A 245,852-nucleotide genomic window follows, 5' to 3' on the forward strand; every position below is an offset into this window, starting at 1 on the left:
CGGTCTTAACAGGGGTGGAAGCAGGCTCAGGCATTTTGGAGCAGCTCTGGGATATAGATGGCATAGAAGGGTAGCATTTCCATCCTTCAATTTTAGTTCACTGCCTCCTGCCAATAGTTCGTCATTCTTTGCTTGAGCAATGGCGGGACTCATTTTTAATATCTTGGAGATAGGCCTTGTATGCCTTTCCAGTACTCTTCGAGAACCTTCCTGGTGATTATCAAAAACAACGCTTCAAGTACGATTGTCTGTCGTAGGCCTGGTATGCTTCACTGACAAAGGCTCGGTGGCAACTGCCTGCTTATTTTCACAGAACCATTAAAATAACTCGAGCAGTTTCCGCAGTTGGGCAAGTTTCCTTCCCAAACGGCTCTCAGTAGTTAAGTCTATCTGCTTCGCTTGCTGCTATCTCAACCGGCAATTCTAAGGGTAATTGCCGGTGGCTCATACTAAATTTACTTGCGAACAAATATTTATGCTTCATGCTCCCTTCCCCTCTAAAGTTTGTATTAAGCCTAGTGCAAGATGCATTACACCATTTCCCTTCATGCTGCGACACTGTTCCTGTGTTCTGCTAAATTTGATGGCAGAACATCAGGGCAGCCAGTTTGGAGCAGTTTTGAAGGAATATTGCATTTTGGAGCAGCACTTCCACCCCTGATGATCAATTAGCCTATGCATATCGATAACTATTTCTAGTTCTGGGAGCAAGTTTTAACCTACATATCACATGAAATTATGGGACCTTTGTAAATTCCAAAAACTAAATATCAGGATACTGTGAATCAAAAGGCCATTTACCCCTCTCATTATGGGCTAAGCACAAAAGCATGAAGTACACTGGAAGCATTATTGAATGCGCCAAGCATTGATGCAATCTTTTTGAAATAAAATGCAGCCTTTCTGAATTTCAATCAATAACAATGTAGAACAGTACCCACAATGGCACACACAATGAACAAACAACAAGCAAGCTCCATTGGATGCTTTATTTTCAGCAAAGGTACGCTTGGAATGCAGAGTGTTAACTGCAGGCTTAGGTCCTGGCAAGGGGTCCATGGATAAACTTCCTGTACAAAAATGTCACAAAAAGATATCAGGGGTTTGAAAACAGTTTTTTTAGTATACATAGCAAACATTTATAGTTACACAGGCACTTCAATATTTCAATGAGCTCTGAGCATTGAACTTTGTTACTGAAAAATGGCTGAAGAAAACACCGCCGGGCTGCAAAGTATCCAGCTCATATTCGTCAATTACTACTACATTTTCAAAGCAAGAAAAATCACTCTAGAGCATTATGTAACATGACTCACCACCAGTAGTTGCAAATTCTTGCAACTTTATCCATGTAAGCTGTAGCAGTACATTACAATTACTATCAGCAGAAAAATGTGCCAGGAGAAAAAAAACAGCCGAAGGAATCAACGAGCACGCCTCACTACAGCTTTAATATGCAACTGTTCGATTTCAGTTTCTCTATTTTGAATTACTGCAATGCAGTTGACGAGTGGTGCTTTAAACTAGAAAATGAAATTGGGGTGTATTACTGGAACGAAAAAACCTGAATTGGAATGATAATGAGTGCGCCATTGGCCCCGGTTCAACGTTCTGCGTGCAAAGGGGGTTATCTGTGTCAAACAGCCAGTATGTCGTTCTGCCGGTTGTGGTAGAGCTTTACAGCAAGGCGATGACTGCATTCTCGATGAGAAACTGATTGCCGCTGAATGTGTGCATTTTCAGACGCTGGGACAATGCTGCGTCACAGCTCGGCCTCCCAGGCACCTCTCAAAAGTGGCAGCTTGTTTTACGAATACACGTCTGCACGAGCGGCGTCTCGCTGCATCTATTTTAATTTTACGACAAAGGTGAAATTTTACTGCCCCCAAGACGAGTGCCGCATTGTGTAAAGCCTTCCATTTTTGCCATGTGATTCTTTATCCATGTGCTTGCCGAATTCACTTGAAGGCCCTTCATGTTCAGAAACGTGGCCGAAGAAATAAGGCCCAGAATGCATTTACATGACGCTCGACGAAAGACTAGGCTAATGACGATGGAACCAGAATGATGCTATGATCAGGTGGTTGAAGATGCCGTTTCAGTTAACGTAAAACTTGACAGTAGACACCCATGTCAAGTGATGTTGGCTGAACATTTAAGCGTCCATTTTTCCACCTTATCCGAGCATTGTTCGGCCTCTGTCGTCGTTAGCCCAGCTTTTCGTCCAAGGATAAAAAAATCCCATTCCCCGCCATTAATATGTCACTGTGACGTCACGAGGTTTTGTGATGTCACTAAGTCACGTGTTTGTTTTGCCGCAGAGTTCGCAGGGGGCGCCAAGAAACTCAAGCCTCGCTCAGTCGACATGCAGGCTTCTACGGGAGTTACGCTACCATTTACTCTTTCTACCATGCGGTCGCTGTGCGAATTACAGTGAATTTGAAGTCCTTTAACGAAGTGATGTGTGCCGCGAATCTTGTCTTTTGGCTGCCTTGTACGCGCGGTGAACTCCATTCTGACGAAATGGCACGTACACGTTTCAAAAGGCGATCCGAGTACAGTCTAGCGGTGAAATTGTCTTTGGTGTGCACAAGCTGCGGAGACATTTCGTCAGAATGGAGTTCACCGCGCGTACAAGGCAGCCAAAAGACAAGATAAATCCGTTTGCTGTGAACATTCCTGCTACACAAGATATGAAAACTACGAGGAATAGGCAAACCGCCCTAAATGATTTATTTGTGGCTATGAACATTTCACCCTTGTGGCCTGCACACAACAAAAATATGGCAGAGCTATCTAAAATGCAAGCTGACGCCCGCCGCGACACGTGCAGCCGAAGCAGTCATGAAGGCCGGCACAAGTTCTGTTCGACAGCTGTACAACGAGCTAACCCCCCCATAGACAATCCCGGAAATATTTCAGTGCCATTTGATGGGGTTCATGGACGAGCAGGAGTCATTCATCCCACATCGGCGTCGGTGCAGTAACTGAACATTTCACTAGGCTTCTACTGGACTATGTTGTTGTGAGCAACTTTTGTGCTAGGTGCGAGCGAGGGACGAAAGATGACGACCTGTCCTATAAAGAGTGGAAAGACAGCCACGTGTGGCAAAAATCCGGTGAAATGGAAGTCTAAGTATAAGCCTTAGGTATACTACTTTGCTTTCTGATGGTGATAGCTTCACGTTTCTTGCACTGAAAGACTGTTCCATAAGGCTTCACCGAAATAAGGATTCCATAAACCATACGCAGGAGCGTATAGCCATGGCACTGCAAAATGCAATTGCCAAGCACAAAAGCAGTGCAAAAGAGAGCCTTAGTGGTGGCAAAGGAAAGCTGACCGGGCGACCTTGTCACGGGCTGATGTCTTATTACATCTGAGCCCTGAAGTCTCATGCTGGAGACAATGGGGCCATCCACAAGGCCGATGGCCACTTTCCGTCACATTACTTCAAATGACAGTGTCTCAAACCACACGCTGTGCCCAAGAGACCCAAGCTCGTGGTGCCACCACAATGCTGCTGCAGCCAAGGGAGAGCCTGCTCCCAAGCACGAATACAATTTTTTGCAAAATGTGTGCAAAGCACTTTTTCCTATCTATGAGCACTCTGTAAATCTAAAGCTGCTCGAGCGATGCCTGCATGGATAAACACAAAATAACAATCAAAGCTTGCACTTCCTTATATGGTCGCTCGCACCAAAAGAGCGCCATGCTTCATTATTCTCAGTACAAGCAGCCGTCGCAGAAGCTGTTGTTCGCTTTAATGTAGGAAATGTCAAGGAATCCTCCCAAATAATGAGTGAGCCCAGTATAAGTCCAAACTTCCATAACATCAGAAGGATGGCTGAAAAAGACAGGCGTCGAACAGCAGAGTCGGTACGGAAGCGTGCCTCGGCTGAAAACATGCATCGGGCTCTGAAGAAGCAGCATTCATGCCAGAACGAGCAATCAGACTACATATGCCTGGTGCTTATTGGCCCACAGGATATGTAAACATCTATATATTTTCTTGAAGTTTTGAATAAATTATGCCTATTTTGTTTTTTTCTCCTTTCACAAAGTGCAAATTTTGGTCACCTGGCTGTTTTAGTTCAGGGATATCTCCGCATCTAGAAGAGTTAGATACATACTTTCTTTTGCCACAGGAAGCTGAAAGTATGATGAGTGCAAGGATCGAAGCACAATTCTTCAATAAACCTTCAAAACATTTTTACGATTCAAAATTAATTGAAGTATAATGGTCCAAATCGGAGTGATGATATTCCAAGTGCAGTAAAATTGCTAATGGTGGTAAAATGAAAAAAACTGCTTTGATTGCTGCACTCTTTCATCCTTCTACTATGCTGCTGTGCACTAACCCTTTGGCTGTCACGAACGTATAGGCCGACACAACTTGATCGCTGCTTTCTATCTCTTTCGCTGCGCCCTTCCTTGTGACTAGCAGCAGTAAAGGAGGTTGTTTTAGCGGCTTTCCATCTCCCCCTGACATCTTGATTTTACAATGTGCCATTTCTCTCTATTGTGCAGGCTACTGAAAGTGCACCCTCCGTGCACGCAGTTCCTTTCCGATGGCTGACCGCGCGGGGCCTTCGACTGAGGACTGGAACGATGGCTCTTGATTATGAATAGGAGCAGAGCTCGGATTCGGACTCTCAAGAAGTACCGAGCATTGTGTTTTTCTTTTCCTCATTTATAGTCAGGGTGATGATGATGGTATTATTCAACAACTGCAGAATACTGAAATGTGCACATTTTATTGACTCGCTATGCTTGTATCCCTGAAACCAAGCCGACACTGGGGATGCATCCCGATTAGAAACACTAGTCAGCGAAAGGGTTAAAATGAATTATAACCTAGCCAATTCTTTCTCACAGAGGTACTAATTAATACTGCCTATACATGGACCAACTGACTTTTGCATAATTGAAATCCACATAAGAAAACTGAACTAATTCATGTAATTTCATCACTATTGGCTTTCAAATGACGAAAATAGCTCTAAGACCAGTGTCGCGACCTTTGAAAACTGAAAAATCGCGAAACAGTCTATTTTTGGAAGATTATATATTAGGGTAGTATGTCTTATAAACCACCCTTTTTGTAATTATCAATGCTCAAATCTTCGTAGAAATATTAGAAATTAATTATATAACAAGTGGTGGCAGCCGCAGAGTTGTAAGCAAGCGCTGAGAATTCCCTACTTCGCGCGCCGTTCCTCTCCCGCCTTAACTGAGTACCGCCATCCTGGTCTTGTTTTGCTTGTGAATTCTTGCACTTTCTTTTGCCACCCTCGGTAACGGCGGTGCAATCTAGGCATGGCTTGTTTTCGATTGGGAGTTTCCGTGCTCGAGTTCAAGGCTGTGAATGGGCAAGGTGAGCGCTCCGCGAGAACGCAGGGGACTTAGAAAACAGGGAAATTTAGAAAAAGGGCTTTCTCTTGTCTTGTGATACTTATCCAGAAATTAGAAAACCAGCGTGCACAGATTTATGAAACTTGGTAGTTATTCAAAGTCCATGCTATGAGCCTGCCCTAAAAATCTGAGATATCTCGACAAACAAAAAAAACTGACGTTCTTTCAACCTTCTAGGGCCGTTTTCTCAGAATCACTTTTTGTAGTGAGAGCTACATAGGCCGCAGACTTGTCATTTCATCGTGCCCATCCAGTGAAGAAAAAGAGGAAGAAAGAAGATAAATAGGAAAAAGAGAAGCAGAAGAAAAAGTAGTAGTAGTCAGATAACTTGGTAGCTGGTAGAGGCGAACGACAACAGTGAGTTGCTAGGACAGAAGGCTCATTCGAACGTTGCGACGGCGGTGTGCCCTTAAGTTCGCCATAGAGAAGATGTCATACCACTAGAACTCCTCTACACATGAATGAGAAGGGTCAACAATGAGAGGCAAAGGGTGCTCATACGGGAAGTGATTCCCCTATGGCATAATTAAAGCTGAAACCACAGAGTAAAATACTATGTGCAAAAGCAATGTCTTTACTTTCAAGCCAAACCTAAGCATAGCCATGCACACTGCTCTCGCATAACTCCAGCTTTAAACAACCTAGTATGACTGCTTAGGACAGCCTATCTCTGGAACCGATTATCAGATTTTCACGAGGTTCCTTTTATTCTATACCTCAATAAATTTCTGCGGGCAAGACAATTTCATTTTTTTTTTCAGGAATTTGGTATTAATGACAAACATTTAAAATTTTGCTAATGCAGGTCTGAATAACACTAATTTGGAAAAAGGGAATTTAATTGTCTTGCCCAGCGGTAACTATCCAGAAATGACCATAATAATGACCACAGTGCCAACCCGTTTTGCAAATTTCTCCACTTGAGAACCAATGGTCCCAGCTCTATGAAACTTGGTAGTTCTTCAAATGTTTGTACAATGAGCTTACCCTGAAAATTTAATTCGAATATCTCAAGAAATAAAAAAAGTTGGTGCTCAGAGGTAGCCTCGCCCCTTAAACAAAGCAAATGTTTCCTTACCACAGTCATGACGCAAAGGAAAGGACGATGGCTTGCTTTCCCAGCAATAGTATGACAGTCCTGCATGTGGCCAAAAAACAAACAAAAAAGAGAGCACAGCATGACACACCTACATGAAGTTTTCCCAGATGTGCTGAATTGTGGACTGTAGAGGTTTTCATGTCCCAAAGTGACTCTGGCAATAAGGGGCATCATAAGTGAGAACTTTGAATTACAGACCACCTGCATTTCTTTAACGTGTGACACAAAGAAGTTCAGAAAAGGCAAGTTTCACTTACGTTCATACATCCTTGCGCCATGCAATTCTGAGGAGATGGCAGACTACAGTGGCTGCTCAGTGCTATTGTAAGGAATTGCACACGAGCACAGGAACATTTAGGGCAATTTCTACAGCATTCCCGGGGCCCCATTGGCATCGGTAGTCAGTGGCAAGTGGCTGAAAGGCATATATGGGCCCAATGCTAAGATACCGTCTGATGTTCCGTATTCCTGAAGCACTTTACAGGGGTGGAAGCAGGCTCGAGCATTTTGGAGCAGCTTTGGGAGCAGTAATAAAGCCATTTTGGAGCAGCTTCGGAGCAACAAAACGAGAATTTTGGAACATTTAAATTTTGACTTGGAGCAAGTTTCTAAGGTAAAGCGCCTTTGCAGGCTGACCTCAGAAACAACTTGGAACAGACTAACAGCAAACGGAACACCTGCTGGCACGCTTCCTAACTGAATACTCACCCACTCTGACATGAAGCATTTGCCTATTTTCACATGGTACATTCAGATGTCGAGGCTACCACTTCTATGCGCTCAAGCAGTGCCACTGATTTAGAGTTCAGATTAATGGGCATGACATTTGCGTTCTCTATATCGTATGAATATCCTTTTCAATCCTATGCCTGTGCTGATAACTTCCTGACTACCTGTCAGTGGTGCCTTCAGGCATGATAGATGGCACTGAAGGGTAGCCTTTTCATCCTTTCAGCTTTATTGCTTCACCACCTCCTGCAATAGTTCATCATGCTTTGCGTGAGCAAGGTGGGGGCTCATTGTTAACATCTTGGTATAGGCCCTACATGGCTTTCCAACACTCCTGAGAAGCTTCCTAGTGATTGACACCAATGCACTTCAAGTATGATTTCTGTTGTAGGCCTAAGAAGATTGTCATTGATAAAGAGGCTCGATGGTGAAGTCTTATTTTCACAGCAGAACCATTAGAATAACTCATGCAGTTTTTCAGTCGGACAAGTTTCCTAATGGCTCACAGTAGTTTGCGCTATCTGCTTCGCTTCTCTCTCCATCAGCGATTCAAAAGATGGAGAGGAGGTGCTACGTCACAAGCACAGTGCATCTTTTTTCGCAATTAATTCCCTCCAATTGCTTGTGGCTCATACTAAATTTACTTGAGAACAAATATTTATTATATGCTCCATGCTTCCTTCCCTTACAAAAAATTGATTTGTTCCCGCGCTCTGCTAAACCTCGAGACAGCCAGTTTGGAGCAATTTTGGAGCAATATTGCAATTTGGAGCAGGAAAAGCAGTTTGGAGCAGAATGGAGCAGCACTTCCCCCTGACTTTACTATGCATTTCTTCATATACAGTATAACCCCGCTGTTACGTTCCTCCCTGCTGCATTTTCCCGGCTGTTACGTCGTTTTCATCTGGTCCCGACAAAGCTCCCATAGAATGCAATGTATTGGGAACTCCGCTATTACAGTGTAGCAGTGAAAATGTTCCCGCATGATACGTCACAACCTGGCTCCCCGAATCTGCCCAAGCAACACGTGCCAGCCGCCATTTTGGTTTTTGACTAGTCTTTACTAGGCTTGGCTACGGAACTGGCGACAAGAAGCTGCATGCAAGTTGAAGAGGCTGGCACTAGATGGGCATACCATCAACTCGTTATGTCACCACAGCCGTGAACCCACTTTTTTTTTTCCTCCACCATCGAACCAGTCAATCGAATTGTCCCAAGTAATGCCTTTGTCATGCTACGATGGCGTCAATGGCATTGCGCAAGCAGCAGGCACTTACCCTTGAGAAATATACTGAACGCAGTCGACAGGCAGCCAGCGTGAAAGAGAGTGGATAATGCAAAAGACCTTGGTCTGCCACCATCTACGCTTAACAGCATCATCTCAAAGCGTGCCGAAATAGAAGGAAATTCCGCGCTTTTCGGCTCTAAAGCTAAGCAGGCTCGCGGTGCCAAGTATGCGAACCTTGACGTGGTTCTTCTCACTTGGCTTAAACAAGCTCGCAGTGCCGGTGTCAACTTGCCTAAGAAGGTGATGGACATAGCCGACAGATTGGGCATCACAGACTTTGCGGCGTGAAACGGCTGGATTGACCATTTTCAAAAGAGGCACGACATCATTAAGCGGAGAAGCAGCAAGTGTCAACAGTCGATGATTCGAAGGCTACACTATCGGCTACAATCCACCTTTTGTGCGAGTTTTCTGCGCCTGCGCATGCGCGAAGTCGTAGCGGCGACAGATTGAAACACATTGGACGGAGTTTCTCGGCGCCGCCAGTGCACAGGGGCTGGCGGCACCGAGCAACACGGTGACCATCACAGGCTTGGCAAAGCGATGCCAACCACATTAGCCGCGTACAGTTGCCACTCTGGGCGTGCCGGGATGCAAGACACGGTTTTTTATGTTTCCTTCGGCGAGCCGCGACCAACGACGTGAAGCTTCAATTAGGGCCACCAAGCGTCAAGATGTGAATGGCCGACCTTAGCAACCGACTACATACTCTCGACTGTGCGAAAAACGCTAGGTTACAGGTATGTATGCATCTGAAGGAAATGTATCTACTGGAGTTTGCACCAAGCCTGTAACCCACCAGTGATAGCCGCAATGAGCATTTGTTCGGCGCGTTTGCTTTATATGCGAAGGGGCCGGGTAGCGCAGACACCACAGGTGGCTGTGTGCGCTAGACCGTAATATTTAGCATGTTTTAGAAAGAAATAAAAAAATGGGCATCTGTAGTGATGCACCGCCGTTCGCGAGCCGAGTGAGCTGGTCATGAGGCTCGCGAACAGCAGTGCGTTACAACAAACGCCATATTTTTTTCTTGTTAGTCAGGTAGCAGTCACAATAAAACATGCTAAATATTACGGCCTAGCGCACACAGCCACCTGTGATATCTAAGCTACCTAGCCCTTTCGCACATAAAGAAAAACAACAAAATACATCGCCATCAGGCCCCAGAACTAAAGCAAACGCACCGAAGAAATACTCATTGCAGCTATCACTGGTGCGTTACAGGCTGGATGCAAACTCCAGTAGGTATTTTTCAGCATACATATTTCCTTTAGATGCACACATACCTGCAGTATGTTTTTGCCGTTCGGAGCATATGACGCACTTGACACTCTTGCACGACGCACAGTATTTTTTTTTTTTTTTACTTTACAGGCTCGCCTTCGTGCTTACCAAAGCATTCGGATTTTGTTGCTTCTGTGTATGCAATCGGATGCACTTCGTTTGGGAGCTTGATAATCGTTTTCGTCCAACCGTTTGCAACGGCAAAAAAACCGCCCGGCACAAATGAGTCTCCTAGAGGGTTCATGCTCGTTCACTTGCTGAGTGGATCGCTCTGGACGTAGAACAGCGTTGGTTTCTGTCACATCGAACACGGCCCGCGCTACACAGTCTCACAATATGAAGACAGTATATGCGTGCGTTAAGAGTGGATTGTGAAAACGCTGTAACATTCCCCCAAACTGCGTAAACATGATATACTGCAATCACTGTCACTACTTTCTGCCCCGAGGCCAAAAAAAAGGGGGGGGGGGGGGGGGGGGGGGGCTTTCGCTTTCTACCTGCGTTGGCGTGGCCATTTCGTATGGTGCGCTTTCGCGTCATCTGCTACACTGCCGTCCAACGTGTTTTTCGCCCGCTCCCGCATGATGGCGCCACATCCTCCCGCAAAGCAAAAGGCGGATTGAGGGGTATTATGAGCCTCGTGATTTATAACGCTGACAAAACGGCCTTTTTTTTTTTTTTTTTTCAGAGTGCGGCCATTAAAGTCAATAAGCCTGAAAAGTGAAACATGGCATGGAGGTAAATGCTTAAAGACCGAATGACGGCCCTATTTGTTGTAACATGGATGCTCGGACAAGTGGGAATAGAACTGACTGAGTATCCTGCTGTTCATTACAACTTTGGTTTGAATATTTCTTATATTTTTTTTTCCAATTGTACTTTTGATTGCTTTCTGCACTTTTTCACTTCCATTTCGTTCTTTTCTCTGTAATTTTCCTGTTCTTTCATTCTTGACTGTTTGCCTTGAGACCCATCCTGTATGAGCCTGTAAAGACTTACAGATAACTAAATAAGCTACAGCCATGGGTAACTGGAAAATATCAGAACCCACGGTGCTTGAAGAACACTCTTGCTTGCATGTCACTACAAAAGCAACAGTCATGCATGGACGACATGCTCTTTGTTCAAAGAATTTCTTCGGTGCTTTGACAATAAGATGGTTCCCAGTGAAGAAATGTTCTTTTTCTGCTGCCCAGCCGAGTGATCCATCGAATATTTCTTATATTTTTTTTTCCAATTGTACTTTTGATTGCTTTCTGCACTTTTTCACTTCCATTTCGTTCTTTTCTCTGTAATTTTCCTGTTCTTTCATTCTTGACTGTTTGCCTTGAGACCCATCCTGTATGAGCCTGTAAAGACTTACAGATAACTAAATAAGCTACAGCCATGGGTAACTGGAAAATATCAGAACCCACGGTGCTTGAAGAACACTCTTGCTTGCATGTCACTACAAAAGCAACAGTCATGCATGGACGACATGCTCTTTGTTCAAAGAATTTCTTCGGTGCTTTGACAATAAGATGGTTCCCAGTGAAGAAATGTTCTTTTTCTGCTGCCCAGCCGAGTGATCCATCGTTTCTTCAGAACGTGAAGCTTGCGTTCTTCCCACTTAACCCTACAAATCATTTGCAGCCGTTGGATGCCAGCATCATAAAGAACCTAAAGCATGCCTACACGAAATGCGCAGTAAAGCGATGTCTCGTGCATACTGATTGCGGACAGCAACCTACGGCTATTTCAGCACCTCACGCTATGCACTAAGTCGCTTAAGCGTGGACTGCAGTGAGCGCATCAAAGCGCAGTCCTGCTTCCCTCTGTGTGGCTTCCGCATAGACGGGGAAATAGAAACTGCCATGAAGGCTGAAGCATCGGAAGTATCTTGTGATCAAGGGCTAGCTGAGGCTATGAATGAGCTGGGTGCCACTGCAGCCACATATACGTCGCCGTGAATGCTGCCGTCGTGACGTCACAGTGCTAGAGCATTGCCAAGATCGTTCCGAATAAAATCGAGTGAAGGCGCTGACCACTGGCCAAGAAGGCTACACTCCTTTGTTACAAGTTGAAAGATGCGAGTGAAAGCCATGTGCATGCGCCAAATAAGACACGCCATACCCCTATCGGAGAATGTGATAGATGAGTCCTTATGCAGACCAATGTTACGAACGCAGGCTTGTCAACATAAGGCGAGAGCATACCCTCTAGCACCGCCAGATCCGCTAACGCACGAGGTGCACCTATCCACGAAGAGGTAATTTAATGGAAGCCTTCTCATGTGAAACTTTTCGTCTGAACACTTGAAAAGGTAGCACAGAAGTGTGGCAGAGGATTACCCCCACATAACTGTAAGCACAAGAAATCTGCGATGCTCTTCCAAGCAAACTGTGCAACTGCAACAAACTGCTTCGCAGCCCCGGCTTTCTCACTGCAGTAACAATGGCAGCTGGTGTTACACCTCCCATCTAATATCGAACATCGAAGGCTGTGAACAGCAAGGCAATGTCAGTTTCGAAATTTTTTCCGATGATGCCACAACTAGAAAGCAGACGTCAACGGATCACTTTTGTGCATGTCGGTAGTTTCGCTTTATGTCATGAAGGACCACAGTCCTTCATTACTTCCATGCAGTATGGGCTCCATCCCAAATCAAATGTGCTTACTGGCAGCACGCCGAAAAGTGCAGCCACGAAAGGCAGGGTTCGTGGATGTGGTCTTATCCAATCACTCTATCGACACTGCGCTTTGTGCATGAAGTCTGTAGGCATCATATCGGTCCGCTTGTGCAGAAATGTCTGACAGCGCAAATGGCTCATTTTTTTGGATTCTTGGAAAATTATTCAAGGCTTTCAAACCCCAATATTCAACCCAAAGCCTGAATTAAATCACAAATTGTTAGTTTGATATTGGAAACATACAGAATATTCTCATAGCCCCAATAAAAAAAAGAAAAAAAAAGAAACGGTAAATAATTGCTAACATCCACATCACTAGCCAATAGAGGAAGGAATTTATATAGATGCCTTCAACATATATTTTCTGCAGAACATGCAGCCACAAGACAAAAAGCTTCGTCACTATTACAGCATAAAGTGCAAGTTGTATTAGTAAAACAGTTATCTAATCTAAGTCCAAACAAGAAGGAAAACGAATACATTTTTTGGCGAATTCATGTTTGGATAGAACACCATGACAAAGCTTTATACCAAAGCAAAAAGCTATGCATAAAATGTGCAAGTCCTACTCACCCATTCATTTTTCTGATGCTCACTGGCTCACAGGAGAGGGCGTCAACCTAGAGAACAAGCAAGCATCTTAGAAACAGCAGTGAAAACGAAAATGCCTCATTTCAGCCGTGATTCTAAGTAGATTTCACAACCTTCATTAACCTGACTTCTACCTAGAGAGGCAGTTTTTTTTTTTTCTTCGGTAGACAATAACAGCCGCATGCGACCACACATCGGTGACTTGCTACATTTGCTTATGAGCAATGGAGATGTACAAGGTGCAGCCCTTTTCCAAGCTTTCTTGGCATGCAGGCAGTAAATGTTTAAAATAACGCCACAAATTTGAAAGTAAAATTTATGAAACTAGACAGCGAAGGAGCAACAAAGCTACAACTGCCCATCTACAGTTATGGCAGTCTCCTAACAACATCCAGCAATAGTACTGGTAGCAGCAGGTAGTGAGGCATTGCCCAGTGTCAGATGCACCCATTTAGCTTCTCAATTTTCTGTAAGCGCCCAAGGCGCCTGGCAGTGTCAAAGAGATAGTCAATGTAATGAAACTTTTGTTAACCCACCTGTGGTACTTATCATCCTTGGATGCTTTTGATTTCAGCATCATGGAACCAAGCTTTGTAGTCTAGTGTTTGCGTGCAACGCTTGGTTGCACGTTCTCAGCAGCACCAGGATACAATAAGCAGGCTGTATTTTTATCACAGCATGGCACGTTTGCTTCCACACAGGTCATTTTCACAGCACTAATGTTTTCATGATGCATAGCTTTAGTAGACGATCTACCAAGGAAAAATTTCATACTCTGCCATTTGGCTGGTAATATTGTAAAAGGCTGCAAACATTAGGTGCCCAGCAATGTACACAATATACAGGCTTGCACAACACAGGTTAATGGTTACTTCAAGCCAACTAAATGTGGCACATTGAAACGTGCTTACTGTCAGCACTGCCTTTCCTAAGATGGCACTTTGCACCAAAATGCTACAGGGGAAACAAACTGGTCCTCTGCAATATGCTAGTGTTGCTTTTTTTTTTTCTTTTTCATTTTTATTAGAGCTTAGTTTCATAGCACTGGTTTTAGAATTTTTTTTAGAAGAAAAAAAGCACTTGCGCTACAGAATGACGAAGGTTGTTAACTCATATGCAAACCAGTGCAACTGACATAGTACTAAAGCAAGACACACAGCCATGTGTACGTATTGCAACTCCTTTATAGAAACTCAAAGGTGTGGGATATGAGGAGTCTAAAATGGTGCTCATCACGAGGCTTCCTTCAGAACAGCACCAACAATGGCTGAGAGTCTTGGTTGCATTATGAGATCATGTCAGGGCAGTAGTGTGCGATACTTGGTATGCCAGCGGCGCCACTGGAGCTGTGCCCTCTCCATAGAATGACTGGCTTGCATAGGTGGCTGTGGGGGATTTAAGAAGACGACCTTGCAGACATATCCACAATAAAAAAGAATGAGAAAAACTGCATCACCAAGAGAGGTGCAGTTAGCTCGCCGAGAGCTCTATGCTGTACTGCTCAGTGCAGACAATTAGACTGTCACCACAGCCAAGTAACACTATACTATGTAAGCAACTGGCAACGTGCTGTTCAGTAATGTGCAATAATCACAGTGGCATTCGCTTTGTAACAGATGCAAGTCGTTATGTTACCACCCAATGGTGGCACGCAGGTAGCAGTTTCTATGAAACACAGTGCTCACTAGAGTGCTCTTTATAAGTGTGGCTGTGCCAAGCTACAATTTCTTCAAGCACTGAGACAACTTTAAGCTCTGTCCAGACGTTATGCTGTAAAGTGTAGTACTTAACTACAACTGGAGTGAACAAACACCAATTTGATAGTGCAAAACTGAAAACTTGCCATTCTATAGTTAGCACCTTCATTATGCAGTTCACGTGTCAATACGCCCTGGACCGGAAATTTGAAAGGTACAAGATGCCATTCTTTGTGTTCGCTGTTGTCTCGGGAAAAGATGCACTGCTAAACAGTGGTGACACCAATGTGGATTCTCTCGTCTTTTGCAGCTGCTGGATACTCAAGATATGCCTGCCAGTTTGTAAAATGCTTACTAGCGTGCCAATCTAGGCACATGACAAATGGCACTTGCTAACCGAACAAGGAAAAAGTGATTAATGATGACCAGCAATCAAAGGTGGTAGAGCCACGGCACATACAGCTTTGCTCGGTGTGATGGCTTGGTGACCAGGATAGCCTATGCAGTCTTGTAAAACTGCGGCTGTCTTCAAAGGCTTCAGAACAGGCACGCAGCCCTGCAAAGCTGTTTCCTCAGCAGAACATAACTAGGGGCTACATTACACTTTACAGAGGGGCCAGTGCTTCACACTAAGCACCTTCATAATGAAACTTAACAGAAGCTAGGGGTTCCACTCCACATTTTATTTCAACTGATCCACCTGGATCACTTTCAATACATACATAGACAATGGTAGCATGGACTTATTTCATGACATGAGCGCTTACTAACACCAAGCTTTTATAAGACAGAATGCCAGGTTCACATGAGCATACATAAAAAAATAAAAGACTCGGGGGTGCCTATTACAGTGCACATGTGGCCTTCCAAACTGCCTGGCTATACCAAGGAAAAAAAAATATATATATGGGAGGGGCAAAAAATGCTGCATGTGAGGAAATGAGAAATGAAGAGTAAATTACAAGCATGATCTTCACATGTGGCGTTTGTTTGGGGAACAAAAAAGTGCAGGGCCTGCGTCTAAATTTCTTCGAGCAAGGCCGTGATGATAAGTTGAAGATGGATGGTGGCGGGCATGGTGGAGGCTCTTTCAGACGTGAAAAAAGTGTCACTGGTGCTCTTCTAAGCCTGCTCTCAAAAACAAAGAGCTGACAGCTTGTCGCACTCTTAATAGCGGCCCGCGCCTCCATAGCTATCCCGAGACTGGCCATACGCTCCGCCACCATAGCTGTCATAGGAGGCATAGCGATCGTCTGATCGGGGACCACCTGCAAGCAACGACAGACACCGAGATTGTTATGCCGCTTCACACTTTCCGCGCATTCCAACAAGTGGCAGGAAATGAACTAACTACCTGGCCTCTGACCGTTTTTTTTCTCTAAACAGCAATCTTAGATAGGGCATTCACCACTGCTCCTTATGCTGGCAAGTAAGGCAATAAGACATCTGCCACTGAATTAAGTTAAACGGTGAGTATTAATGTTTCCATCTGCAATGAATATGCATTACCAGTGCAATTCAAATTCTACAGGGATACAATAGAAATACATGAGAGCGGCCATCGCTTGCTCTGAAAGAACTACATCTTGAAATGATTCTAAAGCAGAGGTTACTGCCACTGGCATTTGTCTTCTAATGCATCATTTTCTGTTTGCACCATTCAAGGCCTTTCGTGTAAGCAGGCATTTATAGGCACTGCTCCAGGCCTATAGCAAAACTGGCAATCTAGACAGCCCAAAGCAACCTTTTTTTGTCAGTGTTTAAGCAGTCCTCATACTCAATGTTGCAGGCTGCCAGAGTTCAAAAGAACATCAAAACTGCTGAAGTGCCATAATACAAAATGAGCCACGTCGCTGGTAGCGCGGGGGCATCATTTCATTAGAGACAGTTGTAAGATGTTTTGATAGGTAGATCCACGGCGGTCTTGTTTTTGTTTGCTCACAGCTCACTAATGAGTGCCACAGTGTATCAGCTCAGTAGGAGCTGCAATGATGTGTATGTGGCCTCTGAGCTGTTTATATGTGGTCATTCACAAAACCACATCTATTTTCAGCGTTATCAGGCAAGAATTCATATCAAAGGAAGCAATAACAGCATGCCATTTGAGTTGTCAGGCCTTTTTTCTTTAACTGGTGCTCGCTTAGCACCTTCACAAAGAAATACATTTAAGGGTTTCTTCCCAGCCTGCTCTGCGGTATGACCACACTCCTGACAACACAAACCTGTCGGACAGCTCCGTAGAAATCAAGACGTTATGCTGAATTTGCTACTTACAGGTTAGGTCCCAGAAAGCACCATAGACAACATTAGTAGCTAATAGAAGGACACATATAAAAACGCATGCACACATGAATCAGTGCTTCGCAGCCAGCTCTGTAGTGCATGTGCCTCAATAATAAGTCTCCCACAGTATCACTCTCTCCAAGCAAGAACAAAGTGAGGCAGAATTTTCCAGTCTAATGGGTGACCTGTTTTCCCATCCCAACTGTGCTTGTTTTCAATAAATGTGGTCATGAATGCCTAGTTCATGAGACTAGTGCTGTAAAATTAGTCACCAAACAAAATTTGAGACTCCAGAACTGAGGTGAGCTCGCCCGCAGTCAGACTACCTGCGGCGAACTTGTGGTGGAACAGCGTATTGCATGTAGTAAGCTGGGGGGCACCAGAGGGACGCTAAAGCTGTGCAAACATCTGTGCTGCACCCCAAGCGTCAATGTCTTGCTTGCTGTCGGAGGGTTCATAGTATGTCTTCGGACGCGCGACTCTGTCGAGGGAGCGAGTTGGTGTGCTCATACCACGGAGAGATATTTGTGGACAGCAAAGGGCATGGCTTTTCAAGCATGTTTTCAATTAAGGGGAGACATGGGTCTTAAAATTGGTTTTGTCATTTATTGGTTAAACTGTATGAAAGCTCTCAGATTTGTTGTTTTTTCTGCTGATTTCAAATATGCAAATATTTCTCTCCTAGGGAAATTAGTTCTAAAGGTATTAAGAAAATTATTACTACTATCTGCCCAAACAATAGAGAAAAAAATGCTCACCAGAAATAATTTTTAATATACAGATATAAAGTGTAAGGAATCCAATGTTGGAAGTAGTTTTAAAATTGAGCTAATAATAGAGATTTAGCAGCTCACTGAAGTTCGCACTCACAGACATGGCAACTATGGATTTCAACATAAGATATAGAAGTTTTACAAGTGAAAATAAAAAATGTGCTTTCAACATTGCATTCCTTAAAGGTCCACAGAAATGGATCACCAAGAAGGGTAAACAACGCCATAACACTGATAGATATTGAACCACCCATCATTCTCCCGCAAACATTTTCGATCTAGCTTCTGCAACAGAGACATTGGTGATTAAAAATGACCCTTACAATTTTCTCTCTCAACTCGTACGCCAAAGGGAGCCATAAAAAAAATAAATACAAGCAAGTTCAAAGCTCCGCCCAGAACTGCGTCACTTCGACAAACTTCCGGTTGCCACGCGCTCACTCGCTGGTGTACTCTCGTCAACCCGTTCTCACTCGCACATGCCTGAGGAGTTCGCCAGTTCGTAACCACGAACCCGCGGTTAGCCCATGTTACACGGTGCACCAAACCATGGTTACACCACTAACCGCGGCTATCGCAAACCGAGCTTGGCAACCTCGGTTTACGTCGGCGCCCGAGAGCGCGAAGCGTACGAGCGGGTCTGCTTCACAAAGTTATTCATTCGCTCACTGTATCACGTTTAAGGATCGATGTATAGAATATGGTGCCGCCTGACAGCGCAGCGACTGCGTACTAAAACCTTGTCTTGCCTGCAGTATTGTTCGAACGGCTTGTTGCTGAGCCGAATGTAAAAAAATGCGCAGCCTTAGTTATGAAAGTACACGAGTTTGCAAAGCTTGCAGCACAGGATGCCGCGAGCAGGCTGAAATAGGTTACACAATTACCGCGGGAATGGGGCGCGCGAGCACGGCGAACGATGGCGCCTAGCGCGACCATCCCTAGTCGTCGCTAGGCCTAAATTAATTCACTTCGAAGCCGCGGCGATCGGCGCTTTGGAACTGATCAACGCTGTCGTAAATCGTCTACTTATGAAACTGCCTTATTGCGATTCCTATCCTGCCATAGTAAAATAATTATAGGATAAACTCTGGCGACACATTATTTGCAGAAACTTGCTCGTATCACGGCTATCGCTCTTGCCAGCAATTTCTTGCTGGTCAGCGATCCTCACGAGGGCTTCATATTTAATATTCGGCTCAGTATTCCAGATGCCAACAAATTTTAGCACGCTTTATTTTAGAGGCATGATTGTAGGAGTTGGCGGCTTTTTTTCTGCAATATATTTTGATGTCTGTCATAGGCTGGCAATAATAAAAGTTACACCAAACAAATAGACCGAAGTATTCATTTCGCACTATTTTTCGAAGCCCTGTTCTATGCAATCTAAGTCACCAGCAGCGACTTGCCAGATGCAAAAGCATATTCGGCCATTTTTCACAGCCACCTTTTCATCCAGCCTGCAAAACAAGTTCCACTACGCTGTTAATGTCAAAACAGCTTGCGAAAGTTTAGAAGACTCGACATGAAAAACTGAGCATGTTACACACTTCAGCACGCAGTTTTCGGGCAGAGGTTCGGCATAATCTCGTTCCCATATGCCGTTTGCGCCGCTTCAAATGGAAGACGTATTCTTGAGGAAATCACGTGGAGGAAATGCTCTTCACGCGCTCATGCATCTGAATCGGCCCTGGAGTGGAGGAGCGACTGTTTCGTGAATATGGGCGTCAGTCCCTTTCAGCCTGCGTTTGCCCACAATGCGCCACCAGGTAGCACAGCCAGTGACACCAAGATCATGAAAGATCATGATTCACACTGCACACTGAACTACTATCCCCTTCCTCCACCATAGTGGATATTTCAAGTTTATGTGAGGTGAATCACTCTTGTCAGAAGACAAAGTGAAGGACAGCAGAAGCCCACAATACCTAAAGTATTGAGGGCTTTCTAATACACAATGCCATAGTTAATACTTGAAGCCACTAAGACTGAACTAAGTGTTTTACTGAGCGGTCTTTAGTGTTTTTTTGTTCTCTTTAACCCTTTGAGGGTTTTAGCCGTAAGTGTACGGCGGTGGTTTTCCATCCCGCAAGGTTTTTGCCATACCGGTACGGTTTCAACCCCCAGTTTGAAATTTCGCGCCCTAATGACGATGCATGCTAATTGGGTGGTGCTGCCACCTCCTAGGACTTGCACTTCAAATTTATTGCACTGCCTTCTTGCAAAGAAAAACGGAAGTGATTCCCTGCTGCAGCGTGTCGCCCGGTCCGCCGTCGCCCTACCGCAGTTTCGGTTTCACCACGTGATCACAACAGAGGCGCGAAACTTGATTGTCTTTATGAACGCTTCTGTGCAGGGGTTTCGGATATCACCCCGATTCCCATCTTTATTGAGGCTGCTGTTAGCTTGTTTATCATCGACGCTCACGAGGTATTCCTGCCCTTCTTGTGGTTTCCTGAGGTTCCCAAGTTTGCAGTGTAGAGCAACGTTGACTCCAAAATACGGTCCCAAATATTTTTCTACAACTTTTCCTTGACTTTACTCATACTGAACTTTCAAAATCCGCAATAAAGTAAGTTGACTATCTGGGGAAGTTTTTTTCAAAACAATTCGACCCTCAAAGGGTTAATAAATTTGTTAATAGAATTTTTAAAATGTAGACGTGCTGCAGTTTTGTAACATCAAGCCAGAGCGATGCAGTTTTGAGATAACAATGTGCATGAAGAAACAAGATTTTAGACACATGATGGCGTGACTGACCAGCTGCTTCGCCTAAGTCGTGCACGGCAACTTTACGCACATTTTTGTTCGTTTTCAGGCATTTCGTAGTTCCAGTGCCATTCTGAACGTTGATTTTACCGTACAATCAACCCCTAGGTAGATCAAACTCACAACTCTCTGAATACCCCATGAAAACACCACATAAAAGTGCAGCAGTATAATACTTTCAAACTAACACTTTCGATCCTCACTGAGATAACACTTTCGATCCTCAGTAATTGCAATCGAGCCCGAGACTGCTTGGCTCGCTGCGCTTCCCGAAGCGCTCTCAAGTTTTCAAGCACATTCAAGAACGGTCATCCCCACCCTTGACGTCACAGTCAGCTTTTCAACGGTCATTCAAAACGGCCATGTAGCATCAGATGCTCCGATCCTTGAAAATCTCAATGCAGATCGGAAGTGGTGTTTGAGTGACAAAGGTATTATTCACGTTCATCCAACTTCCGTTCAGTGCAAGATTCGATAATTAAACTGTGGCTGTGCCCCTGCAGAGTGCTTCTCCTAATGGCACTTCCACAATCACTTTCATGCACGGGTTACGGTCAGCTGCGCGGCCTTGGATACTTGCTAGCAACGCTACCATGTTATTGTAATATCACCCAACATGACCACCAAGCCGGTTTGAAGTGGCCTTCAGTCTAGTGAGCTTGCTTTCAAAAAGACACTGATGTCATGTGGGAAAGCCAGCCAAGCTCACCGAAGGCCCCGCAAAAACCAACCTCACCCAAATTTTAAGAAAGATACAGTAGCCGACCGATTTTTCAGATTCCAATAATTCAGACTTTATTCAGGAACAGTCATGCGGGAACTGAGGAGCGTGTCCATTTTCACAACCAATATTTCGGACCAAATTTGCCGCAAGCAGTACTGTGGATTGTTTTTTGGCTGAAGGCCAGTTTTTTCGGCATCACAGTTTTCGAAAACAACCACTTCTGCGCGGCCGTGAAAGCTAGGTAAAGCAGTCATTCGGATGGACTAGATTAACACTTTGTTCATCGTCGCCATTTGAGGCAGTGGCAATAAGCGAATGCCCGACCCTTTCGTTGCGACAGCCTACAATGAGCGTGCAATTGGAACTTGAGTGTGAGCACCGTCCACCGCCTTCACCCATGGGGAAAGGGGAGGGGGTCCGAAGCATTCATGATTCATGGGGACCGATTCTGCTCGCTTTTCTCCCACGAGTTCCATCTAGCAGTCTTCCATGGAAAATGGACGCCGGCAAGTGTATTCGTTCACGGCACAATTGACTGCGTCAAAGTACATTGAGAAGTGGCATGGACATGACGAAAGCATGATTGGCAGAGATATTATAACTGGAGGGTTATAGCGGTTACAACTTAGCGTAATCCGCTTTTGTGAGGCACAACTGCGCACGCGGTGACTGCCTTGAGCGAGTTGCATGCTTTCAAGCGGCATGCACACCAGCCGCGCCTGCACGCACTGGTTGGTGCAGTGCAAATTATGTGAACGCGTGCGCACGCAAGCCGATTACAGTAGCAGATAGTGCTATGCTATAACTCCGTTATAGGCATATAAATGAAACATGGGGAGCGGCGAAGTTCGAGATATGTAAAGCTAATTTTTCGCAGAAAAGTGATTTTATTTTTAAAGTTCAGATTTTTCGGACTGCTCGATTATTTAGACCATTTCCCTGGACCTGCCAAGTCCGAAAAATCAGTTGGCGACTGTATTTCATTTACAGCGCAGTTCTCTTGTCATTGCAATCACACCGTACAATATGCAGCCGTAATGCCATTGACAATGGTGCGATAGCTCTCTAGATGAAAGAGCAGAATCATTGAGATTTCTTGCAGGGTTTCAGAGTTGGAAGCTTCGTGAAGAAATGCGCCCATGCACAATCTGAGATATTAACAATCATCAAGGCTGGGGATGTCCTGCAGTTCATTCAGTTGTGATTGGTTTTGTGCATGCAAAAGACTACCTCCAGTGTATGCGCTATCAGAAGCAATGCTCACAGCGATTGTCAACCTGCAGCTGCTGCTTAAGCAAGCCCCAATTTGTCTTCTTTAAGCATGCTTATGCAATTTTATGGCTATTTATGTATCCTACAATGATGTGTTCAGTGCTCTTTGTGATGATTTGTGTTATTTAACCCGACTACTGGGAAAGTGGTGCTCGACGCTCAGGTGTGCGCACATACGCCTAGCAGATCTCTATGAGGCCGCCATACCTGGCGGTATGACATACTGCAGGAAGTGTGCCGGAAGCCTAGACACACCGTATTCACACTTCTGTGCTACAAAAAAAAAAAAAGTGATCAGTCAGCATGTTTCATGCATTAAATTACTGATATATCAGACCATTTTATGATCTATACAAAGTTCAATAAATCCAGTATTTGCTGTATGTCGAGATCAAAACTGAATGTGAATATACATTTCGAAGATGCATTTTTCTCAAAATCAATTTCTGGCCATCATAAGACCTTTATATCAACTGCAATTTCGTCGAGCTCAATGATAATGACTGAAGTGCCGTTGTATGTTGTAGAACGTTTCGCACTTGACTTTCCCAGTTTTACTTCAATTTCAAGTCACTTGAAACCTTGGTTAATTTGAAACTTTATGCATTGTAACAGGCCTCGAATAAACAATGTTCCACTCTAGTTTCATGGTGCTAGAGACAAAAGGCAGACTGGAACAATATGCAGGTTGTCACGACAATCCTATTCCTCCACTATGGCAGTTACTGCGACTCAGTGCAAGCTACAGTCGAACCATGACATATTGAACCTGAGTATATCTGTTTACTGCTCATATCGAACTACCTGAATATATATCCTTGGAAATCGCATGAAAAATCTCAGCAGTGTTATCGGCGTTTATTGAACTCCCACAAAGTTTCACGCACACCGCAAAGGGCGCTAATGGTGCTCCCTCAGCAAGTGGAGCTGGACTGGGTGAGCGTCCTTGGCACCTACTTACCCGCTGGCAGAATGAGAGACCCCACTCCATGGGGTGTTCTCAGGCACACGAGCGACATGCCTGACGCCACCACCTGCCAGGCATCTTATAAAGGCATGCTTCTCCATGTTCACCATTCTGCCTCATTCACACTGTCATCCACCCCAAAAATCTCTCTCAAGGTGCAAAGATAATAGTAGGGGATAGGTGAAATGATTTTAAGACATGAACAGAAGACTCAAAGAAGTTTGAGAGGTGTGTGTGTGTGTGAAAAAAAAAGGGTAGGGAAAAGACACAAGGTCCTCCAATTGTTGTAAACTGCTTCCAAAACACGCCTGTGCGTGAGCACAGGTATCTGCCATATACAGATATCCATGTCGCGCTCTTGCCTGTTCTCATAATTACCGCATCTGGCACATGCAGACCAGTTCCAGCATACATTTGTGCACACAGGCACTTACGCCTAGGAAGTGTCCACGAAACAGGGCCTTAACACTTTAATTAAAAACCGGGTGCTCTGCGGTTTGGTATGCTTGTTTTGAAGATGACACTGCTGTTATGTGGAAAATCTGGCCTAGTGACTAAGGGCTTGCGACAGCGCCACGTGGCCTGCTTCGCTTCTAAAGGAGACGCAGAAATCAAGTGTATCAAATTTGAATTGGGTTGCTTGGGTTGGTTAGACGCCGTAGTGGAGAACTCCGGAAATTTCGACCACCTGAGGTTCTTTTTTTTCATTAATTAAAGCTTCAAGGGGGCGCGCAAGTTACACTAATATTTCGCAAACATGCCTTAAAAGCTCACCGGCAAAAAGTATATAATGCGCAATATATATCTAAAAAAGCGAGGCATCATATACAAGCAAATCACTTTCCTTTATTAAGAGGGAACCCTGGTCTAAAGACAATATTTTTTACTTACTGGTAGATTTTGATGAAAATTGCACCATTTATGTAGCTTTTTGTGCTGATTTCAAATTTGCACATTAATTTTGTGTAAGCTATTTAGTTCTGAAGATATTGAGCACTTTATGTTCTTTGTTTGGAGGTGAGCTGTCAGTAAAACTACAGGAGTTATAATAAAAACTGACGTATCAAATCAATTTAGAACACACAGAGAATGCAAAAATCAAGATTGAATGTCCTGGTTCCATTTTAACCAAAGTTACAGCTCAAAGTTCAGAGACCAAAAAGCCACCTTGACACTCCAGAAAACATGAAATTTTTAAAAACTTTCCTCCTTAAATACCTCAAATTCATTTATATTTTTGCACTGTACACGAGTTTACCTTTCTGGTGCAAAAGGAATTAGTTAAAACTCGATTTAACGAAGTTGAGGGGAGCCATGAATTATTTCGTTAAATCGAGAACTTCGTTAAATTGAATTAGGCATTTCTTGGCCACATAATTCAGTACATTCGATTATAGTAAAACCTCGTTTAGGGGAGACGCGGGTCGAAAAACGGCGATTTTCAGTAAAAAAGTCATTTTGTGATTTTGACCGTTTCAGCAACACTGTTCCTTCCTCTTTAATATATAAAAAAATCAGAGCCGAAAACAGTCGCGAAATCATTTAAAAAGTCTGTTAAAGCACGCAAGGTGGCTAAAGAAGGGGCAGATACGACCCATGTTCAAGCGCGTGACGCGTCAGATCGCGGCGTCGCACGCCACTGAAATTTTGCAAGGCGGCAGGCCTACGCTTTTTCTCCCTAAAGCTGGCTTTGCCGCTTCACAAACCCCCAGCAAGTAATTAAAAAAAAAAAAAGTTTCGCCGCCCAAACCTAGCATTTTCACTGGCCATTTAAATCACGTGGTGCGATTTCGACCACGCCATTGGCTGTCAGTGTGGGAAGCGGCCATAGCTCGTCTGCTCTTCATGCGACGCGTAGCTCGCTGTCACGCTTGCCCGCTAGTTTTCTCTCGGCGTGTTTTCAAAATTTCACGCATCTTCGTGCTCGTCGCTGCGATAGAATCCGAGAAGAAACGTGACTTTCGGTGTCGAAAGTACCGACCAAACCACGCGTTCAAGGGAAGTCACCGGCAAAGTGAAACGGCATGCAGTGGAGACGTCCGCGGAAGCTAGGCCTAACATCGGGGGAGGCGACACTTTTGACAGCTCGAAGCCGGCTGGGCACTGAAGTTTCAGTGACAGCTTAGACGATTTCGTCAGTGCATTGGATAAGAAGATAAGGATCTTCGAGCGTTGAGGAGACCTAGTACGGCGAGTGCCTTTATCGGCGAGATCGGTGCCGCAAACGCACTGGTGAGCGAGCAGCATGTCGGGAGCGCGGACGGTGCTAACTTTTTGTTCGCGAGTTGGCCAAGAAGTGAAAAGGACTCTCGTCGTTTCTAGAGCTGCGTTGCAGCAGTGTAGCGTGTGCCACGTCCGTTGTGTCGTAGTCGTGCGCGGTGTGCAGCTCCGGTGGACGACGCCCTTCAGCCAGCCCGAGGGAGATTTTTGCCGTGAACGTCAATGCAGGGGTTGCGGCGCTCGTTATTGGTGCTGGATACAATCAACTTTCCCGATTTTGTGTGGTTCTTGGTTTGCCGAAACAAGTGCACCATAAGGAGTTTAATGCCATAACAAAAAATGTGCACCTTGTGGTTACAAAGCAGTGGCTGACAGAAGCAAGGTCTCAGCATCACTAAATAGCCAAGAAAGCACGCCTTGAGAATGCTGCTCACAATGTCACTGTGGGAGCAACATATGATGCTGGTGAATTCTAAAACTGTGCACTGTATCATAATACCCTGGCCTGCATTGTGTGCAATTTTCATGCAGATAGTGCTGCTACAACAGCAATAAACAGCTTTTGTATCTTTAAATCGCATTTTTCTCGAATTCGTATTTTGGGCCGAATATCAGTTTTGTGCACAATATTTTATGTCGTTATTTTAGTTCAATCAACACCAAATTTGGCATGCATAATCTTTAGGATGTGTAGAATGCAAGTATCTAGGTTTAAATGCAATCAGCAGTATTTTTGGGCATGCAAATTTAAAAAATTATCTGGTGCTAGCCACTAAAAACAAGGCACCAGATATAAAATTGTCTCAAAACATTGCATGCCAAGGGAATGTTGCTATGTTGGTTATTTGCACTCAGTGGAGTGTTAGGGACAAGAAGAACTAGTTGGCTCTGCCCTACCATGCTTGCTGCTGTGTACAGCAGCTGCACAAACATGCATTGTTTTTCACTTATGCATGGCATTTAGAATATGAAAACATTAAGCTATTTTAAAACTGAAAGCATATTTAGAAAGAGGAGATCAATCTCTATAAGTGGTGCAATTTTCATTCACCTAGCATCAATATTAAGAAAAAAATGTTTTCGAGTAGCATCTCCCCTTAAAACGTACCCGCTTAAACAATACTTTCGTTTTAAAAGTAGTAAAGTCATGTCCCCGACTGAGCACCCATTGAACATAATGCATTTTGCATCCGCATAAACCGTACCAGCTTATCGCGGTCGTATCGGTTAGCACGTACCATTTTCACTTTTCGTCGCACTCGCGCGTGACGAATTCACGTCGGTAGCACCGACCCAAACGACGGTTCGGCTAGCGGTGCAACAATCTTCCCTAAATACCGCCGATGGGACGGCAAGCCACACAGCTATGACAAATTGGCACCAAAGTTGGTAATCATACAACTAGCGCAATCTTTGGGGGTCCGTATGGTCATCGTCATGACCCCCCGCGCTACTTTCGAGTGGGTAGCGCCAACACCACGACCGGCGCCGCTAGCGCGTATGAAAAGAAACAACACACCACGTCCGCGTTCACGATAGCAAGGCTAGACTGATGGAGGCCTAACAAGCTAAGCTTGACAAAGACGTGCGTTCAAAGGCACGGGGAAATCCACACAAGAGCGAACACAGAGCACAACACACAAACACACACACACAAAAAAACACGCAAACTGCAACAGCGCCATCTATGAAATGTGGCACGAAACTTTTTTACTGCTGGCGCCATCTCGTGAGCTCGACTCAAAATTAAAACTCGTTTTGCGCCGCGCAGTTTGAAAACAGCGACGGGATGAAGATGCTCCGCGCTGTTACCGCTGACTCGCAATCCAATAAATTTTGGGGTGCTGTCTACAAAATAGACCAAAAATTAACACTTTTTCACCTTTATTTCTCGAAAAAAGGTTCGTTAAATCGGGACAGATCACGGAATCGGTTCCGTTATTTCGGGTTAGTCAAAGCATTGAACCCTATGGGCGTCTGAGGGGGAATTAGGATATCTTCGTTAAATCGGGTTTGGTTAAATCGTGTTTTGACTGTATAGCAATATCATAAGTAGAATCAGAGATATCGCACCTCCAAACATGTACGGTCCTCAATATTTTGATTTTGAGAAATTGAGGAAAAACGCATTGATAAATTGTTGAAGCACCAAAGCTAGCAGTAACTCATTAAAGTGGGTTCTGACTAGCTACTGATGTCAATGCAACATTTACCATCGATATAATTCGCCCTCAAAGAATGAAATTTCCGGCGAACGGAACGCATGGTCCGGAGGCCGCCACCATGACGAGTGTGTTTGCATCGTGACCTCCGCAAAAGTTGGTGCCAAGTTCTGGCGCGCGATCGCCATTCTCACGTTCATGCAGTAAACGCAATCAGCCTGCAACTAGTGATAATCGACCGTTGCTGGTCTTGCACCGTGTAGCATTAAGAAAGAAATTTATTTCGACAAGATTTGGGATTCCGCGCAATCTTCTCTATGTTCCGCGAGTCGCGGGACGCTGCTTCGAGACTACCGCTGCGGCTGGTCGCGGCACTGCCTCAAAGGACCTTTCCCCTTGTCGACCTTTCAAAGGATCCCAGCGTTGAAAGCTGCATTTGCTCATCTGCACTCTCACCATTCCGTACACGGCAGATCATGCCGCTCCTCACTATCGCACTGACCACGACCAGCTGTGCTACGCCGTTATCAGGCCACCGCGGACTCGACGCAGAGCGTCGGCAACCAGATGCTGCGATGCAGCGTCCCTGGCGCGTTTATCTCCTCTCGCTACTTTTTTTTAGGCTAATAACGAAGCGTGAATCTCAATATTGCGCATTTCGCGTTGTGGTTACGATGAGGGAATGAAGCCAGGCCGACTAGGCCTACAAGAAGAGACCTTTTCAAAATGGCGCTGGATCGCAAGCAGTCGACGCCGCCAGCCAACTAAAGCTCGCCTTTTGCTCACGTGCGGTGGGAGCCCAATAGCAGGGTGCGTTTCATGCAATTTTGTTCCTTTGTTTTCTGCTTCGGTGGGCACGCTCACGGTCACCAACCGAGATATAGGAACGGTATGAATCGCGATTTTTCGAACGACACCAAGATTATGTCCGCAGATCGCGTATTTCTCGAACTGCGGGAGATCGAAATTTGGCACGATTTGACATCAGTTTAAAGGACCACATGCGCAGATTCTAGTCTTTGGAACGCTATAACATGCAAATTAGGCTATATTTTTCAACGAAACTTGGGAGATAGCTGCGGAAAGATCTCAGAATCACGAAAACGGGAAGATTGAAAATCTTATTTTCTGACCAATTTTGGCTGCAAAGACCCGGGTCCCCCCATAAGTGCACATACTTTGTCTAGCTGGAAAACCTGGATTCAAGCCATGCCTGACATTGCTGCAGCTGTCGTCACCATCATCGCTGGTGTCCCAAACAGTCATCCCTGGTTCCATCATGCACATTTTGACAGTCCAGTTTTTTTAAAGCTGTGCTTCACAATGTTGGTAGAGACCCTGTCCCAAGCTGCCAGTATCCATTCACAGACAGTCTCCAAAGGAGGCCTCTTCATTCTTCCAGTTGGAGTGAAATCGTGTTCTCCGCTGGTAATTCACTCGACATACAACTTCCGCACGTTATCTTTAAACGGCTTGTTATTGGAGACATCCAATGGCTGCAGGACTGATGCTAGGCCACCTGGGATGACAGGCAGGTTGGTCCTCATCTCCTTCAACTTCTATTTGACACTGTCGACGAGATAGCCCTTGAAGCTATCAAGGACCAACATCGATGGCAGTCGCTTCCCCCACACAGTGTCCAGCCAGTCGAGCATTAGTGCCTCATTTATCCACCCTTTTTTGTGGACACGAACATGAATGCGTCCTTTAACTTTTAATTTTGGCATCGTCTTCTGCTTAAATATGACGAAGGGTGGTAGTTTGCGACCGTCAGCGGTCACTGCCAGCATTACAGTTCATTGTTGCTTTTCGCTGCCGGTTGTTTTCATGGCAATAGACGAAGCTTCTTTTTTGCTCACCGTGATGTTGGGTAGCATGTCGAATGTCAGCGGCGTCTCGTCAGCGTTCCCGATCTGGGACATAATGAAGCCTTCCATCCTGCGCAGCGCTATCATGAAACGGTGAAATGCCACCACTTTCTCTTCGTAGTCTACGGGCAAACGTTGGCAGCTAGTTGTCCTTCATCTCAGAGACGGGTGGATTGGTGGCGCCTCACCACCTGCTTGCTTTGAACGTCGCAGCTGGGATCCCTTCCTTATGTGCTATTTTCCTCGCCTGGAACTACAGCATCTCGCATGATACTGCGATCCCGGAGGCCTGATGCTCGTGAACATAACGCAAGAATTCTTCAACGGTGGAGAATTTACCCTTCTTAGGTCCCCAAAATGCTCTCCTTCCCGGCCTTGCATTTATTAGCTCTGCCTTCTGCTTTCGCCAGTACTGGACGTGGCTTTCATTAAGCTTGTACTGCCTGGCAGCGGCAAGATTTCCATTTTTTTCGACAAATTCAATCACCTGGCGTTTAAATTTCGCCGGATAGTTGTGGTAACCCATTGCAACAGAACAACCATACATAAACCACTACACACAAAGAAAGCAGAGCCCCCAACAACAAAGAGATGGATGCGCCAGACGTACAACGAGCACTACTGTGCGCGGCTTCGCTTTGGCTTGGCCTTGACAGTGCGCTGCACTGATGCGGTCTGCTTGTGCGTTCCTGCGTGCATGCTGCTGTTTTCGCGCAATGAGGTACCCAAAATAAGCGGTTAAAATTTTTTTTTTTTTTTGTATATATCCGGGTAATAAGTTACAGGTGCGCAAATTACGCGAGGGCACAAATTATGCAAGTAAATACGGTAGGCCCCTTACAACTGGTGGAGGATTTTGCATCAACAATCTGGTCAGGGGCATGGACCCTCATGTGAGGAGGTGCCCAAAGCATGTGCAAGCGAGCAAATACACACACACACCTGCTACACTTGGAACTAGTGCTGCTCGACACGAGTTCGTGTATATGCAGCTCGCAGTAAGCTGCCAGTTGCCGGCGGGCAGTACCATATACAGTAGAACCCTGTTCATACATTTTACAACGGTTCGAGAAAAAAAAAAACGTAACAGCCGGGAAAACGCAACAGTGAGGAAGGCTCCAAAAAGGAACGAGAACGGTGCAGCTTTCACTTCAAACAATTTATTTCCGCAAAGTGCCGTTAGGACTTAAAAAAATCAAGAATAGTGGACTGCCGTTTCCCTCGCTAGAAAACACCAGGCGCTTCTCAATAGCCTGGAAAGCCGCATTGCTGTCTGCGTCGCTTTGAGGTGCGACATACCTACGGCTGTCCAGACGCGACCGCTTCTCCAAAGCTCGGATCTGACAAGTCCTCGGAATCGTGTGGCTCGAGCTCGTCATCACAATCTGCAGCTTTACTCGCGACCAAGCTCGCAACAATATCACCGATACTCTGGCACTCCGATGTCACGACGGCAGCATCCACTGCGACGCAGTCGTCGTATGTGAGTCCCGTGGCAACCAGCGCATCCATCGCCTCAGTGAGCTCCTGATCGCAAGAGGCTACTTCCGACTCCCCAGCGTCTGTGCCAGGAAATTCCCCTTTGCCGCCCGTGCGAAAGCCACACTGCGCTAAGCAGTGCTGTGCAGTTGATGCGGCCACTGCAGCCCACGCTGAAGCAACATAGTGCATGGCGTCAAGCACCGAAATGGTCGTAGGCTGCTGTCCCCGATCAATACGCGCAAGATAGCACTTCACAACACACTTTCGGTAGGAATGCTTCAGGTTCTTTATGACTCCGGCATCCAGCGGCTGCAGATGGCTTGTAGTGTTCGGTGGGAAGAACACAAGCTTGACGTTCCGAAGAAACTGCGGGTCCCTTGGGTGCCAAGTTCACACTTGCTGATTCACCGCTTACTGTCTAGTATGCGATGCCGTGCCTCTTCCGGAACCGGTCGATCCAGCCATTCGACGCCGTAAAGTCCGTGATGCCCAGTCTGTCAGCATGTCCACTGCCTTCTCGCGCAAAATGCTGCCACCAAAATTGACGCTGGCAGCGAGAGCTTGCTTGAACCAGGTCAGATAAGCCTCGTCGGGGTTTCCATACTTGGCCCCAAGAGCCTGCTTAGCATTTGGGCCGAAAAGCGCTGCATTGCCTTAAATCTCGGCACGCTTTGAGACGGCGCTGTTAAGCGTCGATGGTGGCAGGCCAAGGTCTTTGGCAATAGCAATTCTTTTCCGCGCTGGCTGCCTGTCCACAGCGTTGAGTGCGTCCAGCTTTTCCTGGAGGGAAAGCGCCTTCCGCTTGCGCGACGCTATCGAAGAACGTCAGATCACGATCGTTGGATACAAAGGACAAGGGTTAGCTCGACTGGTTCACGACCGGCTTTGTCGTGGACTGGTTCGACGAATTGATGGATGGATGAAGTTGAACCCTTTGAATCGGGCGGTGGCGGTGCACGCCACCTAGCCGACGTTCATGAGGCAGATGGCCATCTAGTGGCGGCCTTTCTAACTCGCGTGCGGCTTCTTGAAGTTAGTTCCATAGCCAAGCCTAGCCAAGCCAAGACTTCAAAAGTCAAAATGGTGGTCGGCGCGCATTGCCTCAGGCGGGTTCGCGGTGACCAGTTGCGACGTATCATGCGGGAACGTTTTCACAGCTACAACGCAATAACGAGGATCCCAATACAGTCGAACTCGGATGTATCGAACTCGAAGGGGATCGCGAAATAGTTCGATATATCGATAATTCGATATACAAAAATCGGCTTGCGACGGCACTTACGATGCGAAAAAACGATACCGTATTTGTCGCGTAATCAACCCACTCGCATAATGAACCCACTCTCCACTTTTGCACCCGAGAACTTGAAAAAAAAAAAAAAAAATGCGTTAAGGCCAGCTCGCTCACATGCAAGCGACTGAGCGATCTCAGCGACAGAGCGAAAATTTGCAAACTTGTTGGAACTGCGTCCCTCTCGCCGCTCGAGCCACCGCGGCAGCTCAAAACAGGTTTCTGTGTCGCCGCGGCGACAGAAATCGCGAGCATTTTCGCTTGCATGTCGATGGCGCGCGTCAAGTCCGTTTTGGTCGTCTCATCCACAGCTCATTGGCAGCGTGCCAAGATGCTGGGCAGCGATAACGTCAGGGCGCGTTTATCTTTTTATAGCTCCTGCAGTGGCGGGGAGCGAACTTGGCAGAGTGCCCGTGATGGCTTGATTGCGCAAGCGTGGTTCGATTTATCACGCCACGCTTGGGGCGGGCTTCATGATCGCAGCAGTTGACCCTGTGCTTTCGCTGATTCATACATGCAAGGATAAACGATAAAAAATAATAAAATAAACATCTCCGAAAAAAAAAAAAAAAACCTGCCGCTTCTTAACATCTGCAGCCGCTATATCTTACGCTACGCCGCGCGTACAGCACAACGATAAGAAAGGATAAAACAGCTGCCGCTTTTTAACATCCGCAGGCGCCATAGCCACGTCAGCCGCCACGCCGCCGCACGCAGAGGGTTCGCAACACACGCTGGAGAAAGCGTGTGACGTCTGCTGAAAACGGGCTGAGCTGACTTGGCGCATGCGTTGCGCATGCTGAAGGAGAGAGATAGCTCGGCAAAAGAATGGGCACACCCACGCACATGGCTTGCAAACGTCATGTGTTGGCACGTGGGAAACAACTGCAGATGCGCGCGCCTTTGGGGAATGGGCGCGGCGCTGCAAGCAAAGACCAGCCGTCGCCTCTCATTCCTTCCGCGCGTGGCCTGAAAACGTCACGCGGCAAATGGCCTAGGGCAGGGGTTCTCAAACTGGGTTCTGCGGAACACAGGGGTTCCGCGGGCTGTCTTCTTGTGTTCCGCGAGAATCCTCAGAGCTCAGGGCAAGCACTGCTCTCAAAGAAAAATGACGCGGGTCTTAAAACGGTCGAAAATGGTCAAAAAGTCGATTTTGGGAAAAACTCATTTTCGGAAGGTTTATCCTTTCGAGCATCTACAGTAAAATTAACGCTGAATTCGGTCGGGAAATGCGATAAAATCGGCTTTCAAAACACCACGGCAGCGACGAAATGGCCCCGAAAAGAGAGACTTTGTTCGAACTTCCCGCGCGCGCCGCCGGCGTTGCAGCCGGCCGATCGCCGCCATCTTGGGCTTGTTTTGAAGCTGGTTTCTTTGTGCGCAATTTGAGCTATCTCAAAATGGCGTCGCTCAAGCCGAGCGGCGGTTCGGGCCGGTTTCCCGAAGGCCGTTTTCGAGTCGCTGATTGGCTCGCACGCGGCGCGCTTCGCGCGCGCGCCGTTCTGCGCCTCCCATTGGCTGGTGTGACCGTCTACGTCATTTTTTTTTTTTCTTTCTCTTGCGTTCGCCGCTGTGGCTGTCGCTTCGTGCGCGTCTGTTTTTGCGCTCGTGTTTCTCTACACGCCGTGTTTCCGCCTTGTGCCGGGAGTTTCTCTTTGCGGTCGAGATGCCGGGAGGCAGTCGATTGAAACCGAGCACGCAACGAGCTTTTGGAAGCCGGAAGAAACGTCCGTGGAACAAAAAACAGCAGGCAGCGGCCACCAGTGCGTCGCCGGGGCCTGCAGTGCCGGACTCGTTGGATCCGCCGGGTACATCAAGCACGCTGCCCGATGACGACACCGCGGGACCAAGTTGCAGCACGAATCGTATCTCGGATCGTGGTACACTTCGTGTTGATGCTGTGTACTATTCGTCGACCGAGCAGGCGCAGCGTGTTGAGCGATCGGCGCAAGCAAAGTCCGTTCTGTCGGAAAAGTCGGCAACCCAGCGCAAGTTTGACCTTCTCGGCGTCAGTGCGGATTACCAGACAGCTGATGCCGGTACCCAGTTCGTGATTGTGGACTTGAAGGTTTTGAACAATTTTTTCGCGCAAGCGAAGTGCGGAACCTGCGGCGCAGGAAGTCTGCGTTTGAGCAAGGCAACAGATAAGGAGTACGGCCTTGCTGTAAAGCTTCTGCTTGTCTGCGAAAACTGCGATTTCGAACAGAAGCAGTTCTCTTCCCCAAGAATAAGCGAAGCAGTTCTTTTCCCCAACTGTTTGCCTGGTGGAGCTCTCGTCTCCTTGGCTCCGGTCCTCACTTTCACCTCAAAAAAAAAAAAAAAAAAAAAAAAAAGGTCAACCCCTAACTATAATTTCATCACACTTACACATTCGACATTTTTTGTTTCCTTGGATGGAATAAGACACTTTTTGTTTTGTTTTGTAGGGAAACTGATAGGGAACATCTGAGTAACATCCGTTGTCGAAGATTCTTCCCAATATTTTCTGCACTCAGTGTCAAAACTTCAAATGAGTTTTTCTCAGCTTCATGTTTTTTGGTGACATGACTAGCCTTACGGAACTTTTCATTGGGTTTTTGTGGTGCAATTTTAATAAATCTTATACCGTTGAATTCAGAAAGGTTTGAACTGTGGAGCTATGCTATTTTTATATTGCTAAGTTGAACATATCAAATTTATTGAACAATAATGTCAGCTAATTATATTTTTGAATTGTGGGGCATCTACATAATTGAATATTTTTATACTGTGATGTACATCAATGATAAGATAAATAGCATAGCTCCACATGGCAGGTCTTTGGCTACAACTACATTTTAATCGGAACGAAAAAATATTGAGGGAAACTGTCCTAACGACCCGTAAGAAATTACCAAATTAGGCTTTGGTTATTTCCCAATAACATTAGAACTAATTGAGATAGAGTAAAACTAATTACATTTTTGAAAACAGGAGGAAGAAATACATATACACACCCAATTTCGTTATTATATCTCTAAAAATAAAAATTTTCATTTTAAGACCAGTGTCTCCCCTTAATGGTGAAGGCTTGGTGAAATTTTGGATGGGGACTGCTCCGCTGTTTCTATGCCTCTTTGAAAGGGCAGTGGACATTTTGCTTCCCTTTGCAACTACATATGCATGTGAACAGGCATTTTCAGCCCTCGCCTATTTGAAGAACAAGCACAGGAGCCGTCTTGACCCGGCAGCTGATATGAGACTGGCTCTGAGGGAGAGGGGGCCCGGGGGGTTCCCTGGAACTATTTGAAGGCTTTTGGGGTTCCTCCAAGCAAAAAAGTTTCAGAACCCCTGGCCTAGGGTGATGCGACTGTATTTGGGGAAGGCACACTTTCCAGGGCGTGGTGCGGAGTTCGATATATCGAACGACCGGTGAAATTGAGTTCGATATATGACGCGGCTTTCCTATACTTTTACATGGGATTTTCAAGGGGATATTTCGTGAGTTCGATATAACCAAAATTCGATACAGTTGAATCCCGCCACAACGAATACCGCCACAACGAAATTTCCGCGACAACGAATAATTTTTTATTCCCCGCGAGTATCCTATAAGAATTAATGGCCTAAATTTCTCTGCACAACGAACCATTTTTGCAGAGCGTTTCCGCTTCAACGAAATTTTCGCGTTCAAAATCGAAACCGAAACTAGTTTTATTGGCGAGAAGTCCAAGTCAAATCCAAAGCCACATTAAGCATGAAATCACGTGATTGCAGTTCCGCCATTTTGGCTTTGTGTCGTGGTCGCGTTGTTCACTCGCTGCCTTTCTCTTCGACAACGACGAGTTTTCATCCGCAGGACACGATGGCAACGCAAGTGAAAAAACGCAAAACTCTTTCCCTTGAGCAAAAAGCTCAAATAATCGCCCAAGCAGAAAGCGGAAGGAAGATAGCGGCAATTGCTGAAGACTTCGGAATTCCTGCAAGTTCGCTGTCAACGATTCTAGGCAATAAGGACAGCGTGAGAATGGCACTTGCTTCAGGCACATCCTCGAAGCACAAAAAGGTGACGCGGCCCCTCCATGAAGAGTTGGACAAAGCAGTGCATGCGTGGTTTGTGGAAGCACGAGCCAGCAACGTCCCCCTGTCCGGAAGCATCGTCCAGCAGAAAGCCTTGAACTATGCATGCCTACTTGGCATTGATGATTTTAAAGCCAGCATTGGCTGGCTAAACCGTTTCAAGGCCCGCCATAACATCGTTGGAAAAGTGTTGTGCGGCGAGTCAATGTCAGCAGACGTGGACGGAGCAGCTGCTTGGAAGGCGAGTAACATGGCCGGAATTTTAAGCAACTTCGCGCCTGCAGACATTTACAACGCCGACGAGACCGGGCTATTCTACGAGATGTTGCCGGCTAGGACGCTCGACTTCAAGGGGCAGCGCTGTCACGGCAGCAAACACAGCAAAAAACGCATCACAGTGCTGCTTTGCACAAACATGGATGGCTCGGACAAGCGTTCGCCGTTAGTCATAGGCAAAAGTGCCAAGCCGCGCTGTTTTAAGGGAACTCGTAGCCTACCTGTGCAGTACAAGGCGAACAACAAGTCATGGATGACCCGCGCTATTTTCACCGAGTGGATGATGGCATTCGACCGCGACATGAAGCGGCAGGGCCGTAAAGTTTGCTTGCTTTTGGACAATTGTTCAGCGCATCACTCCGACGAAGTCAAGCTCACTAACACGGAGCTGAGGTTTTTCCCTCCCAATTGCACGTCTGTCTTACAGCCTCTTGATCAGGGCGTGATTCTTAGCCTGAAGCGCGCTTACCGCGGGAGGTTAATTCAGCGGCTGCTTTTTAACACTGAAACCGGCCGAGACACGAAGGTGGACTTGTACGTGGCACTGCAGATTATGTCTGCTGCCTGGAGCACACTGGGGCGCTCAGTAATTGTGAACTGTTTCAGGCACGCCGGATTTGCCGAAGGTCGACCCGTACACTCTGCTGGCCTAACACCAGGCGTTACAGACGACGACGAAGAGGCGTCACCGGCTCCGGGGATCGCGGCCGCCTGGAAAACGCTGGGAGAAATAGGAACCGTGCCGCCTAATCTCGAGCTCGACGAATACATCGGCGCTGACGCTTGTGTTGTTGTTCACGAAGATGTGAGTGATGAGCAGATCATAAAAGCTGCCCGGAATGATAAGGACTCTTCCGATGAAGAAGACGACGACGTACAGGAAGCGCCGGCTGCGGCAACCGCCGTACAGGTGATGGACGCTTTTGATGTCATCAGGAATTTCGTTGCTGTCCGAGACGACGATGTTGCAATGGGTTTGCTGACCGAGTGCGAAAATCGCGTGACGGCGTTGCTCGCCGTGAAGCGTAAACAAACCAAGCTTACAGATTTTTGGCATTAAACGCCTTTGCTGCTGCTTGGGCAATTCTTTCTGCGTTTCACGTCAAATTTTTGCGATAACGAAGTTCCGCGAGAACGAATTTTTTTTCGTGCACCGTGAATTTCGTTATAGCGGGATTCAACTGTATATCCGGGTTCGATATAACCGGGTTCGACTGTACACTGGATCCTACGGGAGCAATGCCGAGACCGGATGAAAGCGACGTTAACAGCCGGGAAAACGCAGCAGTGAGGAACGTAACAACAGGGTTCTAAAGTATTTTGCTATATATATATATATATATATAAAAAAAAAAGGGGGTCTGTAGCAGAATCTGAGGCACAGTCGAGCAGCATGTGCTGTGCCTGCTCGCGGACGGGCAGCTAAAGCTGTATTTTTGTTTTAGTATCTGGCACATTTGTCTTCGCGTGCGCTCTTTTGTTCCGAGTTATAATAGTATATAATGCCTCTTGCTATTTAGCAATAAATAGCGGGAAGGTGGAGGAAGTTCACAGTCACTTTCCAGGAAAAGTGAGTGAGTGTTCACAAAATCAAAACTGCGACATGGCCACTCTTCCAATGACAGTTCGAAATTTCAGAAGAGGGTGTAATGGCGTCGACAAGATTAGCTGTTCGCACGCAATCTTTCAAGAAATGCTGCGTAAGCAACACGGTTTATTGAACTAGACAATATGTGGCAGGCGGCGGGTGAGTGGCAGAGTTGTCTTCCGACGATGTTGCTGAAAATTTGGAGAGATCGTAGCTCCGGCAATGCAAGGACACAGCAGATTTTGTAAATGTGCGTGCTTCTAAACCTTTCTTTTTGTTTTTCACTTCAAGGTAAGGGGGGTCACTTATATTCCCACTTGACCAGCATATGGTCTACAAGAAAAGATTTGCAGGAAGCGCTTCTCTAGTGTGGGCACATTGTATTCATGCTCCTGGATTAAAGCAGCTCATCTATTGGCCGAACTAGTCAATGATTCCCTTCGAGTTCAATATACTCAGGTTCGACTGTATCTGCTCCATCACTGGCATCCTTTGAGGCACATGCATCTCCAAAGCTTACTGCGATGACTGACAGGCGGCCCCCTATAACCAAAGTGGCAAAACAATTAAGTCTTACCTCCACTGAAGCTGTCTGCTGCAGGCCGTGCTCCGCCATAGTTGCCCTGCCTGCCCCCATATCCCCTGTCGTCGTAGCTGCTAGCGTAGCCACCACCGGAAGGCGCAGGAGGCGCATATCCAGAGCCACTGCTTCTGAAGTCGCCACCTCCTCTCTCCATTGGTGGTTTGGAGTAATCTGTGTTGTAGCCACCAGAGCCATCTCCATAACCACCAGCATTGCCACCTCCCACACTCTGGTAGCCATTGCCCATCATGTCAGAGGGTGGTGCATTGTATGGGTCTTGATAGTTGTTTTGGTTGACAGGTGCTTGTCCATAGCCATCATCATAGCCGCCACTGTTCCCATAATCTTGGCTGCAGAAGTGAAATGGAAACTAAGCAACTGCCGCAGTACCTGGATTGCTTTAGCTCATGCCAATGAAATCACAAACAGGTCTTACCAAGTTAAAGAAAATAAAAATCTAAAAACTCGGTGGTCTATAAAGTACTGGCCATCTCAAAGCCAAAGCAAGTTTAAGTAGAGACAAGAAGGAACAAGTGAGCACCTTGCGCCATTGTTGTAGTAAGAGTCCTGGTAGGAGGAAGCGGCACTCTGTGGTCCCTCCCAACGGCCTCGCTTGGCAGGTGGTCCTCCAGCACCCATGGGCGGCCCTCCACGAAGTGGCATGCCACGACCAGCTCCCCGAGGTGGTGGAGCATCTCCTCTCATTGCTGGTCCTCCCCGCATCGGTGGTCCTCCGGACATGTCACGGCCGGGTGGTCCACCCGCAAAGCCTCCTGAGCATCGTGCCAAGCAAGAATGCGTGCATCAGAAGACAGCTTGAGCAAGGTGAATGGGCACAACAGATACTCTGCATCAGCCTTGTAGACTAGATGCAAGCAGAAATGTGTGTAGCCTCAAATTAGCTCAATAAAGAACAGCCTCACTTTTGCATTGCCTGCAATGTGCTTGTAACATTTGTCACTAGATGGCGACAGAGTGTTTTGAATTTTTGGACGCAGCATTTACCATGGCCGACTAAAACTTCTGTCAATAATGCATATGTTCCTGTGCCGTCAACACCCTTGGGTGTAGAAACAAAACTAGACGCTACTGTGTACTGAAAAATGTCTAATTACTGCCTGGTGAGTGATAATATATTAGTTTTTGATACCTCACTTTTGCCAGCGGGCAATTGTCATTGTGATGGCTACGCATGGTTTCAAAATCAGATTACATAAAAACGAAAACATACACTGATCGAAAAATTCTCTAAAATTTTACTACAGCGTTTCAGCAAGATTAACGTTGCACAAAAAAATATTAGCCAATTAGAGGACAGTGTTCTGTCCCTTTAAAATACAAAATGTTCAAAACAACTTGTTGCCCATGAAAGAACACGAACTACAGTCAACTTACAACGATACCAGACATAGAATTTTGTTGATATGTTCTCGGCTCCAGCATAACTCCCAGAGTCACGCAATTACTCTCCTGGTTAAGGGGGGACATGACCTATGAAAACCAGAAAATCGCGAAACAGTAAATTTTTGGACGGTTATATATTCTGGTAGTATTTCATATAAACTACCTTTTCTGTAATTGTCAATGCCGAACTCGTCGTAGAAATACTGGAAGTAATTATTTAACGAACGGCAACAGCAAGCGCCGAAAAATCCCAAACTTCGCGCATGCCCCATTTCTCTCCTGCCATCTTTGGTTGCTTTGTTATTTTTTTTTCGCTCTGTTTTGCTACCCATGGCGGCGATGGCAGCGCCGCGTTTGAGGTGGCCTATTCTAAGCCTCGAAGTGACTAGTTTCCCGTGCTCGAATTCAAGGCTGTGCCTGGGCGAAGTGCGCACTCTGCGAGAACGCGGGAGATCGGGCAACTGCTATCGGCTGCTGTGCCAACCCAAGCATCATCTGCTCCGGCTCTTCGCTCTTGTTGTTGGCTATCTTTGTACTTCAGATGTTCAGTTTGTCTTTCGTCATTTTCGCAATCGTAGCCTTTACGATCTCTTTTTGTGCCCAGTTTGAACAGGTGTCGTGCAATCACTGTGTAGTCGCTCACGATGCCTCAAGATGCAGCGCGCGTTCAGTGCTCCGCTAACTGCAGCGTCCTAGCATCTGTTACAGTGGAAGTCTTGCTATGTGATACCCATCCAGAAGTTACCACAATGAATTTCACAATGCCAACACATTCTGCAAGTTGTCCAAGCCTGGACTCATGTGACCCTCATTATACAGTAAAACCTCGTTAATTCGAACTGATGCTCGGGTCCCGGCATGGCCCTATGTATTTCAATAGGAGAAAATGCCCGATAATTCGAACATGCCAGTATCCACAACGGTTAATTCGAACTAGGAGCCCGTGGCTCACACAGCTCCTCGCAGACAGAAGTCGGCCCATACCGTGTACAATGCGCAGAAAGATTACTAAAGACGCAAAAAACAAAATCTTTCAAATCTGTCCGCGCGCTTGACAGTCGCAGCGAGCATTCCGATGCATGCCGCAGCAGGTTTTCGCTGCCGGGTGCCGCCAGGCTCCATCACACCAGCGGTCCGGCGCAACCCGTTGCAGGTTTTGGCTGCACCGCGGTTGCTGGGTGCGCTTTTGACAAGCCTTTTTTCTTTTTGTCCTGCGGTCACGTTGTGTGCACAACGCAGTTGTCGGTGTCGTGCATTTGTTCGTGCCGCGGTGGTCCAAGTTTTACCGTTTTCGTTGCCTCACCGCTTTGCCAGCGACGACTCATCGATTGTGACAGCCATGGCAAACCGCGGTAAATACACGGCAAAGGACCTCAAGACGAAAATGGAGATTTTGAGTGAGGTGGAATGTGGTGTATTATCCAAGACGGATATAACCAAAAAGTACGACATCAAGAAGAGCACGCTGTCAACGTATCTCAGGAACAAGGAATTGATCAGTGCTGCCTTTCGTAAAGACGTTACAAAGCCCTCTCGCAAAAGGCTACGAACGTCGGCCCATCCCGAAGTGGAGAGTGCCGTAATGGTATGGATAAAAGAAGTTCGCAGCCAAAACATTTCGTTAAGCGGGCCCATAATTGCTGCGAAGGCTGCAATCTTTGCCAGCCAAATGGGCATCAGTGAGTTCGGCGCGTCAAAATGCTGGCTGTCACGTTTCAAGGTGCGTCACGGGCTGACATTCAGAAACGTTTGTGGGGAGTCAGCTAAAGTCGACAAGGAAACGTGTGAACAGTGGGTCTCCAGTGAACTGAAGGAACTCCTCGCTGATTATGTGCTCAGCGATGTATTTGATGCTGACGAGACGGCACTGTATTTCAAATTGCTCCCCAACAAGAGTCACTTACAAAGGCGACACTTGTGCTGGCGGAAAGAGAAGCAAAGAAAGAATCACCGTCATGATGTGCGCAAATGCGACGGGCACGGAACGGTGCCGCTTGCTGGTGATCGGCAAGGCAGAGAAGCCTCGCTGTTTTAAAGGCATCAAGACTCTTCCTGTTGATTACACCGCAAACAAAAAGTCGTGGATGACACTGGAAATTTTCACCGACTGGCTGCGCAAGCTAGACAGGAAATTCGCTGCACAGAACAGGAATGTTCTGATGTTCGTGGACAACTGTACAGCTCATTGTGACGTGAGTTGACTGACAGCAATCCGCTTGGCATTTTTGCCTAAAAACACGACTTCTGTGCTCCAGCCTACGAATCTTGGAGTTATTCAGAACTTAAAAACGCTTTACAGGCGCCACCACCTAGAGAGACTTCTTTGTTTGGACAGTGGCAAGTCGTACGACATCGATTTGCTTGGAGCTGTCCACATGCTGGCATCATCGTGGAATACCGTCAAGCCGGAAACTATCAAAAATTGTTTCCGTAAGTGTGGCTTCGGTGACGCCCCAGAAGCATGCAGCACGGAGGTAGCGGAGGCTTCGTCTGATGGTGACTCCGTCGTGCTCGACTGTGGCTACGCGGCTTTGTCGGAGGGCGTCGCCTTTGAAGCCTACGTTGACGTTGACAACGGTGTGGAGACGTCTGGGCCCTTGAGTGATGAGGATATAATCGCGGCTGCATGTGCTCCACAGGGCTCACGGGTGGCGAACACGGCTGAAAGCGATGAAGAGTCCGACGAAGGCGACGATCCGGTGCCACCCCCTAGTGCATGTGAAGTAGCGTCGGCGCTCGATCTCGCTGCACGATACTTCTCCGCCGATGAGAATTCGGATCCTGCGCTAGAACTCTTGGGCAAGCTGCAGTTGATGCTTGTGGAGTTGCGGCACAAGAAATGCAAGCAAACGCACATTACCGATTATTTTTCCGTGTAAATAAACATGTTTTGAAGCTCGCTATTCACACGAATGCATTCCGGTTCTTGTTTGCGGCGCATGACTGACCGATTAGTCCCGTTCATTCGCCGTTGCGGTTCGACTGCAAAAATTATCGGAATCGCCCTCCTAAACGTGCAGTAGCGCCTAGCCCTCTACTCATGGTAATGAGTCAACATTTGGGCTCGGCCAGCACGGTGGGCCACGATGGCGCTCATTCCAGTGCTCGACTGTTAATTCGAACTCCACTTAATTCGAACAATTTTCTCGGCCCCTTCGAGTTTGAATTAACGAGCTTTTACTGTATACACCTGTAACTTGAGAACCAGCATGCACAGCTCACTTAGTAATTATTCAAATGTCCGCGCTGTGAGCTTACCCTATATATTTCATTGAGATAACTCAACAAACAAAAAGGTTAGTGTTCTCTCAAACTTCTAGGGCAGTTTTTACATGAGGTTTCTATTATTTCATACCTCGATAAATTTCTAAGGGCAAGACAATTTCATTTCTTCAGGACATTGGTTTGGTTTGGTTTGTGGGGTTTAACGCCCCAAAGCGACTCAGGCTAAGAGAGATGCAGTGGTGGAGGACTGCGGAAACTTCGACCACCTGGGGTTCTTTAACGTGCACCGACATCACACAGCACATGTGCGCCTTGCTTTTCGCCTCCATCAAAAAGCTGCTGCTGAGGCCGGGATTCGATCCTGCATCCCTGGGAACAATATTCAAGCAACATAACCACTGCGCCACCCCGGCAGGATCAAGACGTTGGGTCTGAAATTATTGACAAACAATAAAAATTTGTTTAATGCAGGAAAGAAATTTAGAAAAAGGGCTTTGTCTTGCCCTGGGGTTAACTACCCAAGAATGACTACAATGAATTTCACAGTGGCAACACAGTTTGTAAATTCTTCACGCCTGCATTGCGCACGCGATGACCGCCTTCAGCAAGTTGCATTATTCTCGGCGGCGCACAGACTTGCCACATCTACACCAGTCAGCAGAAGCACCGCGAGCGCACTGGCGGCCACGCCTGACATATTTAATCACGTGAGCGCGTGCGCATAGGCGCCGCGGGGAAGCCGATCACAATAGCAGATTGTGCTATGCTATAACTCCCTGTTATCGGCATATAAATGAAACAAGGGAAGCAGCGAAGTCTGCAATTTTTACAGATCATTTTTGCAGAAAAGTGATGTTTTTTTTGTTTTGTTTTTTTCAACTTCACAAATTTTTTGGACTGATTGATTATTCTGGCTATTTCCCGGGCCCCGTCAAGTCCGAAAAAATGGTCTGCGACTAATTAATGATAATAGAACTAGTGCCATTTTTGGAGTGCTCTCTGCACCAGCAAAAATTACCACTGTAGCACACCCACCTATCTCCGCTAGTGGGCCTGGTTTTGGGTCAGTTCACGCAAACAACTCTCGCACTTCAATGGCTCATATTTTAGTTCATCCGCTAAGAACATCACTGGAGGAGGATTTAGCACTAGGCTTAGCACATGCGGACATGGCCTTGAGCAGAGTGCAATATGGATTCAATCTGCATCATGCCAAAGCTTGGACAGAAGCACCTGGCATTTAGCTGCTGGTAACTGGTAATGAGGTCAATACAACAGTAAGTTCTGATGCATGTTATGTACCACTACTTACAGAAAAAAAACAAACAACGAAAATGGAAGAAAAATTTAAGCTCACCGCCACGAGGAGCACTGAAGTCACCTCGCCCCCGAGGAGCGAAGTCCCCACGGCCACGTGGTGTGAAGTCTCCACGACCCCGAGGTGCAAAGTCTCCACGACCCCGAGGTGCAAAGTCTCCACGACCCCGAGGTGTGAAGTCCCCACGGCCACGCGGTGTGAAGTCTCCACGGCCACGTGGCGTGAAGTCTCCCCGACCTCGTGTAGGAGGTCCACCACGTCCTCTTGTGAAGCCGCCGCGCCCTCGCGGCACAAAATCGCCAGTGGCCCCACCCCCCCCTCGCGGTGCAAATTCGCCTCCTCCTCGGCCGCGTGGGGTGAAGTCGCCACGGCCACGCGGGGTGAAGTCTCCACGACCCCGACCCTGGAACTCTCCACCTCCTCTCATTCCAGGCCCACCCCTAGGAGGGCCACCCCTGAATCCACTGCATGGACAAAAAAAGTGAGGTCTTCAGATGTGCTGCAAAGGAGATACCTAGTGTTGCATTGCCTCAAAGCAGCATGCTCCAACTGCTACCACAGCAGAACAAAGTTCCTGGCATATGATTTGGCTCAAATACATAAAGCAAACTATACAGTTACGAAAGCCAGTGAAACACATGAACTGCCACATCATGAATATACATCTAAATTTTCTCTTTTCACAGACTCCTCAAAATGCCATCTTATTAAAAGAATGTCCACACATCTCTGGCTCAAATGTCAGTCACCATTAAACACAATTTTCTGTAGTATGTGCAATGGCTATTTTGCTAGATTCAAAATTTTCCAGTGAAAAAAAAAAAAAAAAAAAAAAAGAGAGATACCTAGTGTTGCATCGCCTCAAAGCAGCATGCTCCAACTGCTACCACAGCAGAACAAAGTTCCTGGCATATGATTTGGCTCAAATACATAAAGCAAACTATACAGTTACGAAAGCCAGTGAAACACATGAACTGCCACTAGCATATCACAAAAAGGGGCTCTATAGCTATCTTTGGGGGTTAATGAAATCCATGCCCGCAGACTTCAGTTTCTTATGGCGAAAGAAGTGCGAGTGCGTAAATTGAGAGCTCTCAAGGAAGAGTCTACAGCATTTATGGCATTGGTGAAACTTAAGGTCTGGCTCCACTGTTGAACGCGCTTTCTCAGGGGTGTGACAAGCAAGCAGCATGGAGCTGGAAGGAGTTGAATCCCCTCCAGCGGAATGCAAACTGGCGCTGAAGCGTAGCATCATCCTCTCAGCCTCTGCAGGCCATAGCAAGCAGGCTTACAAAGTGCATGTTTTTTGGAGGCCAATTTAGCCTCAACTTAATACCAATTCCACAACTTGCTGCGGGAACTGCTGTAGCAGTCCGTACAGATCCCACCCCCGCCCCTTCCACTGGCTCACAAGTGTCCCCCCAACACATCCATGGCTGTGAACCACTGCCCTACTTCACAGTGTCTTTTGAAACGAAATGCAAGCTGCCGTGCAAGAAATAAAATTGAACGAGGCTTTCTGTGAGCGTGTCTTGGGGTGTGCGGTGGCATGTATGTATGATATCGAATTTTTTCATTTTCCGCTCAATTTGAAAGGATATACCTTTTGCAGCAAGCTTACCGATGTTTTTACAATAAGTGAAATCCGAGTCATGGAGAGTAATGTGCAAAGACTCCAATGGAGAATGATCTATTTTTTTCATGATTTTGCTGTTGCCCACTTTCCCTGTTCGAGAACCACCAGCAGACTTTTCGAGCATAGCCGTGCTTCATGTGCGTCTCCGTTTGCGCTCGCGTTTCTCGATGCACAGCTTTGTGCAGGTTTTCCTAACCCGAGTTACAGCCAGTGGCAGACTTAGCTGTGCAGGGAACATCAACCAGGCTGCCCGACGACGACACCGCGGGTTCCAATTACAGCGTGAATTGCATCCCGGATCACGGTACACCGAGTTGACACCGTCGCCGCATACTGCTCTACGGCAGAAGTCTGTTCTATCAGGGAAGTCCACGGTCCAACAAAACTGGTTTCACCTCGGCATTAACACGGAATGCGATGCCGATACAGAGTTCGTAAGCGTGGACATCATACCCGCCAACCTGAAGATTTCAAAATTCATAAAACCTCCGCGACCGGGAAGGGGAGGGGGGGGTTTACTTTCCAAGAATTTATCTTTAGCGACACCCTTGCTCACTCACCCACAAGCAAAATCCGTGTCCCATAGAGTAATTGTGTCACGATTTATTTTTGCAACGCCTTTGCAGTTGCTGACTTCACCTGCTTCAAAAACTTCTCTATGTAGGCTTGCTCAAAGCAGGTGCCACTCTGGTGTCCTTTCACTATCAGCAGACTTTTTAGAGTTTTCTCTGAAACAAATGAGCGAAACTCCTAGTTCGAGCTGCATATCCCTATTGTTACTTCAGTCCACAGCAATCGAAAATATCTGCTTTTTTGGGGGCATCCAGCAAAGGAGTCTCTGCGTTCGTGGCCATTTCACGAACAATTGCCGTCGTCTTTGTCCGTCCACAGGCGTAGCGTTTGGCTTCCTCGCACTTGGGGAACATTCTCCGGAAAAGTGGTACAGCGTGATCAATGTTGTGTTCAACTAAAAACGCCGTGAAATGGCATTCTGCACGAATCACACCGAGGTCGCTGTCACTGCGAACAAAACTTGTCAGGCTCGGCTGGCTGTCCGCGCACGTATCCTTAGTGCTTTTTTGAAGCGATGTGGATCTTTATGTCGGACTTGCCACCATGTGAAATGTTAACATCACAGGCACACGTGGTGCAAAATCCGAACTTCTCTCCTTTCTTAGATGGCACGAAGCACGAAAATTCTGCCGCGTACAACTTCAAAAATACTTGAAAGTACTGTCGCGGCTTTGAACCCGCCATTGCACTGCGAAATCGCTACTACTAAAACTTCAGAGTCACACTAAGTCGGACACGGCCACAGATCACGCAAAAACAGAGGCCAACACCAAAGTTGTCCAAACACGTAAACAAAGGAACAGCCACTAGCCTGGCGGAGGCGGTATTGAGTTTTGGATACGGATTCGTGGTCCCCCGAGTAGACGATAGGAGTCACTACAACATTTGCAGCTGCTGATGATGATATCACAAATATGTGTTGCCCTCTCGTGGCCGCCAAAGGTACCATAATAGTGTTAACCTGGCCTCAAAAATTACCCTTCCGTGCGTGTGGTGTTATCTCAAAGGCCATGATGTTAACAGATGTCCGCATTTTTTTTTTTTCCGAAAATAAAACAATTTCCATAAAATTTCCTGCAAGATTTGTAAAATCGTAAGACGTCAAAATTCGTACATTTTAAGGAAAATTCGGAAGAGTTGGCAGGTATGGGACATGGAAGAGTTAAGCAGTCTTATCACACACATGAAGCGCGAAGACATGAGCAGCCAACTGCTGGAGTGTCACAACGAACCTCAGCTTTAGCTCGGCTCACTGATCGCTTTCGCGCTGGCCGCTGCCGGCGCGATTATTCCTGCTGTTTGTCTTGTACTCTCACGCAGCGCTTCCGCATATTATATTGATTGGTTTGGTTTGTGGGGTTTAACGTCCCAAAGCAACTCAGGCTATGAGAGACGCCGTAGTGGACGACTCCGGAAATTTCGGCCACCTGGGGTTCTTTAACATGCACTGACATCGCACAGCACACGGGTATCCAATCTCACATGCGTATTGGTTCTATTGTGGCAGTGCAGCCATGCGCTGGCGTCAAAGTAATGTATCACACCGCGCCTTGCGACGCGGCCGCGGTGGGGGCCACGCGCTCAGCACAAAAAGAATAATCTGCATGAATAACATACTTGTTTGCCAGCTTAAAATCAAAACGCACTGCAGAATATATCAAGCCGTTTTCCCTGACTTGGCGAAATTTTTGATGGTTTCTCTGACATTTCCCATTTTTCCCGGTGCATGAAATTTCCTTGACAATTCCCGATTGCTAGACACAGTTTCCTCAGGCAGCCTAGAATCCCCGCCCACCAGCAAAGCTCCTGGGCCAACAGCCATTTTGAGTTCAAGTGCATTCCGCACACTTTTTATTTTCCTGCGTAAGATATTGTGCACTAAAGAATGACACAATCTCTCTTTTGAGATTTTGAGCGCAGTGAGCTGGTCCCTTGGAAGAACTTCATTAGCTGCAACGGCAAGAAAATCCTGCCAAGCAGAGTTCTGTAAGATGCTTCACAATCAGGCAGGCATGTCATGCTCCGTTCACGAAAAGCAGCCACTGATTTGCACCTCTACTATCTACCGTTAGCATTACACCCACACCAAAAGATAAACCTGCGTGCGGCGCCACTGAAAAAGAACTGCATGGTGGCTGATGGTTGGCTTCGCTTGCCAAGATGAAGGGAGCTTGCAAGGTCATGTAACCCCGCTGCTTCCCGTCAGAGCAGAAGCAGAGACCTGTCAGCAAGTAATCTGGACTGTAAAAAATCTGATGTACCCAATGCTACTAGGCAAGCATTGTAAAAAGGAAGCCATAGAAACAACTTTTACAAGGCAAGCATTGTAAGAAGGAAGCCATAGGAACTACTTTTACAGAGAATATTGGATGGAGTTGTTTGCAGTGTGCCTTGTACTTATAGCATATTGCTAACGTGATTCTTTGAACTCACCCAGGCGGGCCACCACGGCCTCTCATGGGCGCCCCACGCCCTCTTGTGAAGTCTCCTCTGCTCATTCCCCGGGAGTAGCCACCTCTGCCACGCATTCCTCCGCCGTCCATCTCTGAATGCTGATAAGAAAAATGAAGCAATGAATAGAACTGGTCAAACAAACAAAGCACACAGAGGGAAAACGTAGAGTATAACAAAGGGTTCACACAAACACATAATCATAATAATGGAGGTACGCCAGTGCCGGCACCAACACAATTAGTGCTTGGAAATAAACGCATGAAGGCCTAACGTGGTAAAGTAGCAAGGTGGGTGATTATAATTTTTTTTGGTGTGTCTGTTCAGCAAAGCAACATTCCATTTCATCTAGTTTACCTACAACGTCAGGACGCCAAGCGAGAACCGTCGTGCTAGTCGAACGTAATAATATGACAGCTCCTAACTCTATGGTGAAAAAAATTCGCAGCACAAAAGAGACATAGGCATAGGTGTAAAGAACAAAGACAGAACAGGTGCTACAATTTGTTCCTTACACTTGCGTCTACGTTTCTTGTGCTGCAAATATTTTCACAATGAATTGCAACCAACTAGCCCAAATCATTGTGTTTTTCTTACCTCTACCAACCTTCTATCAAGCGTATTTAGATACAACTGTTACATGATCTGCCTCCCTTGAGTCACAAGCCAGTGCCTCCTTGAGTTATCCGTGCCTGCAGCATTTGGGGTTTTTCCTCCCGCCAAACCCTCCTATCTCTACTACCACTCCCTTTCCTAATAGGGCGTAATTTTGACTCCGGTCACAAAGTTATTCTCTAGCAGCATGGCCTCAGAGATCCGGATGTCATGCTAGCAGCCGCTCCTCGCGCCAGCGGAGCAGCCACTTGCAGGCAACTTCTGCAAATTTTAATGGTCTCGAAGGTGTTTCAAACAAACAGAAAATAAAAAGGGATACGAATGCAAAAGCGCGCCTGCATATGCTTCGCGGGTGCATAACATGTATTGGTATAGGGCGTAACGCTAGCGCCGCCACCACAGTTCCTCAGCGAAACAGACCACCAATTTCAATACTATGGGTGCGTTCCAATACCCCCAAGTAGAAGACTGCTACGCAGGCAGCCGCCATCTTGGGACGTGTTCCAATTCTCGCGAAGACTGCTCCGCCGAAGTCAACATCGATGCAGACTACTTTGCTGTCTGAACATGGCGGACAGTGCGCGGTTCGCACTGAGCGTGTCGTCCTTGCGGTGGTTGCAATAGCTGTATGGTGGTCGTGCTCTTTGTGAATGCCGGAGTATGCATATGAACAATCTTTCAAACGTAATTGTTACGTCAATGAGTGCACTAGCTAGAGGCTAATTTGGCTGTTTTTATGGTCATGAGATTCATAGCACTGCAGATTCTTGTATCGCGCTCTAAGAGGAAAGCGTGCGTTCGATGCTGTTGGTCTTCTTTTTCAACTTGACGAGTTTCTTGATGTTATCGACGAACTCGTCGCTTTCTGGGCACCTCGCCGGGAGTCAGGACGGCTGCTGTACAGCGCACGTGTGTGTTTCTATTTTGCTGTAGTAGCCGTGGCAAACTCTTCCGCGGATTTTCAGTTAATCTCAGAAGAAAGAATTCGCCTGAAGATGGCGTGAATGAGACATCCGAGAAGCATGTACACTTCAGCATCAGTAATAAAAAAAAAAGAGGAAAAACAGACTAACATTCTCCCGTCAATTCGTGTGCGGGCCCATTGCGTGAGAAGTCTGCTACAAGTTAACCTATGAATAGTCTGTCTACGTTGTGGCGATTACACATGCAATATTGTTGCTGCAAAAAATCGGTGAGCCGTTAAAAACGTGATTTTCACCTGTATTGTCAAAAAGCTTTAAAGAAAACAGCGTTATAATAGTTATTCAAACGTTTTAGTTCATTATGTCGCGAGGTGATGCCAGGCGTAGACAGGTAGACGCGTTCCAATACGCAAACCTGTAGACGTCTACGAAGCAGTCTTGATAGACGATTTGGAACGCACCCTATGGAGCCAGGCGCGACGCTGCAGGCACTGTTCTCCAGGAGGCACAGCACAAGCTCATATGTCTTCTCTTCGAAATCGCGTTAGTTGTCGGTAGGTACCACAAAAGTCGGTGGACCGACTTTTCACGACCACTAATAGCTTGTCCCATTGCTTTTTCAGAGTACAATGACGTACTGTTCAGTGTCAATCTCGCGCTTCTGCGCGCATATATTAGGCACATGAACGCCGAGAACTGCTCTCTTCGTATTAAATATAGTGATAAATTTGCTTCAGCAGGAACGAAAACCAACTGGAGAACAACACCATTATGAAACAATCGTTGAAAGTAGTGCATGCACCTCCTATCGCGTATCCTGCTGCGCAACATGATCTTGGACACCGCCAGTAGAGAGCACGCCGGGTAGGCCTACTTTTACGAAGAAATGACAGGTAGGAAAAAGAAAATTTAAATAGTAAGAAAACAATGAAGCACTACTTGCCGCAGACTAGCTCAGGACACAACTAAACTAGAAACAATAGACCAGATCAGGGCAACTTTTTATGCAATATTATAAACAAGTTAAACTAAAGTGCGTCATGCTAGACGCATCGGGGTAGGCCTAACACAATCCATGAAAAGAAAACTCGCTTGCAGCTTCAAGCGGCCTTTGGACAATTGTTTTGAAAGCAGCACTACATGCCACAACACTTAACATACCTACTGCAATTTAATAAACATGTCATACTGGGGAAAATTTACTCACATTTTCTTGTCGATAGCGGCGCAACGCTGCCACTCACCAACACAACTTATGAAAGAACCGCAATGAATGACGGGAAGTGCGTCGGCGCCGGTCGAGCCGGCACTGATCGGGACACCACTACCGGTAAAATATGCAAATATCGTAGAGATACAAATTTTATCTGCAAGATTCCACAAATCCGTGGCCGTGGTGCAGAGTTGGGCCGTGCAGGCAAGGTCGTGCAGGCGCTCCACGAAATCAGTGAGCATGTACGACTGTTGCGCACATTCGCCCTGGTTTTATTTTTGCGCTACAAATAACGCTTGTCTGTACCCTGTTGCTCATCCTGCTTTCGTTTGTGCGCTATTATTTCCCATTGAACCACCAGCATGGACCAACTTATTCTTTACTTATGCGAATATTTTTCATGAGCCCCCTCAAAGGAAGCATGACATAGTGCCTGGAATACTAGATCACTATTTTTCTGACCAAGCGTCCCGACCAGGAGAGCGAGAGGTCGCCCTTCAACTTCAACTGCCAGCCGTCTGAAGAGTTGCTGAAGACATCCATGAAGAATGCCAAATAACTGACAATAAAATTTCATTCATTCATTCATTCATTCGTGATGAAGCCAAAGTTGTGTATATCCTCCAATATCCTCCTTGGATGAAGCTTGCGTTCGGTAAAAATTGTCGATTGCAGCACATGAACTGTTGTCAGTGCTCGTTGATCTCTCTCCTTTCAAAAACAATTTTCATATTCCGACTTCCTTCGTTTCTTCCACCGTGGTTTCTTCCGAGCCCGATCGAGCATCGAGTCTGTCGCTGTTTTAAAGACAGTAATGTATACTATAGTGAACTAGAATACTTTTTCTCAATCACTATATACATTAAACTATCAATCAATGTTTTTTATATTAGGTCCCAATTAATCTAAAAATTCCCATCTAATGTCATATAATATAGTGGAAATACTGGAAATACTAACATCGAAATTCAGCAACTTATCCTGCAAGGTAGGCTGCAGCAGTATGTGGATCGGGAGCTTCCGGACGTGCAAGCTGGGTTTCGCAAGGGCAGAGGAACTAGAGACCAAATTGCCAACCTTCGCTGGATCATGGAAAAAGCAAGAGAGTTCCAGAAACCCATTTACTTCTGCTTTATTGATTATGCGAAAGCGTTTGACTGCGTAGATCACAGCAGATTGTGGCAAGCTCTCCAAGAGATGGGAGTTCCAATTCACCTCATCTGTCTCCTCAGGAACCTTTATGAAGGGCAAGAGGCCACAGTCAGAACTGGGCATGGTCTTACTGATTGGTTTCCGATTGAGAAAGGGGTGAGGCAAGGCTGCATACTGTCGCCCTGCCTATTTAACCTATATTCAGAGTGCATCATGAGAAAGGCCGGTCTGGACGACTCTTCAGCTGGAGTGAAGATTGCTGGAAAACGTATCAACAACCTTAGATATGCGGATGATACCACTTTAATGGCAGAAAGTGAAGTGGAACTCAAGAGACTTCTGATGCGCGTACAAGAAGAGAGTGAGAAGTTTGGGCTTAAACTGAACATTAAAAAGACGAAGATCATGGCGTCTTGCCCTATCAAGTCCTGGAGCATCAATGGACAAGAAGTGGAAGCTGTGACAGATTTTCTGTTCTTGGGCGCCAAGATTACCTCGGAAGGAGACTGCAGCCATGAAATTAGGAGACGCCTGCTTCTGGGAAAGAGAGCAATGGTTAGCCTTGACCGCCTAGTAACCCAGACGGCCACTGACGTCCGACGGACAACCGAACTCGGCCGCAACTCGGCGGCCGATTTCGGACGTCCGCCGGAATTCCGGCGTACGTACGAAAGCGGATGGTCGAATCCGCTCGCCCAGCGGACAGCCGCCGTACGTCCGCCACTGGATTTGGTTTTACACAGCTATGATATAGTTTGTAGTCGTCGTGCTCGTCTGAATTGCGTATAAATCAGTAATGCCGTCAAGTCTGCATTATATGATGTCAGGGCGAATCGATGCGATAGAAAGCGTTTCCATTAAACAGTTTTTTTTTATTTTCCGCATGTTTCATCGTTGAATTCTGCCATCAAAATTTTTGATTAAAAGTTAAATGACCATTAAACATTTTTCTATCATGATGCTTCGGTGAAATTTTAATCAGTGGCTGAATAGACGCAGCAAGCAGCAAGCTCAAAAAGAACGAAACCGAACCTATCCTCAAAAAAATCTGATATGAGCCAATCCAATCCATCTGATAAGTTGAAGTTTAGTCATGGATGATGGCTTCGCGTTTCCGTGTTCTGCATTTACTGCGCAGTTACAAATACCTACGGCTGTAATGCACTGCTAGCATTGTTTTTGCTGTGGCTTGGTGCGGCTGGCACACTTTGTTCACCCGCCCATTCCAAAGTAAGTATTTCACCGAACTTTTGTTTCTTTAGTGGAACTTTTCGATGCACCGATGGTGCTGAGCTTTTGGGTAAGGAAACAGCTCTGTACAGCAGCCGAACGGTCGAGTGTTTTAAGCGCGACTGACTCCGCATAGAGAAACATATACTCTCTATGGACTCCGCGCCCACTAACTAAAGTGCAGCCTCAAGTCTGAGCGCCATCTTTATCGGCATTACTGGACGCTGCGCCAGTAAGCCGCGCAACTTCTCTGTCTCTGATAAAGGAGTGCCTGCCCGAGCTTAAAGGAGTTAATTTGTTAACCATGCGCAACGTGCTGCGTTGTAAAAACTATACGAGAAATCTTTTGCACTCGAGCCTATCGTGCGACATGCCTACACTTGTGAAAACGTCGCGAGCTTTTTTTTTTTTTTTAAATGGACAGCCGCTGATCTTTCTCGAGATTTACGGCAACTACAGTTTCTAGAAGGAACGGCTGTAGCTACTAAATAACTAAAGGTTTAGTACTCTCCTTAAGCTTTGACAAACCAGGACAGCCCCTTGCGCATGTTGGTTATGCATGTGGGACCGAACCGCGCAGAACAAGCGGACAAGGAGATGAGAGAAAAAAATAAAGTCAGCACTTGTCTTTTTCTTGACCCGCTGTTCTGCGCTGTTCTGGCACGAATTTGACATACCGCCGCCGCGATACAGTTGGGCTGTGAGCTCTGGTGCCTGCAACGCCTTCTTTTATGCAAAACAGGCATACTGGGAGGCCATGCAAGCCGCAGGCTCAAAAAAAAAAAAACACGAGTTGAGCAAAAGTGAGATGAAAACAAAATTGTTGTTGCTTTATCCTTACAGATATTCAAAGGCTCCTCAGAACTTAATTGCATTATTGACAGCGAGATAATGCCAAAGCTACACTAGAGCCATGCAGCACCTTATAGTGCATGATACTGAGCTTATGTCTCGCACTGAAAGCTCTTACCATGTTCTTAGATTATCATATTAAAGTAGCTTTAAACCCATGCTTGTTAATACAGTGATAGCCATAAATTGAATCTAGGGCATCATGCTCACATACAAGGCTTCTGATAACTGCTGGTCACATGATGTGGGCTATAGCAGAAACCTGTACCTGGTCATCTTACAAGCATTTGTGCAATTGATGCTTTTAATGTGTTGTAAAAGTTTTTGTGTTCTGTTTCTGTATGGGAATGCTTTCCTTATTGAAGGCTAACATTTGGCTTGCTACAGCAAAACCTCTACCTAGTCATCCTAAAAACAGTACCGCAGTTGGTGCTTTTAGTGTGTTGTAAAAGTATTTGTGTTCTGCTTCTGTATGGCAATCCTTTTCTCGTTAAAGACTAGCATGAGGCTTCCAAAAATTTTTCAGATGCCATTTGCTGTAGCCGATTTCGTAGGCCAACAGGAAGCAGCACTTTGAACATGGAAAACTGTCATCCACGGGGGAAAAACAGCAACATCCCTTTGCATTCTCATTTCTTTGGTATGGCTAAAAGTGAGTATTGTATCATTATCTATATTATTAATATTGAATCATGATTGTCAGTGTTGAAGTTGTTTGAGCGTGATTTTAAACACACAGGACATCCCTTCGACATTAAGGTTTTAGCTTGTTTACATGTAGGATGTAGAACTGGTTTCAACAAACTTTATGCAGCAAATTCTTTTTACATTGTCCACCATGTTACTTTTTGTCATTGTCCATTGAAGTAAATAACCAGTATTTTACGTTTACACAGTCGTCCACTCTTAGCTTGAATGAGAATGTGTGGCATGCAGTTTGCAAAATAGCAATGCATCCGTCACAGCCATGCATCAAGGCTAAGTGGCTTGTGCGTAGAGGGACCAGCCGCTCCAGCTTCACGTCATCTGCATCTTTGTTTCGGTGTGCAGACGTGCATTGAGGCAAAGTGGTTTATGTGTAGAGAAACCAGGAGCTTCTTTGTCACATCTGGCTGTTTGTTACGGTGTGCAGATGCGCATCGAGGCAAAATGGCTGATGTGTAGAGGGACCAGGAGCTGCTGCTTAACGTCCTTCGCCTCTTTACTACAGTGCACAGCCGTGCATTGATGCTAAGTGGCTTGTGCATGGAGGGCCCAGGAGCTGCAGCTTCACGTCTGCCTCTTCGCTCAGGTACGCAGGTGCGTATTGAGGCAAAATGGCTTATGCATAGAGGGACCAGGAGCTGCTGTGTGGCGTAGTCTGTATATTTGCTATGGTGCATATCGAAGTACAATGGGGGGGCTCATGTGTAAAGGTACCATGAGCTGCTGCGTCATGTCGTCTGCCTCTTTACTATGGTGCGCAGGCATGCATCAAGGCAAAGTGGCTTATGCGTAGAAGGACCAGGAGCTGTTGCTTCACATCTGCTATGATGCGCAGCTGCATATTGTGGGTGGTGGTGGAAAACATTTCCATCAGATACAAATACATGAGGTTACTCACTAGCTGACCCTGAGGGGGCCTGTCCTGACAAAAACAAGGGGTCCCTAGTTTGGGACCCCAGTGGTGGTAGAGGGACTAGAGGCTGGTACTTCACAATGTCTGCCTCTTCGCTACGGTGTGCAGCTGCGATGGATGCAGTGGCATTTCAAAAAGTGCATGCCACGCACTCGCATGTTCAGCCTGAGTGGACGACTGTGTACCTGCTTTAGCTTTGTTATTCATAGAATAAACCTAGGCCAAGTTGGATAAATTATAGCTCACCTCATATGTGGTCAGCAAAGAAAAGCCACTCCAGAAAATCTGATGCATTTACTGTCATAGGATTCTTATTCATATACATGCTACTGACAAGTCAGATTCTTCACCCTCAGAAATTCCAGAAAAATAACCAAGGGTGCGTCTGTAATAGTCTAGCTTCCTCTTTCTCTGCAGACGAGTCAGATGTGTGTTCCATTGCTGTGGGTGGGACAGGTGTGAATCTTTGATTTTAAGCTTGCAACAAGTATGTTATTGTAGTTTAAAGGCAAAACGGTACTAATAATCGCAGCCCCCCGTGGCCTTTATCCCCTTTTAATAGTGTTGCTAGACACTGAATTATTAGTTTACTCTGCACTGTTTCTGTCTAGTTAATGTGCGGAGATGTACATATATTTATATGACTTGGAGTTGTCGACTTTGCACTTAGAAACATTGTAGCGTTATCTGATGTGTTGCTTTCATTTCTTTAATGATTTCTGTAAGGGATCGGTGGGTATGCTAGGCACCATTATTAGTCTGCTCTTTTTGGGTCACCTGTTCAATGCCCAGCTGCGGCCGTCTCCCACTTGCCCTCGGACAGGAGGCGGAGAGACGTGCACAGAGAGGCAGCTACAGCAGCTACAGTGCTTAACGGAAACGTAGGCAGAGAGGGAAAGAAGTCCCCTCTTCCGAGGACTTTGCTGTCGCACTCGAAGACGCGGGGACAGGCAGTTTGTTCTCGTTGCTGTGTCATGTAGGGGGCTCATTTTTATTTAAGGAGCTTTACGAACAGTATACAACTAAGGGGTCCTTAGTACTAAGCGTACTAAGGGGTCCTTAGTACGCTGACTGGACTCATCACCCGGAGGCAGCACAGCTTTGAAACGAGCACCTCTTTTGGAAGAACTGCTTATCGTTCAAAGAAAAAATACTGTCAGGTTGAAGGGTGTAAGGCCCTCTTCCTTGTTGGGGAGCCCATAAAAGTGACAATTATTCAGTGCAGGCGCGCTGAGTGGGGTCTCGTTGAGGATTCCAACCCTGGATGTCAACAATGGTGGGAGATGGCGGCGTTGAAAAAGGGGCAGTGTGTAACAGTGACGGTATGATGCGGAGCGGGAGGATGTGGGTTGGCTCTTCTGATGTGGTCCGCAATGGTGCTGACTCGGACGCCAATAATTGCTATAATTGCCCTGTAAAAGGAGCCGCCAAGGATGCAAGCTTTGGGAAATGGTTGCGCACGTGGGACACCGTTTTGATGGGTTCTAATTTTTTTTTTCTTTTTTTTCTCCTAGGGGACAGATTTTGGCATGTGACCTAGTGAGCCAATCATTTCGAGGTCCATTCTCTAAATTCTGTTTGTTGTGAAACGAATTTGTTGTCCCTTTTGCATTGCTTGTATTAGGGAGAGGGTGAAGAATTTATGAAAGTGGAAAGACATGCCAAAATGTTTGTTAGCCAATCATGTGTGAGTTCGTTGTCATTGGGGATGAGAAATGTGGGCGGAGTCCCGAAGTTAATGAAACGGCCCCGCGGCCAGGAGAACTCGTTCTGAGCTAGATTTTGATCTCTTTCCTCTTCGGCATAGATCATGGTCATTGTTTCACCTGTTGTAAATACGTACATTCATGTATAAAATTTTCAGTTCATCTTCCTCTCCGTGTGCAAGTTGTTGTGGCCAGATGCAGTAAATTCACTATTTTCATTTCTATATACTGTGCCTTTCTGAAGATGGTGAGCTCTTTTGTCCAATCCTGTAAGAAAGCAGCAAAGCTCTCCCAAATCTTCCACAAAACTGTGTGATATCTTTAATCCTAACTGCGGCTTGGTGTCACTCAAAACATGTACTTGAGGTAGATTTCTCCCCCCCCCCTTCTTTTTGTTCGTTCAAATGAGGACCAGCGGACACTAACTCTTGCTTTTGTAATGCCCTAGGCCCCACCTTAAGGCAGTACTTCAATGTCAATACCATTTTTATAGCTATGGCTGTCCAACAGCACTAATGTCTTTTATACACTTCTTTTACTAATCTCTTACCCAAGTGGTGGCTTATACTGCGGGGGCGAAAGTCTCTGGACAGTATGTCTAGATTTTGGACTAGAATCGCAAATGTAAACGAATTGTGACCTTATTTCTCTTGCACACATGAAAGAACTAACGTTCAACTTTCACATCGACAAGTATGGTCCGAGTTTCCTGGTCGATGTGAAAGTTATGTGCTTTGATTGCAGTTTGTGTAGTCCACACACTTGTCCCAGATATTACATAGGGGCAAATTAGGCGCCTTTACAGGGGCAGTTTCTTTGGCGCCCTCTACCTTCCCCATAAAAAAGCTACAATGTTTCTTGCGAACAGCTGGCTGCATTTATAAATACCATTATTTTTTTTTTTGTAATTTGTTGTGCGTAGTTGAGAAATCTATGACATACATGCACAGCTGGTTGCCAGAATTATGCAACCATATTTCAGTAACTAACATCCATGCTGCATGCTGCCGGTAATACATCAGGAGCTTGTGGTTGTCAGCTTTTTGTGTTTTGTGTGACTATAAGCCTTGCTATTGTAATGTCACATATAGCGCTGTGGGTAAACAAATAACTTTACTTTTAACTCTTGTAGAAGCATGAACACTGCGCAATCACAGCGGCGGGCTATGCTTCCACATTGGGCTTTAGCCACATGTCAAATGTCCATCTTTATTCTGCTGCAGCAGCTTGCATGTGATCAGATAAGTTACTTCGTCGCAGCTGCTCTAAGGAGACGCTTTCTAGACGCTTGTAGCCTAGATGTTGATGTCGATATACCCCCGACACGCCCAGGCAATGTCTTCGGTAGAGGGTACATGGAAACCAGCGAAATGTGTAGTTTACAGAACAAAAAGGTAACAATTTTAAATGATGTTATTATTGATCACTTCTTTTCAGAGCAGGAACAATTACTTTAGAAATCTGCCTGTTAAACCGCTCAAAGTGCAGGTTTCTGCCGCCAATGCGTACCTGTGTAATACTGCAATGCTCTGGCTGTGCTTTATGTTCATATACAGCATCCTTTATGCTTAGTTTCTCTGCATGTGCACTCCATGTCTTGGGCATTGCTGAGGGTGCATAGCAGCAAGCATAACATGCCGTGTTTGGTCAGAGTGGCATGTTCAAAGAGACGACATAAAAACATTAAAATACTGAATGCCAGGTTCTGGTCAAACTATGTTTGTATATTTTGTTATTCTGCATGGGTTTTGCTGCAGTTATATGACCTTTCTATATAGTATGTGACAGTTCTGAATGGAGATGCATGCGTACAGTGCCATCTAGAAAAAGCAATTGAGAGAAACTGGCAGTTGCCCTTGGAGATGTGTAATCAAAGTTCAGCACAGATAACTTGAATTTAATTTTCCCTTCTATTGCAGGAGGAGCCCAGCCTGCTCTTTCCATCTTAGGCCTGAAAGACCAGCAACAGCTGATCGAGCAAATGCACAGGATAGTAACTGCTCCTGGAATCCCGGCCTGCGGAGGCCGCCCACAGAGAACTCGATCATCTCCTCGCTAATTCCGAAATATTAGGTTTCAATAAATACCTTTTCCTCCACCACCTCCCCAAGGGAAGAGCTGTCACGGCCAAGGATAATTAAAAAAAATTATTCAAGTAGATTCTTAATACTCCCGTTGGCCTGCATTTTACCATGCCATTCCTTAACATCGATATTTTTTTAGTGTAGACTATTTATGCATGCAGTTTTTGCAATAAAGCCAAAAAAATGCTTTTTTTACAACCTCGCATGCTGGTATGCCTATGCACTTAGCATGTTTTCAGGAATGGTGCATTTGTGTAAAGCTCAGCTAGCATATGTGCCTCTTTGATGGAAGTTTTAATTGCACACTACTGTTCAGTGCTTTGTGTGTGCAAGTAAAGCAGACAACAGGAAACTTGAACCTGTTGCATATTCTGTTGTCTGCTTTACTCTCACGACAAAGGCATTGAGCACTAGTATGTGACTGAAATTTCCATGGCACATGCTTGCTGAGCTTTACACGAATGTTATTGGCAAGTTTTTGCACCAATAGCGGGCCCTGCAAGCATGTTCCGGGAAACGTCCGAATGTCCGCCTCCGGCTGCCCGTCGGACGTCCGTGGGACGCGATCCGGATCCACGAACGATAGTCCGACGGACGTCCGCTGTACGTATATCGAACATAACCGGACTTCCGTCGGATGTCCGAAGGTCCGAAAACGGACGTCCGTCGGTCGACCGTCGGACGTCTATGGCCGTCTGGGTAAAGAGCAGAGACATTAGTCTGCCAACCAAGATCCGTATAACCCGTGCTATGGTCTTTCCAGTTGTGATGTATGGATGCGAGAGTTGGACTGTGAAAAAGGCTGACCGCCGAAGAATTGACGCGTTTGAATTGTGGTGCTGGCGAAGACTCTTAAGAGTTCCTTGGACTGCCAGAAGATCAAATCAGTCGATATTGTCAACCATAAACCCTGACTGCTCATTGGAGGGTCAAATTCTAAAGTTAAAGCTCAGCTACTTTGGTCATCTGATGAGAAGAGAGGAGTCGCTGGAGAAAGATTTGATGTTGGGAAAGGTTGAGGGTCGCCGGAGAAGGGGTAGGCAGCGAACGCGATGGTTAGATGGCATTCTCGAGGCATTGCAGATGAAGCTATGTGATGTTAAGAAGATAGTGAGAGACCGGAAAGCGTGGCGTGACATGGTCCATAGGGTCACGAAGAGTCGGACACGACTGAACGCCTGAACTGACTGACTGATCAAGAAAACTTTGAAGCCTTGTGAAAATAGTTTTAATTTTTGAGGGCATATATTATGCTCAGAGTTGTAAAAAAAAAAGGCAATTTTTTTACTACTAGTATCTAGTAATCATATTGGTTCCAAACAGAAACGAAACAAACTGAACTCTGGTCACTCTGGTTGCAGTGATGAGCAGTGGTGAGTACGTAACTTGTTTTAGCATGACAATACAGAAATATAACATTGTGAAGTATGTTGCTGCCTTTCTTCTTGCCTTTTATTTTTGGTATTTACGGTTATTATTACCGTTGTTGTTAATGTTGTTAGAAAATGCTTTGGCTAGCTCTGGCGTCATGTCTGACATCATGTCTGGTACCAATGGCACCCAATGGACTTTAAAAACAACAAACAACCATTACAATAATGGTGGCTTTGAGCACGTCAGAGCTGTTTCGTCGGTGGTTCCATTCAATATTCTGTTCTTCGTTCGTTATTCTTTCGTTTTATGTGTGCAGCTGTTCTGTTTATAACGGTAAGCATGCTTCTTGCTGCTGGTACTGGCCAGAATCACCAAGGCGCACTCTTCTTGCGTGACAGGCAGCATACTTACTGCATCTGTCGGTAGAAGCAAGGTAGCAAGTTCTCAAAATCGCTTGTTTGCTTTGTTATCAACCGCAGAAGCCGAGTTTGCCAGCGAAGCATCCCAAGTGTTAAGGCCTCCTTCCGGTGGAAACGCTCATCACTTGATCTTCTCAAACGACAGCGCTGTTTCCCGTGTCTACCGAAGCAAGGCCGATATGATTTACAGCATCGGAGATATTCCTCAGTGAGTGTCGTTCAGTGGCTCCGCCCCTCTGTAACCAGCAGTTTGTCACGTTTCTTGACATTTCTTGTGCCTGTGCGACAGGCAGGAGCTACAGGCGAGACGGTTGGTTCGAGATGCTGGCCACGACAGCTGTCCATCGGGTGTGCCTTGCAGCAGGATGAACGCCGAGTGCCTTACGTGCAAGCTCAACTACTCCTGCATTTATGGCGAGGAGCTGACTGTCATGTGTCACCCAAAGCAAGGAATAAAATGCATTGTGAGTGGTACCACCAGTAGTAATACCGTACAAATGCTTTGAATAATATTTCTGTTCACCTTCACGACAACTGCGCGGGAAATTCGTTTACAGTTTAGGACGGCTGTAAATGTTCAAGCAAACGTCTAAAGAACTGTAATATGCAAATTAATTCTTGTCAGAGCTCACACGGTCCACAAGATTGCCTAGTTCCCAAGGGGTATGAAGTAACAAGAAAGAGACTATGCAGTCTGCTTTAGTTCAGTTCTAATGTGTCTTGAAGCTCGTATGTTTTTGAAAAGCCTAGATACTAGGGTCATTTGTTTAACCTGCACCAGTGTAGAAAATCTCCTATAGAAAGTTTGCATGAAGCGATGCATTCCGGGTAATCCGCCATGATGTTGTCGCTGACAGCAGACGGTGGGCAGCACAGCCAGGGTGAATTGAGCAAGTGCCTTGTATTTTTGACGGTCCACCGAGCCGAATACACGGCTTTTCGTGCGCTGCTCGTACGTGCAATTGTTAACAGATTCCTGAGGAACGTACGCGTCTACATTGTGCCCGAAAAATCGGGCGCGCTATGAAGAAATGCAATTACAGTGCGACGCGGATCTGTTCTAGCTACACGACGACGACTGACTGCACTATATGCATCTAGACCTGGCCGCCCGTCGTCATCGCCGGCATTCATGATTCTAGGTCTAGCAAGTATGCAGTTTTATACTTGCCCGGATTGGTGTCATTCTCGGGTGTGTTGGCCCGTGGGAGCCATTCGCGTCAGCATCGCTAGAGGAATCACTTGCCTTCTCGCCCTCACGCAGACGTATTGTTGGAATAGTGAAGAACCCGAAGTCGACCTGTCCGATCGCGCCAGCATCGTCTGCGCGCACTACGCGACTATGTAGACGAAGTGTGGCAGTGCCGTGCTGCGTCGTCTGCTGCCAACGACAACATCATGGCGAATTACCCAGCATGCATTGCTTCATGCAAGCTCCCTATAAGAGCTTGCATGAAGCGATGCATGCCGGGTAATCCGCCATAATGTTGTCGCTGGCAGCAGATTGCGGGCAGCACAGCCAGGGTGGATTGAGCAAGTGACTTGTATTTTCGATGGTCCACCGAGCAGATACGCGGCTTTTCGTGTGCTGCTCTTACGTGCGTGCAATTGTTAGCAGGTTCCTGAGGAACGTACACGTCTACACTGTGCCCAAAAAATTGGGCGCGCTATGAAGAAACGCAATTGCAGTGCGACGCGGACCTGTTCTAGCTACGTGACAATGACTGACTGCACTATGCGTCTGAACCTGGCCGCCCGCCGACATCGCCGGCATTCATGATTCTAGTTCTAACAAGTATGTAGTTTTATACTTGCCTGGATTGGTGTTGTTCTCGCAACTGTTGGCCCGTGCGAGCCATTCGCGTCGCCGTCGCTAGAGGAATCACTTGCCTTCTCGCCCTCATGCAGACGTATTGTTGGAATCGTGAAGAACCCGAAGTTGGCCTGTCCGATCGCGCCAGCAACGAGGCTGTGTGGCAGTGTCGTGCTGCGTCATCTGCTGCCAATGACATCATGACGGATTACCCAGCATGCGTCGCTTCATGCAAGCTCCCTATACCTACAATGGATTTTCGCTGCACTGGTGTAGCTGGTGTAGATTAAAAAAAAATGGCCCTACTGAGTGTTGCTGTGTTGTCCTGGCATTGCTATAAGATGCAAACTTCTGATTCATTCCTGGCGATTCAGCCCCCCATCCAGCCGACCCAGCTGAAACGTAGAATAAAAAGAAAATTTCATTCACCTTTTGAAAGTATCATCTCTATGCGAAATTTGAGCTGGGATAAACTGACAGTTTTGCCAGGAGGATTTTTCTTCAACTTGCTCTGATTGACGCAATGCGCAGTATAGAATAAGCCATTGCGCACTTCTGAGGTTTTTGCTTGGTCCATGCAAGAGTATGGTGCAGGCTGTTAGCTATGTTTTCAAGGTCCTTGAAGTTAACAATGGTGAAATATTTCTGAGAAGGTTTAAGACAATACTGGTATTGAACGAGTTGCATTGTGACTGTACATGGCCTTTTACTGCTTTTTAAAAGATACTACTGCCACTTTTCAATATATAATCCTTGCTTGAGCAGGGTTTTCATGCGATGCAGCTGTTAAGTTGCATCTTGCATTGTGAACGAAGAACTCACTGTGGACATTTTTGGGGCTGTCCTTTAGTAAAGGATAGCAATGGAGAAAATTTATAATGAAATTGTTGATACTCCTGCTGCTGTGGCTTAGTGTCTGTGGCATTTGGCTGCTGAGCCCAAAGTTGTAGCATCAAATCCTGGCCATAGTGGCCACAGTTTGATGGAGGTAAAAGGCAAAAGTGCTCGTGTGCTGCTGTGCTATATTGGTGCACGTTAAAGAACCCAGCTGGCCATAATTAATTGAGAGCTCTTCACTGTGACATCTCCTACAGGCAATATGTAATGAATTTCTTTAGTGCTGATTGCAGCGCCGCAACACACAGCCTGGCAAGAGAAAGAAGGATGTAATACGAACCAGTAGTGCTTTTCTGCTCTATCTTCCCACCATTCCATCATTATCGTCATCTTCTGTCTGACTGCTATGCTAAGCTGCTCCTATAATCTTGCTATCAACCCTGTCCTGTACTAGCTGCCGCCGCCCATACCTCTCATGCGTGCCCTTTAGTCAATTTGCACTGCGTCAAAGCCACACGTGGCATGTGTCTATTAACTGGGCTGTGTTGACAGCACCTAGGCAAGGAATATTTTCCAACAAAACACATGCCTGTCATCTTATTGCTGCCTGAGAAGTTGATGGCAGTGATTTAGAGGCATGCTGTGGAATAGTTGCAGTGCAGTTTTGTGTCCTATGTGCAGTTTTGGGCATGTCATGCCATATCCTATACAATATGTTGGAATCTGTCATTCAGTTTATGCTCCCCCTGTAATTTGCTTTCAGTGGCTTTGCTTGAACTGGGTATGGTGCACATATTTCTGTGTACTTACTCTTCAAGGAATGGTGAGCTGTAAATGCTGCTAACTGTGGTATCTAACAAACCTAACTCTCAGGTGCTACTTGAATGTGATATCTAACTGTAAAAAGAAATAAATTTACAGGAATATGACACAAAGTTTCTGCATGTTAGTGTTTTTGACTTGGTTGTTATAACTATAGTAATAGCAAAAATTAAGAGGCTGGGCAGTGGTTGAATAATTGATTTCAATTCGCATTTCACTGTCTGCTTTGGTTATCATCACATGCTGATGGGCTGCCTCTAGGTTCTATGTCATCGATTCTTAACACAGAGGTGTCACATATAGCTTGTTGTGCTTGGATAGCATAATACCACGGAGAATTTTTTGTGTGAATGAAAATATAAAAGCTGCTTGTCAGCCAATATTAGAATTAGCCAGTAACAGAAACTTGCTAGAAGGCATTCTCTACATTGGCAAAACAAATGACTTTTTTTTTTTTTTGTAATCTGAAATTTTGTGTCTGTGACCTTTTGAAGTTTGGGAAGCATATGTTTCTCTGAATTAGTTATGTGCACAGAATGAAAGCCACAAAGTAGCCAAATTCAATTCAATGAATACGCAGGACAACTCTGGCCCCTTTGAACGCAAGATGATCTGCCGTTACTGCTACCAGACAGCAACTAGTGAGCACACCTGTGACCACAACAGTACCTGTCAAGTGAACAGTGCCCCACGCCAGCGCTACATCGCAACTTGCAATGTTCGACCAGATGTTCTTTGCCTCGGTGAGCAGCTACATGAAATGTAGTATGCTAAAGGCTTCCTCTGTAAAAGGGATATAGAGGTGCCTTCAGGTTCTGCACATTGCTACTAGTGGCAGGGTGCAGAGCTTTCAGTGTGCAGTGATCTTGACAAAGCATGTCATGTGCAATTGCATTGACATTATCTATGTACAAGTTGTACATGCTTATAAAGGCATGGTAGAAAAAGACCCAGTACTGGGTCTTTCTACCATGCCTGGATGCTCCTTTTTCCTCGTCCTTTCTCCTGCAAGGAAGCCACTGCAGACCCAGGATGCTACAGCATCCTGGGTCTGCAATGGCTTTTTTGCAGGAGAAAGGATGAGGAAAAAGGAGCATCCAGGGGAAATCAACAAGACTTATATTCACATCTTTACATTTTGGAGTAGTGAAGTAGACTGTGCAAAGACAAGAAGGATGGCAGGATGACAATAATGCAGTCTTGTGCTCTTAATAGGGCTTTCCTCTCAACCTCCCGTCTTTTTAGACCAGTCAGCAGGATTCTTTCTTGGGTGCTGTCTTGCGCTAGTATTACTGAAGCTGACTGGACGCAATCCTTGCTGCTAGGGCTTTCTTTTTCTTTGTATTATTTTACTTGTTTATTTTCAGTGGCAGGTGCTGAGTTGAAGCGCAGAGTTCCACTCGAGCTTCTGATGGGGATCATGCACAAACACATGTGTTGGGCAGTTTTTCGATGGAGGCGAAAAGCAATGCGCCCGTGTGCTGTGCGATGTCAGTGCACGTTAAAGAACCCCAGGTGGTCTAAATTTCCGGAGTCCTCCACTACGGCGTCTCTCATAGCCTGAGTCGCTTTGGGACGCTAAACCCCCACAAACCAACCAACCATTACGTGACTGGAAGGGGGGGGCCATCCTCTCCTCGTGGTCACTGTACTTCACTGTATTCACTCGTGCAAGAGAACCGTTCTCCAAGCTACCATTGCTCTTCAGGCCACATGAAAACACACATGGAACAGTGAACGAAAGAGGTGTCGCCAACTCAGGCACTCCTGTGCCTCATTTTGGAAGGCACATTACATGTTTGCAGTGTAGTATTTCAGAGGCTTAGATCAAGGTCCCTGGTGTGTAAGGGTTGCTTTGAGGGTGGCAGTTCCTTGTTCCTCATCAGAAAGCTTACTCCGTTGTTTTCCGCCGGGTGTCTGCTAAGGGGGGGGGGGGGGGGGGGGGCTTTGACAACCAAGCATTTGCAGTGAACGCAAGGTCGTGACAGTATGTAGTTATTATAATTCTAGAAGAGACTAGTCATAGTAGTTGCACCAGGCCTTTTTTTTTTTTTTTTTTTTTTTTTCCCTCAAGTACAAATAGTGTTGATTTAAGATGAGCTCAAAGGAATCACGAAAATTTGCGTATCTGCTCAGAAGTTTGCCTTAAAAAAGTGCTCCCTATGAAAATATGTACATATTCTAAGTTTGCTCAGATATATGTGACATTAAAACAGTTTATAATATTTCTTAGCAGTGAAAGGATAACTGCAGATAGAACATTTATCATGCTGTGTGTGAAGTGAGCTGAAAACTGGACATTAAACAAGGTCACGCTACCCTACTTGAAAATTTTAATCTAGCTTTCTGTTATAACCGTCTTTTTTCCTCCTATTTTTGTGTTTGTGTGCAGCTCTACAGGCATTCACACACAGCACATGCCTTTTGATCCGCCACAAACATTGCACGTGCAGTTCCCATCTCTGCCCATTTCTGTTATGCAATAATACAACAGAACCTCATTGATATGTTCGCGGTTAATGCGATTTCCCGTTTCATATGCTAAAAACCTCGGCAGTAAAACATCGCCCATAGCGTTACACTATTTTTCTCCCGGTTAATACGCTCTCGGATAGCATTATTTCCCAGTTACTAAGTTCGAGATGTCAACAAATTGTGGTCGTATAATATTGATACTTGGCAAGGTAAGGCCGAGAGATTAATCTAAGATGACACCGCATACAGCACACAGAAACATGGCAGCGTCAACCGGACACCAACCTAAACTCCTCGAACGTCGTCTTCACCAAAACTCACGAGATTCTTCTTCTTCCATCCTTATGCAGATATCAGTGCATGCACCGCCTAATGCAGCAATATATTATGCGATCAAACGGACGTGTGCTAACAAGTGCTCGTAATATAAAAATATAAAAAGCTCACCAGCTGCAGTTGCTTTCTTGCGGTGCCTAGGTGCAAAGGGGCGAAGCATCAAAGAAAGCCAACAAGCCAACATACAAGGCGCCCGTTCTCGTGGAATCATGACTTCATGAGGAGAATTATGGTTGCTTCTTTGTGGTGCCTTGGTGGCATAGGGGTGAACCATTTGATAACTAAAACTATTGGCTTGTGTACGAGTGGGCTGGGTCTGGGGGAAGCAACATGAGCAAAAGCATAGCATGGCGGGCTTTGGCGGCTGTAAGCCATTGCGATGGCTTTTCCGCATGTTACTGGTGTAAGGGGGCGAAGCATCCGAAAACAACCAAGGAAGCGGTCCTTGCTTGTCATTGCTTTCTACAAACTGGATTTGTTACTAAATCTCTTCCGCTGTAAATATGAACTAAATTCTGTGAGAGCTGAAAAAAAGGAGTTGAGCATACTGGATGTCTATAAAGGCTTATCTACACATTTATGCAGTGAAAGTCTCAATTCTAAATGCCATGCCCATTCAGCAGCGAGCATTTTCAAAGCAAGGCGGTTCGGATTATATGTTTCCCCTGATAATATGTTTCTTTTCGCATTAAAAAAAATATCAACAAGGTTATTTGCTTTGATATTGTACTATCATTAAAACAACTTTCCCCATATGTTTCAGTCCCATGTCGAGAAGCGGGTATACTCCGTGCCCGTGTGTCCATTAGTCTGGTGGAGACAAAGTTTGGCAAGGGTATGCGTAACAATAATATATGGCCATGTCAGATCTCTATACCAACTGCAGGCACAAAGGTGGCCTGCCTTTTCCACACTGGCAAGAAAGCTTCCCCTAAAGAAAGTGTGCTCCTGCAATACATCTTTGTCACGGTTTTGCGCCGACGTGTTCAGAGCTATCTTGCGGACATGCGTGTTTTCTCACGAGAGCTTTTATGCATCTTCCTTTCTGCGAAGAGACACCCAGTGAGTGCGTTTGTGCTGAGTCGATGGCATTCATGGTCATTTTGCAAGTTAGTACTAATCAATGGACATGTGAAACAGTTTATCTTTTAATGCACTTTTTTGTTGTTGTTTTTTTGTTTTTTACTGCAGTGGAAGATGAATCAAATGACCTTACATTTTTCATCATTATTTGAAAATGTTCCTGTACCGAATTTGGCCTGGCTTAGACTCTGCTGTACTTACAAAGTAATTCAGAGCCTAAAAGAGGTACTAGAGAAGCCATCTGTAGATTTTTGTTTCAGTAGAGTTTATGGTTCTCTATGCTGATGCTTGGACTGAGGAAAAGGTCACTGCTTTTTACTTGCAAATAGCTGCTTTTAATCTGTTGCTTTGCTGGATGGTTATGAAATTAAAGTGAGTGTTAAAATAATTGTAATTGGGCAAGAAATGGAAGAAGCTCTCTAATGCTCGGATGTACTTAGTGTATACATTCATAATTTTGGGTGTCCATCAAATTTCTTGGCTTTCCATCCGAGTACAACAATCATTGGCCCACGTTTCAGGGTGTCTAGCAACCGAGAAAACCGGGGAATTGTCAGGGAAATTTTATGCATCGGGAAAATCAATGAAATGTCAGGGAAACCAAAAACAATTTTGCCAAGTCAGGGAAAATCGCACAATATATTCTGCTGTGCATTTTTATTTTAAGCTGGCGCAGAGCAAGTGTGCTATTCATGCAGATGATTTTTTTTTCTGTGCTGTCTAGTCAGCACGCGGCCGTCCGCAAGGCGAAGCAGGATGTATTACCTTGACGCCTACGCATGGCTGAGCTGCCGCAATAGAACCAATATGCACGTGAGGTGGGTACTCAATAAAATATGCGGAAGCACTGCATGAGAGTAGTGCGCGACAAAATACGGGAATAACTGCATTGGCAGTGGCCAGCGCGAAAGCGACAAGCATGTGCGCAGCTATGTTGGATTGGATGATTGGCTCGGCTGCCTGCGGGGTGGGCAGCTGGCATGCTGTAAGGCTGGTATTGGTGAGCTTTTCATTTTCAGTAAGCTTTTGACGTTCTTAATGACCAATGGCACTAATGCCAGCCATTTCAATTCTGCAATTGTAAATTGCAGAATGTAATTAATGTATAACCTTTTGCTGTGAATTTTTCGTCTATGCTCATTATCATAAGCAGCTACACTTTTGAGCCTCTTCACTCGTCAGGGAATTCGAACTGAAATAATCAGGGAAAACCTGGAAAAGTCAGGGATTTTGAAAATAGTGGTTTGCTAGACACTCTGTGTTTACTTAAAATAAGGAGTATCCATGTCGTCATTGTAAATGAACACTATGTTCACAAAGTTCTCTTTGCATTGAGGTTTTATGTCTAAGTATTAAGAGGTTAAAGTTGAGTACCATTTTTTAAGTTGGTAATCAGGGAGAAATCAGTTTTTTGAGGAGACGTTCCAAAATTTGGGTTTTTTGAGGCTCACTTTATAAACTAATAATATATTCAAACTTTTTTTAAACCATAGTGTGAAAATTAGGACCATGTTTCAGGCTGGCAATGCAAAAGATACGAGTCTTAAAGAAGTAAAAGGAATTCTAGAATTTGCTGTTTCAAATATACTTTTTATACTTTCTTCTTGGGAGATACTGGCAAGCTGTTAGTCATGATCTGTGAGCACTTGCCAAATGCCCTATATATAATATCACATAATCATTTGCATTCACTGCATTTCGGTTTCCATGCAAGACCTGTCCTGTCTTTATTTCAACTGAGAGAATGTTCCCTCAACACCATTAGCTAGGCACAGCAATGGCAGTGCAGCATTTGCCAGCTAGGGATAACACACAGTAACATTGTGTCAGTAGCCTGCGTTAGTAGCGCTTGCCTCCAGCAAATAGTAGCTAGCCACGGGACCTACAGCCTAGGAGTCTCTTTTCTGCTTGTTGTCCACATATCACCGGCTGTCGTCCGCCTGTCAGCTGAGTGCCAACAGGGGACAGAAAGAGAGCGAGAGAAAACGTTTGTTTAGCCAAAAGAAGAATTTGCACAAGCTGGGTCCCGTAATCCAGGGTTAGCATTCTCCCGATGTTGCCTTTTTATGCAAAAGCATTTCTGGACACAACCTGTGATCAGAGTGTGTCCGCATGAACTTACACTTGAGAAAAAAATATGTCGCCGAGCGTGCAAACCACTACTGTACACTGGCATCATGAGAACAATTTCGTTATTCTCCTTGTCTAGCTTAAGGACACCAGAGGACGCTGATGAAAAGGACAACAGCGGCAGTAAGAAAAGAAAATAAAAAATTGGTGGTGGTTTAGCTTAGTTAAACCTGAATATCAGAAGCGAAAAGTTTCGCCGATGCCACGGCTTAGCTTGTGGTTCCTTGGCGTAGTTGTGGTTTACCTTGTCGGGGTGGCGCAGTGGTTACGGCGCTCGACTACTGTTCCCAAGGACGCGGTATCGAATCCCAACCTCTGCGGCCGCTTTTCGATGGAGGCGAAAAGCAAGGCGCCCGTGTGCTGTGCGATGTCGGTGCACGTTAAAGAACCCCAGGTGGTCTAAATTTCCGGACACGTTAAAGAACCCCAGGTGGTCCAAATTTCCGGACACCTTCACTACGGTGTCTCTCATAGCCCGAGTTGCTTTGGGACGTTAAACCCCACAAACCAACCAACATTGTTGTTCACGATTCCACCTTATAGATATTCCATGGCTTATCATCACGGTGAAACATTGATTACAGCCGTACATCACATAAGATAAGCGCGCGGAACAGGCTACAGGGCAGCCGGTGGAGTCGCGGCGACGGTTGTGGCGGCAGCAGCAGCTACGACCTCCTGAGCCTCTCCTGTGACGTCACGTGGTTTGCGCATGTGCACCTGTGGCTTTTTCTGACGGAGCACACGCGAGACTCGGAGTTGACTAGCCTAGTGAAGCTTTTTGCTTCGTAAGATCAATATGGGTGAAAATTTCAAAAAGATGTTTCTAAGTATAGCTTATGCAGGGCAATGGATGAGTTTCGAAATCACATGCACATGCAAAGTACTAAACAAATAAAAGACTCTGAATCTTTCGTTACAGAGACGTGTGGTGTCATCTGTCAAGGTTGGCACAAAAACACCACACCACTCTCTCCTACTGCGTCTTGCTCTCGCCAGGGAGTAGCAAATGAGCGTTGAGCCTCGTAATAGCCTTGATTTATAGCACAAAACGCATTAGAAACAGCAATGATGTAAAGAAACAAATATGCAGCAACATAATTGGCAGCAGCAACAGAAATGCTTTTGCAATACTGCACTCCTGCAATTGCTTGCCTTTGTTCTTTTGTGTTGTCTAGTCTCCGCTTGGGTTATATTAATGACATTCCAGGCTATAGTGAGCCCATTGCACAACTGATGGGCCTGCATAAGCTGGGATAGTTCCATCCTGGGGTATTGTTGATGCGACTTGAGTGGACATGTTGCAAAAGCAGACATTGGGAGTATAATACCCCATGGCTTTGCTAGCGGCAGCTCTCTTGTGAACTAGCTGTATGACCTAGGCTTGCGGTCCAGGTTGTCAGTGCATTGTCAGAGCCACCTCCCACTGCCCGTGTGCTTGGTATGGCATTGGTAGTGTTTGGACTGGCTTGTCGTGGCAAAGCATATGTATGATCCACACTGAGGACAGTAACATGGGTATTTTGTTGGTCTAATCTTGTTCAAAATGTCAAGGTTAGAAAATGTGTCAGTTTGTATTCCCCTCCAGTCTTTGGCACTAACGAGGATAGTTGTTTGTGTGGTGATGGGCAAGGTAGATCTGGAATCTCATAGAAAATGAAGTTTTCCTGGGTTTTCCAGGAATGTTTTTGGAATGCCAAAATTGATTAAAATTGGGATTGTTCCTGAAAATGAAAAACCCTGTGCATACATGGCCTCAAAGAATAGCCTGAATTTAGTAGTAAATAATTAATCAATTAGCAGAACCCCTTAGTAGCAAGCAAAAAACTCCCCTTCTAGCCCATTGTTTGCAGGGACATGATTTCAAATGCTTTTTGTTGTGTATGGTTGCTGGACTTCGGTGAGCTTTATGTGATGGGACTGTATTTCTACGTGTTCTTATCAAAATTTGGCACCTTGGTGATTTGGTTTTCTTTTGACCAAATTTATGATGGACTATTTAATACATGTTAGTGCTGTCATTGGGGCTCATTTGATTGACAAAAAGTATTTGTAATTTTAGGAAGGCGACAATTCCACAAGAACCTGCTCTGCAATTGGACAAGGGGCTACAGTTGGTGGACAGCCCTTGTGCTCAGGTTGTTTGTCTTTTTGCTATTAAAGCTCTTGTAAAATAGAGCCATGTGTATCATCTGTTTCAGTGATGGGATCATTGCTTTGTTTTGAAATCTAACTGGTGACGGAAAAGCGATAATGGTCATGCCAGTTGTAAAACTGTCAATAGGGCTCGTGTTTAAATTCAGCAGACTGAGTGGATCAGAACTCCTGTGTTTAGCTGACTTGCAACACTTGTGAGGAAAAGGAGGTAAGGTTGGATTGGCTGTAAAATAAGCTATGTGTATATAGAGATGCTTGACAATCATGCTGACATCTGGCAGCATCACTGAAGCAGATGCAGTAACGAAAATGCATGCATATTTGTAACAGCTCTAGAATGCGCAGAAGAGTGCACCATTTTTTGGTTAACGATAACAAACAGTGATAGTTCTTATTTGCCACTCCTAGCCAGTGCCTCCATTTGCTAACCTCTATTAAGATAGGGGATAACTGTTTCAAAGTGGAGTTTTGAAACCGGTATCACCAAAGAGCTCTGCTTGAATATGCAGTTTAGTAAAAGGCTTTTATTTTGTTTTTTGTTTTTCTTTTTTAACTTGCATGCACTAAAAAACCAAGCAAGCACAAATTTGTTGCTGTAAAACCGAAGAGAAGGGACGCACACTACGGTAGGACAAGCTCATTGTAAACATGCTACTCTGTAGGAATTGCTGATAAGTGTTGTTACTCCACTGTGTCATAGATTTTAAACATTGTAGATATTATGGAATTAATGAGAATAATTTCACATGTTGTATCATAGCACAATATGCTGTCTGATGCTCTGAATCTGTGAATCATGCCGGCAGGGCACTATGTGTGCATACACATGAGTGCAAATGTTGACTAATGACAGTCATGAGCACAAGATTTTTATTTCTGAAGGCATAAGCACCTATAATTGGATGCATGTTAAAATTTAACAAAGAGCAATTTTTCTCTCTAGCATTTTACTGTACTAAGCCAAGCCAGCAGTTACCCTTCCACCACATTACTATTGAATCCGTTGAAAAAATTTCGGGAAGAATAGTCACGAATGTTAGGAGACTTCTGAAATGCCAGCATTGCTGATATTCTGCTTGTGTCCAGGTCCACATTTTTTTTTTTTTTGTATGAGCAATAAACCACCTTGCCTGACAGTCCACCTATACAACCAACCTTGCCACAGCAAATCTAGTACATGACAAGCATGGAAACCTAGAGGCTTTGATTAAGCCTAGAGTCCCAGATTTGGCAGTCCTTTTGCCAGTGGGGAGAATGTCTTTGTGCTCTAATTTGCTGAACTTCCAACAGTTCGTGCTTACAAGTCATTTGCTATCTGGTGCTAGCCTAAGATAGATTTGCTAGAACTTGCAAGCTGCCACAGCCCTGTCTGACCATTTGATGATGTCTCTCCTTTGCAGCATAGTGCTGGGTGGCTTTGGTGCTGACCGCTTCTATCTGGGCATGTGGCAGGAGGGCATCGGCAAGCTCTTCAGCTTTGGCGGCCTGGGCGTGTGGACACTGGTTGACGTTGTTCTCGTGGCTGCTGGTTACCTGGGCCCAGCTGACGGGTCCCTGTACATTTCCTGAATTCCCTGCAGTGGAGCTAGTATGTATGTCCTCTGGTCACAGCTATTGGCAAACGGTTCCAAGTGGCATTGGGGCTGTCATACCCCAAACATGAGCTTTGGGTCCACCTTGAATTAACAGCTCTTGTGAAACGCTACAAGCAGAGGTGCAGTATGCTTCTAACTTATGACTTTGTCTAGTTTGTATAAAGCAACTTCAGATTGGTCAGGTACAATAAAGATGCGAGATTAAGCAGGTATGCACATAAGAAATTTGGGTATTCACAGGGAATTGTATATCGGTCTTGGAAGTTTAGTGCAATTGTGTTAATATACTGTGCGATATAAAGTTTACATAGCATGAGAGGAATGACACAAGAGCGATACGGGACACCAGTCGCTCCATGTCCTTCTGTTGTGTCATATTTCTTGTGCTCTGCATGACCATTACTGTATATGTTCATTCACCAGCTATCCCAAACTGCTATCATAAGGAAGCAATTTTTGTCTCGTGGAACACAGCTCGGGTTGAATGACATTGCAGTTTTTTAGCGACTGTGTACAGGCTGCTCCTTTATTGTAAATTGGAAAAAAAAAAGATCTCTTTCCATCTTAAAAGCTGTCCGCTCTTTGGCAAATCAGCTTGCAAAAACAGCTTAAAAAATTGCTCGGCTTGCAATGAAATATTATAGTCAACATTGTTGTTTGCATTGGATAAGTTGGAATGAAATGCGGTTAGAAAAAAAAAAAAGAAATTACTGGAAAGTGAAACAGAATTTATTTGCCTTGCAAGCGTATGGGGGCAGGAAATGCATTGTCCAGGTGGAAAATTCAACTACATTACAAAAAAAAAAATAAATTAAAGGAATCTGGCTGTTCTCATGTACGAAACGTATTTAAGCACTTGACATTTACATAACTAAAGAGAACTGAAGCACTTGAAAACTCCAGGATGGGCTCTTATCTGAAACAGAAAAAGAAATAAAAAAATCCTCTAGTAAGCTTTTTTGAGCACAGACCCCACATCACATCCTGCATATTTTTTCACTCCTCTAAGACTGCCACTTGAGCATGAAATGGTACAAGGGCACCTACCCTGGTTGGTAGCAGCACTATGGCAGCATTGGTTAGAGGTGCTTATAATATCATGGCTGAAGCAACAGCACTTAGCTGCCTTGATCTAGCAGCTGTGGAGGAGTATCTGTATCACTAAGCATGTGCCGCATGTTCATCTTCACATATTGTGGCCATTGTTTTTGGTTTAATTCCACCTAGTTGGTCATGTTGTCGTAAGAAGAGCATTACATGTCTGCAGGTGCCACCCACGAGCTCTCCCATTGCAGTTGACATGGCCCAGTAGGTTGTAATGTCTGTTCTTGTGTTGACCAGTTGTGGTCACATCTCCCAGTACAACTCGTTCTGGTGATGCCTCAGTTTTGTACTAAATCATACAGAAATTGTTAAACCGAACTGTAGACAATAGTTTTTAACAGTAGCTTTTCATGTCTCTTTTAGATACTGCATCTACATTTGTACAAAACCTGAACAATGAAACAAGACATAAGAGCAGTGCAGGATGCATATTCATATTAGGAAGATGCGTACCCATATAGATGCACGCTACACTCACTGCTGGTCTGTTGCAAAACAGGATTGCTGAATATAAGAGCTACACTGTGCGTATACACACAGGATACAATAAGCCAAACATATTGTTATGAGTGGAAATCACGCACCAGTGGACAGCACCACTCTGGAATCGATGGGCACAGCTTAACCATACAACTTAACACTCAACGTCATCTGCTGAATGCCACCATGGTACACCACATAACATTACCCCTGCCGCAGAAGCACAGTACCGGTGCGTTCTAGGTAAACGAAGCAGGGCGTGAATAATACGGCTTGAGTCGTGTCACATGCACAATGTTGGAAGCTCGTAGTGCAGAAGACTTCGGGCTCGGAGGTTTGATTCCGTATGTGACATCAGTGACTCGGAGCAAGATACAGTAGGGGCCTGTGTAGCGTGGTAGAAGTTTTTCGCACAACTCCACCCGGCGGGATGGGAGCCAGAGCAGAACGAGAGAGCCTGGGGCATAGTGCACGTCGCGGTGGCAACTGTTATAACGGGATTGCTGGGAGCCTTGGGAGACAGAGAGCCTGCCGCGAGCAATGTAGTGAGCGTCATTAGCGCGGGAGATGGCATCACGAGCGTAAGTACTAGCGGCGGCGTCAGTAGTGTGTAGCGATGTATCAAAGGGGAGTAATGGGTGTTGGTCAAAGAGCAGATAAAAGGGAGAGTAGACAGTGGTATCATGACAAGAAGAGTTATAGGCGAATGTTACAAAAGGTAGATTAATGTCCCAGTCCCAGTGGTCGCCAGAGACATACATTGATAACATATCTGTGAGCGTACGGTTGAGTCGTTTTGTGAGGCCGTTGGTCTGAGGATGATAGGCAGTGGTAAATTTGTGGCGGACGGTGCGCTCACGAAGTAGCTCGTCAACCACACTGGAGAGGAAGCAACGACCATGATCCGTGAGTAGTTCACGAAGGGCACCGTGTTGTAGTATCATGTCGTGGAGGAGAAAATCAGCGACCTCTGTAGCGCAGCTAGTCGAGATCGCGCGGGTAATGGCGTAACGCGTAGCATAGTCGGTCGCTATGGCAATTCATTTGTTGCCCGAGGCAGAGACCGGAAAGGGTTCAAGCAAATCAACACCGACATGGAAAAAGCGGGTCGGTCGGGATGGAGATTGGCTGCAGGTATCCAGAAGGCAATACGGATGGTTTTTTCTGACGCTGGCATAGCTCACATGTGGCCATATGATGCTGAACTGAGCTATAAAGACCCGGTTAGTAAAAATGTCGACACACGCTGTCATACGTGCGGGACACGCCAAGATGTCCAGTGGTGAGAGCATCATGAGATTGTTCCAGGATGATGGAGCTCAGATGTTTCGGAAAACGACGAGCAAGAGCTCTGTGCTATCAGGTCGCATATTGCGGCGGTATAGTGCATCCCCTTGGAGTACGAACATGGCGAGGGCAGGATGAGACTGGCCAGTAGTCAGACGGTTAATGATAGACCGGAGAGCAGAGTCCAAGCGCTGTTCGTCGGCTATGTGGGGAAAGGCCGTAGAGCTGGGAGGATGGACAGGGTGGCGGGACAAGCAGTCTGCATCTTGGTGAAGCCGACCAGACTTGGAAAAGGTGTATTCTTGCAACCTTAACACCCAGCATCCCAAACGTCCAGTAGGGTCTTTGAGTGAAGAAAGTCAGCACAAGGCATGGTGGTCCGTGATAACAGTAAAGGGCCCAAATAAATAAGGGCGGAATTTGGCAATAGCCCAAACAAGACCTAGGCACTCCCTCTCTGTGATAGAGTAATTTTGTTCTGCCCTATATAGTAAGCGGCTGGCATGCGCAATTACTGTGGTGCGGCCTTGGTGTCGCTGAGCGAGGACAGCTCTAATTTCGTGACCACTTGCGTCAGTGCGGAGTTCGGTAGGGGCCGAAGGGTTGAAATGGGCCAAGAAGGGTGGATTGGTGAGAGCAGCGATAAGTTCGGAGAAAGCTGCAGCTTGGTCAGGGCCCCAAGAGAATGGTGCATCTTTTTTCAGTAGGGCGGTGAGAGTGCGAGCAAGGGCTGCGAAGTTCTGGACGAAACGACGGAAATACAAACACAAGCCGAGAAAACTTTGAACATCACTCGATGAACGTGGCGTGGGAAAAGTACAAACGGCGCGAATCTTATGGGGTCAGGCTGCACACCAGCAGCATCCAATAAGTGGCCAAGAACTTTGATTTCCCAACGGCTGAAACTGCATTTCTCGGAGTTGAGTTGAAGGCCGGCGCAGCGGAATAGCTCGAGAATGGTAGAGAGGCAAGAGAGGTGGCTGTCAAAAGTGGACGAGAAAACAATGACGTCATCTAAATAACACAGACAAGTCGTCCACTTGAAGCTGCGCAGCAACGAGTCGATCATACATTCGAAAGTTGCAGGGCAATACAGAGGCCAGAAGGTATGACTTAAATTTGGTAGAGGCCATCAGTAGTGATAAACGCCGTTTTTTCGCGGTCTCGTTCATCGACGGATGTTCGCCAGTAGCTAGAGCAATCAAGTGTATTGTTGGCGATAGTCGACACAGAATCTCCAGCTCCGATCTTTCTTCTGTACTAGCACAACAGGTGACGTCCAGGGACTGTTTGAAGGCTCAATGATGTCGTCGGCTAGCATCTTGTCGACTTCACGTTGAATCACCTGGTGCTCAAAAAGAGAGACACGTTATGGTCGCTTGTGAATAGGAGCAGCATCGGCGGTGTCGATGCGGTGGGCTACAACAGACGTTTGGCCAAGAGGTCGGGTCCTAAAATAAAAAATGTCACTATATGAAAACAACAGCTTGCAAAGCATGTCGACCGAATTGGGTTGCAGGTCGGCCGCAATCATGCTGGAAACAGGATCACGGTGGGGAGACGACGACATAGGAGCGGTAGGGGCTGTGCGGGGTGCAGAGGGAGGGTCGGGAGTTAGGGCTGAAACTTCACAGTCGGTCAGCGAGGAAAGTTCAGCTAAATGAAATTCCGTCGAGGAGGACTTGGGTCGACAAACTGAAGCTAAGGACTGGGAGAGTGGTGCAATTCTGAGATATGTGTACGATGATGTGTGGGAGGATAGTGTGACGCTGCAGGACGACGTCTGTAATGGGGCCGTCACGTAGTCTCCGTCGGGCAAGGGGCGGGAAATGGCACATAGGAATGTAAACAACTTCAGGAGGAAGGCGGGAATATTTTGCTGAGCAAAGGCGAGGTGGTGTGGAGAGATCTTTAGAGCAGAGGGGAAGGTCCAGGCATAGAATGCTGGTTGAGCAGTCAATAAGGGCGGAGTGAGCAGTCAAGAAGTCAAGTCCAAGGATCAAGTCATGAGGGCATTCTTGAAGCACGATGAATAAGACTGTTGTGTGACGACCAGCAATGGTTACGCGGGCTACATATGCCAAGCACAGCAGCAGGGCTGCCATTGGCGAACGGTGGGCGAAAGTGCTGGCGTCAGGACTTTCTTCAGGTGACTACGAAACTGAGAACAGAGAGTTTGTCGCCAGTGTCACTAAGGGCAGAGACAGGAACACCATCCATAAAGACTTCGATAAGGTTAGATTGTGGAGCAAAGGTCAACAGAGGTTTTTCAGTCCGGGTCACCTCCGAGAGCTGCATCGTCTAGTTTTCCGAGAAGCGGCCGGCATAGGACGATGAAGAATTACGACGAGGAAGAGGAGAGCGGGAACGTCGGGTTTGCGGGGAATGTGACCGGCTGGAAACACGAACAGGTGGAACAAAATTAGCACGGGGCGGGTCAGGTTGGGGTGAGGAACGGCGCGGTGCAGACTCCACTGCGATTGACATAGTGGAATGGGCGTGACGGCAAGTACCAGCGGTTATGGCAGTGATGGGAGATATGATCAACACGGGAACAAGTGAAGCAGATTGGGCGATCGTCAGCAATACGCCAGTCATTAGGATTGTGGTAGTGGTATGAAGGCATAAAGCCAGAGTTAGAGGCAGCAGCGATCACAGGAAGGTCTGAGTTGGAGTCGATGGTGTCCGGGACGTGGCCAGTAGAGATGCCCATATTAGCAACCTCCTGGCGAACAACAGCCTGGATGAAGGATACTGTAGGCAGGGTGTTGTCCGTCAGCTGCAATGAGGAAACAGCGGGAGCCATGGCCTCGAGTTCGCGGCGGAAGATACGGGTCAAGTTAGTCTGGTTGAAAGGCTGACGGAGAGTAGGCAGGTCAGTACAAAACGAGCTAACAGCTATGTTCGGCAGGCGGTGAAAACAGTGGCATATGTGTTTTTGTTTTGCCTGCTCGAAGCACCAGCACACCTAAAGAACATAGTCCACAGTAGAACAGTCCTTGCACAAGAGGAGGTAGAAAGCGTCGTCGGCTATACCCTTTAGTATGTGGCCCACTTTATCTTCCTCATTCATGGCCAAGTCGACTTTTCGGCACAGGGATAGGACGTCTTGTATGTAGAAAATGTAGGACTCGGATGAAGTTTGGGCGCGACATGCAAGGTCTTTCTTGGCAGCAGCAAGTGGCGTCCAATGGGTTTGCCGAAGAGGCCGTGAAGCTTTTGTTTGCATAAGTCCCAAGATGTAGGCTCATCTTCATGGGTTTTAAACCAGACACGCGCGGTTCCGGTAAAATAAAATATGACATTTGCCAGCATGAGTGTTGCATCCCAGCTGTTGTGCTTGCTTACTCGCTCGTAGAGGGCCAACAAGTCGTCCACATCAACGTCGTCAGTCGCCGCCTGTGGACATGGTGACGGTACCAACGTGGCGTCCACTGCGGAGATCCAGCCTGTTGTACGGGATCGATTATTTCACTCCACCAAAGATGTTACAAGTGGAAATCACGCACCAGTGGTCAACACCACTCTGGAATCAATGAGCACCGCTTAACTGCACAACTCAACACTCAACGTCGTCTTCGTCCACACACACACACACACTTCGTTCTTCACTTGCTGAATGCCAGCGTGGTACACCACATAACAATATAAAGTCATGTGCCAAGGGCAAACCTAGAGTCTGTGTGCACTGTAAGAAACATGCTGCCACTTGGCAGAGAAAATATTGTGTTCCAGTCTATACAAAACAACTGATGCATTGCTTACACATTCTTTGCCCCTTCCAGAGTCTTCCTAATGTGACTATGGTTCTTGCACTGCTGTTATGTCTAAGTCAGGGGTTCTCAAACGTTTTTGCTTGGAGGAACCCCAAAAGCCTTCAAATAGTTCCAGGGAACCCCCTCTCCCCTCCCCCCCTCCCCCTCAGAGCCAGTCACATATCAGCTGCCGGGTCAAGACGGCTCCTGTGCTTGTTCTTCAAATAGGCGAGGGCTGAAAATGCCTGTTCACATGCATATGTAGTTGCAAAGGGAAGCAAAATGTCCACTGCCCTTTCAAAGAGGCATGGAAACAGCGGAGCAGTCCCCATCCAAAATTTCACCAAGCCTTCACCTCTAAATTTTTCTTTGAGAGCAGTGCTTGCCCTGAGCTCTGAGGATTCTCGCGGAACACAAGAAGACAGCCCGCGGAACACCTGTGTTCCGCGGAACCCAGTTTGAGAACCCCTGGTCTGAGTATATAACAATCTCGCCCAAAAGCTTGTTTTAATGTGCCTGTACACTGTCAAAAAACGTAGTATGCAAGGTGTGATGTTCGCCAGTGTAGTCTATATAACAAAGTGCCCATAGGTTTAATATTTCGTAAAATACTTTTCAAGTCAGGTGCGTGATATTAATGCTGAAAATTGTTTGTAATATAGACGTATCAACACTTAAGAGTAGCTCTTGTATGTATCTGGTGATTGCATGATTTATTTATTTGTTGTGTAAGCATGGGTGATTTCAACTGCCCAAAATGTGCTGACACATTTCACAACTTCTCATGACAAGAGTCAATCAAAAGAAGTGCAACTGAGATTGCAAAACTGGGCCGATATTCTGAGTTTTCATTGTTTTACAAACGTCGTTTTTGCTCCTTCCTTGTTGGCAGAAACACTGAAAGCGGATGTGTGTTTGGGTGAAACAGCGGTGACATCCGGTTTTGGCGTTTCTACCAATCAAGTGAGGGCACTTTCAAAACGGCGCAGATTTGGAATACAAGCTCTGGATTTGGACGTATGAGGTCTCGAAAATTTTTTTTACTGCAGCCCTTGTGTATTCCCCGGAAAATATTGACAGTTTTAACATGTTCTCTCCATTACATAATTATTGCAGATCGAAAGTGGTATATGCACACGTGAAGAAATTCATTCATGAAGACTGAATCAGGCTTATAATGATAGCAAAAATGGAAGTAGTGGCATGTCCCATTTGAGTCCACAGCTGCAGGGTTGAACACTCGGGTATGGCATCCGCATTTCAGAGGAGTGAAATGCATAAATCCTTGTGCACCGTATGATGTTGGTGCATACTAAGGAACCACAGGCAGTTTGTTCTAGTCAGTGCATAGCTTTAGGACGTTCAGCGCCTCATACTACATTGTATGATACCACAGAATTCGTTCACATATTGGAAAGCACTTGGTGAGAATGCTTGCCTGTGGCTGTAGTACTATTGTGATATACTAAAAAGCTCGCATCGATGGGCTTGTTGGCTGATTATTTCAGAGAACAATGGTGGCAGCTTACACCAAAGGCAGTTGCGCAGCGAACACGTTGATGAAAACAGACAACAAAACATCTCACTGTCCCTTTTCTTTCTTTGAGCTGCCATACTTCTTCCAGATGCTACATGCTTGCCATATCTTGCAGGTGGATTGCTGAAGTTTCATATGGTCATTGCTTAGCAGGTTAGAAATCAGTTACTGTATATAATGTATATATACATATCGGGTCTTTGTACAACTTTCTTGAATAAAGCTTTTGAATAAGTGTGCCATCGTGTGGAACTCTTGTGAAATGAATGTTATCTGCATTCAGTGTCGTCTTATTCGATGTGTGACAACATTCTGTTTGTTGGTAATGACACAAACTACAAATGTTTATTCAATGCTCTGGCAGTGTTAAAAACATTGTGCTCAGCCAGTGTGCCAAATACATACATGTGCTAGTGGCCACATACTTCCTTAAAGCAATCTTTTTACTGTGTTGCTTCACGGACATGGTAATTCGTGCAAAAACATTTGAATGCAGAGGACAGCAGTTTAATCAAAAAGGCTTAATTTAATTTAAAAGACAAGATACAACGAAGTTCGAAAGTCTGGATAAGAATTCCTGCATCCTTGCTTACATTGTTAAATGCAATAATTTGATTTTGCTAGTTTTTTAATGTGAACGTGTAAACTTTAAAAGTCGACTTTCGGCTGTCAGGGGATAATGTAGTGCTGCCTACCAAAAAATGTATTATGACATGAATTCTGCCAGCACTTGATAAATCATTTAGAATCGCTATTTCTTCATTTATTAGTTACAGCTTGAGGTCCCAATGTCACAAGTACAAGATTGCGATTCATACGAATGCTGCTATATATAATCGCTGCTTTCTAGCTTTAATTCATGCAAACTGGAAGCTTGACTGACTACAACTGGACAAACAACTATTATTGTGGGTCTCGCATGACCTTATAGTACTCACTTTTGACATTGCAACTATTACTTGGCAACCTGAAACTGCGTGGCAGAGGAAATTCAACTATAAATTATTTGCCGAGCATAGACAACCTTCACACTGTGAATCACGTGTACTAATAACTTACACATAATTCTGAAGCAGAAATGCACGAAGAAAAATTTGATGTTCCTGCTCCTTTAATGAGCCGCTTCACAACAGGTCCTTTTAGCAGTGCATGAAGCAAGAATAAGAGACTCGCTGTTAAGTGGTGAAGGCATCATGTCTATGCATTCGATTTATTGTCCTTTGTTCAACCACTATCCACATACTGAATCCAATAGAAACTTATTTTCCAATACAAAAGTCTCTGAATATAACATCAAGTATTTCTTCTGTGAAAACACGGCCCGTGATTTTGCCAATGTGCATGATTGCAATCCTCAAGTGCTCGGCACCTATAACAGAGTCCTGCTGCACCTCAGTGCTGAATAGCTTGAGGTGCTTCAAGCACAGCTCAAGATTCCTTCTGTGCCTTTCCTGGGTCACGACAGGGCTACACTCTGTTGGCTTGCCACACCTGTAAAGCAAAGCACAAGCAACAACTTAGCTACCATCTTGCCTGCTGCTTTGAATTTTACCCTCGTTTATACTGTGTGTTGCATTTGATCCAGCGACTAGAATATCTTGCATGACTGCAAGATTAGCTCATTCCTTCACTAATGTGATCTGCAAGGTTTTTCTTGTTTCCCCTTGTAAAATACTCCACATCTCCTATAAAATGCTCTTTTTCTCGGCACGTGTTCAACGCATTCATTTTGTTTTCGATTATAGCCATTGGAAAATAGCAGTTCTTTACCTACTCTCATGCAAAGCTGTACCAAAGGATGATGATGGCAATGTAATAAATGAAGATTATGACATCAAAAACAATTTCTAGACTTTTTATGCTGTTATATGTGTCACAGTTTCAGCATCAAACAATGGAAAATCACTCACAAGCTTTCAAGCTTAGCGCTGAGGATCTTTACCAAGTCAGCAATGCCTTGCAGAGTGGTGCAGGATGTGAAGCAGCTCTCAACAGAGATGCTCTTTGCTTGTTTCTCGACCGCCACTTTCTCATCAGCAGACAAAAGGTCTTGCTTGTTGAAGATGACCAGGCGCTGCGTTGCACACGACACTAGACCCAGCTGTTTCAGGTAGTGTTCAATAAAATCTGTCGTGGGTTGAATGTGAAGAAATTCCTTTGCATCCACCACTATGAGTGCCAGATCCGCATCAGCTGCCCTGGAAGGAATCTTATGTTCCACTTAACTGATATAAGCAGAATTTTTGTCTTACATTTCCCTGAATAACTGTATATTATATTCAGGACATGAGGCGTATTTTAAATTATGTCTTCTTTTAAAATTGTTTCATGAAGAGTTGTGCTCCTGAGGGCATTTTATACTGTGCATCCTTCCCGCCACATTATGTTTCGTTTCACCAATGGTACACTGTACCAGATCCGTATGGCAGCAGCCCCTCATGCCCCATCTACTATCGCTTTGGACTATATTTTGAAGTCACTGTCCTATGCCTCTGATATCTGCTACCCAGCCCATGCCCTCTCTGCCCTCTTAATCTGAGTGAGATTAGAGACCTCTTTAATGACTACATATCTCTCTGTGCTAAAGGTTGGAGGATGGTGTTTTCCAGTAACTATTTCACAGAAAAAGCCCCCCACAGTTTTTCTGACAAATATTTCATTAACAGGAGTTAGATTTAGCTAAGAACTCTCAGCCACAGGGGAAAAAAAGATAACTTGCTGTTGTTACCAGCGCTGGGCACGCAGTATTCCTTCTTGTTCAACTGGGTCATCACTGTTGCGAAGGCCCGCAGTATCAGAAAACACAGCAGGGTAACCATCAATATCCAGCGTGCTCTCAACCACGTCTCTTGTTGTTCCTGCCACAGGTGACACTATGGCCGCATCCCTCTGACCTGTTTCACATAGAGACAAAACCAAGCAGACATTACTTTTGATACTCGTCTTAACTGTGCAAAAATGGTATTTGTTTTTATGTGCAGTGAGATACACGAGAGCAAACATCCAATTGAACATCCACTCATTCATTGGTTTGTTTTCATTTCCTACTGGTTGGGGTTAGATGAGTGTTACTGTCATTAATTTTAAAGATAACAACACAAATTGATTAGTTCACAAGCACCAAGAAAAGCATCAAAAAAAGCTGTTTTGAACACATTTTGGCACCTTAATAGTATTTGCAGATTCAACACAAAACAAATTAAAAGATGAATTAAGGCCTCGACGATGCTGGCTCAATGCAAAAGGTCTGGGAATAGCAACACCAACTATAAGTTTTTTTGTTTTTTAGCCCAAAGTTTCAAGACTGACTCATTCTCTTCTTCAAGGGGGCTGAAAAATAGGCGAGAAGCACCAGGGCAAAGACTCAGTTTTCCTTTCATTGACATGTGATGAAGGCTGCTCACGTATGTGGAGGGGAGAGCCCCCAGGACCCTCTTCACAGTTGTCTTTGTGTGCTGGATATGTCATAACTTGATATCACACCTCTTAAAGGGCTGCGTTTCACGGCCAACATGCTTGCTTCTTCGAAGGCAATTTTGTGGTTGGTGTGCAGTTAGGGGGCTGCGCTCAATGCTTTGCAGTGCGAAACTCGAGGCACTTTGTCGAATGCCTTTTGCCATACAAATAGAAGATGGTGAGTGCATGGTGTCTTTCGACGTGGTCTCGCTTTTTATAAATGGTTTTGAACCCATCGCTGTTGCAGCAGTGAGACAGGCTCTTGACACGGAAGATCACCTCAGGACAAGCCTGCACTCGGAGGAACTTTGCTGGCTCTTGGCGTTCTGCCTGAAGAGTACATCTTTCTTCTTCCAAGCAGTATTCTACAAAAAGACGACTGGCATGGCACTGCGATTTCGGTGAGTGCTGCCAACTTGACGATGGGAGTCAAAGAACAAAAAGCATCGCAGTCATTCCGGAAAGACAACTGTTTCATCCTCTACAGTCTACACTGACGACTGCTTCCACAATCCAAAGAAATATGAAGTGGAAACCTTCCTGGTGTATCTGAACTGTGTTGAGCCCTCTATCCAATTCACAATAAAACTAGGAAAGGACAATGCTTTGCCATTCCTTGGTTTTCTCATGAGACGAGGGAAAGTGCTAAAGTTCTGCATTTATGGGGCGCCTAGATATACTGAACGCTATTTAAACATTTACTATCAAACACCCCATCAGCTTCAAGGAGTCTCCTGATGGCCAAGTCCATTTATTCCTTTTGAAGCGGAAAGAAAATAGAGAAGCCACTGTGCTTGCCGGTCTGAAGATGAACAGCTATGAGTGTGGTTTTATTCAACATGTTTTCCACTGTCAGGCCTGAAAATTAAGAAGAACAGCCATCATCGAAACAATGAAACGCACCCACACTGCGCTCCTGTATTTGAAGAACACAAACAAGGTTCTGGCACTCATTCTATGGAAATGCAACATCACCATTGCCCATAAGCCTGTTTCAACATTCAGCTGTTTCCCAAGTCCCAAAGATTGCGCTGCCAAAGAAAAAGCAAGACCGGGTGCCATCTACAAAATACCATGCTCTAAATGCCTTGTATCACAGATTGGCGAAACAAAAGGCCTCAGTCACACAATCTGATAACACACGAATGACGTTCAGTTGATGTACACCAAGCTCAGCTTCCTCGCTGAAAATTGTGGCCGTGCCGACCATGAAATCGCCTTCCAAGTGAGCATGGGGAACAGCCATCACATCAAGTTGTGGCATATTCAGCACACAACAGCGACCATTAACAAGGTTCCAGGAATTGTCCCCTTCACATACGTGAATGGCCTGCGTCATGTGTAGGGGTGTGCAAATATTGAAATTTTCTAATACGAATTTAATATTGATAACTGCAAAAAAATGCCTCTGAATATCAAATGAAATAATGAATACCTTGTCAGTGGAAAAAAAAAAATTAAAAATTAAGAAATAGCAAATGCTGCTTGTCATGTTTATTTCAGAATTCACACAATATTTGCAAATAAAATAAACTAGAATTGCAGGGAAGTGTATATAACCTCCTGTAAAATCCAGTATAAATTTAAATTTATAATTATACAGGATTCCATATACTGGTTTTGTGTATAGGAAGTACCTACATGAAACTGGGTGGTGCTGTCATATTTCTGCTGAACAAAGTAAACTCTCGTTAATCCAGCCCTCAAGAAACCAGCAAAAGATGTATGAGTTAACCGAAAGTTTTAATAATTTGAATGGGCCTGAAAACTGCTGATAACTGTTTGCATCAAAGTAATTTTATCCAGTGAGCACATGCTGATAATTGGCTGCATTTGAGATGAAGTTAGACGATGATTTTCCCAGATTCATCAACTACTTCTCTATGCGCATACTGTCGGGAAGGTCCCTCTTCACAAAAAGGACCCGTCGTGTTTTGAGAATGCTTCACTGCACAGCCGATGTGGTGAAGCATTGCAGTGAAGCATGCAAAAGAAATTTCGAATATTCACACACTACTAGTAGTGGCGTCGCTAGGGTCACCCACACCCAGTGTGGAGGCGCGGCGTGGCACCCTCCCCACCTCCCGTGCCTGCATTTTAAGCACTGAATCGCAACTTCCTTTCTATTTCCTCTTTCCTGAAGGTTTACTTTGAAGTCAAATTTTCTTTGCACTCAACCACGCAGTGCGAGTGAAGTAGCATTTTTTTTTTTCTTTGTAACTCTAGGATGCAGCGATCGTGCCCAACGAGTGGTAATTCAGATATACACCACGTCAAAAGCACATATTTCCGAGAAATGCAGTGAGTGTCTCCAGGCTCATTTTTTTTTCAACCCTTTTTAATTTTAAAAATGACTGCCTTTTTCAGAGCAAAAAAAAAAAAATGGTAAGAACCGCATAATGTTCTGCGTGAACACCCTTGGGTACATTCACTCTCAATTCCCCTTTTAAAGCACCTGGCCTTGCTAAAGGTGTCCTTCTCATTATTATCATTTTTTTTTTCTAGTCGGCGCATGGTGTTCAGACCAATTGCCATTCCATTGAGCAACAGGCATCCCATGCCTTTCGGCGTTTTTGAAAGTGGGAGGCATGCGAGACTGGGCAGAGGAGCGAGAAAGGCACAGGAGATAAATGAACAAGACAAAAGACTGCCACAGATATACTGCAGCGATCATCGCTTGGGAAAGGCCCCTTCCTCCCTCTCACTGCCAAGCTGCACCCCTTTGAGTGCTGCACCCGGTGCGGACCGTACCCCCCCGCACCCCCCTCGCGACGCCACTGCTACTAGTCATGTGGCAATGCAAGGAAAACAGAGGATGGCTGCTGCTTGCCTGTTTCTCAGCCTCCGATGAAGAGACTGAATTGGTTTCGAAACACTGGACTGAAATAAAAAAATTTGGTTGATGTTGCTATATCCTGATTTTCAATTTTTATCCAACCAAAGGAACATCCACGAGGATGTTCTGATTTCAACATGTGTATTGTGCACTCCAAGAAGCAAATGGGGTATTCTGTATTCCAGGCACCGTGCTTTCTTTTTTTCTCTCAGTATTGTAGGTGAGTAAATTGTAGTGAACTCACTTTGCAGTTGCCTACATCATTTCATGGTTGCTTCAAGCCTTCATAAAGTGTTAAACAGGATGCGCTACTTGCGGAATATCAAGCACATGAAGTCAACTGGTTTTAACAAAGTTTCAGGGTTTTAAGCTTTTTAGGAAGTAAAATGGTTAGCACCACTAAAACAAACAAAATATTTTGGACTCTGGGGCAGTCAAAGCATACTTAAGGTTTTCAGTGGTCACATCAAACTGCCAAAATTATAGGAGAAATTCAAACATTATATGCTTGATTTTGAGGAGCAGTTGTAGGAGTGCAGCAATGACTGTATGTAACAAAGCCAAGTATAGTTGCGTAAAGCCACACTAGATTGCACTATTCAAAACATTTTGTGCTGCTACTCTTCGTGACAGAACAAACTATCATTTACATTTTTCATAAAGCAAGTGTCCACTTAACGGCGAGAGTGACGACGTTAATGTGCTCTACACGACTCAATGTCACTCACACAGAGCATTGAAGAGACTGCTTTTTCCCACATTTGTCCGTCCGATGATGGCAACTTTTACACCGCCTCGTAATCTTTCTCCACGTCGCCCATCCAACAAGTGAGCCTGGATCTCAGTGGCTAGCTTTTCAGCCTGGGCTGCAGCTGGAATGTCCTTCATTAGAAATTACTGCAGAGGACTGGTCAGTGGGGTGCAATACCAGAGCATAGTATGGCTTCTTCGATGCCCTGGTCCTCACTGAAGTCAATGAAGGCTTCAACCTTTGCCAGGCACTGAAAAATATGAAGATAAAATGAGAATAAGGTAACGTTTTGCAAACTTATTCATGCATAACACAGTTATATGAATGAATCTTTTAAGTACAACCTTGAGATAACTTGAGACATATATTTTGTGCATTTGTGTAACAAAATTCAGCGAGCACAGTGTTTGGCGCGATTTCTCTCACTCTGAAAGTACGGCCCCACAAAGTGCATGCAGTTCACATAATTACACAAAAGTCGGATTCATATCTCTTTCATTTATGGTGCATGTTCTAGGCTCATGGTGATAAAAAAATTATACTTATTTGCTAGTTAACCACTGCAAAGCTGAGAGAAGGCAAGCTAAGCAGTTAGAAGACATGTAAGAAGTGTGACGGTGCGTGGGAATGACGTGTCTTGAGAATGATCAACCAGAGGAACAAAATTACTGTGCATCACGCTGGTACAGCTGTGCATCTCGCCTTCATCTAAGCTCTAAATCATTAATAAAGCACAGGAGGAAAGCAAATGAAAGAGAGACATTCAAAAGTTAACTCGCGAATCTAACAATAACCCGTGCTTCTAAATAAGCCCTCCTTTGAGGATACTACCTATAGCTAGTATCCTTATAAAGGCTAAAGGTTGCCTTTATAAAGGCAACTTTTAGCACCCATTTTCAAAGCATCAAGCACATTATTTTTGTTAATCCTCAAGCAGATAGCACATACTCACTCGGGAGGATTCACCAAAAACTTTTCAGGTGCATATTTACATGACCAAAAAATAAATAAATAAATAAATATATATATATATATATATATATATATATATATATATATATATATATATATATATATATATATATATATATATATATATATATATATACGTTAAGAAGTGAAAAACAAAAAGTGAAAAATTAATGACACACAGATATGCAAACACACGCAAGCAGTCATATTGCAAGTGGAAGTGCAACATCATGAGGTCTGCAGTCAAGTAATATAGGATAATTAGCAAGGCAGTCAATTGAATTTCAGTAAGGAATTTTAGATGGCAGGACAAGCTGACCTATGGCTGTACCGAAGTATGGTGATGCCAAATGAAAATAAGAGGGAATTTCTCAAACGAAGGCCTAACTGTTGCTATGGCTCCTCCAATTGCCTTCTCAATGCCTTGAAGTGGAGCAAAAACTGCAAGAAATGATCTATTGGTTCCTGTTCACCACAGAAAGTGCAGAGAGGAGAAGTGTCAAACCAGAACTGCGCAAATAGAAATTTAGGCACGGGATACAGCAGCACAGCCTCATTAGTGAGACCTCAGTCTGCCATATCTGAAATAATTTCTTGCTCCATGAATATCTTGGTGATGATAAACTTGAGATCTTAAAAGATATCCAGCATACTTTATAAAGTATGTCTCTGAAACTTCACTGCAGTGATATACGCTGTAGTAATGAAGTTAGACCACTGAAGGACACCTTTGACAGGCTATTAGCAACTTCAATTAATGTCACACTCAAACGTGTAGAAAGCAGTGAAAAGGCATTTAAGGTGGGAGAGTCGACAGGTGAAGCAAGGAACGAGTACAAAGACAGAGTCAGTAATGACTGCCGCTGCCAAGATAGAAGGGTCTAGTTTGCATATAGTTGTCCTGTCACTGCTTCTCCTCTTTATGGAGGTGCCTGCTAGATGGCCTCCTTAAACAACTTGGCCATAGTTTGTCGACTGGGGCCATTGTTTCCTTTGAACCCACTACAATCCGCCACAGCAACAGAAATGTGCACTCGACTATTTAAAAGCTCCCTTTAGAAATGAAACGGCTCCTAATCTGAACTCTTCCTGAATTCCAACTTCATTCTGCTCATGCTCAAAATTCCTCTGTACACCAAGACACTCAAAATTTGGCACATATAGCTGGCATCACATATTCAGTCACATATGGTAGGAGCTGACCTGTTCACAGTTTTTCGGCCATTAACCTTCATTTTCTTCTTTTTTTTAAATAATGCTTCTGAGTATATTTCAGTCACCGCCTGTGTCTTGGCCAATTTCTCATAATGGGTAAGCACCATCTTTTCATTGAGGATAGCGATATTACAGACTAATAACGTCTACCATCTTGAGGTCGTGTGTCCACTGTTCATAGAGCTTGCTGAGGCTTCCTTCCATCTGTGCAAGCGCCTGGACCCTCTGTGCTTCAGTCTCAGCTCGTAATAGGTCTGCTAAGCCTTCAATCTTTGCTAAGTCCATTTTGCCATTCAAGAATGCCCTGAAAGAAAACAGATGTATGTGTATATATATATATATATATATATATATATATATATATATATATATATATATATATATATATATATATATATATATTGAAGGACTGACCATAGTTTATAAGTACAGGGAATGTGGAATGGTAAACCCTCACTGCATGAATTTTCTTTTTGTGCCCAAAAAAATTAGTGCGCTCCATTCAAGATGCAAATGCCTATATAAACCTCTTCACTTTGAGAAACCCTATGCAGTTGCAACTATTTTGTGAAATATTGCCGTTTATCATTTTTGATACACCATGAAGACAGACACTATCTAAAGAAATTATGGCTGTAGTGCTTGGCATCCATCTACAACTGTTGTATTTCCTGCAACGCTTTCACAACGCAAGGTGTTGGCGAATTTTTTTTTTTTTTCAATTATAAAACACCACAAAGCGCCGAAAATTACCCCCAACTGCATGGTGTATCGTACCTGATACACGAGTAAATACCGTTATCACAATGTAGTCTGAAGGATTATTGCGCAAACGTTGTTATAAACGAAGTAAATATCGAAGATGCCCTAATAATTTTTTTCGAAGCACTACTTGCAGTCAGAATGAAGAAAATGTTCCCTCTACCTACCGAATTTCCGCAATAAGTCCATTATGTGACCCTTTTCCCAAGCATTTCACCCCTGAAGAGCCAAGCCCCAGGCCGGAGGAAAGCTTGTACCCATTGAAAAACCGGTGGGTAACCGGCGGCACCAGGGATCGAACCCGGTACCTCCCGAATGCGAGGCGGATGCTCTACCACTGTGGCAAGAGCGCTCCTTACTGAACTACTTCCTTGCACATTTGCAATTAGAATAACTAAATAACTCATTCCAAGGATTCAGTTACTGCGCGCACATATATTTCGGAGAGTATACACTTAGTAGCAAATAGATCAAATTTCTTTTCTCGATGTTCATAACAATATAGCACGAATTAAATTTACTGTACCATATATGATACACTATGCAGTAAGTATTTATTAATCTAAAAGACAGTTCGCCAACAAATAGAGTACCTCTTAGTAAACTCGCCAGGCTCTGCCTGTCTCACGTTTTCGATGCGTGCCAAAGCACCCAGTACTGCGTTAACAACAGCGAGGCCTCCATGAATGTGCAATTCGCAGCAATCTTCACCGGTGTAACTGTGAGGTGCTGCACAGCAAAATAAATACAAAGCATGAACTAAGTGCGCATGCACCGGCACTTACGCGTTACGCGTCAAGTTATACATATCACAGTGATGCCAAGTTTTTCCCGCCGTCTCTCTTATCCTTCTATATAATTATGTTGTATCAGAAACCTACATTTGGGGTGAAAACTAGAAAATTGTTCATACAAGGAAACCACAAAACAATGGCAGTGTCGAGATGAATGCCCGAGCAAGGATGCACCAGCTTTCGCAGCAACGCTTTGCGCGGCGGCGGCTGCTTCAGGTTGGCTATGCGTCGTAGTACAGCTGTAGCTTGCGGTCCAGATACTCTTACTGTGGCAAGAGCGCTCCTTACTGAACCGGAAGAAACTGCAAAAATGGTCGATATCGACTTTGTTCTTACAAATGACGAGATATTTCGAACGCGAAGATACATCTTTGCCAAGCTTTGCTGCGGATAGCACGCACTTTTCAAACTTCGCCTGGCTTCGCTTCTTTTGGCTAGGTCGGCTAAGTGACTAGGTTTATTGGACATTTCGTGTAATCCGGCGAACATACATTCTGCTTTAAAAAACATTTACGTCGTTTTGTGTGTTAAACGTTTTCTTGTAGTAATACGTTAGGAATGATTTTTTTACATTTTGGGAAGTAATACATGCGCAACTACGCTTTTGTTTTACTTGCGTCTTGTGGCTACACCACGGCTACACCGCTGGCAGCGGCATTTCTAGATCGGAAGAATCACCTGTGGCGAAGCTCACTGCCACTTCGAAGTTTGTCTGATCTTTTGATCCGCGCTTCAACTTATTACACGGAAAGTTAACGCCATCGTGTGCACCATGAACCAAAACGGCGCCGGCGAAAATGGCAAGGGGTACGTATAATTGTGCTTGCTAGTTTGTAGTGTGCGCCACTTTTGGCGTATGCTAGGACGTAGAGGTCCAATCCGCGTTGCAAGCTAAGTAGTTCTTGCATCCAGAAATTATTCACAGTAGGATGGAGTGCGAACGTTTTGGTAGTCGGGTGCATTGTTTGCGTTAACGGTGCGTCTTCGGATGCACTAGGACTTTGTTGAAAGATGCCTTACGTGTATCCCACACCACACACCGTGATCCAACAACAGCATTTCGTAGTGGCAACGTACCGTACTTATGAATGAATCGCTTATTTTCGCACTATTTTTGACGCTCAGACGACGTGCGATCATAAAAAAATCGTGTAAACGCGAATCAACCGCTTCGTACCGATCTTGGCGCCGTTAGTGAACGTGCGACGCCTCGTGCGCACGCGCATTGGCGTTGCTATCATTAGTCCTACGCGTTCCATGCCGGCTCCCACAGAAGCTTCGTCGACTATGAATCGGTATTTTTATTCAATATCTAGCATTACTTCAATAATTGTTTTCGAAGCTAAAGACCTTTCTAAGTGTCCTGAGCCAATTCTTGTTTGAGATGTGCCCTTAGCAACTCGGATTTTTTTTTTTTTTTCGTTCGAACCGGTTCTGCCGGCTCTTATAAAGGTTTCCCCGAGGAACAATGGAAAGATGTGGCGCCATTTTAATGCCATCTGCGCACGTTGGCACCCTACTGTTTATCATCCGCTGACGCTGTGAATGTCAAAATTCAGGCGCTTAAGTAATCGGTTGATCGCAGCCGTCTTTAAGCAAGACGCTCGTAGCTGCGCTGACGTGTCGTATCCGCTGGCTTTCTTGAGAAATTGGGAAGGTGCTGCTGAAGCATTCGAGAAATCGCTCGCTTGGGGTGGATGCTTTATGTACTCAGGCCTGGAACACAATTCGCTTTTTTTCCGCATGATAGCGAGTTGAATAAAAATTATTGTTTCGCAGCGTTTTATGATTGCCAGTTTCCGAGAAAGAGCCGCGCTTTTGCATTCAAGGTCATGTTGCTCCTTTCTTTTAGCCGACGGATGCTGTAAGAGCCGAGGTGTAAAAACTCGCCAAAGCCTGTTTGCAAAGAAGGAAAATTGACGATGCGCTAAACCGGTTTCTTTTTCTTTTACTTGTACGCAAGGCGTTAAACCATTTCACTGGTTATTTAATGGCTTTTGCGCCACTAGAAAGTGCGTGCTTCACTAGCAAGTCTCCAGCCTGTACACTTTAGCCACGGATAGGCTAAGCTATGGTTGGTTGCTTTAGTTATCAATTTCATGAGAGGCTGCGGTTTCCTTCATCACAGTTGGTTTCCTGCAGCCATGCATCCCAGCCTGCTGTTGGGAGAAGATTCACTGGTCGAAGTTAAAAATGTTCTCCATTTCCTAAAGAATGCAAAGTTCCAGAACAAACTTTAAGAAAAAAATCCCCCCCCCCCCCCCCCCCCGCACACATATACACACCAGTCCTTACCCACAAAATAAAAAACCTTGTTCCTGGCACATGATAGCCTGAGTTGCTTATGCGCTAAAAAAAAACCTATACAATACAATACTTTTAATATTTCTTTTTTTTATAATTGTGACATGACATGTTAGATCTCCAAGTTAGTTTTGGTTCCGTTTCCAGTGGAACTGTCATGAGGAACCTAAAAGCCCATTTTAATTATGAATACCAGTATAATGTGACTGCACCTCATCTGTTAACAGTTGAGGAATTTAAATTCCTTGTTTATGAACACAGGGTTTGTGTTTTCAATGGTAATCAATCAAACATGTTACGGTTACCTGTTAGTCTGTCTCCTTTCTAGTGCTGAATCTTTTTAGTTGTTCCCTTTTCCTGCTGCTCCAACTGGCCCACCATGAAACATTTATTATTATTTTTTTTTGTCCAGGGGTTACTACAGGTCACGGTCTCGGTCTCCAGTTGACTACGACAGGGACCGGGATTCAAGCCGAACCCGCAGAAGGTCAGATGCACGCCCAGAAAGGAGGTCTCGTGCACCATCAGACCGACGTGTGTATGTCGCCAACGTGCCTTTTGATTGCAAGTGGACAGACATCAAGGACCTGTTTCGAGACAAAGGTGTGTGTTAAAATAAAATTGTAGAAAAGGGTCTTCAGTGCATTAATGCTAGCTGCATGCAGTTGGTATACTAATCTCCAAAAACAGTTTGTATACTAACGTTTGAGCAAACAATTTAGCTCGAGTTTAGTTTTCTCCAGAGGAATGCTGCTTTGCTAGTTGGTGGCCTGAGACTACTACCAGAGTCCTTCAATGCTTACTGGTCACGAAACTCCTCCGTAACGCTATAGGAGAGTTTCATATATCATCTGCAGCTGGCGCGGCACCGCTGGGCAGTGAAGGGCATTATTCCAGAAGCTGGGTGCTGTTGTGACCGAGGATGAAGCTCGTTAGCCGTTCATTTAATGATGAATTCTATGTTTACTGTACTTTTTTTGTATTCGGGTAATGTAATTTATGTGCGCAGGAGCATTTCGAGTACATTTTAAGAGTCTGCTTGCCATTCAGCTAAAGAGGCACGACCGAGAAAAATCTCGCTGGTTCCCTGCCCCCAATGAAACAGAGCTGATGAGGAAAACGAAGCGGGCATTGATGAGGCAAAAAATAGGTGGCTTAAAGCGACTGGCTAGAAAGAACATCGATAAACATTTTGAATGCTTCAAAGTATTCTCCCAAAGTACAGCTCCTTGGAACAAAGGCAGCGATTTGTTATTAATTTTTTTTAAGTGGCCTTTTTTAAAATTCTTGGGCTGCTCGAGCCTCGCGTGACGGGTGAGATTTGGAGCTATTCTGCAATGACTACATACACCACACTACAGAGAGCGACAGGCTGCCATTAGCTGCAGCCACGACGGCTACTATGTCATGGACACACTTCGGTAGCTGCGAAAGTCGTCTGCTCGAGTGCTGCATGCGCTGCACGCATGACCCCCTGAACTTAGCGCTTCGGTTCACGACGTTAACCGAGATGGTGGCGACATCTGACTGAAAGTGCGCGTCTGCGCCTGAGCGCGAAAAGCGCACGAGCTGATCAGATTCAACATCATACCAATTGTACACTTCTGCTTGAGATCATATTTCAGGAGCAGCACATAAAATAGGCGACGTCAACCTTCATGTACCGACTGACGGTGCAGCAATGCCCTCCGCGAGCACTCCGGCCATGTGCTGCTCCCTGGTTTTCGTGAGGCCTTGTTTGTTTTGCATCGAAGCCACGACAGACACCGTTCTGGAATCTGCTGCTTTGCTGCATCTCTAGCATAGCTGCTCGCATGCTCCCGTGCGCGATTTTTGCGTGTAGCTGCGAGAATCGGTGACAACCTGCGCTGTCGAACTGCATATGCCGAGCTGCTTTGCTATGTTTTGGCCGTTGATTTGGCTCGGACGATGCATACACACGAGATAAAACACGCGTGCACGTTACACACTGGCACTTCCTAAAAAATATACAAAATGACCTCTAAAAAAAAAAAAAAAAAAAAAAAAACCTACATTACTCTTTTGTTAATCTCGGTTCTTATGGTTGGCGTATGAGTAATTTGTGCTCACCTGTAATCTGATATCTAAACTTTGTAGCTATCTCTTGAAATGATCAGCCCGTGCTCATGCTGATGTGTACATTCCATTCGTTATGCAATGCAAGAGATGCCTCTCACCATCATGAAAGCGCTTGTTCTGGCTAAAATCGACGACTGCATGCTTGCACGCATGCAACTCTCACTCTGGTCTACCAGCATCCATGCAGAGTCATTGCTATTGCGTCAACTCCACAAGGAGACCGGCTGCCGTTGGTCAAACTGCAGAAGACGGTACCAAGGCTACAGAAAGGGGTCTTGTAGAAAGCTGTACTCGGCAGCAAGGCTACAGAAATGGGTCTTGCAGAAAGCTGTACTCGGCAGGAGTGCATGCTAATTTGCGTTCAATGGGACAGGGATATGAAGGGAAGTGCTTCTCCGCGGCGGCTGTCGGTGTGGACAGCGGTCTCCCTACCTGCGGGCATGCGCTCGTGTGCGACAGCCCAATGGCTACTGTCGAACGCAATTCCTTGAGGTCAGGAAACTGCAGAAGCGACGGCCGAGGAACACACGAGACAAGGTTGAAAGCTATGCAAGCGCAGCCTGGAAGGGAAAGGCAGAGTCCGGTGAGCGCGTGGGTGTGCCGGGAAGACTGGCGCGACAACCGCAAGTCTGCTGAGTGTCACTTGGTGACGTTTCATGGTCGGGGTGAAGTTCCCGAGCAGTTTTCTTAGTTTTTTTTTTTCTGGTGCCTCGAAGTGTTGAGTTGAGGGGAGAGAGGAGCAGCATTTTTAATCGCCTGTATCTCCAGCGTTGAGGAAGCTAGCTGAAAAATTCTTGCAATGATTTGACTTGTGAGGGAGTACCTATCACTCGACCGATTTACTTTACCTCATTTTAAGCATTAATAGTCTCTTTAACCTCTGCCTTTAAATATGTGTAATTGAGACCCAAATAACTTGCAACGGACAACTAGACAAAGAGGCTCTGCAGTATTCGAGAGTGTGATTTCGACGGACGGCAAAAATGCTGGAGTGATCCAATCTGGCAAGTTGCTGAAAGCAGCGGCAGCTGCAGTTCTTCGTCACTTGCGGAGCAACGGTTGCCGTACAAGCTCCTCCGCGAACCGATTTAAAATGAACTCTTGGTCACATTGTGTAAAGTAGATACGTTCAGCATCCAGGAAGTGCCAGTCGCACACGGCGCCAGTGCGTTTTGTTGAGATTACGCTCGCATTCATTGTGGCTGCCGGCAGATTTATCGTGCTGTGAACAGTCAGTGAAGCAACTATTGGCAAAGTGGGTGAACTATTAATTTTACACCACATAAACAGCAATATCTGCTTGTATACAGCTAGTAAACTGCTGCAGCTCCTTGTTGCAGTCATAGTCATCGGCGTGTTCTTGGGAAAATTCCGCACACTCTCGAGTAGTGCTGAACTGCATGTTATCCCGAAGCACTCGGTTTGTGAATTCTCGGGATATTTGCGAAACAGAAGGCAGAAAAAAAGCTTGCAGCCGAGATCAAAATCCGTGGCAGCCGTAGCAGACGGTCGCTGCGGCTATGGGTGGGCTCAAGAGAAAACGGACGCTGGTATTGGTTGACGTGTGACCAGCAGGGCACCTTGCTGGCATGCAGACTGCCCACCACGTGACTGCTCCGACCTCAATGACGTGTTGCCGACAACAACGTACGCTGTCATCGGCACGCCACGGACCATCACCGAAGTGTGACAAGGGCAAGGACAGCACAGAAAATGTGTTTGCTGACTATCTGCTAAACAATATTGGCTGATGAAGAACGGTTACCGTGCCTTCAGCATAGCAATCACACTTCAGGTGTTAAGCTATGGACTGCAGTGGTGTTTTCGCTCGCGCGCTGTAAGTTTCGAGGGTAAAGTTTGAGGTCGGAGAGAGCAGATTGTAGTTAGATAACAAAACTGCTTGTGCTTCATGTAATGAGCTTCAAGTGTGCTGTACAATGGTATAAATTTCGTTTACAGTGGAATTTATACTCCGTGGTTTGTTCCACACCCGACGTCTGCTGCGGTTAGGTATTTTTATATCATTAGTGTTTAGTCCTCTTCTCTCCTTCAATTGTCTGGTAGAGAGCACATCCTTATGTTACTTAATATGGCAGTCGCGAGAGAGTTCGAATGTTGTAAGTGCAAATGCAGCTCGAATTATAATAGTGGCCGGTAGCTTCGGTGCGGGCTCAGTGCCCATCAGTTCACAGCGGCCAGAGCTGACCCTACATCAAACTTCGGGTGGAGTTTCGTGACCAGAAAGGGCATTGAAGGACTCTGCTACAACCATAATGTTGGCTGCGGCTCTGGTTTGCCTTTTCAGAAAATGTGTTGAGGGCTGAACTCTGGCTGTTTGTGAATGACAGGGCAGTGCAGGGTTGATTACAGCACTAGCCACCTGGCATATTGAAGCTGTAAGTGCCTGTAGCCTTTGCCTCGTTTATGTTCACAATGATATGTCATCTTAATTGACTTGATTGTTTTTATGTAGGATGTTTCAATGAAGACTCGGGAATGAAAAATAAAAATAAAAATTTGTTGCATTTGCAAAATAGGCTTTGTGTTCTACACTAGATAAAGCATGATGTTCTGGTTGTTGCAAACAGGTCTGTGCCTTTCCTTTCTCTTACAGTTGGAGATGTGTCTTATGTTGAGCTGTTTGAAGATGAGAATGGAAAATTTCGGGGATGTGGGTGAGTACATTGGAGGAGGCATTTCTCATGTAGGTCTTCTTTGTTTCTAGCTGCGGAGTACCTATTACATGCCTGCCAACGCTTCCGAAACGCCCGGGAGGTTTCTGATTTCTTACTGTGCTCTCCGATTGTACTACCAGAGCCCTGTATCTCATGGAAAGTTGCCTCTGATGGTTTAAGAATGGTTTTTATGAAACCACACCATCAAGTCTGGGAGAGCATTGTAATGGTTATGGCATGACCATCAATGGCTGCACTAGCACCATCAGCATCATTGGCGAAGGAGCTGATCAAAGTCAAATCAAGGCAAAGCCAAAGTAGCAGTCGCTGATTGCATTTCATGTTTGCTGTTGCAGATGCTTATGCTTGTCGGTTAGCTAGGCTGTCTGTCTATGATGTACAGTGCAAGAATTCTGGTATGCTTGAAATGTTGCTTGAAAGCCCAAGAAGAGGAATTTGCAGAAAAGTTTGGGATCTCCTAAATTTTTCTATTTCGTTACTTCGAGGAAAGGTCAACCTTTTGCATTTTGCCCTACCTATGGATGCTGCCTCACATTGTGAAGAACGTAATTTGAAGCATACACTGAACCTAGAATTGAATTCCGCTCATCAGTATGCAACACAACCCTCCAGCATCTGCTGCTGATGGAAACACAACAAGGTGGTCAATCTGAACTATGCTTTGAGCAAAATTATTGGGCTGATTTTTCAAGTTAACAAAGTCTGCAAACACTGCCCAAAACTGTGGGCGACCTCCACTCCCCCCCACTGCCGTTATTGGCACAGGTATTCTGGCGAAAGCCTTTAATGGCTTATGACTCTCCAGCTTGTCCATGCGAGAAGCGTCCGCAGGATTCTAGACTGTCTGATCATTACATTACGACAGGTCATCATGTCTCACTGGGCAATTCACACATATACGAAGCTGACCCCACCAGGCGCCTTTCATTTGATACTTCCTCGAATGCTGCACCACACAGCATACAGATTCCGCGAGATAACTTGGAATTCCACTTGTTGATCATCCTGATGATGTCATTGGCAAAATAAAAATCTAGTCTCCACCGGGAATTGAACCTCCATCTCTCGGATCCCCAGCCGAGCGCTTTAGCCAACTTCACCATGCCTGGGATCGTAAAACGCACATAGTGTTGCTCCTTGTCTACTGTGAGAATTAAGTGGGATTCTGTGAGTGACAGATATTGTGCCTTTCCTTTTCAGTAAACCAATTTTAGTACGCCCGGGAGCTTTGATGCATTCAACGGAAGGCAGGTTGTGTTTGATGAGGGGTGCACGATGTACCGTGTGCCGCAGCAACACTCAGGGCAGCTTGCCAGGCTGCCTTGCCGTACATTTCGATGGGATGTTATGACATTTACGCAAATGTGCTGTGTGACGTTTTCTTTTTGCAGGATTGTGGAACTCAAGGACAAAGTCTCTGTGCCCAAGGCGATTGAGGTTCTCCATAGATACGAAATGAAGGGCCGCTTCCTGGTGGTTAAGGAGGTATGGTTTCATTGTTTTGAAAGCAAGTTGAACATTTCGCTTGGTCGTTACTGTGGGGTAGCATTGAGCATCAGTGCTTGTGCCCGCCAGGGGCTTTGTGGCAGTTCATAGTGCCAGGGCTGTGAACCTAGTTGGATATGTATTTTGTTGGAGGTGAAATGTCAGTGCCTGCTTGCCACTAAGATTATTTTGTAAGCTTTAAGGGCTGGAAAGCAAAGAAGAGATGTCCACTATGGCACTTCGTAGATAGATGCTTCTTTGGCTTTAATTTGCAGATATTCAGGGATGCCAGAACAGGAAAAGTGAGGAGGTGGCTTGTAGGGTACTCCACTTTCTGCCCCACTGATTTTTTTTTTTTTTTTCAAATCCACGTTTTTCCGAGCAACGGAAAACATCATTCCAATATCTGTACTACAGTAAAACCTCGGTGATAGGAATTCGGTTCATGCGAATTTCTGGACGATACGAATTGGCGAAATTCCCCGGCAAATTTCGGATGGTCCGAGCACTCTCCCAAATGCGTGAACTGCTACCGCAACCCTAAGCACTACGCACTGTTCGCACATCGTTGATTCTGCGATCGGCAGCCGCGCTGTATGTACGAATCACGAGCAGTTTGCGGTGACGCGTGGTGCGCACCTCACAGACGTCGCGATTTTCTGTCGGGCTCACTTTGCGAAAAGCTTTCAGCGGCGCATGGGTCACAAGCCGCAGACGTAGCAGCTGGCGGCGGCATACGCGGTGGCTGCGCACAGACCGGACATCGCTGCCTCCGCGATTGCGATCCGGGAGCAGTTTGCGGTGCCGCGTGGCCTGCATGTTGCCATCTCCAGTCATGCTGTACGTGCCGCGAAAAGTAAGCGGAGGCGGGCAGACCGCGCATTGCCGGCATTGCGATCGTTATCCACGCCGTGGCGCCGGGCGCGCACGGGTCGCACGTCGTGGACTTCGCGACCGCTAGTCACACTGTACGCATCGCGAGCAGTCTGCGGCGGCGCAAAAAGTCCGCGGAGGCACGCAGCCCGCGCGTCGCCGACGTAGCGATTGCCTGTTACGCTGTGTGCGCCGCGAGTGGCGAGCTGTGACCGCGCGACCGTAATAAACCTCGGACGTAAACAGATATGCTCGACTGCTTTTCCTATGCTTCTGCATTTTTATTTTAATTCGTTGTGATGATAAGAATTTTTTCGTGACCCCAGGAGATTAGTATCACCGGCGTTGTACTGTATATTGACCGTATACTGGTTCTACGTTGTACTTGAAATTGTAACACCGTACCAATATTGGGCAAATGGCTTGTGCTGCCTGGGTTTACACAAGCTGAAGCACCGCAGGACTGGCTCGTATCAAATTATTGAGGAATTCCTCTTCTCAATGGTATTAGTGACAATCAACATTTAGGGGGGTTTCACTGACGCCGTGCTTCCAGGCGGCGCTAGTGTCACGCGGTCTAGAGCGCCATTTTCGCGGTCGCTGGTCGCATGCCCAAAGCTCTTGCTCGCAGTCTCACATTCGCCATGGGATAGACATTGTCGGAACTGACCCACAAGGTAATTGCACAGTGTTAATTGTGCCCGCGACCACCTTTGTACGTGGAGCTTTCCGAAGAGCTCACAACAAGACTGAGAGCGGAATGACTTCGGCATATAAATTGCAAAGGCTTGGACAGTCTAGTTATAAAAAAAAATAAAAAAAAAAACGCTCGACTGCGGCAACACACTTTTGGTAGCTGTAGTGGACTAGCTGCACAAGCTTTACTGACACTGGTCCAGAGCATTAATAAAGCACTTTCGCTGCAGTATTCAAGCAGTAAAACAGTCCATAAAAATCTTTTTGCATTCACAACACGAATGGCATAGTGATAACGCTTTTTCGTTCTGCGTGCACTATGCTACAAGTGAACGCGACGAGAAAGTGTTCATCGATGAACCAATACGCAGCGATTCCGTTCTATCACTCTGTAGCTCGTCACTTAAAAGTAGATCAAAGTGGCAATATTTATAGGAACAGCCACGCCGCAAACCATTAGTCTTTCAGAGAACGACGCGTCGGCCGTTGGCAACCACCTGGACGCAGGGTTCTTGCACTCACCCGCTTGTCAGAAAATTGTGTGCTTCCATAGATTTATAAGCTTTTAACTTCTCTAGTCACAAAACTTGTTCCATGCACTAGCTAGTCTCTTATGTCAGTGAATTCAACTCTCGGCAGTAGTCCCACGTACCGCACCATCTCGTAATCACCGCATTCATAAGGGTAAATGCCGCAGCACAGCCAAACCGTTTCAAAATACTGCTGCTTCTCTGCTCCATGTAGATCACGCGCGTATCCACTGCGCCGCATATTAAGCCGACACATGCAAAACAATCGCACAGCACATCACGGTCGCTCTACCACGTGGCAACTACACCGTCTGCTACGACGACCATGGCAATGGCGGGCTGCCCAGTAGCCGCCAGCGCTTCTCGCGGATGACGTCAAGTGAAACCCCCGATTTATTGAGCAAGTGATGAAAAAAACAGCAAATAAGTTAAAAGAACAAAACGCTCAAAAGCATCAAAGTTTTATCACACAAATAAAAAATAAAAGTTTTCTTTACAACAAGGACCAATGCAGCATTACAGCAAATTCTAGCTTTCTATGTACAGTATTCGCTAAGTTGGGAATGAAAACAGTAGTCGAGGTCGACTATGCCGAGGTGCCCCTGACTGTCCTCAAGCGGGAAACAAGACTCCCTGTGTGCCGGCAGCAAGTAATACCGCCCACAAGACGTTGTCAGCCTGCAGATAACAGTTGTGACCTTCAAAAGAGTGATATCTTCCAATCAGTGCGCAGCAAAAGGGGAATTTTCGGGGGCAAAAAAGAAAGTTATCGGCGTATGGCTGCTGACGTTCCGGGTCGATTTGACGTAGTTTCGCTGTCAGTGCTAAAGTCTTAAGAACTGAATTCATCTTCCGAGCTATCACTGCTTATTTTTGCATATAAAAATGCGCTCTACGATGCATCAATTTCTGCAGAAACGCGCAGTTTCCGCGCTGCAGGAGTGCGCAACGTTGACGCCATGATGTAAACAAGGAGCGCCAATCACCTAACTCTGGAGACCATCTGGACGGGCGCAGAGCAGCGGCAAAAATAAAACCAAAAGCAAAATTAAAAGGAGGGTTCGTCTACTTCCCGCTGGATGACGCCACTTGTCAGGGAGTGCTTCGAAAGCCGGAAAATTCTCATTGTAAAACCATCGATAGCGGGCTATCGATAGGAATAGGCGTGGGCATGAAAGAGTTAAATACGCGAACATGGTTGCCTGCCTGCATTCAGTGGTTGACAGTGCTGCAGGAAATTGCACTGCTAGCATGAGTGGAATTGAAAATCGCTGCTCATTTCTGTAATCTAACTACACCAAGCTTGTGAACTGCTAAGAAAATATTGCGCTTGTCACGCTTGTTTTTCAGGATTTTGATGTGGAACGTGACCGCTATGGTCGTCCAATTCCCCGTGGCCGGTCGGGTGGCGATCGATCTATGATGGACGATCGGGGTGGGCGTGATGGTGACAGGGATGGCTACGGTCGTGGTGGCGGTGGCGGCGTCGGCTTCAACACATATGGCTTGAGTCCCCAGTTCCTTGATTCCCTTGGAATTGTGGGACCCCTCTCAAACAGAGTGTTTGTGGCAAACGTAAGTGTTTCTGCCTGTTTTTCTTCTGCATGTAATTTGGCAACCTACACAGTGGAATCTCTTTGATATATTCCTCATTCGTATGCTTAAAATTGTGGGATGTAAAAATTTTCTATAGAGTTGCACTCTTTTTCTTCCAGTCAGTAGCACAATTTCTCAGCGGGTACGTTTGAAATTTAAACATACCATCAGCCGCTTTTTCATCAGTGGAGACAAAGTCCTGAAAATTTGCATTCGGAAGAGTCGTCCCAAATGTTCAAAGTGCCTTTGGAGTGGAATGCCTTCAATCTTCTTCCTTGTGTTCAGGATTGTCGTTAGCTAAGTGCATAACTGAAGTCCACGGCGATCTCCTTTTTCTAAGCCCACTGCCGACTGCCCTAAGAGCCTTGATTTTCGTCTCAAGTGAAATTGCTTAGCATTTTTGTGTTGCCACCTTGCGCGATAGAGTTGACGAAGTCTACAAACCACCGAGTGCAGCATGCATGGGGGTGTCGACAGGAGTGGTTGCATGGGCAGCTGGCATGGTGAGACCAAGGCAATCGTTTGATGACACATTTGTCAACTGTTGATGCTAGTTTCTATTGCTGCCCCTTGTGGGCATTGAGCTCCTAGAGTGACATTAAACTCGTGGCCACTGCTGTTTTGCTGGCTAGAGACCCCTTGTGGGGTTACTGCAAGGGGAAGGGGACGGAAATCAGGCTGCTGACCCCCTCCGAAGGGAGCTTCTCCAAGAACTGCTGTCAGTCACCCCTTCCTGCATCGGTCTCGCACCCCCATTGGGCCACCTCTCCGTGGGCGGTGTTGCGACATGAGGCCACGTGCAGGAAGCGAACTAGGAAACCGCCATCGACTCGCGCAGCGGCAGGTGCATGCGTTTTTCTCTCCTTAGCCGGGGGACCGCTGGTTGTGAGCGCGCACATTGTATGCTTGCCCGAGCCCACGCCTAAAAGGAGTCTGGTGCTCGCCTGTGTGACGTCAACACTTCATAGTCGGGAGAGCCGATTTGGCACGGTTCTCTGTCACTGCCGGCCGGTGCTAGTGGCGACGCCCGTTGAGTCAGTGGCATGCGATCTGCGTACATTTGAGGACTTGTTTCAGGAAATGAGCGGCGATGTAAACCGAATAATGATAAACGCCGCAGACTTCTCAAGAAAAAAAAAGACGACAGCACAGGTGGCTACTTAACTTTTCTTTTCGGACCCGTCTCCAGCATATGGCCTTACTTCAAATTGTTTGTTGGCTTGGTCTATGCGTGTTAATTGGCCTTGCCCAGATTTGGGACGTTAAATACCATCACACTAACATTGAAAATTGAATGTTATGAAGGCGTTAATGTGCCACATAAGCAGGCACTGTGCTAGTGGTGGTATCGCATGGGGTGGAAGTGCTGCTCCAAACTGCTTTTGCTGCTCCGTCCTGCTTCAGAATGCAATATTACAATATATGCTCCAAAGAAGCTGCCTCAATGTTTTGCCATCAAATTTAGTTCAGCACAAATGTTTTGCTTTCCTCCGAAAATGTGTTTCGATGCAATTTGATTAAGTGACCGTGAGAAGCACACAGAGGTGGTGGCATGCTATGAGTTCTGTGTACACGCTCTAGGGCCCGCTTTAGTCGAAACTGAGGTGCACAACGGTGGCAGAGCTAAAATGCACCTTGTGCTGGGCTTAATATGTATAAAAGTTTCATAAACACGAAAAGCATAGAACATAACAAATTTGCAGGTAAATTAAGACAAGCCACAAGTGATCGGAGGGAAATAATTGCGAAAAAATGTTCAGTGCAGTTGGCATAGCACCTTCTAAGACCCTTTTAAATCGCAAGCGATGAGAGAATTGAGCGAAAGAGTCGCGTCGGATATGTCGAGCCGTTAGCAAAGTTTAAAGTTGTCTGACTACACAGAACAACTCGAGTTGTTCTGTGGGTTCAGTTAGCTGTGAAAACAAGCAGGCACTTAACCGTCACGCCTCTGTTAGTGACAGATGTGTCAAGGCTACGTCAGACATGAGCATACTTGAAGCTTAAAGGGAGATGCGGGTCGAAAAACGCGGGTTTTTTCGAAAATGATTGATTTTTTGTTTTTACTTGTTTTGTCAAGTTTAGTATCTCTACTTTCATGAAAATAAAAATCAAAGCTGAGTTTAAACAGGAAATGGGCTGAAATTAGGTTTAAAGAGCACACGGTGGCGGTTAAATGACCGAAAGTATGCTATCTTCGAGCGTCCCGTGGTCGGCATAGCGCAGTTGATCGCCGTTGCGGATCACATGAGAAGTTCAGCCAAGCCACATTCTCCCAATCACCACAGTTGCCCGGCGTCTAAAACGCAAGCAATAATAAAAAAAAAACGTGCCTACGTCGCGTTTTTCGAGCGCTGCGGCTGGTTTTTAAATCACGTGGTATGAATCGAGCCTCGCCATTGGCCGCCGCGCGCGCGCATGTGGCGAAGCCCACTTGCTGGCTCCATGCTACGTCGAGGTGCGTTTCCGAGTGACGATCGTTCGGCAACTTTATCTTAGTCATGGATGAAGCACAATTGAGCCAGTGCAGTCACAGAGGAGTGAAATACCGTTCTGTTCACAAATATAGAGGACATTGGCGAAAATCGAAAGAGAAGGCTCGTCCAGTGACAACTCGAACTGTGGCAGTTAGGCCTAGTGGAACCGACGCCGATCCCTCCAGCGTTTCAGATGCCTCCGAGGAATTTGAAGCGGCGTTAGATTGTGTGAGTGCCTCGGAAAAATGGGCATTTCTAAGGTGAGGAAATAGCCTGCGATGAGGCGTCATCTGTAGTTATTGACTTGGCAGCGGTGAACGTTCTTGTGGGCGGCGCGATTTGCCCAAGCCAGCGTTCAGGACTTCCAGTATTCGGGGCCGCAAAGCGCAGACTCGCTTCGTTTCTTGAACTACTCTGTGAGAACTCTGCCTGCCCGCAATGTGTGCTTTTCGCAACATACTGATTGCGGCGAATTATGGCGTGCAGGGATGCGAGCAGAGATTGACAGCGGGAGCTCGGATGAAAGCTTCGCCGTCAACGTCAAAGCTGCTGTGGCGGCCTGTTTTATAGGAATTGAATATGAGCAGCTAGTGCGATTTTCCTCAATTATTGGACTCCACAAGCCAATGCATCATAGCTTGGCACATCCAGAGAAATAACAATGCAGAAACAAATGTCCTTGAAGCTGACTGCAGAAGCGAACGCAAATCGCCGCACACTGAAAAAAAAAAAGTGCATGTCGGAGTCCACTCGCAAGGGTCCTGAGGGAGCGACATATGCTGCAGGAAGTTTCTAGTGCCAGTGGCTGCTTTATGAACAATTTTCTTCTTTTATTCCAAAGTTTGATTGGAATTGAAGCCCTCTTTTTTAAATAAACATACAATTTTAATTTCAAATGCATTTTTCTCAAAATGCAATGTTGGGCAATTTTCAGCGTTTGCCCTTCATGTTTTTGGTACTTCTGATGCTCATATCTGAATGAAATTTTGCCCACATTTTCTCTGAGGTATGAGGAGTGCCGTTATCTCTTTCAAGAATAAATACTGATCAAATATTTACAAAAGAAAAAGAAAAAAAAAACCACATGGTGGTGTCTTGACAATGTAGACTTGCCAGGTTCAAATTTCTCACGTCATTAGCATACTTTATATGTACTTTATTATTAGTTTTTGGCACTCTACAGTTTATATGGATCAAAATGAGCCATCTTCGATGTGTGTTTATGGAAGTTTAGTATGACAAAGAAGGGGGGCAAAAGAGTGTATATTTTACACACTGTCACTGAACAGAACAGGAACTATGCAACTTACAATAAAACTAATTGCAGATTTGAAATCAGCATAAAAAACTGAATTATTAACCAGAGTTTCATAGCTCTAAGTCAAATATTAAAGAAAAAGTGTCTTCGAGTAGCATCTCCCCTTAAGAGTTACCCTCTTGAGCTTCAAGTATGCTCATGTCTGACGTAGCCTTGACACATCTGTCACTAACAGAGGTGCCAAGGGTGCCATCACAAGGGTGCCATTCACTTGTCATGTTCTCAAGAGTGTTGGGAAGCCATACAGGGCCTACTGCCAAAGTGTTTAAATTAAGGAAGCGGCAGTTTTGCTCAGGTTTAACGAGGAGCCATCAGCAGAAGGCAATGAAGCAAAAAAATCTGAAGAATTTGGAAAAGGGTACCCTTGAGTGCAGTCTATCCTTCCTGAAGGCACTAGTGACCAGTGCCCTAGAATTTCTCAGCACAGGCGTCGTATCACGAAGGATATACGCAAGATAGCAGAAATATGCTACTTATTGATTGAACTCCAAACTATGTAGTCTGGGTGCTTGATTACATCAAGGTGGTATACTCTACGTTTGAATCTGTCATGTCAAAAGAGTCGCACTTGGTTCAGTTATAGAGTGTAGAAGCAAGCATTCTGGTTGCTGCTAGTCTTCTCCAAATTGTTGCACAGGCCAGTTTTGTTATTGTTAGGTGCATTTGTATGTCAGGAACAAAGCGCATGGCCCTAGAAACATGCTCCAAGGCCTAATTCGAATTCTCCAAGCTCTCCTTTTGTTGCTCCGAAGCTGCTCCAAATTGGCTTTATTACTGCTCGCTGAGCTGTTCCAAAATGCTCAAGCCTGCTTCCACCCTTGGTCACATGAAAATGAAAATGCAGCTTTTCAGAAACAAGCAGTAATGAAACAAAGTAAAAGAAGAAAGCGGCAGCCACATTGCGAATACAGTAAAATCTCATTAATTTGGCCTTCAGGAAACATGTACGGATTATTGAATGGCTCTGAAACACTGGCAAAAAACTGTTGGCATCACAGCAACTTCATCTGAGTTATATGTACAACATGGGTTTATACATCTTGTCAAGTGATTTGTTTTGTGTACACTTTTGGTAGTGTTGGAGAACTGTTGCAGCCCTTTTCACAGTGCGACACAGCAGTTGTGGTGCCTCTTTACAAATGGGCCTGTTGAGTATGGAGGGTGTGGGGAAGCATCCCTAAACCGCAAGAGTTCTGTTGATTTTGGCGTACTTGAAGAGTGGAGGAAGCATGTTGTTGCAGGAGAGAAAAATATGAGTGGGCATTAAACCTTCTCCCATCCTGAAGTAAAACTAGAAGGCCAGTGGCGCGCTGCAGTGTCTGAAACTGCTACTGGCCGCATCAGAGTCGCAGAAAATTGTCCCCATGTATAGCGAACTTGAAGCCTGAGAAAGGGACAATGGTAGGTGGATGTTTGGAGAGGTGAGTGGCAAAACCACTGCCCCTTACTGTCGGGAGAACCCTGGTAGTGAATATTCCAGGCAGTTTGGGCTTCATGAAACCGGTGGTTTTATGTGGGTGTACTGCTTGAAGTTAGGTTGGCAGTGATGTGCACTTGAGAGCATGGCTCTCAACAGTTTCAGTGCCAGATTTTGCAGACAGTAGTCTCTTTGATGAGCAATGACATTTTCTATCATGGAACTTTTGATTATATTCTGCTGCAAAGTATATTTTTCGGCATATCCAGGTTAGAATTGTGGTGTGGTGCAGTGCTTATGGCTGCTTTTTCATTGACTTGCTTCTATCCTTTTTCAAGTGAGCAAAATGACTTTGTCTTTTCTGCTTACAGCTTGACTACAAGGTTACTGCAAAGAAGCTGCAGGAAGTTTTCCGCATTGCTGGTCGTGTTTCAAATGTTGACCTCAGGACAGATAAGGAAGGGAACAGCAAAGGCCATGGAATTGTGGAATTTGAGCACCCCATTGAAGCAGTTCAAGCAATTTGTATCCTTTCTTTTTTTTGCCTGGGCGGGCATGTTTTGCTCGTAATTCTTCTTTGCAGAAAATCCATATCAATGTTAAGCATTCCTTGACTGTGCACTGCAGCGATGTTGAATGGCCAGAAGTTGTACAACCGGGCAATGAGCGTCCGCATGGACAAGTACAATGAAGATCTTGATGGGGGCCTTCCAGCCAAACTTCCCAGTATGTCTATCAAATTTATTGCCTTGGGGTGCCTTGCACTTATTTCCTGTTTGCATGATTGTGACTGGCATACTAGATACGCTGTTAGCCAATACAATTAAGCCTATGTGCAGCCAACCTCCATCTAGCAAATTCCTCGATATTACGAAGGTTTTCAATTTCCAAACGCCACCTCCATTTAAACGTTTGTATTTGAAAACTACATGTAATGAACGAGCTGCACTGGCTCACTTCAGTTTAACAAACTTACCATGGCCCACCATTGTTTAGTTGCTGCTGACATATTGTAAATTTGGCAGAATTGTACATGAAATTTGACAAGTGACATTGCCCTTGTACCAAATGTGCAAGCCAGAGGAGCCAAAAGACCACTTATAAAAAACATTACTATCTCTTGGGAGCACAGGCTTGCATGTAGTCTTTATATCAGTATGTGTGCTATCATCAGTCCAACGAAGTTTGGTGTGTGTTTCGAGCACAATGTAAGAATATATTTGGGGGCTGACACTGCATCCCGTGGTGCGACAAGGTTGTGTTCACCGCTTCATGCGCTTCTCTTGAACCTGGATAGATGGCGCCACGCCACGGGGTCTATAGAGCTTATTCACGGGATGTCATTGCAGCTCTACTGGCAACCATGGCACGCACGACGCGACATCAGAGAAAAGGAAAGTAAAAGAGATAGAGCTTACGGCGTTTATTGGACAGTGTTGCATAGCGTCTCGCGTGTCGGACAAACCAGCGGCATGCAGCAGGGAAGAGCCTACGCGTCAGGAACATTTTTTTGTGTTTCTAGTTTCGAACCGCGCTTTCTTAAATGTGACAAGGGCTCAGAAGGATTGCAGCTGCTATCAACATGTGTAATAATTTTCGGCTACTTCGTGTCTTCTTGCTGGGACTGCATGAATATTGGGCAGAACAGCAACGCAAATGCGGCCTTGTAATCCTTTCAAACTCTGTTATCGAAATGAATTCATGGCAGGTTTTCGTTCATCCACATGACCGCTAAAGCATAAGTAAACTATACTGCCTGCTAAATATAAAATGTACCGTATTTACTCGCATAATGATCGCACTCGCGTAATGATCGCACCCCTGAATTTTGAGGTCAAAATTCCATTTTTTAAATTCCCCGCGTAATGATCGCACCCCGAACATGGAGCCGCCTGGTGGTTGATCTGCAGTCATCCCGCAGCGAATGCATTCCGACGAGTTCCCAACCTAGTCTAGTAACGTTGGAGTTCCCATGATTCCATGCTTTGCGGCGGACGTCGTTGTGCCAGCGGCTCCCAGCCGCGTATGAAAGCAAAGTGATAGACTTTCATCACTTCGTCACTAGGCTTCGCGAAAAATGCGGTTCACTAGGCTTCGCGAAAAATGCGGTTACCTCATGTCGCAAGTGGGAAACGCCGATCAAACTCCACTGACGTTCGACATGCTCCGGAATACAACTGTGAACGAGAAGGGTGCTCGGAGCGTCCTCGTGAAGACGTCTGGCTCAGGAAAACAGCGATGCACAGTCATGCTTGCTGTGACGGGCGACGGACGGAAGCTACCACCATACGTGATCTTCAAACGGAAGACTATTCCGAAGGGAAACTTTCCCCGTGGCATCCATATACGTGCACAGATGAAAGGGTGGATGACTGCAGACCTGATGGTCGACTGGATCAAGACTGTTTGGGGAAGAAGACCAGGAGCATTTCTGCTTCCCTCGCTTCTGGTTTTGGACAGTTTTAGGGGTCACCTTGTGGACAGCGTGCGTGCCAAGCTGAAAGAGCTGCGCACGGACATTGCAGTCATTCCTGGCGGCCTGACTTCGCTGCTGCAGCCTCTCGACGTGTCTTTGAACAAACCGTTCAAGGACAACGTTTGACGACTTTATGCTGAGTGGATGGCGATGGGCCAGCATGATTTGACGCCGAGCGGAAAGATTAGAAGGCCATCCGTGGAGATGCTGTGCTTGTGGATCACAGAAGCGTGGAGCAGTATCCCCGACGAGGTAGTGGCTAAGAGTTTTAAGAAGACAGGCATATCTAACGCTTAGGATGGAACGGAAGATGACTTCCTGTGGGATTGTGAAGATGCTCCCAGCGACGACACTGCTGTTTCCGATGAGTCATGCAGCAGTGAAAGCAAGGATGGTGAGGATTCAGACTTTGATTAGAGTACTGACGAAAAAAAATAAATGGGCATTGTGCACTCCATGTGATGCTTAATGTGCGTGTTTATTGTGAAGGTAAGCCTTACTCAGCTTTTATTTTTGGTTGTAATCGAGATATATGTTCTAAGACGTCTGACCTGCAACTTGTTTGCGTTTTCGGTGCTCAAAACCTTTTTGTAGAAAATTTACCCCGCGTAATGATCGCACCCCGAAACTTGCGTCAGTATTTAAAAAAAAAAGTGCGATCATTATGTGAGTAAATACGGTAGGTCTCAACACGCATGTTCCCAAATTTGAGCCTAAGTGTGCATTCAAATATTGCTTGAGCAGTGTAATGCGCCGATGCTGCGAGATGATGTCCACTGTAAAGAGAATATGGTTAACTCTAGCCACCTGGGATCTATTAATGTGCAGAGAAACCTCAAGAGCGTTCTGCATTTTGCATGTACAGTGAAAGCTCGTTAATTCACAACTCGTTAATTCGAAATTTTGGATAATTCGAAATAGTCATCGTGGTCCGGTCCGCAGTGCATAGAAGTCTATGCGCGTAACAGCTCGTTAATTCACTCAAAAATTGGCGCCGCCACCCATAATTCGAACTGCGCGCCGCCAAGCGGCGCTGTTAAAAACCATCGTTGGAAGCTTTCACGGCAGAACGATAGATGGCACAACCATCGGGGCGCCGCTAGGGTGCTGGAACAAGTACTAAACAGTCTTTCCTGCCGCGACTCCTTCGAGGAACGACGTTTTAGTGTTATCGACCACGGTTTCGTGTTGCATTTCGTGAGCCCTCGTTTTGCACGCCGCTTGTTGTGAGCTTGTGTCCGCGAGATGTGTTCGCGTGGGAAATACTGTGCCAAGACGGTGAAGGAGAAAGTGGCTATTTTACGCGAGGTGGATGAACGGAAGGCCAGCAAAGTGGAAATCGCGAAAAAGCACGGGATTCCACCAAGCACGTTGTCGACGTACGTCCGAAATAGGAAGGCCATCGAGGATGCCTATGAAGCCGAAGATTTCGCCAGCAACAGAAAAAGGCTTCGGTTAGCCAAGTATCCGGAAATTGAGACCGCTGTGATCACGTGGGTGAAAGAAATGAGAAGCGCTGACATTCCACTGAGCGGCCCAATTATCATGGCGAAGGCGGCCGATTTCGCCCTGCGCTTGAATGTGGAAGATTTTGTCGCCTCCGAAGGATGGTTTCACCGCTTTAGAGACAGACATAATCTTGTCTTCCGGGTGTTGTCTGGAGAAGCCAAAGAAGTGGATGCAGAAACTTGTGCCACGTGGCGAAGCGGTGCTCTGCAGCAGTACTTGGAAAGCTACTCGGCACATGATATATTCAATGCTGAAGTTATGGGAGCGCTGAATGTCGCGCGCCTTTTCTTCATCTTTGAAGAGGGGGAAGAAGACTCCCTGCGTCGCATTCGCATGCTAGAAGACCGAGTGAGTACTGTAGCCCTCAGAGAGAAGAAGCATAAGATAACAGACTATTTTGCTAAATAAATGTTTTTCGTGCCCTCCGGGCATCAAACGCCTTCATTTTTGCTCACTTTCATTAGTTCGAATTTTGGTTAATTCGAACTGGCCTGGCCCCCGTGGAATTTGAATTAACGAGCTTTTACTGTATATTAGAAAAACTGCCTGCGCAGCCAGAAATAGGACTCTCGCTGTTGTACCTTGTTGTGGTATGCCTCCACTGCTATACGCGCGAGGGCTGGGACCGAAGGAAAACCAAGCTTGCATTTGGGATGTTGTAGTGGTTAGTGCAGTGCACTAATAGCTACGAGACTCGAAAAACACTGCTTGAATGCACCTGCGCTTCTCTTGCCAAGCCCATCGTTTATGAGAGCACTGATGACACTGAACGGTTGTCTACCTTAAGGGAAGACCAACATGCAGACGGAGAGGTAAAATGCACGGCTCTGAATTAGGATTACCGGATGTCAGTTGAGAATAATTTCAGTTGCGACTTGTTGACCTCAAAAATTTTGAGCCACAAAATTCTCCATTCATAGTTCTCGATTCCGCCAAATTATGCAGCTGCATATTGTTATAAAAGTTACCGGCAAGCCTTCTGTCTTCCATACCGCCACATTCTGTGGCACTAAAATGTATAGCAGGTGCAAACTGGTTGCGAGATTGCGGACCAAAATTAACTGATTCACTGCCATGGCATGTTGCACCTGGTGTGTCTATGCAGATGCTTCTTCGAAATGTAGTCTCATCTGTATAGAAATAGAGGACCCAGAGCTCCATTAGCAGCTTCAATAGTTTCATTTACTGACTTCTTGACCTCCAGACGTTTAAGCCCGATGATAGCTTAGAGATCAGGGAGCTTGACCGTTAAGTCAGGGAACACAGGTTTAGTACAGGCTGCGACTGCCACGAAACAACGTAAAGGTGCCTGCGTACAGGGCTCTTGCAGTAATCTCTGCAGGTTTGTTACAGGTTGTTCTTGAAAGGTCACTAGTTCAAAAAATATTTCAGGGGTAAGCTTTAAAGCATTGGATTAAGGTCGTGAAAATGTTGGTGATATAGCCTTTGTCTTGATTATTTTATTTCTTTCTGCAGCTGGCCTTCAAGGAATTGGCAAGGGTCTTGGAGCTGGTGGGAACCCTCTTCAAATGAGTGGTAAGAGGGTAACTTTGCTTAAGGGGGGACATGGGGCTTAAAATTAACTTTGTTATTTACCAACCAAATTTGATGAAACTTCACAGAATTTGTTTTCCCTGCTGATTCCAAATATGCAAACATTTTCCTTCTGTATTAGAAATGTGTTAGAAAACTGCTGTTGTCTGCCTGAACTATAGGGGTAAAAATGCTCGTCAGAAATTAATTCATAATATACAGAGGTATATTATAAAGTGTAAGGAATGCATTGTTGGAAGCAGTTTTCAAATTGAGCTAATATTAGAGATTTAGCAGTTTGTTGAGCTTTGCACTCGTAGCCATGGCTACTACATAAGAATTGCAAGGTAAAATAAAAATATTTTAAAAGTGAAAATAAAAAATGTGCTTGTAACATTGCATGCATAATACTTTCACCTTCACAATACAAAAAGAATTATAGCTCCAGCTGCTCTAGTTGCTCTGGGCAAACTTGCAGTTCAACTCACAACACAGTTTTGAGAAAAAAATCAAAAAGTGCACCAAAGTAATTTTAATGGTTGAAAGCGAGAAATATTAGCACAATTACATTGCAAAAGCCTAATAAGCCCTAGGCAAGGTCTCCCTCTCATAGGAAACTGCAGTATTTCCCGAATTGCTCATTCAGTTTGGCATACAAATTGTGAACTGACTGCGCACACGGCCTTTTTTTTTTTTTACATAAGCCTACCACGTTCGTTCATTTCGGAAAATGCATCATTCAAAGCCAATTGACGATTGGCAGCAGCCTGCATCGCACGCGTCGCGAAAACGTTCACAGCGAAATGGTTGTTAATGAGTGCCCTCGACGCGCGGTGAACTGATGACATTGCGCCGTAGCCTCCGCACACGAGATATCAACGAAAGGTTATATTCCAGCTTATCTCCAATTAATTTCAGAGCACCACAGTACAGTTTGCAGTCGACAAGCGACGAAAGTAAATAGTTCACGGACACTCCGTGTCGTGGCTTACGCAGCTGCCGCCGGAGATACTTCCGGCTACCGGCAACGTTAAGCCTAGCGCGGTGGGTTCGACGTCACAGCCACCGTACGCAAGTTCGTCATTTTGTGCGTCCCGTGAAAACTTAGTCGTGAAGTTTTCTGATCCGCGAGCAATTCGCTTTCTTGCCAAACTTGTTTCTTGGGTGAAATTTCACCGCTGGTCAATGCATCTCGTACTGCTTCGATCACAACACAGGATGCCTCTCGCGCTGGGTTGCGACTGAGCGCGTCATGCAGACGACGCAGGCCTAATCAGCCAATCGGGCAGTGCCCTCATGTCACATACCCCAAGTAACAAGTAGGAATGTGCATTGCGACGTTTTTTTTTTTTTCCGCATTTTTCTTTTCTCTGGCCAATAAACTGGTGAGAATGGCAGTCGCGGGAATTTGAAGAGGGAAAGCTGCTCTTTCAATCGAGACCAAGATGGCTTCAGTAGCATGCATGGAACCGGAGTTGCGCGCCGCGGGAAAATTGTCATTTTGGCATCGATTTCTGTTGAATTTGGTTAAAAGTGACAATATAAATTGTTCTTGTGGACAAAGTACAGAACTTAGAACAATGAGATTTTGCAGACAGGTACAGAACTGGCAGCAGACTTTGAAAATAATGTTTTCGAAAAAGCAATTTTTGGTTTCTAAGACCCGTGCACCCCTTAAGTGGGGCTTTATATCATACCCTTAGAGGCAGAGCTTAAACGTCCCTCATCATTTTTTGTGACCTGTTTGTGTTTGTTGTGCAGCGGCTGCAATGGCCCAGATGAACATGACAGGCCCAGTTGGTGGCATGCCCATGGGCGGTGGTGGCGTGAACCCAGTGGCGGCTGGTATGGGCCTTGGCGGTCTGGGTGGTGTCGGCGGAGTTGGAGCCATGGGCCTGGGCGGCGCTGGGGGCCTTGGGGCTGCCGGCGCTGGAGGCCTCGGAGCTGCAGGTGCTGGTCTTGGTGGCATGGGGTCTGCAGGGGGCCTGGGGGCCCTGTCAGAGCGCTCGATGCTCGGCTCGGGCGGCCTGATGGGAAATGCCATGGCCTCGCCCACGGGCCTGATGGGTGGCCTCTCGGGGGGTCTGGGCGGTGGATCCTCTGGCCTGGGTGCTGGCAATGGCGGAGGGCTGGATTATGATCGGCATCTTGGTGGTGGCGATGCTGGCTACAGGAGCCCTCGTTCGTCAGATGCCATCCTCGTCCAAAATGTGAGTAGTGGCTTTGGGCACGTTTCAAGGGACTATGAAATACCTAAAATGATTATAGCAAATTGGTCGAGAGATAGGTACTCCCTTAGAAGTCAATTCATCGCAAGAATTTTTAAGGTAGCTTCATTAACAGTAGAGATATTGGTGATTAAAAATGCCGCTCCTTTTCTCCCCCTCAACTCAACACGTGGAGGCACCTCGGGAACTTTGCCCGCCCATGAAACGCATTCAGTGCTGACAGACAGCAACCCTAGGGCCATCATGCAAATTGTGCCTGCGGAAGACTTAGCCGAATAATATATCTCTTGTCGCTGCTAAGAATCGTCAAACCTCAAGCCAGCAGCATGCCTAGAAATGAAAGGCAATTGAATTCCTGGGATTTAAATTAAAAAAAAAAAAAAAACTTCATTGTGTGGTTTTCTCGAGTTTTCTGTAGTTTTTTCTTTTTTTTTCTTTCTTTCTTTTTTTTTTTTTTTTTTTTTTTTTTTTTTTTTTTTTTTTTTTTTTTTTAATACCCTGCAAGATTAACTCGTCACCCCTTCCCTCCAAATTGCTGTTGTGAGTGACCCATGCCTTTCGTTATGTTATTTTTCAGCTCTGGGGGATATATACTATAAAAACCCGCATATAATACGAGGTTTTGTTCTGGATTTTTATAGTGTCGCATTTTTGCCTCGTAATATATGCGGCTTCGAAGAAATTTCGGTCTAAATTCGCAGTTCAGGTTATATTATTCAGTGTTGTCAGCATCAGGTTCTTAGCGAGAGGCATCATCTAGTGGTGGCGTTGGTTGAATGTTTACATTGTTTCCATTTCTCCACACTGACGCTGCGTCCCTCACAGCCACGGCATGACCACGGTGGTTGTGCCACGCACATGCTACCTGAAGCGAGTCAATCACACCTTGCATGGTGTAGGTAGGGCAAAAGCAGCGCTCAGCAGTTTGCACAGGGCCTTTCACAGGCCTCTCCAGCCATGCTGGCCACGCCCTACAGCTGAAACACGAACGCTTGACTAGCACAGCGAGACTGGCGCATTCGAGAAATGCAGGATAACGAACGCGTGTAGAGGTACCCGAGTCTACAGACTAGCAATGAACTCTCGCCACATAATACATCAGACGACTGCAATCTGAAAAACACTGAATCCAAAAACACTTACGGTGCGCACACGCTGTGCCCAGTGCTAACGCGACAAGCTCGAGGGCAACGCATGCTAACTGGTAACTCGTGCTGCTGTCCCGCGTCTGTGTTGGAAGCGGCCCAGTGCTTTACACTAACGGGAGACCATGTGGCTTCCACGATTGCTTGGGCAAATGTGAGCTGCTCTATTCCTCATGATGCATGAAATTCTTCGATGAAACGTGTCGGTGCGAGACTGAAAGCACTGGCACATAATGCGATGCCTGGCGCGGGGTGGCATTGGATGCGGAATCATATATGCCTCGTAAATACTTTACACATGCAAGTAAATACTTTGTTGATCTTTCCTCGCTCGCCTTATAAGTGCATGAAAACGTTTTTTCCATTTTCGATATCCTATAAGTACAGCTCGTATTACATGCGAGCCTGTGTTATACATGGGTTTTTACGGTACTTTTCTCAGTGTGACCCGCATAGGAATATGTGAAGCGTTTATTTTTTTGTTGAAATGAGTCAAGTTCCTGAAAACTCAAACAGAAAAACTCTGAAGATTGTTTTCAGCACAAGCTGTAGAAATATCGGAACTGTTTAACTTCGAGAACACATTTATTAGCGTGGAAATTTGGTTTCCCACAATGAACAGTTTTAAAATTGCGTTGCTTGGTGTAGTACAGTCGAATCCGGATATATTGAGCTCGAAGGGGATCTCGAAATAGTTTGATATATCGACAATTCGATATACAGAAATCGGTTTGGGACGGTACTTACGAGGCGAAAAAACGAAAAAACCGTATTTGTCGCGTAATCAACTCACTCGCATAATGAACCCACCCTCCACTTTTGCACCTGAGAATTTGGGGGGGGGGGGAAAAAAGCCTGAAGGCCAGCTTGCTCACATGCAAGCGATTAAGCGATCTCAGCGACGAACGGCAGCGACAGAGCAAAAAACTTGGAACTGCGTCACTCTCGCCCCTCGAGCCACCGCGGCAGCTCAAAACAAGGTTTCTGTGTCGCCGCGGCAGAAATCGCCAGCGTTTTCGCTTTCATGTTGCACTCGGTTTCGGTCGTCTCATCTGCAGCCCATTTCTTGGCAGCGTGCCAAGATGCTGTGCAAGGATAACTTCACGTCGCAGGGTGTTTATCTTTTGATAGCTCCTGCGGCAGCGGGGAGCGAACTTGGCAGACTGCCCGTGATGGCTTGATTGTACAAGCCTGTTTCGATTTTTCACGCCGCGCTTGGGGCGGGCGTAGTCCACTGCCACAAAATCATTGGAAAGCTTGATACAGCAGCTGCAAATGCTGTTTGAAGCAAAAAATGCTAAAAGCCGGTGTCATGATCACAGCTGACCGCATGCTTTCGTTGATTCATACATGCAAGGATAAACGACTCCCGCACAAAAAAAAAAAACAAAAAGAAAGCCGCTTCGTAACATTATATCTTACGCTGCGCCGCGCGTACAGCACAACAATAAAAATAGACGACTCAAAAAAAAAAAAAAGAAAGAAAAAGGTAGATCTGCCGCTTCTTAACTTCCGCAGGCGCCATAGCCACGTCAGCCGCCGCGCGCAGAGGGTTCGCAACACACGCTGGAGAAAGCCTCCGACGTTCTGTCTGAAAACGGGCTGAGCTGGCTTGGCACATGCGTAGCGCGTGCTACTGCGAACGAAGGCCGGGAGAGAAGGAGAGAGATAGCTCGGCAAAAGAATGGGCACACCCTTGCGCTTTGCTCTGCCGCGTTTTTCCCCTCTCGTTCCCACCGGTTCTCTCTGGTTCATTCACGCACATGGCTTGCAAACGTCACGTGTTGGCGCGCGGGAAACGATAACCGCAAATGCGCGCGCCTTTAGGGAATGGGCGCGGCGCTGTCCTAGCCGAACTGTCCCTTCTCATTACTTCCCAGTGTGGCTTGAAAACATCACGCGGCAGACGGCCGAGGGTGATGCGATCGTCTTCGGGAAAGGCACACTTTCCAGTGCGTGGTGCGGAGTTCGATATATGACACGGCTTTCCTATACTTTTACATAGGATTTTTAAGGGGATAATCCGTGAGTTCGATATAACCAAAATTCGATATATCCGGGTTCGATATAACCGGGTTCGACTGTATATTCACCGAGATCACGTTAACAGATTTTACACCATAAAATAGACAAACTGCTTCAATATTTGCTTTATTATCAATGCATTTCATACAATTTTGAGACTCTTACTTTACATGTTGCTTTGCCTCCTTGCCTTCGGTCATTGTGAAAAAGCTGAAGAAGGGGCTGCTGTTCCTTCATGACTGTGAGAAAACTGGCCTGCTCATAGTATGTTATCATCTTCGGATGCCTGGACATACAGTCAAACCCACTTATAACAATACCGGTTTTAACAATAAGATATAACAGTGGGTAGCCGCTTCACCGTGAGGTTTCTATGTGCTCTGTGGTAAAATAAACCGCTTATTCCAATGGTTTCGTATCACATTATCGGTTATAGCAATCAAATATCGTCACTGAAAGTCTAAAAGACTCTGAAATGCGGTGACCACAAAAGCGCACGTACGCAGAGATGCTGATAGTGCCGATGCAGCAACAACAACAAAAAAATCTGGACAGAGCGCATCGAGCTAAAGCATTGGTTGAGTGAACCAGGAAAACTTGCATGTCTAGGACACGTTGGGGAGGACAGAGCGCTGGCCATTCTGAGGGAGAGCTTTGAGCGCTCCCACTCGAGACCACCCTTGGCCTAGGCTGCCTCTTCACAATGGAACAGTCTACTATTCTGAGGGTGTGCTGCAGTATCCTCCCCTATTTGCTTTGTCCAAGCCCCCGCTTCCCGGTTGCACATAATTTATGGCTGTCGTGCAGCAGCGTTCGTGCATGTGTCCTTCTAGTGTGGCTCTCCTTGTGTGCCATCATCGTTGCCGCGATCTTGCTGGCCCTGGATCTTCTGTGGACAGCAGTGGAGGATCCTCCTTCAGGAAGCGCGGCACAACTGGCGCAGAAGAGGAAGCGAACGGTAATACCGCTAGAAGTTGAGCGGAACAGTGTACGTGAGCACAAGGACGGCGTAAAAGTGTGCAACTTGCGCAAGAACGGCCTGTTGCAGCGGACAGTATCGACAACCATTCGCAATGCGTTCAAGATTGAGAGCGAAAGCGATGTCAGTGCTGCCGATACAATGGATGCTGGCCGGAAAAAGGTTCCACACGGGCTTACGAAGACTTGGAACAGGCGCCCATCCAGCGAACCTGCTTATTATTGGCCCGATTTTAGCGTAGAAGACGAGACACTTTGCATACATCCTGTGCAACACCGATTTCCAGCCTGGTGGCGGTTGGATTCAATGGTTCAACCTCGACGTTTCTGTCCAAGAACACTGACCGGCGCAGTTTGATGCCCTGCAGAAAGATTTCACCCAGATTGCCGTGAAACAGACACCGCTTATGGATTATGTATGGGTTTCTTCCCGCTACGAAATAAAAAGTGTAAGCTACCTCGTCCCTATTAAATGTGTAGTTTGTTTTCCGTGTCTTTTTTTCGGCCAAACCTGGTTATTACAATGATATTTCCATGGCACTTCAATATTGTTATAAGTGAGTTTGACTGTAGTTGCCAGAAAATAGTGTTTTCTTGGAATGTGTTACTAGGCTGTATGAAAAAGAGCCTGTATGGAGTGTTTATACGGCCGATATATTGAGCTTATTGACCGGAAACATATCAGTGAGGTTCTACTACTCTTGCATTTGGCAAGTCCTTGTTTTATGAAAGTCTATATCTTCAAGCTTTCAAGCTACTGCAGTGCACATGGTATTTTCACATGACTTAGAGCCTATGCTGATGTAGTTGTGCAATGCTTCTACAGCTTCCCATGGGCTACAGCTGGCAGAACCTGCGTGATCGATTCAGGGACGTTGGTAAGTCGGCAGTCTGTTGCATTTTTTTTTTTTTTTTTTTTTTTTTCGAATTTGACTGGAGTGTCGGGTTGTACTGTTTTCAGTTCAGTGACTAGGTAATTGAATTTACATATCATGCTGAACACCTGATATCGCTGCAAAATAGCCATTTTTTGTCACAAAGTTGGCTTGAAATGTTTCGTGTGGTGCTACATATACGTGTAGTAAACAGAGCCTTGCTAATTATAGTTAATTCAATTTTTATTTTTAGCTTATCTCTGCAGTGTGCAAATAATTCAAAATTTTAACTAGCAATTCAAATTAGCCCCCATCTGATCTTTGAATGTAACAAATTTATTATTTTGTCAAGGCCCACTCACACTTGTGACTTGCCGAGGGTGTGTGACCATTTTGGTCGAAAAACAACTGTCGCAAATGGTCAAATTAATCGGTCAAAAGGTAAGTCGCAGGCCAGTCGCATGCTGCTCATTTTTCTAGCTTTGTGACTGAGAGTCTCGAACCACTAACAAATCACTGGCGCAGCTGAAGTTTTACATCCAACTTTTCGTTGCTGGTGAACAGTCAGTACTGACGTCTCATTCCGGACGAGAGCGATTCTGGAAAGTGGCCTGAAGGTCGCCTTAGTTGGCACTGTGTCTTATAGCAGCAATAGCATGAGTGATGATTTATAGTACCATATTGTATCATCACGACCCTGTTTTTAGCTGCAGCAGTCATATTCAGTATAGTTAAAGAAGTACTCTTTGCACCCTCATCTAATGTTTCCTGAGCATAAGGTTGCTGACCGTAAATCTTTACCAAATTTTTTGGACATGCTTGATTCTTCAAACTTTTTTCTTGGTTCCATTGCGACTGAGTGCTTGATTTTTTGGACCTATTTCGTATTCATCGCGGCACCACTACATTAGCCAAGCCTTCAAATAATATGTATTTTGAACCCCATTAATTCAGACTTGAAAATTGCCAAAAATATGATCAAATAGTGCAAAATTTAAGCTAGAAAGGAGCCTTTTAAAAGTAGAGCTAATACTCTCCTCGGGTTTAAGTGTACACGTGTGGTTGTGAGCTTGTACAGTTCTCGAGACAACGTCCGCAGCCAAAACTTAATTCAGTCTTCAGAGGGCGAGAAAGTGTTGAAACTATCAAATGGCCTTAAAAAAAAAAAAAACTTCTAAAAACTATTTGCATCACAGTAATTTTTTCTGTTGAACGCATGGAATAATTATAGATTTGAGATGAAAACCTTCACAAACAGCACTTCTTTGCAGTATTGTAGAGTGCTTCGCTTTGCACACACTCTCAGGAATGTCAAATAAGTGATCTGAAATTGTCAATGCCTACGTGGCCCCTTTCGCAGTGCGACACAGTAGCAGTCGTACCTCTCCACAGGCGGCCCCGTCGCATTTGGAAGATGCTTTACGGCACGAAATGCAAGGACTACACGGCTAAGCATCCTCAAAATGTGGTGGTTCAGGGAACGCGTAGTGTCGGGTTCACTTTCACATCTGAACTTCGTTTCTAAGCCCATGCATTCACCTGTGATGTGCCGACGGCAATACAGCCATGAACACCGGTAGCCGCCCGTCATCTGTGTAAACACCGCACAGCGAAACAGCCAAACATCAGAATGGGCACAAAACTGCTGACTCGCTTCCTCCACCACAGAGGTGATAGGGAGGATTTTTTTTCTATAAAATTTGGTTTTCTTGGGACTGCCTCATTTTATCAGAAGTTTTCCTGGTTCCTAGAGAGCCAAAAATATTAGTCATGGAGGGTGGAATTTATGGGGGTTATTCTCGCAAAAATGCGCCACGGGGAGGTGGCTAGACGCTACAGCAGTGTGCCCTCTCCTCCGCCAACCTCTCTACCAGCGCGCATAATCACGCGTGTTAACTACGCGCGGTCGTTATATGTACGATGCAAGGAATTGTGAATTCCCACAAATTTGGAACCTTGAGTATGTTTCATATAAGAATTTCCAATTCATATTAATTAGTCTAGGCTCAGTCAGGATCGAAATTGACTGTATGGCATCTGTGCAAAGTGTGGAGTTGAGTTTGATTGTGCCTGTAAATGCTAGCAAGTACAGTTCTAATTTTGAGTGTTAATGTTTGTTACATATTTAGTGTCTGAAACGAAAGTTGGGCTTTTTTCATTTTGAGATGCACTTGCTGCAGGCACACCTCATGGTGAACAAGGAAAGTGTTTGAAAAATAATATAGACAAAATTTTAAAGGGGTGATGACAGCAATTTCGGAATATAAACTGTTTATTTCATCTTATTTCTGACGTGTCAAGCAGCTGCATTGGAGCTGCAGATATTTTTTAACGCTAGTATTTTTGTTTCTTTGTGTACAGCTTGATAATCTGGCAACCGGCGCAGCCGGTGATGACATAGGCCGACTTCGCGTTGTTTGCTGCATGTTTTGTGCATAAGCAGCATCAAGCGCTGTTATGCGAAGCAGTGTTAATGTAGGCCAAACCGCAGTCTTGCTGCTTACTGTCACATAGTAGCCCACCGTCAACAAGGTTGTGCCAAGGAGATGGTTGCGTAGCGCTTGTCACCAGTTTCGTGAACGAGGGCTGTCAGCTCCCTGGGCGGTCGGCGCTGGTGAGATGAAGAAAAAGCTTTATACACTATTTACGGGCATTTAAACAACGAATTCGGCTCTGGGGCCGAAAGCTAACATAGCCATACGCGACTGTTCTCGCGCAGCGACGGCCGGGGAGATTCCGCCACGTCCGCACTGTCAGGGGGCGAACTGCTCCCGATGGACGCTAGTGATGAACTCACACTCGGAGTCTCGAACGGAAGCACTTGAGTCTCCGTAAACCGAGAAGCCGTTGACGCTCAAATGGTACAATCCGACGGCAGCACTTTCGCAGGGCCAATGGGAGAGCTTACTGTGCTCTCGCTTCAAATATGCCGCGGGGCGAGAAGGGGTCCACCCCCAGGGCCACGGCGCCATGCTGTCTGGATGCTCAGCTCATGTTGAAACACGTCTCTTTTCTCCCTTTGGCACGGCTCGCCTCCAGTGCACTGATGCTTTGCAGAGAAGTATCCGGATTTTGTGAAGGAGGCGTTCGCCGAAGAAGCTTGGCGTCCGGCTGAATTTCTGGGCGGCTTTGGCCGGGCACAACATTACCGAGGTTACCACAAACTGAGGTTTTCCTTGATCTCTTTTACTGCTCTTAATCTGGATAATAGTGGCATCTGTGCACGGAATTCAGGTGCACGTCGGTGCCTGAGTATGAAAGGTACACGAGCTGACCGCTCAGACAGCGTACGCATTGCACATTTAAAAGTGCCTCAAAAGCAACACATAAAATGTTGAAGGTGTATAGACCCTTTACAGCGCGAGCGCATGGGCGCTGCCATATTTGATCATGTGACCCTTCCGCCATCGCTGGCCTTCGGGCCTTCTGGTTTGACGGCTTTCGGCGCGCTAGTACTCGGCTGCACGGTGCGGCGTACCCGCTATCGCTGGGGGCAACGAGCTGGTAGACAGGCAATAAACTTCATGTGAATGGCTGTAGTATGTGTAAGTGCTAAAAGATGTTTAATTTAACCACGTAGTTCATTTATTGCGTCCTCCTAAATGTCTGCATTGGCTAGAACGTTTCGACAAACCCATCAGCCGTCGACTCTTTCTTTTTTTTTTTTTTTGCTTTTTTTATCAATTCCCTCTCTAGTGCCCTTTGTGGAAAACGTGACTTTCTGTAAAACTGAATAGATTACAAACTGATTATTCCCTCAAACTTAATTTTTTTTTTATTTTCTTGCGCAAAGGGCGAACGCATGCTCAGACTGTGCTGGCTGAGACGCATTATGAATGTTCATTTAACATTGTGCACAATACTTACTGCTCGATATGGACGCGCGTGTAATCCCCGACAATTGATAAGATATAATTTTATCTCCTGTAAACGTCCTGGCTTCAAAAAGCTATTACGCTGCTTGAAGGCCGCATCAGGCGCTCAGCGGCGTTTACCTGCGCTCGGGCGAAGGCGACTGGAAACTGCACCGGAATTCAGAACGCACGGTACGCAGCCCAAGCAAGCGGGGATATAAAAAAATCTTATGGTAAATTTCATCATTGGCCCGTGCATTAGTTTCATAAAAGCAGCAGTTATTACATGTATTTCAGCAGTACTTGTCTAATTAAAGTTTGGTTTTGTTTGTGCGGTGTTCCGTCCCAAAGCGACTCAGACTATGAGTGGAGGACTGCGGAAATTCCCATCCCCTTGGGGTTCTTTAATGTGCACTGATATCGCACAAAACACGGGCGCCTGGGTTTTTGGCTCCAGCGAAAAGCAGCCGCCGAGGCCGAGATTCGATCCCGCATATCCTAGGAAATAGTACCTAATTAAAGTAAACAGATTCACTTACATGCCCACACTAACTTTCCTTCTCTGCGCAATCAATTCGTATAACTGCATAGACATTAATAGCAACGTCAAGGTACCTCGCCCTGCGAAAAAAACTCGGCAGCAGTGCAAAGACTCAATATCCAATTCCTGAGAAAACGCACGTCAGGGTCGTTCTCGCATTGCCATGGCTACTGCCGGTGCTAGAACGAGCTGGGGCGTGAGGTATAGCCATTCTCTTCAATTCACAGGCGCTTTCTTGTCCCAGAAAGGAACATGAACTCGTGATACATCTCCCAGAAAAACGGTTGCCTAGGCCATAATGTGCACCTTATCGTCTTCTGTTATTCCGCCAATAAACAATAGGGCCATTAGCTCTACTTCCTCGCAGAATACTTCGATAATACAGATGACACCTGCATCAAAGCAGCGCTGTTTAAAAGTCAGCTGGTATTCTTACACAAGATACACAGCAGCAGTTTAGCACTGCGCGCCGATGCGTTCCGAAGGCCAGCAATGACGGCCGTCCTAGTGGCGCCACCTGTTAGGGAAGAGTTGAACTACTCGCTGTAAACGGTCTATAGTGCTGTCTGCCAGCGCTTTTGTACATTCTTCGGGTACTGCCTGACAGCGCAGCAGCGTAATGTAGGCTGTGGTGCACTACATCGAAGCACCCAATACCCCTCTTAGCAGCATCGTTTATGCTGCTCATTGTTAGGCCTAAGTCTGGCCCTAGCGGCACTATGAAAGTATACGATATGCTCATGAGACTTACAGCACCAAATGCCGCAAGCTTACAGCGACGTCATCTACAAGTGCGAAGGATGATGGCGCTCTGGCTTTCTGCTTCAACCTAATCGTCACTGGGCCTAAATTACTTAACATCGAAGCCACAGCGGACGGCACTTTGTGATAGATCAGCGAGGCGCATTAGTAAATGGACCACTCGATCATGAAACTTCTCAACCCCACTGTTTCATAGTAAAGAAAATGATTATTTTCGATAATGCTTTAGCAGGGGAACTAGTGTACAAGATGGGCACTGCACCAGCTGTGTGCAAAAACTCCCACCGTATGGGTCGGCAAGACGCATTCATTTTGAAATTTCTTTTTCGGGGGCTTATTACGAGAAAAACAAATGCTTTTCTGATACTGCCGTGAGGTTTGCGCCGTATCTCTGGCACTGATAGCTTGCGCCAGAAGGCATGGCTGGCGCAGCGGCGTTTACAACGGTGGGGGCAGTGCTGCCATTGGTCGATTGCGGTGCTAGCTTATCGGCGTCGGCACAGCAGCAGATGATGCGGTGGCCGGTGTGGCTCTGTAATGTCACTAAGTATCTCAACATGGCAATCGCTGTCGGTGGGAGGAGCTTCGCTGTGTCAGCTTCAGCCACTTATTTTGAAATAAAGAATGTATCTACGGTGCTCAAATTTCAGAAATAGAATAATGATGTTCCGTATTATCTGTCAAGACTACAAAACTTATCCCTTTAATAATAAATTTCATCGGTTCCATCTAGTTAGTGAAGAGATGGCAACTCAGATTACTATAATGGAGAAGCTTTTTCTAGAGCTGGCATAAGTACAGTAGGGATATGCAAGCCCACAACCAAGCATCACTGTTGGTGGGTATGGGATAAAAGCGTGAATTGGCGCAAGTGCGTGCTGCATTGTTACTGGTCACCTGCTTAGAATGGTGAAGATGCCTTGCCATAAGGAGTTTGATGTATTCTTTTTATGGCCAACTGAGCTTTGTTTGCAAAGGTTTATTCTTAATATCTGTTCATCACATTAGTCATCTCTAGTTGATAATGTAGCACTTTGGAAGATTTTAGACCTTTTCACCCTCACACACTTGTGCAGTTGCGCTACTTATAGCACAATGAAAGCTACAAGTATTTTCTGGAAGGCAGTCGCAAGCAAAATGACATTACTTCAAAGTGGTGCTGTGAAAGCCAAACACGTGACCTTGCTGGCTGTAGGCAGGTCTGCATTGGGTGAACTTCTCTTCAGCCCGTACGAATGTGTGCTGTCAGCTGTGTAATATTGGGCGGCACTATGGAAGCTTGTTCTTTTTCTTCCTCATGCTGCAGCTTGTCATGGCATGCTCTGTAAGCGGTCGTGATGTTTAATTGAAGACTTCTTTTTTTTACACCTGGAAGTGCAACATCAGTGGTAATTATGCGCTCCTCATATACCCTATCCATGAGTGGTTATAGCTTGTCAGGAAATTCTATCTTCTTGGGAATGTACACTGGTGGACTTGTTAATAAAGTATAAAGCCCTGGGGTGATGGTAAGTGAAACCTTAATTCAGACTTAGATGCGAGTGAAAAAACATCCAAATTGCCCAAATGTTGAATTATCGGATGGCGTTCTTCGATAGGGCCAAAAGCCACTCATGTGAATGTAAATTTATTTAGTGAAAACCTGGGCAATGGTTCTCCCATTTTAATGCGAAAACTTCGTAAGGATGATTTTTGCATTTGTATAAAATGCTTCAATTAGTGCACATTATTGGAAATATAAGCAGGACCATAAAGACAATCTCCGCAGCTTCTGTTAGTGGGTCATGTGGCAAAGCTGAGCTTGTTTGCACGCGAGGAGGCTTCCTTGCACAAACGGTGAAAAGCATGTGACGAACATGCGGTTTCAAAGCACTCTAGAAGAGCAGAAATGGAAGCAAAGGAAGCTTTTATTGGTGCCACTGTGGTATGTCTTCGAAAAGAATCGCAAGGCAGTTAGCGTTCTAAATGGCATGTGGCAATGCGTCAATTTGCAGGCAGATCGGTACTGATAGCCGCCTGCAGCGGTGCTAGCTGAAAGTCGTAAACGAAACTGTATGGCTCCTTCCATCTCTTGAAGGGACTATATGCACTTCAGGCATGAGGATAAGTATTTGAACAATCACTTGTCGAGTAGCTTGTGACCTGAACGTGGCATCGCTTCACCTTGGCCAAGTTACCTGATACTAATCGTGGGACATACAAATAAATTAGCTTTCCCAGTTACCTAGTTGCACTGCCCTTATTAGCTCCTTTTCTGAATCAATGAGGTTTTACAGCAAAAAAGCTGGATAGTTGCATCCAGATCTGTACTGTATAGGGGTTGGATAAAGGTTCCTCCTGGCAATTTCTTGTCCATTAGGAGTTCTCTGCTTAGACCAGAGCTGTAATTAGGTTACTTGTTTTATACATATACAGTCTAAACTCATTATGAAGCCTGATTTTGCATGTAAATTCGTTTGTTATATTCCATATTCATCTTCAAAAGTGCACACTCAAATGGCCACAGGAAAATCTGCTAAAAATTCCAAGTGAAGAGCACTCATAGGTAGAAAGCACAAAACTGCAAAAATCCACAAGTGCGTCTTAACATGTGAAGTGGTGCCCTTCATTTAGTGTCAGAGTAAAACGAACAATTATATAGGCATGCTGGACAGGTGCATACACAGATGTTTAACAAATCATGACTTTTGACAGTGTAAATTCCTAGACTTAGAGTGCAGTGATTTCTTGATGTCATGTATGGTCTGGCCACAGGCAAACCCTCTCAATATGCACGTGCTGCAGCGTGCACGTCAGAAATGATCTTCTCGGCATTCAATTCAGGTCTTGCCACCCCAATCATACATGATGCTCAAATTTACCTATACAAGATGCACAGTGTCCAGATTAGCCCATAGACTTATTGGGTGTTGGCTGGTCAAGCATGCAAAATGAATAGTCTGCATATCTGGATTAACAGAGGTTACTACCGTTGCATTTGTGTTGTTTTTCATGGCAGTGTCCACTGGGTAGGACACTATGAGATAAGCAAGTGGTCTTGTAGCATGAGGTATGGATGCAAAGTGATGGTGGAGCTTGGTCAAGTGCCGCTAAGGCTTAATTTGGTGATGCTAGGCGCTTTTGGGACTCTACATATTTGGGGCGCTCATACAGTGCTCACCCAGTTTAAGCAGCCTTGTCGCTAGTGTTTAGGAGTGAGAGGTTGGCAGGCTTTGCATAGAGTTTGCATACGCACCCACCATGGCGACCTGCCTAGAACGGGCTGTAAAAACTCCCCATGCTGAGGCAGTGCCTTGGTCTTTTTTTCTTCAAGCCCCTCGCAGCAAGCAGCCAGGTTCGAGGTCCTCCTTTGGTTTTTGATGCAGGGAGCGTGCGGTACACTGACATGAAAGGACGTGGTACCGCAATTGTGCGTTTCAACTCCGAGCGGGATGCCCAGCGTGCTGTTGGTATCCTTTTTTGTTGAGTGCTCTGCTGCTGCTCCAGCAGTGGCATTGCAAGTTTTGGTTTTCATATTCTTTGCTGAAACCATCAGGTCCAAGGCAAGGTAAACTCGAGTTTATAGGTGTGCTGATGTATTTCATCTGTACACCTCCCTGGCCACCTCATAAAAGCCTTATTCCTGCATTAGCATCTGTGATTGCAGTGAATCACATAATATATAGTTGATTCTAAGTAGTTTGAAGGGGATTGTTTAATGTTTTGATAACTCGATATATAGTGCACAGCAGTACATTCCTTAGCTCATCTGTACCTTTAGATGATATTCTGGGGCGTCCTAAAACTGAAATCTCTGAATAAGACTTTTAGATCTAGGACATGTGTCTCTGTATAGTTCACTGTTCAGGAATACGCCCCAGCGTACGGTATGATGTTGGCGCAAATTAAAGAAGCTTAGGTGGTTGAATTTTCCGAGCTTTCTGGTGTGGTATCTATGTTTACCTGACTTGTTTCGGACAGTGTCCAAGTTGCAACTACGACCATTGCCATTGGGTAAGTTACTGTCAAAGTGTGTAGGCATGTCTTGCAAAAACTTTATACGTGATGCAGTTTTCTGACATCGATTTTGGACTTGTTTGGTGCGGTGGTGGTTTAGGGCGGTGCAATGCAGTGTTTATTGGCAGCTGTGTCTATATGTGTGTGAGGTGGAGAAATGAGAGCTATTCTGGTGAAATTAAGAAACTTAACTATAGTGCAGTCCCATGGAAAGTATCCGACTTTGCGTCATAATGCAGTATTTTTATTCGTGTGTCTATTGTGTGGTAATTTACAGAAAGAATGAACATTGCATGATTGCTTTGGTGTGCTCTTTTTGTTTGCCTTGACTTCATTTTCAGACATGATGAATGGCATCCGCATCGAGAACCGCCAGATCGACGTACGCCTCTACTGAGCATCGTGGTTGCGTCCTTTTTCATCGTCAGTCCTCCTGGTTTTCTCCCGTCTTCCTTTCCATGGGCTCCAGTCTTTTTTCTTTTTTTTTTTCCCCCTGTTTTCTTCCACTGTCAACTGAGCGTCCACATCCTGTGTGCTGTCATCCTTCCACGTAAACCTCCTGCTCACGGATGGCTCCATCTCCTCCGTTCCACAGCAGTCCTCCATTGAAACAAGATGGCTGGTTCCGGTGGTGGGCGAGCTATTGGCACTACATCCGGCCGCACATGCTGTGAGGAGGGGGAATGGTTCCATCTTCTTTTTATCTACACCATCTCTTGTTTGTACTCTAAGCACATCATCATTTTCAGTCCAGGGCGCGAAAGTACAGAACTCGTTACTGGTTTTTAGACCTGTCACTTTTTTTCTTTTTTTGCTAACATCATCACAGCAGTCTTTACATAAAGCAGGAAACTCAACTTATGGTGTGCTTGTTAAATTTCGTATTCTTTTTCCTCCTAGTGGTTGCAACTTCCACTTATTTCAATAATGAGCACTTGTTTACCGGGTTCCGCAGAAGGATGCAAAGGAAATGTCTGGTGGCTCATTAAATCTACAGGTCTGTGACATTGCGCTGCTACATCATTGAACTCGTCCATTGTGCACTTTTTTTTCTCTGTGAGAGTGGCATGCATGGGGCATTCTTTCTATTTTTCTTCATTCCCACACAATTCCCACAGTGCAGTAATTGCAGATAAGAGTCCCATAGTCACAGTACAGTTTTACCCTTGCTCGTGATCCTTTTTTCTTTTTCTTTTGTTTAGCATTAGGGCAGCAGCGTTGAAGGAAGCATCCTCATTTGTACATTTGCATGGGCACCTGGCTGCAGCATTGGTCAGGGGAACCTCTGATTTATGCCACAGCTGTTGCTGTGAAGCCACCTGGCCGTTCCTCTTGATTGTGTGGTCTACAACGTGGGCTCTGCAGAATATGCTAGGCAGGTGGCTGCACTTGCCTCTGAACCAAGCTTGTTGCTTCTAGAATAAAGCTTCCTTTGTCTCCGTGTGCAACTCTTGTTTTCAGACGTGTCTTGCCTGTGGTGTGGCGGTGGGATCCACTGTTCACGACATATCAATCGTTGGACTAACCCTGCTGGTCATCTCATGCGCTTTCAAATAGCGTGGCAGCTGTTGGAACTAGCATGCGGACAACGCTAGCGACTCCTGCCTGCGGGCTGTAGCTTCCTGCTGTCATCTTTGTGGACAGCTGCTAGTGCGCAGATATTCAACTATGCTTGGTGCAGCTTGAAAACAGTGTGCTCTCGCTATAACCCTACCGTTAATAATTCATTTAGGCCTAGCTCCATTGACCTGGCTTTATTTTATGAGGCTCTTGATCAATTTTTTTTCCCTCCAGTAGATCGGAAGAAATTTTTTTATCACTTCTGCAAGAGAACTTTATCTTCTCTAATTCAGTCTTTTGCTGCAATTTGTTCAGTCAGGCCTGGAATGGCATGGCACTTGTACGTAAAATGCACCAGCAAGTAAGGAACACCTGTCTAGTGTCTGGTTGGCTAAGAGTCTATATGATACTAAGTGTCTATATTGTATCTTTTTGCACAAATTGCTCCATTTAGTATGCACATGTAGAACATAAGAGACGTCCACGGGCACCGTTTTGTTCGTCTCTTCACTACATTTTTTTTTTTCATCAATTTTTTTTGTGTGCGTATGCGTGCGCGGCTGGCGCATTCAGTGCTGTGCATTGCGATGATGGAGAGTTGTCTTCTATAGTAAGATCAACACTGCTGCTGTGCACACATCCATCGATTCATGAAGGCTTTGTTCAGATGAGTACAGTGTATGGGTCTGGCACTGCTGAGTTCGTCGCTCAATGTAGTTCCACAGCCGATTTTGTCTGGCCTGTCTGGATTGTGGTGCTTGGTCCAAAGCAGCATTTTAGTAATATGGGACTGAGAAGTTTCCTTCCAGAGAAGGAAAGTTCCTATCACGTGGAAATTGGATAGCTCTACAAATGCGTGGTCAGCAGCGTTAAGCTGCGATCATTTTCTGCAGTTAGCGGTTGCCTGCAACGTGGCTTGCGAGACATTTGTATCCATGTAGGTCTGCTGCCATGTGGGTGGCATCTTTGCTGCCTTGGTCGGATTTCTCGTTAGCTAAGTAACTTGAAAATTGTCAAGACTTTTTTGGGGATCACCGTGTGCTCATGTCATGTGGACAAGGACGTTGCAAAAGGAGATAGTCCTTCCACTGTTCCAATGCCTTGTTGAAACATTGGTCCACACTCTTGGTAATTCCACGGGCTATTGCCTGGATGCAATGAACTCTATATGGCAAATGGTTTGTGGATTAGCAGTTCTAAAGAGTCTATGCATTGCTCAAGAGCCATGAATTCCAACTCTCGAACTTTGCTGTCCAAATGAGAAGTCTCCTGCTTGACGTTTGGTCTGAAAGCCTGGATGTGGTGGGGTAAGTATGTGGTAAGTTTTTATGAAAACATGTTTTTCTTTTGAGTTCAAGGCATAACATAGACCAGCTACCTTTTTGGTTTGCAAGTGTTAAAAGTTGTACTATGAATAGAATTTGTCTGCTTGTAATATGTTGGTGTGCAGGAAAGCAGGAAGTGCTGAACACATGTAGCCAATAAATTTCTTTGCATGCATATGTGGCCTTGTTTTTATTCGTGATATTTAAAATTGATGATTAAGCTGAACTATTGCTGCCAATTATTTTGGCCACATGTAAGCAGTGGTGGTTATTGTTGCCCGCCTGAACAGACACCTGAAGTTTTGGCAAGTGGAGTGACTGGAGGTGGCATTTTCACACTTCATAGTTTCATAATGTGCACACCCACATGTTTTGTTGGGGAACAAGGAAGTTTAATGGTTTTTAATGTTCATGTCCGTATGCTGGTTTCACTTTGAAAGGGAAGGAGGATCTAAGGAACAGTGGGCAGTGATCGTACTCCAGTATGTTGATTGAGCACGGAATGTAAGCAATCGTTGAGCTAGTGACCATTGCAAAATGTTTAATGGGCAATAAGGATGAGCGCGATTTATGTGGGCAGAGGACCAGGTGTCCAAATTGTTCCCCCAGGACGTTTTATAACATCTGTATGCTGATAGAAGGGCAAACTAAGCATTGGTGGAGAATGCAGAGATTTTGGAACTACAAAATGGTATTTGTATAATTGGAGGTTGACTTCCTGTTAATTTATTGTCATTACCATTAATTAGCAATTACCAGCACTTGTATGTGGAGTTATAGTGCCGGTAAGACATGCCTTTTTATGGCAATGTGACTGGTACTAGACAGGAAAGGGAAAAGTGGCCTTTGTACCATTGTCATGGGGAGGAGCTTAAATCTGTGCTAGAAACTGCACAATCTGAAATTTACCCTGAAATTATCTGCTAAGAAAAATGTTAATGAAATGGAGAAGGGTCAACTTTCCGCTGGAAACGAACACACGAGCAGGACGTGGCGGGAGAATATGATATCCAATGACACAATGGAATTCCCACTGTCATCGCACCGGACAAGAGGGGCGATGACGCTGCTCATCCACGCGCTTGGTTTACGGTACAGCAGGGTAACGACGCCAAGGAATTCGGAGTAAAGGGATTGGTTACATGTAGGCATTTTGCACTTCATCCACACTAGAATTTACTCATTAGCACAGTTCACTATTCCTTAGCAAAAATAATTTGGATGTAACTCATATTTACACACCACATAAGCTAATTCTGCACTAGGCAAATGGAAAAAGCCAGTTGTAGCCATATATTTTATGGTACTGCTCAAGATCACCATACCCATAGCTCCCTTGTAAAAAAGCATTCGAAGTCCAGAGGACCAGGCCGTGCATGCCATCGCCACCGGCCTGGCTGGTAGTGTTGAGAGCCTGAACATAGGGACAGACGAGAGTTAGTGGTGTGCAGGGACTTGAGCACCCTGAATGCCTACGTAGTAATCAGTCTCGCGGTTGCTTATCCTGCACATTGAAGGCCATAGACGCGCTAAAGGGGAAAGATTGCTCCTCATCCTGAAAATAGCAGCAACCTAGGCTGGGTAGTATGAGCCATTGTAAGGTTCAACTTTCCCTTCTTCGCCTGTCAGCACTTGCTAACTACAGAATTAACAGCAAATGAGATTCTAATGAGCTAGCTACCAGTCATATCCATGCACATGCTGCATATTTTAGACCAATACTTGCACTGGAGGCAAATCTGCAAGTCTCTGGCTGATGGCTTGTGTGGAGACTTGCACCAAAGGCCTTCACTGCAGAAGTGTGTATCCTTGCAGTACACATCAGCAAAAAGAAGGAATCCAGATCCCTGTCAAGTGTTAGTGACAAGCCATTTTGTACAATTTTATTTCAGGACTGATGTGACAAACAGACAAAAAAAAAAAAAATCTCCCAGCAGCTGGTTCCCATCTGGAAATGCTTGGAGGCGTCAATCTGGTGCTGAATCTTGGTGGAAGTTGTCCACAAGCAGGAGGTACATTGTGTGGCGCTCAGAAGCCGTGCACCTTGAGCTGCTCGGGCTTGGCAATGCCAATGCGTGTCAGGAACTGACAGATGTTATTGCGCTGGTCTCCCTGCAGCTGCATAACCTCACCATACTCCGGGTGCTCCACCACAGTGCCATTGCAGGCAAACTCCTGTACATTGGAAAACCAGATCGGGCATTGGTAAAGTGCCACATGTCTACAGTCAAAGTGCAAACTATGAATACATGCTTGACACTAACTGGACAGCGCCTGGGCAAAGGCACCAGTTTCCACACAAAGCTAGGTGTGTGGAAACCTAGTGGCCTACCTTTACACGTCCTTATACACACCTTCTTGCAAGCCCTCACGATTTTCTTCTTGTCATAGTCGTCTGATATGCCCTGCACAGTTGTGAGGGTCTTTCGACCGTTGCGCTGCTGGATACGAACGTGAATTAGACCGTCCTGGACACCTTGCTCATCACCCCTGATGGCATCAGCAAAGGGGTCTGCGGTAAAAATGTAGGAGGAAGGTGGCAATGGGGCACATTACAGCGTGCACAAGAGCAGTCGATCTTGTTTGTTCATTAGCAAAGAACTTTCCTAGAGCGAAATAAGGTGGAAGAAGGAGAATAAGTATCTCAACACAGAAATGAGCAGTCACATGTGTACACAGCTTAAACAATGAATGTATGGCGTGAAAAATACAGTGAGCAAATTTAAAATTTTAAAATATTACAATATGCACTGCTTTGATATAGTGGATCATGAGTATAAGATGTCCAGCTCATCCATCTGACCTGCCTTCCGAACACATTGCCCACTCATGGAAAGGAAGAGGAACGAAAATTCTTGGGCCGTATCCGGTACTTCTGCACAATCTGTTTCCATAGCATTCCTCTTAAAATGCACTGCTGCCCCTCCTGACTTGATCTGTTAAAAGACAACGCCCTGCGCAACCGTCAACTCTTCCGTTAACTCCAGCTGCGCCGCTAATTGGTTATCGAAAAATCGAGCAGTGCGCGATCGGCCTGCGACTGACTGTTCGACGAGTGGCAAGTGTGAACGGGCCTTAAGTATGGAAAAGGAAAATGTGACGCCGCACGGGTGAAACACGGGACCATTAAAAAAAAAAGTACGATCACATGAAGCGCACACAACACACGCTTGACGCCAGACAACAAGGAGCGTCCTCACTACGTCACCATTTTGGTTGGTTTTTTGGTAAGGGAATTCCATGACGCACATCTAGGCAATACGCCTAGTCATAGTCTTACTTTACGAATGTCAGGTGTTATACTACCAGCGAATTATTTGTTTCAAACCACAAACACCAGACATCCGCTTTTCAGCAGTCAAAAAATTCCTTGGTTGATTTCTCCTCCTCCCCATATGACATGCGGGAAATCTGCGCAGCCGGTGGTGCAACCCATACTGTAGTTCAAGATTTTATCATTTGCTGTTCACGGCCTCATTGCGGACACAAGCCACCTTCACTGAGGTCGGCGGTTGCCCTTAATATCGCGGATAACTTTTAACTAAAGACAGCCGGCCTTGGGGCGGACAAAACGTTAGGCCTATCTTCCCGCCTGCGCGTTCGTCGGTCACCACTCGTCAGATGAGTACCACATAGAACCTCGCGTATGTTATTTCGGATGAACAATCATGTCCGTCATGATTCCCTGTCATGATGTCCATCCTAAAAAGACGAAGCATAACAGTTACATGCATAATTCAGAGAACACAACGTTGCTAGTGACACTGCAGAATGCCTTAGCACACTTCCCGGAAAAACCCCGCGACTATATGGCGTCCAAATCTACTGGATATGAAGCTTGCCACACGTAATTCATGTTTCGTTCAGTAAACACAACCAAGAAGAAACAAGCAAACAAACTGGGCTCTACGACGCAAATACGCTGGCCTGACCTTGTGTCAACAATGCGCATGCCAAGGCCTACTCACCAAAAGTTTTGAGGTTTTGAATGCCGGCAGACATACAGCAATCCTTTGAAACCTTGTAATAAAGGTAAGGGGTTCCTCCTGCACGAATTTTCAGATGCTCCTAACAAGTTGGAACACTGCACTAAACGAGCACGCCTGGAAGTCCGAGAGACGATCTCAAAAGGTGGTGACGAAACACGTTGAGATTTGGGAGCGAGACTTGCCCGGATGTGGAATGGACCAGCCCAGTTAGAGGGTAGGTCGGCAGAAAACTAGAAAAGTTAAAAAGGAAAAACAAAGTAAAGAAAATTGCCGTCTTGATTTTATTTATATAGCTTATTCTTTGCACAAAATATGGATTTATTATTAATGTCCAAAATAATTTTGTGCGCCAAAATAACTTATTTTTATTAGAACAAGTTCATTTCTGTTCGCACAGTGTACGGAATCAAGTTAGTAGGCTAGTTTCGATTTTGTGATAGAAGTTGTGAAACATAACGATAAAACGCTATGCTCCGCGTTGAATGGTTGAATCACGGGTTGAATGATTCTGGTTCAGCGTGCACGTGACCGGAGAGAAAATTCTCATACAAAGTTCTGGCGTGCATTTTTTTTTTATTTTCTTTTTTTTTTTTTAGCTAATTCAGGCCTGTGTCATTTTTGTGGAAATGGGACGCAATCGGCTTGATCCTTTGATCCGTGGCGAGGTACTACACGGACTGGACTGTTTTGTGTGGTAGTGAAGAGCTCAGCGCGCCCGAATCGGCAAAGGCGCTGGTGAATACCGTTGTTTCAAAGTTGAAATTTACCTGTGGGCAACGCTTCAACGTTCCGGAGGCCTGTCGTGTCATCATCGATAGTTTTGAACGTGTGACAGTAGTACAGTTTTCGAACTGCACGATCTGAACGCCGCCGGGCCAACTCGGCGCCCGCGTCGTGCTGGTGTCGAGGCTATGCCAGCGGTCTGCATAGGCGGACTGTCGACGTGAACTAGGAAGTTGAGAAGAAACTCACTTATTTTTTGGCATCCTACTCTGCTAGGATTCGGATTCATCTACAAATTCGTAAGTACTCGATGCCATTTCTCATTGATCATTGTTGTGCAAATGGTTGGGAGCTTGCTTTTGACGTGACATTGGCGCGGGGTAGTGAGACATACTTCTACCAGTAGGCCTAAGACCACGAGGTCCTTTAAAATTGACTGGCTTTCAATTACTTTAATTAAAAATGGCCCTGGTTAATCAGCTGTGTGTGTCCCGCGGTTACCGCAGCATGTGACAGAATGCTATCGGTCCTGACATGGTGAAAGGAACGCCCAGACGAAGCTTGTTTGTGACGGCAGAGCAGTTGAGAATGAATAGTTGGGCTGAGGGGGACATGGAGGGAAGCCAGCCATTCTGTACTCTCTGTCACTGACATTTGGTTACAGGCCGATAGCACATTTGTACCGCGTCTGCTTTTGTCAGTTGTGCGAAACAATGCGTGGCTGTGCAAGGAACGCAGTATGGAACGCTGCGATCCGTGTTCGCGTCGGCGGGTCGCCCTTCGCCCCTCCTCTCTCCTTCCCCATATCGTTTGAGGCATGTTTCTCGGCGCCTGCAGGTTGCGTTATATTATAAATTGGCCTCGGCTGCTGCACTTGCTAAGCATACGCGCCTCTACCGCTGATAGTGAGAACAAGCGGCCGTCGTGAGCACAAGTTGTATTTTAGGGTTGCTCTGCCGATGGTTGAGATGTCAAAAACATGGCACTCGCCGGTGGGGTGGACTGCTGTGGCCGGGCGTCCCCGGTATGTCTTGCATTGGTTTCTGCGTCTGAATTTATGCGCGTGGCGTCACCTTCTTGCTCTCACCAGCGGTGTTTTGTTGTTGGTGCCACAGACGGAAAGAATTCGAAGAATTAGCTGCGGGGAGAGCAAAAACAAAAAAAAACTGGCCTTTACCCTGCGGCCACTCAGCATACCGACCTTGCATATGATCACGTGCGCGGTATTTTCCGGCAGAAGTGCGGATCCGACCTCTTTGATGGTCTGGGTTCAGTTTAAAGACGCTCTTTTCTTTTCTTTTTTTTTTTTTTTTTGTTCTCTTCATTGCATTGCGGCCGCGCAGTGTGGTCGCGTCGGGTTTCCGGCGGGAAGCGTTATCAGTCGGACGCACTTGAGCCTTAGCGGCTTCATAAAGTGTGACCTGTTCGGGGACTATATGCAAACGTATCTATACTGACTGCAGTTCTCCCGGCGGATAGGTTGCAAGTATGAGCCGAATGTCGCGTACTACATACAAGTAGCACGCGCGTCATTTTTTTGTTTTCGGCTTCTGCGTGGATATATTTAGACCGGATCGGAAGCATTGTCGCGCAATGCATTCTTGTGCCGTAGCCGCTTTTTTACATCAGTATTTTTGTTGGCATCACCCAGCTCGCGCGGCTTAAACTGAGATAATTTATCTTTGGTTAGGTCACTTTACGAAGTTCCGAATTATTTTACCCGTCTTTAGATGACTCATATTTTTGTCACAGCCGTTACCAGTGCTGACATTTTTTTTTTTTTTTAGAGCATATTTCGTGCCAGATATGTGGCCAGCACATCGAAAGGCTTTTCTTACACTTTCCTCGGCTGCTGCCTTAGCAGACTCCTACTTAAGGGTTCGATCTTTTCACGAATGTGTTTTAACTGGCACTAGCTAGTCACGCACACAGGTCTGGCAGCTATTGTGCACATAGCTTGTCACTAAGCTTGGGTTAAAAGTAGAGGTCAGTTTGTTGCACTGTGTGAAGGACATACACACATGGACGAGGCAAAGGCAGCATGCTGTTTCTGTATGAGTGATAAAACGGTGCCACTTTCACATTGGAAATTTATACCCCTGTCACACTCGCAGTTTCGATCCTCATTGAACTCGATCTGCATTCAACTCAATGCAGATCGAGGTTGTCACACGCCACACGAAATTTTCTCTATGCTCATTGAAAGCGCCCGTATAGCACAGGGTGCTTCAATCCTTCTTGAAAACCTCAACGCAGATCGAGTTCAACTAAGATCGAAAGTGACTGTGTGACAGAGGTACCCACATGTGACAGTATCCTGCACATTTTTCAAATTTGTTAATGGTATGGGAGTGGGCAGTTGTGTGATATTCTTGTCGCTGTTTTTTAATGTTGGGTAAATATGAATAGATTCCTAAAAGCTGATGCCTGAACAGCATTTTAGCTCACATAGCAGAAAATATTCTTCATGGCACTTAAAATGTATGTACTGTTGGGGGCAAAAAGTGTGAAGGACATGGCTCCACCAGCTGAAACAGGTAAAACTGCACCTGGTTCAAGGTCAAGGGCGAATACATTCCTTTTCTCGCTTGCATGCAAGTACGCGCTGGCTGGCACCTTCATTTTAGTTGCTCTTCGCCCAGGAACCTTCTGTGAAATGCTGCTATGTGGGCGGCTGATGTAGCGGTGTGGACAAAAGTAAATGGAACACGTAATTTCCTTCTAAAATTTTTTACGCCTTGTGTAATTGAAATTGTTAGTTGTGGTATGTTCATACCAGCGGTAGTAGACACTAGTGCCCTGTCACCTGGACAAATATTGTTTTATCTCCAGTGCAGACGGCGTTATTTTAATTTGAACAGAAAAGCATGCTCCGTTTACTTATGTTCACACCTGTACTTGCTTTCAGTCCGGTTACACACGCCATCTTAAAAAACCAGCGTCTCTTTTTGCTCATGAAATACAGGAGGTATTCACTCCGGCCATTTCACTAGATGGCGCGAGCATCGTCACGCCTCGTCCGCTGTGTCGGTGGTCGCCGGTGGTATCGGCGCGCGTCGCCTCGCATAGTATCAGGTTCACTGTTAGGTGCCCGTCATATATTGGAAGTGACCCGTAAAGTTTTATCAAGTTGTTAAATACTTCCACATCCACTTCTCGTTGTGAAGCCCTTTATGCACATGGAGCCAGCAGCGGTATTTTCATGCTCCGGGACATAACACTGCCAGTTCGATGTAGCTACGCGTTTCACCTGTGCAACAGCTCGACTGCAAAGTAAATCCTTTGTTAGCTACCACTGAGGCAGAACACGTCTTGAAGAGGGAGCGCATTAAGTTGCCCCAATTCCAAAGCTAGCATGGCCGTGAAACGCACATTTCGAGTGGTGGTAGCCGGCAAACCACCAATCGAAGCTTTCACGGGCGTTGCTCCAGCAGTAAAGCAAAACAATGCAGTTGCTTAATTTGGGGGACAGAAGGTTGAGCAAATGCTGTCATGCACTCTCGGCATACGGCACACTTGGCAAGCATGGTTTGCAAATTTAGTGTCTGCAATGTAGCTCTGCTTGAAATGCACATCCTATGGAACCTAGGTTCGCAACAATGCGATGTGTAACAATAACCCTTCATACAGTTGTAGCACGTCACTTGCAAGTCTGCAGAGGTGACAGCTCTAGCTAAAACAACAGACACATTGCAATTAACTCATCTCGTTGTCTTTGGCAGAGCAAATTCCCTTGGTTTTAATTATCCACTATGAAATGCAGATAATGATAACCAAGAGGAGGTGCACCACTTTCCCATTTTGCGCTAACAAAGTTTAGGTGATTACAAAAACAAAGATGCTGGTAAAAACAGTGATGGAGAAGCATAAATTTGATCAGAAGTTCTGTGTCACTGCTGTGCAGCAGTACATGTAGCAGACACTTTTCACAGGGGCCTATATAACGCCACCTTGTGGCAGATTTCTGAGCCAAGGGCAACTTTTGCTAAGGAAACTCTGTGCTTCAATTCGAGCTTGGACCAGGTGAACCACCACTTAACACAACAATGCAGTGATCCCGCTAGTGACACAGTGTCCTGGGCACTTCCTTTCTAAATAATACATATTAAAGGTCTCTGACGTAGGCCGTTCTCATAGCGTATCAGCACTGCGTGATCTCTGCCTCTAAGTTTTCAGTTTAGTTTGTGTAACTGTGCATGCAGTATGGTGGCATTTGGTTTAAAACTTATCTTTGATGGAGTTCTACTCGCACATCTTGCATTTGAAATTTCTCTAGCCTAAAGTGTAAAAGAAGCTGCTTAGCACTAGCTGTGTCACGCTGAGTAAGAGGTTATTGCTAATCCGCATGGTGTTGTGCACGTAAAAATTTGAGTTGAAAAAAGAAAAAAAAATATCTACAGATGCTTTGAATGAACTTGGTATATCAGATAATAGTCCTCAAGTACATTCACTTTAATGCTTCAGGTATGAATGCAATGACCATTTGCAATGGCTTTTAACATTTAGATTTTAATGAAGCAGAGCAAATGCCCTTGCACTGACTACCTAGCTTCATTAACCTACGAGTGAAAACAGTTTTAACACATCACTCATTGTTCAGTGTCCGATGTATAGCATCATGCCAAATAAGCTAGCCAAAGCCAAACCATGTGTTTGTGCTATAATTTCAGTGGTATGGCCAGCTGCTGTAAATAGTTTTCCATATCCAAAGCCAGTGAAGTTTGCCATTTGGAAAATGCAAATAGTGAAAAGTGCACTTGTGGCTATTGGGCACTTTTATTTAGTCAATATTTTCTGCGTGGTGGTCTCGTTTTTCTCAGTGGTAGACCACATCTGCAAACACTGTGCCACCGTGGATGCTGCATGCAGTTAGTATAGTAACTCTATGCAGCTCTATGAACACGACTGCTGTGCTAAGTCTTGTGCCGAACTTTTCATTAACTGAGGTGCTCAGATTTTGTTAAAGCAATAATTGAGATAACTAAAATAGCTTGAAATAGAATGTCAAGTGAAATAAGAATTTGAATGTTCTGATTTAGAAATTAACACATACCAATTTTCAAGGTTTTAGTATGTGTTGGGGCTCATGGTTTCTATATTATCGGTAAACAAAAAGCATATAATATTGACTATTAATGGTCTCTACAACACCAGACAGCTGAAAGTGCTCCATGTGGGAACTCCATGGTTAATATTTTTGCAGAAGGATGCATTGACAAGGTTTTTTTGTTGGACTATATTAAAGTGTGCCTGCCGGAAAATGTTGACAAAAACATTAAAAACAACTAACTACTGGATTATTTCTGTCTCTGCACACAAAAATAATTCTATGTTTTTGTTTGCGGCTTTACTTTTTAATTCCTGCAAACATATCTAAAATTTGCAAGTCCTCACTGTTATTGCAGTTTTCACTTTCCAAGGTCACTTTGAAGAAGACTGGGTTTGTTCCTTTTTAATCCTTATAAAGATGGAGATAAACAGTCTTCTTTGTTCTACCACCACCCAAACGCTCTCGTCACTCGTCAGCACTTCTCTGCTGGGTAGAACAGGCGTCGCCTTGGCCAAGGATTCGTCAAGCAGCACCCTAACCCCACAACTAACACAGCGTAGCATGCACATGCGAGACATATCTTGTATCCGCTTGTATCAGCATCCTTTGTATCAGTTACTGCTGCTAATACCACACGTGTATGTGGTACTTTGAGGTTTTTCTGGTGAAGTGCATCGGGTGCGTTTTTCTGCGTTTGTGCTGGCATGTGAGTGCGGAGTTCTTTGTAATTGTGGAGGTGTTTGTTAGGTGACAAGCGGAGTGTGCCCAAGACTTGAGCGGCGTGCTGCATTTCATGAGTGTCGTTAAGTGTGTGCATGGTCTCCTCGATAGCTCCGACCACAAGTGAAACCTCACTGTACTATGACATCTTCACCTTTCATTCACACCCTACCTCTCTTTTACTTCCTCTTCTCCCCTCCCTTAGTGTGTAGTACAAATGGCAGTCAAATGGTTAAAACAAAAGCTTCACTTTGCGTGGCACTAAATTTGACCTTCAAGTGACCTTGACAGATATTGCGCTTTTCCTTCTTTATAAACCAATTTATAAGGAAAAATATGAAAACATGATGACCTTGCCCTTGTTAGATCCATTCCCTGGTGTCCAACCAAAAGTATGAGTCACTTTCCTTTCCCCTGAACCTAACTTAAAGAAAAATTATGGAAAAGGAATATAGGTTGAAAAGGTGGTGTTACAGAGGCTATCACTGCACCATTCGCAGCTTTCGCTCCATCACAAAGTTTAAACCATGCTTAAACACCCACAGTTTTTTAGCTTACAAAGGGGTTACAGAGGCTATCACTGCCTCTGTAACACCTAAGGGAAAAGCTTATGGTACAATATGAGCTTCACATACTTGGCAGAGAAAGCTATAAGAAATAACCTATTCGCTTGCTGGACTTTTATCAGAGGGACATGCAGAATGAGTTGTAAGTCGTCTGGCAGTCTTCATCTCTGCAAGAGCCATGAGGAGTGTTGCTGTCATTTGAAGGGCCCACTGGAGAGAACATATAACTTGGAAGCACTCGGGAAAGTAAAAAGCACACTATGGGTTTAAGGAAATCAGTATTATTTTAGGAATGTTGTCTTAAAATACACTGATATAGCAGGATTTCATTGCATGATGGCACTTCACTTTCATTCTGTGATGTTTAATGCTAAATCTGCCATCATAAACTGACCGCAGGTTTTGGCTGGGCCCTTTCAGGTGCACCTTTACTGTGTCACAAGACAGTACTTTGCTAAACTTGATCGTGGATATACAGTCTAGCCCTGTTATAGCGAAGACACTTGTAGAGAAATAGCAGTTATAATGAAGGAAGTTCAATTTCCCAATCCCATTTTTGCATTTTCAATACAATTTGGGTCCAATTTTAGTGAAGTAAATAAGTGCACGTCAGCGGATATAGTGAAGTGATTTTGTACCAAATAAAAAATAATCTGTCAATTGGGAGATCTTTACGCCCTCAGGCAAATTTTTGTGCGAAAATAAGGACAAAATTTGTCTGACGGCCGCATTCGCGGCATCGTCTGCTCTCCCGCAAAGCGAAAGGTTGCTTCACTGCATCGCTTGACTTAGCGTCTTCGTGATGTGGCGTCCCGTCGTGCCATTGAGTCAGTTGCGCGGGAGGTAAAAAAAAGTAAGGAAATAAAAGTCAATTGTCGGTGACGTCATGGAGTAGCGGTCGACTTAGCCAATTGTGGTTCTTGAATTTCTCTCTCTGGGGCTTCTCTCCTGTTGGTTCTGGGCCCGGGAGAAAGCATCGCGGGAGTGGAAGGGAGAGAGAAGCGAGAGCGTTTCCTCCGCTTTCGTGGATCTTCGTATGCGCTTCTCTCGCTGACGCCATTACGCCTTCCTGCCTTGTTCCACTTCTCACCTTTGATATCTCGTGACCCCGGACTTTGCCTGGGTAATTTTTAGACAACGGACCTACTAAGTTATCCCATTTCTCGGACCCGACCTTTCGATTTCTTGGCAATGTTGAATCTCGCGAGCCCCAGCACTTCAACGGGAAATAGAAAAGTGTTGTCATTGAAGACGAAGTATGCCAAAACGGGAAGAAGAGTGATATCATATGGAAGTATGAAATTGCACAGTTCACACACACTACGATAATCAAGAATGGCAGCAAGATCGACGCTGTTCTCAATGACGACGGCAGCGGGGACGAAAGAGGATCTAGTGCGCCACATACGCCGACGTAAAAGCCTCACTTCACAGGTGATTCTTGGATGCCCGATCAAAGAACATCCCTCTCAGTAGACCCATCATGCTAATGAAAGCTAAGGATCAAAGAAAAGAGGCTTTACAATTTTATTTTGCCATTGAAAATCGCATAAAAACAACCGAGGCGGTATCTAGCGGGGAAACCCTAGTACTTTCAGTGTAGCCCCCCACGTGACTACATGTCAGCAAAATATTGCTGATTTTTGAAACTGCACACTATTCTTTTTTCTTCTAAGAGTGCTGGCCATAATTTATTATATTTTGCGCTCTCTCCAGTGCGCCTTTATTGAAAACCACCCGTGACCGCGAGAGGTATGCTTTCAGGTTTTGGCACTAGATGGCGCAACTGTTTGTAATTTCGTGAATGAATCAATGACAGTGCCCACTAAAACTTTTGTCGACGAGGGCGTGTGTTATTGTGCCGTAACAGCATTGAATGTGAAACTGAAAAGGACGTTACTCTACGCAAAAAATCTCTGATTACTATTTGGCGAGTGAAAGATATAATTGTTTTCGGTACGTCTTTGTCGACCACCAGTCGTCATCGTGGTCGCTGCTCATGGTTTCCAGCATCGGACTACATAAAAACGGGCGCACGCATTGATCGAAAAATTCCCAGTAAAAATTTTCTACAGTGTTTCTAACAAACCCGTTATGGAATTGAACATTTTAGACATCAATCTTTCCACTGCGGCGAAAAAAAACCAAGATCTAAATTCCAGTGTTCTGTCCCTTTAAGATGATAGTGTCGCAAACTACTTTACTTTGTGTCAGGCACTGATGGGGCCAAAACAATTTTCATGGTCGTATTCAATACATTGAATTATTTGACGAGGTCATTGTGCGCCAGTGCGCGCAGCCGTTTTGGTTTTCCCTTTCCTGTCACGGAGCTTCTGGTCCTCCCAAATTTCGCGCGCAAACGAGCTAGTAGGCGACATCATCCAATGCTCCTACACTGCTGCAGTGTCTCGGCTCGCCGTTGTTATTGGTGTTGTGTCAGTGATTGTGTCTGCCCGCAGCTTGATCATGTACAGTGCGGAATCTTCTTTGATACGGAATTATGAGCCTCTCGTAAAAAAGGTTTGGGCCTGCTCTCTACTACCAATAGCTAAAATCGCACAGAGAGAAGTGCAAAACGATGCCTGGCTGCAAATTGCCAGTGCACTGAGTTAAAGCAGTAAGTGGTTTCTTAATCCCTTTTTCATGTGCGAACAAATTCTCAACAAGAAAGTGCTCCCTCTAGTTTAGAAAAGTGAAGTTAGGGAGGCGGGGGATGCCCGTTTCATCCCATTGCATTCTCGCAGCCCATTGCTCCGTTGACAATAGAGAGAACAGTTGGCCTGCAGCGAAAGGCCGATGCGGTGCGACGTTGCGGTCGGGCCGCAGAATGGAGCTGGCGCGGACCCATCGAAGTTTGAAAGAAGCTCACCATAAAAGAGAAAAGGAAAACAGTATCTTCTGAGGAGGGACGACATTCCGCGGACGTTTCAGTGTCTGTCATGTGCGCCTCGGCTCATTGTTTGAAATCAGTAGTACGAACTTTTGAGTCGCCGCCCCGAACAGTCTCCAAGATTGCTCCGGGGCACTGGTAAACTGGATATCGCAAGCAGGGATGTAGGCAGACTGCACACCGGAACTATGTTCAAAAAGGGGGTGGGGCTGCCCCGTTTTTCTTGATCGAGTGTTGCGGTGTGGCGACATCAACGTAGGACGGAAACTGGCCTGCAAGACCACTGTTGGACGATGCGGACAGGCATGCGCTGTCGAAGAAGATTTGACAAACCGAAATTCTTCTATTATTCCTTTATCTGCGTAGGTTGAGTGCACACACGATGCTAAGCTCATTTTGAGCTTCAAGAGTCCAGATCTCCACTATCAGCTGTTTGCTAACCGGCGCCATGTTGAGAAATGCAAGACCCACTTGGCCCAAAGCGGTGACTTGGTCGTTGTAAAGAATGTATCCTACCGAACGGTCCAGTGTGAACATGCGCGGTTGCAAGCTACGTAAATGGGAGTCCTAGCTGCTATGAGCACTGCGATAAATACAATACTTACGGCGGATACGACTGTAGTCTGAATACGGCTTAAGGAACACCAGCATACTGATAAATGTTGAACCACCTAATGTAACTTGCGTAGCAACCGATATATCGGGTGCTTGAAAATGATTCTCCCCCTTTTTCCTCTCAGTCTATACGACGAAGGGAGGCCAAGTGTGCTGCAGTGATAAAGATCTGTTTTAATGCAGAAATGCATTTAACGGCTTTATTTTCACCTCTATTGTCCGACACAGTTCCGTCCACCAAGGAAAATATGTTGCCAAGAAGTGCACAAGCATCTATCACAGGAGATTTTATGCTGTATTAAGTGACTTGAAAGCAACGTCAGATGAAGAGATGCTCACTGTGAACAGTATTCATTTACTACATCCAATAGCAACATTGTGAAGACTACGGTTGTTAGTTTGGGACAGGCTCTAGCTAGTACGCCCTGACGCCATGATCAGCAACTTATTGGATAAGTGGCTGCACCTAGCATCACTTGTCTGTACACTATATGTTTGAATTGCGAGAATGTGGCTGTATATTCAGCGAATGTTTGAACGACCATTTCCTCCTTATGGATATACCGCTCATCAGTTGCCATCTGCTATGACCTCACATAATGGCATCGTCTTCGGCGGAACCTTTCGTGGGTGTGGTTGCCACTCGCTGAGAATACAGTCGCCTTCATAAGCGACAGGCGCAAGCTTTGAGGACAGAAGAGGAACAAGGGCAATAACGCGTTTGAAAACGACAAAAGAGAGCTTTGAACCTCAAAAGGTAACACGAAGTTCGGAAGCAACGAGCATGGGTGTCTACCTCGGATGTCTATGGTCAGCGAGAACAAGGACGCCTTTGCAAGGTGCGGGTGAGAGCTCTTGACAGACAGCTAAGAGAGTGTGCACACAAGCATTGCTCAGGCACTTGACGCTCCCCTCGTCATTTGTGATGATAAAGCCGACGCTAAAAATATACATTGGTTGCCAGTGTTCGTGTGCGAGCTAGTTGGGGTCACAGTTGTTAATAAGCCACTTTAAGTCACTACCAGAAATGTATTGTGCATTGATTACATAGCTGCACGACTTGTGGGGTTTATGAGGGGGACGGTATTCCGCCCCGCTCCTACTCCCCACAATGGGGCCCCACGTTGGGCGCCAGTTGTGGGGGTTCTTACTAAGCCGTCGAGCCTCTTCTGAGGTCTAGGCCGCAAACACAGAGCTCCCGCGATCACACGCCACGGGCAACCGTTCTCACGGTCGCAAAGTGGTAATGCGAAGTACGACACAACACAGAACAGGACTTTGCCCGGAACCAGATGTTTATTGGGTTTTCCCAAAAAGAACGCTGGTGAAGGTCTTGCTGGCGACCCTATCCTTTTTGGATGGGGCCTGACACTTCGAAGGGCAAGATGGCGACAACAAAGAAGTATAGCGGGGAGGTATTTACCTTGCGTCCTTCCGTTGTCGCGGCTCGCTGCTGTCTCCCTCCGGCGGCAGCCGGCTCCCGCCGATCTCGGCGCATCTTGCCCTTTGTCCCTTTTCGGCCAATGAGCGTCGCGTCTGCGACGCCTAGCGGTGCGCTCCTGCGCCAGGCGAGGGAAGAGGGAAACGCGGCATATCGAGCAACCTGTTTGGGTTACTCAACCTCGAAAGAGAAGGAATACTTTTGTCTCCTTCATCCTCCGCGGCGCGCGGTGCTTCGGAGGGATGCGCGGTTCTCCGCGATCGCTACAGACTTGTCGATGTAACCAGCACTAATTATTTTACCACATGCCGTTACTCGTTGTCCTACCCACAACAGCGCAGAGCACACATGTCTTTAAACTATGTTCCCTCAAAATCTGCACTTTGTTTGTGGCAACAAAACATAGGAACATATGTCAACACGCATGCATTCCTTCCTGCAGTGAAATAATCTAGGTGTAGCATGGATTAGACCGCCAATTCAATTTTTGTATTCCATGTTGTAACTCGTCCTGCTTAAATGCTATTAGGCAAAGAGGTAACTGAAGAAAGGGTCAACATGCTACCAGAGTGCTTTTCCAGTTGCCATAATATTGTGCTCTTGCTGGCAGTGCTCACTCAGTTGTCTCATTTTCTAGTGTTTGCCTACACATCTGTTGCTAACTTCTTGCACTGCATACATAGAAACTATGTCAACATGTATACAAATACTACTTTATCTGCTTGGATAGCAAATGTTTCCAGTATCTAGTGTTTTTAATTTGGTAAATATTGTGTGTCATGTTGACATGGTGAATCAATAATAAGGTATCTCTTTCTTCCCTGCTGGTGTCAGTACCTGATGCGATCAGTGCAGAATGGAGCACTAGCCTGGCGCACAGATTGCCTCGATGCATGCGATGGGAAATTATGGGCTCATTTTTGAAGTCTTGTACGAGGCACGAAATAGTGGCCTGTACAGTGCGCAGTGCATGCATTTGGTAGCTACTTTCTGAGCTCCTTTTGGGGGACCCCTTAAGCCTGCTTAAGGCAAAAGCACAACTCATTATTAGGTTTCCTTTTTTTTTTTTGGTATGGTTTTTAGCATTTTTATGTATTTACTTATTTCTCTTTTTTTTTTTATGGCAGAAAAGTGTTCTTTGTGATGCTACCATATTATTTGAGGTGTTCATTATATATATATATATTTTTCTTTCATTATGCATGCTGATTGTTACCTGCAGTGAAACAAGTCAAATACTATAAACTATTTATAGGTGCACCTGTATTGAGCCTTTGTGTGTGGCCTCTTAGTACTATGCCTGTCTTGCAATCCGAAGGACCTAGGCTGTTTCAAATATATCTAGAATAATAGCATTTGCTTCTTGTAAAACCTTGGAGATTTGGAGCCAATCCGAATATATTTTTTTACCTCTGGCCTTACTTGTTTTGAATTTAACTGGTCGCTGATTGTTCTCTGGTGTGGTGGTATCAGAGTCTTTCCTGATCAATTTGAGGTATTGGTACCATTCCCTGCATCGATAACAGTGGGTTCCGTTGCTCACGAGCTGTATAAGACACTAAAGTAAAACTTGTTGCTTGGCTAGCTGGGTCATATTGATTGGAAATAAGTTAGCCCAAAACAAAACACGCTTTTCAGTTACAGCCTTATAAGGCATATGCCTGACAAGAGTTTTCTCAAAAGCTGCGCAAGCAGCCTCTCTTTCATTGTGAGAGCGTCAGTGAAAGGAGATGCTGTGCAAAGAAATGCGCTCCCTGTTCCTGTAATCCTGCAACACTGTAAATTCAAATAAATCAATCATCGTTTTAGTGTCTCACAGTGTGCCTCTTCTTGTTAGTGATGCCTGCTAGCTGTAGTAGAAAAAATATTGTCCGGTCAAGGCTGGTAAACATACAAAATGAAAAGGGGGTGTGCTGTGTTGAATTAGGCCTGTGGCAGTCAGCCTTATTTTGCAGTTTAAGTGCAGTTGTCATGTAATACAGGTTTTATACGACACATTTTCTTTTCCAGTTACAACATCTGACCTGTCCCATGACCTCTGACCTTGGAGACGGGCAGGAAATTTGTTCCGACCTTCAACAGACAGTAAGTCGCCATTTATCTAGTTTTGAATAGCATAACTAGGCTGATTGTGCTACAGCAAGTCTGTGCTAGGTAATTAAGAATAACACTGTTGACTTGGCTAGTCATTGCTACTTTTGAGAAAAAAAAATTACAGCTGAATTTAATTCTATAAGGCCATTTACAATATGTCTGGTAAATATGCTTTAATTGGTTTATTTTGTCCACTTGTTCATTCACACAATTCCATCAAGACTGAATGTGGCGTCATAAGGTGTAAAAAAATGGAGCCCATGATTGGGCATACACTGTTTTTATTTAACTTTTTGTTGACTTAATGGGCCCTCAGCAAAACTCTGGAAGTCGGCTTCACTACACAGCGCAGGACCAAACCTGTTGTTGGGGCAGAAATTTTGTGCAGTGCAAGGGACGTCTGTTGTGATGATAACGGCTGCGTCCATCTCCCTTGTGTTGCTGTCGCAATTCTGGGAAGTGCCTGGCAGGTGCCATTCATGCCCTCTTTCCCCACACCACCTGCTCTTGTTTTTTTTTGTTGGGGAGGGAAGCTGTTCGCCAGGTTTGCACATGACATCAGGCTTAATATAGAAGTACTCTGTGCTCCTATTTTCTGCCCAACAGCGAGCGGCTGTGCCACCATGGTAAAGGAGATTTTGCTGTGCAGCAAAGCTGACTTGCAAAATTTTGCAAAGGGTTTATAGAGGCATATTCTATTGGCCTGACTTGTTGTTCGCAGATAATATTAGTGTGTGATTGGTGCACCAAACTTGAAAAGCCAGTCTTGTTTCTTTCAAAAACATTTTGCACTCATTTTGTAATAATGTACTTTGTGATGTAACTCAACACACGTTTTACATGTAAGAAAGAAATGTAAGCAGAATGATTGGGTGCTCATGCGTGTGTAAACACATTGGCGATACGTCTTGTCCCGTCTGCTGCATTACTTGCAAACATAATGAATGATGCAATGGACATGAATTGCAAGAAAAAAAAAAATCACATGTTAAGATTTCAATATCCTTCAATAAGCACCATATAGAGTCTTAATTCACAGCCTTCCACTATAATGTGCTGTTTAATACTTTCAGTGTTGAACAGTTTAAAAAACAAATGTCTTTTTGGTGATCTTAAACAATGAATTCAAGAATTTTCACGCATTTATATGTAAGAAGCAGCTCCACTTCAGAAGTGCGTTCTGGCTTAAAATCAAGCTTGGGAACCAGCTATGGAAAACACTTCCAGTTTCCTGATTAGCTGTAATAAACATGTCAGCCCGGAAAAAACATGTAGAGAGAGTAGATTCATCGCATCAGACTGAACGGAAGAGTAATGACACCCCGTGAGTGTCGATAAGCTGAGAGCATCAGCAAAGATAAAAAGAAACTTAGCTTTCATGGACCTCCGCTAGCATTCTATCAAAGATAGAGATCAACTTTCGCGTGTCCGTTGCAATCACATGGAGAAACCGCAATCTCAGAGTGCGCCACCACAAACAGTGCAACGGAACGGCCACGGTCAGTTTTTTTTTCGTCCACAACACAATATTTAATACTTCTTGTGGGTTCTAGAAGATGGCAGTGTCAGAAGAGCGAGAAAATTTCAAACGCACACTGAGCGCAGTACTCGTATGACAAAAGCCCTGCTTGACAGAATATGTGGCAAAAGCACTTAAAAGGGTTTTTAAAAGTCCTCGCTGCATATTGGGCATCAGTACAATTTTTGATGTGCCCTATTGTTTATCAATCTCATTTTATCTGAAACGGACTTGACAGTTGTAGAGATTTTTAACACCTTGGCCTGTAAACTTTTTTGTACCATTGTTTGCTTTCTGTGAATGTTTTTAAACATGGCATATGTCTGCATGCAAAAAAGGGGAACATAGAATATTTTTTTTTGAAGATGTTGTCACATTTAAATGATAAGTGTTTAACTCCTACAGATTAAAATTTGTCAGAACTCAGATTATGTGTAGTGAGCATTCTATTGCCTTTGCTGCGGTTAAATAGTTCGTGTTTGGAGTTGGTTTCATGCATCTTTTCCAGGCTTGTTTAAATTTTTCATACCTTCCGCAGTCAAAATGGCTGAAATATACTTTCAACAAGTATGCAACCTTCAGTGGGCCTATATTTTTTGCATCTCGAGTACAGTTACTACAGTCTTTCTTGGCATCATTGTAAAATATGTTGTGGGTAGGTCATTCGGTTGTGTTTGAACGAGTGGGTAGATTATGTTGACATGGAGAAGGCTTGCTTGGCAGACATACGATAGTGTTCAGAACTGGCAGTATGATGCAAGGCACTACTATGTATTGTATCTATGAAAGACAGTGGTGTAGTGAGAATTTTAACTTGATACTCTTGAAGGAGGAGCATAAGGGTCCCCCAATTTTCTTTTTTTCCTTTACTGCATTTTCCAAACAAGTGAAGGCTGTGCACCATAGCCAAGCAGTTTGAAAGCATTTTGGAAAATTATTCTACAATTTTGCTCCCTTCCTAAAATCTATTTCAGTGTTCTTTTGGTAGATTAGGGTCACGTGCTGTACAAAGTATTAATATGGCCATTGTTGGCAACATGCTGCCGTTACTGCCTTGAACAAGTTCAGTACGTATGCATATTGAGAGTGGTTCAGACTTGACATTATGATGGGATCAAAGGCAGCATCTGTGAGGCGGGACCATGTACTCAGTTTCATAAGCTGTTTGCAGCACTGTGGTTGGTAAAGCTATTTCGTGTAGCAAGATTGCATGAAACATAGAACAGGGAAAGTATTTTTCAAACAAAGCACAGTAGTTGACAACATGGTTCTGATGGATATTTTAAAGCACACAGAGCACTCCGGCCGCTGGCGAAATTAAGACAACCCACCCGCTTGGGCTTAAGCACTGGGGGTCTGCTGTGAGGCAGTGATGCGCCACCATTTGTCAGCGTGTCGCTGACCGAGTTGGTTGTGTTGCTTATGCGCCTATCGTCGAATCAAGCAGGTGAAGCATTTAGCTTTAAATGTTCTTGAAACAGTTTGCCAGGAGTGTGGGGCAGCTCAAGCTTTAATTTTCTGAAGTACGAAGGACACACAGGCTTGGCTGGTCGGGAAAGGGGTTGCTTGGAACAACGACGAACTGATTGATGTTAGAGTTCATGAAGCTTATTGACAACGTAAGTACAGGCCTGGAGCAATACCAGCTTATACTGCATCGCTGAAGCTGCTGGCCACTGTTCTCCGGCTTCTACCTTACCACTCTTTTGAACCTGATGTAGCTTGTTTGGAGCATTGTGAAGGTTTCTGGCAAGGCATTCACTAATTGACTTCCGAGGCAACACATTCTTAATCATGCAGATCATTCTTAATCATGCAGATGAGATGAGAAAAATCGACCACATTGTTGGTTTCATACCTGCCAGGTCTCCCGAATTATCCGGGAAACTCCCGAATCTTGATGCTTTTGTACGATTGTACGACCAAAACAGAAATCTCCCGGAAACGCTCCCACGTTTGGCCAAATCCTTTTTTTAGTGTGGCCACATAGCGATTGACATCGTGATCAGTGAAACGTCTAAAAAGCATAGTCGGCCAAGCGCAGTAGTTAAAACTGCCGGAACTGCTTTCACTTTGCTGTTTGAGACTGTAGCACCGCCACCGCTTGGGGCAGTTCAGGCGTGGAGCTAAGGTCAGGTTTTGTCTAAAGTTCCAGTGGCTTAATTTCTGCCTATAATGTTCCTACACTAACACCGGTTCTTGCTTAGGCAACTTCCACGTTTACTTGTGTTCTTTGTTACCTTCGGCAGCTCAGTTGCATTGTCTAGTGCAGTTTTCAAAAGGCGTGCGTTGTGTGTTTTTTAGTGCCGCGTTAATGTAGTCTTCGGCCATAGCGCTAAGCAAAGAGTGCGAGAAATATCTTCAGGTCTTCTTAAGGCAGTATACTGCAGAGTTTGGATGTATTCTGCCGTCTCGGAAAGGCGAGCATCATTTGTTTTGCACAGTTTGCAATTCGCACGGCGGCAGAACTGACTTGGCACGCACATTTCGCCGAAGAAGCACTCAAGCGACCTTCAGTGCCAAGACAAGCAACAGCGTCTCCAAGATTACTTTGGTGCACAAGACGACAGCGATGTTCTGTGTGGAGTGCTTGTTTTCCGATTTCTTGTTGGAGCATAATGTCCCGCTAAGCGCCTCTGAGCACGTGGGACCTCTATTGCGCAAAATGTTCCTAAAGTCTGACGTTGCAAAGCGCTACGCATGTCCTAGAACCAAGACAACAGCTAGTGTCGGTGAAATGGCGCGCCACGCACAAGAGAGCACGGTGAGTGCCCTGAAAAAGTGTGTTTTCAGTTGCCGTGGATAGCAGTAACGACAGCCAAGCGCAGCTGTACCCGATCGTGGTTACATATTTTGTTGAAGAATTGGGCGTGATCGATAACAAACTTCTTGCGCTGAGCACCCTAGAGGGCCAGTCAACTGGGTGCAATATCGCCAGATTGCTGATAGGTACTCTGAATTCCTTGGGCATACCATTGTCTAACTGCATAGCTTTTGACTCTGGCAACGGCAACATCATGCTGGGAAAGAAAAATGGCGTAGCGGCAGATCGAAGCCCATGAAAACATTATTATAATTGGCTGTCTGTGCCATTTAATCAACATTGCAGCAGAAAAAGTGGCATGTTGTCTCCCAGCGAAGGTGGACGAAGTCCTCGTAGATATTTTTTTTATTTGGAAAAAAGTGCAAGAAGAAAAGCTGCCCTTAAGCATTTCCAAGAAATGCATAACGTTGAGTACAGAAAAATTCTGAAGCATGCACCAACCCGATGGCTGTCACTTGGGAAATGCCTGGAAAGGTTAATGAATCAATGGGGACCTCTGTTGAGTTTTTTCCTTCATGAGGTGAAAAAAGAAGCCGCAAGTGCGTAATTTCTGTCATACTACCAAATTCCAAAAACTCCATTGGGGTCAGCACAAAGTACAGAACTGGAACACATGCTGTGATAATTGAAGAGAAAGAAGGCAGCAGCTGCTATACCAGTGGCAGTGAAAAAGGCTAAGGCCACTGATATGGTGGACCAGAGTAGGCCAACATGTATAACACGTGAAGAGAGGCTGTTTCAGTTTTTGAGCTCTGACCTCAACAAAGCGTGCTGTCTTTTTTTGAATAACACCATTCCTGTCTTTGAGGCATTGAACTGTCGGCTATAGTCTCAAGCTCCTCAAATACACTCATTGTAATCTATACTTTTTGGGCTTCTTGAAAACCTCTTTTCAAGGTTTGTGCAGCCACACCTTCTAAAGGAACACAAGGATCTAACTACAGTTGATTACCATGACAAAGATGGACAGAAGGATAATGAAGACATTGTGGTGGGACTGGAAGACAAACGCATTGTTAAGAAACTCAAGCTAAGTGGGCAAGAACAATTTTATGAAGCTGTTCGGAAGTACATGATCGCTGCCTGCGATTATATTCGCCTCAAATTCCCTTTGGCTGACAATGCAGTAATTAATTCTAGAGTCGCAATCGGAAATCCGTCGACACTGTCCTTTCAGAATGTGCTTTTCTTTGTGGAGCGGTTTCCGGTCCTACTGCCACTTAGGCAGCAAGAGTCGAAAGACCAAGCTTTGAATTCTCTGGAAGTGGAATTTGTCAAACTTCAGGCATTTGACATTCCCCAAGATGTGCTGCAAGAGGAACACGCTGACGGGCAGTGGAGTGCAGTTTCTCAGCTGAAAGGCACAGATGGGCAAAGGAAATTTAACTGCATCTCAGCAGTAATGCTTGGAATCCTCTGTATACCACACAGTGATGCTGAATATGAGAGGCAGTTCAGTATTGTAAAAAAAAAAAAAATTGCACCCAGTTCAGATCATTTATGTCCGACACAATCCTCGGTCACATTCTTTTGGCTAAATGTCGCAGGGGCGAACACTGTTACTCTCGGCAGTACTCAAAGGAATTTCTGAAAAGGGCAGCATCTGTCACATCGAAGATTCCCCAACAGTGAGCAGTGATGTGACATGTCAGTGGTTTTCAAACAAAAACCATCCAATTCCTGCCCTTTTGAACCAAATAAAAACAACTCATTCAATATAAATGCCAGTAACTCCCCTCCCCCCTCTTCAGTCCGATGAGATCTCCCTAATGCCTTTTCTGTGAACCTGGCAGGCATGTGTTTTTGACCGGTGACCAGCTATTGTCAACCTGGAGGATGACACAGCCAGCGGTGCTGCTGTGAGTTGTCATGAGAACTAAATTGGACAATATGTGGACCCCTTTGATGGGTACATGTGTGGCATCACAACTAGGCATCATTCAGTTCACCCACATTGAGAGCAGCGCAAATAAGAATGGCAGCGTCTCTGGTGAGCAATAGGCAGACACCATAGTGGAGGGCTCCACATCAATTTCGACCACATGTGCATTCATGATTGGGGACAGCATGCTTGTCTTGCCTTTCTCCTCCATTGACATACAGCTGCCAAAGGCCTATATTCAGTCCATCTTCCTCAGAGCATGACTACACTTGAGTAAATCTATGTATATGCACGCTGCGGCAGCATCGAAAACAACTGTGATGTAGCAACAAATGAGCTGATACGGAAAGGTGTTAGCAAAGAAAATAATGTTGGGCTAGTCCACTTAGAATGTCCCTCCTTCAAAAAAAAAAAACAAAAATCAAACGCCAAGCACTGCCTGTTGCAAAGATAAAGAAGCTGTTACTAGTACACCTTTACTGGCATCGTTGGGACAATTGATGGAAGCAATGTGTATAGGAAGACTATTATGAAGTGTGTGTGCCATCTTGATTGGCTCAGGTCGCTGATAACTTCCAAAATGCTGCAAGTAGTACAGGCTGATGAGGTTAGCAGGAAGTCTATAGTCCTTGTACCTGGCAGCAAATAAGCCACACTGCTACTCTACACTCAGGACTGAAGGTTGGGTACAGTGTTAGAAACGAGTGGAGAAATATTGGTCAGTCATGGTATGATTTCAGGACATTATTTATGTCATAAGAAGGATATAAAAAGTTGCTTTGTGACAAAATAGTGCAATAAATTTCCTTGTTCGGTTTTGACGATAAACAAGTTCTAGCATGGCTCATGCCTCCTGACTGATCATTCGAGAGTGGAACTGCACTTGCTTTCAACCTGTTGCATTTATTTTTGTGTTTTAGATTTGATAAAGCAGGCATAAATAAATGGTATTTACTGAGTACTTAGAGAACGAAAAATGTTTTGTTTCTGCACAGTAGAGGTAGCCAGTTGTGAGAGATGCTTTATACTCCAATCTTCTACGTGGGAATTGTGGTGCTAGCATCCATGCTCTTGTGACACGTTTATAGTCTGGATGTCGAACCCGAAATTTTTCAGTCATCTTGGAACTGCACCCGAGCTGGAACAAATTGGAGGCACCATTTTTGTACTGGTTCGCGGTACAGTTCGACCCACTTTTGCTCGCACCTTACCTTGATTATTTTCTCTTTTATCGCTGTTTTGAAACGCTCTTCTACATGGCGGAAGGGACTCAGCGTCTTTTGGGCGACAACACACGGGTGCCTCTGCATTTGCACTGAAACACTAAATCTAAAAGCGTCCACGTGTTGTGCAGTATATATAGTCACACATATACTATGTACCGTCTTTTCCAAAAGTAAGCAGGCTGCTCAGAAGGCTGCCGTAGTAGGCGCGCGTCCGTGTGGCAACGTTGCGCTCGCTGGCGCCTGCCAGTGCTTGTCAGCTCCGAGGGTGCAGCAGCTGATGTAACTTTGCACCCTCACTCTCATTCTTGCGATGATAAAGATGTATGATATCTGTGCTGCATTCTCACATCTGTATAGCCCGGTTGTGCTGAGCGATGGCGCTCACTATAGCGACGGTGCTATTTGCGGAAAACAGAAAAGCAGAGGATAGTAGACATGATGAGCTCTGGTTGTTCATTTCGAGGACGAATGTACTTGGCTTTCAAGACAGTGTTGCCCTGAAATAAAGGGTTCTGTGAATGAGAAAGTAATCGTATCGTTATGGGCGAGCAAAGAAGAAGCGGGCAGGAGTGCTCGCGCTAGGCCCGCTAACATTTTCATAAAACGTCATCAACCATCGCCATCGGTCATGTTCTGTCTTTTTTTTATCGGCTTGCCGCATCGTAACATTTGGTTGGAGGTGCGAGGTACTTCACCCCCTCATCCTGGTCCGGATTTTCGGTGCCCTGCGACTTCTTGCTCCATCGGCTGAAGGCTAGAGGCATCGCATGGCTGTTCTCCAGCCTGCCGGACCCAGCAAGACCTTGCCATTCCTCCGCCCCGTCACCCCGCCCCGACCACAAGACACAAGAAGAGACCCGAACGACCATATCTGACCCCACTGACCAGATGTACCGACCAAAGACCCCATGACCCAAGACACCGCTACACTTCAAGACATCCTCCCCTGCCTATGCCTTGCGGTGCTTGCCTTGGCCTCCGCCATCGAGTCGTGGTAATGTGTGGCCTGAGAGTGTCCTGGGCCAAGGCTCATCGGGAATCATCGCTCCGGCAAGCCATTCTATTCTTCCTTCATCCTGTTCAAGCATCCAGACGCTCCATCATCATGCCGTGGAATCATCAATATCGGTAAACTTCCTAGGTGGTCCTGGGTCATGTTTTGGACGAGCAAAGAAGAAGTGGGCAGGGTGCGGGCAGGAGCGCTCGCGATAGGCCCGCTAACATTTTCATAAAACGTCATCAACCATCGCCATCGGTCATGTTCTGTTGTCTTTCTTCATCGGCTTGCTGCATCGTAACAATATGTATCACATGGCTAAGCGGGAGGAAGGTTTCTATGTAGTTATCTCAAACCAAAACTTACCCTCAAGTGAATGCAAGAATTTGTAAAATCACTCATTGTACTTATTTATACACAGCTTACCCAAGGGACTAACACATGCTTCCAAGCCTAAAAGAGAGATAGGTGGGCTTGAAAGGGTTCAGAAGCTTTCCCATATCTTTGTACCGGAGCCGTGGTGCGTAAAGTGGCAGTACGCAAGGCACTTCGGAGAAAACATATTGAAATTTCAAAAGTTTGTTATCATCCTTTAATTTACAAGTGTATCAAACACACAGAAAAGTACAATTGTGCTGATGTGTTTCAGCAGTGGAGTACAGAACACAAGCACATATAATTATGTAGCGAGAAATGTAGCTTATAATATCTGCTTTAGGGCATTTGCTAAAAAGGGCGAATAGCACTGTTGCTGTACTGAGCGCCGTTGCTGGGCACAACCAGGCTCCACACACATGAAAACGCAGCCTGCACAGCATATGCGCCTGGTTCTTATCATCCAAAGAGCAAGAGTGAGGGTGCGACGCTACATCACCTGCTGTACCCTCAGAGTTGATGAAAACCTGCAGGCGCCAGCGAGTGCAATGCCATCACATGGCAGTGCGCCTGCTCCGGCAGCCTTCGAAGCACCCCATATATTTTTGGCAATGTCAGTACATTATTAGTCCTGGGTTGACTTTGATCTGATTTCAAAGTCCTTTAGTGGGAGTCGACGAAACATTGTACTTGTAATAGTGGTTTCACTCTAAAATAAAATTCATGTGAAATTGTGTACCTGAAAAGCGCAGGAGGAAATTAGTGCATGACAGCTTTAGTTGGTTATATGCTAACAAAAATAGTCATTATTTTTTCCCCATCGTGCTCTAATCATCGGTCACTCGTTATAACATTTTGCTGAGGTCTGTACAGCTAAGCGGAGCTCGTCACATCTGACGACAAAAACAATGTACAGGCTACTATATCAATATATCACCTTTTGTTATATACTGAAACAGGAAAGAAAACTGCATTAAAAAAAGTAGAGTAAAAAATACACCCAAACTTCTTCCTTTCTTTTTCTGAACCCGTCTGAACCGGTTTGGGCAGAGCTAAACCGGTTCGAATTGAAACGAAATGTCTCCGGAGCCGAAACCGAACCTGAAAAGCGTGAACCCGAACCGAACCCGAAAAAATTGTGGTTTGACACCTTGTTAATAGTATACAAAAATGATAGTTCTGTTCATCACTGTGTCTTAAAGTTAGTGTAGTGGAGCACCCACTATTCTGGATAAAGAAATATGTTGAAACCATTCTTTCGCTCCATTCCTGATGAATTGTAAAAGAACTTGGTCACGGGTTAGATTTAGATGAGGTAGCCATCCTTAGTAAATAATGTAATTTCTGCCATGCTGATCTTTTTTTCATGTAACTAAATCCATCTTTTCATCTCTGCTTCTTGCTTTCTTGAAGTGGCATAGCTGAATATTTCCAGCCCTAAAAAGGCTGCAGATGCATTCAAGCAGCTCTTAGGAGCCTCCTCAAATAGAAGTGCTTCCTCATTGACATGGCTCCCTGAGAAGGCACGCTCCTTTTCTGGTTCCAAGTGCAGTCTGTGAGAGGTGCCTTAATTACTCTTCTCAGACATGATAGGTTGACTTAAATATGTTTTGTACCACCCTGCGCAAAGTGATCAGCGTGTATTCCTTTTGTTGTTCCAACAGCATTATAGCCATGACAGCCATGGTGTACCTGTTGAGCCGTGTTGAAGATTGCAGTTTCTTTTCACCTTGTTCAGCACTACCAAAAACAGGTCGCTCAGCTTTTCAGCGATTGCCTTTTATTTTTATTTTTTTAATCTGCGTCCCTAATGGCTGGGAATGTTTAGCTTCACCTACCCAAATTAACATCAATGCGGATGTGGTTCTGATTTCATTGGACAATTTCAGCCAAGGTTGAAATAACTGATTCATGTACACATGGAAATTAATTTGTTTACCAGCAGCTGAGGTTTTTCCTGCATGTGTGTCCAGTGAGACATTGAGGAGAGGAAAAATTTGAAATTTCATAATCCAAAGTTTTTCATCTTTATTGTGATTAAGAATGCAAAAAATTTATTAGCATTGATTTTATGACTACATTGTGAGTTATTTGTGCAGTTTTGCCAACAACAGAAAAATCTCATTGAGAAAAGAGACATTGTTGGTGTGTTTTTCATATGCCTATCGGTTATGTGCCTGTTTGTATTAACAGGCTTTAATGATAATGCAGTGCAGAAAAGTGTACAACAAAATGTAGATATAATAAAAAGCTATTCTATTATGATGTTACAGTCAGGCTTTGAGCATGGCATGATTAGCGCACTGCATTAAGCATTGCAGTTTTCTTCCACAGCGTTAGTTCATTGGCCTTGTTCTTTGATTCTGCATTGTGGTTGCCAGTACTCTGCATGCCCCCCCCCCCCCCCCCCCTCCTCCTCCTCCTACTACTCCTCTTCCTACACGAGTGTAGGAATACAGGGATGTAGGATGACTTCAAGCAGAAAGATAGGCAGATACTGTCCTGGGGCACGACCTCTCTACTTTGTTCTCCAACCGTCTGCAGAGGCCAGTTTGAGCAACAAAATTTGAGAGGGTGGTCCTAAATTGAACAATGATGCAGACTATATATCACCAGTGGTAATAATTTATTATATCAAGTGTAATAAAAAAGAAACAAAATAGACAAACCCTGCACATATATTTGTCGGAAAGCCTACCCAAATAATCAGGTAATAATAATGGTAGGTCTGAACACGCATTGAGGGGAAGGCAAAAACGGTAGCTGCCACCTTATGGAATGTTGTGTCCAATGCTTGCACCACCACAATGAATGTCAGTGAGCGCTCTCAAGTTGACAGATGTGCGTCGAAGCGGAAAAAATAGTGGAAATGTGAAAACCGGTGTCACTCTTATCAGAAGCTACGTAACACAGAAATGTGGAAAAATTGCTTGTTTTCCGAGTGATGGTTTTTCTTCACCCTTGGCAACTGTATAACGTTCTTCATACGTATTGTAAGATGATCAGCTTTTTCAGAGATAGTCCCGGTAGAGAGCGCACCTAGCAATGCAAGGTCCGATGAGATGAGCAGATAACCACAAAAGTTCATTTTAGGGTAATGTACGGTACCCCTTAACCTCCCTGCTGCCCCGCTAGAGTCGTAGTCGGTGCAATTATTAGCCGTCTTGCGTTGCACCCCTCCACAGTGGCTCAGGAATGCTAACTCTAAGGACGCGGGTTCGATTCCGGCCGCATTTTGATAGAGGCGAAAAGCGAGGTGCTCATGTAACAACTGCGTTGCGGTGCAGGTTACCCAGGTGGTCGAAATTTTCGGATCGAGTCGTTTTGTCGGGAAGTTAAACTTCGTAAATCAAACCATCTTGCGTTGGCTTTGGCTGGAATTGGGGGGAGGAAAGTGCGCCTGCACGCACTAAAACGTGCTGTCAGCATACGTCTGGCAAGACTTCACAGGTGTCCGTGCTGACATCGTGGTCCGAATTCGCACCTTTCACCCCCCCCCCCCCCCCCCCCCCTCCGCATCGATTGTGTGGCGAGGAGGAAGGGCTCGTGTCCCCTGTGAGTCAGCACGGGGGAGTTTTCACGACTATAAATACTACTTGCACATGTGTTTCCGCTCTTCTCTGGCAGTGTTACCGGGGCATACCGATAATGACCTTGAAGGTCGTCGTCGCCATCCCTCTAGCAGGAGGCAAGGTATGTCGTTCGCTTCCTTCTTGAGGGAGGAATACGGTGCACCGCGTGGGCTTCGCTTTCGAGGCAGCAGATCTCTCCAGACGAAAAGGGTACGCGACGCTGCTGTTCCTCCGTCCTAGATTTCCGCCTCGGCCGCGGTGGTGCCGCCTCCGGAACACCTTCGATTCTCACCGACACTGCTGGCCGGCGATGTGTCCTGCACACAGTAGCATAGGGTGCTGCGGGACAAATAAATGCGTCTGTGTGGCGTGAGCGGCTTGTGACGGCGACCCTGTTGCGCCTACCTCGTGGCTGCGTCTGGGAAGCCCCCTCGCGTTTTGTCGGTCAGCCGTTTGTTGCGGAAGTGCGCCGGAGCCTTCGTCCCGCGGAGTGGGCGCTGCAGAGAGATGGGAGAAGGAAGGGCAGGAGGCGTTGCCAGGGGCGACGTCAGCGCCGCGGTCCGTCCGTGCCGCAGCGGCGGCGGCGGCCGTGTCGGAGAGCCGTGGGGCTGGCCGGAGTCCGCACCGGGCCATGGTCGAGCCCTTCGTCGGAGGCGCCCTGCACCCCGCAGCCTGGGACTGGCCGTCGGGGGCTCCGCTCTGCTGTGCCGCCTTCAGCCCGCGCTGCTTCATCATACAGAAGGTGCGCAGCGAGACCCGCTTTCGCGGCGCGGCCTCTGCGGCCGCCGGCTCGCGCTACCAGATGGTTCACCCGCCGACGTGGATATGGCGTGGAAACGCGGTCGCCGCCGTCCGACCGCCTCGCGTCAACGCAGGCTGCCGTCTCTGGCGCTGGGGGATCGCCGGGGGCCGCCACCCGCCGCCCCCTTTTTCCCCCGCGCGTGTGGCTAACCGCCGTATGTGTGCTTCCACCCCCCCCCCCCCCCCCCCCCCCCCCCATCCCCGCTCCACTCCGCCGATCAACAGGTGTTGCCGCGAACCGCTGCTGGGTCGCGACGTGTGGTCCTGTGCGCGTCATTTTCCCCGGGCGCTTTATGTCGGTGCCTGCACGCTCGGTCACCCGCACGCAGCTCGTCAGACCCGTACGTCTATGTGTTTGTGTCTTCGGCGGCAGTATTTTCATCATCGTGGTCGCCGCCGGCTGCAGATGGTCATCGTGCCTTCTGGACGGGGAGCGATGTTGTTTTCGTCGCCTGTCGGTCGTACTTGTGTGTTGTCCGTACTTAATTTAATGCTCGTCCTTCCCCCAAAGCGTGAACGTGTTATTCTGTTCGTTCCCTGACGCCTTAGCGTCATCTCAAGACGCGACCGTGTGTGAGCAGCGGAGAGCTTTCTCCTCCCTTTCTATCTTGCCCTCGGAATGTATTCTTTCTTTTCTCTAAGCGGCGCGAAAAACGCAGACGTGGCGGCGAGCGTGTCGCCAAAGTAGCCCGCAGCGTTTTCGCGCACGTTTCCCTTGGTGTCGTTTCTGGTCTCGCTGATGACACGAATAGTGCAGCTTATGTGAAATCGTTTGATTGCGTTTCGCAACCGCGTTGTCTCCTGCGGACATTGACGCCCACCCCGTCATTTCCTTTGACACCTGCGATGCCCGCTTTAGGGTTTGTTTCATTTTCTGTTTTAGGCCCCCGACTAAACTCGAGGAGGCTTTTGATACACCGGGCTTACATTCTTTATCCTCTCGGCCTAAATTATTTCTTACGTGCTCGTGTAGTTTTTCTTTGCCTTTTTTTCTTTTCCGCCTTTTTCCAGAATTCCGGCAGTGCCGCATCGGAGCGCATGTATTTGGACAAGTACTTCGACGTAAGTTTGTAAGCAGTCGATAGTGACGATAGTTCATTGGCGCCTCGACCGGTCGCCCAGTCTTGAGGCGCGCCCCCGTTGCCTACCTCCGCCCCTTTCGCTCGCGATTTGAAAATTTGGACGGCATTCATTTCAATTTCCCGGCTTGCTATGAGCGCAGAACGACATCGCTGGCGGCGTAGTGGCCGCCGCGCCCGAACCGGGACCACTTCCTCGTCGTAGTGTTTGTCCGCGCAGTGTACCGCTTTTTTTTTTTTTTTTTCGTAAAAATGTCGCCGGTCTCTTTTTTTTTTTTTTTTTTTTTTTCATACGGTTTCGCGTCACCTATTCGCTTTTTTAGACGGTGCGACGCCGCCTTGGATAATGGAAGGCAATCTTTCTGCCGACTTACTCTCCTCACCCCCTTTTTACTATACCCCATCATTGGGTGCCCCCTCAGGAATGCGTTATTCGGAGACGTTAATTTCGCACTGGCCTGTCGCCCGTGACAGCTTGATTCGTCATCGTTCAGGGCTAAAGCAGTCGGCGCATGTTAACCCCGTGTTGCCCCCCCCCCCCCCCCCCACCCCCCCACTGTTTACTGTGCTTCCCAAGGCGCGTGTAGCTTCAGGATGTCGATCCCTCAAATTGGCTTTTTGGTTTTGTCTTCAGAGGGACGAGCGACTCCTTCGTTTTCGTGTGGTTTTCGAGAAATGCCGGCGGGTGAGTATTTCGCAGATGCCGCAGCAGGTTCCTCGCATTGTCGACCTCGAATGCGAGATTTTGGGTCTCTAGTGGGCCGGCCTCATTTCCCGCCGCGGTTGCTGTTTAGCGAGTGTTAATTTTCTGATACCATCCACCTCCTCCTCCGCTGTTGACCAAATGGGACAGGAATAGCTGACCGCGTCGTTTTCCCGTTTCTTCGTTATAAGGGAGGAACATGGCGAAAGCGGGAGGTTGGGCGAAAAAAAAGAATAACCCCGAATGCACGTGTGCCGCAACCGCTATCGATTGCACGATGTTGGCAATCGCTCGTTTGCGTCTTGTTACCACGTTTCTTGCCGAAAGGTCGTCAGTAGGGAGAATGGTTGTTAGCTGCGCTGTCTTTGTGCAACTAGTCAGACTATTCGCCGCGAGATCGACCTAGATGTAACGCCACCGTTGCTACGATAGTGTGGATCGGCAGCCGGCGGCGCTCGCAGAAACGCACGCGGCGTAGGTCCGCTTCCGAGTTTACGGCAGGTTTGTTGGCGATGAAAACGTGCCTTCTGCAGCGCATTAGCGATTTACTGTTTAGGGTGCTCCATTACTGCAGAAAAAAAAAGTGGATTTCGCCAACGCAGCGAAATCTGCGTGGATTTTAGGAAAACAAGGCACGCAACCACCCGTATTTTAGATTTACCGGCACCGCTCTGTACGCTTTTTGCGTTGTACCGCGCTCACGGGCTTCAATACTCGAGCCTGAGGTGTACTGTCTTTCTTTACCGCCTTTTCAACAGTGTGCGCGTGTCTTATACGAGTGTTGGACTGGCAAATTTAGTGTCAAGCCCACGCAGATACAAGCTAAGTTCGTGCTCTGACCTGCTGTACTTTAGAATGAATCGAGGCAGCCTGGGTCATTATATCGTACTTGACTCGAGGATTAAGCTGGTTAAATGTAGCACTGGCAGCGTACTGCCCGGCCGGTTGCCGTAGGCTGAGTGCACATCAACTCTGGCTAGACAACCAGCCACAAGTATTCCCCAAACTGATATAACGAATAAACAGCGCTGAAGACGAGGACGAAGAGCAGAGAAGCAAGCAGGGCGAATCTGATAGTGCAGCACCGCATCAATAACTCTACAAGATTTCCTGAAGCAGAGGAAAGTATAAAGGATTTCTGATGTGTGTGATATTTAGAAAAATGATAAATTAGTGTAATTTTTTTTTACAATGACAGTAAATTTCACCGTGTGAAAGAGCTTTTACGTACTTGACAAAATTTATGACCATCAGAGTTCTCAGTAACGTGAAGTGCAAACTACGAATCAGTTGCTGCGTAGTCATTGTAATAAGCTGCACATGTGTGCTGTCACGTTCTGGCAAGGAATTTCGAAGGCTGAAGGTATTTTTAAACAGTATTATTATTGAGCAGAGACTCAATCTTATGCGAAGGAAAATATTAGGGTTACTTCCGAAGGTGCCGGATATGAAACTACCCCGAAAGAAATGGAGTTCATCTTATCATGCGGCTATAAAGATGTATTTATTCCCGAACTAAACGCCGATAGTTAAGTCCGTAGGAAGCTTCTTAACTCCCCTTGTCAGAAACGACGTGTTTCACTTAGACGATAAGAGATTCTAATGATTGTAATGGGCTACCAGTGGAGTACATAGATTGAGGTATATTATATATAATATTTAGCGCAACAATTAGGCGATGTTGCTCAAACGTTCGAGCATTTCTCTAAAGCAAAATGTGCTCACTACCACTGTTACGGATGCGCATAAGCTAATGGTCGGGGGTTTAACGTACCACAAAGTGGCATTGGCTATGACGGATGATGTAGTGGCGGGCTTCGGTGTCATTAACCACGTGGGATCGTTTAACGTCTAGAAATCAGCAGACGAGCGCGCCCTACCACTGAGACACTGCGGCGGAGGTTTAACAGAAAAAAAAAAACGGCAACTCGATCGTGCACACAGACGGCAGAGTTGCCTGTTCAGATTGCAGTCTGCTATGCATGCAGCAGTCTGCGGTCGCAGGTTCAGTAGCTGAGGTATTCCAAATAGGAACGGAAATGTACGATTTCTGAGCGTTTGCAATAAGTGGTATTGATGGCAGGCGACCTGTTTTACTTTGATACGGCGCATAACAACAGCATCACTTCGTTTGAGACACCGCGTGTCAAAGAATCTCAAGCGCCGAAGGCCACGACTGATGTCCTTATCCAGCATGACGTACTCGTTATGGACAAGTATTTTTTCTTTTGATGGAGCGTAGGATGGGGGGGGGGGGGGAATGACCTGTTCACATTTCTTTTGCAAGATATAGATAGGTAAGCAAAAACGTGCAGGAACCGCGCGCACAGTGCGGGCTGGCACGCAACGCGAACACACATCCACACTGAGTAGGGTTCGCCGCTGCGTCGCAAGGTGGCGAATCTGCTCGATCTTGAGGTCTATAGCCTGCCTCGGAATACGTAAAGGGGCGAGGAAATTATAGAAATATGAGTCGCAGCTCTAACATTTCAGAGGCAAGTGAAGGGACAAGGCATAGTATTCTGGGAAAGTCACGCGGTGAGCTCTACTGTTTTCCTTTCTATCGTTTTGTCGCGCGTCGTGGTTCTGCACAAACTTCATCGATTGTGGCTGAGGCGTCGGCGTCGATGTAGCTGTTGGCAGTCCTTCCCCTGATGATTTGTTGCGGAGCGGCTGCACGCTGTTCTGTACTGGTGGAGCTTTTCGTCGCTATGGTAAATGCTAAAGTGGACATACGTTTGTGTGAAAAGTTTTAAATAGCTCAGGGAGGTTTGCCCCGCCGCGGTGGTGCAGTGGTTAAGGCACTCGACTGCAGCGTCCAGGGATGCGGGATTGAATCCCTGCCGCAGCGGCCGCTTTTCGATGGAGGCGAAATGCAAGGCCGCCCGTATGCTGTGCGATAGCAGTTGCAGTTGCAATATTTAAAAACGGCCATTTCGAGATAAATGGCGTCGTCGGCGTTGCAATAGTAGTGTCGGCTATCGTCATCAGAACAGAGGCGAATATGCTAACTAGCTTAACTTTGGGTGCTAGAGTGCAACTGGAAACTTGTAGCCGGTTCTTAGTGGTAGTCATATAACTTCCTGGTGGAATTTAGAAAACGCGCACCTCCTTTACGAAAAGGCCCAGCCGCCCACGGCGGTGCAGTGGTTAGGGCGCTCGAATACTGTGCCCAAGGATGCGGAGTCGAATCCCGGCCGCGGCGGCGAAAAGTAGGCGCCCGTGTGCTGTGCCATCATGTCAGTGCACGTTAAACCCGGGTGGCCGAAATTTATGGCGTCTCCCAGCCGTAGTCGCTTTGGCACGTTAGACCCCCGCAAACCAAACCAGACCTTTTGGAAAAGTGCTTGCTGACGTCAGTCATTATTGACATCGGAGAGAGGCTACGTTGCACGCATATTACACAGTCACGTGTAACGATTGACGTCGCTTCACGGCCCTCCGAATTCCTAGGAGCACGCCGTAGACGAAATTCTTTGCGCCACAGCGCAAAGGGAACTTCGTGTGCTGCTAACTTTTACGAAGCGGCTATCACTAACAGCCGGCTAAATCCCCGATTACATTCAAGCACCTGAGTGTAATAGTTAAAATAAAGTATTAGAATTTAGTTAACCAGCTGGTACCAGTTAGCGTGACTCCTTTTTGCGATATCAGTCAACACTTGCATTGCAACGTCAGTGAGATGCTCTCGGTATCTCAAGGCACATATTTAAAGATCCTGGTTGACCTTCGAAATGAAATACAGTAAAAACAAACTTTTTTTACGTTGCGATTATTTTGAAATTGAAGATCGTCATCACCAAATGTGAAAGCTGTTTTTAATCTTAAATCGTCACTGTGGTTTGCATTATGTTAAATGACTCTTAAATGCCGTGATATCGGTTTTGGCTTCCTCTTTCAGGATTTTTCATTCACCAAAGGAGGCTGTGTGTGTGTGTGTGTGTGTGTGTGTGTGTGTGTGTGTGTGTGTGTGTGTGTGTGTGTGTGTGTGTGTGTGTGTGTGTGTGTGTGTGTGTGTGTGTGTGTGTGTGTGTGTGTGTGTGTGTGTGTGTGTGTGTGTGTGTGTGTGTGTGTGTGTGTGTGTGTGTGTGTGTGTGTGTGTGTGTTCCCCACCTCCACCGTGTTTCTAGGCCTTACTGCGAGCCATTTCTGGCGTCGTAGTCTGGTCGGAAGACTAAATGTGTTGAGCCTAATCGACAGGAAGTGGTGGTGTGAGTTTGAGTGAATTGCGGCGCTGTAGATGATGAATTTGTCAAATTCATTTAGTGTTCGCCTCCGCGTTACGCGGATTTACCCCATTTGGGGTAAGCGCCGGTTGCAAGCTTGATGTCCAGTGCCGAGCGCTCGTGGGCAGTCCTTGCCCGCAACTGGCAGCGGACGTGCCCTATCCTCCGAAGTGCCACGCTCGATTTCATGGCACAGAAGAGTCGCCTCGGGAACTCCATTTGTTTTCTGCACCGTTGTCGCTGCTCTGCTATTCCGGGGCAGCTGCGTACGCTGTACCCTGCACTGCCACGCGTCGCTTGGTCTTGCCCGAGAATAAAATGCGCATATTCAAACTTGTCTGATCAGCTGACCCGTCTGCGCTTTCTCACCCGCTTCGTGCTCCGTTCACGGCGCACAGGAGCGTTCGTGTGGGTGCGTTCAAGGGTGGCAGTCCGATGGCTAATCCTGCACTGCGCAGCATTTTGAGGCAGAGTTCGCGCTTAGTGTTTCCGTTTGCCGGTCACTGTGGTCGGGTTCGAAGCGTGAAAGAGAGAATGGGCAGCGTTGCGGGGGCGGAAGGGTTAGTTTCGGCGAAAATGAGGGGACCTGGGCGCGGGGTGGGGAGATAAAAGACCAAACCAAACGGCGACCAAACGGCATCGTCCCCGACAAAGGTTGGTGCCAATGGCCGGCAGGCTGTCTCCCTGCGCCTCTGCTGGGATGCGAGGCCGCTCAAGGAAGGAGCAGAGATTTGGTTTCTCGGTGAGATGAGTCGCTTACTGTTGTTGGCCCCAGGCGGGACGCTCCTGTTGCTAGTGGAGAATTTTTGTACCGTCTTGCGGTAAAGTCGCCCCAACTCTGGTAACTGCGATCGTACTACGGAATATGCGGTCTAGGCAAGTAAAGCTATGGCACCGCGATACCTTGACTGTACAGAATGTCCTAATTGACCCCCTACCGTCGCCACAGAGTTTCTATCTGGGGGAGAGCCCTGCTTGGCCTAATTGATGACCTCTCTCCTTTTTTCCCATCCATGTTCTGCGTTCCTCCCGGTGCGTGCCCCGTCGGATGTGTGCGCGGCAGACGAAACCAGCGGCCACCACGCAAAGCCTGAACCCCAACGCTGACATATTCTACTGCAAGAATGCGCTGGCCAAGTCCGAGGATGACGACGGTAAGTGTGCCCTGTTTCTGCGGCTCCCCAGCAAAACGTTTATGTTTTGCGAACGTTCCTTCGACTGGAAGGGAAATACTTATACTTTATGGTTATGCTTTGGGGGCGCTTATGAGGCATGTCAAAGTTGAGGGGATCTTTTGACCGCGCTGCACTGTGCTGCGAGCATGATGGGGTTGGGCAAGCTGTTAGCTTCGCGGCCAACACAGCGATGACCTTGTGCGTATTATTATTATTATTATTTTACGAAGAGTTTGCGGACCTCTCGGAACGCGCGCGTGACTTTCTCAGCATCGCTGTACCGGTCGTCCGTTGGCGAAAGTTCTCGTCCAGCGAGAGGTGGGCTACCACCTGCCCGCCCCTATGCATATCCTTCGTCCCTCTCCCCGCACGCTGTCACCGCGTCTCGGCACCTGACCAAATCGCGCTCCGTCCACGCGTGGCGGCAAGGGGGCTTTTCGGCGGAGGCAGTTTGTCGGTTTGCAGCAAGCCTGTTCGCCCCCGCCTGGTTTTCCAGTGGCCATCCTCCCGCAGGGCTACGAAGGTCGCGTGACGCGCGGCGAAGGCGAGGGCTCTTTGCCCCCCCCTCCCTCTGTTTAATTTCTGCGCATGGCACCTCCATCCGTTTCTCGATGGACTTGCATTGCGTGGGTTCTTTTCGGTGGGGTTTTATGGCGTGCCGTTTCACTTTTGGCCCTGGATCCCCGCGGCCAGGTGACTTTATCTGTGCGATTACATCGCACCCCTTCGTTTTGTTTTATTTCATGCTGTGATTTTATTTCATTTTCTTGCATCGCTACGCAATTCCTGCGATGGGTATGTATTCTGGTGAAATATTTGTGACGTAATGTGACGTATGAATTCATAACTTGTAAGGGTGCAGCAACATGGATGAAGACAGATGGCACACGACGGGCGCTCACTTAAACTTCTTTACTCCAGGAAATAACGTAAGCATTACAAAAACAAAATAATGCATGTTGTATTTGTGTTTTTATTTTTTCTTCCTGTAGTGAAGATCGACGTTGGAGTGAGCGTTCGTTGTGTCCCATATCTGTGTTTGTCCGCGTGTCAGTAGTGGCAGCGACATTATTCTTCTCAGCTCGCGAGATTGATTCATCCCCGAAGGCCTCGGATGAGCTGATATGCCGGAGCTGCCGTGTGCCTGCATTTCTGTCCGCTTTATAAAAGCCCTCGGGTGGTTGAAATTACTGCGCTGACCTCCAATGGGGCGTGCGAGGCTTCAGGTTCGGGACCGCGCTAAGAGAGTTGAAACCTTAGGACTTTTGATACAATTTAGCCGTTGGCGCCTGTGTGTGGTGTTGGTCACGCTTGGCTAAACGTGTGCTGTATGTGGGTCGAAAGCGGAACCCTCATCGCAGACTTAACAATCGAGGCTGGAAGCGAGCGCGCCGTAACTTGTAAACAAGTAGCGCTTTCCTGGTTAAAAGTGCTTTTTTGAATAAGGTTGGTTCGCAAATTTTTGTCCTGCCCAGGCTGTGAAGAAAAAGGCTGTAGGTCAGTCCTTTTGGGGAGTAACCGATTTGCCACGACCGCAGTCTTTCTCTGGACTGTGTGTGGTCAACTGTTTGTATCCCAGGAAAAAAGGGGCAGCAAATCGAATGCCTACAAAAATTCCGGGATTCGAACCCACGACCTTTGGATTGAAGCCGAACGGTGATATGACTGCCACCACAGCGGACGGACCTCAGTGGCGGAGCACACAAATTACTTTTGTCTACCTCTCGCGTATTTCTGAAAGTGCTGCTGTTAAATCAAGTTGTGATGGCTGGGCTGTCACAATTTTTGCAGCAAGCTGCGGTAAGCCTTGCAGCATAAGAGCAGCACTCTGGGCCTCGTTTTTAGCAAGAGAGATATCTCACTGGGTGTTTTGCGCTCGGTACACTTCGCATTTAGGACTAATTGCTCCATTATTGCAAATCTACTTCACCGTGGAGAATTTCCCTAACTATTCGACCAGCACCATTCTCACTTCGAGATATTGATCTATTCGCTCTCGCCCTAACATCTGTTCTGCTGACCGTTCTAGTTAGCTCAGTCGGTAGAGAGATCGATGAGTAGTTAACGAAATCGTTGTAATTGATTTACATAGATGAATTAATGGAACGAAAAAAAAAAAGAGGGGCGGGGGGGATGTCAAAATGCTGAGAATGAAAAGCCCAGTGCTTGACGACACTAAGAAAATCTAATTTAGAGAGTGCAATCTACAGTCCTTGTCAAAAGTGTAAAGCCCAGAGGGTCTGCTTCTGAGCCACTTCGTGCGGCTCGCAATGCATTGCCAGTGTTGCGAATCCCTTGATGGTAAGATTTTTCGTCCTGCCCTCTCCATTAGGAATGACTTCTACTAATGCCAAATCAGCGCCACTACACGGCTGAGAAGCAGACCCCCTGGACTCTACACTTTTGACAAAGATTGTACATTCGAAATAGATGGGGAAAAAAAAAAAAATGGAAAGGAGGGTGGTTCATGATAGGTGTCAGATTCTCGGAATGGAATTGAAATTCAATGTTTGCTGATCGAAAGTATCGGTGAATAAAAAATAAAAATAAAAATGTGGTGTGTGAAACGCTGTCGCGTCGTACCCTTAACGTGCGAAGGCTAAGTGTCCCCCTATTTTTTCCCCATCTGGTATGTAAAAATAAGCTTGGCTGCGGTGGCCGCGGATGCTGATGGAGCAGTGAAAAGTAGCTGAAATCACTAACAGTACATAACTCCTCAATTTGCTCCAAAGCACCGCGCCTACTGGGCCAAAATAAATGGACACGAATATAAAAAGCTAGAATTAAAGCGTAGCGTAAATGCGAACTCTAGACGCATTATTATTCGCAGTTACCGAAATCGATGAAATCGGGTACATAATGAACTTTGCTGGCAGTGGTAGAGTGGTTCGCCGAAACTTGCGAGATTGGTCTTAATACTGCCAATTATAGAGCTAGGGAATGAACTAAGAATATTTCACCAGTGTGGGGCTAGTTGAAACGGCAGCTTAATAAGCTCTAGCAACCATTGAAACGTGGTTTGTTCAAAGCTTTCGTAAGAGGGAGGAGATTGTGACCTTCACTTTTTTTGCCTTTGATATGCTTTTCCGTTGTTGCTTTCGTTAGCACTTACTCATCCGCCTTGTAATGTTTTGTTGCTGTTCCTTTTTTCTCAATTTTGTTTTCATTGCGCCTTTCCTCACCTGTTTTTATTTTTCATTCGCCCGAACGGTTGTCGTTCGTCGTGTCGTAAATTTTTTTTTATTTAGGTTGTGTCTGCCTTTCGGCCCTTTGCTCAACTTGCTCCAAAGTTTAGGGGAACGAATTCCCCCGCAGTTGAGAAGCCCTGTGGCTTCGTAGCCGACTGGCTGCGCATGGGTGAATGTCAATGCGCAGTCATTCGCATCAAATTGCGAGCTATCATGCTTCGCACGGTTGCAATTTGCAGAGAGCTCGATTCTCGTTCAGAGCAGATTAGGTTTGCTTGAAAACTGTCTCGGCTCAAGTGTTTGCAACAATTCACCGTTTGCGTGGCTTTCTTTAGGAGCCACAAAAGAAAGCAAGCGGAATTCCAAATCTGCTGCTTGATAGTGGTGGGCTGCTTCGGGGGCCCCAGATAAAAAAAAAAAATGCTTATTTTTTCCCCTTATCTTTGTCTCGACACCTCTCACAACGGTTCGGATTTGGGACACGCTTTCACCTTGTCTTCAGTAACTGCACTGACCTCTGCACGTCATTGAAAAATACCGCGCATGAGAAATGCGCCCCGCACTTACATTATTCTTGACAATCAGCGAAATCGAGGGAGCCTGGAGCCGTAAATGGCCTCCATTATCAATAACGGAATGATTCACCAGAAATTTGGTACCGCCATTAAAAAAAAGATGTTGAGCGAACTGAGCCGATATTTCACGCAAAGCTTTGTCGCAGATCGCGTTTAGCGGGAATACCCTGTATGTTGCAAAATAGCCTCGTGGGAACGGGCGTTTTTTTTTTTTTTTTTTTTTTTTTTTTCGGAAAGAATTTTTTTCTTCTTCTCTCTCTTACCGCGCGTCTTCGCCGTTAGCCGCTGGCAGAGTGGGATACAACACATGAAAAAGGGGTTGCGAGCCCCTCAAATTAGTGTTGCTAAGTGAGCTGTAGGGCCAAGATCTGCCTTTTTTTTCTTGAGTTATATGACAGTATCCGCCTAAGCAGTCCAGCTTCAACTCCAGAAGGATTCGAAGCGCGGAATGCAGTCTCGTAGTAAGGGGAGCGGGCTGGCAAGATGTGAAAATACTTCATGAAATGTGGTCGGCACAACTTCGTCCTCGTTCAGTGACCACCCTTTGGTCTTCGTCATAGTGGAAGTGGCCACTACGGCGTACCTGTGAGGATTAGCGACTACTTTGACAGGCCCCACTTGCTAGGAGCACCGTCCTCGGCCTTGCGAATTCTGGTCGCCGATGTAGGGGCCGTCTTGATGGCGCCGTCTTCGGCGGCGCCATTAAAGTTAACAGGTATGATGGGGTCGACAGCGCGGTCGAGGCTTCGTTTCATTAGACGAGCTTTAGGAACTGGGAGTGTTTCTTTGAAATTGGTGGGCTGTAGGTGGTTATTTTATATTTTTAATGAGCGCGCAAGAAATGTTGAGGGTCAATTGTCCGGCATATAATACTGCAAAAATGCTGACATTGAATATTTTTAAGTCGCATCCTGCTTATACAGGGTGCTCTTTTCGTTCACTGGAGGCTAATGGGACGCGAAAATCGGCTACACGAGAGGTGTCTCACTCTGAAGCGTTCATTCTCACTCATCGCGAATTTTGCAATGAGTGCTTGCTCGCGTACGGACAGCGTCATTTAGTTATTTTTCCATTTCTGAATGAAAGCAGAGTGGTGGAGGGAACGAGATCTTTGCTGCCGTCGCCACTTGTTCCAGTCTCTGACAGGTCGCGCAGAGCAATGATGAACCGTGCGAGAGTTTGCTAGGCGCTTTGACCACTTCGGCTGTTTGAAGTGAGGGGTCGATTACACTATTTGTCGTTGCGGTAGTGTAAAAGCGAAACTGAATATGGAAAATATGTTAAGCCGTCCTTCCGTTTGCGCGTATCTTCGGGTTTTTCCATTTGGTTCCAAATAGCTTGTCTAATTTAGGGACAGTGAAAGCAAAATTGATGTACCAGTGTCGGTGACGGATTATATGTTCTTGGGGTTCTGAATACCCGGATCCGAAACCAACCGCGTCTGCCGCGTTTCTATGGAGGTGAAACGCAAAAGGCGCCCCTGTGTTTTTACGATGTCAGTAGACTTTAAAGGTCTACGAGTGGTGGAAAAAATTCCACAGCCCTCCGCTACGGCACGTCTTTCTCAATAGAGAGTTTTAGAATAGGGGGCCCCAAGCTTTGGGGCCCCCAAGGAGCTTGGGGCGTCGAAATGCGCATGCGCAGAACGTAAGGCGCGCTTGGGGTCGTGGGTTAACGCTAGGAGCGGCCCCTATTTTTCGGAAATAGCGTTCGCCCCAAGCCGCCGTTGGGTCGCTTGGGTTACGGCAACATGGCGGCGACCGGCCAAGCGGCGGCCGCTAGCCTCGGCACACATTCGTCGTCACCGCTCCATGGTGTCACGCGTTCATGGCAAACGAAAGGCCAATGAAGCTTATGCTATGTCTCATGATGCCCGCACCACCAAATTTTAGCAATAAAACGCCCTAAATTTTCTGATTGCTTCCGGATTTACCGAGCTGCTAGGCCTAGCGAGTTCGCCTCGTTCGGTTGCCATGGGGACCAGACGGCGGAAAGCGCGGAAGGTTCAAATGAGTTTTCCCGGCCTCGGCCTGGATTGACAATTGGCCGATTTCGTCTTGTATGACAAAAACAGTTTATATAACTGGTAGTTTTAATATAGTTTTGTGCAATAGTAGCACTTTTTGATGAACAGAATAGCGTTGTTGGCTCTTATATATTGAAATGCGTTTTCTTGGTTTACCGTCGTGGCGCTGCAATCGACGAACGCAAACCCGGCTCCGCTGCGTCGGGAAAACCCGTATTCTAAAACTCGCCGCTCGGCTAGCACGTTGCGCCGCCGCACGCTATTTCCTTGGGGGCCCCAAGCCTTGGGTCCCCCTATTCTAAAACTCCCTAATAGGGAGCTTTAGAATAGGGGGACCCTATCGGTTAGGGGGATAGGGTAATAGCGGGGCGCGAGTGCGCATGCGCAGAACGCAAGCGGGCCTTGGGTTTTTGGGTCAGCGGACGACGGTCACCCTATCTCTGCGAAATAGCGTGTACCCTATCGCCGGATAGGGTCGGGGAAAATGGCGGCGTCCGGCGAAGCGGCGGCCGCTCGCCTCGGCACACATTCGTCGTTACCGCTCCTAGGTGTCACGCGTTCAGCGCAAACGAAAGGCCAGCGAAGCTTGGGCTGTGTCTCATGATGCCCGCACCAGCAAATTTAAGCGATAGAACGCCCCATATTTTCTGATTGCTTCCGGATTTACCGAGCCGCTAGGCTTAGCGAGTTCGCCTCGTTTGGTTGCCATGGGGACCAGGCGTCGGAAAGCGCGGAAGGTTCAAATCAAGACAGACTGAAATACAGACCTGCACAGATAGCACTGCTCCAGCGCGCACCGTCTAGTTCATAGCCTTCGCCGCTAGGAAACGAACACTACGGGTAGCCTAGCGCTACTGTACACCTGTTAATAAGAAGGGTCTATTAGTTTTGTCATTTTTCTTCGTCGTTATAGTTTAATTATCTGTCCAAGCTGTAATGCGCCAACATCTGTTCTGCGCATGTGCAGCGAGTAACTGCAGTGCCGTCGCACAAAGCGGAATCGCGGTATGTCTTCTGGCGAGAGAAAAACGTTGTAAAAATAAACACTCTTTGCTAAAATACAAAAAGACAAAATTTTCGAAGTATAACTCGGGCAAAGATTTTTTTTTTTTTTCAATTTGGATACAGTTTGTTTATATTAATTTGTGATTTGATGATGATGAAAATGACAGACGAACAGGTCAACCGAGCGTCCGCAACAGCGAGAAAGGTAACGAAAGTTGGCGCACGAGGTCCCATAGGACCCCGTTTTCTGTGCAGGTCTGTATTTCAGTCGGTCGTGGTTCAAATGAGGTTTTCCGGCTCAGCCTGGATTGGTTAAGATTGGCCGATTTCGTCTTGTCTGAAGAAAAGAGTTTATATAACTGGTAGTTTTAAGATAGCTATGTACAATGACAGCAGTTTCTTTTTAATAAAATAGCATTGTTGGCTTTTATATATTTATATGCTTTTCACGGTTTACCGTTTGGGCGCTGCAATCGACAAACGCAAGCCCCGCTGCGCTCCTTTGGGAAAACCCTATTCTAAATTTCGCCGGTCGGCTCGAACGTTGAGCCGCGGCACGCTATTCCAAGCCTTGGATTCCCCTATTTTAAAGCTCTCTTATTTCTTCTTTCACCCCTCCCCCTTGTGTTGTGTTCGTTCTGTCCAGCCAGGGGTATTTGGCGCAAGGCTTGGGCGGTCCTTGCCTCGCGCTGTCGCCGCCCGCGCGCTCTATCGGGATGCGATCGTATCGGGGGCGAACGCGGCAAAAATGTAGGTTTTTTAGCTGCCGGTATCGAAACCGGCGACGCCGAGCAGGGTTGACCGCAAGGCGATTTGTTCACTGCCCCTGTCACAAAACTGGTTTTCTCGCATTTCGCTTTGCGTAGAGCGCGCATGCGGTGCAAAAAAAGTGTTGTTGCGAGGTGGTGCTCATCATAGCGTCCCTGCTAAAGGGGACCGCGTCGACGCTCCGTTCGAGGCACCGAGCTCGCACGAAGGGCTTTCAGACCTGAAGCCGACACCTTCGGGCGGCGTGGCTTCTCCCGTTGTAACCTGGTCACTGCATTCGTGTCCCCCTCAGCAACTCGAGTGATTTATGTGTTAGCTTTTACCGTCTTCGATGTCCACGGGGGTCGGTTGCCTAGCGCACCGCATCTGATGGCCGCTTATAATACGCTTGGGAATACGCTTGGTTGTCGATTTCGTTCGGTTCGTCAAATAAGTTACGAAATTACCTAGCTTGATGGGAGGCAACAGCCGACATCGCTTATGTCCTTGGATGTCCGTTTTCTCTCTCCGGATCATTGCTCTCATGTTGCTCTCCCTCTGTCTCGGCCTGCTACTATTATTTCAAGCGGACTCTGGCAGATGGCGCCACGAATCCGAGGAAGGCGGCCGGTGCGTCTCTCCTTTTTCTGTTTTGTTTTGGCTTCTGGTCGATCCGGCAGGCATTATTTTTTTTTTCTTCCCGCGTGTTTCCTTCTCGCTGGGCGTTTGTGCCTATCGTCGTCGATCAGTTTGGAGCCGTGTGCCACGTCGGACGGCCTGGGCACCGGCTGCACTTCCTTCCTTCGCCGGACGCCGGCGGCGGGCACGGTAGCAGCGGAACGCGTGGGTCCCAGTAGCGGTGCGGGCGATGCTGCTGCCACGTCCAGGTCCCGCGACGGCGACGTGCCCCCTCCGAGAAGCAGAGGTCGATCCCCGGTCGCCGTCGGTCGCCACAATACGCCCGACCATGTCGGCCGGGTGCCGCCGTTGATCGTCGGTGTGGTGCGACCGTGCTGTCTTCCACGGGAGCATCGGGCGCCGTAGCAGCGTCCGTGCGCTATCGCAGCAGGCCGTCGACGTGGAGGCGCTCGGTGGCAGCGCGCCGCCGCCCCGTCGTGAAGGTGATTTGCTGCCGGGCAGCCTGCTCTTGTTTTCCCGGTTTATTGGCGCCGATGGGGTTCTCATTGGGGTGACTGTTCTTGATCGCCCCCTCTCGCGTGTGCCCGCCGCTGCTGTTTTGTCGGCGTGAGGCTGCTCGCGAAACCAACGGGCGGACATTTCGGCTGATTACTGCGTGTAGAGAGCGAGCGGCATGGCCGCTATAATCCCCCTTCTTCAGACGTCCGTCGCTTTCCGCCGAGCGATAGGCCGCTCGTCCTTGAGTTTTCACATTCCTTTTCCTCGTTGCAGTGTGGCATATTCGGATTTTTGTTTGTTTGTTGCTGTCGGGTGGTCTCGCCGGTGTCGTTGGCCTCCTTGTAAAGCATCTGTTGTGCGCCCACATGCGCCGATCACCTCGTTTAGTTCGTTGTGGAGAGAAAAAAAAAGGGGAGGGGGGGGGGGTAGCGCAACTTAGCTTGCGTATTACGTAACACGCGGAAACTCCAGCTCCTGCCCATTTTTCGGTGGCGGTGGAAACGCCGTACTTTTGTCTGCTCTCCGGCTGTCGTCTTTTTAACTGTCTGTATAAATCGAGGCAGCTTGCTTCGTCCTGTCGTCCTTGTTCATGTGCTCCGTTCTTGCACTCTTGCACTGGGTCCTGCAAAGATATGAAAGCGCCGGTGTGACCAAACCTACCGTACGTGTGTGGACACGTGGGCGCCTTGCTCTAGTGTCAGCACCACAAGGCCATTTTTTTTTTAACCCACACCAGCTACACTAGTGTAGCAAAAAACCATTGGAGGTATAGGAGATTTGTTACACTAGTGTACATGGTGTAGTTTAATAATTGTAACCTCTGCAGAATTGTGAAAAATTTTCCGCCATGGCAGTTTGCGTTGTGATTCATTGCAGCTTTTAATTTAGCTGTCTGTACTGAACGTCTGCTTGACTGTTGCCTCAAGGTCATTGAAAGGTACTCTCAATACGAGATATCTTTCGCAGTTTATAGCGTTCAGTATGGGAAGGGACATTGGTAGACCACAGCTTACCATATTTATTGCAGCATATGCCTGCCACTCTTCCTCAAGTAAAATCTCTGGTTTGATTCCTGCTGTCTTGTTTGCATTTCATATTTATTTAAAAACGAATGAATTCAAAAGCGTTATCACAAACCATTTACTTCAGTTTGGATGGAACTCTATGGAAAAGGGACTTTTTTTTGCTGCTAATACGTTGCAGCAAAAACTCATCAAAAAAACTCGTGTGATTCAATAATGCGATGCAAGCTCAAATAATGACACCACATCATCTGCTTGTGGCAAAACTGAAAAAAGAAAAAAAAACCTCACCTTTTTGTTTGTGCACCTCTGCTCTCTCACATGAAATGAACTTATGCCAGTTAGTCCGAATGGCCATCTTAAATTGTTTTATTTGGAGTACTGTCTCTGGGTATGTATTGAGCCGCTGGAGAAAAGGAAATGTGCAGCTCCCAATGCATTGGTGCCTTACACAAAAGCAAATAATATAACATTGCATCAGTGACATTCTCAGCAAATTTCAAAAATTGCATATCTTAAAGAACATCAGTAAGTCTACTTGTTTGTGATAGCATAAAGTTCCACTCTGCATTTGATAGCGAAATAGCCCTGCACTGATGTGAATTGTGCATGGCTTATCGTGGGCTATTTTACTGCAACCATCAGTTAATCTTTTTTTTTTTAACCTCAGCCACCTGTCAAGGCCAGCAGTCAATAATTGGGGAGGTGGAAATGCCCTTCCCACATTAAGGGACATAGGAAGAGTGTGAGATCCATAAGGTGGAGTAGTAGCTTAGGTTGTGTGGTGAGACTGAAGGAGTGTGCAGACTGAGCCTGGCTGCCAGGGAGAGAGTCCACAGGGTGCTTGTCATGAAAAGAGGTTATGACAAGGGAAGCTGGCACTGCAAAAAGCAGGAGGTTATGGTAAGACTGCATGCACGCACCTCTAGAGAAAGGCGAGAATGAGAGGTAGAGGAGAAGGAGTGTATGATGGTGGTGGTGGGCGTTAGTGTCTGTGCTGCTTAATGCTCTGGCAGGAGGTGTTCGCATGACTGATTGGAGCGGAATGTGTCTCTTTCTGTGCTGCTCATATTTGACGCTGAAATGAATTCGGGGCACTTCTCGAGTAGTCACCATGTGATTGCTGTGGAGTAAAGATAAGGATAGGAAAAATGGCACCTGGTTTTTAGAGGCTTTGTTTGGTTTGATTTGTTGTGCATTATCTTGAGCTATTGTAATGTTTTAGTGAAGGCAGCCAACTTCTTGCCTGGCCTCAACTCGACTAGAGGATCGGAACCTTTTAAAATTTGGAAGGATTCATGCATATTTAGATTGTGAAAGCAGACGGGATTTCATAAATATTGTTTACATTTTTCACTTTGTTGCAGAACTATAATCGCTTGTCAAAAGCCTACCATAAGAAAGGGGTAAAAGTGGCAACATGCTGTGCTTGACATTTTTATATTGTTCCTTCTTGGGCAGCAGCATTGTTAGTCATGCTGAGATAAATCCTCTTTGTATATGAGTTTCTGTTTTTATCATGTACTTGCAAATTAATGCCTTTTAAAAGGCAAGTTTCATTATTGAAGTAATGCTGCATTACAAGAGAAGGCTTTACAACAGAATGTGCAGCTCAATAATATCCTTTCTCCTGCTCCCCGCTCCCTTTTCACTATGCCTGATGTCAAACCTCTCGAATAAAAAAAAAAGTTTGTGCAGCAGTGCCGTGATGCTCTGGCTTGAGGCCAGTCTCTTGCACTCCACACAAGCACTGATAGCTTATTCAACTACACACTCATTCTCCAGCCGTCAGTGCCAGTTCCTCCCTGAGAGTTTGTACAGATAAATGAAGTGAAAACAAGCCTACAGGTAATCATAGCCAACATCTCTCAAGTCAGCATCGTCACTTTGGCAGAGAGTGGAAGAGCAAGAGGCTCACCTGTCTCAAGCGTCCATCGTTGTATACGTGGATACATGTGCCCAAGGTTGTGAAGCAAGAACTGCAGCCTATTGTCCAAGCAGACCTGGCCTTAGTCAGACCTCCACGTTTAAACTTATGGAACCATCTACATCATTTTGCACTGAGCTCATTGCAGTTCAAGGGGCGCTCTGCTACATGACCGCCACAACTCTGTCTCCTGCGGCCCACATTCTCATTTGTAATGATGCCCTGCAAGTAGTTCGGTTGCTGCAACATGTCAGAGAGAGACGTGCCCAGGAATATCTCTGGACATCCACCAGCTTGCAGCAACCATCCCACAGCGTATACATATTGAGTGGGTTCCACGGGACCTATTTATTGCCTTCTCAAAGCTGCTCAGATTTAGCGACCCGCTTTGTGACCCCAGGGTAATCATTGCCTTGGCTCCTTAATTTGGGCAACACTACTCTCCTTTCATCAAGAAAGGAATACCTCCGACGCCGCACACATGCTCTTGTCCCTCTGGGTTGGGGTTGGGCTCACTCCTGTCACTGAGATGTGACACCTCAATTCCAACATTTATATCCCCGCTCAGGGAAGGTCCTGCATTGAGATAACAAGAATGTTTTGGGTGCTTACTGGATTTGGTCAGAACAATTTTAATGTTCATATTGTGCACAGTGATGGTGAAGCAGGACAGGCCACTGTCTAAGCAATGCCACTGGTGGTGCCACCTCGTTGCATTCCAAGCTGAGAAAGGTTTATTGTGACGCACGAGCAAAACTTCTTGAACTTGGAGTAGTTTTGGCCGAACTAAGTTTTGGTGACTGTTATTGATAAAGCAGTTAGTAGCACTCCCATACCTTCCACTAAGCAACTCCGCCTATCTACCTTCCTTTGCCGAATCTTTGTGGCAGTGTTGCTGCAAACAAGACGAGATGGCGCATTGCTGAGCAGTGGCCTGTTTTGATTTGCTGTTGCTGCAGACGATGTGAATATGAAGACTGGTTCTGATCGAACCAGGGAAGTGCCCCAAACAAATTTGGCATAAAGCAATACTGCTGCCCAAATGCTATTTATGAGCAAGATCTAAAGATTCAATGGTTGGGCTTCGTGGTGAAGCTTTGTACCGGGTGCACATAATTGCACAAAACTCAGTATCAGTGCTTCCCAAAATAATTACCTACAGAAGGCTGGTCTTGGCTCTTAACACAGGTCAATTATCAAGAGTTTGTCCTGCAGTATTGGTGGGTTATGAGATGATTTGGAGGTTTGCTCTTGAATTATTGCATGTGAGCGAGCATTACGGAATGCTGTCTTGTTTCAAGGTGTTCAGAAATAAAGTTACTTTTCTGAGCTACTTTTGATCATCTATTGAGAAGTCTACACGTTATGACATTTCTGCAGTATAAAGGAAACTAACCGTGAAATATTTAAACTAATAATTTTGTTTTCATATGTATGAGGGTTACTGGGTTAAATATCAGCTCTAGGTGTTTGTATTTTATTTAAACTATAGGACAATACTGTTGAATGTAAAATGTACGTCTTTGGAAAATTGTGGTCTTGTCAAGCTCTGGTGGTATACCACTCAACATCAGTGCTATGCCACCACATGTATTTTTCTAATCCTGTGCAATTTGTATAAGCTGTCATATATCTTAATGGCAGTTGAAATCTGTCATTTAAAAACTGAGTACGGTGCGCGCTACTACGTTCTGGGATTTATTATTTTTATGGCAATTGGTGGGAGGTCTGTTAAATGATTTCTTCTTTCCTGCTGTTTGTTTCAGCAGCCATGTGATGAGTGGGTTGTCAGTTCATTATATCTCATATGAAGTGCAAAAGCATGAAATAATTTCTGCTGCTTCTTCAGTCATCATTCTGGAATCCGGGGCAGACTGTCTTGAATAGTGTACTGAAATAAAACACTGGAACATCATTTACAGTGGACTGCATTGTGATGCATGCCTTCATATGACCTATACTGAACCTAATTGGTTTCAACTATTGAAACCAATGCAGCATAAGAAAAGGAGTTCAGTTATAAGTTACTGGTCAAAGGCGAGTGCATTGGAAATGAAATGCAGACAGGATATCTGTAATTTGAATACAAACAAAAATATTTATTGCTGGAGGACAAAAACTGCCATAAACAATTTTTTGCAGAGCGATATTCACGCGATCAAAGTATTCAATCTGCATCATGTGATAATTCTTTGGCTGTTTGTTTCATTTGTGATAGGTAGTGCAATAATATCTTGTGCATCACTGCGAATAAGAAAATATGCTCTGAAAATTTATTAATTTAGTAATGCCCCCAAAATAAAACTGAGCACGGGCCTGTGGAAAAGTGCTTTCCTTCGTCTGGCCTGCTGATGATGCGATCACCATGAATGTCAAACTGAACGTCCGGGTGACCCACACGCACCCGAGCTATGCACATGCACATCCGCTTGAAGGGTGCTCTGGAAGTGAAATTTTGTTTGTTTGTCTGCTGTGCTTTATTTTGGAGGCACTAGTACTTGTATGCATTGTAGTGGAGGACCTGAAGTTTTTATAGCTTGCAAACAACTAACCAAGGCTAGCTTAGCATAGCCCTGTTTGGCATTCCATAGCACATCTGGACCTACTGTTCCTACTGGTCTTAGTTAATTAGTACCAATACAATTAAGGGGAAATGAGTGTTAAAAATTGTTTACTTAAAAAAATTAGTTTTTCATTTCTTTACTCTTTGAGTACCTTTGATCCTATTTTGCATATAACAAAAAAAAATTGAGACAGAAATGATTGCCAAATTAGCTCAAAAACTGTTAGGCACTCCCAACAACTGTGAAACATGTCTAGTGGTCAAAACACTTTTTTCATGCACATTTTATATACTTAAGTTGGTCATGTCATAACCACGTTTGGCATGCATAGTTTATTATTTTTGTGCAATGCAGATTCTTAGGTTTTTAATGCAATTCATATCATTTTTAAGGATGACATTGCTTAAATATTTAGGTACCAGCCACTGAAAATGATGCATGCATATCTATTGCAATTGCTGCTTTTTTGCACCTTGAAGCTGCACATGGTGGGATAAGTATCTCTGGGAGTCTTGGTAGCTTGATTGCAGCTCAACTGCCTTCACTAAGAAGCAACCCTGCAGCCTGGAAGCTTTTGACCAACCCCGTACATCGCATGTACACGAGAGTGTAAAATGGTGCTGCTTGAGGACCGGCTTAGTGACTGCAGAGAAGTCTCATTTCTTGTACTTTGGCGTCTATTTGCAGGTGGTTCTTTTTCTCCTGAACCTTCTTGCTGTTTACATGATTCCATTTTATCTAGCTTCACAAAGGCAGTTGCCCAAATCAAAGCAGCTACAGGTCATTGCTGGTGTTATCTGACTTGCCTGTTTTGTTGTGCTGTTCTGTTACTGGATCAGCTGGCCTGACTGATGTATGCACTCGTGTATGCTCAGGAGGAGGAGGAGGAGCAGTGTGCTGCGATGGCTCGGCAGCTGTGGCCACGGAGGTAGCACAGGAGGGGGGCACGGCCATGGCGCCCCCTCCGCCTCACGGCCTGGGGCCCCCCCACTTTGCCCCCGACGAGCTGCCCCTGGCTGATCTGCGGCGTATGTTGATGCAGCAGCTCGAGTACTACTTCTCCAGGTACAGCCACTGCAACTATATTGAGACTACATGAAGTTCATGTACTTCTTGTCTTCTTGCAGGAAGTTTGCCTAATTTTGATGTACTCTTACTGGAGGGGCGATTAATGGCTAGGTGAACAGTCCCATGAGAACATGTGCTCCTGCTTTTGCTCCTAAGCTTAGCTTGGTACACCTGAATAAGAATGAGATCATCACAGACATGAGAACGAGGGGACCATCATGATGACCTAAAAGTGGCTCCGCATTGTTTTATAATTTGATTTCATATAGGTACACACAATGCAGAATTTAGCGAAATCATGCATCATATCATAGTGAAAAAAAAAAAACAAAATGCTGAAGTGAATGAAAAATGCACACCACCCACTTGCTTTTGACCAAACGTTGCAGATTTTTTTGTCTGGTGTTGGAAACGAGCCATTGAGGTCAATTCTGCTTGATAGAAAATTACTGTCTCAAGTTGAATGAAACTTACTGTTATGCCGTGTTTTGGTACAGGGAAAATCTTGCCAATGATACATACCTACTGTCTCAAATGGATAGCGATCAGTATGTGCCCATTGGCACAGTGGCCAACTTCAACCAGATCAAAAAGCTAACCAAGGATCTTAGTCTCATCGTCGACGTCCTGCGAGGTGAGAGGGCGTTTCAGCCTATTTGCACGCAATATTGAGTTTCTTTTTCTTTTCTTTCCTGTAAATCAGCCATTGTTTTTACGGTGTAGAACTGTGGGGCATCCCTACAGGCCTTCCATTGGTGCTAGTAGTGCAGACTTCATGGAGCTAAATGAGCATGAGCATGAAAAGAACGCAGGCTATGGGCTCGGGTTTTGCTCACATTATCAATTAAATGTGCATTTCTGATGGAGGCAGGAATGCTTGGTCCAAAATGCAATTTGTAGCTTTGCTAATAATTACTTCATTATGATGGTGTTGCAGCTTGCCCCAAAAATGGGCAGTCTACACTTATTCCTACTGCAAAAATTTTATCTCCCTTTTACTATTGTGTTTTCACTCTATGAAATCAGCTCGAAGGTTTCAAGCCTATGTGTTGACGGTTCCTCTCTCTGATTCCCTGCCTAGAATCCCCCAATGTGCAGGTAGATGAGGCTGGTGAAAAAGTGCGTCCTAACCACAAACGCTGTGTCCTCATCCTTAGAGAAATACCTGAGAGCACCCCTGTCAAGGTAAGGGCAGTCGCCTTTTTTGCGTTGGGCGATGCCTGCATGCTGTGGTGTGAAAGTACATATAGCAGTTGTTGCTGGTTTTTGTCTGCAGGACATTGAGGCACTGTTCAAAGCCGGTGACAAGTGCCCTCAGTTTCTGAGCTGTGAGTTTGCCCACAACAGCAGTTGGTATGTCACCTTCGAGTCTGATGAGGATGCACAGCAGGCATACAGGTACCTCCGTGAGGAGGTGCGCTCCTTCCAGGGAAAACCCATTATGGTGAGCTTTCATTTGCTCTGTTGTTTTTGTGTGCTGTGGGGCATTAGCCAGGAGCTGAAGGTGTAATTGTCGGTATTCTTTCTAGCCATTGCGCTATGTTTGAGGTGGAATTTTCATTCAACTGCAGTCCATCTGTGTCACTGTGTATTAAAGGCAGCTGCTAGATTCCGTATGAATGTTTTGTTGTTGCACCTTTGGGCATTGTTTCTTAGCCCTGTTCCAGTTTTTGCTGGCATTTCTAGCTCTCACAAGTACAGTGTGGCTTAGTGGGCTGTCCACATTTTTTTGTCAGGTTTGTGACAGTTTTGGCTGCCGTGCCTAATCTAGTGTGGACTGCAGGCACGCATCAAGGCAAAGCCCATCTCCCGAGCCTCGTTCCTGCCCCCGTACAAAAACGGCCTGCGGCATCAACCCCCCCACCTAATGGCTGCTGGGGAAGGTCTGAGTGGAGGCTCTGTGGCAGCCCCCACAGCTGCTGGGCCTGCTCCGGGGGGAGTCTCGACGCAGCCGCTGAGCTCCAGCCAGCCAGCAGCCACCACTCCAGTGGCACCACAGCAGACCACACAGGCAGCATCCACCTTCTACCAGGGGCCGCTACAGGTGGGCCTTGCTTTTCGGTGGCACCTCTGCTGTGCAGGCACATTCACAGCCATTGACCAGACTGAGTGAACATTTTAGTTGGGGGGGCTATCTTAGAAAAAAAACCTGTTTCTATACCAAATTTAATCAAATTGCACACCCTTGACTAGTTTTTTTGTGCCGATATCAGAATACAGCTCTACAGTCGACGACCGATTTTTCGGACTGTCAACGGACCGTGAAAATGTCCGAAATATCGGGCAGTCCGAAAAAACAAATGTGCACCGCTGAAGTGCCGCAGTGGTTACGGCGCTCGACTACTGTTCCCAAGGACGCGGGATCGAATCCCGGCCTCTGCGGCCGCTTTTTGATAGAGGCGAAAAGCAAGGCGCCCATGTGCTGTGCGATGTCAGTGCACGTTAAAGAACCCCAGGTGGTTGAAATTTCCGGAGTCCTCCGCTACAGCGTCCCTCATAGCCTGAGTTGCTTTGGGACGTTAAGGGGGGACACCCCTCTTAAAACTTTTTTCCTTATTTATGGGTGGATCTGACTGAAACTTGCACCATTAATGTACTTTTGCATGCTGATTTCAAATATCTGATTAGTTTTCTTGTAGATGAAATAGCTTTCAAAATAATCCCTAATTCATGTTCTTCGTTTGGAGGTGAGTTAATTACTAAACACTTTATGGCATGAGGAGAATAGCCCTGCCAGAGTGATCTAGAAGGATCATAGAGTGCCGCTAGTCATGAATTAACGTGGTAGAAGAATTTGAACCAAAGTTACAATAAGTCAAACTTTTATGAATAAAAGCCCAGGTTGGCACCTAAGATTGATAATTAATTCGGTAAATGTTGCCGCATAATAACTGTACATATTTTTGTCCTACGGCACTGTCGAAGGTTTTCTCTTTCTAACAAGACAAGAATGAGAGCTATAGCACAAATAGACTAAGAGATATCTCTCCTCCAAAATTGCAGCACCCTCAAAATTGCAGTTTTGAGAAAACGAGGAAAAACACTTCACAGCATGTAGGTGTAAATTATGTCAATGATTGATATGTCAACAAGATCAGAAACAGGTGGAAAGTGATCTGAAGCGAAAATTAATGGCCTATGCCAATTTGAGCCAAAGTTACGCAATAGGAAACGCTTGAAAGGAAAATTCCATTTGGGTACCAAAGACAACATAACCTTCTCAGCAAATTTTCTTTTGTCGTCACTGCATTTACCTTGGTTTCATGAGACTCGCAGGATTCCCTTTCTAGAAAAAAAATTTTTAAAGCAATAGCAAGAACAGGACCAGAGATATTGATCTTTAAAAAATGCAACACTACCAAAATTGGGGGATTGTCGGAAGCACTCAAGCCTCACGGCATTTAATCAGGAAGGGCAACCCCAAAGACCTCATGCTATTAAAATGCACCAGGAGCATAGTCGGGGTGCATGCTGTCGCGGTGTTTTCTTTTTTTCTGTTTTAGCAACGCCAAGCGAAGCCGCCCGCTTCTTTGCAGAACGTACGCTACGGTGCAAGTCCTTTTCTTCAGCTCTCCTGGACCCAGTTGCTGTCACATTTGTACTGCATTCTTGCAGAATTGCTGCTGCTGTATGCTTGCAGCCGGCATTGAAGCGCAGCACAGCTTCTGCTGTGGCTGCTTCCACAGCAAACAGTGATGAGTGCCGCTCTTTGTGGATCAAGGTCCAGATGACCGAGTGGAAGCTTTCGTTCGAGTTCTGGGTCTTCCCCCGAATGCACCTCTGCAGCAGGCTCTTCTCTGATAAACGACTATAAACAGGCAAAAGAGCATCAGCCACATCTCTTGGCAGACTGTAATTGTGCTTTGGTGCAGGCTCCTCTTTTGCCTTTGCAGCGTTGTGGCGGCACCATGACTTCTCACCGGTAGGACACAAACTGTGTTTGGGGCAGTCATCAGTAGATGTGATGTGGTAATATGTCGCCATCACAGCTCGCTGCATGGCATCCACATCACCTGCATTTGATCGAAGCGCTCGGCCATAATATATTGCCAGCTTGTCAACTAGATCAGCTGTCAGCCTTCCTCTGCCGCCAAGACTTTGCTTCCCTGCACCCTTGTGTCTCTGCAAGAGGTTGCGCAAAGCTGCTCCCATACGCTTGTGCACGTGATTTATGCAGTCCTCTTTGACTATTTCAATGTAGCCATAGATTGCAGCATCTTTAAGAGCACTGAACGTGCGACTGTCCCCATCGCATAGCATGGTTGTGTAGCGCATGTTGTGGCGCTGCAGAGATCTTTCAAACAGAATTTTGCCAGCCTCTACTTCCATTTGACCAGCCTTGGAGTTGGTGTTTTTTTGGCACTGGTGGCGTGATTTCCAAAGTTCGTAGCCGTCAGTGTTTGGCTTGGGACCAATTTCGCAGCCCAGACAAAAGTTTGACAACACCACATAATCAAGCACGTAACCAGTGAAGAGTTCCACCACGGCACCGACGCCTATATGTGATGAGTGTCCGCGCGTCATCCATGTGCCGTCGTAGCACACGGCAATGTTCCCCCTATGCCCAAAACACAAGTCATCGTAGACCTTCGCCACTGCCTGCGCGGCTTGTGCCATAGCGGTCGTGGCGGCTCGGGTAGCAGCGGGTTGCAGTGTGTTCTTCAGATGCCGTTGAAACGTCTTGTTGTGCATCCCGCGCCGCGACAACCCCATCGCCGAAAAGATATCGTTCATTGCTGTCTGGCCGTTACCGGTCGACAGCATTGCTCGACTAGCCAGAATATTCAGCTCAAAAGGATTGCACCTTTTCTCGCCGTCAACCCTCCGCGAGTTCCACTCGGCCGCATTCTCACCGCAGTTGTCGCACAGCACGATCAGTTTTACGGCGAGGCCATAGCTCCGGTCGCTGGTAATTAAACGCACGCATCCACGACACGTTTTGCACCGCACGGCATCCAGAAGGATATTCACAATGCTGAGGTCAATTACCGCATAGGAGGCTGTTCCGTCCGCATCTGACTCTGCGGACGCACCACTTGCATCGGCGAACAGCGCGGTCTTTCGTGCCGTCGCCGGCGTCGATACCAGTCTATCAAGCGTAGCCTGCTCACGGGCACTCACTTGAGTTATGTCACTGTTAGTGACAGGCGCGGTATCAATACGTACACGACTGCAGTCGGCACGAAGAACGGCGCCGTTGTCCAGCGGAATCGGAGAAGCGTCGCCGCCCGCAACGTGATCGTCACACAATCCCGCAGCACTGGCACTTGCTTCTTGCACAGTATGCAACGAAGTCGCATTCTTAACGCGTTTCTTTGGTTGCTTTCGCCCGAACTTGTGCAAAGAGCGGTACTTCTTCGCGCCTGGCATGACTCTCGCGTTGCACTAGCGTGGTCGGCAGAAAGACAAAATGGCGTCACTGGGAGTCCGCATTTCAGGGCTAGCTTGCCGGAACCAACCAAACGACGCCATTTTGATCACGTGCCTTAACCGGCCAATAGTAGCGCGCGCTGCATGCTATCTTTTTGTTTGTTTTTTATGGGGAAGGCGGAGCGCACAGGGTTGCTTTCCGAAAGAAAAAATAAGCCGAAAACGCGCGCTTTCGAACGAGACCAAAATCGCCGCGGTGGAGCGCGTAGTTCTCATGCGCCGGGCGATCGAAATTGGGTGTCGTTTGTCCACAATTTAAAGGGCAGTGGGTGTGGTACTGCATTTTTTAATCGCTATAACTTCATAAATACGCGGGGTATAAGGATGAAAATTTGCGTGCAGATGCGGAATAGTGCGAGGAATACGAAAATGAAAAAAGAAAATCCGATTTTCAGGCCGATTTTCGGTGCCAAAGAGCCGTGTCCCCCCTTAAACCCTATTAACCAACCAACCAAAAGAGCTCAATTTATTGCCTGTTATTGACTTTGAGGCCGGAAAAAGTCGTGAATGCTTTTCTGCATCACGCTCCACTTCCGTGCTAACAGGTTCGCCTGAATTTCGGCGAGAGTCGTCACAGTCGAAGCGATCAAGTCAAAGGAAGAAAAAGAAGCACTCCGGCAGCGAGCAGCGGCATTGTTCCTGAAGCAGAAGCTGCTAGGCAAATAATATAGCCTTGATCCAGCATCAGTTTTGCTGAGGAGCGGCACACAAGTCCGGCACCGGTTTCAAGGCTTATCGAAGGAAAAAGTAAACAAGATGGCGGCGACACCGCTCAAAATGTGTGGCTGTTGGCCCGACTGATGCTTGGAATGTCCGAAAAATCGAATAGACCTTCCTAGAACGTCCAAAATTTTGAGCTGCGCAATACATTGATTTTATAAGGTATGTCCTGGGGTCGGGAAAGAGTCCGAATAATCAAGCTTGTCCGAAAAATCAGTTGCCGACTGTAGACTTAAATACAGTTGAACCTGCTTATAACGAACCTCCATTTTACGAATTCCTCGATTTTACCTTCCTAGAACGTCCGAAATTTTGAGCTGTGCAATACATTGATTTTATAAGGTATGTCCTGGGGCCGGGAAAGAGTCCGAATAATCAAGCTTGTCCGAAAAATCAGTTGCCGACTGTGGACTTAAATACAGTTGAACCTGCTTATAACGAACCTCCATTTTACGAATTCCTCGATTTTACGAAGTTTTTCTATTCCCCGTCGCCAGTCCCATAGAAACCCGTGTATTTTTGACCTCAATGTAACAAAGTGGCTAGGGGAGAGAACCTTGAAATAACGAATTCGGGCCGTCAACCGCCTAGTCTTTTTGCCGCATATTTTAAGAACATAGAGCGAATTGTGCCAGACTTTTTTCGTTAAATGATCAAGAATGATGACCGCCTAAAAAAAACATTCGCAGCCGCAGAGAGCGAGCATATTACTCGCCCACGCGGTGGTGGTGATAATAATGCGCAGGCGCCCCGTTAGCAGCGCCACCCTTTGACTGATGCAGAAATCACCACTTCGTATGCGTGACACTAGGTGGCGCGACAGGGATTTCTCGAACTTTGTTGTTTGTTTTCATTCGGTGCTTTTCGAGTCCATCTCTTTGTTGCCCTACGTCGTTCCGGCAAGCTTGCTTCCGAAGTGTGCATTTCGTTTTTGTCTTCGTGTATCTGTGCGCCGGGTCGTGTTGGTGCTTTAAGACATCGAGAATGAATACGTCCACGAAAAAACGGAAAATATTGTCTCTTGAGGACAAAATTGCTATTCTGGACGCCGTTGCTGGAGGCAAAAAAAAGGATATAGCTGCCAGGTTTGGAATCCCAGCTAGCTCTCTCTCTACCATACTCAACGCGAAAGATGCGATTCGTGGTGCAATGGAGTCTAGTGCTGACGGCAAAAAAAAGAAGCTGAAGCCATCAACATATGCCGACGTGGACAAAGCGGTGTTCGCATGGTTCATGGACATGAAAGCTAGAAATCTTCCGATCAGCGGCGCTCTCTTGCAACAAAAGGCACGTGATTATGCTTGCATCTTGGGCTTTGATGACCTGAAAGCGAGCAACAGATGGCTGCAAGGCTTCAAAAAGAGGCATGGCATCGCTGGAAAGATGATAAGCGGTGAGTCCTCATCTGCGGACAGTGATGCTGCCAATTCTTGGGTTGAAGAGAAACTTCCAGCAGTTTTGGAGCGCTACGACGCGTCCGAAATCTACAACTGTGACGAGACGGCTCTTTTTTATCAGTTGCTTCCAAACCGCACCCTCAGCCTAAAAGGTGACGTCTGCCACGGCGGCAAGCAGAGCAAACTTCGCATAACTGTGTTGCTGTGTGTAAACTCAGACGGGACTGACAAGCGCGTCCCACTGATTATCGGCAAGAGTGCCCGCCCCAGGTGCTTCAAAGGAACGCACCGGATGCCCGTTAAATACGTAGCCAATTCGAAAGCGTGGATGACACGGGCTATATTTGGTGACTGGTTGAAGGCATTTAATGAAGATGTCAAGAAGCAGAAGCGCACCATTTGCTTATTCCTAGATAACTGTGCTGCGCACCATGTTGAAGGCCTCGACCTTTCAAATATTGAACTGCAGTATTTGCCCGCTAACTGCACTTCACTCATTCAGCCCCTCGACAAAGGAATTATTAATAGAGTGAAGTGCAGCTACCGGCTTAGACTGATTCAAAGGCTGCTTCTGAACATTCGTCTTCAGCGGGAAATGAGAGTGGACATTTTTCAAGCAGTTGAGGTGCTTGAAGCATCGTGGCGAGAAACGGGTGCGGACATAATCGCTAACTGTTTTAGAAAAGCCCGCATCACAAAAGAAGTTCAGACTGCGCAAGCTGACGATAAAGAGGAGCGCTTGGAGCCTTCATCGCCGCCCGATCTCGCCGAAGCTTGGGGTTTATTGCGCGTGAATGGAGCAGCCCCGGATGACGTGCAGCTCTGCGACTTTTTGCATGCGGATGACTGTGCCGTGACTTCTGAAGAGATGTCGGATGAGGCGCTGGTGGAAAGTATCCGATGTCAGACCGACTGTGATGGATTCCCAGAGGTCGAGCCACCATGTGCTATGCCTTCAACGAATGAAGTGTTGGACGCCATCGACGTTTTGCGCCGCGTCGCCGGCTCGCTGGACGATGGTGGTTCAGCTTTAAGTGCTTTAATGACCTACGAGCGATCAGTGGTGCCGACCCTCGTCAACAAACAGCAAAGCAAAATCACTCGTTACTTCTCAGCGCAATAAAAGCGGTCTGGGCGAGTTCACTAGCCTTGATTTTCAGCTTAGTTTCGTTTCTGTATTTATTTTTCGAACTTTCTCGCGGAAACTGCATATAACGAAAACCTCCCTATAACGAATATTTCACGGGCTTTTTCAATTTCGTTATATCCAGGTTCAACTGTAGCACTCTATAGTTACCAGAAACAATGCAAAAAAAAAGGGCATCATGAAGGGTTTCAAATTTCACATGGTTAGATTCTAGAAAGAAAAAGTAATACAATGTTGGAAACAGTTCTTTTTTTTTTTTTTTTTTCCATTTTATTATTATAAGTGATTTTAAAAGTCGTTGAAACTCAACATACAAGTTGTGCTCAACATACATTCAAAACTAGAGCATTTAAAGAAATTTCTGAAACCTAATTAAAAATTTGACTTCCAACATTGCATAGCCTACACAAAAAAAAATTTGTGGTTCTATCTGCCATGGGTGTCGAGATATGCTAGTTTGTAATCTGCTGAGTGTCCAAAAGTTTTATTTTGTGAAAAACAATAAAGACAAAGAAAGTGTTGTTTATGCAAAATACATCAGATTTATTCACATACTGGTATTACCAGATGCCTAATAACCCCCTGGGATGTAGTCAGTCAGACCAGAGTCATTGAAATGGCGCTTTTTCAGTGCGCGCTGCAGATTTTTCACTGATTTGCACTTTTGTATAAATGCAGTTTTCCTCTGATTATCTTTCTCTTGCCCCCGCAGGGGGCACCTGTTAAAGCAGGTGTTTGTGTGTTTTGTGCGACACCACGGACCCCGAGCACCCACGCTTAGCCGTGCGTGGCATCGCCGTGTCTGGGGAAAAGGGGATCCTGGTGGTTGAGCCGATGCCGAGTGTTTGGACCTTTAAGGCCCCTCGGCGGAGGCAACACACCACTTTGGCCCACGCTTCCCACAGACGGCACCTCCGGGCTGACCCACCCGGGGGAAATCGGCAGTCGCCTTTTCCTGTCCTCCACTTCATCTTTCACTTTCCTATCTCTTTTCTCAGCACTGTCCTGTCTCCTCCTCACTTCTTGTTTTTCCTTTTTTCTTGGCGGCGAGGGTTAACCTTGTGTGGAGTAGCTACCCTGAGTTGCCCATATTTGGTTATAGTAGCGGTGTACTGCTGGCGTGGGCAGGACTTCTTGCAAGTTCCTGTCCCGTCCCCTCGTTGGGCTCCATGGTGGGTGGCAGGCACAACTACCGAAAACACAAACCCTTTCATGGATTCTTTCTCCCAAACAAATGATCGCCCTCCAAACAAACGAGGGCGGACCGATGCTACAAGCCATTTCTTTGTGAAAACAAAAGAGACTTTCCCAAAGTTCCATGTCATACATAGCGAGGAGCTTGAAAAACCCGCTCGAAAAATCTCCCCTTTCATAGTGTCAAAGTGTCTCACTAAAGACCTGGGCCCTGGATATAAAGTATCAAAACTTGCAAATGGTGACCTCTTGCTAGAAGTACAAACCAAGTGCCAGTCCTCCAACCTGAAAAACATTGTGTCGCTTGGGGACATCCCTGTCGTCATCACTCCCCACCGATCCTTGAACATTGTAAAAGGAGTAATATCTGAGATAGACTTAATTGCTCTCACTGAAGATGAAATGGCAGAAGGACTAGCAGACCAAAACGTCATAGCAGTTCACAGAATAAAAATCCGAAAGGATAACAAGGAGATCCCTACAAAACATCTGGTTCTGACTTTCAATAGCTGCACCCTCCCAGAGTCAATTGAAGTCGGATACATCAAAATAAACGTCCGACCGTACATCCCAAATCCGAGGAGATGCTTCAACTGCCAGAAATACGGCCATGGTTCGCAAAGTTGCCGTGGCCGCAGAACTTGTGCGAAATGTGCTGCGAACGACCACAACTCTGATAACTGCACCGCAAACCCACGCTGTGCAAACTGTGAGGGGGATCACCCCGCATACTCTCGATCCTGCCAAAAATGGAAAGAAGAAAAGCAGATCATTACACTAAAAACAACAAAGAACATCACATACAAAGAGGCACGTACTCAGTACAACAAAACCAAGAACGCATTTCAGTTCACAGCGAAACCAAATCTCGCCGATGTGGTGCGACAGGGCGGGGCACCACAACGGCCTTCGGCACCTACCCAGACCTCAAACGAGGCTGAGGTAGTGCCATCCCCTGCCCCGGTGGAAGCAGCTCCCGCTCCTCCACCACCCCCAAAACAGGCTACGCGTCCCTCAGGGTCGGCGGGCCACAAGACCTCCGCCCACGAGGCAAGGTCTAAAAAGAAAGAACACGTGCCTCTGGCACGTTCGTCCAGCACCTCAGACGAGGTAATGGACATAGGCCAGGACAGCTCTTTGCCGTCTTCGTCACAGAGACGGCAGAGCTCCTTGGAAAGAACCAAAACAGACAAGGCCCGAATCACGGGCCCTGGAAAAAACCTAACTTAATTTCTAAGCTTTCAACAAAATAAGATGGCATTCCTGGTACAGTGGAACTGTAGAGGACTTCTAAAGAATATTAATGACATAAAAGACATTCTAGATACAGTCTCGCCAGTTGCACTGTGCGTACAGGAAACAAATTTAGGTTGCATGCACTCGAATATACTGAAAAAATATCAAGTCTTCCGCCGAGATCGAGAGCAAGCAAGCAGGCTTTCGGGTGGTGCGGCCATCATATTGCAAAGTGGAGTTCCAGCTCAAGAACTGAAATTAAACACTCCCTTAGAAGCTGTAGCAGCCACAATAATTGCCTTTAAAACTCTTACTGTGTGTTCTGTCTATCTTGAACCAAATCTTAAAATAACACTCCATGATCTAGAAAACCTTTTTTGCCAACTACCAGAGCCCTACCTAGTAGTAGGAGATTTTAATGCACACTCCCCTTTGTGGGGAAGTGAAAAAAGTGATACACGTGGACAGCTTATCGAGGATTTTATTCTTAGTTCAGACATTTGCTTATTGAACTCCTGTAAGCCCACGTACTGTTCACCAAGGTCAGGAAAAATGAGTTTTTTAGATTTGGCTTTTAGTTCACCTTCCCTTTTTAATGATTTTAAATGGGATGTTCTGAACAACCCGTATAGTAGCGACCACCTGCCAGCAATAATCAGCTTATCATCCTCACCATCAGTCATGCCGACCAAACCAAAACGGTGGAAACTTCACTTAGCAGATTGGGAGCTTTTTAAAGTAGAGGCGAATCTAGGAGCAGTTTTCTCAGATGCCCTTAGTGTCGACAGACTAAATGAGTTGTTCACGACTTGCATTATCACTGCCGCTCATCTCACCATTCCACAGTCCTTAGGTGTGGTGCGACAAAAACACAAGACGTGGTGGTCTCGGGAATGTAAGGAGGCCAAAAAGCGACAAAATAAAGCATGGGGTGTTTTCCGAAGGTACCCTACACACGAAAATCTTACAGCTTTTAAAAAGGCCAAAGCTAAAGCTCGATACGTCCGTCGCAACTCTGAAAAAGAATCCTGGCAGAAGTATGTCACGTCAATAAATAGCTCAATGACGTCTAAGAAAATGTGGGAACAAGTTCGTAAACTCAGTGGAAACTTTTCCCCGTTTACAATTCCCATCCTCACAGCCCCTGGTATTCAGACTAGCATAGAAGAACAGGCCAATGTACTAGGCGAACATTTCACACACGTTTCAAGTTCGTCACACTACACAGAAACATTCTTAAAATACAAAAACATAGCTGAGAAACAAAAACTCCCAACAAGTGGTGGCAGAAATGAATCATATAATAGTTTTATTACACTCCAAGAAGTAAAGAACGTCCTTGCTGCTGGAAAACAGACTGCGCCTGGCCCTGACGAAATTCATTACGAAATGCTGGCTCATTTATCTGAATCCTCTGTAGAGGCACTTGTGAAATTCTTTAACAGAATTTGGACTCTGGGTAAACTCCCAGAGGCTTGGAAACAAGCTGTTATTGTTCCGTTTCTGAAACCAGGAAAGCCGCCGACCTCAGTGGGCAGTTACAGACCCATAGCTCTGACCAGCTGTTTAGCAAAATGTTTTGAAAGTGTTTTAAACATCAGACTAACTTTCATCCTAGAATCTCACAAACTTCTTAATGTTCATCAGTGTGGTTTTAAAAAAGGGTGCGCAACGACCGACCACTTAGTGCGTCTTGAAAATACTGTCAGGGAAGCGTTCATACATAAACAAAATTGCCTGGCCGTTTTCTTTGACATGGAAAAGGCATACGACACGACTTGGAGGTTCGGGATCCTACGCGATATAGCAGATTTGGGCATCCGAGGCCGGATGCTAAATGTTCTGAAGGACTTTCTATCAGGTCGTTCATTTCAAGTACGTCTCGGTACCACCTTCTCGAGGAACTTTATTCAAGAGAATGGGGTACCTCAGGGGTGCATTTTAAGTACAACTTTGTTTATTGTAAAAATGAATTCTATTAGCAAGGTAATCCCAAAATCCATTATGTTCTCGCTGTATGTCGACGACCTTCAAATAGCCTGCACATCCTCAAACATATCAATTTGTGAAAGACAAGTACAATTAACACTAAATAAACTAGACTCATGGGCTTTTAAAAATGGGTTCAAATTTTCCCCACAGAAAACAGTGGCAGTAATGTTCTCGCTGAAACGAGGTATACAGATCAATCCCAAGCTACACCTAAATGGGATTGAGTTGCCAGTAAAGAGCGAACATAAATTTTTGGGTGTAACGTTCGACAGAAAACTAACATTCCTGCCTCACATAAACATCCTAAAGAGGAAAGCCATAAAATCTCTAAACATACTGAAGGTTCTCTCTCGGAAACATTGGGGGTCTGATAGGGCGTGTCTTCTACATATATATCGATCTGTTGTGCGGTCTAGCTTGGACTACGGGTCCATAGTCTACGGGTCAGCTAGACCATCATATTTAAGGAAATTGGACCCGGTACATAACCTAGGTTTACGCCTTTCTTGTGGCGCTTACAGAACATCCCCTGTTGATAGTCTGTATGCAGAGACGAACGAGCCTCCGCTGAAAGATAGAAGGGCTTCACTCACATGTGCTTATGTCCTTAGAATAAGATCACAGAAAAAACACCTCTGCTATCCAATAGTCTCAACATGCCGCTCACGAGTAATTTTCACAAATAAACCACAAGCAACGAGGCCACTGATAATGCGTTTCGAAGACATTTGCAGTGAGCTAGAAATTCTGGACACCTTGCCCGACACTGCACCAAAAAACAGGCCCCTACCCCCATGGTACAAACTTCCAAATGTCTGTGATCTCACTCTAACACGCTTCAACAAAAGCCAAACTCCTAAAGAACATATAATACAAGAATTTCGCACAATAAAAGAAAAGTACAGTAATTATACAGAGTTTTATACAGATGGATCAAAAACTTCTACTTATGTTGGCTGTGCCGTAGTTGAAGAGAACTGGGAACAAATAATTAGGCTTCCTCAGTGTGCATCAATTTTTACAGCTGAATCTTATGCTATCCTGACAGCTGTAGGAAAAATAGTGAATGAAGGCATTGGGAACAGTGTCATCTACACCGATTCGTTGAGTGTACTGACGGCTTTAAATCACAGAAATGCTGCCATGCCTCTAATCGGTGACATAATACATAATGTAAAAATGATCACAACACAAGGACATAACATAGTGTTCTGTTGGGTCCCTAGTCACGTAGGCATTGACGGCAATGAAAGAGCAGACAAATGTGCTGCACTTGCCCACAACAAATTGATTCAGAAAGCAAACATACCACATAGTGATTGCTTGAAATTAATAAAACATAAACAGATGAATAAATGGCAGTCCAGATGGCACAACCAAGAAAATAATAAGTTGCGTCTCATAAAGCCTGTACTAGGAGAATGGAAATCGAGCACACATCAACAACGTTTTATGGAAGTGATAGTATGCCGTCTTCGTATTGGACATACTCATCTTACACATAACTTTCTGCTAATGAAACATAACAAACCGACCTGTGAAGAATGCGACGAGATACTCACTGTAAACCACATTCTAATTACATGCTCAAAACTTGAGGCACTACGGAGAAAACATTTTACTATATTTTACAATCATACCATCCCATTTCATCCCACCTTGCTTTTAGGAGAAAGAGCACTTGTAAACCTAGCATCTGTTCTCAGTTTCCTAGAAGAAGGAAACTTTTTAAATAAACTATAGATTTAACATTAACCTTGCTCTTGGCGCATGATAGCCTTAGTTGCTTCTGCGCCATAAAACCCAACACAACACAACACAACACTCTTTCTCTTGCAACCACTGTTTTAACTGGGCGCTAGGCGTTAGGCTGAGCTCTTTCAGTATACAAGCAGCAGTCCTCTTGCTCCCTATGTTGAATTTCATCATGGCTTCAGCTGTAGAAGTCTGAATGGTAAAGAGAGAAGCATGCCGTTCCTTTTGGGCTGGTACCCATATCATTGAATGCAAGCTCTCGTTGCTGTTTTGAGTCTTCCCCCGTTGCAGTTTTCAAGCAGCCTCCTGGAAGTCAGCTTATGGACCGTTGTAAGTCAGCTTAAGGGCCGCGCGGTCCACCGCTGGCACTAACTTTGTTTTGACATACTTTTGCCAAATTCTTGCATGCAGACCGCTATGAGATATATCCATCATCGCAAATAATATTATTGAATGTAGCATGCCGATTTCCGATCGATTGCATCATGCACACTGCAAGAATGTTCGCCAGAAATGGGCTCACTTTCTGGTCATTCTTCACGTGCAGCAGGTATTCATCACGATGAAATATTGCCACAGTTTGTACACGCCAGATTTAGTTTGGTGGTAAGGCCGTGTTCTGTATCGGATTTGTCAATGCTTACGTCGTCGTCGCACATTTTGCATTTCTTAGACGCCAGCATCTAATTCTTTAACTGCAAACTAACAACAGTGAAGATTGTGTCTCTAAGCAGGGTGGTTGTGGCAGTTTCAATTATGCCAAAAACCTCCGCCTTTTGCTCCATTGCTGGAGTTGTTACTATCTGCTGAATCTTAGATTGTGAGTGCTGTCCGGAGAGGTTCCCGCGGTCGGTGCTGCCGTTAGACCTAGCCTGGTCGGCAGCTCCCGATCAGCTGGTGGAAGCATATCCATGGTAGAAGAACAAATGGTAGCGTAACTCCCATAGAAGCCTGCGTGTCTACTCCGAGCGAGGCTTTAGTTTCCCGGCGCCCCCTGCAAACTGTGAGGCACAACAAAAACGTGACGTTGCTTGTGACGTCACAGTGACATACTTTTGGCGGGCAACTCGATTGTCCTTTTACTTATGAACGAAAAACAAGGCCAACAACGACGGAGGCAGAATGATGCTCGGATAAGGCAGAAAAATGGACACCGTAACTGTTCAGCCAACTTTACTTGACATGGATTTCTACTGTCAAGTTTTGCGTTAACTGAAATGTTACGGCACCTTTAACCACCTTATCATAGCATCGTTCTGCCTCCGTCATCGTTAGCCTAGTCTTTCGTCGCGCGTCATGTAAATGCATTCTGGGGCTTATTTCTTCGGGCACGTTTGTGAACAAGGGCCTTCAAGTGAATTCGGCAAGCGCATGGATAGAATCACATGGCTTGAGGCATTTCACTAAGGGCATAAATGAGTGAAGCTGTGCTGCATAGAAAGCCAGGCTTTATTAATTCACGATTACTTACATAGACGCTTCACGACAATGAAATCTTTTAAGTGTAGGAAAGCGACCACCGCTCATTCGTCACGGTCTTCATGAAATCCTCGTGATAACAAAATTACCTGGGCGTAGGTCTCCAAATGAGACGCGGTGAGATTATAAAACGGTAAAAAATCTAGCTAACAAACAAAGTACATATCAGTGTCAAAGAACAACAAAAACAAACGAACGGAATAACTAACGCCAGCGCTCGAACGCCAACCTGTAAGAGCTTAGGTAAGCAATTCAAATTGGGATTGCTAGTATTTAGAAGTTAATGCGTCTGAGAAGTGAAAATATAGCTTCGCTCCAATAAATCTCGCCCTGTTCACGATTCCCATATCTTACTCGCGCTTCATTTGCCACTGAAAGGAGTCAATGTGAGGTTACAAATTTACAACTTAAGCATTTAACATGTTCATGAGAAAGATCCCATTGACAATAGGAACATCACTGTAATAACAGCTAAAGCACGTTCAGCGAACGTTGGTGCGGTAATACGACGCAGTAAGCAAAACATGCAGCAAAGGGAGCGGAACGGAAGGCTTTGAGCAATGCGACACGCATCTTGGGGGCAATAAAATCTCACCTTCACCGCTCAATTAAAACATGCAGCAACACGTCGCTCATGCAGACGTGTATCCGTAAAACAAGCCACCACTTTTACGACGTGCCTGGGAGGCCGAGCCGAGCCGCCGAGCTGTGACGCAGCATTGTCCCATCGTCCGGAAATGTGCACATGCAGCGGCAATCAGTTTCTCGTCGAGCACAGACAGTCTTCGCCTTGCTGTAAAGCTCTACCACAACCAGCAGAATGAAATACCGACTGTTTGTTACAGATAACCCACTCTGTACGCAGCACGCAACGATGAACGTTGAACCGGGGCTGATGACACAACCATTCCGCGGATGAAAAAAGCTTTGGTCTGAGCCATATCTCATTCTCAGCTTGGGCAACTACGCAGCTGATAATAAGTGGCCGAAAGAGGCCGTTAGAAACAAGTTAAAATATCATTATAATTGTGACACGTTTTTTCTTACGCAAGAAACAAAAACTGCATTCATTCCTGAGCGCGAATATTATGTTTACTTTCTAGTTATTTGGAGTTCTGGCAGATCTTATTTTCTGTGCGCTAGTAATTTGCCTCACAGTTCGTAGGAGCCCTCATCATCGAGTTGATGCCGCTGGCAGTAGGCAGCTGCACGCGTTTTCTTCCAAGTTGCGCGACCAGTTGTACATTGACCTTGGCATATCCACGCCAACTGAGGTTTCTGCTGCACTTGACGTGTGACGGTGATGGTGATGGTGGCTGTACCCTTTGCAACGGGTCGCCGGCGCCTCGCGACACGGCGGAGCCAAACAATTCTATGATGATGCCCACGATGCTCTTCTTCATGTTGCTAATGAGCGATTTTTTTTTTCCACTTCTTTCCACGCTTGTGCCTAACACGAAACTTCAGCACTGGTGTCGGCATCGTTACAGGGCTCTCCGGCGAATGCACTTTGGCAAGATGGCTACTGCTTGTGCGCCACTGACGCTGGCAGCAGACGACGTGGGCGCGTCAGCTAATGAGATAGCAGGCTTCAGTCATGTGCACTGACTAGCGAATAGCATCACATGTTTTGGCTGCTTTTTGATGACGGGAAACTGAAAAAAGCAGCTCTTTCAAATGACACAAAGATGATACCAATTGCTGCAGTATAACAATGATAGCATGCCGCACAAAAAGCACTGTCCTTGCACTAAAATTTCATCAGTGTGGGCGTAGATCAAAGTTTTGTACTTTTATAGCGCAAATGCTGGACTCTGGAGGTTGGAAAATTCACAGCTTGGTAGAAAAATGACTACAGATTTTGAAGTCTATTTCGCAATGTTTTTCAGAACTGTCAACATTTGCTCTGCTCTTGTTTTGTTAGATGGGCAGTGTTTTTGAATGTCACAGGAATAGGGGAGGGAGGTTTTAAGGCACATTTCAGAAGATGGGGGAAGCAATGAGTGTCAGACTTCCTTGGCTGTTGAGCAGACTGAGTGATTGCAGTAGATTGTTCTTCATATATAGCCCTTTGAATTGCTCCCACCTGCTGCAGGTGAACTATGGTCCAGCCAATGCAGGTGGTAGCAGTGCGGGGCCAAGCACGGCCCAATTGTACCCTCCCTTCTACCCTCCTGCCATGCTGCAGACTTGGACACCAGCCACACCCACTTGTTTTGACCTGGGAACGGTGAGCCTCTGGTTATGATTGTTGCTGCCAGATCTCGGTTGTTTTTGCGTTGCCTTTGTAGGGGCATTCTTCAAGGTTGCACTTCACCTCTTTGCCGTTAAAACCATGAATATGCATCCCTCATTAGTGTGTTAAGCTGCATTTCACCATGAATTAATGCAAGCCCATTTGAGCTGCATTAAAAGCATGGAATATACAAACTAAAATTATGCTGCAAAATTTCGACACTACAAATTTTTTTGGACACCATGAAAATGTTAGTATCGCATGAATTCGTATGATCCAAAATAAGCGAAGTTAAATATGAAAATGTAACAGTTTGTTTGGCTTAATCTTTTCAAGTGAACAAGTTGATAATACATGGTCTGCATTTTCCTGTTTGATTTCACTAATGGGCCTGGGTTGAAAAAACAAATACACATTTTCATCACTCACTTGGCTGGTGCTAATGATTGCTGTGCGAAACACAAGGATGTTAATCTGGTGTATAATCTGTGAACCTTGGATCTGCATGTGATGTACTTCAACAGCATACGCAGTGTGAAGAAGGGAGAGGAAATCCTGCTTCCTACCTTCTTCGTGGTTCTGCCAGATTGATAAAATGGAGCTCTTGATTCAGGCTGCTGAGTTCCTCTGTTCTAATTTTTTACACAGACTAAAAATTTGAGCTTTCAATGCTGCATTGTGTGTGCTACTTTGGGGTGTTATAAGATGTGGTGCAAGTTAGTCGTGCATATTTGCATGGGCGTAGATAGCATCGATGGGGTGTCGCACATTTTTCTGGCACTTTCATTTTCATAGCCGCTTGCGGTCACAAAACACTTGCCTGCCAGGATATGCTCTGGGGACAAAGCACATGAGGCAGGCCTGTTGCAATATCCTGCTGAATGCACCCATGGTATCTGCAGAGTGTGCCCTTGCACTCGCTGCTCGTTTTGTGGTGCAACAGTAAGAGCCACGGTTAAGCATCGTTGGTGTTCCATCAGGCCATCTTTGTCTGGAACACCTGGTTTACCCCTTGGAACACTTGTTGTGGATTGTGCTTTTCTTTTTTTCTTTTTTCTATTTGATGAGCTTGGTTGATAGCACTGCTGGTATTTTAATGGGAAAGCTGTAGAATGTCCCAGTAGCACAGAAGGTGCAAAAGCAAATTTCGTCCCTTGGAGGCCTCTTCTCTGCTGTCGCCTCTGGCATTTGGCAGGTGGTAGCTGTTCAGTGATGGGGTTGGGTGACATGAGACCAGGTGGCATGGTTGGTTTGGAGGGCGCTCGGACAGGTCATTTGGGGTTGGGAAGGAGGAATCAACTTTCCCCGACTTTGAGATTCTGATTCGGGCGTGCTACTCCTAGGCCTTCAATGCTCATTGGTCATTGAAGGCCATTCTCCATAACACTATGGGAGACCTTCATATACTACTGAGTGCTGTCGTAACTGAGAAGTAAACCCTTTAGAATTTCATTTGAAAGCCAATTCGGCACTAGCTGCACTTTCGAGGGCTAGAGTGACGTAAATTTTGTGTGTGGAACCCTGTTGAGCACTCGACTTGTCTGCATGCTGTGCTGGCTATAACGGCTCGATCGATAAATGTCTTGCTGGTTGTGTACACAAATGAAACTGAGCTGTGGAGGAAAACGAAGTGGGCAAAGTTTCATGTTTATACCAAGCTTCTAATTAAATATTTTTGTTTTTACACCTTTATGCTGTCCATATTAGTGCCTATTTTGTTTAGATTTATTAGTGTTTGGAGATTTACTTGCACGAATTATGGCTTGTACTTTTAAAACGAATATAGGGTATAAGAAACAAATTTTCATGCCCCATATTATTTCGTTATAACGAGGTTCGACTTTAGCAACTTACAATTGTACTTAAATGCTTATGTGCGAGATATAAGGCTCCTAAGGGGTTTAGCGATTAATCTGAGTTGTAAAGAGCATTTTTGTGAACTTGTAGAATCCTGAGGCGTAACACTATGACCTTAGATAGTCATAGTCATTATGCAATGCGGCTTGACTGAGCACTTCACAAAGTAGCATACTGTATAGTGTAGTGTGTACCAGCATTGTAGCATGACTTCGGCACTGCACAAATTAAGCTAGTGTGCAATTAATGTAAACTCTTTTGACTGAAAGCCTTTTCTGATTGCCTGCTGCTTTGTCGCTTCCCAGGTGTTCTCAATGAACGGCCTGGCACCCCAAGCAACATACAAACATGTGAATGGGACAGGCAGTACAGGTCGTCACGGCTTCCCTGTCCTATGGCCTAGTGGAGGCGGCCGTTCATCAAAGTCGTACATGCGGACAAGCGGTAGCTCATACGACGGCAGCGATTCACGGGGCTTTTATGAGCGGCATGGCAGCAGCCTTCTGGGGCCAGGCTACCCATCTACATACCTTACTGGCCCGCCTGCCTTCCCTCTGCGTGGTGGTGCTGGTAGTGGCCCCCCGCCAGCATACATCCAGGACTTCCTGCCTGCGACCAGCGGCAGCTCCAAGCGAGATTCGGGCACCTCATTGTATTCTCTCTACTCCAGGGGCAGCCCCAAGGGGGACACAGGAAAGGACTCTGGGGGAGGAGGTTCTTCGCAAAAATACCAAGAGTAAGTTGGGGTCTCTATGAACATTTCGGGCTTTAGATGTGCATTAGTCGGGACTTATAAATTTAGAAATATTCAAAGATCATGAAACTAGCATACTCAGAAGCTTGTTGAATAGTTAGGAAGGTGAAAAAAAGAAAAGTGTTCGTCACAGCCATTAAGAAATATGAGATGATTGTCATGTCCTTAATTCATTGCTGAATGTCATTTAAATTTTCTCGTGCACTTTTTCAGATTGCTGCTTGACAATTCATTTTCTTTTTTGACATAGTCACACATAGGTACAGCACCGTCGTGGTTTGGGGATGCTTCACCGCACGGGTCGGAATACGTGCGGAGAAGCATCTTCGAACAACAGTTTATTGCACTCTAGCGGAGGAAGCACGTGGATGTGGAGCAAGTATGTGGACCGAAACCATGCAAAGGCCGTGCTGCAGACCGGGCCACAAGCTGCAGCTAGAAATCAGTTCTGTTTTTCCCCTGCACGGAAGTGCCCATAAATATAGAAATCAAGTTTCACGCCTCCATTGCGATCACATCGCGAAACCGCGATAGGGCGGCGTTGCGTTGCTGCAGACCAGGCTGCAGCTAGGAATTACTTCTGTTTATCTTCGCAAGAAGGCAGCGCCATAAATTTCAAGCGCTTCTTGTAAGCCTTATTAGATGGCAGCACTTCCCAGTGAGCATGCATCGTCATTAGGGCGAGAATTTTCTAACAGGATTGAAATCGTACCGGTACGGCAAAAACATTGCGGGACGGAAAACCGCCACCGTACATGTACGACAAAAACCCTCAAAGGTTTAAACCAAAAGACATTTGACACTCACAGCAATGTCTGACATGGCGGGACTGGCCTTATAGCTCGGAGAACATTGTCCTCGGGTATAGGGGCGGTCTGCCTGAGAGGTGAGCGGGAAAACTGCTGCCGCTCACCGTGGAGAGAAACCTGAGTATGCTGTGGATTGACTGAGAAATGCTGGTCTCAGTAAAAGCCGCATTCTTTCACAATCGTGGACAAAAGGACTGTTGTGCATATATTATTGCTTAGACTGAAGAATTTTTACTGTTGAGCATTGTGAAGGTGGTTTCACTTGGATTAATTTTGGTTTCTATTGTGCATTGTCCCTTCTTTTATTAGCGTGAAAACCGCATATGATAATGCTTGGACATAAATAGAAGTGACTTTATTTTATTTTATGAAAATTGGCCATTGTCACCCCTATGTTACTAGGAGTTATTGCTTCAGTAAAGGCAGCATTACAGACTTGATGAAAATTTGCAACATTGAGGAATTTGCTATATGTAACTTCATCATATCCAGGTTTATCTACTGCCATTTGTCACTTGGAGAGGAAAGTGCGTTGGACGAGCCCTACAGTGTGTCACAAAACTCTTGACGCATTGGGTGACTCATCATAGGCCAGAAATGACTTTTTTTTATACTTCAGAATTAGACCAAGTGTACTTTCACCGTCGGTTGCTCATGGCACCCATGGTATCTGCAGAGAGCACCCTTGTGCCCGCTGCTCGTCAAGTGGTGCAACATTAAACGCCGCGGTCAAGCATCGTTGGTGTTCCATCGGGCCACCTTTGCTCGGAACACCTGGTTTACCCCTACGGGACAGTTTTCGTTTTTTATTATTATTATTATTATTATTATTATTATTATTATTATTATTATTATTATTATTATTATTATTATTATTATTATTATTATTCGGTGTTCTGGAAAGCTGGGCCCGTATTCCCAGTTTGCGTTGTTATCGAAGTGTCGCTATCTCACGTCAACTCGAGTCATCTGATTGGTCGAAACGCCGGAACCGGGTGTTGCCACTGCGGACTGGAAGAGGCGGCAACATTAAGTTTCGGCGTTTCCACCAATCAGATGACTCGAGGTCAGGGAAATAGCGACACTTTCAATAATGACACAAACTCTGAATACGGGCCCTGTTTGTGGCTTGCCTTGTGCCTTTTGGAAAATTCATATTGTGAGCTGTGGTAATGTTGCCGAAGAATACTTATCGCATGCTAGTCATTCCCATGAGGCCCATATGCACTTCGCAGCCATTTTATTCTAGTGTTCGTGATACTCCTGCTGAGTATCTTATACGCTTGGGAGCGGGTCTATGCGTTTCGAGTCTTACTGGAAACTTGCCTTCATTCATTACAGCAGCAGAATTCGGCGAAGAAAAAAGGAAGAAAATGGTTCCAACAAGCCAGTAAGCACCGTTTTTGTCTCAGAAAAATTTGGGCAGGTGTCATTGGAAAACTGCTCATTGCATTGTTTTTTCCTGCACAGGATGGGAACAATGCAGATAATAGTAAATCAAGGGAAGAAACTGAAGCTCCAAAATTTGATCTGGAAGAGGCTGCTTTTCCACCACTGCCTGGCTTTCTGGTGAGTTCCTCCTGCACGATGTGTGTATGTCGAAGGGCTCTGTTTGTGCTCTGTCAATGTGTAGTTAGCCAGCAAGCATGACAAAACCGCTGCAGTTATGCTTTCATGCTATGTGTAGAGACATATACTAGCAGCCAGGTGAAGTTGTGAGCACTGTATACAGGATGTCCCAGCTAAGATAGACCAAGATTTGAAGTAAAATTTAACCATTGTTCCAAATTGAAATCAAGTGAATGCTCGGATATAAAGTATCTTTCTTGTTTATTTTGTTCTGCCTGCTAATTAGTTGACACTAACTAAATTAACATTTTAAATATGGATAAGCTCTCAGGTTAGGTCAGGGTATAGGAATGTTGTTGAACTTGGTCAGACACTGGTGCTTCCAGTGAGGTAGGGTAGCCCTTTTTGTTGGGCGGGAAAAAAAAAAAAGTTAAAGCCTGCAAAGTTTAAGGGGGGGACACTTTTTAGAAAATGTGATTTTCGGAATTAATAGTTCCTTACTATCTGATAAGTTTTTCATCTCTAGGATCAGTATTACTATCTGATAAGTTATTCATCTCTAGGATCAGTATTTTCGCCGCAATGCCAATTTAATACAGCGAACCCGGATATATTGAATTTTGGTTATATCGAACTCACGGAATATCCCCTTGAAAATCCCATGTAAAAGTACAGGAAAGCCGCGTCATATACCGAACTTAATTTCACCGGTCGTTCAATGTATCGAACTCCGCACCACGCACTGGACAGTGTGCCTTCCCCAAAGACGATCGCATCACCCTTGGCCGTTTGCAGTGTGACGTTTTCAAGCCACACACGGAAGGAATGAGAGGGGGCAGTTCGGTGACGGCTAGTCTGGGCAGCGCCGCGCCGATTCCCCAAAGGCGCTGGCATATCGTTTCCCGCGCGCCAACACATGACGTTTACAAGCCATGTGCGTGTGTGTGCCCATCCTCTTTCCGAGCTATCTCTCTCCTTCAGCACGCGCCACGCATGCGCCAAGCCAGCTCAGTCCGTTTTCAGACAGACTGCTGATGTGGCTATGACGCCTGCGGGCATTAAGAAGTGGCAGCTCTCTCTGTTTTTTTTTGGGGGGGGGGGGGGGGGGGGGGGGGTCATCCTTTCTTATCGTAGTGCTTTTCGGACATTAAAAAGCGGCAGATTCTTTTTTTTTGCAGGAGTCGTTTATCCTGCATATATGAATCAACGAAAGCATGCGGTCAGCTGCTGTGATCATGACGCCCGCCCCAAGCGCAGCGTGATAAATCGAACCAGGCTTGTGCAATCAAGCAGAGTTTATGATCGTCAGATGTAAACAGTGTGCCGAGAGTGGCAAAGTGTAAAACATACGGCGGCGATATTCGCGTTGAAAAAGGTCAGCGTGAATAAGAAATCGCAATCAAACTTATTCTCCAGTGTGTAAACTGTGGGGACACGTTTTCATAAAGCTCGCCACGCGTTTAAGCTGATCGGATCGCGTTCAGTCCATAGTGAACGCGCTTGCTTACCGGGAAATGCAGAGCACTGGGAAACAGCAAACGGCTTCAAATAAATTTTTTTGCAATGAACGCTTCTCATTGCTGTCTTGATGCAAAAACCTGGCAAAACGTCGTACGTGAAAAAAAAAATTTTTTTGCTTCTTGCATGTGACTTGGGCAGCTGAAAAAGCGACAACTAAATATTCTGCAACTGCAAATAAAAACGAAAGAGGCAACACTGACACTTGGATGTTGGAAAGCAATGGGACTATATCCCTAGAGGTTTCTAGCCATTTTAAATTATGTGTGTAGCACTACTAAACGTCCGTTAAATAATCCCCTCTATCTTAATTGCTCTTTACTCGAAACATGCATTGTCGACCACTTGCAGTTTTGCTGCCTCAATATCCCGGCACCCAAAGCACATAGTGACATAGTGCTGAATTGTTTTTTGCAATGGGAAGCTGAATATATGCTGTGTGCAATGTTGGAAGTAGATTTTTTTGTTTTTGAAAGGTAAAATTATTTTGATGTTTACTCCCACTTGGCGCACACGCTTCGTATACTGAAATTAATAAGGCTGCAAAATTGTACTAATTAAGGGGAGACACTGGTCTTAAAATGAAAATTTTTATTTTTAGAGATATAATAACGAAATTGGGTGTGTATATGTATTTCTTCCTCCTGTTTTCAAAAATGTAATTAGTTTTACTCTATCTCAATTAGTTCTAATGTTATTGGGAAATAACCAAAGCCTAATTTGATAATTTCTTACGGGTCGTTAGGACAGTTTCCCTCAATATTTTTTCGTTCCGATTAAAATGTAGTTGTAGCCAAAGACCTGCCATGTGGAGCTATGCTATTTATATTATCATTGATGTACATCACAGTATAAAAATAGTCAATTATGTAGATGCCCCACAATTCGAAAATATAATTAGCTGACATTATTGTTCAATAAATTTGATATGTTCAACTTAGCAATATAAAAATAGCATAGCTCCACAGTTCAAACCTTTCTGAATTCAACGGTATAAGATTTATTAAAATTGCACCACAAAAACCCAATGAAAAGTTCCGTAAGGCTAGTCATGTCACCAAAAAACATGAAGTTGAGAAAAACTCATTTGAAGTTTTGACACTGAGTGCAGAAAATATTGGGAAGAATCTTCGACAACGGATGTTACTGAGATGTTCCCTATCAGTTTCCCTACAAAACAAAACAAAAAGTTTCTTATTCCATCCAAGGAAACATTTAAAAAAAAATGTCGAATGTGTAAGTGTGATGAAATTATAGAGGTTACTTTCGAGAAGTTAGGGGTTGACTTTTTTTTCTTTTTTTTGAGGTGAAAGTGAGGACCGGAGCCAAGGAGACGAGAGCTCCGCCAGGCAAACAGTTGGGGAAGAGAACTGCTTCGCTTATTCTTGGGGAAGAGAACTGCTTCTGTTCGAAATCGCAGTTTTCGCAGACAAGCAGAAGCTTTACAGCAAGGCCGTACTCCTTATCTGTTGCCTTGCTCAAACGCAGACTTCCTGCGCCGCAGGTTCCGCACTTCGCTTGCGCGAAAAAATTGTTCAAAACCTTCAAGTCCACAATCACGAACTGGGTACCGGCATCAGCTGTCTGGTAATCCGCACTGACGCCAAGAAGGTCAAACTTGCGCTGGGTTGCCGACTTTTCCGACACAGAACGGACTTTGCTCGCGCCGATCGCTCAACACGCTGCGCCTGCTCGGTCGACGAATAGTACACAGCATCAACACGAAGTGTACCACGATCCGAGATACGATTCGTGCTGCAACTTGGTCCCGCGGTGTCGTCATCGGGCAGCGTGCTTGTTGTACCCGGCGGATCCAACGAGTCCGGCACTGCAGGCCCCGGCGACGCATTGGTGGCCGCTGCCTGCTGTTTTTTGTTCCACGGACGTTTCTTCCGGCTTCCAAAAGCTCGTTGCGTGCTCGGTTTCAATCGACTGCCTCCCGGCATCTCGATCGCAAAGAGAAACTCCCGGCACAAGGCGGAAACACGGCGTGTAGAGAAACACGAGCGCAAAAACAGACGCGCACGAAGCGACAGCCACAGCGGCGAACGCAAGAGAAAGAAAAAAAAAATGACGTAGACGGTCACACCAGCCAATGGGAGGCGCAGAACGAAGCGCGCCGCGTGCGAGCCAATCAGCGACCCGAAAACGGCCTTCGGGAAACCGGCCCGAACCGCCGCTCGGCTTGAGCGACGCCATTTTGAGATAGCTCAAATTGCGCACAAAGAAACCAGCTTCAAAACAAGCCCAAGATGGCGGCGATCGGCCGGCTGCAACGCCGGCGGCGCGCGCGGGAAGTTCGAACAAAGTCTCTCTTTTCGGGGCCATTTCGTCGCTGCCGTGGTGTTTTGAAAGCCGATTTTATCTCATTTCCCGACCGAATTCAGCGTTAATAATTTTACTGTAGATGCTCGAAAGGATAAACCTTCCGAAAATGAGTTTTTCCCAAAATCGACTTTTTGACCATTTTCGACCGTTTTAAGACCCGCGTCTCCCCTTAACATATCGGGAAACTGCTCCCAACATTTCATTCTTTACTCTTCTGGCTATCTAACCATGCCTTAATTTTAAGTATCTAACAACCCATTGTGCCAGAATTTAGGTCTTAAATAATGGAAGTTGATGATTATCTTGCAAGCTAGTGGGGCGACAGGAAAAAGGTTTTATATTTGAAATTAGCATGAGAAATTCGCAAGAATGCGGGATCGAATCCCGGCCTCGGTGCCCATGTGCTGTGCGATGTCAGTGCACGTTAAAGAACCCCAGGTGGTCGAAATTTCCGGAGTCCTCCACTACGGCGTCTCTCATAGCCTGAGTTGTTTTGGGACGTTAAACCCCAGAAACCACAACCACCACCAGTAAGGCTGTGAATTTTTATTGTAATTGGCCAAAAAAATAACAAATAGCTCTAAGACCCATGTCTCCCCCGTCAAAATATACTACAGGCAACATGCTCTCCGCGCCCTAATGCGCTAAAGTTATACAGCTCTGTCATCTGAGACTTGCTAAAAGGGCCAAATTCGTGCCGATCATGATGCCCACTGCAGAGCTTCACTTCACTACTGGCTGACAGCATATTTTTCTGGCACGTTAAGTGCTACTGCTGGCACTTATTTATGAGCCAGGAGCAGTGCAAAGCCTTGTTTGGGCATCATAGAAGTTGCATATCTGGCAGCACTTCAACCAGTCACAGATGACAGTTATAATCGCACATTCAGATGCAGGGAGCAAGGTGTCGCGTGGTGTTTTTAAATTATGCAGGTTTTCATTTTTGCCCAGTTAAAGGGTCCATGCTAAGGCTTCCTCTTTGGAAGCACCTGGGTAAGACCACATTTTATGGCACTTAAATGTCATGTACACACCTGAGCAATTGGGTACAGTTGACTAGGTAGGTCGAATAAAGAAAAAAACTAAATAAATCCTAGGGACATTCTCGATTCATTTCGGAGGAACGCTTCTTTCTTGTTAACTAAATTTTATAAAACACCACAGAAATGTTCAGTTTCGGCTGTTTGAGGGGTGGGCGGCTCGCGTGCTCTGAGGCTGCCATCGGTGCCGTTTTAATCTTCTGTAAACTTTTGACATTCATCATGGCCATTAACACTAATGACAGCCTTTTTCACTATTGTAAATTGCAGAATGTGATTAAAAAATTGCTTTTTGTTGTGAATTTTTTTTTCCGTCCGAGAATTTGAACTGAAATAATCGGGTAAAAACCTGAAAAATGTCAGGGATTTTGAAAATAGTAATTTACTAGATTCCCCTGAAAAAAAAAAAGAAAGAAATGTACAGGCTTTAAATTTACTTTCGGGTATTACATGCAGGAAGAGGAATCGTTGGGCCAAGGAGCTGTACCGGCTGATGATGGCTCTTCGGCTCTAACGACACCCACTCTAGCGGCAGCCAACAGCAGGCTTTCCGACATTGTCCGGGGTGCCACTTCGGGTCGTACACTAAGTAACAGCACAGTCAGTTCAAGCTCCACAGCTGCGTCGCCTGCTTCAGCACCACCTACAAATACAGCTGGCTCTGTTAAGCCTCCAACACGGGACTGCAAGACACAGACAGCCGAATCTGCTCTGAGTCCCGCTGCAGCCACTGGCAACACCAACCCGACGTCAACGCTTGTCACCAAGGACAGTGCCACCCTGACCAATGGCAGCGACTTTCCGGCGACAATGCTGACTCCACCTGCGTCTCCTGTGTCCCCCAACACTGCCACGTGAGTACCTTTGCTTGTGTCCAACATCACACTAGGGCTGCTTCTGACAGGCAACATATTTTGTTTGCCTAGCTGCAATGACTCACCTTGGCCTTTTGTGTCTCATCTGAACCGCAAAATGCAATTTTTTCAAACGACAACGCAAATCCTCGTCAGGAAACAACAGCTGAGCATGGAAGGTGCGCGGCTATTGGATTCTGAAGAAGTACAGTCGAACATGGATGCATCAAACTCTAAGGGTTTCGTGGAATACAGTCAAACCCACTTAAAACAATACCGGTTTTAACAATATATCTAATATAACAATGGGCAGCCGCTGCATCGTCAGATTTGCCACATGTTCTGTGGTATAATAAACCGCTTATTACAGTGGTGTCACATTATCAGTTATAACAAAGTATGGTCACTGAAAGTCAACAAAAACTCGGAAATTCGGCGACCACAAGAGCGTGCGCCTATGCCGATGTGGCAGACAAAAAAGAAAATGGGGACAGAGCACATCGAGCAAATGAGCAAAAACGTGGGGAGGACGGAACACCTCCTCATGCAGAGGAGGAAGGAACGCGTAAGGCTCTGCTAAACACTGCCGTTGTGAGGGAGGGCTTTGAGTGCTCCCCCTCTGCCTCTGCGCGGTGGAGCAGTCCATCCTGAGGGTGCGCTGAACTATCCTCTCCTGTTTGCTTTGTCCAGGCCCCCGTTTTGCGGTTGCACATATTTTGTGGCAGGCGTGCAGCAGCGTTCGTGCACATGCAGGGTGTCTAGCAACTGGGAAAACCGAGAATCGTTAGGGTAATTTTATGCACCTAGAAAAATCGTGGCAATGTCAGGAAAGCCATCAAAAATTTTGCCAAGTCAGGGAAAATGGCACGATATTGTCACGAAGACAGGGATTTATGGGTATCGGCAACAGGGGCAGATACACACAGTCAATACAGAGGTTCCCGGGAAACGGTAACACGAAGACACAAGCTCAAGAGTTCACAGTCCTAGCTAGCCGAAGCGCGCGAGAGTCTCCAACTTCTTCGTCGTTCAAGCGCTACCTCGAACCCTCAGGTGGCATTATTCCCCCCCTCGAAAAAAAAAAACCACAAGCTCGCAGCAACAAAAACTGATCCGGATGGCAAATACGGCTTTCAGCGGGTAAAATACGGCTTCATGCGAAGCACATGCACCAGGTCAGACGAGCACTGACGACTAGAACTCGGTACAGTTCAGTCTGGAATAACCTCGTACGTAACTTCTGAGAGGCGACGCAACACTCTGTAGGGTCCGAAGTAACGATTGAGAAGTTTTTCTGACAGGCCTGGGCGCCGGACAGGTGTCCACACCCAGACTTTGTCACCAGGCTGGAACACGACATAGCGATGGCGGTCGTTATATCGGCGTGCATCTGTTGCTTGCTGTTTTGTAATGTGATTACGGGCGAGTTGACGAGCTTCCTCAGCGTAGTTGGTGAATTCTTCTGCGTCAGCGGTAAGCAGCTGGTCGTCAGCTACACATGGAAGCATAGCGTCGAGCATGGTCTGTACATCGCGTCCGTATACTAGGCGAAACGGAGTGAATCGAGTTGCTTCTTGGACGGCCGTGTTATATGCAAATGTGACATAAGGCAATATCTCGTCCCATGTTTTATGCCGGACATCGACATACATGGCGAGCATGTCCGCTATTGTTTTGTTTAGTCGCTCAGTAAGGCCATTAGACTGGGGATGGTAAGCAGTAGTCTTTCGGTGATGTGTCTGGCTTAGTTGGAAAACTTCTTCAAGAAGACGCGCTGTAAATGCCTTGCCACGGTCAGTGATGACGTATGGGGGCGCCATGGCGAAGGACAATCTGCGTCATGAAAAATTGTGCCACTTCGGAGGATGTTGCACGTGGCACCGCCATAGTTTCCGCGTAACGTGTCAGATAATCTGTAGCCACGATAATCCACTTATTGCCAGCTGACGATAGAGGAAAAGGGCCAAGAAAGTCCATACCAATTTGGTCGAATGGTACTAGCGGTGGGGGAATAGGCTGCAGGAAACCCGCTGGCTTCAATGGCGGTGTCTTGCGTCGCTGGCACTCGCGGCAACCTCTAACGTATCGATGAACGCTGGCGGCAAGTTTGGGCCAGTAGTAGGCCTGGCGCACTCTGGTAAGAGTGCGTGCAAAGCCCAAGTGTCCAGCGGTGGGTTCATCATGGCAAGCATGAAGGATTTCATCGCGGAGATCTGCAGGGATGGCTAGAAGATAGGCTCGGTCACTGTTGCCGGCGCTTTTCTTGTAGAGGATTCCGTCGCGCGTACAGAAGGATGACAAGTTCTTAGAAAACAGTCGAGATACTGTAGAATCGAAACCCTCCAGATGATCGATCACAGTTTTGAGGTCTGGATCAGCCCGTTGCCTGGCCTTTAAATCAGAGGAACTGATAATGCCAAGAAAATGGGCGTCTTCATCCGTACTGTCATGGGCCAACTCCACGGGTGATCGAGACAGTGTGTCAGCATCTTCGTGTTTACGTCCGGATTTATAAACGATAGAATAATCAAACTCCTGCATACGAAGGCTCCACCGTGCAAGACGTCCTGATGGATCTCGAAGACTAGCTAGCCAACACAAAGCATGATGGTCCGTCACAACTTTAAATTTACGGCCGTAGAGGTAAGGTCGGAATTTCATTGTGGCCCAAACGACGGCGAGACACTCCTTTTCAGAAATTGAATAGTTTGATTCTGTCCGAGAAAGGGTGCAGCTGGCATAAGCGATCACTTTTTCCTCGCCTTGCTGGAGCTGGATCAGAACAGCACCCAGACCGACATTGCTGGCGTCGGTGTGAATTTCGGTCGCAGCGTCCTCATCGAAGTGTGCAAGAACGGGAGGGTTGTGCAGCCGTTGGCGCAGCTCGGTGAATGCCTCCTGCTGCTCGGAAGACCAGACATACGGGACGTCATCACGTGTCAGGCGCGTCAAAGGTTCTGCAATCTTGGCAAAATCGGCAATGAAACGGCGATAGTACGCGCACAGGCCCAAGAAACGTCGGACTGCTTTCTTCGTGGTAGGGATGGGAAAATTGGCTACAGCGGCTGTTTTATCAGGATCAGGCCGGACACCGTCAGCGCTAACCACATGACCGAGAAATTTTAGCTGCTGATATCCAAAGTGACATTTTTCCGGTTTGAGTGTCAAATCGGCCGAGCGAAGAGCGTCCAATACCGTTCGCAGCCGCTGAAGATGTTGGTCAAATGTTTCTGAAAACACGATGACGTCGTCCAAATAAACCAAACAGGTTTGCCATTTAAGACCAGCAAGTACGGTGTCCATCATTCTCTGGAACGTCGCTGGCGCTGAACACAGACCGAAAGGCAATACTTTAAATTCATATAAGCCACCGGGTGTCACAAAGGCAGTCTTTTCTCGATCGCGCTCATCCACTTCTATCTGCCAATAACCACTTTTTAAATCAATGGAGGAAAAGAACTTGGCGTTGCGAAGTCGATCGAGTGAATCGTCGATACGGGGCAACGGATATACATCTTTTTTTGTGATGTCATTCAGTTTCCTGTAATCAACGCAAAAGCGCAGCGTGCCATCCTTTTTCTTAACCAACACGACTGGCGACGACCACGGACTTTTAGACGGCTGAATAACATCATCATTAAGCATTTCCTGGACTTGTGTCCGAATTGCCTCACGTTCTTTGGCCGAAATACGCTACGGCTGCTGTCGAATAGGTCGGGCATCATCAGACGTTAAGATGCGATGCTTGGTGATAGAAGTTTGCCGGACTTTCGATGATGAGGCAAAGCACGGGGCGTACTCCAGCAGTAAGGCACGTAGGGCGCGTTGTTGACAGAAAGAAAGGTCACTGCTAACATCGATGTGGTCTAGAACACTGGGAGTATCAATAATGTCAGATGCAAAACATTCAGAAACTTCCTTTAACAGTTCGCCGAAAGCGATGGCAGTAGAGTGATAGAGGTGGCGAGGTTCATTCGTGAAGTTCGTGACGAGAAGCTCAGAGTGACCATTGCTGAGAATAATTAAGCTTCGAGCTGAGCAGATGCCATGAGAAAATAAAAGCGAACGGTTGCCTTCAGCTATTATCAGCCCGTCGCACACAACACTCACAAACACGCTGGAGTGGGGAGGCACTGAAACACACTCGGCTGAAACCCGAAGGGCGCACGTACGTTGGCCATCGGTGGGGCTGGCAGCCGCTTTCTCCGTTGGGAACGAGACCGTTCGCTGTCGGAGATTGATGATGGCGCCATATTCCCGCAGGAAATCCACACCGAGAATCAAATCACGAGAACATTCCCGGAGAACGACGCAGCTGACAACAAACGTTGACGTACGAATCTGGATTCTAGCCGTGCACTGTCCAATAGGAGTAATTACATGCCCCCCAGCCGTGCGTATTTGCGTGCTACACCATGGTGTCATAACCTTCCTAAGGCTCGCTGCCAGTTTCCCACTCAAAATCGAAAAGTCTGCTCCGGTATCGACTAAAGCGCTGACATTATGACCATCGATGCACACAGGGATGTCCAGCGATAGCCGGTCTCGTGAACCAAACGCTGTCGTTTCTGCTCCAAAATCCATATCTGTTCTCATTGGGGGAATTCTTTGTGCTGACATTTAGCGGCCCCGCCCCCTGAGGTCGCTCTACTCAGTTTTCCCGGTGGGGGCTTGGCGAGCGACCAGGCGGTGCTCGCGGGAAGTCACCAGTTGCTGAAGGGGTTTGCCGACGTGGGGATGGAGACCTGGATTGTCGGCGCGCCATCCGGAGGCTCTCTTGTGCGAGGTTGTCTCCAATGTCACGAGGTAGTTGTCCGAACGTGCGTCTAGGTGCGTTAGTGTAAAAACCTTCCGGTCCGAGTTCCCGATAAGGGCACCACCGGAAAATGTGACCAGGTTCCCCACAGTGGTAGCAAAGGCGGCGGCTCCGAGGGGCCCGCCAGACGTCCGTTCGTTGAATGTTTGACCGCGGTGGCCGCACGTACCGCGTTGGCTGCTGTACAGGAATGTATTGCGTTGGCTGCTGGACGGGCATGCACTGGGTTGGTGGTAACGTAGACAACGGAGCTTGGACGGGAACTGGGCGTCGGAGAATGTCAGCGTAAGTCGGACGAGAATAATCAGGCACAGGGGTACTTTGAGCTTCAGCAACATGCAGAGATGGCTGCGTGACTTGCTGAATCTCTTCGCGGATCATATGTGCGAGAGAATCGCCCCTGGGTTGGAACGTGCCGCAAACCTTCTGCAGTTCCTCGCGTACAATTGCACGAATAAGATCGCGGAGGTGTTCAGTATTGCTTACAGCAGCTGTAATAGGCTCGGCAGCAGTCGTAGCGAGGATTGGGCTGTCGTAGACCGCCGAGCGGCGCTGGTGTAGGATCTTTTCCATGATGACAGCCTCTGTTAAAAATGAGGTAACTGTAGTTGGTGGGCTACGTACAAGACCAGCAAAAAGCTGTTCTTTAACCCCATGCATCAGGTGGCGCAGCTTTCTCTCTTCAGACATGTTGGGATCCGCACGTCGAAATAGTTTCGTCATGTCCTCAACATACATCATGACAGACTCGTTTGGCATCTGTTTCCGAGATTGTAGAGCACGTTCTGCTCGTTCGCGCCTATCCAGGCTGACATACGCCTCTACGATAAGACGGCGGAACTGAGGCCATGATGTTATTGTGCCTTCTCGGTTCTCATACCATGTCAAGGCATGGTCTTCCAGGCAGAAAATGGCGTTCCGTAGCTTTAAGTTGTCGTCCCACTGATTAAAGGATGCGACTCGTTCGAACTGAGTTAGCCAATCCTCAACGTCTTCATGCGCAGTGCCATGGAACGATTTCGGCACTCGGGGGTTTTGAAGGTAAACAGGAGTACCTTGCATGACCGACGTAGTGTTTTGCGTGGCTGGCCGGAGGTTCGTTGTTGAAGTGGACTCCAAGGGCCCGTGTTCGGGAGGAAGGCCCAGGTTCCTCCGGCTGACGCGATGAACTGGCGTGTCCACAGGCAAAAGCTCGGTGTCGTTGGTTCGCGGAGGGGTGTGAGACATTGAGAGGACAATTACCCAGCGGCTCCACCAAAACTGTCACGAAGACAGGGATTTATGGGTATCGGCAACAGGGGCAGATACACACAGTCAATACAGAGGTTCCCGGGAAACGGTAACACGAAGACACAAGCTCAAGAGTTCACAGTCCTAGCTAGCCGAAGTGCGCGAGAGTCTCCAACTTCGTCGTTCAAGCGCTACCTCGAACCGTCAGGTGGCAATATATTCTGCAGTGCATTTTCTTTTTAAGCTGGCACACAGCAAGTATGTTACTCATGCTGTTTTTTGTGCTCAGCGCGCGGGCCCCACCGCTGCTGCGCCGCAAGGCGAGGCGCGAGCTGCCACGAAAGCAGAACCAATACGCACGTGAGTTGGGTACTCAATTATTATATGCCGAAGCGCTGCATGAAAGTAGTATGCGATAACAAGCAGGAATAATTGTGCCGGCAGCAGCCAGCATGACCGAGGTCGGCGAGCTGAGCTAGAGCTGAGGTTCGTTGTGACACTCCAGCGGTTGACCGCTCACGTCTGCACGATCTCGCCCCGGGTTCCACACTTCGTGTGCGCGATACAATTGCTTAACACTTTCATGTCGACAATCGCAAACTAGGGTACTGGCATTGCATTCTGCGCTAACGCTGAGGTGAAACTCGTTGTATGGCAGGCTTTCCCGACAGAACGAACTTCCATCATAAAGTAGTATGCGGCGGCGGCGTCAACTCAGTGTACTGTGATTCGCACTGTAATTTGAACCCGCGGTGTCGTCATCGGGCAATGTGGTTGATGTTCCCTGCACAGCTAACAAGTCTGACACCGGCTGTAACTCGGGTCCAGACTGCGCGCTTGTGGCCGGTTCTGGTGTTTGTTCCACGCTGGTTTCTTACGGCTTCCAAAGGCTCGTTGCGTGCATGGTTATAATCTGTTTTCTGGCATATCGATCGCAAGGGAAAACTCTGCACAAAGCTGTGTATCGAGAAACTAGCGCAAACGTAGATGCGCATGAAGCGGCGGCCACGGTGGCGAACGCAAAACAGCAAGAAAAAAAAAAGACGCGCCGATCACGCCAGCCAATGGGAGACGTGGAACAGCGCGCTTGAGAGCTGATCAGAGACCATAAACGGCCTTAGGAAAACTCGCGCCGCCAGTCTGCTTGAGTGAAGTCATTTTTCGTGGCTGCCATTACGTTTTGAACGCCGATTTTATCTCATTTTCTGAATGAATTCAGAGTTAATAATTTGAGTGCAGGTGCTCGAAAGGATAAACGTTCCGGAAGTATGTTTTTCTCAAAATCGATTTTTGACCATTTTCAACAGTTCTAAGACTTTTGTCTGCCCTTAAATTAACTCTACAGCTGTTATCTTTAAGAATTTTCACTACTGCAAGTCTTCAACTAATTTAATTTCCAGCTGATTGTGCATTTATCAACAATCTGAAAGTTTGCAACTTTAATGGTCGTGGGCGCCGCCACGAGGGAGAGTGTGCGCTCTCCCTCGAGATCGGCTGTGACCTAGGGTGCTTCGCATTGAGGCATCCTATATACACCCGAATTTTGACTAATAAAAACTGCTGTTTTTTGATACATGGGGCCTATAGGAAATTTTGCAACGGTTTGTACCAAAAAGATCTGCTGAGGCTGGCATCAGTGCGCTTTTAATTTTCAGTAAACATGTGATGTTTTTACCCGCCATTAACACTAATAGCAGCCTTTCAGTATTTTAAAATGGAGATTATGAATAGTAAATAGCTTTTTGTTAGGAATTATTTTTTTTTAGCCTATTCACTCGTCAGGGATTTTGAAAATAGTGGTTTGCTAGACACCATGGCATGTCTTTCTAGCGTGGTTCTCCTAGTGTGCCATCGTCATTGCCACGATCTTGGTAGCCCTGAATTTTCCGTGAACATGAGCAATGGAGGCTTCTCCTTCAGGAAGCGCGAACAACTGACAGTATTGACAATCATACGCAACACGCTCAAGCTATAGAACGAAAGCGATGCCAGTGCTGCCCATGCAATGGACAACGGCCAGGAAAGGGTTCGACACGGGGCCTCTATCTCTCTCCTTCAGCACGCGCTACGCATGCGCCAAGCCAGCTCAGCCCGTTTTCAGACAGGCGTCAACGCTTTCTCCAGCGTGTGTTGCGAACCCTCTGTGCGCAGCGGCTGAGGTGGCTATGGTGCCTGCGGACGTTAAGAAACGGCAGCTCTCTCTTTGTTTTTCTTTTTGCGAGTCTCGGACGTTAAAAAGCAAAGCGGCAGGTTTTTTTTTTTTTTTTTTTTTTTTTTTGCGGGAGTCGTTTATCCTTCCATGTATGAATCAACGAAAGCACGCGGTCAGCTGCTGCGATCATGACGCCTGCCCCAAGCGCGGCGTGATAAATCGAACTAGGCTTGTACGTGCAATCATGCCATCACGGGCACTCTGCCAAGTTCGCTCCCCGCCACCGCAGGAGTTATCAAAAGATAAACGCGCCGGATGTTATCGCTGCGCAGCATCTTGGCACGCTGCGAAAAAATGAGCTGTGGATGAGATGACCGAAACGGAGTGACGTGCGCCATCGACATGCAAGCGAAAACGCTTGCGATTTTTGCCGTGGCAACACAGAAACCTTGTTTAGAGCTGCCGCGGTGGCTCGAGCAGCGAGAGGGACGCAGTTCCAACAAGTTTGAAATTTTTCGCTCTGTCGCTGCCGCTCGTCGCTGAGATCGCTCAATCGCTTGCATGTGAGCGAGCTGGCCTTAACGCTTTTTTATTTTTCAAATTCTCCGTGCAAAACTGCAGGGTGGGTTCATTATGCGAGTGGGTTGATTACGCGACAAATACGGTATCGTTTTTTCGCATCGTAAGTGCCATCACAAGCCGATTTTTGTATATTAAGTTATCGATATATCGAACTATTTCGCGATCCCCTTTGAGTTCGGTATATCCGGGTTCGACTGTATTGCGAAAAAAAAAAAAAAAAAAAAATCTGTGCAGGAGCACATCCAACACACTACGAAACGAGCTAAGCACGGGAGCAATTAGCATTTCAGTCCAGAAAGCACACGTGCATATCTAACATAATTATTGCAGTATTGACACTTAATAAGCACAGTTTTGGGTGCTGTCACTATTTTTCACAAGCCTCAAAGCAGATGCTATGCAGTGATCGCCAGAAGGATAAAGCAAAGTTGGCACTTACCGGATGGTGAAATGCTGTATTTCTGCAGCACCTGAAGACTGATAAAAGTAGAAGCATGACCTTTCACACTGCAAAACAGTCCATGAAACAGCGAGAAAGCGACAGCGCGTGGCTATCCAGACCGCTTTGCAACACGGCGCACCCGGCACTCGCCTGGCGAGGGTGACCCTACGTCGCTGTCGCCTCTCTCGGCAGCCAGCGGTGTAACCTCTCAGCGGAGGAGGAGCGGCGACGATGGCCGCGGAGCGCGGAGTTGCCAGGCGCAGAGGGTATAAAGGAGGCTATGATCTGAATCGCACCACATTCTCTAGCTATGACCTCTCTTAATGCTTACCTTCATTCGCACATCACTCTTTTCGTATAAGAGGAAGCGGAAACGCTCGATATGGCTTGTGCCGTTTGTTTTTCCGCGGGACACCGCGGTGACAATACAGGCGCTTGGTTAGTTTCCTGTGCATGTGCACTGAACGTTCTGCACTAGGCTGCATTTCGCGGTGACAGAAGCGGTCCTGCCGATTCGAAACGGTGCGATCTTGTGGACTGTTACAATAGTCAGCCTGTCCTTGAAGCTTGTTTTCCATTCAAAACTTGGATTAGGTAATGCTGAAACATCAGGTAACCAATACGCATTAGCATCATAGTCTCAAGCTCTTGCCACACGATTCTTTACATGCTGCTGATTTTTATTACGAGTTTTTCAAATATGATTTTTAATCCAAACTTTGCAGGATTAAGTCACTCATTCTACAGAACTGTGTATATACAGTAGACACAATTTTCAGATGTGCTGCATCTTGTGGCACAATTCCTCTGACTGATTCGCATTGGACATTGCATACAGTCACATAGTCATGACATCTGCTTGCCAGGTCAGACCTAACTTTTCTATTGAACATAATCGTTTGCATTTGTGCAAGTGCTGCCACAAGGTATGTTTTACAGCCCCTGTGCTCTAGCTGCGCAGTGTGTGTAAAAGAGTCTGGGCACCTGTTGTTTGCAGGCGCGAAGGTGCTTCTCAGGAGGCAGAGGCCCCCGCCAGGGTGCATAGCCCAGCACCAGCTGAAGAGGCAGCTGTTGCTGCTCTTGCTGCAAATTCAACTGTGGCTGCTGCTGCTGGTCCAGCTGCTACGATGGCATCTACAGCAACACCACAGCCTGCCACAAATTCTGTGAGTTCCCTTGGCATTCATTAGAGGTTGCGCTTGACATACGCTGTCGCATACTCATTCTATTAATTTGGCCTACTTTAATCTGGAGTGTTCAAACTGGGGGCGTGGTCTTTGCTGACCCCCATGTAAATGTATATAGCTTTGGTGCTCATAAATTAGGACGTGGGCAGACTCGCACCCAATAATTCAGGTGGGGGTATTCCGATCGAGTTCTGACCTCCAAAACCAATGGTCGCCTAAAGAGAGATCCCTGAACCTGAATTGCAGGAAACTGATGCACACGCACCTCAGACATGCACGCTATGTCAGGCGCGAGGACGATGCGAAGTCCCCTATTGCCGAAATACAGCCCAGCAGCATAGTTTCGGTCTCTTTTTTTCTTGGTACGCGTCATCCTACTGCTGCCATTGGATGTGCACATATCAGTGATGCCATTTTTGACACCGAGTTCTGCTTCACTGGCCTTTTGGTGTGGCATCATGCCATTATAGCATGTGTGCACATTTCTCTCACTTGCATGCACATGCTTCCTCTGCTCGTTGAGTGCGCTGAACCATTTCCTTTTTGGTGAAGCATCCTCCAAGTGCGACTTGAGTGTCTGGTCAGAAGCACTCGCTTGCTTACTCTGCGTCTCATTTTGATCTGCCCAAGTGTCATTTTTCTTGGAAGGGGACTTCGTCCTTGCCTAGCTTCGCTGCCAGGAAGGTGCGTGCATGTGGGTGCACTGGCATGTGGGTGCACTGGCTAGAACCGCCTGATGTTCTTAGTGGCGCAAAGCTGAGGTAAGAGGCATATTGAAATTCAGTGCGTGAGCGCAGAAATTGGTGGCACTGGTTTTTAGAGCAGTTAAGGGGGGAGGCTACCCTTGAACACCGTTTTTTTTTTTTTTCTCTTGAGATATTTGAATGAAATTTTCAGGGTATGCTCATAGTACACGCATTTTAAGAATTACCAAGTTTCATGAAGCTGGGCTCATCGGTTCTTAAGGTAGAGGAGTATATCAAGATAGTTTACATGGGTCCCTAGGGGCAGGCCTGGAGAATTTGCAAAATGTGCTAGCAGTGTGAAATTTGTTATGGTCGTTCCTGGATAGTTTCCCCAGGACAAGACAATTCCCTTTTTCAAAATTTCCTCTGAAAAATTTTAGTACAGCCCCAAATTTAGTGTTAAAATTTACACTTAACGATATTTTAATTGACTGCCCCTAATTACACATGAAATATTTTGAAAAAAATAAACCTCATGAAAATCCAATAAGCGGTTCTTAACTCTTTCGGGACCGCGCCATAGGCCATCGTGTAAAAATGCACGATCAAATCGCGCGCGCTCTCAAGCTCAAATATCCGCTCATTGGAACACGTGTCGCCATCTAGTGAGTAGTCTAGTATCTAAACTTTCGGTTTTGGTGTAGTTTGCCTTTTTCACGGCAGGCGGCGACGCGGGAGAGATTTTAATCTTTGGCGCGGCGGCGGCGCAGATTGAGAACCATGGCGTCAACCTCGCGTCAGGCCGCGCAAGTGGTGCAAGAAAGCACACACAAAAAAAATGTTGTACATAAGCCTCCCACTTTTTTTTTTGTCTTGAAGTTAGAAAAGAGGCATTGTATCACATTTTGTATATTCTGAAATATTTTTATCACTCTTTTTTATTTCCGTATTCAAGAATTTCCTTCTTTTTTATATTTTTTTAAGAAGAAAAGTTATATTTTGAGATTTTTTTGTGATATCATGTATATTTTTAAGGCATCTCAATTTTTTTCTCGTGAAAGTGCGTTCATTTAGCTGCATAACAATATATGTTACAACAAGCTAGAAGAAAATGTCATTGAATAAAAAAATATTTTCCAAGTTGTATCACAATTGCCTTCTTTTCGGGCGGTCCCGAAAGAGTTAAAATATGACTTTCCCTAGCAGCCACACCGTGCAAAAAATTGATTCTGAGAAAACTGCTCTCTAAGGTTGAGAGAAGAACGTTTTTGTTTCTCAAGTTATCATGATGAAATTTTCAGGACAGGCTCATCACATTAACAAATGAAAACCCACCAAGTTTCATAGAATTGTGCTTGCTAGTTCTCAAGTTACAGAAGCCTATCAAATTGGTTCGAATAGGTCCTTTATATCAGGCCTGGAGAAATTGTGGAAGGCACTGGCATTGTGCAATTTGTCATGCTGATTCCTAGATAGGTTCCTCAGGGCAAGACAAAGCACTTTTTCTAAATTTTCTTGCTGTAAAATATCATAACACTGGATTTTTTGTTATCAGTTAGACCTATGTTGATTAATCAAATTAATTGTGACAAATCCCAGACGTATTTTGAATACATGGGCTTGCCTTGCCCTCAAAATTTTATTCAGGTACAGTCGCACCCACTTATAACGGCCCCGCTTAAGGCGAGCACTCGCTTATCACAAACAAGTCCAGTGCGACTGTCAAAATACAGTCGAACCCGGTTATATCGAACCCGGATATATCGAATTTTGATTATATCAAACTCTCGAAATATCCCCCTGAAAATCCCATGTAAAAGTATAGGAAAGCCGCGTCATATATCGAACTCAATTTCACCGGTCGTTCGATATATCGAACTCTGCACCACGCACTGGAAAGTGTACCTTCCCCAAAGACGATCGCATCACCCTTGGCCGTTTGCCGCGTGACGTTTTCAAGCCACACGCGGAAGGAATGAGAGGGGACAGTTCGGCGACGGCTGGTCTGGGCAGCGCTGCGCCCATTTCCCAAAGGTGCGCGCATCTGCAGTTGTCGTTTCCCGCGCGCCAACACATGACGTTTGCAAGCCATGTGCGTGGGTGTGCCCATTCTTTTGTTGAGCTATCTCTCACCTTCAGCACGCGCTACGTATGCGCCAAGCCAGCTCAGCCCGTTTTCAGACAGACGTCGGACACGGCGGTGCGGCGGCGGACGTGGCTATGGCGCCTGCGGATGTTAAGAAGCGGCAGCTCTCTCTCTCTCTCGCTTTTTTTTTTTTTTTGCACGAGTCATTCTTTCTTATCGTCGTGCTGTACGCTCGGCGTAGCGTAAGATCTGGCGGCTGCGGACGTTAAGAAGTGGCAGGTTTTTTTTTTTTTTTTTTTTTTTTTTTTTTTTTTTCGCGGGGATGTTGATTGTATTTATTTTTTATCGTTTATCCTTGCAAGTATGAATCAGCGAAAGCACACGGTCAGCTGCTGCGATCATGACGCCCGCCCCAAGCGCGGCGTGATAAATCGAACCAGGCTTGTTCAATCAAGCCATCACGGGCACTCTGCCAAGTTCGCTCCCCGCCACAGCAGGAGCGATCAAAAGATAAACGCGCCCTGACATTATCGCTGCGCAGCATCTTGGCACGCTGCCAATGAGCTGTGGATGAGACCACCGAAACGGACTGACGCGCGCCATCCACATGCAAGCGAAAATGCTCGCGATTTCTGCCGCCGTGGCGACACAGAAACTTTGTTTTGAACTGCCGCGGTGGCTCGAGCGGCGAGAGGGACGCAGTTCCAACAAGTTTTAAAATTTTCGCTCTGTCGCTGCCGCTCGTCCCTGAGATTGCTCAGTCGCTTGCATGTGAGCGAGCTGGCCTTAACGCATTTTTTATTTTATTTTTTCAAATTCTCGGGTGCAAAAGTGGAGGGTGGGTTCATTATGTGAGTGGGTTGATTACGCGACAAATACGGTATCATTTTTTTCGCATCGTAAGTGCCGTCACAAGCCTATTTCTGTATATCGAATTATCGATATATCGAACTATTTCGCGATCCCCTTCGAGTTCGGTATATCCGGGTTCAACTGTATACATTAGGGCTATGACGCTCAGTCTCGGCTAGAACGAACATCTGTGCGACTAGCCGATCGGCTACAGCGAACGCTTTGGTGCCGCGGACCACTTACCACATGTTGAGATCCGTCGATCCTGTGCTCTGCAAGCCACGACAATCGGCATTCCCGATTCCCCCGCGGCATTTCGCCCGAGGCATGATGGGCGGCATAGACGCAGCAAGCAGCTTCCCAGTTTTTCTCTCGGAGCATCTCGCCGGAGGAACGAGGAGCGGCCCAAACGCGGCAAGCGACTTCCCGGGTTATCTTCGCGGCATAAGTGCCAAAACGAAATAAAAAAAAAAAGCTAGCCAAGCTTGCACTGAATGCGTGTCGCATCTCGAGGCATCGTGAGCGACCACGCAACGTTTAAAGGCTGAAACGCATGTACGTGAAAACTTATGCGAACGCAGCGACGGCAAGCGTCTTCACGCGAACAGAAATGCATGTGTCGCTTGCTCGTCGCTCGGATGTGCCGAAATAGAAAATTTCGCTAGTTCGCCCGGAAGTAAGCGGACGTCACTGCCGCTCACTTCACACGCTTTCTTTATTTTGCTGCGTTGCATTGTGATTACTACCGCATAAATATTTCGCTTTGTATGAACAGTGGTGAATAAACAAAAAAAAAAAGGTTGGGGGGGTCACGTGACTTCTCGTACTGTGCGAGTTAACGCAAATTCAATACAGTTTATTATAAATTTATTTTACTTTGCCATGTTGTCGCAAAACAACTTTAATTCTTGCAATCATTATGACTGTTGTTGCATTTGGCAGGAGTTTTGCGGTGTACCAAGCCACTATGCCAGCCACACAACCTACACAGAGCGTTGTCGCCGTTTCTCTCGGTTCGTGTTGTCGCATGCATGCGTCTTCCCCAGTAGGCGACGGAGCAAACCATGATCGCTTTCGCCGCGCCGCCTTGTCGCGTCGCTCACTTTTTCGCTCACATGTGATTCCCGCTTAACACGTTGCACGAAACCGTTCAGAGGGCAGGACGAGAGGGAGAGATCGTAAATCCGGCGATCGCAAAAATGGCGAAAGTCGAACAGAATGCATGAAGTACAAAGGACAGCCAACAACGACAGCACAGCAAAGAGCCGAAGCAGACGACACAGGCAGGTAGCTGGCGCGTCAGCAGCCGCAGCAGCCAGTAGTAGTCGCCCGATCCCCCGCATTCTCGTGGAGCGCGCACTTTGCCCGGTCGCAGCCTTGAATGCGAGCGCGGACGCTTCCGGAGGCTCCCAATCGGAAGCAAGCTACGCGAGGGTGGCAGAAGAAAGCGCAGTAATTCACAAACAAAACAAGACCAAGCTGACGGCGCTCAGTTCAGCGAGAGAGAGAGAGGCATGGCGCGCGCGCAAAGTTTGGGAATTTTCGGCGCTTGCTCGCTGCTCTGCGGCTTGTTATATAATTAATTTCGAGTATTTCTACGGGGAGTTGGGCATTGATTATTACAGAAATGGTAGTTTATAAGACATACTACCGCAATATATAATTTTCCAAAAATCGACTGTTTTGCGATTTTTTGGTTTTCAAAGGTCGCGTCCCCCCTTAAAGGGTGACACGAGTTTTTAACCCCGAAAAGTTGTTTTTATGAAATATTTTTGAAAGCTTTCTTTCATGTCCGCTATCTGCCACAAGCAATCTTTTTTGGGGGGACTTTGAAGCGCTCTTTGAGTGAGCAATGAAAAAGAAAATAAGGGAAAGGCTTTGATTGCAATTATATGCCTGGAGGCTTCTGATTAGATCCATTGAAATCTAAGCTTTAATTTACACTATTATATAAACTCTGATTAGATGGCATCCTCGAGGTGCTGCAGATGAAGTTATGGGATGTTAGGAAGATAGAGACCGGAAAGTGTGGCGTTGTATGGTCCATAGGGGCACGAAGAGTCGGACACGACTGAACTGAACTGATAAACTCTGAGCGTGTTTTGAAGCTTACTTCATTGTTTTCTCAAAATGGCCTTTTTAACTGTTGCACATACTGTTGCCCACGATATCTCCTGATATTGCTCTCATATATCAACAATTATTGTTATATTTAGAGCTGATAAATTGTTCTTTGCAATAAGATTTCCTCTTGCAAATTTAAATGATTAGAATTGGTCATTGAAATATTTCAAACTTTAATAGGTGTATTTGACATGTGTATAGCTTCAATGCCAGGAAAGCAAAAATTGAAGGAATGGTATAGCTGCATTTGCTGGCTCTTGTAGAATGCATAGACATCAAATTTTAACAATATAAGTAAGTTATTAAAAACTTGGGCTCAGTAATTATTCATAAACAAATGAATATTTAAAAAAAAATTGGCAGTAGTTTAGCTCTGGTTAGCTCTGGTTAAGCCTGGCAACCAATATTGCAATATTGCGCTTAAGGTTCAGCACGTAGTGTAGCTTCGCCGATGCTTCTCCTTGTAAGACTGCATAGCATCTGATTTACCTCGACGCGAACTCCTATTTCTCTCTTTCCACTTTCACTCCTGTTAGCGATCGTCTTATTTTATTAGTGCTCAATTTCTTACCCTGGGCGGCGACCGTCCGACCCTTGGACCCTGAGTGGTGCGTCCCGACCGCGCACATGCCTGGATTTCGACGCCCGCATGCAACATCGGACATTGCTTGCATCACATGCGGTGAGACAGTGCGATCTGGGGAACGCCAGAAGTGCGAGAGGATGAGAGAGAGCGGTGCGTCAGCTTTCGTTTTAATGCTAACACTCCCCCCTTCCCTTACGGCGCGGTTCGGATGTCTGTAGCTGCGGCTCAAAGTCGAGCATGGCATCCGCCGGGTATACGCGACGGCTCAAAGGCGGAATACGCGACGGCTCAAAACCTGGCACAGTATTGCTTACGCAATAAAAATTGGTAAAAATAGCTTGCATATTTGTGTTCAACTCACAAAAATACATTCGGAATGCTGTTTTCATCTATGTACAATAAAATTGGGTATCTCCCCTGAAGTTAGAATTACGAATAGCACATTTTCACGCACTAGATTTTCATACGTCGAACTTTTCGAGCAAAATGGTGATTGATGCACAGCTGTCTATTAGTGGCTTATTGTGTGGCACAAAACTTTGCTGTTTAGCGATAGTGCTGCTACAAAATGATCTGAAACTTGTTTTAGCTGTCTCACTCCTGTTTTGCCCCAAATTCTACCTTGGCAACCTTGAACCGATATGCACACAGTTGGGCCGTGCTGTTAGGCAGAGTGCTGATGCACGGCTCTCCTTGGCAGGTACCGCAGAAGGCGGGGCTTGTTTCAGAAGAAGGTGGCCGCAAGCTCACATACTCGGAGGTAGCAGCCATGGCCAAGAGCCGGGCAGCTGTGCAGGCCACACCTGAGCAGCCCAAGGAGGTCGCAAAGCCGGGCGTCCGAAACTCAGGTAGGCATACTGTGTCTGTGTGTGCTGGCAGATGGGCTCTGTTTCACGCAGAAGCAGGGGCAGCTTCGTATAAAACTTTTGAAGGTATGTGTGGCACTGAAGTTGACCAGCCAGCACACCACTTGGTGGAAGTTCTTGCTTTGTAATTGGCACACTTGCAGATGTGCTTATTCTTTTGCATCGTGTTTCACTACACAATCAAGCCTCATTTCAGAGTACAGGTAAAAACCATATGACCTCCATGTAGCGAATTTCTCGATGTTAAGTTTTCCAGTTCCTCATTGAAGCACGCTTATTTGAGAACTCCATGTAAAGAATGTATCACTGCGTTTGACCTTGATATAACGAACCCGCGGTGCCATCTCTTGGCTAGTGCTGAATTACTGAAAGTTTAGCAGAACCTCTCAAGTTTCAGGACAATAAAACTCGAACTGATGTGAGAGGAATGTCTACGATAACAACAAGCAACCGCTGTTGTTGCAATTACTGCACAGTGTTTCTTGGCGCATCTACATGGCAAATGGAGCACTCTCCGCTGCTTTCGCTTTTGGAACGTGGCGCTACAATAGTCCACGCTTGAAAGCAGGAAAAATTTACAGAACAAAGAATAAGAAGAAACGGGTCCGCGAGCAGTATTCGTCTGTTGCTGGCGGGCTGCCGCATGTCGGTAGCATAAACAGTGGGGCACGCCGGCGACACAAGGTAGAGTTGGTTTCTCAGGACAGCGGTGGTGAGCGAGTGGAAACATGCGTGAAGACACAGGTTGCTACTCGCTCGGTGGAAGTGTGAACCCGCAAACGCTAACCCCCAGACTGATTCCTCTCCACTTCCATCTCCACTACCTCGTAGACTTGTGCAAGCTGCAGTCATGCCGTGTCCTTAGCGCGATCGGAACTTATAACTTCAAATAATTTTGATTTACTGTAAACACTTTCAAGGTGGCTTCCCTTATAATCGATTAATCAAATTTTCATTCTGCATTGTCCTTTTGAGTCTTCACACGAAAACTGCGTATAATAAAAACCTGGATGTAAGGAAAAATCGCAGATATTTTACAATTTTGTTATAACCAGGTTTAACTAGCTTTATGTACTATAGGATCTCAGTACAGTTAAACTTGATTAATTTGGTCTTAAGGAACCAAAAATCATAATGCTCAAAATTTTATTGAATAGCCTTAAAGGGTGAGAATATAATTTAATCAAAATGCACATTTTTGGCCAATTTTTGTTAGAAGCAGTTTTTAATTTTGTCATCGCGAGAGTGCCATCAAACCTAAGCATTCAAATCTTTTTAAAGCGTAATATAAATTTCTTCGTTACGTTGAACGTCCTGCACGTCTAGCTACATGATGAAAAATAATAAATCTAAATGCATTTTTGAAATCGGCATTCTAATCAGCACTTGTATGGTGAGTTTCATTTCAGCAAGATATGTTGAAAACTAGAAAGGGTTTTCAAGACGCACATACCTCCTTAACTATACTTGAATTCGCTTAGGAGACTTCTAAATTTTTAGTGTACCTCCAGACTTTTGAGCACAGTCTACATCTCCTGAAAAATTGTCTCTGCACATCAGAGTAGCATTCGCTGTCGAAAGGCCCTGCTGCCAATGAAGTGTTTACGTGTGAAGAGCCATAACATCCCTCTGTGTACAGGTCACAGCCAGCGGGCCGAGCAGGCACCAGCGGGGCAGCCGCAGAGGGTCCATCCCAGCAGGCGGATGGAGCCACGTGCACACTCGCGCGACCGCCGCTCTGTGGCAGCTGGCTCCCACAGGCACCGCAGTCCTCCCAGTGAAGATGCCCACTAGAAAGCTCTTTGCAAGATGTGGCCGCGACAACATTCGTCTTCACCGCGAGGTGCCGAGGACATCTTCTTTTGCCAAAACGGCCGCAGAGGGAGGTGGCCCCAGAGGGGTTGTGTGGTGTGTTTGTGACAACAGTATTTGTTGATTTTGATGACTTCCTTCGTTTGCATCGCATGCACGCCCCTTCTCCTGTCCACCTTCCTGGTTGGCCTGATGCCAGAACATTGCTCCTCATTGTGAGACCTGGTATTTCCGGAAAGGAGACACACCTTGTTCCTGTTGCAAGCATTGCCAGTGATGTGCTGAAGCCATGCGCACCACCGGGCGTTTTTCCTCCCGAGAGAATGGGGAGCGGCCTTGCTTGCCGGCCAATATGCAAGGGTGGCAGGTGACAAACCACCACTTTCCACCCACCTGACAGGCTCTGCGACCGCCTCCACCACCACGAAAACATGTGTTACTACAAGACTTGACGTGCTCGGTGAGAGCCAATCAGCAGAGAACTGCGCTGTTTGGGGCCGGCTGATTCTCATGGGGGGAGGGGGGGGGGGGGGATGCCCAGGGCAGGGCTACTGCAGTGACAGCATGACACTGGCGCTTTCTAAAAGCCTGCCTGCCCTTTGGAAGCACTTTTTTTTTCTTTTATATATATATATATATATGTGTGTGTGTGCGAGTTTTTTTTTTTTTTTCCCTGGGTGTTTGGAGAAGAGACCTGCAATGCTGGCAAGTAGGCCATTGGTATCTCCAGCGCTGTTATCGTAGGAATGTTACTACATTCAAAACAATGGAGTGGATAGCTTTTTCATGATTTTTTTTTCTTTATATATATTGATTGTCTGTGTTATATCTTTAAAAGCCAATTGTTACGAACAACATCCAGAGGCACCTAGATGTTTGAAACTGGTGGTGCACACTCAGCCAGTGGCTGTGCGACACTCTTTGCGGCAGACTGCCCACCAAATGTGCATCTCACATGCTTCCCATTTGTTTTTTCGACAGTTTTCTGTCTCTGTGTGAGCTTGTCCATGAGAGATGATCATCTTTGTCGGCTGTGTTTCCTGATGCAGGATGCCCCTGTTTTGACCCTTGTTTTTTTTTGTAAAACTTTTGGCTCCCAACTTCTCTGTAACATGGTGTTGCTACAGTTGGTGTCGCAGTGCATATTGTCTCTCGCATCAGTACCCCTGGTTTCGGAGCTTCACATGTGTAAGCTTGTGGCTGTTGCCAGTGTCGCAGGAGTCTTGCTTTTGCAGGCATCAGTGCACACAAACCAGCTGTTCAAAGGAGGGGGAAAAAATATGCCTGCTATGTAGGTTTCTCGTTTTGCTACAGCTTTCTGTGGTAAATTGCACAAGTAACAAGCGTCTCGAGACCAGGGTTTGAACATGGCTGATGTTGAAAGAAAGTGTGCAGTGCAATTCTAAGAATGACTGTTCTTTGCTATGTCTGCAGTGTGTTTAGGGAGACATTGTTGGACTGGATGTGAGGTGTGTTCCAATATTCTGGGTCTGCCCTTACCTGTTCTCCTGGTATGATGGGTGGGACTCCCTTTTTTTCTTCCAATTATTCGTTTGCTTGCCTTTGCGCTACAAATGCTTTCTCTCTCTCCGCCCGTAATGTTGCAGAGAGGTCCACAAAACAAGTTTATGCAAATGCACTGCAATTCATTCTAAATTTCGGCGAACTTTGGCATACGAAGTGTAACAGCAGGTGCTGTGTTGCAGCCCACAATTCTTTGAGCAGGTTTTGTTTTCCTTCCCTCTCTCCCATTTTCACAGCAATGTATTTCGTGCCCTTTGAATTTTGGATGGTCTTTCTGTAATGCAGTTTCTTTTCTTTTTTTCCTATCCTAAACTGGGAGAAAGGTGTTTTTGAAGTTTGAAAGGGCCTAGTCAGGACAGAGTTTGGGAAAGGCAGAAGACAGCCATTAGGGCCTTTATCCAGCTTTATATTGTGCCCCCCACCCCCTTCTTTTCTTTTTTTTTTTTTTTTTCCTGTGACACAAAGGCAAGAATACATCTTGTGGCTAATGGCTGTAAAGGCAAGTGTTTGTTTGGTTCGAATGGCCTCCTTTGAAGCCTGAACAGGAGGATGGCAAATCACGAACAGGATGTTGAGAGTTTGTACATAGCGGATTTTTCTTTTCTCCCCCTATCTGACATTAAGTGAAAGAGGGGAGGGTAAGCGTGTAGGGCAGTATGCTCGCTGCTTGAAAGGGGGGCTCACTGCGAGTGTAGCTGCACCAGTGCAGTGTAGGCGTGCTGCAAGGGAGGCCGAGATTTTCAGGCGCTTAACTACTTCTGTTGTCTGCAGAGGGATTGAGGGAGAGAGCTTGGCAGCATGTTATAAGGATATATTTTTGCGAAGACCGCACTGGACGTGCAAGAGACCTCTCTCTCTCTCGGCGCATTTTTTTGTCAGTCCAAGTGCCTTAAGTTTATTTCTCGGAACCTCCCCAAGCCGTCTCCTGCCCCTGTGTTGGTGATTTCATTGCTGCTTCCATGTCAATTCATGCCTGTGCATCATGGAAGCTTTTTGTGCGTGCCTCCCCTTCTGTGGCTCCCAATTTTTGTTACACAGTTTATTGTGCCCAAAACTGTGTTTTTGCAGCAGCATATACTCTGCCTTTCCCTTATTATCCAATATTTTTGGTAACCTGCAAAGTATGATTTGGATTGCTGGGTGTATAAATTAATAAATGCAAGCACTAGGTCTACTTGGGTCTACTGTTTTAAAGAGCCAGTCTTTGAAACTGTAGGGTTCTATGCACTATGCGGTACAACAGTGCAGAAGCTGCCTTTTTTTGTCCAAGTTGCACTGACAGAAGGGCACTGAGGACGAATTTGAGTCTGCCTATTCAAGTCGATTACTACTTTCTGATAACAAGGCTGTTTTACCAGAGAGCAAAGAAAATTGAGCAAGGAAGCAAAAAAAAAAGAAAAGGAAGACTGTTGTCATCACCACTGGGTCTTTCCACAAGTATACTGCAATGAATTCAGGTGAGAGCTTTCATTCAATAGGACAGAAAAAGGAAGGTTGCAAATACAAGTGTCATGGTTACTTTTATATCACTACCACTGGTACACTTTGTTGCATAAGTAGCACGGAAACTCGAAAACTGAAGTAGAAAATAGGATGCAAACACACACACATAACACCATTGTTTTGAATTGGGGTAACAAGCAATTACAATGAACTATATTTTTTTCGCACTGAAAGTGTTCTTTGTCCAAAAGAAAAAAAAACTTAGTAGTTCTCGCAGAAGGCCCAAATGTTTGATTTTGCTAATAGAAACCGAGTGAGGTTATCCTTTGTGCCCTTTCGAAGGTTCGCCTTATAAAATTGTGTATCTAGCATGGTAGCCAAGATTACACATGCCATTTGCATTAGCAATCCACTGCGCATGAAAGCACAAATGTTCCAATAGCATACACTGCTACTTGTACGTTCAAACTCCAGTCAATAAAGTAGAGTTACAACGAAAGGGCATCCCTTTCAGTGTAGGAATGTGTCCACAACCTCTTAGTGCATGCATTGGGGGCAGTTCTTATAACTGCAGGCCTCGGAGTCTTTTCTGGAGCACCAGTTATTAATGATGGGTGTGGTTTATACAGCCTTTATTCATGTGGGACACTAGCTCTTGAATCACGATTATAGTGCTGTGGCCGCTTGGTGATTACAGCTCGTCTTTACACTGCTACATGATCAATGGTATATGGATTGGAAGAACTGACACGAGTTCATGCAGCTTGTGGAAATGAATGTGTGTTCTGTAAGCTTGTATAATAAATGCAGGCATTAATATGACAGTGCTCCTCATAAAGCACATATATACTCCAATTTTTCATGAACTTTTTGAGAAGGCATTTATTTGAGTAAATTATTTGTAAATGTGGCGCTACGGATGATGCATCATTATACCTAGAATAAATATCAGCAGAAAATAGAATCACCCTGGCTGAATTTGAGGGTTGATAAGTCTACTTTGGATCGGATGAGCATTGAATTGTCCCAAGCCCTAGTTTGAGTTAGTGTGTTACCGTCATTTCCCTGCCTTCTTCCAAAAAAGAGTTTGCTCCAACCTCGAAAATTTAGCAGCCCACCTTAAAAATTTGCCCAAGAACGCAAAATGAAAAGGTCAACAGGCAAGAAGTGAAATTCCTGCTAATACTCGACAGCACCAGAATGCAAATGCATGTAACACCGTTATTTGAGGTTTGAGTAGAGTAACAAGAAATTTTATTGAGCAATTTTTCTTGGCACTGAAATTGTCTTTTTTTGAAGAAAAAGACTTTGTAGCTGTCGCAGAAGGACCAACTCTGCGATTTTCCTAATAAAAACTTAGTGAAGTTGTTTGTGGTGTATCATCAAAGGTTCGCCTTATATAATGTGAATTTAGCATGGTAGCCAAGATGCAGCGTCCACTTTAAAACTCCGCTGTGCATGAAGGCACAAATGTTCCAGTAGTGGATACTGCTACTTGTGCGTTCAAACTCCAATAAACAAAGGAGTTCCAATGAAACTGCATCCCTTTTAATGAGCGCCCATTTCTGTAAGCTACCATTATGTGCCGAGTAAATCTTGGCAACCCCCAAACTTTGAGGTTGGAAGTCTACTACTGCACTCTACGCAGTAGAGGTTATTCACAGCTTCAATAAGCTTGAAACAAAGATGCTTGGCTCAATAGTTAGGGCACTCAGCTACTCAACCAGAGGCCAGGTTTCAAATTGCAATGGCAGCTACGTCAGTGGATGTCGGTGCACGTTAAAGAATGTCAGGTGGTCGAAATTATTATAGTTCTCCACTGCAGCTTCTCTCAGAATCAGTTGGTTCAGGATATTAATTTTCTTAAGTTCAACTGTCTGCTGTTGCGGCTTGCACAACCTCTCGTACCCTTCAAGTATGCTGGAAAAGACTGGCAAGCGATTAGATAGGATCTGTCGGGAAGTTAGATATCTAAGATATGAAGCATGGCCAACTGTCGGCTGGTGGAAGCCGCAGTTCCAGTCTCTTTCCTCGCTCTGCAGAATTGTGCTGTGGTCACCTCTGCTGCATTGTAGCAAGTCTGGTCAGATGTTTTCAGAGAGAGCAGTGCTGCCATGAGAGCGTTTGCATTGACAATGTGAAAAACGTGCTGCTTCTCTGTAAGCGTAGCGTGTTGTTTAATTAGGGCAACAAAGCATACCAGTCATAGTAAACTTCACCAAATGCATTGGCATAGCACTGCAAGTTGTGATGTCTGTTAATTAGAAGTTCCCTGTTGATACTAATGCTCCTGGGATAAATGCCTGAAGTGTGCTGACGCTAAAATTTGTGTGTTCTTAACGTTACAAGCAGGTGTGGATCGTGGAAAGGCCTCCTCCTCAAAAAAAAAGTTTGGCATTATGGACATGGCTTTGCAAGTGACATGGCCATGCACAGACTGGTCTTAGGGTTCTGTGGCATCACAGGGCCACATGATATGTAGGCAAACTTGCAGGAGCTGCCAACTATGGCTCACTTTTGAGATGTGAGGGTGAGATCAGAATAGACAGCCTGAAGTGTGCACCGACAATGCGCAGCACAGCACAGCACATAGGATTCATAGGATTTTTTGTATATGACCTATATCAGAACTACTGCCACAGCCAGGATCAAACCTGGGACCTCGGGAGCAGGAGCAACACGAGCCACTGAGGCACTACAGCAGAATGAAGAGATCGTGATATTGGATGCTGTGGGTATGGTCACTAGGGCTAAAATATTGAATGTACACATTTCGTTTGCCTATAGCGTTTCTTCAAAAGTTGTATAGACCTTTTCATCGGGTGAGGAGGATATCGAACCGGTTCCGCTGACGTTTCCACCGTGCTGACTTCAGGCGCACGCAACAGCCGATATTGGATATAAAAAAGATACAATGGCACAGTTGGATTTGTTATGTTTTCTATGATAAAATAAACATATCACAATTAAACCTGGTCATCAAGATCCAATGTACACACAGATGCACCTGCCAAACCCTCGCAATGTGAAAGTATGCACATGGGGAACCAACCCACAGACTGACCAGAAGCTGT

General features: G+C 45.9%; 6 protein-coding genes and 1 long non-coding RNA gene across 23 annotated transcripts; 4 read left to right on the plus strand and 3 right to left on the minus strand.

Moving 5' to 3' along the window:
* Nucleotides 1-970: 970 nt before the first annotated feature.
* LOC146197962 (uncharacterized) lies at nt 971-52,561 on the minus strand. 3 transcript variants are annotated; one of them, XR_014704919.1, is made up of 8 exons: nt 52,416-52,561; nt 49,653-49,771; nt 45,050-45,474; nt 39,605-39,836; nt 39,058-39,413; nt 13,056-13,102; nt 6,492-6,551; nt 971-1,070 (listed from the first exon to the last, which is right to left on the minus strand). XR_014704919.1 is itself a non-coding variant. In XM_084593247.1 (6 exons), the coding sequence occupies exons 2-6, from the start codon at nt 49,760-49,762 to the stop codon at nt 14,367-14,369; spliced, it is 1,215 nt and encodes a 404-aa protein (XP_084449373.1). In that variant the 5' UTR covers nt 49,763-49,771; nt 52,416-52,561; the 3' UTR covers nt 14,240-14,366. The 3 variants fall into 3 exon arrangements, 2 of the variants coding, with proteins under 2 accessions (XP_084449373.1, XP_084449372.1); XM_084593247.1 differs by lacking the exons at nt 971-1,070; nt 6,492-6,551; nt 13,056-13,102 and adding an exon at nt 14,240-14,458; XM_084593246.1 differs by lacking the exons at nt 971-1,070; nt 6,492-6,551; nt 13,056-13,102 and adding an exon at nt 15,439-16,038.
* Nucleotides 52,562-54,238: 1,677 nt separating this feature from the next.
* LOC146197963 (uncharacterized) lies at nt 54,239-61,372 on the plus strand. 3 transcript variants are annotated; one of them, XR_014704922.1, is made up of 4 exons: nt 54,239-54,803; nt 56,182-56,307; nt 56,788-56,954; nt 60,899-61,372. It is a non-coding gene; the product is annotated as an uncharacterized LOC146197963 (long non-coding RNA). The 3 variants fall into 3 exon arrangements; XR_014704920.1 differs by having other exon boundaries at nt 54,570-54,803; nt 56,788-56,946; nt 60,899-61,367; XR_014704921.1 differs by lacking the exon at nt 56,788-56,954 and having other exon boundaries at nt 54,575-54,803; nt 60,899-61,355.
* A 1,011-nt stretch (nt 61,373-62,383) lies between these two features.
* amx (TM2 domain-containing protein 3 almondex) lies at nt 62,384-84,505 on the plus strand. Of its 4 annotated transcripts, XM_084593264.1 has the most exons (7): nt 62,602-62,770; nt 62,917-63,064; nt 63,146-63,320; nt 66,909-67,071; nt 74,415-74,490; nt 75,910-76,097; nt 82,334-84,505. In XM_084593264.1, the coding sequence occupies exons 1-6, from the start codon at nt 62,662-62,664 to the stop codon at nt 76,076-76,078; spliced, it is 840 nt and encodes a 279-aa protein (XP_084449390.1). In that variant the 5' UTR covers nt 62,602-62,661; the 3' UTR covers nt 76,079-76,097; nt 82,334-84,505. The 4 variants fall into 4 exon arrangements, with proteins under 4 accessions (XP_084449391.1, XP_084449393.1, XP_084449390.1 ...); XM_084593265.1 differs by lacking the exon at nt 62,602-62,770 and adding an exon at nt 62,384-62,436 and having other exon boundaries at nt 75,910-84,505; XM_084593263.1 differs by having other exon boundaries at nt 62,603-62,770; nt 75,910-84,505.
* Nucleotides 84,506-84,641: 136 nt separating this feature from the next.
* LOC146197965 (5-taurinomethyluridine-[tRNA] synthase subunit GTPB3, mitochondrial) lies at nt 84,642-95,474 on the minus strand. Of its 4 annotated transcripts, none has more exons than XM_084593259.1 (8): nt 95,173-95,474; nt 94,853-94,988; nt 93,648-93,801; nt 91,488-91,560; nt 91,288-91,431; nt 86,996-87,161; nt 86,210-86,341; nt 84,642-85,758 (listed from the first exon to the last, which is right to left on the minus strand). In XM_084593259.1, the coding sequence occupies exons 1-8, from the start codon at nt 95,420-95,422 to the stop codon at nt 85,527-85,529; spliced, it is 1,287 nt and encodes a 428-aa protein (XP_084449385.1). In that variant the 5' UTR covers nt 95,423-95,474; the 3' UTR covers nt 84,642-85,526. The 4 variants fall into 4 exon arrangements, with proteins under 4 accessions (XP_084449385.1, XP_084449384.1, XP_084449383.1 ...); XM_084593257.1 differs by having other exon boundaries at nt 84,648-85,758; nt 86,178-86,465; XM_084593260.1 differs by having other exon boundaries at nt 85,583-85,758; nt 86,210-86,465.
* Nucleotides 95,475-95,662: 188 nt separating this feature from the next.
* rump (heterogeneous nuclear ribonucleoprotein rumpelstiltskin) lies at nt 95,663-135,912 on the plus strand. 3 transcript variants are annotated; one of them, XM_084593254.1, is made up of 12 exons: nt 95,663-95,860; nt 97,770-97,960; nt 102,072-102,132; nt 103,545-103,638; nt 107,088-107,312; nt 112,914-113,067; nt 113,170-113,268; nt 118,004-118,063; nt 119,822-120,270; nt 125,263-125,314; nt 133,834-133,917; nt 134,806-135,912. In XM_084593254.1, exons 1-12 carry the CDS (start codon nt 95,826-95,828, stop codon nt 134,859-134,861), a joined length of 1,560 nt encoding a protein of 519 aa, XP_084449380.1. In that variant the 5' UTR covers nt 95,663-95,825; the 3' UTR covers nt 134,862-135,912. The 3 variants fall into 3 exon arrangements, 2 of the variants coding, with proteins under 2 accessions (XP_084449380.1, XP_084449381.1); XR_014704923.1 differs by lacking the exon at nt 95,663-95,860 and adding an exon at nt 96,225-96,348 and having other exon boundaries at nt 133,782-133,917; nt 134,806-134,953; XM_084593255.1 differs by lacking the exon at nt 95,663-95,860 and adding an exon at nt 96,226-96,348.
* A 3,294-nt stretch (nt 135,913-139,206) lies between these two features.
* eIF1 (eukaryotic translation initiation factor eIF1) lies at nt 139,207-141,529 on the minus strand. Its single transcript, XM_084593268.1, has 3 exons — nt 141,318-141,529; nt 139,704-139,861; nt 139,207-139,524 (listed from the first exon to the last, which is right to left on the minus strand). Exons 1-3 carry the CDS (start codon nt 141,349-141,351, stop codon nt 139,378-139,380), a joined length of 339 nt encoding a protein of 112 aa, XP_084449394.1. The 5' UTR covers nt 141,352-141,529; the 3' UTR covers nt 139,207-139,377.
* A 287-nt stretch (nt 141,530-141,816) lies between these two features.
* On the plus strand, nt 141,817-242,509 carry LOC146197968 (uncharacterized). Of its 5 annotated transcripts, XM_084593251.1 has the most exons (17): nt 141,817-142,360; nt 155,354-155,428; nt 169,645-169,695; nt 175,705-175,795; nt 190,883-191,072; nt 191,573-191,709; nt 192,157-192,260; nt 192,352-192,519; nt 192,859-193,119; nt 209,521-209,655; nt 211,824-212,254; nt 214,423-214,471; nt 214,552-214,650; nt 219,993-220,390; nt 230,610-230,778; nt 237,834-237,981; nt 239,639-242,509. In XM_084593251.1, the coding sequence occupies exons 2-17, from the start codon at nt 155,375-155,377 to the stop codon at nt 239,791-239,793; spliced, it is 2,640 nt and encodes an 879-aa protein (XP_084449377.1). In that variant the 5' UTR covers nt 141,817-142,360; nt 155,354-155,374; the 3' UTR covers nt 239,794-242,509. The 5 variants fall into 5 exon arrangements, with proteins under 5 accessions (XP_084449377.1, XP_084449378.1, XP_084449376.1 ...); XM_084593252.1 differs by lacking the exon at nt 169,645-169,695 and having other exon boundaries at nt 141,819-142,360; XM_084593250.1 differs by lacking the exons at nt 141,817-142,360; nt 155,354-155,428; nt 169,645-169,695 and adding an exon at nt 168,421-168,574 and having other exon boundaries at nt 214,426-214,471.
* The last annotated feature ends 3,343 nt before the right edge of the window (nt 242,510-245,852 follow it).

The sequence above is a fragment of the Amblyomma maculatum genome, chromosome 2, assembly GCF_055883805.1.
Source record: "Amblyomma maculatum isolate TAMU_Amacu chromosome 2, ASM5588380v1, whole genome shotgun sequence".
Taxonomy (NCBI): domain Eukaryota; kingdom Metazoa; phylum Arthropoda; class Arachnida; order Ixodida; family Ixodidae; genus Amblyomma; species Amblyomma maculatum.

Coding starts and splice junctions, on each gene's coding strand:
- eIF1 (XM_084593268.1), bottom strand. CDS start 141,351: ATGTCTGCCGGCATTCAAAACCTCAAAACTTTTG. Junction 139,862..141,317: donor TCAAAACCTCAAAACTTTTG/GTGAGTAGGCCT, acceptor TTTTTACCGCAG/ACCCCTTTGCTGATGCCATC. Junction 139,525..139,703: donor TCGTGAGGGCTTGCAAGAAG/GTGTGTATAAGG, acceptor TCCAATGTACAG/GAGTTTGCCTGCAATGGCAC.
- rump (XM_084593255.1), top strand. CDS start 96,311: ATGCCGGCTCCCACAGAAGCTTCGTCGACTATGAATCG. Junction 102,133..103,544: donor GGAAAATTTCGGGGATGTGG/GTGAGTACATTG, acceptor TTCTTTTTGCAG/GATTGTGGAACTCAAGGACA. Junction 107,313..112,913: donor ACAGAGTGTTTGTGGCAAAC/GTAAGTGTTTCT, acceptor TTCTGCTTACAG/CTTGACTACAAGGTTACTGC.
- LOC146197965 (XM_084593257.1), bottom strand. CDS start 95,422: ATGTATCTTCGCGTTCGAAATATCTCGTCATTTGTAAGAACAAAGTCG. Junction 86,466..86,995: donor ATACTGCGTGCCCAGCGCTG/GTAACAACAGCA, acceptor GATTCCTTCCAG/GGCAGCTGATGCGGATCTGG. Junction 85,759..86,177: donor AGCGCTAAGCTTGAAAGCTT/GTGAGTGATTTT, acceptor TTTGCTTTACAG/GTGTGGCAAGCCAACAGAGT.
- LOC146197962 (XM_084593246.1), bottom strand. CDS start 49,762: ATGGACGGCGGAGGAATGCGTGGCAGAGGTGGCTACTCCCGGGGAATG. Junction 39,837..45,049: donor CTTCAGTGCTCCTCGTGGCG/GTGAGCTTAAAT, acceptor CACGATGCTCAG/GAGGCTTTGCGGGTGGACCA. Junction 16,039..39,057: donor AGCAGACAGCTTCAGTGGAG/GTAAGACTTAAT, acceptor CGTTGCTTGCAG/GTGGTCCCCGATCAGACGAT.
- amx (XM_084593264.1), top strand. CDS start 62,662: ATGGTGGCTTTGAGCACGTCAGAGCTGTTTCGTCGGTGGTTCCATTCA. Junction 63,065..63,145: donor AGCATCGGAGATATTCCTCA/GTGAGTGTCGTT, acceptor CCTGTGCGACAG/GCAGGAGCTACAGGCGAGAC. Junction 63,321..66,908: donor AGCAAGGAATAAAATGCATT/GTGAGTGGTACC, acceptor ATGAATACGCAG/GACAACTCTGGCCCCTTTGA.
- LOC146197968 (XM_084593249.1), top strand. CDS start 168,464: ATGGTCGAGCCCTTCGTCGGAGGCGCCCTGCACCCCGCAGCCTGGGAC. Junction 175,796..190,882: donor CAAGTCCGAGGATGACGACG/GTAAGTGTGCCC, acceptor GTGTATGCTCAG/GAGGAGGAGGAGGAGCAGTG. Junction 237,982..239,638: donor GCCGGGCGTCCGAAACTCAG/GTAGGCATACTG, acceptor CTCTGTGTACAG/GTCACAGCCAGCGGGCCGAG.